Source organism: Scyliorhinus torazame, chromosome 15 (assembly GCF_047496885.1).
Source record: "Scyliorhinus torazame isolate Kashiwa2021f chromosome 15, sScyTor2.1, whole genome shotgun sequence".
Taxonomy (NCBI): Eukaryota; Metazoa; Chordata; class Chondrichthyes; order Carcharhiniformes; family Scyliorhinidae; genus Scyliorhinus; species Scyliorhinus torazame.
Window position 1 is genome coordinate 34,841,945 of NC_092721.1, and position 288,358 is coordinate 35,130,302.

The following is a 288,358-nucleotide window of genomic DNA, read 5'->3' on the forward strand; positions in this document are numbered from 1 at the left end:
CTTGGGAGTGGCAGTAGCAGTCGGGATGGCTGACAGCGAGGCACTGGTATTGCTATTGTGACAGTGGTGGCAGTGCAAATGTTATCATTTTGAGAGGGAGAACAGCAGGCTCATGTTCCATGTTGCCATGACCAGTCCCACAGGACGATGCCTCAGCAATCTGGATAACATGCTGGAGGATTGATTGAACCATAAAAACCCTACAGTGAAGAAGGAGGTCATCCAGCCCATCAAGTCTGCACCAACCCTCTGAAAGAGCACCCTGCCTAGGCCCACTATCCCAATAAACCCACCTAATCTGAATGTCTTTGGACACTAAAGAACAATTTATCATGGCCAATCCACCTCACCTGCACATCATTGGACTGTGGGAGGAAACCAGAGCACCCGGAAGAAACCCAAGCAGGCACGGGAGAATGTGCAAATTGCACACACACAGTCACCCAAGGCTGGAATTGAACCCGGGTCCCTAGCACTGTATGACAACAATGCTAACCATGGTGCCACCATGCTGCAGACTACCACAGGAGCCTGCATGCCCCTTTGAATTCCCTCAGCCATGATAGCAACCATATGAGTTTGCAAGGCAGCAGGCATGGATCTCATGACCCCTGTTATTTCCACCGCAGCAGTCAGACATTGGGTGGCTTCCACCTGTGCTACCACAGAAACTAAACCAACAGATGCTGCATCATAACCAAGTCTGCTAGGCATGGATTTGGCCATGACTTTAATGCAGGAAAGGATGTCTCCAAGCTCTGTTTGTGGCTCTCTGCCATTCTGGAACTGGCAACCTTCATGCTCCTTGACAGCTATCCTTCCTTCCTGGCCTGGCTACAGCCAACTGGTTCACCATGCCAAACCCAATTCTGTACTAGCCGCTAAAGTCTTGCACAGATGTGTCTGAGTTGGCGGTTGCGGGTTTCTGATTAAGCAATGGTGTTTCTTCATCCGTGTTGTGGTGTTACCATCTCATCTTTCCCCTGGACTGCTCTGCACTGTCGGAGAAGCCAGGATTTGAATGAGATGTTGAACCGGGGTCCCATCTTGCTGCTCAGGCAGGTGTAAAAGTTTCCATATGGCACTATGTCTTGGCCAATGTTTATCCCTCAATCAACATCACAAAATGCAGATTGTATGATTATTGTCACATTACTGTTTGTGGGAGTTTGCTGAGAACAAACTGATTGCCACCTTCTCTACTTGACAACAGATTCCCTCCAGAAAGCACCTTTAAGGCTTTAAGGCTTTAAGGGGCTTTCAAATGCCCGGAAGACATGAAAAGCACAATATAAATGCAAATCTTTCTTTTTATTGTTGTGGCTGGTCAGGTGCCATTTCTTCTGTATCCGAAAGCCTGAAATCAGAAGGAGATGTTGAGGTCAGAATAAATGCTGCGGTGGGGCGTAAAGCAAGAGATCTGCGGCCAGACTATCTGCAACCTGCACATCATGGCAGATAGCAGGATAGGGTATGAGATGGAGAACTGCGTAAGGCAGTAACATACCACCATCCTGAATGCTCTTGGCGAGATCAGATGCTACATGCTCTGTCACAGCCATTGCCATGTTGCCCAGCGGCATCCCAGTCGTTGGAATCAGGGGATGAGAATGCGACTGATTGTCACAGATTCAGTTTTGCTTCCTTCTTTGTGGAAGCAAGCTTGTCCTGGAAGAGGGTGCGAAGAGAGTCAGTGAGTATGTTGCGATGTGTTTGGTTGATGTTCCTGCTAGAGCTGAAGAGCTGAAGGGATGTGAAGGCAGTCAGAAGTGGGTTGAGGCTGCCGGTATTGGAAGCTGTGCGACAGTGAGGTGAAGTATCAGAATTTTAGACCTGAGTGCTGGGGGTTGCTGCTGGATAAGTGATGGAGATGTGGTGCCTTCAGCAGAGTTGAAAGTTGTTGGTGCATTGAAATACCCTTTGAAGGTGCACTCAAAGCCCTTGGCCATCAGTGTGGGAGCATCCTCTTCTGGCACTGTTGCCAGGTTCCCAAAACCAGACTTTGGGAATTCATCTCCCTAGTCACCTGTTAAGTAATGGGTTAAGAGACATTCCAATTAGTTGGTACCCAATAATTGACACTGATATGTAAAGGGGCTTCAGGTGGCCTTTGTGTCAGGTGATGTGATGATCGCGTTTTGCGCAGAGTCTGTTAAAGTGAAATAAAGGTGTTTGTGGAAAAGGGGCAGAATCTTTGACTCTTTATGCAACAGCAGCTAAACGTCTAACAAATGGTAGCAGAGGATGGTTGCTGTGCAAATGGGAAGGGTCGAAAGATACAACTTTTCCAGACCAAACCAAGGAGTGAGGGGAAAGAAAAAAAAAGAAGGATATATGGTTGAACCGAGGATAAAGATGGCCGGATATGACTATCTCCCCTTATTTTCTGAAAGGGGATTGTACGACCAATGGAGAAGTGCAGTAGTTATGTGGATTAAGGTAACTGTCTTGGGAAAGAGAAAACAAGGTATGGCATTGGCTCTTTCTCTACCTTATGACAGTAAAATCCGGAGCAAAGTGTTTTCTGAGCTGGAATTGAAAGAGTTAGACTCAGAAGAAGGTCTGCAGACTCTATTACGTTATATGGATAAGATTTACAAAAAGGGTGACTTGTTAAGTGCGTATGAAGCATGGTCGGATTTTGATAGGTTCCGGAAAATAGAGGATTTCTCCATTGAAGACTATATAATGGAATTTGGCAGACTGTATAAAAGGCTACAGAAACGCAACCTGGAATTTCCACAGTCTGTGTTGGCCTTTACATTACTTGACTGCGCTAGCGTGAGCAACATGGATAGGCTCCTAGTTTTGACAGGAGTTCAGTTTGCGAATAAGGATACCTTATTCGATCAGATGACAGAAGCTTTAAAAACGTTTCTGGGGAAACATTTGATTCCGATGGCTCTGATGACCCAAGTAGGTCAGTCTGCAATAAAGCAGAATATGGAAGATACACTACTAACAGGATGACAAACTCGTACAGCTATGAACAGGTTCCAAGATTATAGAAGGGGATCGGGACCCAGAAATTATGAAGACAGAAACCTAGTTAGAACCTACAATAGGAAGATGAACCCCAGAAATGTACGGGGCATGATAAATCGATGTTTTCGATGTGACTCTCAATATCATTATGCTTTCAACTGTCCAACATGTTATAATGGAGTGTTTGAAGCGACACATGACACGGAACAGTCAGAAGAGGAAAAAGATAGTGACCAGAAAGAAGGCATTGTCCTATTACCAAGCAGTTTTACGCTGGTTTCTGAGGGTGTTTTTTGCAGAATCCTTCATTTGTGCTGTATTAGACAGTGGCTGCACATCTACTGTGTGTGGAATTGACAGGTTAAAATGTTACCTGGACTCCTTGAATGCTGAAAATCGTAACAAGGTTAAGGAATTTGAAAGTTCCACAAGCTTCAGGTTTGGGGATGATAATACTCTGAAGACACTGAAAAGAGTGGTGATCCCTTGCAATATTGCTGAAGTGAATCATTTCATTTGCATGGATGTTGCATCAAGTGAGATACCTTTGCTTCTGGGCAGACCATCGATGAAGAAGGCACACATGAAACTGGACATGGAACAGGATAAGGCAACAGTTTTTGGAAAGACGGTGGACTTACAATTTACACAGTTGGGACACTATTGTATTCCCTTACTGACAAATAATATTTCAAGTACAATTGTTAAGGATGTGTTAATGGCAGTTGAAAATGGGACTTTAGCTGATAAAAAGCTTGTTGTATTAAAACTGCATAGGCAATTTGCGCATCTGTCTCCCCGGAGGCTGAAAATTTTATTAAAGGATGCAGGGGTAAGGGATGAAGACTATACTAAACTGATAGAACAGGTTAGTGTTTGCTATGAAGTTTTTAGAAAGTACAGAAGGACACCAGCACGACGGATAGTAACCCTACCTTTGGCCAGGGATTTTAACAACATTGTGGCCATGGACCTTAAGATCTGGGATAAAGTCAGTTATATATTTATTTTGCATTTTGTAGATTTAGTAACCAGATTTAGTCAATCAATGATTGTACAAAGTAAAGAAAAGAGAGTAATTCTGGATCAAATAATGGAAAAATGGATAGGGACAGGAATGGACTCACCAGCAAAATTCCTTATGGACAATGGGGGAGAATTTGCTAATGATGAGTTTAGGGATATGTGTGAAAACATGAATATCACAGTTATGAATACGGCTGCGGAAAGCCCATTTAGTAATAGTGTGTGTGAAAGAAACCATGCTGTAATCGATGACATGCTCTGGAAAATATTGGCAGATTGACCGAATTGCAAGCTAAATTCAGCTTTAGCATGGGCGGTACATGCAAAGAATTCATTGCAGGTGGTTGGGGGCTATAGTCCCTATCAATTAGTATTTGGTTGAAATCCTAAAATTCCGTCCATTTTGGATGACCAGCCTCCAGCTTGGGAAGGGACTACAATTAGCTTTGCCTTTGCTGAGCATTTAAATGCATTACACAGCAGTAGAAAAGCTTTTTTGGAAGCAGAAGTCTCTGAAAGAATTCGCAGAGCTTTAAGGCATAATGTACGGCCATCAAATGCCGTTTTTCAGCAAGGAGACACAGTATACTATAAGAGAGACAATTTAAATGAATGGAAAGGCCCAGTGAAGATCATAGGCATAGATGGCAAAACAATTATTTTGCAACATGGCAATCAAACTGTTAGAGTACCCTCATCAAGGATAATGGGTACAGGTTGCAAATTTTCAAATTTAGACAGAGCAGACAGGCATGACGAGTAACCAGGGTCATCTGGTACGCGCATGTTACAGAACTATGAGGACCAGTTAACTGATATAACAGGGTTTCTGTAGAGGAACACAACACTTCTGATAAATTAGTACAGGCCATTTTCCCGAAAGGACAACTGCCAAAAGTTGGTGCAAAAGTGACATACGTGCCTGAAGGATCTAGTCGATGGAAGGATGCAACTGTTATATGTAGAGCTGGGAAGGCCACTGGAAAGTATAAATATTGGTTGAATGTACAGCATTCAGGGGAGGGAGTAAAGACAATGGATTGGGAACACAAAGTTCAAAAATGGAGGGCACAGGAACGCAGTGCCAGTTCAGATAGTACATTGGATAGTGAACAGGTCCGCAGGAAAAGGTTGAAAACTATTGAAAGGACATCCCACAGCAGAAGGGGAAGATCAAGCAGTAGCAGTACAGAAAGAGAAACCAGGCGGGAGAGGGGACGTAGTTTATCAAGATCCCGGAACATGAGTAAGGCTATGAATACTATTAGGAGTAGAAGCCCACATGCACGTGAGATTTTGGTGGCTTCTAATAAATTAGATGAAAAGGTTATCAAAGATGCCAAACAGTAAGAACTGCATAGTTGGAGTGAATTTGGGGTATACACAGAAGTACCGGATAGGAGACAAAGAGCTCTATCCCACAGATGGATTTGCACGGAAAAGGTTCTTCCGGATGGAACTTACAGGGCAAAGGTCAGGCTTGTGGCAAGGGGATTTGAAGAAAACATAGAAGGTCAAGATTTAAGGGTAGATTCACCTGCGGCAGGAAAGGTTATTTTAAAGATCTTCTTGGCTCTATTGGCCACAAAGGCATGGGAATGCAAATCGATAGATATAAAAGCTGCCTTTTTGCAGTGGCATCAGCTCCAGAGAGACATTTTTCTCCGTCCTCCTAAAGAGGCAGTTAACACAGAAGGGGTACTCTGGAAGTTGAACAAATGTGTATATGGATTAAAGGATGCATCTAGAGTCTGGTATTTTTTGTTGAGGTCAGTTTTGTTAACGTTAGGCTGTTGCCAGTTGAAAGTAGATCCAGCAATGTTTTACTGGCACTATAAAGGAAATCTTTCTGGCATCTTTATGATGCATGTTGATGATTTTTTGTGGGGTGGGACTAGAGATTTTGAAGCTATTATAATCTCTGGTTTGAGGAAAGAATTCAGGGTTAGAAGTCAGGCTTTTGGTGCATTTAAATATATTGGACTGGAAATCGGACAGACTAAGTTAGGGGCAACTTTACATCAGCAATCTTGTTTGGAAAGCATCAGCCCAATAACAATTAGCAGCGGCCGGGTTTCACATTAAGACGGAATGGTTTCAAAGATGGAAAAAGAACAACTGCGAAGTTTAATTGGGCAACTGAATTGGTTACGTAGACAGACTAGACCAGACGTGATTTTTGATGTCTTAGAGTTGAGTACAAAAATGAATGATCCCAAAGTGGAAAACAGAATAAGAGCAAATAAAGCGTAGGCCAAACTAAAAATGCAGGAGTATGTTTTGAGGTTCCCAGTTTTAGGTGATCTTAGGCACTTGAAACTCATAGTTTATAGTGATGTGTCCTATGCAAATTTATGTGATGGCGTTTCAAGTGCAGGAGATTTTATAATTTTCCTTTTGGGGAACAATGGTAAATGTTGCCCTCTTGTGTGGGAAACAAAGAAAATAAGGAGAGTGGTCAAAAGCACTTTGACTGCTGAGATGTTAAGCCTTGTAGTGGCGGTGGATATGGCCTTTTATATATCTCAGATATTGACAAAAGTTTTGATTGGGGGATTTGGGTAATATGCCTATTGAATGTCACATTGACAATAAATCCCTGTGGGAAAATGTGCACTCGACAAAAAGTGTCAATGATAAAAAGTTAAGGATAGACATCGCAAGTTTGAAGCAGATGTTGGACAGAGGGCAAATAGCAAAAATTAAATGGGTCGACAGTAGCTATCAATTGTCAGACTGTTTTACAAAAAGAGGGACTAGTTCTCAGAAACCTTTGGATATTGTTAATGAAGGGCGTTTCTGTGACTTTTTTTTTCCAAAAAAAAGAAAGGGGGAAATTACGTGTGTGTTTTTGAGTTTCTTGAAATTTTGTTTTCACCTAATTATTTTTTTTTCTCCAAGGAAGGGGAGACTGTTAAGTAATGGGTTGAGAGACATTCCAATTAGTTGTCTCATTTATGTTAAGTATCCAATAATTGACATTGATTATGTAAAGGGGCTTCAGGTGGCCCTTGTGTTAGGTGATGTGATGATAGGGTTTTGTGCAGAGTCTGTTAAAGTGAAATAAAGGTGTTTGTGGTAAAGGAGCAGAACCTTTGACTCTTTATACACAGCAGCTAAACGTCTAACATCAACTGGTCCCAATTCCTGTGCAGACCATCCTTTGAAGGTCTCCTGGCTCTCTCATGAAGCCTGGCAGCTGGTCTCATGTCAACCTCCAAAGCAAAGGCCTCCAGCTGCATTGCATCAGAAAAATTACAGAGCCCTCTTTCATGCAATGGAGAATCCATTTCTTTCCTCTCCTTTGTTTCAGTGTAGCTTCCCTTTCAGGGAGACAGTCCACCTGTAAGAGCTGAAGTTGTGCTGGAACTAGGCCCCATGTTGAGCAATGGGCCAGTCAGCAGCATGGCTCATGTTGATCTGTGTTCAAAGATTCATGGGGAAGCAGCACATAGTTTCTATCACCTGGAAATGGTAGCTCACAAATTATAAACTCATACCTGAAAAAAAGGCTGTACAGGAACAGTTTTGCAGGGAGGGAAGCAACCATCTGCAGAGACTTCTCTTCCCACTTATGCACTGTTAGCATTAGTATTCCCCAGAAATCTAATGTTGGCCCTGTTGTGCTTTTAATAAATATTTAAAGACACCAATCACTCATAAAGGGTTGTGTCAACACATTGAGGTTTCTGTACATGAGAACATATACACATGGATAGAAAGCTCAAAGACATTAGTAGCAAAGCTGAATGTGCTGTGCTCAAAGGCCAAAGTGAAACGGAGACTGGATCATATGGCACACTTCCTCTCGTTTGATGGTGTACGGCTTTCCCTTAAAGATACATTTCATCAGGTTCCTCTCCTGTTTCTCATTTGGATTCTACCTCTCAGTGCCATCATCTGGAAACACATCAAGTTTCATATGGTCACTGGCAACACTCACCTCAACCTCATCACCACCTCTTTGAACCCATCTATTGTCTCTAAATTGTCGCACTGATCGTCTAACATTTAGCATTGGTTGAGAAGAAGCTTGCTCCAACTAAATATTGGGAAGACTGAAGCCTGCATTCCTCACCACAAACTCCATCCCGCTCCCTGGCAAATGTCTGAGGCTGAGTCAAGACTGTTCTCAACTTTGACCCTGAGGTGACCTTCCAACCACATACCCATACTATCACGAAGAGGGCCTCTTACCACATCAAGCCTGTTCACCCAGCACCCAGCTGTCCAACATTGTCTCCCCGTCAAGTTTTAAATCCTCAAACTTGCTTTCCAACCCTGACATTGTCCTGCCCTGACTAACTGTATAGCCTATGCCTCTCCACGATGTCCACATTTCTCAAATACTGACCTTTTCAGCATTGCTGCTTTTAATCAAAGTACCATTGGCTGCTCTGCATTTAGCTGTTGAGATCCTAATCTCTGGAATTGCCTGCCAAAACCTCTCTGCCTCTTGATCTCACCTTTCTACTTTCTGATGATCCTTAAAATCTAGCTTTGACCAAACATTTGGTTATTTAATACCTGCTTTTGTGGATCAGTGTTAAATTGCCTTTGAGTATGATATGAAATGCTCTGGGTTGTTTTAACACATGAAAGGCAATATGTAAATACAAGGTGGCTTTTCATTGAGCCATGCTATTAGCTGCAGGAAGGCACTAGTTTTTAGCACAGCAATGTCAGTGCAAGTGACAGTCAAGATAAAGTTTATCCTACTTCGAAAATACTACAGGAAACAACTGCAGTATCAGACAATTTAGGCTATTTAGTCAGCCTCCAGCTTCCTGGTGTGACAGGGGGCAGATCAAGTACCTGGAGGCAGGCAACCAATAGCAAGCCAGGGTGTCAAGGCTCCTGTCAGGTCTACAGGCCGTTAGCTATGACCTCATGGCCGCTGTGCTATTTTTATATTAAATATTTTTCTGAAAATGGTATCTTCTGGTTGACATTTGCTCTCAGTTATTCACCACTTAATTTGGTCCATTGCGCCTCTGAGTTGAAGACTTCTGATTATTTGAGAATCTGCCTGCTGCAAATTTTTTGAACAGGGAATTTGTCCCCATATCAAGTAACGGGATGTCCCAGTCAAAAGTCCAATGAGTGGCAGTTCCCCTCCACCCTGCTCCCTCGCCCAGGCAGGTACAGGACACAAAAACAGACCGGGCTCCTGTTTCTCACTCCCAAAGTGAACATGTTTTTCAAAAATAAATTTTGAGTACCCAATTCATTTTTTCCAATTGAGGGATAATTTAGCGGGTCAATTCACCTACCCTGCACATCTTTCTTGGGTTGTGGGGATGAGAATGTGCAAACTCCACACCGGGCTGGGATCGACCTGGGCCCTCGATGCCGTGAGGCCAAAGCAAACAATAAGCTCAAGGGTCCAGTCAATTTTGAATCCCAAATTTAGCCTTTAATCCAGGCGTATTGAACCAAATTTAGAGACCCTGGGTTCTCCGCGAACCAGCGTGCCGGGCCACTCCGGCGCCGAGGAGTGGCGTGAACCACTCCAGCATCGGGCCGCCCCAAAGGTGCGAAATCCTCTGCACCTTCAGGGGCTAGGCCGGCGGCGGAGTGTTTGACGGCCCGCCAGTCGGCGCGGAAGGGCTTGGCGCCATGCCAACCGGCGGGGGGGTCGGAGAATGACGCACAAGATCTTTCACCGCCATTTCTACAAACTGAATAAACTTGCACAACCATTGGCTTCAAGAAGCTGACATGAGAAAACATAAAATCACTTTTCATAATATTAGTGGATAAAGGCCCAATGCACTTGCATGGTATATCTCTGCTATTTTAATAAAGGAAGCACATTGAACAAATTGGATAGCAGCTGTGCAAAAATTATAATGCAGGAACATGGCACAACTAATCGCTAAAAACAATTACAAAAATCTTATGTTGGAATATTTAATTTCTAAACATTTGGCAAAAATGAGCTCAATGCACCTAGGATTTTCGTAAAGCTAGATTATTTTGGTACTTAGATGGTCAATGAATTTTAATTATCTGGCAATAAATATGACATGAAAACGATTATTAAATACTTCTTGACAAGCTCCTTAAAATTTGATAATGCAGGACAAATAAGTTTGACTCTGTCTCCATCAGCTGGCATCTTTAGGTATTGCTCAATCTCTGTTGTGACCGTTCCATATGGAAAGTTAAGAAATGCTACAGGTTGTCATATTGACAGGCATTTAGTGAGAATGTCATCGAGGGGTCCAGGTAGTATCCCAGTATGTTTTGCTTTTGAACTGCATGGTGGGTTATGATGGTTTGAAATGGCCTTTTCTGGCATGAGTGCTTTCCTGGGGCGAAATTCTCCACAAACGGCGCGATGACCGCCGACTGGTGCCCAAAACGGCGCCAATCAGACGGGCATCGCGCCGCCCCAAAGGTGCGGAACGCTCCGCATCTTTGGCGGCCGAGCCCCAACATTGAGGGGCTAGGCCGGCGCCGGAGAGATTTCCGCCCTGCCAGCTGGCGGAAACGGCGTTTGTTGCCCCGCCAGCTGGCGCGGAAATGACATCCCCGGGTGGCGCATGCGCGGGAGTGTCAGCGGCCAATGACAGTTTCCCGCGCATGCACAGTGGGGAGAGTCTCTTCCGCCTCCGCCATGGTGGAGGCCGTTGCGGAGGCGGAAGAGAAAGAGTGCCCCCACGGCACAGGCCCGCCCGCGGATCGGTGGGCCCCGATCGCGGGCCAGGCCACTGTGGGGGCACCCCCCGGGGTCAGATCGCCCCACGTCCCCCCCCAGGATCCCGGAGCCCGCCCACGCCGCCTTGTCCCGCCGGTAAATTTACGCCGGCGGGACAGGCAATTTATCGGCAGGACTTCGGCCCATTCGGGCCGGAGAATTGGGCGGGAATCGGGCCGCGCCGGTTGGCGGGCGTGATTCCCGCCCCCGCCCAATCTCCGGTACCGGAGACTTCGGCAACCGGCGGGGGCGGGATTCACGGCGGCCAACGGCCATTCTCCGACCCGCTGGGGGGTCGGAGAATGACGCCCCCGTTTCCTGACAATGTTATCCTAATTCTCCCATCGGCTCTACCAACTGGAAGGAGACGGCCAGTTCACCAATGAATTGTCCTATTGATGGCCAATTTACCTGCCCGTTTGACAGTATGTTGGTGTCAGAATGACTCCTCCATCGCACAGAGTCCATCATCGGCATCAAGGTGAACTTTCTTTCTTCTAAACAAAAATTTTATTCAGATTTTTATTGAAGCAAAATTTTTACATAACCATTAACGCCATTTAACAAAACAAGGTGAACATTAACATTATATATTTTTTAAAAAGAATATGCAGTAAGTAAACCTTCCCAACCCCCCCCCCGGATTGCTGCTGCTGCTGACATTTTAATGCTCTCCTAGAAAGTCGAGGAGCGGCTGCCACCTCCGAGAGAACCGCATCATGGACCCTCTCAAGGCAAACTTTATTTTCTCAAGACTGAGAAACCCCGCCATGTCACCAACCCAGGTCTCCACACTCGGGGGCTTCGAGTCTCTCCACATTAAAAGGATCCGTCTGAGGCAAAGGCCAAAACCTCGACCTCTTTCGCTTCCTGAACTCCCGGACCGTCTGACACACCAAAGATCGCTATCTCTGGACTCGGCACCACTCACGTGTTTAGGATCTTGGACATTGCCTTAGTGAATCCCTGCCAGAATCCTTTGAGAGCCAGACATGCCCAGAACATATGGCCATGGTTCGCTGGGCTTCCAGCACATCTCGCACATCTATCCTCAAACCCAAAGAACTTGCTCATTCTCGCTGCCGTCATGTGTGCCCGGTGGACCACCGTAAACTGAATTAAGCTAAGCCTGGCACATGATGAGGAGGAATTAACCCTGCCGAGGGCATCAGTCCACAAGCCCGCATCCAGCTCCCTGCCTAGCTCCTCCTCCCACTTGCCCTTCAGTTCCACCATTGGGGCTTCCTCCGCCTCCTGTAGCTCTTGGTAGATGTCCGACACCTTCCCCTCCCCTACCCAGGTGCCAGAGACCACCCTATCCTGTATCCTACGTGGGAGTAGCAACGGAAATGCCACCACCTGTTTTTTTAGAAAGGCGCATACCTGTAGGTATCTGAAGGCATTTCCAGGGGGCAGATTACATTTCTCCTCCAGCGCCTTCCAGCTGGGAAAAGCACCGTCTATGTACAGGTCCCCCATCCTTTTAATACCTGCCCTATGCCAGCTTTGAAACCCTCCATCTATCTTGCCTGGAACAAATCTGTGATTGTTGCATATCGGGGTCCACACTGATGCTCCTTCCACCTCCCTGTGCCTTCTCTACTGACCCCAGATCCTTAGTGCCGCCGCCACCACCGGACTTGAGGAGTAGCGCGCCGGCAAGAACGGCAGAGATGCCGTTCCGAGTGCCCCGAAGCTGGTGCCTTTGCATGACGCCGCCTCTAACCGCTCCCACGTCGATCCCTCCCCCAATACCCATTTCCTAATCATGGCTATATTCGCTGCCCAGTAGTAGCTGCAAACATTTGGCAGCGCCAGACCACCCCCCACCCCCCCGACTGCGCTCTAGAAACAGTCTCTTTACTCGCAGGGTCTTATTTGCCCATACAAATCCCGCTTAAAAAAGGTCTTAGGGATGAAGATGGGAAGGCACTGGAAGACAAACCAAAATCTGGGGAGGACCGTCATCTTAATGGCCTGCACCTTCCCCGCTAGAGAAAGCGGGAGCATGTCCCAACTTTTAAAGTCCCCCTCCATCTGCTCCACCAGCTTATGCAGGGCATCCCAGTTTCAAGCCACCTGTATGCCTAGGTACCGAAAGCTCTTCTGACCATCTGAAGCGGAAGCTCTCCCAGTCTCTTCTCCTGCCCTTTAGCTTGGATCACGAACATCTTGCTTTTCCACTCATTTAATTTGTACCCCGAAAAGTTACCGAAGTCCCACAGAATCTGCATGACCTCCCCCATCCCCTCTAGCGGGTCCAAAATATACAAGAGCAGATCATCCGCGCAGAGCGAGACCCGATTTCTTGTAGAACTCTACAGTATAGCCGTCCGGCTCCGGAGCCTTGCCCGACTGCATACTCTCTAGGCCCTTAACAATCTCCTCCAACTCTATCGGGGCCCACAGTCCCCCCACCAGATCCTCTTCCACCTTTGGAATCCTCAATTGCTCCATGGATTGCTTCATCCCTTCTCCTCCCGCCGGTTTACAGTTTACAATAAAACTCCTTAAAGAATTTGTTCACCTCCTCTGGGTCCAAAACCGTGTTACCTTCCTCATCCCTAACTCTCCCATTTTCCCTGGCCACCTCTCTCCTGTGAAGTTGGTGCGCCAGCATTCTACTCGCTTTCTCTCCATACTCATAGACAGCCCCTTTTACCTTCCTCAGCTGTGCTACTGCTTTCTCTGTGGTCAGCAGATCAAACTCCGCCTGCAGTCTCCGGCACTCCTTCAGTAGCCCCGTCTCGGGGGTCTCCGCGTAACTCCTGTCTACTCTGAGTGTTTCCTCTACTAGCCTCTCTCTCTCCGCTCTTTCTTTCTTCTCCCTATGGGATCTGATAGAAATTAACCCCTCTGATAACTGCTTTCAGAGCCTCCCAAACCGTGATCGCTGTGACCTCTCCTGTATTGTTTGTTTCCAAGTAGTTTTGGATGTTCCTATTTATCCGTCCACAAACCTCGTCATCCGCTAGCGGTCCCACATCTAGCCTCCAGAGTGCGTGCAGCCCTCTCTCTTCACCAAATCACAAGTCCACCCAGTGCGGAGCATGGTCAGAGACTGCAATGGCCGAGTACTCCGTCCCCTCCACCCTTGGGATTAACGCCCTGCTCACAACAAAAAAATCTCTACGAGAATAAACTTTGTGAACGTGGGAGAAAAAAGAGAACTCCTTCGGCCCTCGGCCGAGCGAACCTCCATGGTTCTATGCCCCCACCTGTTCCTGCCCCCACCTGTTCCATGAAACCCCTCAGTTCCTTAGCCGCTGCCGGTCGCTTTCCTGACCTGGACTTTGACCGGTCCAATACAGGGTCAATGACTGTGTTAAAGTCACCCCCCATGATCAAATTATGTGAGTCTAAGTGTGGGATTTCACCCAGCATGCGTCTCATGAATTCCACGTCATCCCAGTTTGGGGCGTAGACGTTCACTAACAGCACCCGGCTCCCCTGCAGCTTTCCAATCACCATTATGTACCTGCCCCATCAGCCACAATACTCCCTGCCTCGAATGCCACCTGTTTACTGACCAGAATTGCTACCCCTCTGTTCCTTTAATCCAGCCCCGAATGGAACACATGTCACACCCACCCCTTTCTTAATCTTGTTTGACCTGCGAGTTTTAAATTACTCCTGTAGCATGGCTACGTCTGCCTTTAACCCCTTTAGGTGCGAGAACACGCGAGCCCTCTTGACCGGCCCATTCAGACCCCTCACATTCCACGTGATCAGCCTGGATGGGGGGTTAACCACCCCCCCCCCCCCTCCCCTGCGAACTAGTCACCCCCCTTTTTCGACCAGCCACGAGCCCGCGCCCCCCGCTTACTCGAGCCCTCCCACTGGAGGCCCCCCCGCTCTCCATCTGGTCCCCAAAGTTGGCTCCTCTTCTGTCAGCAAAGCAACATCCCCCCCCCCCCCCCCCACAGCAGCCCCACGACAGCAATCCCCCAAGTCAAGCACCGGTTTAACACTAACTCTCCCCCATTACGCTTCCGTGAGTCAGCTGACCCATGCTGACCCCAGACGCTCCCGCCTCTGTCTCCGATCATCTTGTTGTCTCGTTATTCGGGCCCCTCTCTTCCCATGGAAAGCCCAATTTAACTTCCTTTACAGCCCCAAAGAATTCCACCCTCCGCACCCCCCACCCCCCAGTGAAACAAGAAACAAACCCCGGGCACATAGAAGAAACGGCTCCAGATGCCTGAAGAGCAGCCTAGGTATAGGGCCCCTCTCCCCCTCTGTGGCTGAGCTCCACAAAAGCAGAGAGCATGGCCAGAAAAATAGGGAACAAAAAGGGGGAAACAACATAACATAGCTCCCTTCAGCCACCTCCCCAGCCCCCTCAAGCATTTAACATTACTCCCAATCTTATGTCAGTAGCAACATCATGTTACACATCCCCATCAGAGCGTTTCATCAAAGTGTTGCTGTCCTTTAGCTCGAGTCCAACTTTTCCTGTTTAATAAATGTCCACACCTCGTCCGGTGCATCGAAGTAGTAATGCCGGTCATGATACGTGACCCAAAGCCTCACCGGATGCATCAGCCCGAACTTCACCCCTTTGTTGTGGAGGGCCGTCTTAGCACGGTTGAATCCAGCGCGCCTCTTGGCCAGTTCTGCTCCCAGGTCCTGGTATATGCGAATTACACTGTTCTTCCACTTGCTGCTCCGCTCCTTTTTGGCCCACCGCAAGACATGTTCCTTGTCTGAGAGGCGGTGAAATCGTACCACCATACCCCTTGGCGTTTCGTTAGTCTTGGGCTTCTTTGCAAGGACTCTGTGCACCCCGTCCAGTTCCAGAGGCCAAGGGAATGCCCCCGTCCCCATCATAGTCCCCAGAAACGTGGTCACAAATGCACTCGCGTCCGACCACTCCGCAACCTCAGGGAGGCCGAAAATTCGCAGGTTTTGGCTCCTGGACCTGTTTTCAAGGTATTCCAATTTCTCCTGCCACCTCTGATGCAAGGCGTCATGTGTCTCCACCCTGACGGCCAGACCAAGTATCTCATCCTCGTTATCAGATACCTTTTTCTCGATCTCCTTATCATCTTTTCCTGCATCTTCTGGGTCTGAACCATCTTCTCCATTGAGGCCTACATTGGGGCCAGCATCTCCGTTTTTAACTCTGCAAAGCAGCTTCCGAGGAAGTCCTGCTGTTCCCGCGACCACTGGGCCCACACTGCCTGATCCGAGTCGGCCGCCATTTTGTGCTTCCGCGCCCGTTCCACCCGCTTCTCCACACACGCTTGCTTCACAACCCTACTTCTGGTCCCCTCCATACACCGATGCGGGGAACCTTTCCAGCGTTGCTTGCCCCGCCGAATTTCACCGAGAGAGAGCCGCTAAAGCTCCTAAAAAGGGCCCGGAAGTCCATTCGCGGCGGGTGCTGCCACATTCACGACCTACTCTCGCATGGCCGTCACCGGAAGTCATCAAGGTGAACTTTCAATGGCTTTTGGGGGCATGGAGAGCAGAGGCACAAAGCATTGAACCATGCACATTTTTACAGGGCTTGGCAGAGTGGATGCAGGAAGAATGTATCCCCTGGCTAGGGTGAAGATTCTCAAACCATGGCACAGTGCCCCAGAATAAGAGATAGTTCATTTAGGATTGGTTTGAGGAGGAATTTCATCACTCAGATGGTAGTGAACCTTTGGAACACTACACCAGAGTACTGTGAAGGTTCAGTTAGTGAGTATATTCAAGATAGATTTCTCAATATTAAAGATAATAAGAGATATCGTGATAGTATGGGAAATTGGCAATGATGTACAATCAGCAATGATCTAATGGAACAGCGGAGCCGGCAGACTGGAGAGTCCAAATGGCCTACTGCTCCTATTTAATCGGTTCCTGTTTTACTGCATTAACAATGACTGACCCCATGGCCTCAAAGCCATTGCTGGGGCATTCACCTCGGTGATCACTATGAGCCTGGCTGTCTGGCCCCAGTGCAAAAATACATTTTCCTAGCTGCCCTTTGATGGCACCTGAAGGTGGAGGCGCCCTCTCCTTCTCCTTGCAGCCCGGCAGGAGCTGGCTACCTGTCTCAATGACGTTGCCTATACTGTGGAGCTGCCAGCCCTTTGTTTGTGCTGACAGCACGCACAGCCAGCCTGACCCCAGTGGCAGCCTCTTAATTGGCTGCCACCGGTAATATCGCTGTTATGGTCTTGCTTCCCACTGGTGGCTGCTCGGGTCAATCATTTTGTCCTGATGTCAGGGCTTCAGTCTGGACAGTAGAACCCTGTTCACTGTAATATCTGCATGAGGGGCGGTACAGTGCCCAGTGGCAGCACTGCTGCCTCATGGCGCCGAGGACCTGGGTTCGTTCCCGGCCCTGGGTCACTGCCCGTGTGGAGTTTGCACATTCTCCCCGTGTCTGCTTGGGTTTCACCCCAACAACTTAGAAGATGGGTAGGGTAGGTGGATTGACCACGCTAAATTGTCGCTTAATTGAGAAAAAAATAATTAGATACTCCAAATTTTAAACAAGTAATATCTGGATGCATTTTGAATTCTCATAATGTTTTTTGCCTTTACTGATCCCAAATTTCCCTGTCCATCCATTCAGATCATTCAAGCAAGTGTTCATCAAACATTGACAAAAGGCATTCTCCCTCATCCTTGTTTATGCGTTCTATTTGCATGAACCACATTGGCCTCGATCCTGGTATGATGTCAAGCCCATTCACTGTGATCAAGATTATAGCCTTCGAGACTGTCCTCAAATTCCATTAAAGGATAGCCAGGCAGTGCATTTAAGGAATTGTATTCTATATTTTTATGCACTTTGTGAATATAAATACAAATAAATAGAAAGAGATACAATTGAAATATACTCTATACTAATTAGGAATTCATGTATGAGTGCCCAACTGCTCAAGATTAACATAAGAGGAGGTGGAGTAAAATATTCATTTTTTGAGTATGTCCAAGCTTAAAGTGATTTCATAATTTTCTGTGTGCTATCTCTTGACTCTAATGTCTGATACAAGATAGTCATGGACATCCAGAGGACCATCAGTTTATATTTCCCGTACCAGCCTCCCCGAACAGGTGCCGGAATGTGGCGACTAGGGTTTTTTCACAGTAACTTCATTTGAAGCCGACTTGTGACAACAAGCGATTTTCATTGTTGTTGCTATGCGTGTGGGGGAACTGCAGCTACTACAGCTGCTCCACCCCTGGCCTTCCACTGGGAGCGTTTTATGTTCTGAGTTTGGTTTAGATGGTCCTCAAAGTTTACTGAACCAAATGATAGTTCTCATCTTCACATAGGTCAGTCAGCTACAATGTTTTCCCAAGAGAGGTGGCCTGCAATGTAGACATTTGCAAGTCTTTTATTTTCGGGAGACTATGGGTCAATGAAGAAGAATACTCAAACTGAAGCAAATGGGCATGATAGGAAAGGCTCTGCTCTTGGAGCACGTAAATGACATTGTTGCAACTGCACCTATCTAAAGACAAAATGGACAGCATTCCCCATAGCAGCACAGAGACGCCCCGATAGACAGGCCTCCAAAGTCTCTGCCGAAAGATCAGGGGCGTCATTCTCCGACCCACCAGCGGGTCAGAGAATGGCCGTTGGCCGCCGTGAATCATGCCCCCGCTGCCCGCCGAAGTCTCCGGTACCGGAGATTGGGCGAGGGCGGGAATCGGGCCGCGCCGGTTGGCGGGCCCCCCCGCTCGATTCTCCGGCCTGGATGGGCCGAAGTCCCGCCAATAAATTGCCTGTCCCGCCGGCGTAAATTAGAGTACCTATTTACCGGCGGGACAAGGCGGCGTGGGCGGGCTCCGGGGTCCTGGGGGGGGGCGCGGGGCGATCTGACCCCGGGGTGTGCCCCCACGGTGGCCTGGCCCGCGATCGGGGCCCACCGATCCGCGGGAGGGCCTGTGCCGTGGGGGCACACTTTCCCTTCCGCCTCCGCAACGGCCTCCACCATGGCGGAGGCGGAAGAGACTCTCCCCAGTGCGCATGCGCGGGAAACTGTCAGCGGCCGCTGACGCTCCCGCGCATGCGCCGCCCCGAATGTAATTTCCGCGCCAGCTGGCGGGGCAACAAACGCCATTTCCGCCAGCTGGCGGGGCGGAAATCCCTCCGGCGTCGGCCTAGCCCCTCAATGTCGGGGCTCGGCCGCCAAAGGTGCGGAGCATTCCGTACCTTTGGGGCGGTGCTATGACCGTCTGATTGGCGCCGTTTTGGGCGCCAGTCGGCGGACATCGCGCCATTGGGGAAGAATTTCGCCCCAGGGGCGTCATTATCCGACACCCCAGCGGGTCGGAGAATGGCCGTTGGCCGCCGTGAATCCCGCCCCCACCGGTTGCCAAAGTCTCCGGTACCGGAGATTGGGCGGGGGCGGGAATCGGGCCGCGCCGGTTGGCGGGCCCCCCCCCGCTTGATTCTCCGGCCTGGATGGGCCGAAGTCCCGCCAATAAATTGCCTGTCCCGCCGGGGTAAATTAGAGTACCTATTTACCGGCGGGACAAGGCGGCGTGGGCGGGCTCCGGGGTCCTGGGGGGGCGCGGGGCGATCTGACCCCGGGGTGTGCCCCCACGGTGGCCTGGCCCGCGATCGGGGCCCACCGATCCGCGGGCGGGCCTGTGCCGTGGGGGCACTCTTTCCCTTCCGCCTCCGCAACGGCCTCCACCATGGCGGAGGCGGAAGAGACTCTCCCCACTGCGCATGCGCGCGAAACTGTCAGCGGCCGCTGACGCTCCCGCGCATGCGCCGCCCCAACATGTCATTTCCGCGCCAGCTGGCGGGGCAACAAAGGCCGTTTCGCCAGCTGGCGGGGCGGAAATCCCTCCGGCGCCGGCCTAGCCCCTCAATGTTGGGGCTCGGCCCCCAAAGATGCGGAGCATTCCGCACCTTTGGGGCGGCACGATGCCCGTCTGATTGGCGCCGTTTGGGGCGCCAGTCGGCGGACATCGCGCATTTTGGGGAGAATTTCGCCCCAGAGGAACCCAATATTCTACAGCACTGGGTTTCAGGATGGAGCAAAACAAGCCAAAATTCTGTCCCAGAGTAGATATATTTTTTAATTTCTCACATCGATTCCTTTCACACTCAGCATTTGGCTTTTCAGTTGTTATGGTATGAGAGCAATCATGCCCATTTCAGCAACCTGCTAAACGGAATTCAATAAATGTGACCAATTTTGAGCTAAGATGAGGAAAAACTCTTCTGAAAGTGGCTGAATAATTGCTGAACAAATCCACTTGGTTCAGTAATGTGCTGAAAGGAACTCATACCAGGCCTATATGTGACTGTAGTCCACAGTGCTCAATTGTCTCTTGATGTCCTTTGAAGTAACTGAGCAAGCTATTGTCCAATCAATTGCTGCAGAACATTGTCAGCACGTTAAAAACTCAAAGAGCATAATGCTTCTTGTACTGTGTGTTTATTAGAACTTCTTGTAACATGGCTGCTTCCAGCCAGTGCTTCATGACAGAGCTTACATGACTGGCAAGCCACGTAGAAACTATAGTACCTGATTGCATATCAATCCAAGCACCCCTTTTCACGAGGAACAAAAAAAATGTGCATGCACGATCATGTGTAACTGTGTGTTACCCAAGTTACCCACTATATAACAACTATTCTCATATATTAACAAACTGTTTATTATTCTAGTCAGTCTCTGCACATGCATAGTCATTTAATTGAGCAGGTCTCTTAATGGGACTTGTGTGCATTGGCTGTTCATCTGGATGACGTACCTGTTTGGGGAGTGTCGTTCGCTTGACAGTTGTTGCCGCGCTAACTGTTGTTGTTGTTCCATTTCCATTGTTGAGGATTGTTGGACCTCTGGGAGTGATGGTCGTTCTGTGCTCTGTGCAGCTGGTGAGATCCTATCTTCTCAATCGACTGTCTGAAGTGAAGTCATGGCTTTTCTAGTTGTGTATACATGCTTGCAGTTGCGTTGACACATTTGCCGTCAGTACGCATTTCATTTCAACAAGAGCAGGGAGAGGAAAATTGATAGCCATTGTGACTCACCAAGTGATTTGCTTCCAGCGTTCTTCCTTTGTTTGCTTTTTCTTTGCAGTGGCTTTTTCAAAGCAGCTTTCAGAAGCACTGAACATTTTGTTTTCCTCTTTCAGTAGCTTCTTTACAGCGCTTCAAAACTCAATCACAGAACCACCTCTGTCACCATGCTGCAAGCTCAAATATGGCAATGCTTCTTGCCATATGCCTTCTTGACTGTCTTATCCACCTACATTGCCACTTTGAGTGATCTGTGGACCTGTACGTCCAGATCTCTCTGCCTGTTATTACTCCCAAGGGTTCAGCCATTTACTGCATAATTCCTACCTTAGACCTTCCAAAATGCATTACCTCACATTTGTCTGGATTAAACTCCATCTGCACCCAAGTCTGCAACTGGTCTGTATCCTGCTGTATCCTCTGACATTCTACTTCACTATCCGCAACCCCACCAATCTTTGTGTCATCCACAAAGTTACTAATCAGACCAACTACATTTTCCTCCAAATCATTTATATATACTACAAACAGCAAAGGTCCCAGCACTGATCCCTGCAGAACATCACGAGTCACATCCTTCCATTCTGAAAAGCACCCTTCCATTGCTATCCTCTGTCTTCTATTAATGTGTCAGCTCTGTATCCATCTTGCCAGCTCACCTCTGACTCTGTGTGACTTCACCTTTTGACCCAGTCTGCCATGAGGGATCTTGTCAAAGGCTTTACTGAAGTCCATGTAGACAACATCCACTGCCTTTCCTTCATCAATCATCTCAGTCACTTTGATGGCTTAAAATTTTCACATTCTTGCACAAAGAGGGCGTTAAAGAGGGAACTTGCCATAAATTCTGTATTTTCTTTTGGCTCTGTTTGCTTTAAAAAGTGTGGTTTCTGCTTCAAGCTAAGTTTTACTTTCCAACACATGCCTCTGAGATTGACAGGAGATTTTGGTTCAAATAGCGGCTGACGAGACTAACATAGAATTCCTATAGTGCAGAAGGAGGCTGTTTGGCTCTTTGAGTCTGCACCGACCCTCAGAAAGAGCACCCTATTCAGGCCCACTCCCCGCCCCATCCCTGTAATCCCATAACCCCACCTAAACTGCACACTTTTGGACACTGAGGGGCAATTTCAGCGTGGCCAATCCACTTAACCTGCACATCTTTGGACTGTGGGAGGAAACCGGAGCACCCGGAGGAAACCCACGCAGACACAGGGAGAATGTGCAAACTCCACACAGGCAGTCACCCAAGCCGGGAATCGAACCTGGGATCCTGGTGCTGTGAAGCAGCATTGCTAATGACTGTGCCACCATTGCCGCCCTTACGCCACCATGCCGACATACAAGTTTTAATTGTGGCGTGATTAGCTGGTCATTCGGTTCCAGTCAATTCGGGGTGAAAATGTTCCCAATTGTGGTCACAGTGCTAAGATGTAGGCTGTTTCTGTTATGAAATTAATTATTGACTTGATGTCTCACCCTGGACTGGATTCCCCGCTGTCGGTAATCTCCGTTGCGCCGGCAGCGCACCCACGCCCGGGGATTTCCCCTCGGTGTAGGCCTGCCCACAACGGGAAACCCCATTGACCGGCTGGCGAGACGGAGAATCCTGCCCCCTGTTTCTGATTTCAATAGGGCAACACATTCCAGATCTTGGCTTTTGAAGGACTGTTCGCATTTCTGGAGAGATTGCAGACAGTATGAATGATGAGCGGTCTGCCATATTTTTGCCGCAAATTCTGACAACTAAGCGCTCAGCGGCATTACTAATCTACAGAGCAGCGGGATTGTAAGCAGACGTCTATTTCTGCCCAAATCTTTTGATTTTGAACATTGTTCCTGAGGGGCCTGATTTTGGGTCGAAGTTCGGGAAGGAGCTATGAGGATCTGTGCTCCTGCTGAAGTTCTGCTTTGTGCCCTCATGAGCGCTGCAGTGACATTGATTGTGTCATCAGGGACCCCAGCAACTCTCTTATTTCCCTTTGCCAGACAACTAATTCGAATAAAGTGATAACATCACTGGCTGTGGAGAGAAAAATATGTATAAAATGAAACTCAGGAAAAATAAATCACCAGTAAATTGTGCATTACTGTGGCTTGATAATTTACTTCTCATTTTAATTTTTGCTCCCTATCATTCAATCAGTGACACAGATTATTGAATATATTTTTGTCTCTCACTGGAATAATGTATTCATGGGGACAGGATTGGGATTGGTTTCCTACAGTCGACTCTTACTGAGCCATTTTTGCTGGTACTCTGAAGGTTGCAATGAGCTGGATAAATTGTAATTATGCAATGCATTTTCATTAGGCTGCATTTGTTCCCCTGGGCTGTTCTGGTGTTTTACTCCAATACGTCATTGTGAATGACAGAGTAGGCATCGGTCCGAGGCCCAAAGATGATGCTGCTGATATCATTACTGCCGTATTTTAAGCGGAATCCTTGCATTCCTAATCAAAGCTAGATTGGTGCGAGAGCCTCTCACTCACTGAGAGGGAGCAGGTTTTCCAAGTGGGAAGTCAGGGTTCCAGCAGTGAGTTTAGTCTAAGCGGGAGTCAAATGGGGGACTCACAGAGAAGAGGTGTTGAGTGGGGGAGGAGGGTGGTGGTTGAGATGACTGAATGGTTGGGGGTGAAGGAGTAGGGGGGAGGGGTGGGGATGAGATGGGATGGGAGGAAGAGGGGATGGAGCGAGGAGAAGGGTGATGGGGGTGAGGAGGAGGAGGAGGGGAATTCGATTTGGAGGCCCTGCTAATTGAAATGAAATGAAATGAAAATCGCTTATTGTCACACGTAGGCTTCAAATGAAGTTACTGTGAAAAGCCCCTAGTCGCCACATTCCGGCGCCTGTTCGGGGAGGCTGGTACGGGAATTGAACTGTACTGCTGGTCTGCCTTGGTCTGCTTTCAAAGCCAGCTCTTTAGCCCAGTGTGCTGAACCAGCCCCTGGCATTTATCATACATACCCAATAAACACTTACTAATCATTTCAGAAACAGGAATGTGAGCTTTCGAACAACGTTATTGAAATGAATGCGCAGAGGTGCTCTCACAGGCAGTGTACAGCAGATTGACATAATTGGATTTCTGCGTATAAGCAAATGGCTATCGGCAGCCATCTTGCATTGGCAAGAGACACAGTGTACATGTACCTATGTATTTTTTACAATAGTAAGTAATATAATTCTTGGATTTATATGGATTAAGTAAAGTGAAGACTATGTCCGGCTGACAGTTACGGTCAGCCCAGGTAAAATCTATTCACACCCCTGTAGCTGCATATCATTTCAACTTTTAAGCTCTCTCAACAGAGCTTTTAACATGGACAATCTCTGGACAAAGAGGAGAGTTGAATCATGCGGCTGTAATAAGTCACATTACATTAACAATTGATATTATAGCCCAACATCATTAGATTATTGCACAATGCTGCGTATCACAGAATAATTAATAATGAGAAATTGGCAAATACAGACCTTATATTGGTACTGACTGGGTCCTTCAGAACTGTATTATCAGTATTTAGTAAGCCTCACTTCTGAAGTAATGTTGCAGTGCTCTCCAATGCTTAGCACGTAACAATGGCATTCAGCTTGTTAAAATAAAGTTCCAGGGAATACAGGAGTTAATTTTGAAAAGTGGAACTCCTACTGCGAGCACAAATTCAGTAAATTCAGCACAAAAGAGTAATGGTAATTCTCTGGGGACATGGTAGATGCCAATGTGTAGCCAGAACATCAATAGATTGCTGACAGTTGTTTTTGTTTTCTAACAAAGTTGCCACAAATCACTGTACGCCCCCACTGAAATAGAACTTTAGTAGGCCAGGAGCGTGAAGCTTTAGACGATTTAAGACTTGGTCTGAACTTGGTGGGATTTGGAGAGGGAAAACACCCCTTTGGTATGGCCCTAGGACACCATTAAATGAGGTAAGGCACTTTTTGGGATACATAAAGCATCCTTTGGTATTGTTTGAAGTAAACATGATTGTGCATAAAACATAATAGAAACCTATTAGCACTGTCAAAGCTAACAAAGAAATGTCAAGGTGTTAAACAACTGTCACACCTGTAAAAGAATTGTCAAAGGATAGTGATGAGTTAAGAACATAAGAACAAAGAACTAGGAGCAGGAGTAGGTCATCTGGCCCTCCGAGCCTGCTCCACCATTCAATGAAATCATGGTTGATCGTTTGTGGACTCAGCTCCACTTTCCCGCCCGAACACCATAACCCTTTATTCTTCAAAAAATTATCGATCTTTGTCTTGGAAACATTTAATGAAGGAACCTCAATTGCTTCATTGGGCAGGGAATTCCATAGATTCACAACCCTTTGGGTGAAGAAGTTCCTCCTAAGCTCAGTCCTAAATCTATTTCCCTTTATTTTGAGGCTATGCCCCCTAGATCTGCTTTCACTCGCCAGTGGAAACAACCTCCCCACATCTATCCTATCCACTCCCTTCATAATTTTATACGTTTCTATAAGATCCTCCCGCATCCTTCTAAATTCCAATGAGTACTGTCCCAGTCTACTCAACCTCTCCTCGTAATCCAACCCCCTCAACTCTGGGATTAACCTAGTGAATCTCCTTTGCAAACCCTCCAGTGCCAGTACGTCCTTTTTCAGGTAAGGAGACCAAAACTAAACACAATTGTCACATGAGAGTACCCTTTCAGAAATGGGTGTTTAAGAAGTGTACCTTTAAGAAATGGAGCTGCTCTTGTTACTGGAGTGATGCCAGAGTGTGGGTGGAGATGAGCTCCACTTCTGCTTTTTGAGTTTCAGTTTGAGAAGAGTTTGGGTGTTTCTGTGTTTCAGTGAGCTGCATCTGAAGTCTGCCATCAAGAGACTATCTTAATCATTTGGTGAATTCAGAATTATAAATGATTTCAGTATTGAATGTAAACCCTGATGTGCTCCTGTTTAGAGGTTTGTTAAGTTTTTGGATGTTAAAAGAACAGAACACAGTTTACTTAGTGTTGTATTCTTTGGGGGTGTATTTGAATTAATGGTTGCTAAGATATTCACTGTTTGTTTTATAGAATTCATGAGTTCATAGAATAAACATTGTTTTGTTTTAAAAACCACTGGTCCATTTTCTGCTGTATCATACCTGTAGAGTGGGCCATATGCTCCCCATACCACAATCTATTACAGGTTGTGGGTCAGGTGAACTCCATGATACACTTTGGGATTCTCTAAACCCTGGCCCATAACACAATACTCCAGATGAGGCCTCACTAACACCTTATACAGTTGCAACATAACCTCCCTAGTCTTAAACTCCATCCCCCTAGCAATGAAGGACAAAACTCCATTCACCTTCTTAATCACCTGTCGCACCTGTAAATCAACGTTTTGCGACTCATGCACAAGGATACCCAGGTCTCTCTGCAGAGCAGCATATTTTAATATTTTATCATTTAAATAATAATCCCTTTTGCTGTTATTCCTACGAAAATAAATAACCTCACATTTGTCAACATTGTATTCCATCTGCCAGACCCTAGCCCATTCACTTAAACTATCCAAATCCCTCTGCAGACTTCCAATATCCTCTGCACTTTTTGCTTTACCACTCAGCTTAATGTCATCTGCAAACCTGGACAAATTGCACTTGGTCCCCAACTACTAAGTTGACATGGATAGGGTAAGGGCAAAGGTGGTGGTTGAGGGTATGGATTGACATGAGCTGAGACTATGGTGGCATAGGAGCTACAAAGAACCATGGGGATGTAGGTGGTGTCATGATATTCAGGTAAACATCATGGTGCAAACATACATACATACTGATGGACAGATCAACGGACCAATCAATACACACACAACACCACAGCCAATCACCGAGAAAAGCATACACACTATAAAACGTGGAACACGACACTTCCTGCCCATTCCAGCAGGAGACAGCTCAGGGCACAGAACTCACAGCAAGCCATTCAGACATCCACCATGTGCTGAATGCCACTCCAAGATAGTGTTAGGGATAGGTCCACAGATTCAAGGGTAATGAACAAAACACAGTAACCAGTTTACCATTGTAAATATTGTTAGTAATAAAACTGAGTTGTACCATCCGCAACCGTGTTGGTTCGTCTGTGTAGCAGAGCACCCAACACGGCAGGTGGCATAGGGGGTATGAGGGGCTATGGGAATGGGTGGGGTAATGATGTGGCACAGGTTAGCATGTATGAGGCATGGGAAATGTGCGGGATGCTGAGGGCCGGAGGGCTATTTGTTGGATCAACCTTTTAAATTGACTTAAACAGCGTCCTGGAGCGCAGGGGCAGGCCTTTCGCCCAGCCATTTCCGCACACAGCAGCCTCTGCACTCATTATGGAGGCGGCAATGTTGACTTCTAACCCAGCCGACACAAAAATCATTTCTAAAGGTCAAGCTCACTGAGTCAACGATTCACCCGTCTGACAACAAACGACCTGACAACAAAAATCTGAATGTTGCTGAGATAGAACGGCATGGAAGCACATTGCTGCCTCACAGTGCCAGGGATCTGGGTTCAATCCCAGCCTTGGGCAACTGGCTGTGTTGAGTTTGCACGTTCTCCCCTTACCTGTGTGGGTTTCCTCCGGGTGCTCCGGTTTCCTCCCACAGTCCAAAGATGTGCAAGTTCGGTGGATTGGCCATGATTAATTGTCCCTTGGTGTCCAAAAGGTTAGGTGGGGTTACTGGGCGACAGGGATAGGTTGGAGGTGTGGACCTAGGAAGAGAGATCGTTGGTGAAGATGCGATGGGCCGAATGGCCTCAGTCTGCACTGTAGGGATTCTATGATTCTTTGAGATACACATACTCTCAGGATGAAAATGAAAATCTGATATTCTGTACTGGTGAGATGTTGCAGCTTGAATTTTTGTTCAGATCCAGTTGACGGACAGTAGATGGCATGAATGTGACTTTTCAGCAGAAGCCACTTTGCATTCACTGGTCAGAATGGCAAAACTATTTGCCAATGCAGATCGAAAAATATAAGACACGACTGTATTATTGCCTGATCCTCACAATATACCATCATTAAATATCTAAATTATCTGCAAAGTTGTAAATGCGAGAATTCTTCAGGAGCAAAGTACTACCAAATAAACGTGACTTCAGGCAGAAGCACACATTCCTGCAATTAACCTATCCTGATTCACTGCATGGCAAATATTGGGCGCAATTTAAGCACTGCCTTGTGCCTGCCGCGGATCTGGACGTCCCAGGTAATTTGCGGGATAGGTCAAAATCGAGATTTATACCGGGGGCGAACCCAGTTTGCAATTCACCCGGCCCACTCCCAATGGCAAGTTCCAAAGATGGTGGGAATATCATTATCATTTGCATTCGTTTCAATCTGATGAGTGTGATTGAAGACGAATGCAGCGGCCTCCTGGAAATTAGCCAATTCCCCAGCGGGAAAACACACGGGCGTCGTTTAGCACTCCTTTTGTTAAATGTGAAGCTGTCCAATGTCTTCTGAGGGGGAGTGGGGGGATGAGCAGCCATTTCCATGTTCCGGCATTCAACTCCAGAGCTGCTGCTGCAGTGCTCGGGGATTGGGGTGGGGTTTGGGGTCCTCAGAGGCAGCTTGGGCTTGGTTAGGGTGCTGAAGCATTCTAGGTCGGGGGTCGCCCCTGTGCCAGGTGCTTGAGGAGCTTTGCGTCAGTGAGGCCTTCAAGCCATCTTTAAATATTGTGGAGACCCAGAACAGGGGCAACCACAGCTGCAGCCTGTCTGTCCTACAGCATTCGGCCAGGCAGAGCCCTGCTGCAGCTTCTCTCCTGAAAGTCAATTTCACTCCCTTTAACTGTGAGCAGCCTCTGGCTTCACAGCTGAAGGCTATTTAAAATGAGGAATTCGCCTTGTTAGTTGTGATGGCACTTCTCCTCTTCTGACCTCTCAAGTGCCTCCTCGAGGGTGCATGTGTCAGGTCTCAGAGGACGATGAGTGCACTGCATGGATAGCTAACTTTGATGCCTGAACAATATGCCTGAACTCTAGGAGTGTCAGCACCATAGAGCCAGCTGCTTGAAATCATAGACCAAAGAGTTGGGTTTCAACACTAGGAATCCTCTCTTTTCCAAAGGGTAAGTGGCTGGATCAGTGTAGGGCACCTGAGCATGTTCTCCCTACTGTTCCCGGCAGAGGTCTGGGATCTAGGGGCTCCTGATGTGGCAGGGGGTGAGTTTGCAGAGCACAATTTGCCAGCATAACTGGTTTGCTGGATAGCACTCTGAGAGAAGTTGAGACGTGTAAGGGAGGGGCAGGCTTGGGAGATTTGAGGTTCCCGGGGTGGGAGCCCGAACTGATTGTTGGTCTATCTTCTACTCTAATTCATTACAGATACAAAAAAGCTTGCTGGTGTCGATCCCGCAGCGGCTGCACTTGTCTTGCTGGTGATGGCCGAGGTGGCCAGGTGCCGGAGAAGGCAGCAGCGACGACGCAGGCTGGAGGCAGCACTTCATGTGCAGGGCACCGCCTCACACCCTGAAGACCCGGCCGCGATGGCCCAAAGTGAAAAGGCGTCATTGGTCATTCAATGAGCTGACAGACAGCGTGTGCCGCAGAAGACTCCATTTCAGGCGAAAGACAGTGTGGCACCTGTGCTACGTCCTCGCGGATATGACACCTCATGGAGGAGGTTGACACCCGCTCCCGGTGGTTGTGAAGGTCACTGCAGTCCTTAACATTTATGCCACCAGTTCAATCCAGGACTCGAGTGGGGTCCTGTGCGGCATTTCATAATCTACAGCCCACAGTTGTATCCGGGAGTTAACAGATGCTCTGTATGCTTGGGATTTAGACTTTATCGCCTTGGAGCTGGACCAGATCCACCAAGATGTCCAGAGTGCAGGATTTGCCACCATCGCAGGGATGCCATGTCCAGGGGGCCATCAATGGCACGCACATTGCCCTGCACTAATTCAGGGCATCAGGGAGTGTCCTTTATTACCAGGAAGGCGTTCCACTCCCTGTATGTTCAGACAGTATCCGCCCACCGCCTCCGTATCAGGCACATGTGTGCCCGCTACCCAGGTGTCTGACAGCTACATCCTGGAGCACTCGGAGATTCCCAGTGCCTGTGAGGACAACCCCACGATGACGGGTTGGCTCATAGGGGACAAGTGATGCCTGCTGAGGCCATGGCTGATAATACCAGTGTGGAGGCCTGTGACCGAGGTGGAGACTCGATATAATGAGGTCCATGCTGCCACCCATGCTGTCATTGAACAGCGCATCAGACTGCTGAAAATGTGGTTCCAATGCCTGGATAGCTCTTGTGGTGCCGTGCAGCACACCCCCAGAGGGTCTCCTGCTTTTTGTGGTCTGCTGTGCACTCCACAACTTGGCACAGCAGAGGAGGAGGCACAGGTGGCCTCATCTGAGGAGGAGGGGGAGGCAGATGAGGAGGGGCTGGAGGATGGCCCAAGTTGGAGCTGGAGGTTGGAGGACAGGTGGTGGCGAGCATCGGCATGCCTGGATGACCAGGGAGGCCCTCATTGTATCTAGATTCCCATAGGGCGAGGCTGTGTCTATCAGCACAAGCCCCCGGCAAATTTCCCCCCCCCTCTCCCCCAATCCCCCTGCCATTTCTTTCCTCTCCCCATTTCCCCCTCCTCCATTCCACCCATTTCTTTTCCTCACCCCATTTCCAGCAGACTTCTGGCAGCTGTCTCTCTGATGTGCATCCGCAACTGTGTGGTGTTCACCAGGTTATGCCCCAGAAGCCTGTCGACTAATGTTACCCACGGAGGTGTGTGTCTCTGCACTGGTGGAAGGTGGGGTGACAGCGCTGACACCTTGATTGTAGTCTCCTTGGAGCTCTTCTCTGAGCTCATCTCTTAGGTGGCAGTCAGGGGGAATGACGCCAGATAGTCCGGTCCCATCAGATAGAGATCCAGCGAGACAATAGACATGTAGTTCGTGAGAGGGAAGAATCATTTTGTCTGACATGAATAACTCACTTGATACAGGCCATCATGTGAAGGGTCAGTCGATACTCACCACTGTGACACAGGCCAACCTCTCTGTCAATCACTACTCTCTCTTTGAACACCCACGCGACTTCTAGGGCCCGTTCCTCCGAGGAGATGAGGACTCGGATCTCTGGCTCCTCTCCCCCTCACCTCTCGCCCCCAGTCTTGGCCCTTTCCCACTTATTATGGGCTATCTTCTCCTGTGGGGGAAAAGGGTGGGAATCGTGAGCCTTACATTTGATGGTTCAGGGAGTCTATCGCAGATGGAATGTGTGGGCACCAACATTTGACATTAAGGGGTTGTGCTGGTAGGTGTCAGGGGGTGATGAGGAACAAGCATGAAGGTTAGATGTGGGGAGGGTGCGAGGTGTCAGCCAGTGATTTGTCGGGGGAGAGGGGGTGGGGAGGGGGTGGCGGGAGTTGGGAATTTGAGGGTCAGAACTGATTCCAGGAAAGAGGTGGTAACTTACCCTTGCAGCTCGGTGGAGGTCGTTAGTCTTCTTCCGACATTGGACTGTGGCCCTCCTCGTCATGCTGCCGCACTGACAGACACTGCCACGGCCTCCCGAGCGGCACTGCTGCTGGTCCTCCCACCCAGGATGCCCTGTTCCTCATTGATGCCGCCGAGATGGATGGTAAGGTCGGCATTGCCAAAGTGAGGAGCAGCCCTTGGTGCTGCCATGCTCCTGTGTTGACTGGAAGTGAGTGGTGAAGGTGCGTTGAAAAGCAGCTTCCCCTTGTGATGCAACCATCAATTCACGCAAAAGCAAGAGTAGAAGTGAACTGTGGCTTTAATCAACTAGAACAGTGCCTGCCTGCGACTGGTCTGCTAGTGAGAGCCGCCTACAGGGCTACTGCTCTTTATACCTCCCCTCAAGGGGTGGAGCCAGGGGCGGAGCCCACAAGGCACCAACATGATACAATACAGGTAATACTTTACAATGGTCCATAGGTGGAGCCCACATGGGCAACAGCATGATACAGTTATATACATGGTGAATGGTTACTGCAATACGTTCACCACACCGTGTTAGCAGCGAGAAGCTGCGGCGCAAGTCAGGCGAATCCGACAACGAGGGAGCCAGCAATGGTGAGAATCTCATGGGGGCTCATTTTTGGCACTAAGTGCCGTTGAATACGGGCCGCGATCTCGCCAATGCAGCCTCCATGAAACACCCCAGCCAACGCGCCCAAAATGACACTTAGAAATGTTTCAGTTGAATCGCACCCATTAACTGGGAAACCTATCTGATTCCTTACAGTTTACTCACCTGTGAGATGGTTCAGATTCTACGTTGAGGAGTTTCTTTCACCCCTGAAGTCTCTATGGGAAGAAAAGTAAGTCATCTTCGCTTAATCGTAGGGAACAGACTTTACCCACTTGACTGCAGGGCAAGGAAATGAACAACTTCACCTCTGGACATGTTTACCGTTAAATATGAGTAATCAATACCTCTGAAGATCCCTGGTCTGCAACACTTAATGTTCCTGGTTAGGGAGTGTAGTCTAATTGTTAGTGTCAAGAGAAATGTTAGCCAGTGCTCTCACATCAATGCTTTTGTTTAAATTTCCAGCAGGGAGGGTTTAATGCCACATGCTGCTGTACTCTTTTCACTTACATGTATTGACTGGAATCATGGGTTGAAGCAGGAAGCGAGAGACAGCTTAATTAGGCGGGAGGTGAACTGTCTGCCTCCTTATGGTAGAATAAAAGTAAGGAATTAGGTTTTGGCAGATGAAGGCAGACCAGGATCCTGTTTGTAATGTACGAGCATGTAATGCATTCACATTGAAACAACAATTTGCCAGATTAAATGTTATCTTTGCTATTACCTCATCAATAAATGATGAATACATTCCTTCAGATAACTAACTGGCTAAAGTGGGCATGCAGTAGGTAAGGTAGTCTTCCTGGTGGATTTGGGGTAGGAGCTCTGTTTGACCATAGGAGAGGAGGAATGGATGCACTATGATTGGGTTGTGGCAGTTCAAAGGGATCTGGACGTGGTTGACTGAGGAAAACATGGGAGAGGCAGGGATCTGGCTATGTAGGGAGATCAGGGCATGGATGACCGAAGACGGGAGGTTGGGTCATGGAGAATCTATGACTGGTCTTGGGAGACAGGCGAGTTATAGAGTGTTTTAGAGGGAAAGTCAATATTGAGGCCCTGAGAGTCATGGATAACAAAGGGAAGATCAAGGGTGATGGAGAGTGGATCAGTGATGACATGTAGCACATCCCGGTTCCAAGGGCAGATTGATGGCAACACGGGGCGTGAATGAGAGATGAGCAAAGGTGATGTTGGGCAGCTCGGGGGGGTCAATGAAGGCAGGCTCAGTGATCCCGATTCTCAAGTGGGCATACCACTGACAGCAGTCACCGCCTCCTCAGTGGCACTGTCTGCAATGAAGAGCTGCTGGCCTCTGAATGGCTGGCAGCTCTTGGCAAGTGATAATTCCACTCCCAGCGTCCTTGATCTCAGGAAAGGCAAACCATTGTCCAGCTAGGTAAATGTGATGGGCCTTCAGGAAAAGAGGGGCTGTGTTCCTCTCACTGACTCATCAACCAATGGGTGAGGCAACCTATTGCCACATTAAATTTTGCCCTTTTAATGCAAACAAAGCAGACCATGGAGTCAGTCATGTTTCTGATGGCTTCTGAGAATATAATAAGGCTGTCTGGCAGTGCAGTTTCTGATTGCTTGTAAACCTCTGTGCTAAATTTCCTGGCTGCAAATCGCATATTTTGAGACTCCATATCAAATGCCTATCCTGACAATATTGGTGCTCCAATACAAAGTTTATTTGATAAATGCATCAGTTTTTCCTTCCTTTTAAAAATTTTGCTCAGGAAAAATTCTTCTTTTCGTCCTGTGGCCAGTTGAGAAAAGAAGCATTTTCATAGTTTAACGACCAATGAGGATGCAGGACTTTGCCTATCTTTCCCATGCCTCGATTGATCATAACAGGGATTTTTTTGTAATGTATAAGGATGGAGGTATCGATTCTGCACTCAACAAATTATGTGCTGATTGTAAAGAACTCAGTCCAACAGGCTTTCTTTTTATTTTATAAATTCAGAGTACCCAATTCATTTTTTCCAACTAAGGGGCAATTTAGCGTGGCCAATCCACCTACCCTGCACATCTTTGGGTTGTGGGGGTGAAACCCATGCAGACACGGGGAGAATGTGCAAGCTCCACACGGACAGTGACCCAGTGCCGGGATCGAACCTGGGAACTCGGCGCCATGAGGCAGCAGTGCTAACCACTGCGCCACCATGCTGTGCTAAACAGGCTTTCTTGAGTTTAAGCACAAAAGGAATTCTGTTTTGCTGAGTTCAAAACCCTCTCAGGTAAACATATAAAGATATTTACAAAGGTAAACACGTGTCCCGACCTTCTCAACACACACAAGTATGCAAAATTACAAGTTATACAGTTTGGAGGTTAACTTTTGACCAAGTGAAGATTCAATGATAGAAGACAAAAATAAAGAGGGTTCACTGCAGGCCGGAGAATCGCCAGAGATACCCAAAATGGCAATTCTCCGGCACCCCGCTATTCTGAGGCCCGGATGGGCCGAGCGGCCAGGCCAAAACGGCGGGTTCCCCCCAGCGCCGTCCACACCTGGTCGCTACAGTCGTGGGCGGTGCGTGAACGCTGGGGGGGCAGCCTGTGGGGGACGAGGGGGGATCCTGCACTGGGCTTCACCTGGAATGTGGGGTGGCCCGCGATCGGTGCTCACCGCTCGTCAGGCCATCCTTGGTGAAGGAGGACCTCCTTCCTTCCGCGGCCCCGCAAGATCCGTCCCCCATCTTCTTGCGGGGCGGATTTGGACAGGACGGCAACCACGCCAACCCGCACATGCGCGGATGACGTCCGTTATGCTTCATCTATGCAGTGCCGCTTTTACGCGGGCGACAAGGCCTGGCGCGGGTAGATGACGCGGCCCCGATACTGGCCCATTGTCAGGGACTGAATCGGTCGGGACCGGGGCCGTTCTGCGCCGTCGTGAACCTCGACCGCATTCACAACGGCGCGGCCACTTCGGCGTGGGAGTGGAGAATCGCGCCCAATCTCTTTTCAATGTTAATCTGCCTTCAAAAGTGGATGCTATTGTAACTGAGGTTCCTTTCTATTGAAATTCGTTATCTCTGTGACGGAATCCAAAATGTAACTGAGATAGTGTGCTGGATTCTCTGGTCGCCGACACTGAAGTCGCATTCGTCAATCGGCCGGAGAATCAAAGTTCCCGACCAAATTGGGGGCGGTGCCACTTTCACGATGCTCCGCCCCCTCCAAAGTGGCGTACATGGAGCGAAAGCCGCGCGACGTATCGACGGCCTCAGGACATTGCCTTAGGCCCGGCCCCCATGCTCCGCCCCCGACCGGCTGAGTTCCCGACAGCGCTGGACATGTGTGGTCTTATCCCGGCGTGGCAGCTGCGGACTCAGTCCAGAGCCACCAAAGTCGGGGCAGGCCGATCCGCGGGCAGGGGGGGACTTCATCAGGGGCTGAGGGCACTGTGGGGGGGTGGTCCGGGGCACGCGAGCTGGCCGAAGGGGTGGAGTATTTCGCTGGCCGACCGCGAACAGCCGCCGCCATGTTGCACGGTCTGTATCGGGCAGCTGGAGCCGGGTGCTCTACGCTGCCGGAATGCCAGCCCCCAGCAAAACGGGGAATCGGTGGTCGTTTTACGCCATTTTTTCTGGAGTAAAACGCTACCGTTCCCACGCCGCGTGGGGACATGGCCCCAGAATTGGAGAATCCAGCCCAGGATCTTGAGCTTGATCACAGCAAGGAGATCAGGGGCGAGATTCTTTGGCCTCCCTGCAGCGTGTTTCTGGGTGGTGGGAGGCGGCCCGGTGTTGGCCGGTGACAGGATCTTCTAGTCCCACCGCTGTAAATGGTATTTCCCATTGAATCCACTCCATGCTGCAGTGAAACCCACGGTGGGGGTGCACCATTGGCAGGGCCAGAAGATCCTGCCAGCGTGAATGGCCAAAATATTTCGCCCAGGGGTTCTGCTCCATTTGCAGACTTCCTCTTCCGACATGTAAAAGCAACTGAGTATTGTGATAAAGGGAATTTCAAAATGATAATTCTGTTCACATAATCTCTCGCTCAATTATGAGTATTCCACAGAAGATAATTAATTAACTCATGTCTTAGCTATTGTTTTATGGTTTAAGTGGTTAATTTACTTAATACCCTAACTATTACTTCTGAATATATCATTTTCCCTGTAATGTGTTGGGAAGGATATATCAACACCTTCTGTATCACCATAGACTGTCCCTACCTGAAAAGTATTATTTTTAGAAATGCAAACAGTAAGAGCCAATTTCAAGTTTTAGTTAACATAGAACATACAGTGCAGAAGGTGGCCATTCGGCCCATCGAGTCTGCACTGACCCACTTAAGCTCTCACTTCCACCCTATCCCCGTAACCCAATAACCCCTCCTAACCTTTTATTTTTGGACACTAAGGGCAATTTAATCATGGACAATCCACCTATCCTGCATGCCTTTGGACTGTGGGAGGAAACCAGAGCACCCGGAGGAAACACGGGGAGAACGTGCAGACTCCTCACAGACAGTGGGGATCCAGCGGGGAATCGAACCTGGGACCCTGGCGATGTGAAGCCACAGTGCTAGCTACTTGTGCCACGGTGCTGCCCAAACCTTTGAAGTGATCTTGTAATCAGCCGGTGTGGTATTCCATAGGAGATTTGGCTCGCAATGTCCCAATTATAAACCACATTCTAAATTTATAGAACCTAACCAACTTTTAATACCAGACATATCAGGTGACCGGTGGCAGCTATCAGTCAGTGTCTTTGCTTGCTTTAAAATAGCCCTGTTAAAGAATCTAAATATGTATTTAACCAGCCAATGGAATTAAGAATGAATATACCACATACACTCATCATCCCATCGAGACAATAGGTGTAATGAAAGATAAGGGTTGGTTGGGGCGAGGGAGGGGGGTGGGGAACCAGTGGCACGAAGACCCTTGGTAGTAAAAGTTTACATCTTTCTTTGCAATGGCTTAGAGTAACAATTCTACTGTCCCTAGTGCAATAAATGAAAGTCTTAATTTTACCCATCTGTTGAGTCTTCAGATTTGATTGGAACTGCTGGGGGCTGGTATGGTGAGTGGTCCTAACACAGGCAATATGTACTCTTCCTGCTGTTGATTATGTTGAATACCATTCCATTTACATGAGGCTCGCACCTCACTCAGGTGGCTGTCTTATAGCCTCAAAGTATTTAAAACTGAGAACAGAATTGGACGAAGCCACAATTACACTCACTAAGTTTAAGTGCCTGCTGACATAGTTTCCTATGTGATACGGGCAATTAGGTTCCTCTCACTGTGTTAGGCATTATTAAATAAGTTAACAGAAATGGACAAGATAGGAGAGTCAGCAAGCTCTGGGAAGAAGAGGTAACAGTCAGTTGTGATAAGGGGCACAGAGTTTCTTCAGAATGCTCTGGGCAACCTAACTTTCAAAGTGGAAACAGGTTTTAATTTATCAGCTTCTGAAAAAGAAAAGCTGCTATTGCACAGCAAGAGTGATAACTGGCCATTTCAGTTGATGTGCACCTCAGTGAGAGTCTGTGTGGTTCCACTGATTCGTTAGCCTCTGGCACCTCCAGCTTTTGATGGAGTCCATGGATGAAGGGTTGCATGCACAGCACATTTCCGCTGAGCAAATTGCTTCACTATGCAATGGGCTGTCACAATCTCTATGACGCAGACAATAGCTGTTAAGTTTACAATACTGTTGTAAGGGCAGCATGATGGCACAGTGGTTAGCACTGCAGCCTCACGGCGCCGAGGTCCCAGGTTCGAACCCGGCTCTGGGTCACTGTCCGTGTGGAGTTTGTACATTCTCCCCGTGTTTGCTTGGGCTTCGCCCCCACAACCCAAAGATGTGCAGCGTAGGTGGATTGATTGCCCCTTAATTGGAAAAAATAAATTGGGTACTCTAAATGTAAAAAAAAACATCTCTCTCTCTCTTACAATACTGCTGTCACTGAAATATCTGCTTTCGGGGCCTCAGAACCAACCAAATCACACCCACATTTTGTTTATAATGTGATTGGTGGACTGAAATCTAATGATCAAACTTTACATAAAAAGAGGATATGAAATGAATGCCCTAGTTTCAATCACCAGCAGGATCCTATTCATAAATTAAAGTGAGGCAGATTGCACTTAAAATGTTGCTATTATTTAATGTTTATTTTATTTTGGGTGCTGAATGGTTCCGGCAATGCATTTTTATTGCTCTGTAACTATGGCACCTGAGTGCAAACACACAAAAACAAATAGAAGTAGGGGTCAAAATAAAACCAAAATGGAGATCCTGGAAGGAATGTAACATTAGATCAGTTTGCAGGAGGAGTCCTAAACAAGTCTTCAATTCAAATATAATAAGAAAGCAGAATTTTTTCCGTAACTCTTGAGTAAAGTTGAAGAGGTGGAAAGGTGCAAATTAGTTTGATCGTTTTAGGTTTAGAATTGAAGATCTTCATTATACAACTTGACACCTTAATCAATAGAGTACTTTGTCAATATTGTTGTCCGAGCTACTGTATTCAAATTATTCCTGTTAAGTTTTGAAAGGAAAATTAATTTATATTATTGATGTTTAAAGTTGAATCTAGAATTGAAAGAGAAATGTGTTTCAAGAAGACAGCCTTATCTGAGTCAAGTGCTTTATCTTTTGTAAAAGAAGTCAGAGAACTTTTTGTGTGGTGTACTTGGCTTTTCAAAAGGTAATTGTTAAGGTGCCACATAAAGGGCACAAAATAAGAGCTCATGGTGTCGTGAGTAACGTATTATCCGGGATAAAAGATTGGCGAGCTATTGGAAGCAGAGAGTCGGGATAAGTGCCAGGGAGCACGAGCAGGAGGCACTGAGAGGGGGAAAACCCTTCTCCATTGTGGGAGGAGGTGGGGAAGTGCTCTGATGCTTATGTGGTGGGGTGGGGGGTTGCCGGAACTTATAAAAGCAAATTACTGCGGATGCTGGAATCTGAAACAAAAGGGAAAATGCTGGAAAATCTCAGCAAGTCTGCCAGCATCTGTAGGGAGAGAAAAGAGCTAATGTTTTGAGTCCAATGACTCTTTGTCAAAGCTTTCAGGGAGTTGAAGATGTGGATAGCGTGGTCCCCGGCTGTAGCGAGGAAGAGAGCGATCTTCCTGGCATCCGATACGGTTTCGGGGTTGGTGGCGTCAAGGTACAGCTGGAACTTCTGCTTGAAAAACTTCCAGTTAGCACCGAGGTTGCCGGCGATGCGGAGCTGCGGGGGAGGGCGGACGCTATCCATGTTACCGGATGGCTGTTCGCTGGTCAACGGCAGACTATCTCAAGGTAGGTCCGTCAAACCCGAGCATGACTCACTGGTACCATGATGTGTTGGGAATGCCAGGTCTGCGAAGACTGCGTTTACTGCAGCAGTGAGAGAGACAGGCTTCCCACACTTGAAGAAATGCAACTCGATTTTATTGAACTCTTAACTATCATACATACTTTAACTGTGGGTTGACACTATGCTGACTTGACTGGAGACCTGAGGCTAATCTGACCAGACTATCTTACTGATGCACGATCAATTGCACAAAGACTAAAGTTGGGTACAACTGTGGCTTTATTACAGTCAGATGCGTGGCCTCCTGCTGCAGTTGGCGAAATGGCAGGGCACTGGAGGTCATGCATATTTCTACAGTTCTCCCTGGGCGGAGCCAGCCGGCAGGAGCTACCGGCGAACCTGTAGTGCATGTCCTACCTTACATCTCCTATTAAAGTGGATCACCACATTCAACCCCTATTAAAAATTGAGTCCAGCGAGGGTTACGTGTAACTGTATACAATTAGTGGAATTATAGACAGTGGTAGGGAAAGAAAAGTCCATGTTGACAGTCCGGAGTCCGTCAAAGGTTCAGCCGGTCTGGTGCTTTGGTGCTTCGTTGAGAGCGACGTAACGGTGGTGGCGAAGTCGGTGCTGGCGGTGGTGGAGGTGGCAGCGATGGCGATGCTGATGCTGGCCAGTCATCGGGGAACTCCGGAAGCGTACAGAAGTCCTCTTCGTCCTCTTGTGCGGAAAAGGGAGGAGGGGGTGGTCTGGTGGGGTCAATATTGGCGGCGCGGTGGGAGGTGGGGGGGAGGCGCTTTGGTGGGGGTGTGTGTTGGGGTGGAACCTTACGGTGCCAGGTCCCTGAGTGAGACAGTATCTTGGCGGCCATCGGGGAACTCAACGTAGGCATATTGTGGGTTGGCATGGAGCAGGTGAAGTCTGTCCAGCAAGGGGTCTGCCTTGTGGAGTCAGACGTGCCTGCGGAAAAGGATCTGTCCTGGAGCAGCGAGCCAAGTCAGGAGCAATACCCCGGATGTGGACTTCCTGGAGCGGGTGAAAACACGTTCATGGGGTGTATTATTAGTGGCGGTGCACAATCGTGACCGGATGGAGTGTAGAGCATCAGGGAGGACCTCCTGCCAGCGAGAGGCTGGGAGGTTCCTGGACCGTAGGGCCAGCTGGACGTCCCTCCAAACCATCCCATTCTCCCGTTCTACCTGCCCGTTTCCCCGGGGGTTGTAGCTGGTCGTCCTGCTGGAGGCTATACCCCTGCTGAGCAGGAACTGACGCAGCTCATCGCTCGTGAATGAGGATCCCCTGTCACTGTGGATATAGGCGGGGAAACCGAACAGGGCGAAGATGGTGCTGAGGGCCTTGATGACGGTGGCAGACATCATATCGGGCATGGGATGGCGAAGGCGAATCTGGAGTACTCGTCGACCACACTGAGAATGTACGTGTTACGGTCAGTGGAGGGGAGGGGCCCTTTGAAATCCACGCTGAGGCGTTCAAAGGGGCGGGAAGCCTTCACCAGGCGCGCACGCTCCGGCCGGTAGAAGTGCGGCTTGCACTCCGCACAGACCTGGCAGTCCCTGGTGACTGTCCTTACTTCCTCGACGGAGTAGGGCAAATTGCGAGCTTTGACCAGATGGTACAATCGAGTGACCCCTGGGTACCAAAGGCTGTCGTGTAGGGCCCGGAGTTGGTCCACTTGTGCGCTGGCACGTGTACCTCGGGAGAGGGCGTCTGGGGACTCGTTGAGTTTACCGGGGCGATACAAGATCTCGTAATTATAGGTGGAGAGCTTGATTCTCCACCGCAAGATTTTATCATTTTTGATCTTGCCCCGCTGTGTGTTATTGAACATGAAGGCTACCTCCCGTTGGTCGGTAAGGAGAGTGAATCTCTTACTGGCCAGGTAATGCTTCCAATGCCGCACATCTTCAACGATAGCTTGGGCCTCCTGTTTGACGGATGAGTGTCGAATTTCAGAGGCATGAAGGGTGCGGGAAAAGAATGCCACGGGTCTGCCTGCCTGGTTTAGAGTGGCGGCAAGGGCGACGTCTGAAGCGTCGCTTTCTACTTGGAAAGGCAGTGACTCGTCCACTACGCGCATCCCGGCCTTGGCGATGTCTGCTCTGATGCGGGCGAAAGCGTGTTGTGCCTCGGCCGCGAGGGGGAATTGGGTGGACTGGATGAGTGGGCGGGCCTTGTCCGCATAGTTTGGGCGTAGTAGGAAAAGAACCCCAGGCAGCGTTTGAGGGCCTTGTGACAATGGGGGAGGGGAAGTTCCATGAGGGGGCGCATGCGGTCGGGGTCGGGCCCGAGATGTCCGTTTTGGACTATATAGCCGAGAATGGCTAACCGGGTCGTGCTGAACACACACTTCTCTTTGTAAAAGGTCAGGTTGAGAAGAGTGGCAGTGCGGAGGAATTTATCGAGGTTGGCATCGTGGTCCTGCTGGTCATGGCCGCAGATGGTGACATTATCTCTGTACGGAAAGGTGGCCCGCAAACCGTACTGATCGACCATTCGGTCCATCTCTCTTTGGAAGACCAAGATCCCATTTGTGACACCGAATGGGACCCTAAGGAAGTGTTAGAGGCGACCGTCCGCCTCAAAGGCAGTGTATGGCCGGTCCGACTTCCGGATGGGGAACTGATGGTAGGCGGATTTCAGGTCAATTGTTGAGAAGACCCGGTACTGCGCAATCTGATTGACCATATCAGATATGCGTGAGAGGGTGTACGCGTCGAGCTGCGTGTACCGATTGATGGTCTGGCTGTAGTCCACGACCATCCTGTGTTTCTCCCCAGTTTTAACCACTACCACTTGGGCTCTCCAGGGGCTGTTGCTGGCCTCGATAATACCTTCCTTAGGCAGCCGCTGGACTTCGGACCTGATGAAGGTCTTTTCCTGGGTGCTGTACCGTCTGCTCCTGGTGGCAACGGGCTTGCAATCCGCAGTTAGATTGGCAAAAAGGGAGGGGGATCAACGTTGAGGGTCGCGAGGCCGCAAACGGTAAGGGGGGGTAAGGGCCTGCCGAATTTGAGGGTGAGGCTCTGGAGGTTGCAGTGGAAGTCCAGGCCCAACAGGAGTGCAGTGCAGAGATTAGAAAGAACATAGAGGCGGAAGTTACTAAATTCTACGCCCTGGACCGTGAGGGTGACTGTACAAAAGCCTCGGATCGGGACGGAGTGGGATCCAGAGGCTAAGGAGATCCTTTGATTGGCAGGGTGGACTGCGAGGGAGCAGCGCCTTACCGTATCTGGGTGAACAAAGCTTTTGGTGCTCCCGGAGTCCAGCAGGCACGAGGTCGCATGGCCGTTGATTTTAACCGTCGTCGACGCGGTGGCCAGGTTCTGCGGGCGAGATTGGTCCAGCATCATCGAAGAGAGCCGCGGGTAGCCTTCGGGTGGCGAGCATGTGGGGTTCCGATGTCGGGATGTCTGGGGACCCTGTGGGGAACAAGATGACGGCGCGCACATTGCAGGGTCTGGACAAGATCGCGGCGCCCATGGTGCGCACATTGCAGGGTCGGGACAAGATGGCGCCGCCCATGGGGCGCACCTGGCCGAAGGGGGACAAGATGGCGGCGCCCACTGGTCGCACATGGACCCGGGAGGAGAAGATGGTGGCTCCAATTGTGTGTCTGGCGTGGGGGAGGGGGCGATAGCGGGCACGATCGCAGCGACTGCACAGGCCTGGCAGATAACTGCGAAGTGGCCATTTTTACTGCAGGCTTAATTCGGATATCCATTCTGTGGAAAATCTGACTGTAATAAATTGATGCACGATCAATTGCACAAAGACTAAAGTTGGGTACAACTGTGGCTTTATTACAGTCAGATGCGTGGTCTCCTGCTGCAGCTGGCGAAATGGCAGGGCACTGGAGGTCATGCATATTTATACAGTTCTCCCTGGGCGGAGCCAGCCGGCAGGAGCTACTAGCGAACCTGTTGTGCAGGTCCTACCTTACATCTCCTATTACAGTGGATCACCACACTTACTACCACATGGTGTATGTTCTAGTTGCTGTTCACGGGCTCTGACTGTCTCATTGGCTGGATCCCAAGAGAGCGGGAAAACTAGTGCCCTCTGGCTTTATAGTGGTCGTGTCCTGTCTGGTGATTGGCTGCTGTGTTCTATGTGTTCACTGGTCATCCAATCACTGCCTGTCTCTGCACCATCATATACCTGTGTGTATATTATGACACTCTCCTCTAATCACGGCCCTCAGTGCCTCCCAAAACGTGGAGGGTGAGACCTCCCCGTTTCGATTGTTACTAACGTAATCGCCTATGGCCTGTGTATTTTTTGGCAGAAAGCCTTGTCGGCCAGGAGGTCCGTGTCCAGCCTCCATGTGGGGCGCTGGGCCCGGCCTGTCTCCAATCTCACATCCATATAATGTGGAGCGTGGTCGGAGATAACGATCGCGGAGTAGTCCGTTCCCGTGTTCCCTGGAAGCACCAATTTCCCCACTGCAAAGAAGTCGATACAGGTGTATACCTTGTGCACCAGCAAAAAGAACAAGAACTCCTTTCCTCCTGGGTGCAGGAACCTCCATGGGTCCACCGCCCCCATCTGTTCCATGAAGGCCCCTAACTCCCTAGCCATGCCAGACTTTTTCCCCGTTCTGGGGTTTGATCGGTCGGTCAGTTGGTCCAGCACGCAGTTGAAGTCACCCCCCATAATCAGTCGGTGTGTGCCAAGGTCGGGGATTTCCGCCATGGTCTTCTTTATGAATTCTGAGCTTACCCTGGGGTTGCTCTCACTTCCACCGCTCCTCTGCTCCCTCTGGGCCTGCCTCGGGCTTCGGGATAACACTTTTTTTTTTTGTTGGGGGGTGGGGGGGTGTTGTGGTTGGTTACCTTCCTCCCTTCCTTCCTTTCTCGCTTTCCTTGTCTCTTTATTTATTTATTTATTCACTTTTATTTTTTCCCCCTTCTCCTTCTCGTTTTTTCCCCCTTCCTTCTCACTGGGTCAGGAAGGTTTGGGAGAGTAGTTTCCTGGTGCGGACCGGAATCCCTCTTTGTCTCGCCGCTCACCACGTGGTCGCTGCCGGTCCGTTGTGGGGAGGGGGGGGGGGTCCCTCTCTCTCTCCTGCTCATTGGCCCCGCTGGCTCCGCCCCCGACGCTTGAGTCTCTGGCTTTGCGGTCCGGGCTGCTGTTTCCCTTCTGCCGCCCATGTTCTGCTGTGCGGGGGGGGGGGGGGGGGGGGGGGGGGGGGGGCTCGGTCAGGCAGGCTCGCGCTCTTAGGCGCTAGTTCTGTTCGGGGACACGACTCTCTTCGGCCGCTTCTGAGCCTCCGGCTCCGGCTCCCGCACCTTTTTAAAAAAATTCTCCGGCTCCTCTCGCACACTTATTTCTCCCACGGGCCTCAGCTTACCGTCGGTCCGGTCCCTTGCGGCTTTTTTCTTCCTGTTTGTACCTTCAAAAAAATCAAGAATAAAAATACCCCTGGGTCTAAACAAACAAACCCCCCCCAAAAAACCCTGAAAGTTTAGTCCTTTTAACGGGAGCTGCCCCGTGCCCGGCTTCCCCCAACAAAGCTCTACCGGAAGTCGCCAGGCTTGAATTCTTGACTGGCTAATAATGGTAGAATGCGGAATATACCAGACCTTTACAATGTTTAGATAATACGATGCTTAGAGAGCAATTGACAGTCCCAAACAGATCATCGATAACCAATAAGGGCACGAGTGTTCGGACACCCTGGGCTAGTGCAAGGTCAATTCCGGCCCCACTTGACTCAAAGTCGCAACACCACTGAAGTGAGACTTATTTAAAGACATGAGGTCTTTGGTTGAGTCCAAGAAACTACAGTCTCCCAGGTTTGTAACTTTAAAACACGTCTAACCTTTTATGATGAACAGTATCTTTAATGAGCCAGACAAAAAATGTGTCTGCCTCCCTATTATCCATTTCCCAACTCCATCCTTTCTCTAACTAGACACACACACACACACACACGCACACGCAAACAACATTGAGGGAAAAGGGTGATGGAAGGGGAGGAAAATACTATTAAAATAAAAGGAAAGAGGTTTTTGATTCACAGGGATGACTTCCAGTCAATGTTAAGGGATCTGTGCTGGGCCCCCTATTATTTGTCATTTATCAAAACAGCATAGATGACTATGTGGGTGGTAGGATCAGGAAGTTTGCGGATGACACAAAGATTGGCTGGGTGGTTAACAGTGAGGTTGAGTGTTACAGGAAGATGTAGACAGGATGGTCAAATGGGCAGAAAAATGGCAGATGGAATTTAATCCTGAAATGTGTGAGATGATAAACTTTGGAAGGAATAATTTGACAAAGAATTATACAATGAATGGCCTGACTCTGGGAGGTTCCGAGGAACAAAGGGATCTTGGCGTGTTTGTCCATAGACCACTGAAGGAAGAAGCGCAAGTTAACAGGGTGGTGAAAAAGGCATATGGGACACTTGCTTTTTGTAATTTATGCCTTAATCGAGGCATAGATTACAAAAGCAGGGAGTCCATGTAGGAGTTGTATAGAACTTTGGTGAGGCCACAATTGGAGTACTGTGTGCAATTCTGGTCACCACATTAATAATAATATCATCATAATTGCTTATTGTCACAAGTCGGCTTCAATGAAGTTACTGTGTAAAGCCCCTCATCGCCACATTCCGGCACCTGTTCGGGGTGGCCGGTATGGGAAGGATGTGATTGCACTGCAGGGGGTGCAGAGGTGACTCACCGGATGTTGTTTGGGATCGAACATTTAAGTTATGAAGAGAGGTTGAACAGGCTTAGTTTGTTTTTGCTGGAGCAGAGAAGACTGAGGGGTGATCTGGTCGAGGTGTACAAGATTATGAGGAGCATGGACTGGGTGGAGAGGGAACAGCTGTTCCCCTTAATTGAAGGGTCAGTTATAAAGGGGCACAAATTCAAGGTGAAGGGCAGGAGGTTTTGGGGGGAATTGAGGAAAAACTTATTTTCCCAGAGGGTGGTGACTGTCTGGAATGCTCTGCCTGCGGGGTTGGGGGTGTAGGGGCGGGTTGCCTCACATCCTTTAAAAACTATCTAGATGAGTGCTGGGCTCAGCATAACATTCAAGGCTCTGGCCAAATGCTGGCAGATGGGATTAGGTAGACAGGTCAGGGGCTTGATTCTCCCTTTTCGGGACTAAGTCCCCATGCCGTCGTGAAAACTGTCTTTTACCCCAGGAAAATTGGCGTCAAAAGGCCACAGATTCACAGTCTTGCAGAGGGCGAGCAGGCAGCTGTCATGGAGCTCGCAGCTCCAGCTGCCGATACGGCCCCCTGCACTTCCGGGTCAGAGGCCGCGCATGCGCATGGCAGCGGTCCAGCTGTCGCGCCGTGCTCCATGGCAGACTCAGCGCGCGGACCTGGACCGCGGAAATAGTGCCTCTGATTGGCCGCTTGCCCGACCCGGACCGCCCACACAAAAAAGCCCAGCCCCGAATGAGGACCCCCCAGCCACCGATCGGCCCGCCCCCAACTGTGACGGCTGTGGACAGAGTCTGCAGCCGCCTCGCGAGTTTACGAAGGGCAGGACCACATTAAAAATACGCCGTCGGGAATTTGGCCGGTCGGGGACGGAGAATAGCGGGGCAGGCCTCAGGCCTTTGGCAATGGCCTCAGGTGGTGGATACTCGGCACGGTGTATCACGGTGCGCTGCTTTTTGGGGGGCGGAGAATCGTGGAACCGGCGCCGGGACCAATTTCATGCGGGAAACTGGATTCTCCGCCCCATCACTGAACACGATTTTGGTGTCGGGGTACGGAGAATTCAGTCCCAGATGTTTTTCATGTGTTGCTGCAGAACTCAATGGGCCGAAGGGCCTCTTCTGCACTGTATTATTCTGTAAGTCTGTGATTCTTTCTAAGGTTCATGCTTCCAGTTTGGTAATTCCTTTCTACCAGGCTTGACATGATCTTCTCAAGCAAGGTTGTCTACCTTACCTGCAGACTCAGCATCATTTCAGGTTCACAGCAAAGGATATGCTATATTGCTTTCACTACAATAGATACATTATTTTACTTCAACCCCTGTGCTGCAACAAGCTGCTGGTTTTGATGTACTTGAAAGATCATCGGCTTCCACCTACAGAGAGCAGGCAGCAGAGAGAGAAAACAGCTCCCTTCGTTTCTGAGGTCTGATTACTTCTGGAAGGTTCGCTCAGAAACATCACCCAGCAGGAACCAATCACTGTCTGTTGCCAGGCAGAACACTGTCCCTGGCCAACTCATCAGTTGCCAGTTAACCAACCAAACTTATTCCCTCTAAAATCGGTTCCGCCCATCAACTTGGTGCCCGCGAGTCTGGCTTCTCCTTCTCTCAAACACAAAGCTGGAGAATCCAGTATCCAGGTAAGCAGGCTGTTTTAAACTTTGCGTTTTCTGCTTCCTTCTCTCTACTTGAGGGCACTTTCCAATTATTGATCCACAGACCAAAAATAATATCAGTGAGAACAAAGGAAATACACAGGATCAAATGTTTCCAAATACACAGAATAGTGAGTGCTGCCCCCTCTGATGAACATGTCTTCCACCATTTACCTCCTTATTTCAATAGTGAGGCAAGTAATGTGTTTCATCTAATTTTTGCGTTTACCCGGTCAGGCCAAGACATTTGTTCCACTATCTTCCATCTCTCCACTTTTCATTAGAAATCTACTCTGTTTTAAACCGTTCTTTCTTAAGCTTCTGACCTGATCGATCGACTCATTCATTCTCTTTCTCGGCATATACACTTCATGTTCCCTGATCCCTCAGACACATTTTGCCCTGGCATCCTGCTTTTCTACACATTTCAGTGTCGTAGTTATAGCTGTCCAGTCTAATAACCACTCATGCAGCTGAATTGTATACTAGGAGCAAGTATACTACTTGCCCCCATGTCGGAGGTAGTAAAAGTCGCCTGCATTTGGCTGCCTTCCTCCGTCTCTATTTAACAGCAATCAAGCATTTATTGGGCTCGAAGCAGTCATTCTGCCACCATTGGAGCTCTTGGGCACCACCTCCAAGAGCTGGCGGCTGATCAAGTGGCCGGAACCTCTCTTGCCTCAAGCACCATCAGTGGCCACAGCAGGGACTACAGCAATCCCTGAAGGAGCCATGAAGCTCTGGATGACGGCTGGCCCAATGAGGGATTAGAGGTGTGTCACATTATGTGGATATTGCAGAGTACATAAAGGGTGAATGTAATGTTACTACTCTAGCCACTAGATGGTGCTGTAGAGAGACCATATAAATATCACATGCCTCCTTGACTTATGGAGAGAGTGGGAGAGGGCAGGAGAGAGCAAGAAAAGTAGAGACAGAGTAGGTGTGATATAGCTGATCTGGCAGCAGTTCAATATTGTAGATGTATAGTGTAATCATTACTCCACAATTCCGCCAGGCTTGGACACTTGCAACTGCTCCTCTCCACCTCAGGTAAACTTCCAATGTTAGTGGGAAGATTTCCTGAAGTGGTCATTAATTGGTCACTTGAGGGCCTCAAGTGACCCTTGGGCCAACGTGCCATCTGTTGCCTCTCTCACCCTACGTAAAAGACCCATGGAGGTAGGTGGGGGTGGATAGGCCACCGTTAATGCATTGCTGTATTGGCATCAATCATCAACTCTTGTCCACACACCCAATTTATGCTTCAAAAAGAATCAGCAACTCCATTTCAAAAATGATGCAGTTCATCGTATTAGTACAGACAAGAGAGCAAATATTAGTTAATTGTGCCAAAGAATTATTTATAAGAAAGTCAGTGCATGATAATATGCAAGAGATGCCACCTCTGTGGGGAGGTGGACGCGTAGAGTGATTCTTCTTCCTCCCATTATCCTCAGGACTCTGATTCTCCTTTAACCCAGCCTTATCTTCTTCAGATGCTGCAATGACAATTTCATTGCAACACCACCAGATGGCAGTGGCAGGCTGCTCCATGCTGACAGGGATTCTAACCGGAGACTATCTGACATGTGACCCCAAAACAGCAACATGGGTTGGAGTCCAGACAGGGTCAGGGCAATGAGTAGAGGTTCAGCCCTGACCCACCAGAATCAGGAAACAGGAATATCCTATTATTAATACACATAAAGGGCATAGAGTTGATTAAATTTGTGCAATTAATTAAGAAGCAGATTGATGGTGGAGGAACTGTAGGGTGCGATTTAATGGAAAAGTTTCTAAGTGCGGTAGCGAGCTGCAACTGTCGCGGGCTTCCCAATGTGCGACCCGGCAAGGCCGTCACCAGGATCAAATGTTCATTGGTCCACTTAACGAGGCCCCATGGCTTCTCGCCGCAAATCTCGGTCCCGCTGGCTGATTCGCCGTGAATGTGCCCGCTAGCTCCACGCAAACAAGGCGGAGCAGCACTGAAACTGATCGTGCAGAGCAAACCCCACACAGCTCGCAGCCATGCCACCGAGGAGACCAGCCCCACAATTCGGGGATGTTGATGTGACTCGTTTGTTGGACGTGGTCAAGACCAGATGGGATGCCATGATTGGGGCTCAGAGGGTCAGCCACAGGGCAGCCAGTGCGGCCTGGGAGGGAGTGGCAGTGACCATAAGCTTGGGCAGCATCATCAGAAGTGCCTAAGGTGATCAATGGCGTTGGCACCGGCCCCACTGGCTACCCCCTCCCCCCCCAGCAGGCCCCCCCCCACAACAATGCTCCTGACACCGCCGCCGCCCAGCACTGCACCGTGTCCCGGCCCCCCCATATCCAGCAACGCCGGCCACACTGGCCCACAGACTGACCTATCCCTCCCACTGACCACATGACCATTCTCACGCAGAATCTCCATCCAACGGTGCCCCCCCCCCCCCCCCCCCCCACCACCTACCATGAGAATACCCAGGAGGGAGCTCCGAGCAGACCTCCCTGTTCATGGCACAGCTGTCAAACCCACCCTCCACCAGCGCAGAGACGCACGCCTCGTGGGTGTCAACAGTAGTCAGGCTTCAGGGCCACATTCTGGTGAGCTCCACACAGTTGCTGATGCAGACCCGGTGGAGGCAGGAATGCCCAGTCGAGGCAGCAGTCGGAGGTCTGCTGGCTCCCAGGACCCAGCTGGCCCCCAGTCAGATGCTGAGTTTCTGGACCAGGTTTATCCATAGCTGATCACTTTGACGGGGTGAGGCCGTGATATTCAGAGGGGGATGTCAGCGACACTGCAGCAGATCCATAGCTGATTGGAGGAGTCCCAGAGGCTACGAGCCCAGCAGATAGTGCCGGCAATGCGTGGCACTGAGGCGAACACTGCTGGGGTGGCGATCACAGTGTAGAGCCTGGAACACAACGCCAGCAGCATGAGTGGAGGTGTCCAAGGTGTGGCTCAGTAAATGATGGCCATGGCAGAGCGCCTCGACAGCATGTCCCAGTCACTGGGGGATGTGTCCCAATCCCAGGTGGACCTTGATGAGGCGCTGTTGAGCATGTCCCAGTCTCAGATGGGCACTGCTGAGGCACTGCAGAACGTGTCTCGGTCGCTGGGGAAGGTCTCCCAGTCGCAGTGGGTAATGCCGGGCCGATTCAGAAAATGTCACTGAGGAGCATTGACGAGGGCGTCGACACCATGCTGCAGACATTGGGGAGCCGCCAGGGCTGACAGTGCCAGATGACGCAGGGGCAACCGGGGCTCGATCCAGCTGCCCTCCATCCTGAGGTGACCCACGGGCCCCATGAGCACTGACCGGGAGGATAGAGTGCTGGGTGCCAACCCGGAGCCACCCAACGGAGTGGCAATGCCAGCCACCAGCTCCCTCGAGCTCCAACACCCTGACAGCAGCACGCCTCGGAGTCAGCACCTGGAACAGGATGGCACAGTGCGGCATATGCTGCCAGCAAGTGGGCCAGGGCCCTCAGAAGGCATCCGGCAGGGGCATTGGAGGCCACAGGGCGCAATAGGCAGCAGGCTGCCTCCACCTCTGATGTGCATCCTGGGGACACACTCGGCGCAGAGGTAGAGCACAGAAGGCTAAGCAGATCATTGAGAGAGCAAGGGGATACGAGTGGGAGGGGGGGTGAGGGAGGTGGAAGGGGTTGGTGCACTGTAAATTCTATGAATTCTAATTCTATGATGATACAGCAACCTGACCCAGTCAATAAAGCCCCGCCCAAATCCGAACCGCCACCTCCGTACCTTCCATGGGGCATCATGATCACGTTTAACAACCTTCTTACATTGGCCACCAACTGCCTACCCTTAACAAACCCCGTCTGGTCCTCCCCAATAATGTCCGGAACACAATCCTCAATCCTGGAGGACAGAATTTTGGCCAGCAATTTGGCATCCACATTCAACAGGGATATCGGCCTGTAGGACCTACACAGCTCTGGGTTCATGTCCCGCTTCAGAATCAGTGAAATCGTGGCCTGTGACATCGCCGGGGGCAGCACCCCTCTTTCCCTTGCCTCATTGAACATCCTCATCAACACCGGCCTCAAAATCCCAGAGAACCTTTTATAATACTCCACTGGGTACCCGTCCGGCCCCGGGGCTTTACCCGACTGCATGGCCTTCAGACCCTCCAGTATCTGTTCCAGCCCGATTGGGGCCCTCAGACCTTCTACTAGCTCCACATCTACCTTTGGGAAATTCAGCCCCTCCAAGAAGTGCCTCATCCCCTCCAGCCCCGTAGGGGGTTCCGATCTGTACAGCCTACTGTAGAAATCCCTAAATGCCTTATTCACCCCTACTGAATCACCAACCAGGTTCCCATCTCCGTCATTTACTTTCCCTATCTCCCTGGCTGCCTCCCTCTTTCTAAGCTGCTGTGCAAGCATTCTGCTGGCCTTCTCTCCATGCTCATAGATCGCCCCCCTCGCCTTTCTCAGCTGCTCCACCGCCCTCCCTGTGGTTAATAAGCCGAACTGCGCCTGTCGCATCCACCGTTCCCTCAAAAGCCCACGACTCTGGGGTCTCCGCATACCTCCTATCGATCTGTAGTTTCTCCTTTACCAGTCGGTCCATCTCTGCCCTGTCCATCTTCTCCCTATGGGCCCGTATCGAGATCAACTCCCCTCTGACCACCACCTTCAGTGCTTCCCACACCACCACTGCTGAAATTTCCCCAGTGTCATTGACCTGTAGGTAGTTCTGAATACATTTCCTCAGCCGCTCGCACACCCCTTCCTCCGCCAAAAGTCCCATATCCAACCTCCAGTGCGGGCGCTGGTTACTGTCTTTACTAACCTGCAGGTCAACCCATGTGGAGCATAATCTGAGATTGTGATCGGCGAGTACCCCGTGTCCACAACCCCTACCAGTAAGGCCCTGCTCAAAATAAAGAAATCAATCCGGGAGTACACTTTATGCACGTGTGAGTAGAAGGAGAACTCCTTCACCCTCGGCTGTCCAAATCTCCATGGATCCAACCCCCCGCCCCCATCTGCTCCATGAACCCTTTTAGTTCCTTTGCCATTGCTGGCACCCTGCCCATTCTCGAGCTTGACCGGTACAAGCCAGGGTCAATAACTGTGTTGAAGTCCCCTCCCATGGCCAACCTATGCGAGTCCCGGTCCGGTATCTTCCCCAGCATCCTCTTTATAAACTCCACATCATCCCAATTTGGCGCAGACACATTTACGAATACCACCTGCACCCCCTCCAGTTTCCCACTGTCCATAATGAACCGATCTCTCACGTCCGAGACTATTCTACCCACCTCAAACACCACCCGCTTTCTGATCAGGATCGCGACCCCTCTAGTCTTTGAGTCTAGTCCCGAGTGAAAGACCTGACTGACCCAGCCTTTCCTCAATTTAATCTGGTCAGTTACTCAAGGTGCATCTCCTGCAACATTACCACATCCGCCTTCAGTCCCCTAAGATGCGCGGACACACGTGCTCTCTTGACCGGCCCATTTAACCCTCGAACATTCCAAGTGATCGGCCTAGTTGGGGGGCTCATTGCCGCCCCCTTCGCCGATCAGCCATCCCCTTTTTTGGGCCCGCCTCCGGCCCATGCTCTGCACCTCCACTGGTCCGCCCCCAGGCAGCCTCCACCCCTAACCTCCTCTCTGTCTCTTAGCCCAAATCCCTCCCTCATCAGCAGAACATTTACCCCCCCATCCCCCCGTAGTAACAACACTCTGCAACCCAACACCTTTAATAAACCAAACATATGCACACCCCCCACTGTGCTTCCATGAGCTAGCCCGCCTAGCTAGCTTGGTGGCCCCCATCCCTGACGCCAGATAGTCTCCCACCCATTGTTCCCCCCCCCCGCTCATACAAACATACTCCAACATCAAACAAGCCCCACACAATTGCCCGACAGAAAAACACCAAGATCTAAACAAGCACACTTCCATCCCCCAACAGTGCAAATGAAAACCTTAACTCACTCAGCTCTACCGCTGGTCCCAAATCAATGCAAAAGGCATTACAGACAGCTTCCACAAAACAAAAAACGAGAATTTTTTTTTTTAGAATAACAGAAAAGCAAGAATGTTGCAGCAAAGTTCAAAAGTTCTCAATCCACCATCAGTCCTTTCCTTTTCGCGAAGTCCAGCGCATCCCCAGGCGACTCGGAATAAAAGCGCTGTTCCTCGTGCATGACCCAGAGACCGGCCAGTTTCAACAGTCCGAACTTCACCTTTATCTTAAAAAGGATCGACCTAACCTGGTTGAAGCCTGCTCTTCTCCTGGCCACCTCCACACTCAGGTCTTGGTAAACCCGCAGGATACTGTTGTCCCACTTACAGCTCCGTGTCTGCTTGGCCCACTGTAGAATGCGCTCCTTATCCAAGTACCTGTGGAATCTCACCACCATTGCCCCCGGAGGGTCTTCCATTCATGGCTTCCTTGCTAGCGCTCTGTGAGCCCTGTCCACCTCCAAGGGTCGGGAGAATTTCCCCTCCCCCAGCAGCTTCTCAAACATACCTGCTATGTATGCCCCAGCAACCGCTCCTTCGGACCCCTCCGGGAGCCCAACGATTCTCAAGTTCTGCCGGCGGGACCTATTCTCTAGGTCCTCCACCTATTCTCCAGGAGCCCTTTCTGCTGGTCTCTCAGCATCTCCACCTCCTACTCCACCGCAGTTTGATGTTCCTCCTGCTCAGCCAGCGCCTTCTCTGCTTTCTGGATCGCCCGATCTTGGGCGTCCAATCTAAGCTCCAGCCGCTCAATTGACTCTTTTATCGGGTCCAAGCAGTCCCGTTTCTGCTTGGCAAAGCCTTCCTGAATAACTTGCATCAGCTGCTCCATTGACCACTGGGTCGACAAAGCAGAGGTCCGGTCCTCCGCCATGCTGTCTCCCGCTGCAGCTTCAGCCCAAGCCTTCTTTGTCTTTCTGTTTCATACTTTAAGAGCACTTCTAGTCCTTCTCTCCATGCACTGATGTGGGAATTCAGTACACAATTGCCTCTGTCATCAGTTGTACAATTCAAGACCGGTAGAAAATCGGGTGAAAAGGTCCAAAAGTCTGACCAGAGTGGGAGCCACCAAATGTGCAACTTACTCCTTCATAGCTGCCACCGGAAGTCCTTCCAAATCATGTATATACACCACAAGCAACGAAGGCCCCAGAACTGATCCCTGTGGAATGCCATTAGTCACAGCCTTCCATTCAGAAAGGCACCCATATGCTTCTGCCCTCTGTCTTCTGTGCCCAAGCCAGTTCTGTATCCAACTTGCCAACTCTCCTCTGATCCCATGTGACATCACCTTTTGTACCAATCTACCATGAGATACCTTGTCAAAGGCTTCACTGAAGTCCATGTATACAACATCTACTGCCTTTCCCTCATCTATCATTTTGTCACTTCCTCAAAAAACGCGATCAAATTCATGAGGCATGACTTCCCCTTCACAAAACCATGCTGTCCATCACTAATAAGTCCATTTGTTTCCAAATGTGAGTCAGCCCTATCTCTAAGAATATTTCCCAATAATTTCCCTACCACTGACATAAGGCTCACCAGCCCATCATTTCCTGGATTATCTCTGCTGTGCTTCTGAAACAATGGAACAACATTGGCTCCTCTCCAGTCCTCTGGAACTTCACCTGTCAAAGATTGCTGTCAAGGCCCCAGCAAATTCCTCCCTTGCCTCCCGCAGTATTCTGGGGCAGATCCCATCAGGCCCTGTGGACTTATCTACTTTAATGCTTTTTAAGATGCCCAACATCTCTTTATTAATATCAACATGACACCTCCTCTTTAATAATATCAACATGGTCCTCGAAGAGGCCGGGCATGTCCGACTGCCTCAGTATGTAGCTGTGTGCACATTCCCTGGGAAGCCTGAACACAAGTGCATGATCTTCAGGTGGTGATCGCTCACGAGCTGGGCGTTCAGGGAGTGGAACCCCTTCTTGTATGTAGGGCACTCCCTGATGGCCCGGTGAGCTCAGGGCAACATGCTTGTCATTTATTAATCTCGAGACCTGTGCATCCCAGCGATAGTTGAGAATCCTGCTGCCCAGGCATCTTGTTGCGCCTGGTGCATGTCAGTGTTTATTTTGTTCACCTCCTGGACAAACAGGGCATCCGTGACCTCGGAGATGCACTTGTGGGCTGTAGCTTGTACGATGCCGCCCAAGACCCCGCTCGAGCCCTGGAATGATTCTGAGGTGTAATGGTGCAGGGCTGCGGTGACCTTGCTGGCCATCTGGAGCTGGTATCCTTCTCCTCCACATGGTGCCACGTCCACGAGGACATGACACATGTGCCGCGCCATCCCCTTGTTGAGGCGGAGCCTCCCGTGGCACACGCTGTCCATCATCTGTTCGAAATACCAGACCAGGGACGCCTGTACACCTTAGGCCATCGCCGGCCTCCCCCTCTGGGTCCCTCCCTGGCCTGATGTGCGGCAGGGTCCTCAGGGTGTGGAGCGGGGCCCTGCATATGGCCACATTGCAGAGTTAATGTCAGCCCACTTGTGACAATAAAGATTAAAAGATTGTTAAAAAGGTTATTAGCTGAATAGGGAGACTCATGTCTCCAAATCTAGCAGAAGAATACTGTAATTTAATGACAAATTTTAGAAGAATGGAAACATTTTCATTTGCACTTACCTATGGAATGTGTTACAAATATTTCAGATCATGTTTCTATAATAATTGAATAAGCTGGAGCACAAGTTAAAGTATCTGAGTACTGACAGGCTGCAGATTGAAGTAAAGGTGAAGAAATCTGGAGAGGAATACTGGCATTTTCTTTCCTTATTGAAAGTGTTTTTATGATCCATTGATGTCAACATCAATAAGGAGCTTGCTGCAGAATTTTGTTTCTATTTTGTGGTAATGAATGTACCTGTAGCCTTAAACCACCTAATTAGTAACTCTGACATGGAGAGCTCATTAAAAAAAAAAATCACAAATCATGAAATGAAAATCGCTTATTGTCACAAGTAGGCTTCAATGAAGTTACTGTGAAAAGCCCCTAGTCTCCACATTCCAGCACCTGTTCGGGGAGGCTGGTATGGGAATTGCACCAGCGTTGCTGGCCTGCCTTAGTCTGCTTTAAAAGCCAGCTATTTAGCCCTGGGCTAAACCAGCCTCTGGGTAATCATATTCATTGATTAAACAAAGCCACCTGATGTTTTTAATTTGGTTTAATAATGTTATTCATTTTTTAAAAAATGAATTAAGCTGCCTATCAATAAGTGTCATCCAGACAGATTGACATGTCCATACTATGGGTCCACTGGTCACAGGTCTGACATCAAAGGGAATCAAGTCTGTGTGTCGTAGGTGCACTCACAGTTTTGCTGGGAAAAAAGTTGTTGGATTTCCACACAGCGACAGTGAAGGAAAGGCGATAAAATCCCAGGTCTGGATAGCGTGTGGCTTGAAGGGTAACTTGCTATTGATGGTGCTCCCATGTTTCTGCTGCCCTTGTCCATCTGGGTAGTATACTTGGTGAACACCATTACAACCCACTTCCCAGTCTGAAAAAGACCCCCCATCCACCAGCAGCCTTTTCTTCCTGTCACTGAACCAACGTTGAGCTGAATTATATGACACACCGGATTCCTGCACCATCACTTCCACCCCGGTAACCCCGCCAGCTAAAAGGTTAGGAAGATCCCACCAAGTTGCCCTGCAGCCATTGCCAATTGGTCATGAATAGATTGGAGACGGGATTCCCATCCCTAAGGGACAGAGCATCCTGTCTCAGAGAGCTGCCGGATAATCAAAGGCCAGCAGCTCTCCAGCAGGTTGAGGTGTCCGGCGTTCGATTGGGATTGGGCAAGTGCCTGGTGCTCTCACTGGGTGCCAAGCTGACGGCTCCCTGTGAGGGGGCGCGAGGGACTGGGTAACTTGGGTTTGAGAGGTCAAAGGGGGAAGGCAACTTGAGAGGTGGAAAATATTCGGGGCCCTCCAATGGACCCAGGGGGCTCCCAGTTAAGAAGCGAGCCTACCACCAACCTCGACAGGGAAATCTGCCAGGCTGGACACTTGGTGGGCCTCTCCCACCCCCAGTAAAATCCTGGTGGCTGCAGGCTGTAGCCCTTAAATGGAAATGAATTGCTCACTTAGGGGCCTCAATTGATCCACTGGCATGAAGGGCTATCTGACCCTTACCATCCCTGCTGCTGGAATAATTGTCATGGTGGTGGAATGGGTGCGTCGTGGGTGGTCAGGCCGCCCGCTAAATTTAACAAGCACCCCCCCACCCCCGCCTTAAAACCTGCTGGTAGTGGAGTATTAAATCTAACCTATCGTGTTCATACCGCCATTTTCCCTTTAGTCCCAGAGAAATTAAAAATTCCAACATCATTGACCGATTAGCCATTTCCAGAATGATTGGATAACGTGGTGTGACAACGCCATTCAGGCTAAAAAGGTTACGGGAACCATCTTGTTGTGTGCTCCAAGCGCGGGGAAAACAGTTTAGATCTTTGAGGACAGAATTGATGTTCCTGTCAGTGTCGAATACTTGATTGTAGTACTGGGCCAGAAGCAGAGGAGATTCTTGTCAGCCTGGAATCCAGGAAGATGCAATGCCCTTTGGAGGCAGAGGTGATACCTGCAGGCACAAAGGCTTGAGGGTGTTGTCTGCTTCTTCTGGATCAGTCATCCATTAGAAAGCATGAAGTCTATCGGAGTTTTATTGCTAACTACACTTTATCTTTATTCCTCTTAGTTAGCTGATAATTTTTAGATGATGAAGCAAGTTGATTGGTTCTTCTGTAGTTGATTGAGCAGTTAATTGATCTGTGATTTCATTTTTCTTATTTTCAATAAAATTTGGTATTATTTGCTGCTTCAGTGTCTGAGGGTGGGATTTTCTGGTTCCACCAGTGGCAGGCATCATCACGGGCTTGTGGCTTTTGGTTGCTCTTCAAATGTTCCCATCCCACCTGTACCAATGCCCACCACTGGTGGGAACGGAATATCCCGGCCTGACTCTTTGCCTAATGGCTGAATCTCTGTCGAACGAAATCAGTTTAAATTTGGGATTAAACAATTGGACTGTGATGTGTTGGGTGCTCTGGATCCATGCAACACATACAGGCCACCAACACTTAAAATAGTGCAACACTATTTTATTAAGTTAGTAACTGTTGAACATACTTTCACTGTGGGTTAACACGATGTTAGATTAAACTAAAGACATATGCCTGTCCGAACCAGTCTATGCACTCAGCACATGCTGAGGATCTGTGCTGTAAGCTGTAAGCTCTGTCCTTGTAGGAGGCTGCATCCCGAATCCACGGGAACTCTGATGCCCCCTGTCTTTATAGTGCGTGTGCTCTAACTGGTGATTGGCTGCGGTGTTGTGTGTGTTGATTGGTCTTGATGTGTGTCCATCAATGTGTGTGTATCTGCACCATGATATACTGGTGTATATTATGACATCCCCCCTTTTATGAAAGAATGTATGTGTGTGGCAATAAATAATGTATGGTGAGAATGTTCCTAACTACGTGTGGAGTGCAAAGACATATTTACAGGACTACGTACATGAGAACTAAGCTATTTACATGGGAAGGTGCCTGGTGCAGAGAAGCAGTATGCAACAAGAATAACGAGATCATATACAAACCAGGGAAACGATCAAACAAAACAACAAAACAATTCAGAGAGTCTATAAGTCCACAAAGTTCATAAATGAAGTCTCTGAGGTGGGCGATGAGTTCTGGTTGACCACCTCAAGGGTGGGTCGAGAGCCTCCGGTTCAGCCGGCTGGGCTGCGTCAGAGTCAGGGGGAGGCAGAGTGACAGGGAGCTCTGCATCGTCCGTGGCAGGGTCAGCAGGAGGGCGAGGCGACAGTGGAGGATCACGTGGTGAGCGTTGCACAAGACGAAGGGCACGTCGATTGCGGCGCAGAATAGAGCCATCCGGTAGACAAACCAGAAACGAGCGGGGGGCCACCTGCCAAAGGACAACAGCGGTTGCAGACCAGCCCCCATCCGGAAGATGGACGCAGACATTGTCATCTGGAGCCAGAGCAGGGGGATTAGCTGCACGGGAGTCATGAGCCACCTTGTGCTGTGCACGAGACAGCTGCATCCGGCGAAGGACCGGGACGTGGTCGAGGTCTGGGACATGGATGGACGGCATCGTTGTCCTCAGGGTATGACCCATGAGTAACTGGGCTGGCGACAGGCCAGTGGACAGCGGGGCGGAGCGAGAGGCCAGCAAGGCAAGGTGGAAATCGGACCCAGCATCGGCAGCCTTGCATAGGGGCCGTTTGACTATATGTACTCCCTTCTCCGCTTTGCCGTTGGATTGGGGGTACAGGGGACTGGATGTCACATGGGCAAAATTGTACCGTCTGGCGAAGTTGGACCATTCCTGGCTGGCAAAGCAGGGGCCATTGTCCAACATAACCGTGAGCGGAATGCTGTGTCGAGCAAATGTTTCTTTACATGCACGAATGACGGCAGACAAGGAGATGTCGTGCAACCGTACCACCTCCGGGTAATTTGAAAAGTAGTCCACGATCAGGACATCGTCGCCACCCAGCGCGTGGAACAGGTCGATGCCCACCTTGGTCCGTGGTGATGTGACCAACTCATGGGGCTGCAGGGTCTCACGTGGTTGGGCCGGCTGGAAGCGCTGACAAGTGGGGCAGTTGAGCACTGTGTTGACTATGTCCTCATTAATGCCGGGCCAGTACACTGCATCTCGGGCCCGTCGGAGGCACTTTTCCACGCCAAGGTGGCCCTCGTGTAGTTGTTCCAGGACAAGTTGGCGCATGCTATGCGGGATGACAATGCGGTCCAGTTTTAGAAGAACCCCGTCTACTACCGCCAGATCATCTCGGTTTTGTAGAACTGAGGGCATTGGCCCTTGAGCCACCCGTCCGTTAGTTGGCACATGACACGCTGTAGCAAGGGGTCAGCCGCCGTCTTGCGGCGAATTTGGACGAGGTGTTCATCCGTGGCAGGTAGATTGGAGGCCGCGAATGCCACATGGGCGTCAACCTGGCAGACAAATCCCGCTGGGTCACATGGAGTGTTGATTGCCCTGGAGAGAGCAATGATGAGGTCTTTGCCTGGGATGTATACCAGCTGGAAGTCATATCGCCGGAGCTTGAGCAGAATACGCTGGAGGCAAGGCGTCATATCGTTCAAGTCTTTCTGTATTATATTGACCAGCGGGCGATGGTCGGTCTCGACAGTGAATTGAGGAAGTCCGTAGACATAATCGTGAAACTTAACCACACCGGTCAGAAGGCCCAGGTACCCCTTTTCTATCTGCACGTAACGCTGCTCCATGGGGGTCATCGCACGTGACGCATAGCAACGGGGGCCCATGATGAGGCCTCATCACGTTGAAGGAGCACTGCCCCACTGCCGGAATGGCTGGCACCATTCAAAATTTTGGTCTCCTTTGCTGGATTAAAGAAAGCTAAGACCGGGGCCGTGGTCAGTGTTTTGAGTTCTCTCCATTCGCGCTCATGGGCAGGGAGCCATTGGAAGTTTGTCGTCTTCCTGACCAGATTCCTGAGAGCCGTGGTATGGGAGGCGAGGTTAGGGATAAATTTCCCTAAAAAATTGACCATGCCCAGAAATCGGAGGACCGCTTTCTTGTCCTCTGGTGTTTTCATAGCTGTGATGGCCGCTACCTTATCTGCATCCAGCTGCACACCCAATTGGGAGATGTGGCCCCCGAGGAACTTGAGTTCTGTCTGACCAAAAGAGCATTTGGCCCTGTTGAGGCAGAGGCCATGCTAATGTCTTCATCTCAATACGCGCTGGAGACGACTAACATGCTTCTGATGCAGATGTGATCCCGAACGGCATCCTGTGCAAAGTTTCCTGCTGGACTTATCGAGCTCGATTTGCCAGAATCCTTTTGAGGTGTTGAGTTTGGTGAAGAGCTTGGCATGAACCATCTCACATGTGAGCTCTTCGCACTTGGGAATTGGATAATGCTCCCTCATGATATTGCGATCCTTGGGATCAATGAAAATTCTCAATTCGGCGGTAGGCTTTTTTACACATACCATGGAACTGACCCAGTCGGTCGATTCCGTGACTTTGGAAATCACTCCTTGGTTCTGGAGGTCCTGCAGCTGCTGCTTGAGGCGGTCCTTAAGGGGTGCTGGGACCCTGCGAGGTGCGTGCACCACAGGCGTGGCATTCAGTTTTAGTAAAATCTTGTAGGTGTACGGGAGCGTGCCCATGCCCTCGAAGACTTTGTGGTACTGGTTGATAATGGAATCGAGCTGCACCCTGAAGTCGGTGTCCTGAAAGGCAGACGCGTCAGCAGGAGAGAGAGAGTGAGCTCTCTGAACTAGGTTCAACAGCTTGCATGTCTGTGCGCCAAATTGGGAGGGTCTCGAGGAGCCCACGATTTCAAAGGGAAGGATGGCTTTGCGTAACTTATGCGTCACTTCGAGCTGACACGAGCCGCTGGCAGCAATGGCATTGCCATTATAATCTAATAGCTGGCAGGTTGATGGGAGGATGGCTGGTTTGACACGAAGATTTTGGAGGTCAGACCGCGCAATGAGATTGGCGAAGGCACCAGTGTCCAGGCGGAATCGTATTTGGGACCGGTTGATCGTAAGGGTGGCACATCACTCATCGTCTGGATCGATGCTGTATACCGATAGAGGCTGGATTCTTTGCTTCGGGGACACCCTGTTCTTTGTAACGATACCGATTCGAAAAGGTGCCTTCGGGTCCTCGGTGTCAATATAGGATAGTATATATCCCCGAATAGGGAGACCCCCCTAGGGACATTATGCCTAAAGAGTCCCGCCAAAATGGTTTCTGCCCCACATAGACCCTCCTCTATGAGGGGGTCCCCCTATTACAGGAGCCCACTGCCAGCAGGAGATCGAAGCATTGCGATCGGGTCGGTGCCCGGTATCAATCCCAATTTAGCCCCAATGCCTGATTCTCTGTCTTAACGGGGATCACGATCCAGGTGTCCCGGGATTGAGAATCCCCCCCCATAGCATTTGGTTCGTTCAAGGAGCTAAGGAAGACATCAAAATGGAAGAAAAGGGGAAAACTGCTGTTAAGATGAGTGATAGGCCAGGAGAGTGGGCAATTTGTAGATACCAACAAAGGCTGATTGTAAAAGACAGAGGGAGAAGTTGGATTATGAAAGTAAATGAGCAATAAATTTAAAAAAAACAAGGTCGTAACTTCGGGGGAGTGGCAATCAGGTCTGGCTGGGCGATGAAGTTGAGGTGGGGTGGAATCTTGAGCGGCTGGGAGGATAGTCATGGGAAATATCTTGGAGTGTGGGGTGCTGACATGGGTAGGGAGGTACTTCCAAGGAATCCCCTCGGAGTTCGGAATGTGTGGGGTTGTCCTGCACGGGGCGCAGTTTGGGTCTTCAAAATAGTTATGCTGAAGTTCGGAGTGCTTTCATTTCTTCTAACTCTTTCAGAGTAACTGTTAGTGGAACAGTGGCAGAACCTGTTGCTGACCTTGAAAACCCTTCTCAATCAGCTTGGCAGCTGCAATAAAACACACACTGTTTACTGTAACTATTTTATTTGGGTATTACAATCTTCAAAATCAATCACACAGAATATGACTCAGAGGCATGGCTGGTCTTAAGGAATTTCCCTTTTGGTAAAGGAGTCTGGCCAGACTATGCTCGATCAGTGTGCTTGTTGGTGACAATGTTTTCCAACAATTCTTCTTTTATGCAGATTCTGCTGGTGCTGAGTCATGATCCGCATACACACGTTGCCTGAGTTCTTTATGTACTTTCAATATTGAAATCTATCCAATTTCAAACACTTCAAGTGTCTGAACAACCTCCTCTTTCACCATGACCTGTGCAGCAACTCCTTCCTTGACAAAGGCACATGCAAAGTAGTCAGTTAAGCCATGCTAAGAACTTCAGGAGGATCAGGGAGCAGAGGTGAGTGTAGTGGCCATCACCGAGGTGAGTGTAGTGGCCATCACCGAGGTGAGTGTTGTGGTCATCACACGCAGCACCGGGCGGTGACTCCGAGCCGGTGTATCCCGAGGGGAAACTGAAAGGTCCGAAGGTGGATAGGTCTCCTGGACCGGATGGACTACATCCCAGGGTTCTAAAAGAGATAGCTGAGGAGATTAATAATAATAATAATAATAATCGCTTATTGTCACAAGTAAGCTTCAATGAGGTTACTGTGAAAAGCCCCCAGGAGGCATTGCAGAGGCATTGGTGGTGATCTTTCAGGAATCGCTGGAAGTAGGGAGGTACCCAGAGGACTGGAAAATTGCGAATGAAACACCCCTGTTTAAAAAGGGAGGGAGGTAGAAGACAGGAAATTATAGGCCGCTTAGCCTGACTTGAGTCATTGCTCAGGTTTTAGAGTTCCTTATTAAAGATGAGATCGCAGAGGACTTGGAAATGCATGATAAAATGGGACTGAGTCAGCATGGCCTCATCAAAGGGAGGATTTGTCTGACATATCTGTGAGAATTCTTTGAGGAGGTAACAAGGAAGTTAGACAAAGGAGAACCAGTGGACATGATGTTATTAGATTTCCAGAAGGTCTTTGACAAAGTGCCATATAGGAGGTTGTTAAATACGTTAAGAGCCCATGGTGTTCAGGGTAAAACATTGGCATGGATAGATGATTGGCTGACTGGCAGAAGGCAGAGAGTGGGGATAAAGGGATCTTTTTCAGGATGGCAGCCGATGACTAGTGGTGTGCCTCAGGGGGTCTGTGCTGGGACCACAACATTTTTCACAATATATATTAATGATCTGGAAGAAGGAACTGAAGGCACGGTTGCTAAGTTTGTAGATGACACAAAGATCTGTAGAGGGACAGGTAGTATTGAGGAAGCAGGCAGGCTGCAGAAGGATTTGGACAGGCTAGGAGAGTGGGCAAAGAAGTGGCAGATGGAATACAAAGTGGAAAAATGTGAGGGTATGCATTTTGGTAGGAAGAATGGAGGCATAGACTATTTTCTAAATGGGAAAAGGCTCAGAAGCACAAAGGAATTTAGGAGTCGTAGTTCAAGATTCTCTTAAGGTTAACGTTTAGGATCAGTCAGCAAATGCAATGTTAGCATTCATGTCAAGAGGGCTGGAATACATGAGCAGGGATGTACTTCTAAGGCTGTATAAGGCTCTGGTCAGATCCTATTTGGTATATTGTGAGCAGTTTTGGGCCCCCTATCTAAAGAAGGATGTGCTGGCCTTGGAAAGGGTCCAGAGGATGTTCACAAGAATAATCCCTGGAATGAAGAGTTTGTCATATGAGGAGCGATTGAGGACTCTGGGATTATATTTGATGGAATTTAGAAGGAGGAAGGGGGATCTTATTGAAACTCACAGGGTACTGAGAGGCTGAGATAGAGTGGATGTGGAGAGGATATTTCCACCAGTAGGAAACACTCAAACCTGAGGGCATAGCCTCAGACTGAAGGGATGATCTTTTAACACTGAGCTGAGGAGGAATTTCTTCAACCAGAGGGTGGCGAATCTCTGGAACTCTTTGCTGCAGAAGGCTGTGGAGGCCAAATCACTGCGTGTTTTTAAGACAGAGATAGATAGGTTCTTGATTAATAGGGGGTTCAAGGGTTGTGGGGAGAAGGCAGGAAATTGGGGATGAGAAATACAACAGCCATGAATGAATGGCGGAGCAGATTCGATGGGCCAAATGGCCTAATTCTGCTCCTGTGTCTTATGGTCTAAACTATCTGATAAATTCAGCAAACACATGGCAGGTATAATGTATGACAGAAAAAATTTAAATGATCCATTTTGTAAGAAGAATACAGAGAGTTTATATGAACTCAATTTACAATTTTAAAAGGTTACAGGAACATAGAGACCTGGGTATATCAGCAAAGTTTAAGATGACAAAGCAAATAGAACAGCATATGAGGTCCTTTGCTTTATTGATAAAGGAATGCAGAATAAAAGTAAGGAAGCTCTGTTATACCTTTGTTACACACTGGCTGTAATATCTCTCTTCTCAGCACCAAACTATAGGAAGGATGTCAAGGTCTTGGAGAGGGTTCAGATAGGATGTACTGGAATGGTATCAGGGATGAGAGACTTCAGTTAAATGTATGCACTAGAGAAGATGGTATTGTCCTCCAAAGAATAGAAATGGTTAGCAGTGGAAAGACGAATACACAATGATGAATAATTTTGTTTGAGCAAATAAGGAAAAACTGTTTGCAGTGGCAGAAGGCTCAGAAATGTGGCGGATTTACAAAGAAGCACGCTGTGACATGAAATTGGGCCCCTAAACGACAGGGGCCCCAAAATTAATGAGTTTCATATTCACATTTTTTACTCTTCTAAGATTTACAAGCCAGGCAGTTCCAAGACTCAAATTCTTGAACTGTTCTGAAGTAGGTGATCTCAACTAATGTTAATGGGAACACTAGAATTGGCCTCCAAATCTTTGGGATAAGGACGTTGGTCAATCAGCAGGATTGTTGCTTCAGGCCCTTGAAGTTGACTGCCTTCTGGATCTTGTAAAAGTTTTCTGTGGCGGGTTGGAGGGTTCCTGAGATCTACTGATGCCCTTTGAGGATCTCAGCTTCTTACTGAAGGCTGACAGGCCCCTTTCCCAGACTATCTCTTCGCAATGAACCCGAGCCTGATGCTCTGCAATTTCATGGACTATTTGGTTCCCATTCTTCCGACAGGCAGATCCAAAGGCTTTTGCCTCTTAATGGTCTGTAGCAGTTTTCTGTATGCATGCATGTGATGTGTTGGGTGTTCTGGATCACAAACAGGTCATTAACACTGGAAGTGGTGCAACTCTATTTTATTATGAGGTTAACTATATTAACATACTTGAACTGTGGGTAAATGCAATACCAGCTTTAACTTTTGACCCTTGCCTAGTCCTAACCAGGTGATGCACTCAGCACATGGTGAATGTCTGTGTTGCAGGCTGTGAGCTCTGTGCTCCGAGCTGGCTGCTACTAGAATGAGCGAGAACTCTCCTGTCCCCTGTCTTTATAGTGCGTGTGCTCTCACTGGTGATTGGCTGCGGTGTTGTGTATGCTGATTGGTCCCACTGCATGTCCATCAGTGTGTGTGTGAGTGTCTGCACCATAATATACTGGTGTATATTATGACATCCCCCCTTTTATATAAAGAATATGTGCCTGCGTGACAATAAATATCGTGTAGTGAATGTACCTGACTATGTGTGTGCGTGTTATTTACATGACTATGTACATGAGGCTAATCTATTTACACGGGAAGGTGCCTGGTGCCGAGAAACAGGGTGTCACACCAACAACGAAATGAACATTATATACAAACTACTGGAACGATGAAACAGGATAACAGAACAGATCAAATAGTCCAACATCGTAAAACTCATAAGTCAAGTCTCTGAGGTGGGCGACAAATTCTGGTTGACCGTCAGGGTGGCACACCACTCGTCGTCTGGATCAATGCTGTGCACCGACAGCGGCTGCTGGCTTTGATTCGGGGACCGCCTGTTCTTTGTTATAACAGCGACTCGAAAAGGCTCCCTCGGGTCCTCGGTGTCACTGGTCTGCGGGAAGTCGGAATCGGACTCGGTTTGGGGGTAGGTAAGTGCTTGTTGCAGGGTTCTTCGGAGGTTTATTTCATTTCCTGGTTCAATTTGAGGCATTGTGCTGTCATTCCAGGTGAAGGAAGGTTATTTTACAGCTTTAAAAGATTTTTTCTTTGATTTGGGACGTTTCCCCTTTAAATAGGCATGGTCCGGGGCCTCTGATGTCATGACGCGCGTGACGTAGCACGTAGGAGGCGTTTGCACATGCGCAGATCGTGGTTCCTTTCCTGATGGCTGTTTTCGTGATTGCGGATGTGCGGTGTCGCGCAACTGCGCAAGTGCAGTCCCTTTAGAAAGATGACCACCGACCAAAATCATTCTCTGCTCCGGGATTTCGGCCTCGAGGTGAGTACTGGTGCTTCTCTTACCTTTCCTTGCTGGTTGAAGTGTGTTTTCCTCACAGTATTTGCCGAATTTGTCCAGGACTGCCTGGAAGTCGCTCCTGTTTTGCCCCTTGGAGAACTTGAATTTTTAAAAGATTTCTTCTGCTCTGGCACCGGCGGTGGTGAGGAGAAGCTCTGTTCTTTCAGGATCGGCCAGTTCTTCTAGTTCGGCTGTCAGCAGGAAGATTTCAAACTTTTGCCGGAATGCCCGCCAGTTTTCGCGGAGATCGCTGTGGCACTAGAGCTGCTGCGGAACCCGGATCTTGAACATCTTGTCTGGGTATCGTTGCTGGTTGTCACTGTACGCTGAGGTGCCGGCGATGCGGAGCGGCGGCGGCGGGTTGATGTTCTCCATACTTCAGGATACCGAAATGCTGATTAGTTGCAGGCAGGTCTCAGAAGTGCTAGTATGCAACCACTCCTTGTACCATGATGTGTTGGGTGTGACAGTATGAGGCGATTGTCTATGCAGCATAACCACGGTGATTGGTGAGATTCCTGTAAGCCGGGCTGTCATTCAGAACCATGGACAGCACAAGCTCACAGCACATTGCTGCATACCGTTTTACTGCTGCAATATCCTCTTCTCCTCATTAATCCTTGGAGGTATTTACTTTGAACTCCAATTTCAAAAACAAAGTACACAGAGTTGATACAATCCAGGGACTATTGCCTGGGAACAGTTTGGACATTTGCAACAATGCACCTCAAGTTGCAGGTAAACTGCTCCAAGATACAATCAACCTTTGCAAGTTTGTACTTACCCCTATAATGTAATCCTGCAATACATTTGCAGCTTGGGTTTATAGCTAGTGCTAAAATACAGGTTTTATTTTAACTCTATAGTTTATCACAGGAAAGATGTGATTATTAAACTCAGTGTCTGCTGTGTTCCAAGTCGGATATTTTCATGGACACAACTGCAATTTGAAGTTTATTGGAAATAGTGGGGGTGAGCCTGCAGTTCTGAGCTATCCCCATGGGTTCATGCAGTGGCATGTACCAGTTACGATCACCCTTATGCAATGAGAGATATTACAGCCACCAATTACGTGACTGACGCACAAATATTTCAGAAAGTGCCAATACCTAAGGAGAGGCTGACAACATTCAGATGACACCGCTCCCACTTGAATCCCATGCCAGAATTCCCTATATTAAAAGCACAAGTTAAAATATGAAGCATCTTCTGCTTATTAATTAGATAACTCCTTGCCCTTATTCACTTCAGCATCCCATTCATTTTGACATCTTCTACTGAGATAACCCACGCCTCTCTTCCCATGCTTCTGGAGTAAATAAAGTATCCTGCTCTGTTTTCAAAATCTGGTTCACCAGTTTCAGGGTCAGCACATGTAAATTTGATTTTTTAAAAATATTAAGTCACTATCGGGCCTCAGCTGGCAGTAGGTGAGACGGCACATTTGCTCCTGAGTCAGGAGGTTGTGCACAAAGTCTGGACTGCAGTGGATTACTGACGGAGTGCCTCACTGTTAATTCTCGGAACCAAGCAGAATCGCCTCCTCCTGAGCCTGACCGCAGGATATCGGCAAAAGAATGCGCGGTTACGGAGTGTGAAATTAAACTGTCTTTCCAGCACAAGCCACCGCTGACTGCTCCCCTGTTTGAAAAATGCAATGAAGCCATCCAACCAATCACAAGCTGATTCATCCCTGCATTTGCTGCTGATAGGCTCACCGGTGAACAAGGGAGTTGTGTGCAGCAGGGCTCAAAAGTGAACCCGAGCACATACTATAATAATAATAATCTTTTTATTGTCACAGGTATGAAGTTACTGTGAATAGCCCCTGGTCAGGGAGGCCAGTACGGGAATTGAACCCGCGTTGCTGGCCTTGTTCTGCATTACAAACCAGCTGTCTAGCCCACTGAGCTACTAACTGTAAACGCAGCACTGCTCAGACACCAGTAGATACAGTTTGCCAAGAAGAACCAGAGGTGAAATGGGAGAACATTTTGTAGTTGACCTGGAATGTGCTGTCTGAAAGGGCTGTGGAAGCCGATTTAATAGCAACTTCCAAAGGAGAATTGTATAGAAACAAATGTTTACAGCTGTTATATTGTTCTCATATTTTTAAAGAGCTCGGAAGTAATTTTATTGCGAATTTATATATATCATGCTTTACCACATTCACTGCTGCATTAGAGCCATGTGCTGAGCATCAATGCATCAATCTATCAGTCTACTAACAAGATGGAGAGAAGCAAGAAATACAGGCGACGAAGATTCAGCATTTTGAGTCTAAAGCGTGGTTATTTCTAACCTACAGGAATCTGAAGACATAATATAATAATAATCGCTTATTCTCACAAGTAGGCTTCAATGAAGTTACTGCGAAAAGCCTCTAGTCGCCACATTCCGGCGCCTGTTCGGGGAGGCCGGGACGGGAATTGAATCCACGCTGCTGGCTTTGTTCTGCATTACAAGCCAGTTGTTTAGCCCAGTGTGCTAAACCAGCCCCTAATATGCAGGCACCTCCGTAAAATCCCAAATATTTTAAATGAGTTTAATGCAGAATTTGATAGAAAAATCTATCCAAATTAGTGCCAGAGAGAGAGAGAGAGTATAACTGAGTGAATCATACAAAAATAGCTGTGAAGCACGAAATGGCCACAACAACAATAAGCATCTGGTCATAGCCCAAGATGTGTTGGGAGGCCAATTATGTCACAGATGCATTGAAGAAGTTTAAAGAAAAGTGCAGGCTGACATTCGATCACCTTCTAAAACGTATTGGTGAAGGGGAATGAGTAAGTAGCGTCCTTTAATGGACAGGAGAGCAAGGGTTAAATTTGTTTAATAGCCGGGAGCTGAGCGAAGATGGCAGCAAAACCGCAGACAAAGCTTTCAAAACATTCAGCACACATATCCAGCCAAAGTCAAATCATCTGGTCCACTGATAGAAATTTCAAGGCCTGGGACAGGAATCAGCTGAGTCTGTTCATGAAGCCAGGAATAGTCAAATGGGCTTGGGTTTTCAGGATGGTATGCACTCAAATGTGTTCCCTGCCAACTCTGACAGGCCTACTGCCATTTTACGCTCAATTGAAGATTGATTGGCAGCAGGCGAGACTTTCATCTTCTCTTGGAAGGAGGTCCTGTCTTGGAGAGCTGTCGGTCATTCTGCCAAGTGACAAGGCAGAAGTAAGTCAACAACTCACTGATGCATAGATAGAAGGTCAATAATTCAACAAACATGTCAAATCCTGACCTGAGTTGTTGAAAGGAAAAGCTGTACATGCATAGGGTCCAATCATGAAAATCGTTAGCGATGCTCAGAATCCAAGGCCACATATCATTAGAGCGAAACCAGTTAGCAAATGAGAAGGAACAGAGTGCATATTCAAACCAAAGCAGGGCTCGACAAACAGAACACATTTCAAACAACACCAGGACAATCACTAACCAGAGCGACAACATAAACAGCATCATCAACAACAATCATGCAGCATCAATAATGTCAGCAGAAAGTGGCACAACATTAGCAACATCAAGCACAACTCCTGCAATGCCAGGAGTAATGCAAAGAAGATCCCTTTTCAGTGTGTCAACTCACCACTGAGAGTGATTATTGTAGTCCACGAGGAGGCCCGGAAAAGTGAATCAGAAGTAGTGGGCGGGATTCTCCACCGGCTGACACCGGAATCGGGAAACGCAATTGGGCATAGAATCGGTTTTGATGCCAAAATCGTGGTGGGCGAATTTGCAATTCTCTGGTGTCTTAACAACAGCGTCATCCCACTCAACACATACAGTCAACACCATTGGCATATCATTTCCGGGCCTGACCTGGTATTCATCTTGCCCTTCGGGATTCACCGCCTCCACCAGGCGGATTTCCGACGGCGACGTTCGCTTGTGCTGTTAAAAGTCGTGAAGGAGGCACGGTGGCTGCTGAGGGACAGCGGGAGGGTAATGGAAAGTGTCCAACATCGCCATAGTGTTCTGACAGTTGTGCTACTGTCCGAGGGGCTTCTGTCAGGTCCGGGAATGTGGTCTGTTGGCGGCGGAGTGCTTGGGCATGGAACACCATTGCTGCAGCCTACAAGGCAGCCATGAGGCTGTGCACAATAATTGACTTCCCACTTTGAACTTAGGGAAACAGGTTGTATGGGTGTGCCCCAGGCCACTCTCTAGGTGCCCTCTGGCCCCAGCTGACCCATCAGCAGGATGAGCGCACTTCAGCACAAGCAGTGCCATCTAGTTGGCTGGGATAAGTAAGTGTGGGGAATGTAATGTGTCTATGTGGTTGCAGCTTGTCAGCCTCCCAAGTGTTAATCATCAACCTGGCGAATCCCACACCGTTTCTCATTGGAATCGATTTATTCCACATGATGCCGTGGTAACCCCTCCACAGTTCCTGGATCAGTCCAGGTGCGAGATCAGTTTTGCTTTCGTAGAAGTCCACGAATAATGGGCAGCACGGTAGGACAAGTGCAGATGTGGACGGAGAGGGGCGGCACGGTCGCACAGTGGTTAGCACTTGTGCTTCATAGCTTCCGGGTCCCGGGTTCGATTCCGGCTTGGGTAACTGTCTGTGTGGAGTCTGCACGTTCTCCCCGTGCCTGCATGGGTTTCCTTCGGGTGCTCCGGTTTCCTCCCACAAGTCTCGAAAGATGCGCTGTGAGGTAATTTGGATATTCTGAATTCTCCCTCCGTGTACCTGAACAGGCACCGGAATGTGGCGAGTAGCGGCTTTTCACAGTAATTTCATTGCAGTGTTAATGTAAGCCTACTTGTGACAATAAAGATTATTATTATTGAGAATTGCCTGGTCCGTGGCCGTGTATGCGCACGGCGGCGACCTGCGGTGACCTGCGGTGACCTGCGGTGACCTGCGGTGACCTGCGGTGGTCGTGACGAATGTGATATAAAATAGTTACTTTCGAGATATTAGTTAATGTAATGTAGAGGTAGGCCAGTCTAATTCTGGTGAGTTCACAGACAAAGGATTTCAGACCGCATGGCAAAGCAAGGAAGAGGTGTGTCCACCAAAGGAGGAGAAAAGGATGCTGGGCAATAGGGGCCAGAGGAAGGGGTTGGAAGTGAGCCAATCAGAATATATCAACAGGTCAGGAGGGATATAGGATGACCTATGGGAATCGTGTATGTGAAACTTGATGCCATTTGAATGTATCAGTACAGACTCCTTTGTTCTACAGCCTCACTTGATTCCAGAAGTCTACGAAGCAGGATGTGCTTCGTGCTCCTGAGAATTGAGGAAAGCTTGCAAGCTAAATAAAATAACTAATGCTGTACCTGCAAATCCATCTCGACTTTTATTGAGGGCAGACTGACGGGTAAAGAAACTTGGGATTTCACAGTCGTGCCGTAAAATGTGGCAGCAGCCACGTGCGGACCTGGCCTGCCAGATAGTACCTCTCCTGTCAACCCCTTGCCAACCCTGGACCAGCCCCACCAGTCCCCCAGCCCCGGTTTTAGCCCTCCCAGCAAGCGGAAAGGCTCTCCCCCAGATTATAGCAGTGCTGGACACAGTCCGCAGCCGCCACACGAGGTCGCCCCAAAATGGGAAGTCGGCCCATTGGTGGCGGACCATCGGGGGAAGGCCTTCAGGTGATGTCCTGAGGCCGTCTCAACGGCGTGCGGCGTGCTCAGCGATGACGCTGTTTTTGAGGGGGTGGAGCATCCGAATTCGGCATCAAAACGGATTCTCCGGCCAATCGCTGAATGCAATTTCGCCGTCGGCAATAGGAAAATCTAGCCCACAGTCTCAGTGATAGAGAATTCTGCCGAATGTATTTCCTACACACAGCTGGGAAACACAGCAACTAAGCAACAGTCCAAGTCCCAGCTGGGACCATCTTGTTAGGCCGGCTCCTTCCTGGACCAGCTTTTATCTCGGGAAATTAACGGACCTGCTGTTGGGCCTCCGCCCCTTGGCGGAGGAGCTTGTACTCCATGAGCACTACAAACAATTCAATCGTGCTGTCCCAATGTGTCTCGTGATGAATGTCAAACCTACAAGATTGAGGCTCATAAGAGCCTGTGAACTATGTGAATAAATAGTTTGAGAAAAACAAACAAGCTATAAAGCTTCTTTTAGTCTCCTTTTGTTTCGAAAAAAATGTTAACGATTGCAACAGTTCTATTGATAGAGTCTCAATATATTTTTTGTTTTACAAGAGGGGTGTTACATTGTTATGTTATGCATAAAGAGCTGGAATTAATTGTTCTGTGACTATATATCCCAGATTGCTACATTCATAGCTGCACTGTAGTCGTGTACCGAGTAAAACTATTTCAATCTGATGGCCTAAAAGCCAGACAGAGATCAGCAAGTAATAGACTCAATGAAGCACCAGCATTTTGAGTTGGAAGCGTTATCATTTCTAATTTATGGGAAGCAGACATCATGGCAACAGAGCTGTGAGAAAAGAGCAGGGAAGCCAGATGAATCAAATACGATGGACATGTTGTATCATTCTATGATTTTATAATTATTCTTCTCAAGGCTCTTCAAGTTATTCATTTATTTGTATGAATTGATAACTTGAATGTTGCATGAATTAACCTTAGAATTAATGTTAATCAAATGGCATCAGGTGACTATTTATCACATTCACCTTAACTTCTCAAAGAACCAGATGAGGGGCTGGTTTAGCACAGGGTTAAATAGCTGGCTTTTAAAGCAGACTAAGTCAGGCTGGCAGCACGGTTCAATTCCCGTACCAGCCTCCCCGAACAGGTGCCGGAATGTGGCGACTAGGGGCTTTTCACAGTAACTTCATTTGAAGCCTACTTGTGACAATAAGCGATTTTCATTTCATACCCTCCATGATGTTGATTAAATGCTTGGACGTTTTGTTATTTTAACCAGTTTGGCTCAACCAGTCCAAAGTCTAAAGGCCATTGTACAACTAACTGCTACGCTTCTCCCTCACTGTTGTGGTCAACCTTCTCTACCACCTCATCAAAGAATTCAATCAAGTTTAGACAGATGTGATTTGCCTTTAACAAATCCATGCTGGCAGTCATTGATTAACTTATATCTTTCTAAATGGATGTTTATTTTGTCCTTGACAATAGTTTCCAATACCTTCTCATCAGAAATGTTGAAACCTCCAGTTGCCTAGTTTATCCCTCTCTCTGTTCATGGAGTATTACGACATTAGTGAACCTCCAGTCCTCCAGCACAACTCCTGTGTCATTTGAAGATTGAAGGATTATGACCAGTGCCTCTACTATTTCTACGTTTTGCCTTTTTCAGCAACCCAGACCAGGTGTTAATTTCATTTATCTTTATTTTAAAAAATACATATTCTGTAACCTTCACATCATCATCCTCATTTGCGAAGTCAGGTTCAAAGTATTCACTTAATACTTTACCCATGCATTGTGTCTTGAGGTGGAAGTTTCCCTATGGGTCATTCATAGGCCCAACTTCATCCCGAGTTAACCTCTCACTTTTTATGGTCTTGAGTTTCAGCTCAATTGCGCTGAATTTTCTGTTGCGGTTTGCCTTAAATTGATGTAACCAGTGCAGAGGATTGTGGAATTTAAGAATATTTGCATAAATTGAGATTCCAGAATCTTTGCATTCATTTTTAAAATGTTATGTTGAAAGCAGGCTGTTGTAATTTGTGTCTGCAGAGTAGTCTCAGTGAGGAGGTCTTGAGATTGTATATTTAAACATGAAACCTTTATTGGTCCTCTTGAAACGATTTACAATTCCCTGGTTTCTGTCATACAGAATGCTCTGCATGATGTAGGCTGACTACTTATTTACAGAGTTCTTTTTCAATGCTGCTCTCTGAGTTCCTTACCATGTGACTCTGTGCATCACGGTAGCATATGGGCAGCACGGTAGCATTGTGGATAGCACAAATGCTTCACAGCTCCAGGGTCCCAGGTTCGATTCCGGCTTGGGTCACTGTCTGTGCGGAGTCTGCACATCCTCCCCGTGTGTGCGTGGGTTTCCTCCGGGTGCTCCGGTTTCCTCCCACAGTCCAAAGATGCACAGGTTAGGTGGATTGGCCATGCTAAATTGCCCATAGTGTCCAAAATTGCCCTTAGTGTTGGGTGGGGTTACTGGGTTATGGGGATAGGGTGGAGATGTTGACCTTGGGTAGGGTGCTCTTTCCAAGAGCCGGTGCAGACTCGATGGGCCAAATGGCCTCCTTCTGCACTGTAAATTCTACGATAATCATATCATGGGTGTTGCTGTTCTCCTGTCCAATGGTAACCCTTGCTCTGCTGACCACCTTTACATTGCAATGTCTGCAGCACATAACACAACAGTGCCAACCCAAACTTTTCACATTCCCACATTGAATGAATCACTATTATAAGTTTTTGCTATTGGCCCTAGTTTTCTGGTCAAGGAGGATCTGAAAGTCAAGCTGGGTAGACGCAAGGATATTAGTAGACGATTTCTAAAATGTTTTGAATGTATATTTTATTTCATTTATTTTGAATCTGACAACGGTACATCATTATAAATTTAAAAGGTTTCATCCGAAGAAGGGGCTTGTGGGTTGGATGTTTGATCCCCGCATTGATTTCAGACTTAGAGGAGAGGTGGCTCCCCAAGTATGAAATTGTTCCATCTCTGGTATTGTTTCTTCATTGATCTTGCTGGAGGGAGAGACCAGATCTTGCCCTGGGGTGGGTTGGTAAAGGATTTGAGTCTTCTTCACTTTGAGGCTAAGACCAATTATTTGGTATGCTTCTGCAAAGGTGTCAAACATGGTTTGGAGATTCCTTTCTGAGAGAGAGAAGATCATCCACACATTGAAGTTCCACACTCAATGTCAGTGTCACTTTCTTCTTGGATTTCAACTGTTTGAGGCTGAAAGGTTTTCCGTCCATCCTGGAGACGATGTCCAATCCATTGGGAAGCTTGCTCTTGACAAGGTGAAGGATAGTGGCGATGAAGGTTGAGTAAAGGATGGGGGTGGCAAGACACTCCAGCATGACCTTGGTCTTGATCTTGAAGGTTTTTGTCTTATTTCCATCGGTGAGAGCTGTCGCCAACATCATGTCGTGGAGGTGTCGGAGGATATTGATAAATTTCTCTGGACAGCCGGCCTTTAACAGTTTCTTCAAAAGCACTTCCTGATTGACTGACTCACAAAACCTGGTCAGACCAATGAAGGCCATGTCGAGTGACTCATGTTGCTTCTAGAATTTCTCTTGAAGTTGCCGAGCAGTGAAAATGATGTCCGCTGTTACACGGTTTGGTCAGAAGCTTTGGTCAGTGACTTTCTGGAAGGATTTCTTCTGGGAGAAGGCTTCTAGCAAGGATTTAGGAAAAGATCCCTCAGATGATGCAGCTGTACAAAACCTTAGGAAGGCCACATTTGGAGTACTGTGTACAGTTCTGGTCGCCTCATTTTAGGAAGGATGTGGAAGCTCTGGAAAAGGTGCAAAGAAGATTTACCAGGATGTTGCCTGGAATGGAGAGTAGGTCTTACGAGGAAAGGTTGAGGGTGCACGGCCTTTTCTCATTCATTAGAACGGAGAAGGATGAGGGGCAACTTGATAGAGGTTTATAAGATGATCAGGGGAATAGATAGAGTAGACAGTCAGAGACTTTTTTCCCGGGTGGAACAAACCATTACAAGGGGACATAAATTTAAGGTGAATGGTGGAAGATATAGGGGGGATGTCAGAGGTAGGTTCTTTACCCAGAGAGTAGTGGGGGTATGGAATGCACTGCCTGTGGAAGTAGTTGAGTCGGAAACATTAGGGACCTTCAAGCAGCTATTGGATAGGTACATGGATTACGGTAGAATGATATAGTATAGGTTAATTTATTCTTAAGGGCAGCACGGTAGCATTTTGGTTAGCACAATTGCTTCACAGCTCCAGAGTCCCAGGTTTGATTCCGGCTTGGGTCACTGTCTGTGCGGAGTCTGCTCATCCTCCACGTGTGTGCGTGGGTTTCCTCCGGGTGCTCCGGTTTCCTCCCACAGTCCAAAGATGTGCAGGTTAGGTGGATTGTCCATGATAAATTGCCCTTAGTGTCCAAAATTGCCCTTAGTGTTGGGTGGGGTTACTGGGTTATGGGGATAGGGTGGAGGTGTTGACCTTGGGTAGGGTGCTCTTTCCAAGAGCCAGTGCAGACTCGATGGACCGAATGGCCTCCTTCTGCACTGTAAATTCTATGATAATCGATGATTAATCTAGGACAAAGGTTCGGCACAACATCGTGGGCCGAAGGGCCTGTTCTGTGCTGTATTTTTCTATGTTCTATGTTCCACCTTGTCTCATTTCTTGAAGAAGGTGGCGATATCGGCATTCCTGTATTCGGCAGGAAGTTCTCTGTCCCAGATTTTCACCAACAGCTGACAGAGATGACGGGTGATCTCTTCTCATCCAAGTTTGAAAATCTCCACTGGGATCCTGTCCACTCCTTCTTGTGTTTAGTGGTGACGTTGACTTCATTCCCACTTGGCGAGAGTCCAAGAACATCTTTGATGGGGAGTTGGGGGATATTCTCAAACACGTCGTCGCCTATGGTTGTATTAGAGTTTTGCAGTTCCTTGAAGTGTTTGTTCCATCAAGGGCCAATGTGTTTTCCATGTTTCAAGAGGGTTCCGTCCTTACTCCACAGCGGTTTGAGACCTTTCCGCCCCTTTCCATTGTGGAGAGCAATGCCGTTGGAAGACTTAAGCTCCTGGCAGGGTCTCCATGACTGTAAGATTGGAGGGGAGGAACCAAAGTGCAATCCAAAACAAGTGCTCAACGGCAGATGAGACTGAAGATACTCCTATGGTATCAATGGCCGTGATGGCAGATGATGTTGCTTGATAAAGAAGGAAGATCCCCAATTGTCGAGGTTCCCTTGCAACTGGAACGGGATCTATCTATCAAGGACCATGCACGTGTCTGCAGATGTGCAACGACATACCCATGTTCAAGGATGTCCCGCACCAGGTGTCTACCTAGAGGAAGCCACAACCCGTACACAGACAAGCCCTTTGGAGATCTGAGAGCGGTGACGGGAGATATGGAAGTATCTAGCTTTAGACCAGCATGTAGGTGGTGGAGTTGGAATCAGTCATCTCGCTCTAGGAATAGGAACAGGAGAGCATTTTGGCAGCTTTTGCCATAACTGAGCAGCTCTCCTGAGGATCCGCTCCGCTCACCCTAAGGCGCCGAGGACCCGGGTTCGAATCTCAGCCCTGGGCCACTGTCCGTGTGGAGTTTGCACATTCTCCCCGTGTCTGTGTGGTTTTAACCCCCACAACCCAAAGATGTGCAGGTTAGGTGGATTGGCCACACTAAAGTGCCCCTTAATTGGAAAAGAAAATAATTGTGTACTCTAAATTTAGTTTTAAAAAAGTGTTCTGAGAGTTTTTGACTCAACCACCCTTTCAGACAGTGAGCTCCAGACTCCCACCATCCTCTGGATGTAAACTTTCCTCCTCAGCTCCCCTCTTAGCTTTCTACCTCTCACCTTAAATTTATGCCCCCTGGTTATTGACCCCTCTACTCATGAAAAAATTGCTTTCCTATCCACCCTATCCATGCCCCTCATAATAGTAGATACCTCTACCAGTTCCCCTCTCAACCTTTGCTGCGCCAAGGAAATCAGCCTATCCAATCTCTCCTCGTAGATCAGACTCTCCAGCCCAGAAGCATCTTGGTGAATCCAGTCTGCACCCTCTCCAATACAATCACATCTGTCCTTTATTTCCCTTTGCATAAGGTCCTCATGCTATACCCGAGAGCATTTCTTAATTGCAATTGACATGAGTTTTCCTGAATTTCATGAGCTTTTGCTTCATTGCTATTTCTCTTTTTTGTTTCATAGCTTCATAGAATTTAGAGTGCAGAAGGAGGGCATTCAGCCCATCGAGTCTGCACCGGCCCTTGGAAAGAGCACCCCACACAAGCCCACGCCTCCACCCTATTCCCGTAACCCCACCTTAAACTTTTTGGACAGCGTGGCCAATCCACCTAACCTGCACATCTTTGGCCTGTGGGAGGAAACCGGAGCACCCGGAGGAAACCCACGCACACACGGGGAGGATGTGCAGACTCCGCACAGACAGTGACCCAAGCCGGGAATCGAACCTGGGACCCTGGAGCTGTGAAGCTGTGATATGGTACGAATTAAGTAATGGCATGATGGGAAAACTGGTCAATGGGAAGACTGGTCAAAAGGTTTGATAAAATACCAGAAAGACTGAAATTACTCATTCCAGCTCCCAGGCCCAGGTAAAGAATGCTTCCCTAACCATTTTCAGACGAGTATGGCCGTAGGCCAACTCTGCATAACTTGAAGTCTGAAAAGATCAGCGAAGGTCGAGCCATTCCAAAACACCGGACCTCGGCAACTCCTGATAAAACTAACTTGTCATAACCCAGGGCCATAGGAATTTAAAACAAAGATGAGTTCAGGAAGAAACAAGTCTATTCTGACCTTTCAGTGTTCACTCCGAGGACTAAATAATGGTATGAGTGATATGATCAAACATGGTCTGGTCTTTGCTTCTGTTTGTATTTCCGATCAAACTCCTGACCATACTGTTGTCACATAATCTTGATAAAGAGAATGTTTAAATATTGAGCTAATTCTCCGCGAAAGCGCGGAACTTGTGAAAGACTGAGCAGTTTTGTTGACTGCTCTCTGACTTCAAGTTTCAGCCATTACTGCATGCAGTTGTTTTCGACAATAAAGCTTGTTATTCTGTCTTAACGAGTGTGTTGAATTTTTCTACTACAGAAGCGGGAAAATATTGACTTTGACAAAGCAACTGTGCTAACCACTGTGCTATCATGCTGCCCATATTGAATGACTTCACTGTTTCTTTATCAAGCAACATCACTTTCTCCATGAGCAACCATTCTGTTCAGGTTCCTAAGTGCAGTCTGTCACATTATTTGCACAGCCGTGGTGAGAGTTCTGTCTTCCCTCATTTGTATAAGGTCTGAAAGCAGGCATAGACAAGAGAAAGGGGCAGAGTGGGGGGTGGGGAGCAAAGATAACCCAACGGAAGCACACAACGAAGCACGGGAACAAGGAGAGGAGGAGAAGGGCTACGCAGCCCCACCCCCCAACAATAAAAACTAAAAGCCCCAGCAGAAAGAAGCGGAGCACAATGCGGGCGCCCAGGACAGACGACAACATGGAGAGTGGAAGTAAACTACCAACAAGGGAAAGAGGTGGAGGGAGTAGTTTCTCCTCAACTCAGCTTTAAGTTTTAAATTTCTTGATCTTTAAAGGAACGCAAGCTTGAATGGCAGCACATTAGCTGTATGACAGGCCGAAAGTCCCATCGGGGCTCCCCTAAATCGCTGAGGCAGGATTGCTTCTGGCTTTCTGGCCTATCAACAGGGCCACCCACTGTCGCCCAGCAAAATCCTACAATGTGTGCCACCATCGACAACACAAGACGGAATGAGTGGTATCCATAGAATTCACAGTCCGAAGGAGGCTATTTGGCCCATCGGGTCTGCACCGGCCCTTGGAAAGAGCACCCCATTTAAGCCCACCCTATCCCTGTAACCCAGTAACTCTACCTAACATTTTGGACACTAAGGACAATTTAGCATGGCCAATCCATCTAACCTGCACATCTTTGGACTGTGGGAGGAAACCTGAGCACCCCGGAGGATACCCACGCAGACACGGGGAGAACGTGCAGACTCCTCACAGAGAGTGACCCAACTGTCCTGGAGTTGTGAAGCAACTGTGCTAACCACTGTGCTACTGTGCTTCTTTCCAGGATTTCAGTCAAAATGTGCTTTCAATATCATTTCCACCCCCACCTCTCAACACGTTGTTTTCCTTTCGAAGATAGCTCAGAGCATGAAATCTCACTTAATATATCGAACGATGTAGTTAATTAAGGAAGGGAAATAACCGTTTGGAACCTTAATTGGAGATAAAAAACTGCAGAACGTGGAGCAATAGCCAGTTATTGAGCTGATATATGTGCTGGTCTACTCTTATTCTGTAATCTTACAGATCTAGCTCTTTTAAAAAGCATTTTGTGACACCCTTGAAAAGCACCATTTCGATGATAGAATATATAACAAGATATTTATCGGAGCTTCTGAGGTTTACAGGTGACTTACTTAGATTTTATTTGATTCAGCCAAGCAAACCTTGCATTTAGTTTGATTGCTGAAAGGATGAATTGGTTCCCCGCGCGTGACCCTGTCAGTTCTGTTATGAGGGTCTTATTATTTTAATTAGTGAAATGCTCGCCGTACTTTCAAGTGGTTTCAATTTTAAATCATACAAATTGAACTATGCTAAAATTTGAGGGCTAAATGTTTTCATAATTTTTTATTGATTTGAGGTGCAGATGCCTTATGATTAAATATTGATATGAAGAATTTTCTCCCTGCATAATAATGTTCCAATACCATATCATTTTTCATCAGTGTTATGATGCCTTGCAGCAATGTTGCATAAAATATGACCTGCAGTTCACATGCAGACGATTTAATTGCACCATCTAACTTGCGAGGTATTGTTTAATTGTTCAGACGATCAAGACCACCACAGTGAGAATTTCCATTTTTAAAGAAAATCAAACCACAATTTTTCTTCTGATTAGTGAGGTGAATTGTCAACGCACAATAACAACAGTTTATCTTCATACATCACCTGTGATATAGCAAAACATCCCAAGGCACCTCACAAAAGCATTGTCAATCAACGTTTCATGCAAAGCTAAAGAAGGGGGATGTCGGGACAGATGGGCAAAAACTTGGTCAGGTAGGTAGGCTTGCGGAGATATGCACTCTTTTTGATTTTGCAAATTCTTACACCCAATTGGTTAATTCTTGATTTATATTTCATGCTGAATTAACACAGGATTAACTGACTCCTCCACCACGGCAGTATATTCAACTGATATAGGGGGCAGGATTCTCCGCTTGCCGACACCGAAATTGCGAACCCGGAGAATAGCTTCCAAATTCGGGGTAGGGTTAGATGCCAAATCGGGATGCTCCGGCACCCCACAAATGGTGTATATGCATCGCTCGCCAAGCGGGGTGAAAGTACAGTAGGCATAGCATTAGCGGGCCTGACACCCTATGCTCCAATGGGCTGAGTTCCCGTCACTTGTGGTTTTAAAAGTCGTGAACCTGGCGGCCTGGCTGCTGAGCGAGAGAATGGAGGAAGGAAATGGCGTAGTCGACTGCGGGCTGCTCGCCGGCTGCCCAACAGACCAAGGAGGATGTGCCGCGCCGCATGTCATTCGAGGACGTGCCGACCCGGGCATGCTGTCGGAAACAGCGGATGAGCAGAGAGACAGTGTGATCCATCTGCCAGATGATGGCACACCTGGCACCGCAGGGGTATGGGGAGGACACCTGCTCCCAGTGACCATCAAGATGACGGTCGCCCTGAACTTTTACGCGACGGGGTCCTCCCAGTCGCCTAGTGGGGACTTGTCCGGTATCTCACAGACCTCGGTGCACAGGTGCATCCGCGCCATCACGGACGACCTATATGCCAGGCGAACCAATACATCCAGTGCAACATGGACTGAGCCCACCAGGCAGCTGGGTTCATTGCCATCGCCTGGATGCCCCAGGTCCAGGGGGCAATAGATGGGGTACATGTTGCCCTACCGGCACCGGCGGATAACAAGGTGGAGGTGAGGGGGGTAAGGGTGAGGGGGGTAAGGGTGAGAAGTGTGGCCATCTAAAATGGCCACCTGCAAAGATTGATGGGAAATTTGTCAACACAGAGATGCAGACCGACTGCACCTTCCAAATATACCAAACCTGCAGCCCGGACTTTGCAGAAACTGATACAGGGAAAAGACCGTTGAAAGGCAATCCTGGGACAATGGACTGCAGGTAGAAATTAACAATATGTGGCAGACTTGGTGGCATCGGCTTCCTTATTTTGGGGAGGCCTACGTGCCTCGGACACTAACGGCCATGGCCGACTGGGACCCGCCCCGCCAATTGGTTGAGATCGATCAGGGTCATCGAGCCCTGATCGATCTCTTGGAAGTCTACCTGGGAGTGCCCAAAAGCTATTATGAAGGAATCATGCTGCCCTACAATTCAGCCCCCCTCCTCAGCTCAGGCCTCTGTGCCCCAAGGATGAAACTGTATACAGCTGGCCGCCCTGAAGTTCGGCTTTTTAAGCCAAACCTCAACCAGTATACGGTTGCATTAAGAAATGGTCGAAAACAGGTTCCAACCACTCCAAGCCTCAACCAAAAGAAGGCTGTGTTGGCTTCGAACATGTTTATATGAAATACGAAAAGTGGGGAAGGGGGTCACGGATAATGACAATATGATAGAATGAACGCAGACATTAGGCGTGCGATAACAACAGAAATTATGCTTGAACCCCCAGGACGCCCGGAGATAGCAATCCTAGGATGTCACCCGACAGATGCAGAATGCAAGGCCAGAGTTTGGTGGGATGATTCTTGGGATTGGGGCTCTAACCTTCAGAGACACCCCATTGTTCGACTCCTCTCCCAACTGGCTGTCATGCTGATCCTGTTTATTTGAATTTACCTCACCATCCTCACGGTCCATTTCCATGGGTGGACAGCAGAGATCACGAAGCACCAGGACATGGGACCCGTGTTTACTGCACGGGCTCCTTTAATTCAGCCAAACTACAGATCCCTGGAGGCTCTTACATATTTTACACTGAGTATCCAGGTTGGCTTGTATATAACCTTTGTCAAACTGCTTAGACACAGCCTGTTTACATTGATCTCCACTACCGTCGATATTTTCTGCAATTTGTACCAGAAAATATTTCTCCACTTTTGTATTAGGTTGACGATATTTTCCCACCTTTGCATTCGACTGCCAATTGTATCTTACAGTAAGGACACTTCCATTTTTCTAACCAGAAAATGTAGTGTATATTTGTCTTTGTTATTCGTGTAATATGTATTCGGGATTTGTGCATGTAGAGATGTAGAGTTAGGGTCTTACCTGACGGACAGGTGACTGGGGATGCATGGCAGGTGTTGGTCCGAGTCTGTGATCCACCATGCTTCGCCTTTAGGATCAAGAGGAGGGATATGTGGCCTTCTGAAATGGCCACCCTCAAAGATCGATGGGACACTGGGCAACACGTGGACACAGACAAGCTGCAGCTTGCAAATATACAAAGCCTGCTGCCCAGACGTTGCATTGAAACATAGCAAATAGATGCGGGATGAGGCCATACGGCCCTTCGAGTCTGTTCCGCCATTCGCTCTTTCGACCACTGACGGCAACAGCGGTGATACCTTCATCAGCCAAGGAGAGGAAAATCCATGCCATCCACAGAGGGACCAGAGCCGGGACGCAGACAACTAGCAGCAGATATCCAGCACTGCCAGACGACGGATTCCAGATAAGGCCATATATGCTCTGTACTTGCCAGTCACCTAGACGTGACTTAGGGTCACTTTTGTGTGTTAATTTAGAGTGCAACTTGTATGTGTGTGTTAACTTTGTTTGTGTGTAACAAACTATTATCGTATTAAACAACTTGTGTGCTCATTTGTCCACCATTTAGAGGTTAAAGACACACTGGTTTAGAAGGTACAGCAGGGGTGAGGAGGGTGTGGGCTGAGGGGGGTGAGGGGTGAGGGGGGTGAGGGGGGTGGTTCGAGGTAGGTGTGGGGGTGTCCAACATGTGTCATTGGGATCCGCAATTAAGCAGGATCTCACTTGCTCGCCTTGGATCTCCACCTTGGTGACCTGCCTTTCCTCTGGGCCGCCGACCATGTCCAGTGTCCTCTGCTCAGGCATGGTGAGGGGCCGCAGGTCTGGTGATCCCCCTCCGGTATTCTCCCGCTCCCGGCGGTTGTGTGCAGCCTTCTCCTGGAAGGGGGGTGCAAACACAAACAACGACACTGTTAGACACTCCGATGCATGCAGCCCAGGGGTTGGGTAGATGATGGCATCAGTGGCCAGGGCACCCGGCCATTGCAGCTGGCATGGATGCTGGCATGTGGGGCAGGGTGGTGGTTAGGCTGTGCCCCGGGGGGGGAAGGGTAGGGTTACAGGTGTGTGGGACTGGTGTGTGCCAACTCACCATGGCCGCCCTGAGGAGGTTGGGGAGTTTTTCCAGCACTGCTGGCCAGTCTGGATGACATTGCCCACGGCGCTGACCGCCTTTGCCACCTGCGCTCAGGCACGGCGAACAGTGGCGCCTGGCGGCCTTTCTCCCAGGCCGGGGTACAGGGCCATCCGACTCTGCTCCACGGTGTCCAGGAGGGTGTCCTGCTCAACGCCCCTGAACCATGGTCCTGCTCTCCTTGCAGCCATCTTGTTACCTGGGATGGTGTGTGGGGGGGGGATGGACCGCTTAAGTGCGGCTGCGGCGTGTGAGCTTAATGTGCGCCAATCACGGACCCGGCAAATCCAGAGCCTTTTTGTATGAAACCGGTTGCATTCCACGTGGCGATGGTGCTAGCCCATTTAGAGTTGCTGAATCGGTGCAGCTGTTGCGCCGTTTTTCCTATCGTAAAACACCACTGTTTCCACACCGGCATCGACACTTAGTCCCAGAAAGGGAGAATCCAGAGCCATAAAGAGAGCACCAGGTGTGATTGATGAAAGGAAATGAAGGATGTTTTCAAAATATTATAATAATATTAAACCTTTATTGTCACAAGTAGGCTTACATTAACACTGCAATGAAGTTACTGTGAAAAACCCCTAGTCGCCACACTCCGGCGCCTGTTCGGGTACACTGAGGGAGAATTCAGAATGACCAATTCACCTAACAAGCACGTCTTTCGGGACTTGTGGGAGCAACCCAGAGGAAAACCACGCAGATATGGGGAGAACGTGCAGACTCCGCACAGACAGTGACAAAAGCCCAATAAACTCAAAGCAGTTTGAATGATGGGTCACCTCTGTAGTGATCTCTGCATATCAATATACATGATCAATGTATGTAAAACTAGTAGTCAATTCAAAACTAGATGTCTCACAATCAGATGGTATAGGAAAGACTTTCCCGCTCTTTCTGAAAGAGTGTTCTTCAGGACAGTGAACAGATAAGACATAGAATAGCTAGAGAGAGAGAAGCTATAATTTATTTCATTAATAAATTGCATAGTTAGTTAGTTATCTTTGCTATATTTTATTTCTTTTACAAGTTGAGTATTGAGTACAAAGGACTCACAAATATTCTTTATATTACTCAATAAATTAGTTCATCTTTACAAGAAGACCATTGTTCATTTCATCAACTCGGCGAGTTCAAAGAGTAATATATATATATTACGTAAGGTAATATAACAATCTTGACCTGAAAAACTATGCTGGATTTTCTGCTCCCCACAAAGCGTGTTTTCTGGCGCCGACGGTGGGATCTTCTGGTCCCGCTGCTTTTAATGTGTATTCTCGTTGTTCACACCCTTCATTGCCGGGAATCTGCAGTGGGGAGTCGCCGTCAGCGGGACCAGAAGATCCCACCAGCAGGAACGGCTGGAAGATTTCGGCCATTAACTCTATTTCTCTCTATGAATTCTGCTTCACCTGCTGAGTATTTCCAGCATTTTTTTTATTTCAGATTTCCAGCACCAAAACTATTTTGCTTTGGTATAAATAAAGGTCAAACTCCATTCAAATATAAGCGTCCTTTCTCAGGCGCTATTCACGGTAATTAGTGCATGCCACACCTAACCATATTGGAGAAACATCTTTTTTTTGAGGTTTTGGGGAATGACGACCTTGCAGGAATTTTACTGGGGCTCTGTCAAAGCGGAGAATTACATCAAACATGGCAAATGCTGCCTAGTACTGCAGTGATCAACATCAAACTGCTGTCTGAAATATCAGGTCTAGCTTTGCTGAGCACTCCTCAAAATTAACATTTATTGACATTGTAAACAGCAGCATCTACACAGTTTGAGAATGCAGCTAAACTGCAGTTGAGCAGCAAGTAGGTCTGCAGGACTCACTGGGCAATTTGGAAAACAAAGCATCCCCGCCCCACCCCGGAACAAATCTAGTGTCATTCAGGGTACTATCCACCTAACGGGAAATGCCCCAATCATGCCCCCACTCATGCAACTTCTGTTCAGTGGCAAGTGGCCACAGGCAGTGAACCTTGCAATGGGTTCTCGCCTTCAGTAGGCCAAGGGACGCAACCGGCCATAATTTACTGGGAGAGAATGGGACAGATCGGAACCGAGATTGGAATGGCGGGTTGACGGCCTATTAAAGCTCAGAAAAGTGAGCGGGAGTGTTGGTGGGGAAGTGGTGGTGGATGTCGAAGTGTTGAAAATCAGAGGTGTGAATGGGAGCGAGTAGGGTGCGAAAGCTTGGAGCCACAATCAAAAGAGGTAGGAAGATTAAAGTGGTGCTGTTATCAGCATGAGATGACCAATGGGCTCCTTGTGAGGCCTAGGTATGCACAAACTAAGTTGTGGAATTGCAAATTCATTATATCCTGCTTTCCTGTCTGTCACTGTGTCACTGTGTCCAGCATGCTGTATGAACTCACAGAACATACAGTACCATCTTGAACCATAGTAGTAGATCTTGTTTGCCATTTAGTTTTCACTCTCAGATCATTGCAAAATACATGCACATAAAGTTTGTGGCCCAGTAAAAATTGTAAGCCACATTTTGAGAAAGTTGCGGAACAACATTACGCGGCAATCTCTCACATGGAACCCGCAAGGAAGAGGAAGCAAGGCAGACCAAGAAACACATGGTGACGCGATGCAGAAAAGGAGATCAGAACTGAGGGCTAGACATAGCAACAACTTGAGAACTTGGCCCAAAACAGGATTTGATGGCGAGAATGTGTCAGCTGCCGAAGCTCCATGAAGGAGCGAAAAGGCGAAGAAAAGAGCAATTGTCACGGATAGCTTCAGTATTGCTTCAGTATCTCAGGAAACAAATTATTATTTTATTTTTCAGCAAACGTTTGAAAAGATTAGAGATCATGAAAACATTTTGTCCTTTGCTATTTGTTGCAAAACAGGAACAGTGATTAGCTGGAGTGCTATCATCTGCTCCAAGGCTACCATTATTCTCCAGAGTTAATTGAGATAGCCATTGTTCAATGATCCTTCAGCTATCTCTCAGTCTCTCCCACAAAGCAAGATGAAATGCGCAATAACAGGCTGAGGGACACTGGGTACATTTTTAACAGTTCTATTGTTCACTATGGGCCTATCCAGTTGATTTGGAGAACATCACTTATATTTTTCTGTCATATCTTTAATTATAAAATAACTATAAACTAATAGCTGACACACACTTGTACAATAAAACATGTCCCTTCCTTTTCAAGGTCGAGAAAACAAATATTAGAAGATGCACCATCACGAGTTTTGAGTTTGTTCGTTCATAGCCAACTAAGTTCACAAGTCGAGATTCTGCCCAGGATAATTTTCTCACACTTGCTTAGGTTTTTCTCCCCCTCTTTTTTTAATACTTATAATTGACGTGTATGTGTATTGTGAAACGGAGCCTTACCGTATTACATCTCGTATGTGATATATACAACAGTGGTGACTACCACAAGCAGGAGAAGGCCATTTGGCCCCTTGAGCTGCTCCATTATTCCGAATGATCATGGCTGACCTGATTGTGGCCCAAACTCCTCTTTCCTGCCTGTTCCCCCAAAGCCCCTGACCATGTTATTGACCGCTGGTTAGGCAGTTTAAAACTCAAGATTGTCATTTGGCGGCTCGCAAAGCACAAGGCACAGCTAGAGTCAACAAATTTAGGCACACAAGTTAGAAATGGGTGCAGGAGCTTCATTTCCTAATTGAAATTAGTCCAGTCTTTGTTTTGGGACCACCTAAAAAGGCCTGACTCATTATAAAGTGGACTGAAGCCTGTGCATTTTGGCCACAAACCTCTGGCTCTGAAAGGATTGTCAGAGTGGACCAAGGCTGAACCAGTTTTAAAGCATAAGTATTAAGAAATGTGTTCATCAAATGGGTTATGAACCAAATGTAAAGCATCATGGGGCCTGGCTCACTTGACCACATTCCTGCAGTGATTCACAGGCATCAGCAGGGCCTACCTTATTATATAGGCTTGCAGTTGCTGCCCACATTAATTAAAACATAGTGCAGGCAAGGAAGGAAGGACAAGATAAGTGGACCCTGAGCTCTGTGATGTGCACGGAAGACAAAGGGCAGTTGTTAAGGCATCCGGTAAACATCATGAGAGGGTCTCTCGCTGTCCCTGGGATGATCACACAGCACCATCATGTCTAAATTACAAATTTAATTGGACTTAGGTAGGATGCATGTAATCAATAGATGTTATGATTCCATTGTGTCCAGCCGGGATGGGCTGGGTAACTGTACAAGAACAGGTATTTTTCCTTTGTTTGGTAAACAAGCGCATGGTGAGCCCAGCGTTCTCTCCGCTGGCGTTAATCAAGAAGCTGTTTGATGATTGGAACAGACGCGCGTGTTGAGTGATTCATCCAAACTCATTGGCGCTAACAAATTGGTTTTTTTTGTGTGTGTTAGTCTGCTGCTTGGAGAATAGGTTCAACAATGTTGAATTTAGGCCCCACAGTCAACTGTAAAGCAGAGGCAAAAATCTGAACGAAAGCCTGAAATAAAACAATACTTGACAATAACCGAAGACACGTCTGAGTCATTGTCTGAATCTCCAATGTTGATATATTTTATGGAAAATCTCAGAGGCCATTTTAAGAGAAGGCTTGAAATCAATAACGTTTTCTCACTCCTCGAAGTAACAGTGTTACTCAGAAAATATTCCATTTGTGCTCTTCTATCATCCTGGCGTCTACACACCCCGGAATAAAAATCTCCGTTCCCAAACACTCAGGATCACATTTATGTTTAATCTTTACGATATCTGAAAACATTTGGAGATTCATAATAAGTGATGTATCACTTCAGCTACTGTTATTGGATTGACTCTATCGCACAAAGTTACTGGCACATTGTAAAATAATTAGTTATTTTTATTACCCAATAATGACAATTAACAGTATGTGATGTTTATTTTTACATGGCAGAGCAAATTGATTTTGGTGTGGATGTGGTTGGAGGGTATGGATTGCCAAGTGCGTCAAAAAGCTGGCTCCAACCTGCTAGATTGACTCCAGCAAGTTAGGCTGAGTGAGGTGTTTGCCGATTAACACGTGTGAAATGTTCATTGGAGCACTTTTGAGACGTGTATTCTTGACTTTACCACTGGGCCCACAGGTTTTCTGGAAACTCACCAAAGAACACAACGGCAGTTAAAGGGATTGAATCATCCTTGGGTTGGATTGGATTTGTTTATTGTCACATGTACCATGGTACAGTGAAAAGTATTTTTCTGCGAGCAGCTTAAACAGATCATTTAGTACATGAAAGGAAAAGAAAATATATAAAAGGGGCACAAGGTACACAATGTAAATACATACACATCTGCATCGGGTGAAGCATACAGGAGTGCCGTATTAATCAGGTCAGTCCATAAGAGGGTCGTTTAGGAGTTTGGGAAATGCAGCAATAAATATTCAGTGCTCACAGCCACTTTCTTAGCTGCTGGTGAAAAAGTCTGGTTTACTGCTCCTTTGCAGAGTCAACTTCTGACAATTTGAAGATTTTAATCTTCACACTGGAACTTTCTTCTATCATATCAGGATGGGTGGGACGTCTGCTGCCTTAAATTGCATCTCAGATATGGAACAATGTAGCCAGTGTCAGCTGGTCACAGGTCTGTTATCATACACTAGACATAGGACCAGCGAAGGGAGGACCAGCAACTCAGAGCAAATCGGGTGTACCAGCAGAGGTTGAGTTTCTTTGCCATGTCTGAATGGCAACAATATCTCACTACCTGTCATGTCAGGTAGTGGTAAAGATGTGAGGCCTCCTGGAAAAGATTCACTCGCTGCTGGATCTGGTGGCGAAGCTTTACCAAGTGGCTGTCAAAGTTATCAGTGCCATCAATCATTTTGCTGCTGGATCCTTTCAGGGATCTGTTATGGGTTAGACAGCTGGTTTGTGATGCAGAACAAGGCCAGCAGCGCGGGTTCAATTCCCATACCAGCTGAGAATTGTGAATTCTCCCTCTGTGTACCCGAACAGACGCAAGAATGTGGTGACTAGGGGCTTTTCACGGTAACTTAAACTAATGTAAGCCTACTTGTGCCAATAAAGATTATTTATTTTATTTTATTTTTATTTAGTCAGATCCAGTCAATGGCACACAAAGGCAGAAGACTGATGGCTAGTTGGGCTGGGCGGACAACTTTGCCAATGATGACGCCAGTCTGAATGAGCAGATGCTCAGGTTTGCAAGAATGACTGGTTACCCATAGGTGCAGAGTGTGATTGGCTACAAATATGTGGCAATCTGGGTGCCTGCAGAACACTGGGAGCATTTGTCAACTTCAAAGGCTTCCATCTACTGCAGCTGGTGTGTCACCCCAAAAAGATACTTATGCAGTTGTATCCAAGATTATCAGGCAGCTACCATTATACCTTCATCTTGCCACGGACCAAATTTTCTGATGCCTTTGGAGTCGTAAGAAGGTTAAAGGCATGGCTAGTAGGCGATGAGGAATACCCACTGCAATCCTGGTGCATTATGTCCATCAGGAACCCCAATGCTAAAATGCAACAGCACAACAATGAGTATTTTATACATACCCGATGTGAGATTAAATTAGCCACCAGCCGTCTAAAGATGTGCCTGGAGCGAGTTGGAGGTGCCCTTCACTATTCTCCAGCCAATTTCTCTGGTATGGTTATGGTTTGTTTGCTCTGCAGAATATTGCGCAACATTGAGACATGCACCAATGGGAGGAATAAGGTGAAGAGATCAAATCCCCTTTGACAATTTGGAGAGGGGATAGGAAGAAGAGAGGGAGGAGAAAGGTGACAGTGGCAGTGTACACTGTGTTGTCCACATTGATGCCATGGGTGCCCTTGTTAACGCAAGGATCACTTAAGTTGCACGAGCAGAAGTATGTCATCAGAAAATGGAGCAGCCGTTCATTATGCTCTGCCGCCACCCTTGGGCAATGATGTGACACAAAGCAGTACTACAGCCAACCAACCAACCACCCTTTGACGAACCCCTCGTGGTCTCCATTAATTCATGCCTTCCCATTCATCGTTAAACCAGTTATAAGACCACTTACGATCCAACACCCAAGACTGGGCAAGACAGGAAAGTAGTGAAAAAGAAAAATATTTATGTGAGTTAGATAAACAATGGAAACATAGAACACACTATTTTCCAAGTGTACCTAAAATGTGCCCATGTGCAACCCTTACATGATGCAGTGCCTATGGCTTTAGCAAAGATAGATACAGGATGTTCAGATCTCTACTGAGATGTTTTTGAGTGATATTCTCTGGATTTTGGAACCTGAGAGTGGTCCAGCACAGATTGCTCCACCTCTTCCAGCGCAGGAAGAGACTCTGCCATTGGGCAACAAGGCAATATGGGGGCTGCAGTTCCGGGGGCAAGAGCAGTTGACTGTGGATGGAGAAGTGGACGTTAATTTGAGTGGAGCTCCCACTTCCATATCCTTTTCTGTTATCATCCCTCCAATGGCCCAGCTTAATTTCTATCATTTTGCTGGAATACCTCTTGCTGCAGATATGTACAACTCTGTAAGCCCAAAGGCAGGCATGTTGCATCCACAGAATGCATGACAGTGGTGAAGGTGTGCATTTATTTATTTGATTGGAGCACTTGATGATCCACAGGCAGTTCTGACCATTCAATCATGGAAGAAGACTTCATTTGAATGGCCTGTGTTATCAACCCATTCATGCAAGAGGTGAACTCTTCCTTTCTCCTTGCAACCATGGTGAGTACAATTTGAAGACCTGTCTGTGGACCGCATATTGCTCAATGATTCTCATTTGCATCAATGGCACCTGGGCACAGAATCAATGTCCAACTGAGCAGAGAGTAGAGAGTCTCTGCCCTGTGACACTCCTGCCTCCATCACTACCATCTGCTCTTGCTCATGTGAAGTGTGAACCATAAGCTGCAACTCTCTCTCTTACCGGCTCCACTAATGGCTCTGAACTAGGGCTTGGTCTGGATGAGTCCAGTCATGGTGCACCCCGAAAGGCATAAATTCCTCAAAAGATGTGATTTCAACAACTTCTGCTGTCTTCATGAAGCCCCTGTCAGAGATAAGAACATGACGTAGTTCTGGCCAATTAACTTTACGTTACAAGTTATCATATGAAGAGAATCCTGATTCCCTCACTGTTGAAACAAAGTCAGCATGATTGAGTGCTGTATGCTATGTGGCTTTAATTTAATTGTCACACAGGAGCTCCTCATCACTGATGACCAGGGATGCCAAAGCTCCACTGAATTCCATGGCTCCTTCACGATAGTTGACAATTGGGAAATCTGTGGAGGGCTACGTTTGGTTCTGGTATTCTGCACTCCCTGCTGCAAAAAAGGGAGATGAAACATATGAATGAGTAGTGTGGCGTATAGTCACCTGATTGATCCAGTGCAATTGATCAGGGTCACTATCAGGGAAAGGCATGAGGCTGCATCATGATGAGGGTCAATGGGAGTGGTGGATGGATAGATTAGGATTTGAAAAAGTGTATAGAAGGAAAATGGAGTGGACATGTAAGCTAATTGAGCAAGAGGAGGAAGGTGATGAAATAAACTTGAGAAGGCAGAGTGGGCATGTGGGTCCACATCATGTCTGCTGCCACTGTTTAGACAGGAAACCTGAACTAAAATGCGAGTGAAATGGCTGTGTTAAAAAACCACTGGCAGACATGCTCAGCTCATTTCCAGCTTTCTCAGTCGATACTGAATGTCCAGAAAAATCATCCCAAATGATATTGGTGCCTGTGGTTCAAAATACAGCTTTCCCTGTCTGACAGTATTTGGAAAGAGAATAGGAAAATGAGGCCAGTCAACTATCCTTCCTGACCCAGAGGCCTTCTCAGCTTTACCTTACTTTCATCTACTCTTTAAAGGTCTATAGGATGCCCGCAGGAAAGCAATAGGTTATCGAATTATCAGATGAACTCTATACTGTGACAACATGATCCAAATTTCTTTTCTCTTTGCTATCACATTTATCTTTACTTGAGCCACTCAACTAGCAGATTATTAGTTAATGAGAACCAATCTGCAGATTACATCAGAGGCAGAACAAAGGAGTCATGGGCCAAAAACTCCCCAACAGTTCAATGTTTTAAATGCGGTGGGCAATGGCGAAATCGTGTTCAGCAATCAGCCGGAGAGTCCCCATTGCGCCAAAATCGGGGGCGGAGCCACTTTTGCAATGCTCCACCCTCTCATGCCACACGCCATTGGGACGGCATCAGGACGTCACCTGAGGCCCTCCCCAAATGGTCCTCCCCCGATGGGCCGACGGGGTGGAACACTTATTTCTTTTTCTGGGAACCTCGCGTGGTGGCTGCGGACTGAGTCCGGCGCTGCCGCAGTCAGGTGGAAGACGTTCTGCTGGCAGGGGAGCCTTCGTCGGGGGCTGGGGGGACTGGTGGGGTTGGTCTGGGGGTGGCGAGGCTGGTTGCAGGGGGCAGGTTTTGGCAGGCCGGCGCCATGTTGCACGACGTGGCCACTGCAGGACGCCGCCATGTGCCTGCGTGACCAGGCACCCGGCAATTCTCCGGCCATATCCATAGGTAAAGTCGGGGGCTTTACGCTGCGCGGCTGCTAGCCCCCACCGGACGGAGGATCGATGGAGCTTTTGCGCTATTTTTTCTGGCATTAAACGCCACTGTTCCCACGCCGATGTCAGCACTTAGTCTGCAAATCGGAGAATCCAGACTAGTAAGTTTTCTGTGGGACCAGGAATTGGGATGCTTCTCCAGGCCTCAGCCTTTACCCTATCCTACCCACAATGCACCTCCCTCACATATTGTCACCCGCGCCCTCCCTCACCCTAAATATTGGAGTGAAACAACCATCCCATTCCCCCCCCATCCCCCATCTCCCATCCCTGCTTCCCCCTGCCCCAAATCCACTACCTGACTAGTTTCAGGAGGGGAAATAAGCTGATAATCCTGGCTGGACTCCCATTTCCCTGGACACACCAGATGCTTGTACACGTTATTCCCATCCACAGATCGTCCTTTGGAAATCACATATTTGTGCTGTTTTCAGTTTATTCATGGGATGTGATGTGAGCATGCTGGCCAGGTGAGGATGGCAGATTTTCTTCCCTGAAGGACATTAGTGAACAAGATGGAATTTTAAGACAATCGACAATGGTTTCATGGTCACGATTAGACTTTTAACGATGGGATTCAAACCCAGATCCCAAAAGCAGTATCCTCGATCTCTGGATTACTGGACTAGTGAAAAAACCACTGTGTTACTGTCTCCCCCAAGGTGAGGTGCATACCATTGTGTAAACCATTACAATCAGATTTTCACCACAGGCAGTGCATTATCCTTAATACGATCAAATTCCTTCACTTGTAAAATCTAGATTATTTTAATTTGTGCAAAAAGAATAACTATCAATGTAAACTCAGCATTAGTCATACCGAAGATAAAGTGTGGGAACATGACACCGTTACTACTTTAACTTTTCCTATGCTATTACAGCCACCTTTATTGAATCATCCAGTCAAGCAGATTATTACTCAATCATAATTAATTGGCATGAAGTTCATTAACTATTCTGGAAACTGATGGATGCTTTCCCTCCATGAACCATCTCAATTTAATGTTGCTTCATAACTTAGAGAACACTAATCTACTGGCTTTATGTATTCTAATTATAAATATCTGTCTGATTCTCGAGCAAGTTATTTTAAAAAGTAGATACCTTAAAATATAACTGGAACATAAAACTGATTTGCATATGCATCTTTAGCCAACTGACTGACATGCAAATAGTTTCGTTGTAATTTACACATTGAACAGAATTATAACCTAAGCTAAGTATAGCTTTTGCAGATAGTAAAGTGTGAGGATATACAGCAACTAATTATGTATTGATTCAATATTTTATCTTTGCTATCACATCCATCATTACTTGAACCGATTGGTCAAACAGGTTATTAGTCTGTTTCTGTTGGGTGTGCAAACAAAAAACAATTGAAATGCCTGATCAATGTAACCGGACAGAATTTTTCAGTCCTCTCAGCAATGGGTTTTGAAGCAGGCGGAAGCAGAATGTCCTCAGTGAGGCCCAAAGTCGGGTTCCCACTGGCGGAAAATGAGTCGGAAATTTTGCCCTTGCCACTTGCATGGTGGGTCGGAATACCCGTGGATCCATGTCAGGAATGCCATTTGCATGCATGAGTACGTCATGAATATTATTATGATCCCAGACCAGTGCTGACTCACCAGTATTAATTGCGACCCAATTGATTATTGATTATTTATAGTCACGAGTATGGAGTGGAACTCAACCCTTTCCAAACCTCCATTATGTGTCCACAGCACCACAAAATTCCCCCTTTTTGATTGCCAATTTTGTCTCTATTCCGATAGCCTATCCCCAATTTAAAATGGGAACAGTCTTTTCAGTAAGGTGGAATAAGTAAAGAATGTAGGACAGGCATGAAAATGAAATGAAATGAAAATGAAATGAAATGAAAATCGCTTATTGTCACAAGTAGGCTTCAAATGAAGTTACTGTGAAAAGCCCCTAGTCGCCACATTCCGGCGCCTGTTCGGGGAGGCTGTTACGGGAATTGAACCGTGCTGTTGGCCTGCCTTGGTCTGCTTTCAAAGCCAGCGATTTAGCCCTGTGCTAAACCTGTATAATATCATATTTTCTAATCTCTACTCCTGACAAAACAAAACCCCTTGCCTGTTCGGAGCAGCAGACCAGGAATTGTAAACCTATGATGGTATATTATTTAGTGTCTCATCATGTCTCTCAGATACATCCTCGAGTGCCTTGCATTGAGTTAATTATTCTCAGAGAAGATATAAGGACCAGAGAGGAAGTGGTGATCAGAGAGGAGACGGGGATCAGTGGGAAGGTGAAGCCCAGCAGAGAGAGGAAGACCAGAGGAGAGAGGAAGACAAGAGGAGGCATGAGAAACAGAGAGAAGGTGAGGACTAAATAGGGAGGGAGGAATTACACAAAATGAATTTTAAAGGTCTGGAATGTAATACATGAAAGGGTGACCAGATTCAGGAGTAATTTTCAGAAGTGATATGAGCTTAAAAAGGAAAATGTTGCAGGACTATGAGATGGGTAATAAGCAAAGAGTGAGATTAATTTGATGGCTGTTCCGAAGAAAATTTGCTTTAGTTTTAAGATTCTAGGCTCCTTGTTCTCGATTCCCCCATCAGAGGAAAAGATTTATCTCCACCTACCCAAACAAATTCTTTTATCATTGTAGGTAGCTCAATTAAAATCCCACTCAACCTTCCAGAATTAAAGAATTGCAAGCCATGATTATGCAACATATCCTCATAATTTGAACCTTTAAGTCTCGATATCAGAAACATCAGGTGGGATGTGTAAGGGTTCTTCCTGTTTATTCCCTTATCCCCCCTTTCTTTATTTTGCCGTTATCTTTTTTGATCCATGGGCGATTAATGGGCATGTCTCTTTAAGTCAAGCAGCAGAGAGAATGAGGAATTCTGAAGTTGCAGAGAACACTTTGCTCGTCTCTGCTACTGTGAAGAGGAGCATCAGACTTTTCGGCACCAGAGAGAGAGAGATGGGGTGGAACTCAGTTTGATTGATTGGATGGTGGCCATTGAATTGGCCAAAGGACCACACTCTGCCCAGTAACAGGTGGTTCCTGCCCAGGCCTTATGTCCTGTCCATCCTCGCCATCCCCCGCATCCTCCTCGTCGGACGAGGCCTGCCGTTCATCCTCCTACCCACCCCCCCCCCCCCCCCCCCCCCACCGCACGTCACCCCTCTCGTTCGTGATGTTGTGGAAGACGCAGCAGTCTACCGCAATGTTGGCGAGGATCGAACCACAACCGGGTTCGATGAGGTCAGGAACCGTCGAGGGTGCCAGGATGAAGGCATTGTGCACACCGCCAACCAACTGCACGTTCATCGAGTGGAACCCCTTTCGGTTTGTGTAGAACCCCTTTCGGTTTGTGTAGAGCAGCCTGTCATCTGCAGGTGCTCATAGCTCGATATGGATCCCGTCAATCACCCCTTAGGCCAGGGGCATCTCGGCAAGGGCAACGATGCCTGCTGCCCTGGCATCCTCGTGGGTTCGGTCCACTTTAAAATGGATGTATTGTTCTGACTGGGCATATAAAGCCTCCCTAACGGCACAGGTGCACTTATGCACCAAGTTCTGTGAGGTCCAGGGCAGGTCCCCACTCCTCTGCACCTGGAAGGACCCCGTGGCATAAATGTTCAGGGTGACCGTCACCTGGACAGACACCAGGAACGGGTGACTCCCCCCATTGCCCCGTGGTGCCAGGTGCGTCATGATCTGGCAGATATGTTGTACTATCCCCCTGCTCAGCCGGTGTCTTCGACAGCATGCCCGGTCCGGCAGGTCTTTGAATGACAGGCGCTGCCGATACAAACGGGTCCTCATGCAGTGCCTCCTTTGCACCTCCTTCTCCTCCTCCTCGACCTGTTGGGCACCGGCTCTCCATCCTCATCGACTGCCTCCTGTTCCTCTGTGGCAGATTCCACTGCTGAATCTTCCTCCTCCTTGAGGAGCTCCAGCTCGTACAGCTGCAGTGCATTTCCCAGGACTGTGGTAAATAGCAGGAAGGACACCATTGCTGGTTGTATTCCAATATGCATTGTCTGCAGGGAGTGAAAGGCCGACATGTTAGCATGGTGCGTACCCCAGTGCCCAGCCAGGTCCAGCGGGCTACACGGTGGCCCCGGCACTTTAGACCCTGCCCCAGCCTGTCCCCCCACCCCCCATCCCCGCACATCTGTTCCCATCGGTTCCCGGCACCATGGGAGCATCTGGCAATGGTGCCTGTCCCTGATGCCTGGAGTACCATCGGTTGGCATCGTCTCTGCCAGCGGTACACTCCGCGGCTCCCCTGCCGTGGGCATTGCCCTTGGGCAGGTTGTGTGATGCCCCGCCGTTGGGGCGCAGCCAATTGGGGCGGATGGTATGGCAGAGGGTTGGGTGCGGGGATGGTTGCTGGGGTGTGGAGATAGTGGGGTGGAGTGTGGGGGCTGGAGTATGGGGGTGGTGGGGTGGGGCACCCTTACTGCCGGTGGCACTCTGCAGAACCACGAGCCATAAAGGTGGTCAGCGGTGGTGAGCAGCAAGATGGCTGCCTTAGAGGCCGTGGCAATGGCGGTCCATGCCTGGTCACCGACCCATTTCCAATCCTGAATGCACAAGTGAACCTCACCATTGGAAATTTCTCCTGATGGAGGCGGAGAATCGGGAATGTCCCGGGTCAGGCCTGCCAATGATATGCAAATGGCATTTGCTGTATGTATGGAGTGGAATGCATTGACGCTGTCTGTTGAGGCACCTGAGAATTGCGATTGGCATGAACCCAGCGGCCTTAAGGGCAGCACGGTAGCATAGTGGTTAGCACAATTGCTTCACAGCTCCAGGGTCCCAGGTTCGATTCCCGGCTTGGGTCACTGTCTGTGCGGAGTCAGCATGTTCTTCCCATGTCTGCGTGGGTTTCCTCCGGGTGCTCCGGTTTCCTCCCACAGTCCAAAGATGTGCAGGTTAGGTGGATTGGCCATGGTAAATTGCCCTTACTGTCCAAAAGTGCCCTTAGTATTGGGTGGGATTACTGGGTTATGAGGGTGGGGGTGTGGGCTTGGGTAGGGTGCTCTTTCCAAGAGCTGGTGCCGACTTGATGGGCCGAATGGCCTCCTTATGCACTGTAAATTCTATGATTCACGATTTTGACGCCAAAACCGATTCTCCGCCCAATCACGTTTCACGACTCCGACGCCGGTCAACGGAGAATCCCACCCATTGTTTTTGATCCCCACGGCAACCTTGGTGATATTTGTCCCTGAGATGAACTTTTGAGCGCATATGCACGATATTCCTAAAAACACCATTTCTACTTCTATAAAGACACCCTTGTCTCAGCTCATCTACTGCCGGAACCCTCATTCATGCTTTTGGCACTTCTGAACTCGGCTGTTCCAACACACTCCTGGCTGGCCTCAAATTCTGCCCTCCACAAATTTGAGGTTATCCAAAACTCTGCTGCCAGTGTCCTAACTCAGGCAAAGGTTCATTTGACTATTAGCCCCGTATTCGCTGATTTCCATTGACTACTGGTCAAGCAAACAGCTTAATTTTAAAATTCTCATAATTGTTTCAGAATGAAAATAGTTAGGTTGATTTGAACTCTGTTGCACCATGCCTGACCTTTCCATTCCCAATTACTTCAACTGAAAGGAGAATTGGGCTGAACATTATGGTGTTCTTTGTGTTGCTTATTTCAGGATGGTTGGTGTAGTGTTCACAAAGACCACAAAATGGCTTGAACTTAAACAAAGCCATATATTTATTAACACAACTAACTTGGATTTGTTACGTACTCCTCAATAATACACAGTTGATTAATAACATTTAAACTACACTCAGCGACAGCTAATCTCAATACTGATATAAACTACGATTTGCTCTCACTCACACTATTTGTACTTCTGACTCTCTCTCGAGCTAACTCCTGCACACACTCTCCCACAAGGCTTAGCATCACTGCCTTATATACTTGTAATTGTAGCTCCCTCTAGTGGCTACTCTAGACAGTTCATTAACCCTTGCAGTTTTTACAGTTCGGATAATACAACAGGCATGAAACAAGCAAGAGACGAAATGGTGCCCATCACTCATAGTGGAAACTATTAAAGTCAACACCAGCATTATAACCCTGTGTCCTGAAATTTCCTGATGAACATTCTGTAATGATGGCAACATTACTGAAGTAGTGCTGCACTGCTGGAGGTGCAACTGAATGTCTTCGGTTGAGACATTAAACTGGGGCTCCAACGGACTTCTCGGATGGAAGTGAAAGATTCCATGGCTTTATTCTCAAAAAAGAGAAGGAGAGTTATTCATGCAGGCATAGGAATTATGAGCAGGAGTAGGTCGCTCGGCCCCTGAAGCCTGCTCTGCCATTCAATGAGATAATAATAATAATCGTTATTGTCACAAGTAGGTTTACATTAAGTTACTGTGAAAATCCCTTAGTCGCCACATTCTGGCGCCTGTTCGGATACACGGAGGGAGAATTCAGAATGTCCAAATTACCTAACAGCACGTCTTTCGGGACTTGTGGGAGGAAACAGGAGCACCCAGAGGAAACCCATGCAGAAACGGGGAGAATGTGCAGACTCCGCACAGACAGTGACCCAAGCCGGGAATCGATCCTGGGACCCCGGCACTGTGAAGCAACAGCGTGCTCACCACTGTGCCACTGTACTGTCCAACTTGTCTGATCATAAGCTCAACCCCACATTCCTGCCTTCCCCCAATAGCCTTCCACCTCCTTGTTAATCAAGAGTCTTCCAACCTCTGCCTAAAAAATATTCAAGGGTTCTGCTTCCGCTGCCTTTTTTGGAAGAAAGTACCAGAAACACACGACCCTCTGAGGGAAAACAATTCTCTTCATCTCTGTCTTAAATCCCTGTTGTCCTGGCTAAATGCTGTTCCTCATTCAACATCAAAAAACAAATTACTTGGTCATTACCATGTTGCTGTTTAAGAGAGTTTGCTGTGGATAGGTTGGCTGCCGCATTTCTTTCTGTGTTAACAGTGCTTTGAAACATGTGGTGGCCGTGAAAAGCACAAACTAAATGCATTCTATTTTTCTTTTTCACGAAAGAATGTGCTGGATGGAAGTGCAAATGAGGTAATGAATTCCGCTCACCTGCAGTAACTTGTCATAACTCTGCACAGAATTACCCATACTGTGCTGCAACAAGGTCCCTTTTATAATGATGAGACAAATCATGATAATTGAATTTGTCAATAATTTGTTGCAATTATATGAGAAAAGGCCAAACACATCAATGCATATTCAAGCTTTTTCTGATTACCAAATGAGCAATAGCTTAGAAAACTGAAAACCGCAGACAAGCCATCCTGAGCATAACATGCATCGAGCGTAGCAAAATAGGACTGGGAGAGCTAAGAAAAAGTGACGTTGAGCCAAATCTTACCGACAAACATATAATTTAGGAGCAGGAGTAGGCCATTCGGCCTCTCGAACCTTCTCCGCCAGTCAATAATATCATGGCTGATCCAATTGTGACCTCAACTCCACATTACGCCTCTCCTGTGTAATGAAATGCATAAGCAATTCTGCATGTTAATATGTCAGACCTCCAACCAGCAGGTGGCAGTAGAACTACCCCACGTGACACTGCTGTCATAATATGCACCCATGCACATCATGAGGTAAAAGCAGGCAGTGACAGAGACCCAGGTGAGCCAATTAATAGACAGAACAGAACACGACCAATCACAAGACAGGACACCAGAGGGGGGCTTCCAATTATAAAACACATGAGGCATCAGCACTCTGCCTCTTTCCACTGGTGACAACTGTAGTGACAGTCAGGGTGTACAAATCATTCAACACCTTCTACACGTGGATCAGAGCTAGCCTGGTATAGATAGTTAATGTTAGTTTACTTAGAGTAGTAGAGAGCCAACCCACAGGCAGTTGTGTGCTTCGTTACTTAAGTTCAATAAATCTTACATTGAACCAACGCCCACGTTCGGTGTATGCTTGATCAGTTAACTGCATCATGTGCAATCCGTGTTACCCCAGGGTGAACAACACGACATGATACCAGAAGTGGCTACTGCTTCTAAGTAATTTACCTTCGAAAATTCACTGACGACCAGCAACTGCCTTCCAGTGGCATGGAAAAGATCCAGGCACCTCCACAGCTCTGGAACTCCAGGAATCTTGGCACCAACTGGCGGGTTTTCAAGCAGAAATTCAGTCTATACATTGAGGCCTCGGGCCTCGAAAGTGCCTCCGATGCCTGAAACATCACGCTGCTGCTGTCTACTGCGGGGGACCAGGCCATCCAAATCTTCAATTCGCTCACTTTTGCTGACGGTGAGGACAAGACCAAGTTCCAGACCGTCCTAGCCAAATTCGGCAGTCACTGTGAGGTCGAGACAAACAAAAGCTTTGAGCGTTATGTATTCCAGAAGCGACTTCAGGATAAGGACGAGCCTTTTCAGTCTTTTCTCACTCATCTTCGCATTCTAGCGCAATCCTGCAACTACGGAGACACTGCTGACTCCCTCATCAGGGATCAGATCGTGTTTGGCGTCCACTCCGATGCCCTGCGGGAGCAGCTCCTCAAAATAAAAAATATGGCCCTGCCAGTGGCCATAGAGACGTGCAAAATCCACGAATAGGCGAAATGTCGCTATTCCCGCCTTAAGTCGGCAGAGCAGGACCAACTTGCCTCCCACGAGGCTGAGAGTGTACAGGCCATCGCCCGAATGCGGGGCCTGAGCATCGATGAAGGGAGCCATTTCGCGCGCTTTTCCAGGTCCCACGCAGGCGCACCACGGTCGGGAAAACGAAGTGGCCGAAGACTACACTGCGTAGGTGTGCGCGGCGGCTGACCGCACTGCTGTTATGGGCCAGGGTTTAGAGGTCGCCAAAGTGTATCATGGGGTTCACCGGACCCACAACGTTTAATAGATTGTGGTATGGGGAGCACACGGCCCACTCTACAGGTGTGGTACAGCAGAAATGGAACAGCAGTTTAGAGGTCGCCAAAGTGTATCATGGGGTTCACCGGACCCACAACGTTTAATAGATTGTGGTATGGGGAGCACACGGCCCACTCTACAGGTGTGGTACAGCAGAAAGGGAAAACTTTCTTTTTTAAAGCAAAACAATGTTTATTCTATGAACTCAAGTTAACCTTTTAAAAACAAACAGTGAATATCTTAGCAACCAGTAAATCAAATACACCCCCCAAAGAATACAACACTAAGTAACCTGTATCCTGTCCTTTTACACCCTAAAGACTTAACAAACCTTTAAACATAAGCACATCAGAGTTTACATTCAATACTGAAAACATTTATAGTTCTGAATTCACCAAATGATTAAGAGATACTCCTTCATGGCAGAGAGCTCAACAATACAGCTGCTTTGGCTGACTTCAGCTGCAACACACTGAAAAATGAAAACAAAAAGACAGACACACCCAAGCTTTTCACAAAGTGAACCTAAAAAGCAGAACCAGAGCTCAGCTCCACCCACACTCTGACATCACTGCAGTAACATGAGCAACTGACCATTTCTTAAAGTGACATTCTCATGACACCTCCCCCCAAGAAAAAAAAAATACCATCAACTTCAAGATGGTTTCATTTTTCACCTTTCCACCATCCTTTTAGAAATGCACACGGTAAAAATACTTTATCATTTAAAAAAAAAACTCACGCAACCAGGTATAATAATATAGTACATTTATTTTTTTTCTTCTTCCTCCAACTGAAATCCTTCTTGTTTGCCAGTCTCTTTGAACAAGGAGTTCTCTGCATGATCCGTTCATTGCTTTCTACGCCTCGGCATTTCTCTTTAAAGTCAGATACTTTAGTTCAATCTGATCACAGAGTCCCTTGCAATTCTCCAACACAGGAGCATTGGTTATCACAGCTTTCAGGCCGTCAAATGCCTGTTAACACTCTGCTGTCCACTGGAATTTGTTACGCTTCTTGAGCAAGTCCATCAGTGGAGCAATCACGCTACAAAACGTTTTCACCAATGTTCGATCAAATCGACTCATGCCAAGAAATCGCATTATTCCCCTTTGTCTCAAGGATATCGGAAACTCCTCAAGGAAAGTGACTTGGGTTTTTCCAAATTCACTTTTGGCTAGGTTTATCACCAAACCCGCCTCCTGAAGTTGATCGAATAACTCCCTCAGATGTTTTAAATGTTCTTTCCATGTCTGGCTGAAAATTACCAGATCGTCGATGAATGCCGCACACATGTGTAATCCTAAAACAACTTTGTCAGTTAACCGTTGAAATGTGGTTGGGGCGTTTTTCATGCCAAACGGCATAACTTTGAATTGGTATATACCATCTGGAGTCACAAAAGCTGAAATCTCCTTTGCCCTGTCGGATAAAGGTACCTGCCAGTAACCTTTAAGTGAATCCAGTTTAGAAATAACAGCTGATTGTCCCACTTTCTCAATGCAATCCTCCAAACATGGGATAGGATAAGAGTTCGTTCTTGTAACTGCGTTAACCTTTCTATAGTCCACACACAACCATTGGGTACCGTCTGGTTCAGGTACCATCACTATGGGTGAGCTCCATTGGCTGCAACCCACTTCAATGATGCCATTTTTGAGCATACACTCAACCTCTTTGTTAACCTGTGCCAATTTTAAAGGGTTAAGTCTGTATGGATGTTGTTTGATTGAAACAGCATTTTCCGCATCTACATCATGTATAGCCATTTTAGTACTCCCCAATTTATCTCTCCAAGCTTGCCCATGTGATATCAATAACTCTTTCAGGTCAGTCCATTCTTCCTCTGGAAGATAACTCAATAATTTATCCCAATTTTTAAGAACATCCTCGTTTTCCAATTTAATTTGAGATATGTCAAATTCACAGTCATCTGGATTTGGTTCGTCACTTTGAGTTAGAATCCTTAAAACCTCCTCCTTTTTCTCTCCTTCCCTTTCAAAGTACCTTTTAAGCATATTCACATGACACACTTGGTGAGTCTTCCTTCTATCTGGTGTTTTTACCACATAATTCACCTCACTTACTTTCCTTTCAATCTGATAAGGTCCAAAAAACCTAGCTTTTAAAGGCTCACCTGCCACTGGTAACAACACTAAAACTTTATCTACACTGGCAAAAATACAAACTTTGGATTTCTTGTCCGTGACCCGTTGATCCCAATCCTCTGGGTAATCGTGACAATAAGCCCTCAACATTGTCTTTAATGTGTGATGCCGCCTTTCTAACACACCCTGCGATTCTGGGTGGTTCGCAATTGATTTAAATTGTTTTATTCCTAAGCTATCATTAACATCTTTGAATAACCTTGAGGTAAAATTTGATCTTTGATCCGATTGTATTTCTGTGGGTAGACCATATCTAGTAAAGTATTTAAGTAACTCCTCCACAATCTTTTTAGCTGTAATATTACGTACTGGAATGGCCTCTGGAAACCTAGTAGACACATCCATTAACGTCAAAAGATATTGATTTCCACTTTTTGTTTTCGGAAGCGGTCCTACGCAATCAGTTAGGACCCTTGTAAAAGGTTCCTGAAATGCTGGAATGGGTATTAAGGGCGCTGGTTTTATCACTGCTCGGGATTTCCCTATCACTTGACATGTGTGACGTGATTGACAAAATTTAACTACATCTTTATGTAGTCCAGGCCAATACAAATGTTTCTGGACGTCAGCTTGAGTTTTTCTTATTCTCAAATGACCTCCCACTGGTACCTCATGTGCATCTCGCAATACCTCCCTTCTATACACTACCGGCAACACTACTTGATGAACTTCTGCACACTTTTTATCCGCTTGCATATGTAAAGGTCTCCATTTTCTTATCAAGACATCACTTTTACGGAAATAGCATTCTGGTATACACTCAGATTCCTCTTCCGTATATGCTTTCTGATACATCCGTTTTATTTCTACATCTTTCTGTTATCACTCCGCCAATTTTCCTGAACTAAAAATATCTGCCTCATCCTCCACCTGTTCCTGTTCTCTTTCAGCCATCTGATCAAAAATCGTTTCTGATAATTGCACTTACACTTCATCTTCACCCTTTGATTTCTCCTCTTGTCTTAACCTGTGACCTTGCGACCTTGTTACTACACAATCTGGAAAAATCCCAGGATATTCGTCCTCCAACACTTTAGTTGTCTGATTTTCCACTGGCTTATCAACCACAGTAGGCACCACTCCCACCTGCGATCCAGCTATATCATTACCCAAGATAAACTGTATTCCTGGACAAGATAGTTTCTCTCTTACTCCTACTACCAATTCACCACTCTTCACTGGACTTTCCAACCTTACCTTATATAATGGAACGCTACTCCTCTCACCCTGAATTCCACATATTACCACCTTTTCTGGCAACATTCTTCCCAAACTACATAACTCCTCATCTCTTACCATTAAAGATTGACTAGCGCCCGTATCTCTTAAAATTGTGACTTCTTTACCTGCAGTCGTCCGCAGGTTACGATTCATAAGGAGCTGTGCCGGAGACATACCGCTGGACAGAGGGGTTGCCTTGTATGCCAGAAGAGCAAGATTAAAGTCCGAAGCTGAGTCCGCATAATCCACATTAAAGATGGGTGTGTGTGCTGGGGAATGCGAGGAGGCCTTGTCATGCATGGTGATGATGCCCACTCGATATGGGGACTCCGGGATCCGTTTCCAAGTTGAGCAGCCCTTGCTGCACACTTCGAACTCATCTACGTTGGAACTGGTATCGCTGGCCCCTTGTCAGAGGTGCAGATCTGCATAAAGCCGCATAATGGCCAAGCTTCTTGCAGTTGACACATTGACTGCCTCTTGCAGGGCATTGCCGCTTTAAATGGATGGTGCCGCAGTTGGGGCACGTCATCACGTCGACGTCGTGACGCTCCGCATGTCGTCACATATGCGCAGTGTCATGAGAATATCGCTTTAAGAAATGTTTGGCTGCTCATGTTACTGCAGTGATGTCTTTACCTGCTCCTCCTGATACACATGAGTAAACTTTACCCACACAAGTAAATTCTTTAAAGACATCTGGCACCTTCTTATCAATCACCTCTTGATCAGGCTGTACAATCTTTTGCACCTCCTTCACTTCACTTGGGCTTTCCTTTTCCACTTTAACAAACCACACTGTCTTATCCTGTTTTACCACATCAGCCTTCCCAGTGCTTTTCTTCAACTACCAAGACTGTGTATTTACATGGCCTAGTTTATTCCAGTGAAAACATTTGAAACTTTTCATTTCTTTTCCACCCTCCCCATATCCCCCTCCCCATATCCCCCATATCCCCCTCCCCCAAATTCCCCTCTCCAGATCCCCTCTCCCCCATATCCCCCATATCCCCCTCCCCCATATCCCCCTCCCCATATCCCCCTTCCCCATATCCCCCTCCCCCAAATCCCCATATCCCCCTCCCCCATATCCCCCATATCCCTCCTCCCATATCCCCCATAATCCCCCTGCCCCATATCCCCCTCCCCATATACCCCATATCCACCTTCCCCCATAACCCCCACATCCCCCCTCCCCATATCCCCCTACCCCCATATCCCCCATATCCCCCCTCCCCCATATCCCCCCTCTCCCATACCCCCTCCCCATACCCCCCATATTCCCCTCCCCATATCCCCCATATCCCCCCTCCCCCATATCCCCCTGCCCCATATCCCCCCTCCCCCATATCCCCCCTTCCCCATATCCCCCATATACCCCCTCCCCAATATACCCCCTCCCACATATACCCCATATCTCCCTCCCCATAACCCCCATATCCCCCCTCCCCATATCCCCCATATCCCCCCTCCCTTATATCCCCCATATCCCCCCTCCCACATTTCCCCCTCCCCCATATCCCCCATAACCCCCCTCCCCATATCCCCCTCCCCATATCCTCCCTCCCCATATCCCCCCTCCCCATATCCCCCTCCCCATATCCCCCATATCCCCGAGACGGAGAGACCCGGACCCTCTGGCACGCGACGCCCGCATGATGCCCTGCGGAGACCACGGGAGATGGAGAGACCCAGACCCTCTGGCACGCGATGCCCGCATGATGCCCCGTGGAGACCACGGGAGACGGAGAGACCTGGAGCAACAGGGAGACGACGCACCCGTTGCGTGCGGGTGCGGCGACGCAGGCGTGTGCCACCCAGCGACGAGAGCGGCAGCCACAGGCCCCGTCCCAGCCGAGCCACAAAACCACAACCCAGGACACCCCTACCCAGGACACCCCTACCCAGGAAACTGAAATACCGGACAGTGACACAGATTGGATGTGTGGAGACGAACCGCCACCCCAAAGTGCCATGGAATCAGAGTCGGACGATGCGCATGACACAACGCCACTGCTGTCATCAACACCCTCCACCATCGCAGAGACGCTCACCTCGGTTGGGCACTTTAGTGATGGGGCGTCTGGTACACTCACTGGTGCGCACAACACAGCTGTCCCAGTACAGCAGGTGGAGGTAGGAGCAGCAGAGGGGCCGGGCGGTCGGAGGGCAGCCCGGCGCATGCGAACATCTGCCGCCCAGATGGATCCCAGGTTCCTGGAGTTACCACACCCACCCATAGGTCCGATGCAACCACCGAACCTGGGAGGAGCAAAGAGGGTGACGGCCAGCTTGCGGCGGCTGCAGTCGCAGGTGGAGGAGTCCACCCGGGTCCAGGAGCTGGCAGTGGTGCCGGTCATGAGTGCCACCCAGGCCGACACCGCTTGGGTGGCGTCTGCGGTGGAGGCAATGCCTTTTTGGATAGTCAGAGGCTTTTCCCCAGGGTAGAGGGGTCAATTACTAGGGGGCATAGGTTTAAGGTGAGAGGGGCAAGGTTTAGAGTAGATGTACGAGGCAAGTTTTTTACGCAGAGGGTAGTGGGTGCCTGGAACTCACTACCGGAGGAGGTAGTGGAAGCAGGGACGATAGGGACATTTAAGGGGCATCTTGACAAATATATGAATAGGATGGGAATAGAAGGATACGGACCCAGGAAGTGTAGAAGATTGTAGTTTAGTCGGGCAGTATGGTCGGTACGGGCTTGGAGGGCCGAAGGGCCTGTTCCTGTGCTGTACATTTCTTTGTTCTTTGTTGTTCTTTGTTCAATGCGTGCGACGGTGTCAGACATGGGGAGCGGTTTGCGAGGCCTGGGGCTTTCCGTGCAGGCGGCGTCTGTGGCCCAGGACATGGCTGCCCTTTCACAGGAGGCCATGAGCCAGCGCCAGCGGCAGATTGCAGAGGGGCTCAACTCTGTGGCACAGTCTGTGCAGGCCATTTCTGAGGGCATCGCGCCATTGCCCATGTGCTACCCGGCGTCACACAGTCACAGACAGGGATTGCCAACTCCCTGAGCTCCATGGCTGCAAACCTGCAGACCCTTGTCGATACCAGCACGGATCTCCAGGACTGGCAGCGCCAGATGTCGGGGGGGGGCGTTGGATGGCCAGGCCGTTCGCATCCCCCACCCATGGAGAGGCCCAGGGGCCAACGGGCCTCCGAGGGAGGAGGAGGTTCTGGGGCCAGTTCCGGGTTCCATTGTAGGGGAGATCCCGGAACACCTCGGGCTCCCCCCCTTCCATCCCAGGTGCATCGGGTGGGCAAAGGGCAGGACAGGCTGGCAGCTCGCCATCCCAGTCGCCCGGGCCGCAGCCTATCCCATCTAGGCCAGGACGCCCCAGGAAACGGCCGCCAAAGGGATCCCATGTCAGAGGGCAGGAATCACAGGAGTCCACCTCCAGTTCTGCTGTACCACCTGGGGAAACACCGAGGCATAGTCAAAGGGCCCGTAAGGCCAAACAATTAGACACTGAGTAAGTTGGTTCGGCTGCAGGGCACAGATGGGTTTTAGGGGCTAGGGCACGTGCATGAACTGCTTTCGTTATTAAAGTCAATGTTACACCGACAGAAGCTGCCTTTGTGCTCTTTCCAAAGCGTGCGGGGGTGTCATGTACGTTGAGCGCAAGTGTGTGTGTGAGGAGTGGCCTTACCTCAGCCCCAGGTGAGTCTGCCCCCTTCCCCCTGGGCCGCCATCAAAATCCCCCCCCCCGGGCAGAGGACGGGACCGTGCGCTGTAGTGTCACAGCAGAAGGGATGGTCCGGGTGGATGGTGGTACTGTGGCCATGGGTCAGACATCGTCCAACGATGTCGAGCCAGGAGCTCATCGCAGAGCGGGTTGTCATCATCCTCCATGGCCTGCAATAGACACGCGCCCACCGGCAAATGTGTGAGCCTGGCCCGTTGTGCCGCAGGTGGATCGGCAATGGGGGAGTGGTGTGCATGCGGGTTGGGTGGGTGGGGTTGGGGAGGGGGGGTGAGGGTGGTGGGTGGGTGGCTGGGTGGGGGGGTGAGGGTCGTCGGGTGTTGCTGCCATGGTGTGCGGTCTGTGGCCAAACTACCCGATTCCCACAACCATCTAGTCAGTGAAGCGGGCATCTATCAGCCTGTCCCGTGCCCGCTGGCCCAGCCGGTAATGGTGGACAGCCACCCGCCCATGTCTAGCCCGTCTGCCCTGACCATTGCCCCCATCCCCCTCATCTGGGGAGGACTGGGCCTCTTCCTGCTGCTCCTCCACTCCACCGTCCTCTGCCTGCGGCACATCGCCCCCCTGCTGGGCAATATTGTGCAGGACGCAGCACACTGCGGCCGACCCTATCTGATATGCCGGACAGGTCCCCACTCGGTGCCTGGAATGACCCCGTTGCATAGGAGTTCAGGGCCACCGTAACCTTGATGGACACGGGGAGAGTGTGTCCCCCGCCAGTGCCACGCGGTGACAGGTGTGCCAGCAGGTGGCAGGTGTGTGCCACGGTTTCCCGGCTCATCCGGAGTCTCCTCCTGCATTCCCAGTCCGTGAGGTCCTGGTACAGCCGGGGCCGGTACACACGGGGCGTCCTCGGGTGCCTCCTCCCCCTCCTCGTCCTGTCGGGCGGTTGTCCCTTCAGCCTGTTCAGCTGTCACCTGCCCCTCCGCGGCAGCCTGCGCCGCTTCTCTGGCACGCTCCTCCTCCTCATCCAGGGCAACATGGACATTAGCGGCTGCCGCCACGGTGGCCAACATCGCTGGCTGACCGGAAAATATGATGACCTGCGGGCGGGGCGGGGGGGGGGGGGTGCCGGGGGGGGGGGGGGGGGGGGATGACGGCGACATGTCATCATTGCCCATACCCTCTCCTCCCCCCCAGCCAGGTGGCATGGACCGCATGGGCGCGACTGTTGGAGGCTGGCACCTGGCCAGGTGGACAAACTCACTTGCCCTCGCACCCCCCCTCCCCGGCACGGACCCCCCCCGTCCCCCTTGTACTCAGAAGAATTGGAATTTTGAAATTAACTTTGTTGAGAATGGAACAGAAAGCAGCTGGAATGATGCCCCTGATTGATCCCACATTTAAAAATTTTGGGCTGCCCCTTCCCCTGCTTTAATCCCTCCCCAATTGCTGCAGCTCCCACCCCAATGGCCAACTATCTCTCAGCTTCACTCAGCTGAGGGCTTGCAATATTATTTGCAGCCAGATCTTGGTTCCTCTTTGCGGGCTCGTTACTTGTGCCCCTTCAACTCCATTGCAGCGATGTCCAAAATCCAATATGAGGGGCATCACTCAGACTAGAAAATGGGGCCTGCGGTTCCTCCCAGCACCTCCCCTCCTTTCCATGCCTTGTCTTCAGCCAGATTTCTGCAAGATGAGGTGTACTCCTGTCCGGCGATATCATCTGCAAAATTACTTGAAATAAATTTAAGAAAAAGACTCATTAAAGAAAAAACATCGGCAGTAAGGCACAACATAGAATGAAAATGTTACACCGGTCAATATGGGTGGCACGGTGGAACAGCGGTTAGCTCTGCTGCATCACAGCACCAGGGATTCTGACCTTGGGTGACTGTCTGTATGGAGTTTGCATGTTCTCCCCGTGTCTGCTTGGGTTTCCTCCGGGTGCTCCAGTTTCCTCCCAAATCCAAAGACGTGCAGGTTAGGTGGCTTGGCCACGCTAAATTGTCCTTTAGTTCCCAAAGATTAGGTGAGGTTACCGGAGTGAGCCTAAGTTGGGATGCTCTTTCGGAAGGTCGGTGCAGACTCGATGGGTCAAATGGCCTCTTTATGCACTGTAGGGAATCTTTGATAATAAGGATGAAGAAAGAAAGATAGAGGCAAAAATATAATATAAGACACTAGAATTTAGGAACAGGAGTGGGCCATTCATCCCTTTGAGCCTGTCCTGTCATTCAGTTAGGTCAAAGTTAATCCATGCTCAATTTCATTTCCCAGCCTTCGCTTCATATCCCTTTGTTAAATTGTGAGATTTAGGAACTCTGTCTTTATGCATATGTGTGCACAAATTTCCAAAGTTCCACATCAATTACAGATTACAGTCACACTAGTTTGTGTATTGAATGAACAGTCCATGATACATGGTGTCATATGAGAAAATCATTCAATGAAGCTACAGCATTTGAGTTTACAAGAGTGATTATTTCAAACTGATGGGAACCGCAAGACATTAACGCCTGTTGAAACACCACAAGCAGGGAGCCCCCCACGTGCAGAGTGCAAAGACCAAGTTGTAAATAGTGAGTTTAAATAAAGAAGCGTTGTACCATATGCAACTGTGTTGGCTCATCTGTGTGTCAGAACACCCAACACCACATGGTACAGGAGTGGATCGATACCTGCCTACCAACCTGCCATTCTGGACATGGACCACACCGGCAAACCGCAGCCGATGCAAGTCACGGGGAACCTAGGCACCAACTGGAAGCTCTACAGGCAGCGATTTGACCTGTACATCCGTGCCACCGAAAAACAGAATGCCTCGGATGATTCGAAGATTGCAATGCTCCTCTTCTACGCAGGCCCCCACCCGAACGATGTCTTTAATTCACTGGTGTTCGAAGAAGGCGAAAACCAGGCCAAATATGACACGGTCATCCTCAAACTGGACCAGCACTTTCAAACTGAAGTAAACGAAACTTTCGAAAGATACATCTTTCAGCAACGCCTGCAAGGTAAGGAGGAGCTTTTTCAACCCTTTTTGACGCACCTCCGGATTCTAGCGCAGTCCTGCGGTTACGGCACCACCACAGAGTCCATGATCAGGGACCAGATTGTTTTTGGCGTTGCCTCTAGTGGCCTACGCCAGCAGCTTTTTAAAATAAAGAGCCTCACCTTAGCATCTGCTGTGGAAGCCTGTGTCCTCCATGAAAATGCTGCCTGCCGTTTTGCCCGATTTCAGGCGTCCGAGTTGGCACGGAGGGGGTCCCCAGCCGTCGAATCGGCAAGCCAGGCCGCCCACGACGTTGAACGCATCCAGGCCGTCGATTTCTTCCCGCCCCACGGCCCGGACGACAGCGGCCGCTTCCCGCGCTTTTCGCGGTCTCCCGCGCAGGTGCGCGCCAAGAATAACGGCCACAACGAGGGACGCACTGCGCAGGCGCGCCCACCGCAAGATCGCACTGCGCATGCGCAGTGGCGCAACGAACGTCGTGACGTCATGACGTGCAGCAAGTGTGGAGGTCTACACTTAAAAGGGCAATGTCCTGCAAAAAACCGACAGTGCAACAGATGTGCCATGATAGGCCACTACGCAGCCCGCTGTCGTGCGGCTCAACCCATGGATCCGGCGCATCCTCGACAACCTCGCACACGAGTCAGGACCGTCCAGCCCACGCATCAAGACTTCCAGTTAAGTGATGCAGAAGACCAGGATGACTTCCGAGTTGCCGTCATTGATGTCAACAAGGTCAATGCCATCAATCCAGACGATGAGTGGTGTGCCACCCTGACGGTCAACCGATCGCGCGTCGCCTTCCGTCTGGACACCGGCGCATCCGCCAACCTGATTGCTTACTCTGCAGTCCAGGCCATGAAGGTCAAACCACCCATCACACCATCCCGGCTTAAGATGGTTGACTATAACGGGAACGTTATCCCGTCCATAGGATCTTGCCAGCTACAGGTGACTCACAAGAGGTACACGGCCACACTCCCCTTCGAAGTTGTGGGCTCATCAAAGGACTCGTTACTGGGCGCACAAGCGTGTAAGGTCCTTCACCTGGTACAGCGCATCATGTCTCTCTCTCCAGATGAGATATCCGACTTCCCGGATGCTGAGTTCCACGCGAATCTCCATTCCCTCCTCGCTCACAACCAGGAGGTTTTTGAAGGCATGGGGACATTGCCACACACGTACAAGATTCGACTCAGACCGGACGCCATCCCTGTCGTTCACGCACCTCGCAGGGTTCCTGCGCCTCTCAAAGACCGCCTCAAGGCACAACTGCAGATTCTTCAGGACCAAGGGGTCCTATCCAAGGTCACGGAGCCCACGCCATGGGTCAGCTCCATGGTCTGTGTAAAGAAGCCCTCTGGCGAGCTCCGTATATGTATAGATCCAAAAGATCTGAACAACAACATCATGCGGGAACACTATCCCATCCCGAAACGAGAAGACCTCACCAGCGAGATGGCGCGAGCCAACATATTCACTAAATTGGATGCGTCCAAAGGATTCTGGCAGATCAAACTGGACCCGGCCAGCCGAAGACTATGCACATTCAACACCCCTTTTGGCAGATTCTGCTACAACCGGATGCCATTCGGCATCATTTCGGCATCTGAAGTATTCCACCGCATTATGGAGCAGATGATGGAAGGCATCGAAGGGGTACGTGTATATGTGGACGATATCATCATTTGGTCCACCACTCCGCAGGAACACATGCATCGTCTTCGACGTGTCTTCACCCGCATACGGCAAAATGGCCTGCGTCTCAACCGTGCGAAGTGTGCTTTCGGCCAGACGGAGCTGAAATTCCTCGGGGACCACATCTCAAGATCCGGGGTCCGTCCCGATGCAGACAAGGTTAGCGCCATCACAGCCATGCCACGACCGGCTGACAAGAAGGCTGTCTTAAGATTCCTGGGCATGGTCAACTTCCTTGGGAAGTTCATTCCCAACCTGGCTTCTCATACAACAAACATGCGCCATCTCGTAAAAAAATCGACGGAATTCAACTGGCACCAGTCGCATCAGCGGGAATGGGAGGAGCTCAAGCACAAACTGGTCACGGCACCAGTGCTGGCCTTCTTTGACACGACTCGCCCTACAAAGATCTCAACAGACGCCAGCCAATCTGGTATTGGAGCGGTACTCCTGCAAAAAGACAGCACGTCATCATGGGCCCCGGTTGCGTATGCCTCACGAGCCATGACCCCTACCGAACAGCGCTACGCGCAAATCGAAAAAGAATGCCTGGGCTTGTTAACTGGACTGGACAAGTTCCACGACTATGTGTATGGCCTGCCACGATTCACGGTCGAAACTGACCACCGCCCCCTGGTCAACATCATTAACAAAGACCTGAACGACATGACTCCTCGCCTCCAGCGCATCTTACTTAAACTCAGGAGGTACGATTTTGAACTGATCTACACTCCGGGGAAGGAACTCATAGTGGCGGACACTCTTTCCCGAGCAGTGAGCACACCACCAGATGCGGAGGGGTTTGTGCGTCAAATTGAGGCACACGTGACTCTGACAGCAGCAAATATGCCAGCTGATGATCCTTGTCTGGCCCACATACGCGCAGAGACGGCGACTGACCCTCTGCTGCAGCGAGTGATGCGCCACATGACGGAAGGGTGGCTAAAAGGGCAGTGCCCCCAGTTTTATAATGTGCGAGATGATCTCACCAATATAGACGGGGTCCTTATGAAATCGCATAGGATCGTCATTCCACACAGTGTGCGCCAGATGATTCTTCGTCAACTACACGAAGGCCACTTGGGCGTCGAAAAATGCAGACGAAGGGCCCGGGCGGCGGTATATTGGCCGGGTATTAATGAAGACATAGCCAACATGGTGCTCAACTGCACAACCTGTCAGAGGTTTCAGCCAGCGCAACCTCCGGAAACACTTCTACCACACGAGATGGTGACGTCCCCCTGGGCGAAGGTGGGTGTTGACCTATTTCACGCGCTCGGCAGAGATTACATTGTTATCATAGACTACTTCTCAAACTACCCGGAAGTCATGCCTCTCCATGATCTGACGTCGTCCGCAGTCATTGGGGCCTGCAAGGAAACGTTTGCTCGCCATGGCATTCCAAGGACTGTCATGTCAGACAATGGACCTTGTTTTGCCAGCCGTGAATGGTCGTCCTTTGCCGCAGCATATGGTTTCACTCATGTGACATCCAGCCCTCTGCATCCACAATCGAACGGGAAGGCTGAAAAGGGTGTCCACATCGCAAAGCGGCTCCTGTGCAAGGCGGCTGATGCCGGATCGGACTTTAACCTTGCCTTGCTGGCCTATCGATCGGCCCCGTTATCCACGGGCCTCTCGCCAGCGCAGCTACTAATGGGTCGCTCCCTCAGGACGACGGTACCTTCCGTCCTGGCACCGACAACAGACCATGAGGCGGTTCTTCGGAACATGCAACTGCAGCGTGATCGCCAGAAAGGTCGGTACGACACACGAGCGACGGACCTGCCCCCCCTGTCCTCCGGAGACAAAGTACGCGTCCATCAACCGTATGGTGGCTGGTCAGCACCGGCCGAAGTCCTCCGACAAGTGGCTCCCCGCTCGTTCCTGGTTCGCATGCCGGATGGTTCCGTGCGTCGCCGCAATCGGCGCGCCCTTCGCCGACTTCCACGCTCACAGCCACACAACACGCCAGATCCTCAACAGGCTTCCGAGGATGACTTTGTGGAGCTGCCGCACATCACGCCCTTTCCATCGCCACCCATGGCCATGCCTGCACAGCAGCCGGTGGTTCTTGATCCACCCTTAAGGCGGTCAACCCGAATTCGTCGCAAACCCATTAGAATGGACTTATAATACAGTTCATATGTTTAATAAGTTGGACAATTTTACATGATAACCTGTTGTTGTTTATCGTTCCAGATGTCGTCTGACTGGACAACTGTTCAAATTTTTTTTCTTCTTCTCTCGTTCGCATTTCTGTTATGTTATGGTACAACTGGATTCATGTGACGCACTCGACATCGCCCCATGTACATAGTTCCGTCATAGACACATGCTGCACACGACACACACACACTCTTAGATGCACTCACGTCACGATCATATTTATTACCACGTAGGCACATATCTTTGTAAAAAGGGGGGATGTCATGATATTCAAACACACACATCATGATGGACACACTAACAGGCAAATCAGAGTACACAACACCACAACCAATCACAGACAAGAACACCAACCACATAAAAAGCACGAGCACGACACCTGGAGGTCAGTAGGTCTGGGGAGAAGGAAACAAGAAAGAGCTGTTGAAACACCACAAGCAGGGAGCCCCCCACGTGCAGAGTGCAAAGACCAAGTTGTAAATAGTGAGTTTAAATAAAGAAGCGTTGTACCATATGCAACTGTGTTGGCTCATCTGTGTGTCAGAACACCCAACACCACAACGCCCTTTAAACTTAATTGACGAACATCTATCGATCTCCACCTTTCAAGTTTAAACTTTAAACGTTGGGGGGGGGGGGTTGTCCCAGATTTACACCTTCCTCTATGTGAAGAAGTGCTTCTCGATTTCATTTCCTTATGGCCGAGCGCCAATTTTAAGATTCCAGCCTCTTCTGGATTCCTCCATCCCCCAAACCCACCCCCGACCCCCGTCAAAAGAAATAGTTCCTCTTCTTCTCCCCTGACATTTTAAACACCGAGATATGGTTACTCCTCAATCACCCGTGAATCAATGAAATACAAGTTATATCAATGGAACCTGTCCTCATAATTTAGCCCTTTAATGTTCTAGCATTGTTCCCTCATAAGCCAGAATGTTCTTCCTCAGTTATGGCACGCAGCATTGAATGCAATATTCTAAATGTTATGTGACTGTGACTTAATACAACTGGTGCATAGCTTCCTCCCCTTTGTTTCCCTATCTGCTTGAAATAAAGAACATAAGAACTAGGAGCAGGAGTAGGCCATCTGGCCCCTCGAGCCTGCTCTGCCATTCAATGAGATCATGGCTGATCTTTGATCCATGCCTTGTGTTCAGCCAGATTTCTGCAAGATGAGGTGTACTCCTGTCAGGCGATATGATCTACTAAATTACTTGAAATAAATTTAAGAAAAAGACTCATTAAAAAAAACACATAGGCCAACATAAAGGACAACATTCGATTAGCCTTTTTGATTGCTTTTTTTTACTGGGCCAGTAGCTTTAGGTGATTTGTGTACATGGACACCCAAATCTCTTTGCTCCTCCACAGTTCCTAGTTCCTCACTGCTTAGAAAATAAATTGGCTCCGAGAGAATGATTGGAATATATGAGTTGAAGGTTTTAGTGTCAGATTGAAAATAAATACAGGGAAGAACCATACTTGCAACTGCAAGCTTTGTTTATGAGATGGCTGAAATTTGGAAGAATAGAATTGCACCAATAAAATCTCTGATGGAACTAAAGGAGCAAGACAATAGTTTAATCATTTAAGGACTATAAAAAAAGCACTGCTGCTGATTTATATGGGGATAAACAACTCAACCTCTCGATGAAACTATACAAGAAAATGAACTCTAACTACCAATCTCTAAGATTAAAATGCTGGATTTTATTCCAAACAGTACAATTAAGCAGACAGGACCAGTCACTGCTCTCCAAGGTAATTCATTATATGTGATCTTGTTGAGTTACTACCTAGCAGTTAACAGGTAAATGAAATCTTCCAAAGACCTTTTAGTTGAAATTATTTTGTTTCACTGTTTTGATTTGAAATGATTTGATTTATTATTGTCGCATACAGTTAAAAGTATTGTTTCTTGCATGCTATGTAGACAACGCATACCGTACATAGGGAAGGAAGGAGAGACTACAAATGTAATGTTACAGTCATAGCTAGGGTATGGAGAAAAGATTAACTTAATACAAGGTAGGTCTATTCAAAAGTCTGATGGCAGCAGGGAAGAAACTGTTCATGAGTCGGTTGGTACGTGACCTCAAACTTTTGTATCTTTTTCCTGACTGAAGAAGGTGGAAGAGAGTATGTCCGGGGTGCGTGGGGTCTTTAATTATGCTGGCTGCCTATCCGAGGCAGCAGGAATTGTAGACAGAGTCAATGGATGGGAGGCTCGTTTGCGTGATGGACTGGGCTACATTCACAACCTCTAATAGTTTCCTGCGGTCTTGGGCAGAGCAGGAACCATACCAAGCTGTGATACAACCAGAAAGAATGCTTTCTATGGTGCATCTGTAAAAGTTGGTGAGAGTCGTAGCTAACATGTCAAATATCCTTAGATTTCTGAGAAAGTAGAGTCGTTGGCGGGCTTTCTTAACTATAGTGACGGCATGGGGGGACCAGGACAGGTTGTTGGTAATCTGGACACCTAAAAGCTTGAAGCTCTCGACCCCTTTTAACCCTCCTAATTCCAATTTTAAGTTCCTTCCTACTTTCACTGTACTCCTCAAGGGCTTTGTCAGTTTTTAAATCCCTACACCTATCGTATGCTTCATTTTTCCTTTTGACTAAGCTTACAATTTCCCTTGTCATCCATAGTTCCCGAATACTGCCGTTTCTATCGTTCATTTTTGTCGGGACATACTTGTCCTGCACTTCAATCAACTGGCCTTTAAAAGCCTCCCACATGTCAGACAAGGATTTGCCTTCGAATAGCCACTCCCAATCCGCATTCCCCAGTTCATGTCTAATTTGGATGTAGGGAAAGAGATAACATACAAAGGAAAGACAGCATACAAACCATCTTTACTGAACACTTCCAGTGCAGCAAAATATTCACTGGGATTTCTTGAAGGGGTGGGGCACAGTAACCAAACTGTTTCCTGGTTAGATCTCATGAGTCCTAAGGACCGTCAGGAATTACCGCGATTTACCGGCCGTGTCCCATCCCGATTCGGGCGGGATGCGGCCGGTACACCGCCTTCCTCGTCTAACCTCCGGGTAACTACACAATTGACACCCAATGTTCACACTGACTCCCTGACTATCCCCTTGAACCCCCGACTCCCCCTCAACCCTATCTCCCCACTGACCCCTTGACTATCCTTCCTGACTCTCTGACTGCATCCCCAACCAACAACTACCGCCTGATGCACTGACTACCCTCTCGACCCCCCCCACCGGCTACCTCCAACCTTAACCAACTAATCCTCCTGACCACTCTACCCCCAATGATCTATCTATCTTCCCAGACCATACCCACCCCTCTGATCACCCAACTGTCTCCTGGCCTCCTTGACTACCCACTGATCCCTCTGACTACACCCTGACCTTTTCAACTACCCTTCCCAACCACCTCACTACACCCCACCAGATCTGTTTATCCCCACCACCCAACTACCCCCAGCCCAACCTGAACAGCCCCCAAACTGACTACCCCTCCCAAACCAGTCACACCCAACTATCCGCACATCCACCTTACCCAGCTACTCATCCTACCACCTCACCCACCAAATACCTCACCCACCAGCCACCCTTCCCAACTAAGACCTCATCCACCTGCCACCTCACCCACCCACCCACTGCCAAAGCCACAAAACACCAGACCTACCTACTCCCTCACCCAGTTGCCAACTCAACCATCTGCATCTCACCAAACCGCCACCTCACTCACCTGCCACATCACCCACGTTACCCACCTCCCACCTCACCCACCCTACACACCTATTATTTTGCCATCTTACCTCGCCCACCTACCACCCTACTTATTCACTCATTCATCTGTTCACATATTCATTAACATTCACTTTGGACCTATTACCTTACCATAGGACAGCTAATACCCTAATTATGGCTGTGCCCTGTCTCCCCTGGTTCCCCAGCATTGTAATGGAGTTCTCCAAGGGAGTCAGCACTCCACATTTCTGGAAAAGCCGTATTCGGCAGTCCTGATTTGTTTTAATTCTTTGAGTGTTGAATAATTATCACTGGAATCTCATCTTCTTTACTACAGATGATTGTATATACCAGCACCTTCAGTGGCATGTTGTTACAGCTGGATGATAACATTCAGGTTACTAGTATCTCTATGCAACTAACTTCCTTAAAGTAATTGGATTCAATTCCTGGTAACTGGGTAAATTAATGACATTTGGTTCACTGACAAACCATAATTGTGCCGATACAGGAATATGCAGAGTGGTATTAAAGAGATCATAAAAGGAGTCTTAGAATCCCTACAGTGCAGAACGAGGCTGTTCGGCCCATCGAGTCAGCACCGACCCTCTGAAATACCACCCACCGAGGCTTCATCCCTGCTCCATCCCCTTAACCCCAACCCCAGGTTCTGGAAACAAAGGGGAAATTTAGCAATCCACCTAACCTGCATATCTTTGGACTGTGGAACGAAACCGGAGCACCCAGAGGAAATCCATGCAGACACAAGGAGAAAGTGCAAACTCTGCACAGTCACCCAAGGTTGGAATTGAACCCAGGCCCCAAGCGCTGTGAGGCAGCAGGGCTAATCACTATTGTACCACTGCGCCACCTCCACTGTGCCACCTTTTATGATGTGCTCATGATGTATTCTCCTTTACACTGGTGAAATCACAGATTGGCCCTGTAAAGCACTCCTGTTGAACCTGCAAGTGTGATCCTAAACTTCCAATCCCTTGAAATTTAAATTTTCTGCTTCACTCCCACTCTGACCTCCCTGTATTCAACCATCAACCTTGTTCTCAATGCTGCCAGAGAACTCTGCATGCAGCGGGAGATCCAGGCAGTGTAGCTGTAGACCAAGTGGAACCCCCGGGAGACTGCTCTTCCCTTCAAACACATTCCGAGGGAAGCGACACAAAAAAGCTTGACGCAATTGAAATGTATCCAAACTGAAGACCCGGGCAGACAGAGGGATTCAGTGAGAGGATGTGACATCAGCGACATTTCTGACACAGGTGAGCAGAGGGAGAAAGGCCATGGTCACACTGGGAGGCTAGGAGACCCTCAGGGACAACACTCTGAAAGGAAGTGGAAGCAATTGGGCAGGGAGATCGATCCTTGGATTTTGGGTGAAGACCTTGCACCAATGCTACAATAGCTCCAATGAACTCACACGGATGGTCAATATCAGTGAATACACCTTCATGTGACATCTCCTGTTCACCACAAGACCAGCCTCTCACAATGCTCAGTGCACCACTCACGCCCATCGCTCACCCACAGTACTCCCCTGGCACTCAGAACTCAGGCTGAACATCCAACTATTCCACCTCACCCGCACGTGCCTCCCAATGCTGCAAGTCGCACAGCCACCTCACTGTGTCCACACATCCAACTATTCAGCAATGATAGGCATGGTGCTCCTTAGGTTCTGATTAAGTCTGATTCCTGTCTTTCTGCTGACAGTGCCTTGACTCCCATCCTTATGACTGCGTGTGCGTCGGGGGACTTTATTTTGGACCATAGTTGTGGGGGGGGGGGGGGGGGGGGGGCAGTGTGGAAGAAGCACATGTGTGTCCAGTGAGTGATGGGGTTTGTTTTCCACGATGTCCATCACTATGGGTTTCAGGGGCTCTCACTGGAACGTCTGTTGGGAGGCCTGTAGTAGGAAACGAGTCCAAATGGGGAGAGCGTGATGCACCCTGTTGTAAAGCTTTAAATGACTGAGGCTTTGCATGTTTCAGGTGTGACATATATTAATGGTGAACATTTTGTGTGACTATTGTCCATTCCCTAACGTTGATTACTGACCTCACCAGTGCCCACTCTGTGCTCCTATATCTTTTTAATCCTCCATGGTCTTGTGCCACGTCTAGGTGTCTCCCCAGGATGCACATGAGAGGTGGAGGTGACCTGCTGCTTTCTCCACCCTGTGCCCTTTGATGACCTTGGTAGGCTGTCCTCTGGAGGGCCTGGAGCCGAAAGGCCTCAGCTGACTTACTGGCGTCACAGATGTCACCGTGCCACCCTGTTCTGGCCGCTGCACTTGAGATTAGTGTCAGGAGGGAGGAAGTCAGAAGACCGCCTGGGTCCCCTTCGTGGAAGGCCCCAGGATGGGATCGAGCCCTTCCTCTTCCCTCTGGGTACTTGTGATCCCCTGGGTGACTCCATGGGTTGGAAGGGAAGCTCTAGTAAGCTCTAGAAGCCTCTGAGTCATCCGGTGCTGCCAGTCCTGAAGGCCTGTTATGTTCTGCAGCATGGTGTTGGAGCCCTCTGCACAACACGGTGGCATGGCACACAGCGCCTGGCAACCCGGGTTCGATTTCGGCCTTGGGTGACTGACTGTGTAGAATTTGTACATTCTCCCCATGTCTGCGTGTATTCCTTTCGGGTGCTCCGGTTTCCTCCCATAGTCCAAAGAGGCGCAGGCTAGGTGAACTGGCCATGCTAAATTGCCCTGTTGTGTCCAGGGATGTGCAGGTTAGATTATGGGGATAAGGCGGGTGAAAGGGGGAGTGTAAATGTGTAGAATGCTCATTCGAAGGGTCGGTCCAGACTTAATGGGCTGAATGGTGTCCCTCTACCGAGGAGGGATTCTCTGATTCAAAGCACTTTTAACCAGCACTGGGCCCCTCAGCCACTGAAGTACTTTTGAAGGGCAGTCAATGTTTCATTCAAAGAATGGTCCTCTGTGACTGGGCCAAGGTCTGGAGTGCCTCGGCAATGTCCACCCGTGAATGGGGCATGATGTCAAGGCCCTCAGAGACTGAGCCATGCCTTGGACTCCAGCACTCATGGCTCGGACATCATGCCCCACACTTTCCACTGCGGTCGCCACCCTTGCCGTGTTGGCCTGGGTGTCATGCAATGCCAGCACCTTCTCTTGTGCCTCAAGCCTTTGAGACTCCTCCAATCAGCCTTGCAGTTACAGGAATGTGGCTGACACCCCCTCCACAACTCTGGCTTATCACCTCCAGCATGCTCAGGAAGAACTTTGTCCAGAGGCTCAGAATCTGGCTGGTGGCCAGCTAAGTCCTGGGATCCAGCAGATCTCCAAATCCCTTGGAAGTTCCTGCCTCTACCTGAAATGCATCAGCAGCTGTGTGCTGCCAGCCTGTCTGCTTATCTTGCCCACCAAGGTGTGTGTCTCTGCGATGGTAAAAGGTGTGGGTGACAGCTGTGATGCATTGTCAGCATTCTCCTTTGAGCTATCCTCTGAGGTGGGTCTCTTGAATGGCAGTAGGGTGAGCAGAGACTCCGGGTGGCCTGGCCTCATCAAACCGTCATCTTGCAAGACAAGGGGCATGGTTTCAGTGAAAGGGGTGGACGAAGGTCTGGAAAATCAAAACTCATTTCAGACAGGTCATCTGGATGAAAGTGCAGTGGATCGTCAGTTGCCTGGCGCAGGCCAATGCTGTTCTGGGTCACTGCTAGCTCCCCGCCCACACCCACAATTTTCTGGGCACTTTCCACATGAGGGGTGAGGACTCACAACTCGGGGACCACTTCTCCCTCCCCCTCTTATTATGGGCTATCTTCTCCTGTGGGGACAAAATATTGTGAGCTACACACCTGCTGGGTCAGGGGCTATATAGCAGGGACATGTTTGGGCACCGCACCTAGACAAGGGGTTGTGATGAGTGTCAGGGGAGTTCTGAGGAACAATCTGGGAGGTTGGTTGTTCGGCGGGTCATGGTGGCAGCCAATGGAATGGGGGATGGTGATGAAATCCAGGAATGACAGGTGAGACTGATGCCAGATGGCATCGTGGGAGGTCATTCGTCTTTGAGTGCAGGTCCTCCTTGTCATGCTGATGACACTAACTGTAGCTGCCACTGCTTCCTCAGCGGAATTTGTCGCTGTGCTCTGAGGTTTCCTCCCCTCTTGGGGTACAGGGTGTTCTGACTCTACTCCATGGTGTCCAGAAGCCTGGCCAGGTCTGCATTCAGAAAACGAAGGGGAGATTCCGTGCTGCTACCCTTCTTGGTTGACTGGGGGTGATTGCTGAGCGACTGTTGAATTGCTGCTCTCCCTTGTTAGCAGTGAATGGCTGAATCCTGAGTCTGACCAATCAGACGCCTGGGAACTCGCGAGGTTCATCATTTGCACAATGTGGTTGCCGCCCGAAATGGAGTAAGTGTCAATTTAGGCGGGAAAACCAGTGCAAATTTTGCTGGCTGTTCTGACATTATTCCCATCTCAATTCTCCCACACTTCGACATTTTTCTGGAGCTTGGGGAAATTGTCACTGAATTCTGCAACACTTAGCAATTTTTTGAAGTGGGGACCGAAACAGAGATCATGGTGCCTTTTGTAAAAGGCACCCTCATCTCAAAATTAAGTTGAAAGTCCTCCTCCCCCCTCCCACTGACATCACGAACCCCCACAGATATGGGCAACACCCCCAACTCTTGACCTTGGAGGGGCAGCCTCCCCCATATCACTAAATATCCGAGTCACCCACCACCAAACCACAGAGGCATGAGAATGATTGGGCACCTCTCCCCATCCATCCTCGCTGACACCAGGATATCCCCCCTACCCGCCCCCCCCCCCGCCACACACACACACAATGTGTGACACCCTGCTATGGGACCACCAGATTGTCAGGGCGTCAGGGTGCCATGTCCCTGACCACCCAGCAGCTCCAATGGCCAATGGCCTCTGAGCTCCCCCAGCGTGGTTATCACATCAGATTTCCAGTGATGGAAACCACTAGTGATTCCTGCCAGCCTCAACTGCACGGGCGGGGGTCGGTGGGTCGAATCCCAGGAGCCGGGAGACTTTGAGCAGTCGTGCACCAGGGCGTGAACCAGATCGCATCTGGTGCCATGGGCTGGGAGCCTTGTGCTCCATTCAGCGGCGGGTGTGAATCCCATTTAGTGGCTCTGCCATTGGAATTGCAGGATGTGCTCCGGATTCAACGCAGGCAGTAAATCTCCCCCATTATCTTGAACAGGTTACTGATTTTGACAGGTTTGAATAATATTCTCAAGGAAAAATTGTTCTGGTGAGCTGATAGTACAAGGACTAGTAGAGAGAGAGATTTAAGGATTTGAGCATGAGTTGCCGGGGAGGATGTGAGGAAAGATGTTTTTACGCAGTGAGAGGAAATAAACTGGAACGAGGGTAGTTGAAGCAGAGATGATCAATGATTTCATCAGGTAATATGATGGACACTTGAAGAAAACAAACTTAGAGGTCTTCAAGGATAGAGTGGGGGGATGGGACTGACTAGATCACTTCCCAGCATGGACCAAATGGTCTAAATAGCCTCCTCCTGTGCCTTGAATTACTCTACAGATATGATTGTTGTCTCAGATTTGGGATACACGAGTTGGGCCCTTTCTCGGCATCCAAAACCAAGCCTGTCACTTCTGTCCAAACTCACCATATTTTAATGTCTTGGACGGGTGGGTGGGTAGTGCTTGAGTTTCCCACACACAAGTGAGTGTCGGAGGCCTACGGATGCAAGGTACGTTGGTCAGAAGACCTGCCTTATTCTTCTGTGGCATTGTCCCAGTTCTACAACATAATTCTTATGCTCCCTAGCTCTCACCCGTCACCACCTCGTCCTCTCTCATGTCCCTCCATACATTGTCATACCCTTTCATATTTCTCATCCCCGCTCCATGACCCCTCATTTTTCTTATGTCCCCTCCATGCACTCTCATATATTTAATTTCCTCTCAAAGCCCCCCGTATTCCCAATACCTCCATGGCTACACATTCGGTATCCACTATATACAGTCTTCAGGAGCCATGCAATGCCAATGGGAATCTTTTGAAACAGTTTTAAGAGATACACCTCGAACAATCTAATAGAGTAGTCAGTGAAAAAGACAACCCTTCATGCTTTAAAAATAACCTGACCTAATGTGAAGACTTTAATCCCCTCAGGAAGTCTATCTGGAATAAGAACAAAAAAAACTTTTATCGGTAATCACATTAAAGGAAGATAATCCTTTAATTGTCTCTTAATATTATCATTAAGTGGTTAACTCAGCCCCTTACTTCGGTGGTTCTTTTGCATTTGAAACTCAGCCACACATTCATAATGGGCTCAGCTGTCAAAAGAAACCATTAGAGCTCACAGGCAATGAAGTCTATTGAAACTAAAAACAGATAGCCCTGCTTTTTTTCTAAGCTACATCAGATGACCTATCAATTAATGCACTCCCGGATCAGGGGTCTGATTTTGCTCTCTCCAAGTAAAAGCTGCAGACCTTTTCTTGTTTGAATTTAAAGGGACAAGGAACTTTAAATCATTTCAGATCATTACACTAGAGTTCCCAAGTACTGTTTTCTACAGTTTTGAATGCATATTGCACTAATCCCAATAAGAAAAGTACTCAATCGTACGTGTATCACTTATATAATGATGATTGAATTAATGGTCAATTTCCCTTTTCAGGACAGAGCCGTTTAATAAATTTGTGCAGTACAAACCTAGCTAACCTACAATGCAATATCAAATAATGATATTTGAAGCTGCCAAAAAATTAAATGGGACCTCTCAGAATGCTCCCAACTCCTAAGCAGTCTTCTCCAAAGATTGTTGAGCTATCAAGCAGGAAGGTTTACCAGAAGCCTTCCAAAACCTGCTGGACACAGCAAAATTATTGTGCAACAGAAAAACCGACCTTTCCTGCGGGCTGTCAATCGCAATCCCGATGTCAGTGGAGGTGCGTGCAGGGTCACAACTTAAGGCTACCCAACAGGCAAAGTGGCCGTTCGAGAATGGCATGAGGGAGGGGAAGGCGCGGGAAATTGAAAATTCCAATGAAAGAAACAAACGTTTTCCCATTCCAGCCACGGCATCAGGATGAAGATTCAGCCCAATGACTCCACATTGTGACATGTGTAAGTGAAGAAAATTAGAATTCAGGCAACACTCGCTTTTCCCCTGGAGTCTAACTTTTGGAATAAGGGCCTAGAATTTGGACTACATAAATGCTCAATTTTCAATCTCTTTGTGACCACCCAGAGTCTCTAAGTGGGTGCCAGGAATTTCACAGACTGCTATTTTAGTAGAGGAGGTAATGTTCACATCAGGAGAGCACACAATGCACTAAATCACTGGAACAATCAGACAGATGAGGGTCCTTTTCTGTGTGCAGGGACTGTTCATCTTTTTGGACCACCTCAATCATTTGGCCGTCATGTGTTGATCTCGCTCAGCATCACGTAATGCTAACCAGCAGGAGGATGCTTCTCATCGCTATTTAAAGGGATTATGCTGTACTTACAGGTTGGTTACCAGTTAATATTTCTGGCTGTTGCTTGACCCTCGGTTATTTTCTTTTAGCTGCAACAATCTTCAGAGTTCCTTTTGCTTGCACGGAGACATGTTCTGATGCGTCTGCATTACTTGCTGTTGAAAGCTCCACAAATAATCTGACTCCAAATTCACAGAGCCAGCTCTGGCTATCATTAGAATTAAAGGATGTTTGGGAGCAGTAAAGGAGACATCCAAGAGTGTGCCGAGCTGCCAGAAGAGGGAGGAGGAGGAGAAGAACGAACAGCAGGTAGTCATATCCACAGATGGCCTTCAGGGAGAAATTCTCTGGCCTCACTTTTGCTGAGCACCAATGTATAAGGTGCCTTCGTTTTCCCAAGTAGGTGAATTACAGAATAATGTTACCCTCTTGCAACCACAGTTCCACCCACAAGACGATGTATGGGCACCAGGGTCACTGTTACCCTCAACCTTCATTAAAATGGGCACTTATTATGCTGGGGACGTGAACGACTTCTCACTTGTTTCAGTCCAGCAATGCATCAGTGTGGTGATTAAGGTTCTTTAAACGAAAAGAAGCACTTACAACTCCTTCCTAATTGGCTCGGAGAAGCAGGATAAGGAGGAATGGTGTTTTGCCCGCATGGTCTTCTCCAGGATCTGGAGTGCCATTGACTGCACATAAATTGCTCTGTGTGGTCGCCACTGACATCCAGGGATATTTATCAATTTTCCTATCAAAAGAGCTTTCAGTCCCTCACGGTATAACCAGTTTGCAACCACAGGTAGCACATTATGCAAGTGGATGCCCACTATTCTAGCAGAAGACTTTCATCTACATCAGTCCTCTGTACCACCCTTCTTCCAACCATGCCTCCAAGTAACAGGGTGTTCATTGATTGACAGAGGGTATCCCTCCCTACCTGCTTCATAATACCAGTTAGGAACCCACACACAGCTTCACAGTAGGGCTGCAATGAGAGGGGGACGATGGTCACCTAGTCGTAATCTCACTAGACCAGTAATTCAGAGGCCCAAGATAATGCTCTGGGACATGGGTTCAAATCCCACCATGGCAGGCGGTGGAATTTGAATTCATGAATAAAATCTGGAATTGAAAGCTAGTCTCAACAATGGTGACCATGTATCTATGTCCAGTTGTTATAATCTGGTTCAGTAATGTCCTTGAGGGAACGAAATCTGCTGTCCATAGCCAGTCTGGCCTCCATATCCACAACAATGTGATTTACGCTTAACTGCCCTCTGAACCAGACTAGCAGATCACTTATTTTAAGTAAAATTATGGATGGGCAACAATTGCTGGCCTTGTCTGCAACACCCACATCGCATGAAAGGATAAAGGAAAAAAGGACTGGCTTTGCCACCACCTGTGAACTACCAAGTTCAGGAGAAGGTGGATTAAGAGTTCCAATGGTGCCACAATATGATTACAATGCGTCAATCCACACTATTTTGTTGCAATCTCCATAGGGACAGATAACATATAAAAAGGTATTCAAATTTCCAGTTAACAGCTAAAAGAATGACAGATCAGGATTTCCCATTTTAAACTTTAACTGTAACAAATGACTAAACACATCGAAGATAAAACACTGTTTTCTTTTCTGAGGAAAATTATACTTTATACAATGGCAAATAACATTTTCCATGTATCCTTACCACCCATCACACTCTCCCTAGAAATGCGATCTTTTCCCAGTTTCCAATGGGTTCCATTATCTCCGTTATGTCGAGTAGTGACTTTAAGTGGCTGTCTCCAGATTTCTTAAATCCACCACCAGCGGTAAAGCTTGGTCTGATCATTCCTTTCCCTATATCTATACCAGAACAAATCTCCTAGAGTCCATAGAAGGCAGCAGGATGCATATCTTCAACTACCGACCATCTCATCCTTCGGCTATGGTGATTCGTAAAGACAAGAAACTATTTCTCTCTGCTGACCATGCAGAACCTGTCTGTAATATTTATTGTAGAGTAGGGAAGCATGTAATTCAACTGCATGAATGGCTTCCTCTGTGCTCTGCCCTTTGGCAACGTGGTGCATAATAACCTTTCATTCAGGTGGAACTGCTAATAGCTACATTTGATCGCAATGTCCTTTCATTTGAGAAAAAATAAACAGTCTACAGCACAAACGTTTACAGCCCAGTACCTACAAAAACTTTTTGGGACATTGCGAGACTCTGGGGATGATTCTCCGGCTGCGTTGCATCTGCCGTGAATCCTATTATGTTCCTGCATTCTGAACGTGAATCCTATTATGTCGGGAGAATTGCGGGAGAGCCGTGAAATGAGATTTGCGCAAATAAGTTCACGTTCTCGCAGCCCATTGCAACTGGTGTGATCAGGATCTCACCCAGAAAGGGGGAGAACCTGATCACAACTCAGGTGGGGGGGGAACACCTTTGGCGCACCCAAAGCGGGTTGTCGCTCAAATGGAGTATGACAGCCTTGCCAGTGATCGGAGTGGGGGGGGGGGGGGCGGCTGCTGGAGTATTATTCTGAGATTGTGGCACCCTTTCTTGCTGGATTGTTCGGGTCTCACGGCGTGAATCACCCCTGGCTCCAAAAAAAATCATACCAATCCACCCAACAGGAATCACACCTCGTTTATCACTGGAGACCGGACATGGAAATGTGGGGGAAAGAATTCTGTCCTCAGTATCTGTTCATGGTAAACTTAGAGACTGCTGCCATTGTCTCCAAGTGTCAATACTTACACCTTCTTCCCATCAAATCAGTCAAAGCCTTCCTTTGATCTTTAACAATCAAACCCAGACTTACTGACAGGTAGACGGCAGAACAAGTCACGTGCCCTCCTTAGTTTAATTGCCACTTAAATCTACAGTCCCAATGTAGAATAATAGTCTTATAAATCTCATAACTGTAACATTATAAAGGCAAATACACCGAATCCAAATGCAAGAACACATCAGTCAAAACATAATCTAATCACTTACAGGACATATCACTATTTGTCGTTTTTTTATTCCTTTAGCGCCCATTCTGTTGGCTCCTTTGCCTACTCCAGAGCTCCTTTGAGGTATTTCCCCAAGATGCAGGTTAATCTTCGAGCATGATCCCCATTTCTATCCTCTTATGATAATTAGTTCAAGGCCGACATGTTCATATTGCCTAGGATTGGGATAATATCAATTTAACTATTCTTGCAGCTTTCTTTGGGACTAATTAAAATATAAATTTGGGCTGTGTAATATGTGAATAGGGACTCCTGTCTATCCTTTGTTCAATGAGACAGGACCATGTTGTGAAACAATTCATCAGGTTAACAAGCAGTCAGGGACACACGTGCTGTACTTAAGCCATTGTACCTACTCATGAAAAACTGCGAAGAATGAATGAGAAAACAGCAGTGAACTTGGCATTGTGGCAGATATATTGCATGCTGCAGTGCCAGGTTGGCACAGTGGTCAAGGTGTTGGCAGTGTTATCGAAGGAGCTTTCTTTCTTTTCCAGCTGCAGGTTTAGTTTGTGAAAATCTCATCAATTTATCACGGAAATGTTTTTGTATCCTAATTTGATGCCGCAAAACTGTTGCTTCACCATGCCAATTATCGGATGCTGTGTCCACTGGTTTTGCTTCAACTCAGGGGCTAGCTGGGCGATTGTTGATGGATACAAACACAAATTCATACATCAAAATGCAACTTGGATAGGTGGGGTACGTCACCACAGGGAGAGAGTCCCTACTATTGGGATTAGTCACCTGGACAGAGATGTTAAGTAATGGGTTAAGAGACATTCTAAATAGTTGTCTCATTTATGTTAAGTATCCAATAATTGACACTGATATGTAAGGGGCTTCAGGTGGCCTTTGTGTCAGGTGATGTGAAGATACAGTTTTGTGCAGAGTCTGTTAAAGTGAAATAAAGGTGTTTGTAAATGGAGCAGTATATTTGACTCTTTATACAACAGCAGCTAAATGTCCAACAAATGGAAGCAGAGGATGGTTGCTGTGCAAATGTGAAGGGTTGAAAGATACAACTTTTCCAGATCAGACCAAGGAGTGAGTGAGAAGAAAAAAAAAAGAAGATATATGGCTGAACCTAGGATAAAGATGGCCGGATATGACTACCCCCCCTTATTTTCTGAAAGGGGATCGTACAACAAATGGAGAAGTGCAGTAGTTATGTGGACTAAGGTAACTGCCTTGGGAAAGAGAAAACAAGGTATGGCATTGGCTCTTTCTCTACCTTATGACAGTAAAATCTAAAGCAAAGTGTTTTTTGAGCTGGAATTGGAAGAGTTAGACTCAGAAGAAGGTCTGGAGACTCTATTACGTTATATGGATTACATTTATAAAAAGGATGACTTGTTAAGTGCATATGAATCATGGTCGGATTTTGATAGGTTCCGGAAAATAGTGGATTTCTCCATGGAAGACTATATAATGGAATTTGGCAGAAATTTAAAAGGCTGCAGAAACACAACCTAGAATTTCCACAGTCTGTGTTGGCCTTTAAATTACTTGACTGTTCTAGAGTGAGCAACATGGATAGGGTCCTGGTTTTGACAGGAGTTCAGTTTGCGGAAAAAGGTACTTTATTCGATCAGATGACAGAATCTTTAAAAATGTTTTGGGGAAACATTTGATTCTGATGGCTCTGATGACCCAAATATGTCAGTCAGCAATAAAGCAGAATATGGAAGATACACTACCAACAGGATGGCAAAATCGTACGGCTACAAACAGGTTCCAAGATTATAGAAGGAGATCAGGACCCAGAAATTATGAAGACAGAAACCCAGTTAGAACCTACAATCGGAAGATGAACCCCAGAAATGCCCGGAGTATGATAAATCAATGTTTTCGATGTGACTGTCAATACCATTCTGCTTTCAACTGTCCAACACATTTTCATGGAGTGTTTGAAGCGACACATGACATGGAGGAGTCAGAACAGGAAAAAGGGAGTGACCAGAAAGAAGGCAATGTCCTATTAAAAAGCAGTCTTACACCGGTAATGAGGTTGTTGGTTGCAGAAGCCTTCAATTGTGTTGTATTGGACAGAAACTGCACATTTACTGTGTGTGGAATTGACTGGTTAAAATAGTACCTGGACTCCTTGAATGCTGAAAATTGTAACAAGGTTAAGGAATTTGAAAGTTCCACAAGTTTCAGGTTTGGGAATGATAATACTCTGAAGTCACTGAAAAGAGTGGTGATCCCTTGCAATATTGCCGAAGTGAATCATTTCATTAGCACGGATGTTGTATCAAGTGAGATACCTTTGCTTCTGAGCAGACCGTCGATGAAGAAAGCACACATGAAACTGGATATGGAACAGGATAAGGCAACAGCTTTTGGAAAGATGGTGGACTTACAATTTACATAGTTGGGACACTATTGTATTCCATTGCTGACAAATAATATTTCAAGTACAGTTGTTAACGATGTGTTAATGGCGGGTGAAAATGGGACTTTAGCTGATAAAATGCTTGTTGTATTAAAGCTGCATCGGCAATTTTCGCATCCGTCTCCTTGGAGGCTGAAAATGTTATTAAAGGATGCAGGGGTAAGGGATGAAGACAATAGTAACCTAATAGAACAGGTTAGTGATCGCTGTGAAGTTTGTCGGAAGTACAAAAGGATACCAGCATGACCGCTAGTAACCCTACCTTTGGCCAAAGATTTTAACGACATTGTGGCCATGGACCTTAAGATCTGGGATAAAGCCAATAATATATTTATTTTGCATTTTGTAGATTTATCAACCAGATTTAGTCAATCAGCAATTGTACAAAATAAAGAAAAGAGAGTAATTCTGGATCAAATCGTGGAAAAATGGATAGGGACAGGAATGGGCCCACCGGAAAAATTCCTTACAGACAATGGGAGAGAATTTGCTAATGATGAGTTGAGGGATATGTGTGAAAACGTGAATATCACAGTTATGAATACAGCTGCGGAAAGCCCATTTAGTAATGGTGCGTGTGAAAGAAACCATGCGGTAATAGATGACATGCTCCAGAAAATTTTGGCAGATAGACCAAACTGCAAGCTAAATTCAGCTTTAGCATGGGCGGTACATGCAAAGAATTCATTGCAGATGGTTGGGGACTATAGTCCCTATCAATTAGTGTTTGGTAGGAATCCGGAAATTCCGTCCATTTTAGGTGACCAGCCTCTAGCTTGGGAAGGGACTACAATTAGCTCTGCTTTTGCTGAGTATTTAAATGCATTACATAGCAGTAGAAAAGCTTTTTTGGAAGCAGAAGCCTCTGAAAGAATTCGTAGAGCTTTAAGACATATTGTACGGCCATCAAATACCGTTTTTCAGCAAGTAGACATAGTATACTATAAGAGAGACAATTTAAATGAATGGAAAGGCCCAGGGAAGATCATAGGCATAGATGGCAAAACAATTATTTTGCTACATGACAATCAAACTGTGAGGGTACATTCATCAAGGATAATGGGTATAGATTGCAAACTTTCAAATTTAGACAGAGAAGACAGACAAGCCGAGGAATCTGGTAAGCACGTGTTACAGAACTATGAGGACCAATTAACTGATATAGACAGGGTTTCTGCAGAGGAACCCAACACTTCTGATGAATTAGAACAGGCCATTTTTCTGAAAGGACAACTGCCAAAAGTTGGTTCAAAAGTGACATACTTGCCTGAAGGGTCTAGTCAATGGAAGGATGCAACTGTTATTAGTAGAGCAGGGAAGGCCACTGGAAAGTTTAAACATTGTTTGAATGTACTGCATTCAGGGGAAGGAGTGAAGACAATGGATTGGGAACAAAAAGTTCAAAAATGGAGGGCACAGAAACGCAGTGTCAGTTCAGAAAGTACATTGGACAGTGAACATGTCCGCAGGAAAAGGTCGAGAACTATTGAAAGGACATCCCACAGCAGAAAGAAAAGATCAAGCAGTAGCAGTACAGAACGAGATACCAGGCAGGAGAGGGGACGTAGTTTATCAAGATCTCGGAACATGAGTAAGACTACGAATATTATTAGGAGTAGAATCCCACATGCACGTGAGATTTTGGTGGCTTCCAATAAATTAGATGAAAAAGTTGTCAAAGATGCCAAACAGCAAGAACTGCATTGTTGGAGTGAATTTGGGGGAGACACGGAAGTACCGGATAGGGGACAAAGAGCTCTATCCCAGAAATGGATTTGCATGGAAAAGGTTCTTCCGGATGGAACTTATAAGGCAAAGGCCAGGCTTGTGGCAAGGGGGTTTGAAGAAAACTTAGAAGATCAGGATTTAAGGGTAGATTCACCTATGGCAGGAAAGGTTTTTTTTAACGATCTTCTTGGCTCTATTAGCCACAAAGGCATGGGAATGCAAATCTACAGATATAAAAGCTGCCTTTTTACAGGGGCATCAGCTCCAGAGAGACATTTTTCTCCGTCCTCCTAAAGAGGCAGCTAACACAGAAGGGGTACTCTGGAAGTTGAACAAATGTGTATATGGATTGAATGATGTGTCTAGAGTCTGGTACTTTTTGGTAAGGTCAGTTTTGTTAAAGTTAGACTGTTGCCAGTTGAAAGCAGGTCCGGCAATGTTTTACTGGCACTATAAAGGAAATCTTTCTGGCATCTTTATGATGCAAGTCGATGATTTTTTGTGGGATTGGACTAGTGACATCAAAGTTATTTTAACCTCTGGTTTGAGGAAAGAATTCAGGGTTGGAAGACATGCTTCCGGTGCATTTAAATATATTGGACTGGAAATTGGACAGACTAAGTTAGGGGCAACTTTACGTCAGCAATCTTATTTTGGAAAGCATCAGCCCAATAACAATTAGTCTTAGCCGGGTTTCACAAAAAGACACAATGGTTTCAAAGATGGAAAAAGAGCAACTGCGAAGTATAATTGGGCAACTGAATTGATTAGGTAGACAGACTAGACCGGACGTGAGTTTTGATGTCTTACAATTGAGTACAAAAATGAATGATCCCAAAGTGGAAGACATAATATGAGCAAATGAAGCATTGGCCAAACTAAAAATGCAGGAGTGTGTTTTGAGGTTCCCGGTTTTAGGTGACCTTAGGCACTTGAAACTCATAGTTTATAGTGATGCGTCCTATGCAAATTTATGTGATGGCGTTTCAAGCGCAGGAGATTTTATAATTTTCCTTTTGGGGAACAATGGTAAATGTTGCCCTCTTGTGTGGGGAACAAAGAAAATAAGGAGTGGTCAAAAGCACTTTGGCTGCTGAGACGTTAAGCCTTGCAGAGGAGGTGGATATGGCCTTTTATATATATCTCAGATATTGACAGAAATTTTGGGATTAGGGGTTTTGGATAATATACCTATTAACTGTCACATTGACAATAAATCCCTGTGGGAAAATGTGCACTTGACAAAAAGTGTAATTGAAAAAAGGTAGAGGATCGACATCACAAGTTTGAAGCAGATGTTGGACAGAGGAGGAATAGCAAAAATTAAATGGGTCGACAGTAGCTATCAATTGTCAGACTGTTTTACAAAAAGAGGGGCTAGCTCACAGAAACTTTTGGATATTGTTCATGAAGGGCGCCTGTTTCTGTGACTGATTTTTTTTTCCAAAAAAAAAGAAGGGGGGAAATTGCGTGTGCGTTTTTGAGTTTCTTGTTAATTTTATTTTCACCTAACAATTTTTTTTTCTCCAAGGGGAGACTGTTAAGTAATGGTTTAAGAGACATTCCAATTAGTTGTCTCATTTGTGTTAAGTGTTCAATAATTGACGCTGATATGTAAAGGGGCTTCTGGTGGCCTTTGTGTCAGGCGATGTGAAGATAGAGTGCTGTGCAAAGTCTGTTAAAGTGAAATAAAGGTGTTTGCAAAAGGAGCAGTACCTTTGACTCTTTAAACAACAGCAGCTAAACGTCTAACAAGAGACAGTTACGCAAGGTTGTATGTTGTGGTTACATCTGATCAATATACAGAAAACACTCATATCCTTTTCACTATTCTTTTGATCAACTTCAAAACATTACAGGTCTCCTCACCAGCTTCCTTAAGTATCCCATAAATCACAGCTCTGCTGCTTTCTCCCTGTGCAGGTTAAAAGTGACAGATTTCATTCCAACCTCTTCCCTGTATATGAATTTAAAGAAACGTGTTTTGCTTTAGCTCTGAGTAACCAATATAAAAATTGGTTGGAGGCCCATTTCACGGTAAGTCCTCCAGCACCTTCCTGCCTCTCTATTAGTCTGCCGCACATTGCAGTTTTTCAATTAAGGCTGCCACTGGAGACAGTACAAAATTAGAAAGGGAAAATTACCCTTTAAAATCACAACCCTTTGTCTCCAGTGCCTAAATCTAGTAATAAAATGCCCAGGAGAAATAACAAGGATTTGAGTAACATGCTGAAGTGCTGGCTTAGAGCCACTAACTATTGACTTCTGAATTGAGCCTTGCGCACCTTTCTCCATCCTCGCGAGCAGCGTTACTGGGGCAGGTTTACAAGGAGAATTGCAGCCATAATGTGCATGTATAAAACACCAGGGTAGATTTTCCATTGCCCACAGTTGGTAGCGGAGTTCACGATGCAGAGCAGAATTGCGCTTCGGGCAAAAATGAGGATTGGCACCCTCTGATGTTCCAGGCCCCCGCAGGTGGCGGAAGCGAGCTACATGCCGCACACTAGCGTGAGGATGCAAATGGGTCATATGAACTTGTTTGCATACGATTAATGGGCTGGGAGCCTGATTCTCCACACTCCTATCCCTCACACAGGGATTCACGCAGGTATTTCTAAGCATGACCCTGACGCGGTGGGCCCATAGTGAGCCAAAGGGGTAGGTACATAATGTAGGTCTCCAGATATCCATCGGACCCCCCCCCCCCCCCCCGATAATGGAAATCCTGTCCGTCCCCAAGCCCCCATCCGACCCCCGCATCAGCCCCCCTATCAGACCCCTATTTCAGACCACCCCCCCTCTCTCTCAGATCACCCAGCAGGCCCACATATCAGACCTCCCATCAGAACATCATCAGATGTTCGAAATTCACTGGTCAGGCCCCATATTAGACCCCCCCAACAGACCCCTTATCATATTCTCCTATCAGAAGCCCCATCAGATTCCCATAACAGTGGATAGGAGGGGGTCAACCTGAATTGCGCCCCTCACCGTTCATGAGGAGAGAGCCCTGGGCCTTGCAGGCGGATCCGAGGACCGGGAGGTTGCGGAAGCAGAGGTCAATGGCCCAGCACCGAGTGAGACCCCCCACTGCCTCCCCCACATCCACCCATCTCCCTTGCCCCCTTCCCCCATCTCCTCTCTCCCACATCCCCCTTGCCACACCCATCTACCCGCCACCTCGTGTCTCCACCCTAACCCCCTTCCCCTCTTGCCCCCCTCCCCCTTCCCCCCTTCCCCCCATCTGCATGTCTAACAGTGCATGCTGTGTTGTGTATTGCAGGACCAAACGTCGACTCACCCGTCCCTGCGGATGCTGACCGACACCAGGATGTGCCAGGGCGCACAGGGGACAGGGAACGACAAGGGCCGTCAGGCATACGGCGCCCCCACCGACACCCAGGACACCATACCAAGGACACACAATCCAGGACACCCAATCCAGGACACCCACACGCAGGGCACACACACTCAGGACACTCACACCCAGGACACCCACACCCAGGACACCCACACCCAGGACACTCACACCCAGGGCACACACACCCAGGGCACACACACTCAGGACACTCACACCCAGGGCACACACACTCAGGACACTCACACCCAGGACACCCACACTCAGGACACTCACACCCAGGACACCCACACCCAGGACACCCACACCCAGGACACCCACACCCAGGACACCCACACCCAGGGCACACACACTCAGGACACTCACACCCAGGACACCCACAACCAGGACACCCACACCCAGGACACCCACACCCAGGACACTCACACCCAGGGCACACACACTCAGGACACTCACACCCAGGACACCCACACCCAGGACACCCACACCCAGGACACCCACACCCAGGACACCCACACCCAGGGCACACACACTCAGGACACTCACACCCAGGACACCCACAACCAGGACACCCACACCCAGGACACCCACACCCAGGACACCCACACCCAGGACACCCACACCAAGGGCACACACACCCAGGACACTCACACCCAGGACACACACACCCAGGACACTCATACCCAGTACACTCACACCCAGGACACCCACAACCAGGACACCCACACCCAGGACACCCACACCCAGGACACCCACACCCAGGACACCCTCACCCAGGACACCCACACCCAGGGCACACACACTCAGGACACTCACACCCAGGACACTCACACCCAGGACACCCACACCCAGGACACCCACACCCAGGACACCCACACCCAGGGCACACACGCTCAGGACACTCACACCCAGGACACTCACACCCAGGACACACACACCCAGGACACTCACACCCAGGACACACACACCCAGGACACTCATACCCAGTACACTCACACCCAGGACACCCACAACCAGGACACACACACCCAGGACACTCACACCCAGGAAACACAGACCAAGGACATACACACCCAGGACACCCACATCCAGGACACCCACACCAAGGACACACACACCCAGGACACTCACACCCAGGACACTCACATCCAGGACACCCACACCCAGGACACACACACCCAGGACACTCACACCCAGGACACACAGACCAAGGACATACACACCCAGGACACCCACATCCAGGACACCCACACCAAGGACACACACACCCAGGACACACACACCCAGGACACTCACACCCAGGACACTCACACCCAGGAAACCCACACCCAGGACACACACACCCAGGACACACACAAACAGGACACTCACACCCAGGACACCGACACCCAGGAAACCCACACCCAGGACACACACACCCAGGACACACACACCCAGGGCACTCACACCCAGGACACTCACACCCAGGACACCCACACCCAGGACACTCACACCCAGGACACACCCACCCAGGACACACCCACTCCCAGGAAAGCAACTCCCAGAGCACGCCCTCCCAGGACACACCCACCCAGGACACCCACACACAGGACGAACACACCCAGGACACACACCCAGGACACAACCACACAGGACACCAACACTCAGATCACTCACACAAAGGACACCCACACCAGGACACACACACCCAGGACACTCCCACCCAGGACACCCACACACAGGACACATACAGCCAGGACACTCAGACCCAGGACACCGACACCCAGGACACTCACACCCAGGACACTCACACCCAGGACAGTCAAACCCAGGTCACCCACACGCAGGACACTCACACCCAGGACACTCACACACAGGACAGCAACACCCAGGACAGCCACAAACAGGACTCGCGCAGCCAGGACACTCACACCCAGGACTCTCAAACCAAGGACACCGACACGCAGGACACTCACACCCAGTACACTCACACACAGGACACTCACACCCAGGACACTCACACCCAGGACACTCACACCCAGGACACACACACCCAGGACACTCACACCCAGGACACCCACACCCAGGACACACACACCCAGGACACTCACACCCAGGACACTCACACCCAGGACACTCACACCCAGGACACCCACACCCAGGACACACACACCCAGGACACCCACACCCAGGACACCCACATCCAGGACACTCACACCCAGGACACACACACCCAGGACGCCCACACCCAGGACAATCACACCCAGGATACCCACAACCAGGACACCCACAAACAGGACACCAACAACCAGGACACTCACACCCAGGACACTCACACCCAGGACACCCACGCCCAGGACACACACACCCAGGGCACTCATACCCAGGACACTCACACCCAGGACAAAATCACCCAGGACACCCACACCCAGGAAACTCACACCCAGGACACATACACAGGACAGCAACACCCAGGACAGCAACACCCAGGACAGCCACACCCAGGACACACACACCCAGGACACTCAGACCCAGGACACCCACACCCAGGACACTCACACCCAGGATACTCAGACCCAGGACACTCACACCCAGGACACTCACACCCAGGTCACCCACACCCAGGACACTCACACCCAGGTCACCCACACCCAGGACACCCACACCCAGGACACTCACACCCAGGACACTCACACCCAGGACACTCACACCCAGGACACACACACACAGGACACACACACCCAGGACACTCACACCCAGGACACACACACCCAGGACACTAACACCCAGGACAAACTCACCCAGGACACCCACACCCAGGACACCCACACCCAGGACATCCACACCCAGGACACACACACCCAGGACACACACACCCAGGACACTCACATCCAGGACACCCACACCAAGGACACTCACACCCAGGACACCCACACCCAGGACACACAAACCCAGGACACACACACCCAGGACACTCACACCCAGGTCACTCACACCCAGGACAAACTCACCCAGGACACACACACCCAGGACACACACAGCCAGGACACCCACACCCAGGACACACACACCCAGGACACTCACACACAGGACACTCACACCCAGGACAAACTCACCCAGGACACCGACACCCAGGACACTCACACCCAGGACACCCACACCCAGGACACAGACACCCAGGACACTCACACCCAGGACACCGACACCCAGGACACTCACACCCAGGACACCCACACGCAGGACACCGACACCCAGGACACTCACACCCAGGACACTCACACCCAGGACACTCACACCCAGGACACTCACACCCAGGACACTCACACCCAGGACACTCACACCCAGGACACCGACACCCAGGACACCCACACCCAGGACACTCAAACCCAGGACACCGACACCCAGGACACTCACACCCAGGACACTCACACCCAGGACACTCACACCCAGGACACACACACCCAGGACACCGACACCCAGGACACTCACACCCAGGACACTCACACCCAGGACACTCACACACAGGACAGCAACACCCAGGACAGCCACAAACAGGACTCACGCAGCCAGGACATGGACATCCAGGTCACCCACACCCAGGACACTCACACCCAGGACACCCACACACAGGACACTCACACCCAGTACACTCACACCCAGTACACTCACACACAGGACACACACACCCAGGACACTCACACCCAGGACACTCACACCCAGGACACTCACACCCAAGACACTCACACCCAGGACACCCACACCCAGGACACACACACCCAGGACACACACACCCAGGACACTCACACCCAGGATACCCACACCCAGGACACCCACATCCAGGACACTCACACCCAGGACACTCACACCCAGGACACACACACCCAGGACGCCCACACCCAGGACAATCACACCCTGGATACCCACAACCAGGACACCCACAAACAGGACACCAACAACCAGGACACTCACACCCAGGACACACACACCCAGCACACACACACCCAGGGCACTCATACCCAGGACACTCACACCCAGGAAAAAATCACCCAGGACACCCACACCCAGGACACTAACACCCAGGACACATACACAGGACAGCAACACCCAGGACAGCCACACCCAGGACACACACACACCCAGGACACTCACACCCAGGACACTCACACCCAGGACACTCAGACCCAGGTCACCCACACCCAGGACACTCACACCCAGGTCACCCACACCCAGGACGCCCACACCCAGGAAACCCACACCCAGGGCACCCACACCCAGGACACTCACACCCAGGACACCCACACCCAGGACACCCATACTCAGGACACTCACACCCAGGACACCCACACCCAGGACACCCACTCCCAGAACACCCCCTCCAAGGACACCCCCCACCCCCAGGACACCCACACACAGGACAAACACACCCAGGACGCACACCCAGGACACAACCACACAGGACTCCCACGCCCAGGACACCCACACAAAGGACACTCACACCCAGAACTCTCAAACCCAGGATACCCACACCCAGGACACTCACACCCAGGACACTCACACCCAGGATACTCACACCCAGGACACTCACACCCAGGACACTCACACCCAGGACACCCACACAAAGGACACTCACACCCAGTACTCTCAAACCCAGGATACCCACACCCAGGACACTCACACCCAGGACACTCACACCCAGGACACTCACACCCAGGACACATACACAGGACAGCAACACCCAGGACAGCCACACCCAGGGCACATACAGCCAGGACACTCAGACCCAGGACACCCACACCCAGGACACTCACACCCAGGACACTCACACCCAGGACAGTCAGACCCAGGACACTCACACCCAGGACACTCACACCCAGGACACTCACACCCAGGACACTCACACCCAGGACACACACACCCAGGGCACATACAGCCAGGGCACTCAGACCCAGGACACCGACACCCAGGACACTCACACCCAGGACACTCACACCCAGGACAGTCAAACCCAGGTCACCCACAAGCAGGACACTCACACCCAGGACACTCACACACAGGACAGCAACACCCAGGACAGCCACAAACAGGACTCACGCAGCCAGGACACTCACACCCAGGACTCTCAAACCAAGGACACCGACACGCAGGACACTCACACCCAGTACACTCACACACAGGACACTCACACCCAGGACACTCACACCCAGGACACACACACCCAGGACACTCACACCCAGGACACCCACACCCAGGACACCCACACCCAGGACACACACACCCAGGACACTCATACCCAGGACACTCACACCCAGGACACTCACACCCAGGACACCCACACCCAGGACACACACACCCAGGACACCCACACCCAGGACACCCACATCCAGGACACTCACACCCAGGACACACACACCCAGGACGCCCACACCCAGGACAATCACACCCAGGATACCCACAACCAGGACACCCACAAACAGGACACCAACAACCAGGACACTCACACCCAGGACACTCACACCCAGGACACCCACACCCAGGACACACACACCCAGGGCACTCATACCCAGGACACTCACACCCAGGACAAAATCACCCAGAACACCCACACCCAGGACACTCACACCCAGGACACATACACAGGACAGCAACACCCAGGACAGCAACACCCAGGACAGCCACACCCAGGACACACACACCCAGGACACTCAGACCCAGGACACCCACACCCAGGACACTCACACCCAGGATACTCAGACCCAGGACACTCACACCCAGGACACTCACACCCAGGACATGGACAGCCAGGTCACCCACACCCAGGACACTCACACCCAGGACACTCACACCCAGGACACTCACACCCAGGTCACCCACACCCAGGACACTCACACCCAGGTCACCCACACCCAGGACACCCACACCCAGGACACTCACACCCAGGACACTCACACCCAGGACGCTCACACCCAGGACACACACACACAGGACACACACACCCAGGACACTCACACCCAGGACACACACACCCAGGACACTAACACCCAGGACAAACTCACCCAGGACACCCACACCCAGGACACCCACACCCAGGACATCCACACCCAGGACACACACACCCAGGACACACACACCCAGGACACTCACATCCATGACACCCACACCAAGGACACTCACACCCAGGACACCCACACCCAGGACACACACACCCAGGACACTCACACCCAGGTCACTCACACCCAGGACAAACTCACCCAGGACACACACACCCAGGACACACACAGCCAGGACACCCACACCCAGGACACACACACCCAGGACCCTCACACACAGGACACTCACACCCAGGACAAACTCACCCAGGACACCGACACCCAGGACACTCACACCCAGGACACCCACACCCAGGACACAGACACCCAGGACACTCACACCCAGGACACCGACACCCAGGACACTCACACCCAGGACACCCACACCCAGGACACCGACACCCAGGACACTCACACCCAGGACACTCACACCCAGGACACTCACACCCAGGACACTCACACCCAGGACACACACACCCAGGACACTCACACCCAGGACACACACACCCAGGACACTGACACCCAGGACACCCACACCCAGGACACTCAAACCCAGGACACCGACACCCAGGACACTCACACCCAGGACACTCACACCCAGGACACTCACACCCAGGACACTCACACACAGGACAGCAACACCCAGGACAGCCACAAACAGGACTCACGTAGCCAGGACATGGACATCCAGGTCACCCACACCCAGGACACTCACACCCAGGACACCCACACACAGGACACTCACACCCAGTACACTCACACCCAGTACACTCACACACAGGACACTCACACCCAGGACACTCACACCCAGGACACTCACACCCAGGACACTCACACCCAGGACACTCACACCCAGGACACCCACACCCAGGACACACGCACCCAGGACACACACACCCAGGACACTCACACCCAGGATACCCACACCCAGGACACCCACATCCAGGACACTCACACCCAGGACACTCACACCCAGGACACACACACCCAGGACACTCACACCCAGGACAAAATCACCCAGGACACCCACACCCAGGACACTCACACCCAGGACACATACACAGGACAGCAACACCCAGGACAGCCACAACCAGGACACACACACACCCAGGACACTCACACCCAGGACACTCAGACCCAGGACACTCACACCCAGGACACTCAGACCCAGGTCACCCACACCCAGGACACTCACACCCAGGTCACCCACACCCAGGACACCCACACCCAGGACACTCACACCCAGGACAATCACACCCAGGACACACACACACAGGACACACACACCCAGGACACTCACACCCAGGACACACACACCCAGGACACTAACACCCAGGACAAACTCACCCAGGACACCCACACCCAGGACACCCACACCCAGGACATCCACACCCAGGACACACACACCCAGGACACCCACACCCAGGACACACACACCCAGGACACTCACATCCAGGACACCCACACCAAGGACACACACACCCAGGTCACTCACACCCAGGACAAACTCACCCAGGACACCCACACCCAGGACACCCACACCCAGGACACACACACCCAGGACACACACAGCCAGGACACCCACACCCAGGACACACTCAGACCCAGGACACCCACACCCAGGACACCCACACCCAGGACACTCACACCCAGGACACTCACACCCAGGTCACCCACACCCAGGACACTCACACCCAGGTCACCCACACCCAGGACACCCACACCCAGGACACTCACACCCAGGACACTCACACCCAGGACACTCACACCCAGGACACTCACACCCAGGACACACACACCCAGGACAAACTCACCCAGGACACCCACACCCAGGACACCCACACCCAGGACATCCACACCCAGGACACACACACCCAGGACACCCACACCCAGGACACACACACCCAGGACACTCACACCCAGGACACTCACATCCAGGACACCCACACCAAGGACACTCACACCCAGGACACCCACACCCAGGACACACACACCCAGGTCACTCACACCCAGGACAAACTCACCCAGGACACCCACACCCAGGACACCCACACCCAGGACACACACACCCAGGACACTCACACCCAGGACACACACACCCAAGACACACACAACCAGGACACCGACACCCAGGACACTCACACCCAGGACACACACACCCAGGACACACACACCCAGGGCAGTCACACCCAGGACAAACTCACCCAGGACACCCACACCCAGGACACACACACCCAGGACACACACACCCAGGACACTCACACCCAGGACACACACACCCAGGACACTAACACCCAGGACAAACTCACCCAGGACACCCACACCCAGGACACCCACACCCAGGACATCCACACCCAGGACACACACACCCAGGACACACACACCCAGGACACTCACATCCATGACACCCACACCAAGGACACTCACACCCAGGACACCCACACCCAGGACACACACACCCAGGACACTCACACCCAGGTCACTCACACCCAGGACAAACTCACCCAGGACACACACACCCAGGACACACACAGCCAGGACACCCACACCCAGGACACACACACCCAGGACCCTCACACACAGGACACTCACACCCAGGACAAACTCACCCAGGACACCGACACCCAGGACACTCACACCCAGGACACCCACACCCAGGACACAGACACCCAGGACACTCACACCCAGGACACCGACACCCAGGACACTCACACCCAGGACACCCACACCCAGGACACCGACACCCAGGACACTCACACCCAGGACACTCACACCCAGGACACTCACACCCAGGACACTCACACCCAGGACACACACACCCAGGACACTCACACCCAGGACACACACACCCAGGACACTGACACCCAGGACACCCACACCCAGGACACTCAAACCCAGGACACCGACACCCAGGACACTCACACCCAGGACACTCACACCCAGGACACTCACACCCAGGACACTCACACACAGGACAGCAACACCCAGGACAGCCACAAACAGGACTCACGCAGCCAGGACATGGACATCCAGGTCACCCACACCCAGGACACTCACACCCAGGACACCCACACACAGGACACTCACACCCAGTACACTCACACCCAGTACACTCACACACAGGACACTCACACCCAGGACACTCACACCCAGGACACTCACACCCAGGACACTCACACCCAGGACACTCACACCCAGGACACCCACACCCAGGACACACGCACCCAGGACACACACACCCAGGACACTCACACCCAGGATACCCACACCCAGGACACCCACATCCAGGACACTCACACCCAGGACACTCACACCCAGGACACACACACCCAGGACACTCACACCCAGGACAAAATCACCCAGGACACCCACACCCAGGACACTCACACCCAGGACACATACACAGGACAGCAACACCCAGGACAGCCACAACCAGGACACACACACACCCAGGACACTCACACCCAGGACACTCAGACCCAGGACACTCACACCCAGGACACTCAGACCCAGGTCACCCACACCCAGGACACTCACACCCAGGTCACCCACACCCAGGACACCCACACCCAGGACACTCACACCCAGGACAATCACACCCAGGACACACACACACAGGACACACACACCCAGGACACTCACACCCAGGACGCACACACCCAGGACACTAACACCCAGGACAAACTCACCCAGGACACCCACACCCAGGACACCCACACCCAGGACATCCACACCCAGGACACACACACCCAGGACACCCACACCCAGGACACACACACCCAGGACACTCACATCCAGGACACCCACACCAAGGACACACACACCCAGGTCACTCACACCCAGGACAAACTCACCCAGGACACCCACACCCAGGACACCCACACCCAGGACACACACACCCAGGACACACACAGCCAGGACACCCACACCCAGGACACACTCAGACCCAGGACACCCACACCCAGGACACCCACACCCAGGACACTCACACCCAGGACACTCACACCCAGGTCACCCACACCCAGGACACTCACACCCAGGTCACCCACACCCAGGACACCCACACCCAGGACACTCACACCCAGGACACTCACACCCAGGACACTCACACCCAGGACACTCACACCCAGGACACACACACCCAGGACAAACTCACCCAGGACACCCACACCCAGGACACCCACACCCAGGACATCCACACCCAGGACACACACACCCAGGACACCCACACCCAGGACACACACACCCAGGACACTCACACCCAGGACACTCACATCCAGGACACCCACACCAAGGACACTCACACCCAGGACACCCACACCCAGGACACACACACCCAGGTCACTCACACCCAGGACAAACTCACCCAGGACACCCACACCCAGGACACCCACACCCAGGACACACACACCCAGGACACTCACACCCAGGACACACACACCCAAGACACACACAACCAGGACACCGACACCCAGGACACTCACACCCAGGACACACACACCCAGGACACACACACCCAGGGCAGTCACACCCAGGACAAACTCACCCAGGACACCCACACCCAGGACACACACACCCAGGACACACACACCCAGGACACTCACACCCAGGACACTCACACCCAGGACACACACACCCAGGACACTCACATCCAGGACACTCACACCCAGGACACCCACACCCAGGGCACCCACACCCAGGACACCCACACCCAGGACACTCACACCCAGGACACTCACACCCAGGACACACACACCCAGGACACCCACACCCAGGACACTCACACCCAGGACACTCACACCCAGGACACTCACACCCAGGACACTCACACCCAGGTCACCCACACCCAGGACACCCACACCCAGGACACTCACACCCAGGACACTCACACCCAGGACACACACACCCAGGACACCCACACCCAGGACACCCACACCCAGGACACTCACACCCAGGACACACACACCCAGGACACCCACACCCAGGACACTCACACCCAGGACACCCACACCCAGGACACTCACACCCAGGACACCCACTCGCTGGACATTCACACCCAGGACACTTATTCCCAGGACACTCACACCCAGGAGACCCACACCCACGACACCCACATGCAGGACACCCACACACAGGACTCCCACACCCAGGACACCCACACCCAGGAGACCCACACGCAGGACACCCACACGCAGGACACCGACACCCACAAAACCCACACCCAGGACACACACCCAGGACACCGACACTCAGGAGACCCACACCCAGGACACTCACACCCAGGAGACCCACACGCAGGAGACCCACACGCAGGACACCGACACCCACAAAACCCACAGCCAGGACACTCACACCCAGGACACCTGTGGCACAATCAATTACTCGCGAGACGAGAAGTGACGAAGTCAATCGAAGGCTTTATTAAACAAGACTTGTTCCCCAGCAGCTACAGAATGCGGCTGCTGGGAGAACCCGGGTTCTTATCCTCCGCCTTACTGGGTGGAGCCTACAGGCGGCAGGTCCAATCAGGACCCAGTGTCTGTCCACCAATAGCCTCTCGGCGTCACAGGTACCATGCTACCCCTAATACATACCACTACATTCGCCCCTTGTTAAAAACGAACCTGGCAGGGTGGTTGGATGCATGGTGGTAGGGGTTTACAAAGCTGGTCCTGGAATTAACTGCATACAGTGGCTATGCCTCGATCTCAACGGTTAACTATTTATACTGCCGTTTTCACTGGGCTATTGAATAATTTCATGTTTTTGCCTTGTCACGTGGATTCCACGAGTCGAGTGGGTGCCCTGGTCGTCCATGTTGATCATCTCAGCCCCGGTGGTGGTGCAGGTGCTGGCTCAGGCGCTGTCGACTCTGGGAGCATCGCGCTGTTTGTTCCAATTTCACTACTCCTGGGCAGGCACGGGAGGAGGACCGATCCACCCGGGAAGTGTCCGTGGGGTGCGCCGGTGGGAGGGAGGGGGTGATTGGTGTTGGGGGAGTGTGTGTGGTTGGGGCGGGCGGCAGGTCCCGCAGGGAGACCGGGTCCTGTCGGCCGTCGGGGTACACCACGTAAGCGTTTTGGGGGTTTGCATGGAGAAGATGAACCCTCTTGACCAACGGGTCTGATTTGTGCTCCCGCACATGCTTTCGGAGCAAGATGGGTCCTGGGGCTGCCAGCCAGGTGGGAAGTGACGTTCCGGAGGACGACTTCCTAGGGAAGACAAGGAGGCGCTCGTGAGGCGTTTGATTAGTCGTGGTACACAGCAGCGACCGGATGGAGTGGAGGGCATCCAGGAGGACTTCCTGCCAACGGGAAACTGGGAGACCTCTGGACCGTAGGGCGAGTAGGACGGTCTTCCAGACCGTACCGTTCTCCCTCTCGACCTGCCTGTTCCCCCGGGGGTTGTAACTGGTCGTCCAGTTCAAGGCGATGCCCTTGCTGAGCAGGAATTGACGCAGTTCGTCGCTCACGAAGGAGGACCCCCTGTCGCTATGGATGTATGCGGGGAAACCGACCAGTGTAAAGATGGTGCAGAGGGCTTTAATGACCGTGGCCGCGGTCATGTCGGGGCAGGGGATGGCGAAGGGGAAACGGGAGTATTCGTCCACCACGTTTAGGAAGTACGTGTTGCGGTCGGTGGAGGGGAGGGGGCCTTTGAAATCCAGACTGAGGTGCTCACAGGGACGGGAATCCTTTATCAGGTGCGCTCTATCTGGCCTGAAAAAGTGCGGCTTGCACTCTGCGCAGATTTGGCAGTTCCTGGTGGCTGTTTGGACCTCCTCAACAGAGTAGGGGAGGTTGCGGGTCTTCACAAAGTGGTAAAATCGAGTGACCCCCGGGTGACAGAGGTCCTCGTGGAGGGCTTGGAGGCGGTCTACTTGTGCATTGGCGCATGTGCCGCGGGACAGGGCATCGGACGGCTCATTCAGCTTTCCGGGACGATACAAGACCTCATTGTTATAGGTGGAAAGCTCGATCCTCCACGTCAAGATCTTGTCGTTCTTGATTTTGCCCCGCTGTGCATTATCGAACATAAATGCTACCGGCCAGGTAATGCCTCCAATGTCGCACAGCGTCCACTGTGGCTTGGGCTTCCTTTTCCACTGAGGAGTGGTGGATTTCTGAGGCGTGGAGGGTCTGGGAGAAGAAGGCCACGGGTCTGCCCGCTTGATTGAGAGTTGCCGCCAGAGTTAGGTCGGATGCGTCGCTCTCGACTTGGAAGGGGAGGGACACGTCAATTGCGTGCATCGTGGCCTTTGTGATATCCGCTTTGATGCTGCTGAAGGCCTGGTGGGCCTCTGTCGACAAGGGGAAGGTAGTGGACTGAATTAACAGGTGGGCCTTGTCCGCGTAGTGGGGAACCCACTGGGCGTAAAACGAGAAGAAGTCCAGGCAGCGTTTCAGGGCTTTGGAGCAGTGGGGGAGGGGGAATTCCACAAGGGGGCACATGCGTTCAGGGTCGGGTCTATCACTCCATTACGCACTACGTAGCCAAGGATGGCTAGACGGTTGGTGCTAAACACGCATTTTTCCTCGTTCTAGGTGAGGTTCAGGACGTTAGCGGTCTGGAGGAATTTGTGGAGGTTGGCGCCGTGGTCCTACTGGTCATGGCCGCAGATGGTTACATTGTCGAGATATGGGAACGTGGCCCTCAAACAGTGCTGGTCAACCATTTGGTCCATCTCCTGTTGGAAGACCGAGACTCCGTTAGTGCGCCAAATGGGACCCTTAAAAAGTGGTAGAGCCGCCCGTCTGCCTCGAAGGCTGTGTACTTGCGGTCGCTCGGGCGGATGCGAAGCTGGTGGTAGGCGGACTTAAGGTCCACAGTGGAAAAGACATTGTACTGTGCAATCCGATTGACCACGTCGGATATGCGGGAAAGTGGGTACGCATCTAGCTGCGTGTACCTATTGATGGTTTGACTATAGTCTACGACCATCCTCTGCTTCTCCCCAGTCTTTACAACTACCACCTGGGCTCTCCAGTGACTATTGCTGGCCTGGATTATGCCTTCGTTCAGCAGCCGCTGGACTTCAGACCGGATAAACGTTCGGTTCTGGGCGCTGTATCGTCTGCTCCTAGTGGCGACGGGTTTGCAATCCGGGGTGAGGTTCGCAAACAAGGAAGGTGGTTTAACCTTGAGGGTCGTGAGGCTGCAGATAGTGAGTGGGGGTATTGGGCCGCCGAATTGGAACGTTAGGTCTGGAGGTTACATTGAAAATCTAGCCCTAGGAGAGTGGGAGCGCAGAGGTGGGGAAGGACATAAAGCCGATAATTCTTAAACTCTCTCCCCTGCACCGTTAGGTTCGCGATGCAGAACCCTTTGATTTCTCTGGAATGGGATCCCGCTGCCAGGAAAATCTTTTGTGTGCTCGGATGAATTGAAAGAAAACAGCGTCTTACCGTACCCGGATGGATAAAACTTTCCATGCTCCCAGAGTCGATCAGACATGGCGTTTCGTACCCGTTGACCAGCACCATTGTTGTTGCCGTTTGGAGAGTCCGGGGCCGCGACTGGCCCAGAGTCACCAAAGCCAGTCGTGGTTGCTGCATCGGGGCGTTTTCTTCCGACCCCGTGGAGCCGTCCATGCTGGGATCCTTGGCTATCAGCCAAGATGGCGGTGTCCATGGATCGCACGTGGTCGGGGGCGGACAAAATGGCCGCGCCCATGGATCGCACGTGGCCGGGGGGTCACAAGATGGCGGCGCCCATCCTCCCCGCGTGGAGTCTGGGATCTGAAAATGGCGGCGCCAGTTGGCCGCACATGGATCGTTGGGATGGTTGAATCTGCTGTCCCCGTTCTCCCCCGGAGATTGCGGCGACCCCCTGGGACTGGCACACCGCTGAGTAGTGCCCCTTTTTGCCGCAACTTTTACAGATGGCCGAGCGGGCCGGGCAACACTGCTGGGAGTGTTTTGACTGCCCGCAAAAATAGCAGCGGGGCCCACCTTGGTGGTCTGGTGCTCTGGCCGCGCAGGCTTGCGGGGAGGTTGGGGGTACCGGGGAGTCGGTCGCAGCGGGGGTCCACGGAGTCCAAGGGGCTGCCGCGCGGTCGGGGCCGTAGGCGAGGGCATTTTGTGAGGCTACGTCGAGGGAGGCCGCAAGGGCCCGTGCCTCTGTCAGCCCTAGTGAGTCTCTCTCTAGCAGTCGCTGGCGAATTTGGGATGAGGTTATACCTGCCACAAAAGCATCCCTGATTAGGAGCTCCTTATGTTCATTTGCGCTCACCGATGGGCAGTTGCAGTTCCTTCCCATTATTAGCAGCGCGCTGTAGAACACGTCCAGCGATTCTCCGGGGATTTGCCGTCTCATCGCGAGTTGGTGGCGTGCGTAGACTTGGTTTACAGGCCGAATGTAGACCCCTTTCAGCATGGTGAGCGCCGTTGGGAAATCCTCTGCGTCTTCAATGAGCTTGTAGATCTCCGGGCTCACCCTGGAATGCAAGACCTGCATTTTCTGGTCTTCTGTGGTCCAGCCGGGGGCCGTTCGGAGGTATCCTTCGAAGCACGCTAGCCAGTGTTTCAATACGGCCGCTGAGTTTGCTGCATGGGCGCTGATTCCCAGACACTCCTGGGCGATCCGGAGCTTCATAGTCTTTAAAGTTTGCTTCATAAATCAAGTCGAGAAGTGACAAAGTCAATCGAGGCTTTCTTAAGCAAGACTTGTTCCCCAGCAGCTCAGTTACAGAAAGCGGCTGCTGGGAGAACCTGGGCGGAGTCCGCAGGCGGCAAATCCAACCAGGACCCAGGACATGTCAGCCAATAGCCTCTCAGCTTCACAGGTACCGTACTACCCCCGAATACATACCACCACCTTCCCCACCCCGGCCCTCCACTGCCTCCCCACCACCGGCATTCCCCTCCCCACACCCGGCACTCCCCTCCCCCCCGGCACTCCCCTCCCCCACTCGGCAGAACCCTCTCCCCCACGCCCGGCACTCCCCTCTCCCCCCGCCCGGCACTCCCCCTCCCCCCGCCCGGCATTCCCCTCTCCCCCCCCCCCCCCAGCACTCCCCTTCCCCCCGGCACTCCCCACTCCCCCACCCTGGCACTCCCCCCCGCCCCCGGCACTCCCCCCCCCCGTCACTCCCCTCCCAGCACTCCACTCCCCACCCCCGGCACTCCCCTCTCCCCCAGCAATCCCCTCCCCCCCACCGGCCCTCCCCCCCTCCCCGGCACTCCCCCCCCCCTCCCCCTCGGCACTCCCCTCCCCACCCCTGGCACCGCCACCCCAAGCACCCCAACCAAGCACTCCCCTCCCCACCTCCGGCACTCCCCTCCCCACCTCTGCCTCTCCCATCCCCGCCCCCGGCGCTCCCCTCCCTACCCCTGGCACTCCCCTCCTCACCCCCGGCACTCCCCACCCGACCTCCGGCACCTCCACCCCCGGCACTCCCCTCCCCACACCTCACATTCCCCTCCCCGCCCCCGGCACTCCCTCCCCACCCCCGGCACTCCCCTCCCCACCCCCGGCACTCCCCTCCCAATCCAGGCATTCCCCTCCCCACCACTCCCTTCCCCATTCTCAGCACCCCCACCCCAACCCCGGCACCCCCACCCCCCGGCACTCCCCTCCCCACTCCCGGCAATCCCCTCCACACCCCCGGCACCCCCCTCCCCACCCCTGGCCCTCCCCTCCCCGCCCCACCCCCGGCACTCCCCTCCCCACCCCCGGCACTCCCCTCCCCACCCATGGCACTCCCCTCCCCGCCCCACCCCCGGCACTCCCCTCCCCATTCCCGGCACCCCCGCCCCAACCCCGGCACCCCAACCCCCGGCACTCCCCTCCCCACCACCGGCACTCCCCTCCCACCCCCGGCACTCCCCTCCCCACCCCTGGCATTCCCCTCCCCACCGCAACCCCGGCACTCCCCTCCCCACCCCCCGGCATTCCCCTCCCTGCCCCACCCCACCCCACCCCCGGCACTCCTCGCCCCACCCCCGGCAACCCCACCCCCGGCATTTCCCTCCCCGCCCCACGCCCGGCACTCCCCACCCCACCCCCGCCACTCCTCGCCCCACCCCCGGCAGCCCCACCCCCGGCATTTCCCTCCCCGCCCCACCCCCGGCACTCCCCACCCCACCCCCACCATTCCTCGCCCCACCCCCAGAAACCCCACATCTGGCATTCCCCTCCCCGCCCCAGACCCGGCATTCCCCTCCCCGCCCCACCCCTGGCACTCCCCACCCCACCCCCGGCACTCCTCGCCCCACCCCCGGAAACCCCACATCCGGCATTCCCCTCCCCGCCCCACCCCCGGCATTCCCCTCCCCGACCCACCCCCGGCACTCCCCACCCCGCCCCCGGCACTCCTCGCCCCACCCCCGGAGACCCCACATCTGGCATTCCCCTCCCCGCCCCACACCCGGCATTCCCCTCCCCGCCCCACCCCCGGCACTCCCCACCCCACCCCCAGCACTCGTTGCCCCACCCCCGGCAACCACACCCCCAGCATTCCCCTCCCCGCCCCACCCCCGGCACTCCCCACCCCACCCCCGGCACTCCCCTCCCCAGCCACCCCCACCCCCGGCATCCCCACCCCCGGCATCCCCTCCCCAACCCCTATCCCCGGCACCGACCATGATCACTGGCACACAACCCCGGCCCTCGGTAGCATCCTCCACCGGCACCAGCAACCTCCGCCCCATCCCCAGCTACGGCCGTGCTGTCTCCTCTCCGGCAGATGCCCCACGCCGACCCCTACCTCCGCGCTTGCCGGCGTCAACTAGCATGAATGGTTAATGCCGTTAAAAACCATGTTTAATTTATGCCGGAGTGACCTGCGGGACTTCGGCCCATCCAGCCCAGAGATGTGGGGCAGCCCCGGGGCCCATCGCGTCACGCCGATTCTCGCGATTCTGCGAGGAGTACGGCGTGATTTTTTGCCGGCCGGAGAATACGCCAGCCAGCGTCTGACCGGCGGTGTGGGATTCACGCCGCCCCCCCCCTCCCAGGGATTCTTCGACCCGGCGGGGGGTCGGAGAATCCCGCCCCTGGTTTCTGAGCATTAAATCTCTTAAAGCAGCATTGTTACTGATGTTGCAGTGATCTTCAAATTTTGTGAGTATTACTTCCAATTTGGTGTTGTCTTCACCTTTCAAGTAATTAAAGAAGTGAAAGATTTCTCTAGCTTCATGTCCTGCTATCGCCAGTAGCAGTGCAATTTTTTCTTCTTCAGAGCATGTATTAAAGTCATTACCTACCATATATAGTTCGAACATTTGTTTAAAAAATTTCCAGTTATCACTTGGTACTGGTTGTTTGCAGCTGCTGTGGAGGTGGAACAACTTCCATCTTACCAGTCAGTCATCGATGATCCATATTCTGCAAAGTCTTCGACAGTCGAATATCCAGTTTGAATTTGTTTTTTCTTCTTTCTTCCTGTCTGAATCTTATATAATCTGTCTAGTAAGATTTCCTGGAGTCTCCTTGTACCATATATTGAGCAGATCACTACAGGCACTCACTTGGTCTGCCGGCATGTGGACTTTGGTTGCCCTCAGTGTGCGGGGGGCGGGGGGAAGGGCTGGTTATAGCTGTGTTGATGCCAGGGTCATCGTGCTGGCTACTCACCCTGGCAGCACTGAGGAGATCGTGCAGCTTTTTCCGGCACTATTGCCGGTCCTGGCAGTGGGGACCACAGCGATCATGGCCTCTGCCATCTGCGCCAAGGCCCGGTGTACGGCAGCGGGTGACAGCCCCCTTCCCATCCCAAGGTACAGCATGCCTTGCCTCTCCTCCATGGTGTTCAGCAGGGCCTCGAGCTCCGTATTGGCGAAACGGGCACCGCTCTTTGTACTGCCATCTTGTTGGTTGGAATGAGTGTGTTTGGGGAGTGGAGTGCTATTATGCGGCTGCAGCTTGCCAATCCAGACCCTGGCGAATTAGATATTGTTTTTCATTGGAATTGCTCTCGTTCCACGTGGTGCTGGTGCCAGCCCATTAATGGTTCCTGAATTGCTTCGGGACTGGCGCCGTTTCCATGGTCGTAGAACACCACTGGTTCAGTCCCAGCGTCAATGCTTAGTCTCTGAAACTGAGACTCCCGCCCTGTAGCTGAACAATGGGCCACCTTCAAAACAGAAATTGTCTGGACACAGTCAAGATATTGCCTTTAAAAGGGAAAGGTAGGGCAGAATAGGCTGTTGGTATTGAAAGTTGACAAAGTCGAATAGGATGGGACTGGCACTAAGTTATGATGCTTGTTTGACGATCCAGTGCAGACACAATACACCAAATGACCTCCTTCTCCGCTATAACGACTCTGTGATACTGTGACAATTCCTTGCTGTTGCAAATAAGATTGGAGCATGCTGGGGCAAGAGTGTTTATTATGGCTGACAATGATCAGAGAAAGGTTGTAGCGATACATTATTGTGCTTCTAAATGCTGGAAGATTGCTAAGTGCACGTGCCACACAATCTCTGGTTATCAATAATTCAGACCTCAGTGACAAGACTTGCTCAGTGAGAAAAATATTTTCATTGTTTGAATGTACTGCGGGAGTGCCCACGGAAAACCCTGGAGAGATATCGAGGAAACAATTTCCTGGCTGTTGTTCATCTTTCCCTTGCTGCTTTCGGACCAAAGAATGATGAATATAAGCCAAGAGAGGGAGGACAACGTCTACCTGAAAGGCACTTGATTATGGATTTTCAAACTTGACAGTGTGACATCTCTTCTATCTTATGTAGTCGATGGGGATTACACTGGCTGCATTCAATAACCATTGAGAACGATAGAGAAAGCAATCGGATCAGATAGTGATGGGAACTGTTAAGTTGTTGATCGATGTATATAGATTGTACAGAAAGGGGACCATGTGTGTGGGTAAGTATTGAAGTATGGGAAACTGTAAATGAAAGGGTTTTATATCAGGGTAAGCGGCAACAGTGGTGCTGGCAGGCAAAAGTCCAAATAACGTGAGTTGTTTTAACTCGTCTTAGTTTCACAGGAGGCTGATGCTGGAAGCCCAACTGAATCATCTCCAGTGATGGTAAGTGTAACAACTTTGCTAAGGCCAGTCTTCCACTGACAAACCACCTTTGTTGCAGGGACGAAAAAGGTCACTGCTGCAACTTACAGCACAAAGGTCCAAGCCCGGGGACATGAGGCAAAAAATTTCATCCAAGCCAATTAATGCCAATCTTACCAAGACCACACAGGTCAGTCCCACCCCATAAGAATCATTTCAGATTGTTATCTTTCCCTCTGTTCTTTCCTCTCCCAACTTGTACAATATGGTGCTCCAACCTCATGTTCTGGCTGAGATCTGATAGATACTCTCCTGCCTGAGGCAAGTTAGCTGTGAGGGCAGGCAGCCCAAAGACTTGAACAGGCCAGCTGGAAGTCAAATACTTAACTGCTTAACCAATATGTAGATGCATTACCTTTTGCAAGGAAAACAAACAGCTTTCACCAAATGCTGAGTGCTACAGGACATTGATAAAAGGACCAGAAATACACACATCAGTCATCAATCTTGTATGTATTAGATGTGGTATTGAAGTATTCTGCTTTACTCCCCCAGGGGTGGAACAACACGTGGAGCTTCTTCCTGCTTGATTCAACAAAGTGGAGTTGTTTTAGTTTTGAACTCCGTGGAAGACTCCAAATTACCTTGCTCTGCCATCCCTGGGGAAATATCAGTTCTGAAAAATTTAGCAGTCTGCTTAGCTGGTACGCACGTGTGATGCAATGTAACTATTTGCGTGCTGCATTGGCAAGAGAGAATTGAACGAGAGTCACAAACCAACATGAACCAGAATCGGTCCTGAAGAGATTTGCACGTGATATTCAGGAAATTGGCATTTGTGCCATGTTTGTTTATGACCAGTGATAAGCTGGCACTAATCACATTGTTTATTGGCTACTCACCAACTGCAAGGGTGGGAAATCGAGTCAGCAGTGGCATGTAGGATTGCTGCATCTCTTTCAGTGAATGTGTTCATTCACAGCCAAATTACAGTTCAACACAGGAAGTGACATACAGACGTCATGTCGGACGGGAACCATCATTTAGATTTTGGGCTTGAAGTGTTAATGGAGGAGTTTTATTTCCCCATTAGAGGAAGAAGGATCCCAAGGCCAACAGTCCAGCACCGGAGGGTGGAGGTAACAGCAGGCATTGTGCACGGAACCTAGTCGCAATTTCAGAATAAAAAACATTGATCTGACCAGAGATGCTAAGGGAAGACTGTTTTTCGCATCTGTTTTATCAATTAGCTCTGCATCATGCAGCTCCTACATTTACAAACCGTCCCTAACGCAACCTCCCACTATCTCCTCCAATTGAAACAACACTGTGGTAAACACCACTAGTAATACATTGCATGTATTACGGTACTGCCCCTGTATTACAGGTACCACAGTAAATCCCTGCATGCTGGCTCCTCCCAGCAGGCGACATATAATAGTGTATGCTCTCCTGCGCTGCTCCCATTCTGGTTTCAGTTGCAGGAGGCACAACATCTTGTGCAATAAAGCCTTGATTGAAAGACCATTCTCATCTCGTGGTAATTGACGGTACATCAAACTCACTCTTCCGAATCCCCTTCTACTGCTACAGGCAGTGAATTGATTCATATACTTACAACCATTTCACCCCCCTCCACCCACATGGCCCATCTTTTACATAACTGAAACATTGGCGGCACAGTGGCACAGTGCTGCCTCACAGCTCCAGCGTCCCAGGTTCAATTCCATCCTCGGGTGACTATCTGTGTGGAGTCTGCACATTCTCTCCGTGTTTGCGTGTGTTTCCTCAGGGTGCTCCGGTTTCCTCCTACAGTCCAAAGATGTGCAGCTTAGGTGGATTGGTCATGCTAAATTGTCCTTAGTGTCGAAAGAAAAGTTAGGTGGGGTTGCTGGGTTGGGGGATAAGGTGGAGGTGTGGGTTCAAGTAGGGAGCCCTTTCCAAGGGCTGGGTCAGACTCGATGGGCTGATTGGTCTCCTTCTGCACTGTAAATTCTATGATGAGGCAGCATGGTGGCAAAGTGGTTAGCACTGCTGCACCACAGCTCCAGGGACCCAGGTTCAATTCCAGCCTCGAGTGACTGTGCAGAGTTTGCACATTCTCCCCACGTCTGCATGGAATTCCTGTAGGTGCTCTGGTTCCTCCCACAGTCCAAAGATGTGCAGGTTAGATGAATTGGCCATGATAAATTGTCCCTTAGTGCCCAAAGGTTAGTAGGGTTACTGGGTTACGGGGATAGGGTAGAGACGTGGGCTTCAGTAAGGTCTTCTGTCCAAGGGCCAGTGCAGACTCAATGGGCCTAATTGCCTCCTTCTGCACTGTAGGGATTTTATGGAGCATAATCCACTTCAGTTGTCAAAACATAACCTCAGCTGAGTGAATGCATTTGTCTCAACAAAGAACAAAGAACAAAGAAATGTACAGACAGGAACAGGCCCTTCGGCCCTCCAAGCCCGTGCCGACCATGCTGCCCGACTAAACTACAATCTTCTACACTTCCTGGGTCTGTATCCCACTATTCCCATCCTATTCATGTATTTGTCAAGATGCCCCTTAAATGTCACTATCGTCCCTGCTTCCACCACCATCTCCGGTAGCGAGTTCCAGGCACCCACTACCCTCTGCGTAAAAAACTTGCCTCGTACATCTACTCTAAACCTTGCCCCTCTCACCTTAAACCTATGCCCCCGAGTAATTGACCCCTCTACCCTGGGGAAAAGCCTCTGACTATCCACTCTGTCTATGCCCCTCATAATTTTGTAGACCTCTATCTGGTCTCCCCTCAACCTCCTTCATTCCAGTGAGAACAAACCGAGTTTATTCAACCGCTCCTCATAGCTAATGCCCTCCATACCAGGCAACATTCTGGTAAATCTCTTCTGCACCCTCTCTAAAGCCTCCACATCCTTCTGGTAGTGTGGTGACCAGAATTGAACACTATACTCCAAGTGTGGCCGAACTAAGGTTCCATACAGCTGCAACATGACTTGCCAATTCTTATACTCAATGCCCCGGCCAATGAAGGCAAGCATGCCGTATGCCTTCTTGACTACCTTCTCCACCTGTGTTGCCCCTTTCAATGACCTGTGGACCTGTACTCCTAGATCTCTTTGACTTTCAATACTCTTGAGGGTTTTACCATTCACTGTATATTCCCTACCTGCATTAGACCTTCCAAAATGGATTACCTCACATTTGTCCGGATTAAACTCCATCTGCCATCTCTCCACCCAAGTCTCCAAACAATCTAAATCCTGCTGTATCCTCTGACAGTCCTCATCGCTATCCGCAATTCCACCAACCATTGTGTCGTCTGCAAACTTACTAATCAGACCAGTTACATTTTCCTCCAAATCATTTATATATACTACAAAGAGCAAAGGTCCCAGCACTGATCCCTGTGGAACACCACTGGTCACAGCCCTCCAATTAGAAAAGCATCCTTCCATTGCTACTCTCTGCCATGTATGACCTAGCCAGTTCTGTATCCACCTTGCCAGCTCACCCCTGATCCCGTGTGACTTCACCTTTTGTACTAGTCTACCATGAGGGACCTTGTCAAAGGCCTTACTGAAGTCCATATAGACAACATCCACTGTCCTACCTGCATCAATCATCTTAGTGACCTCCTCGAAAAACTCTATCAAGTTAGTGAGATATGACCTCCCCTTCACAAAACCATGCTGCCTCTCACTAATACGTCCATTTGCTTCCAAATGGGAGTAGATCCTGTCTCGAAGAATTCTCTCCAGTAATTTCCCTACCACTGAAGTCAGGCTCACCGGCCTGTAGTTCCCTGGATTATCCTTGCTACCCTTCTTAAACAGAGGAACAACATTGGCTATTCTCCAGTTCTCCGGGACATCCCCTGAAGACAGTGAGGATCCAAAGATTTCTGTCAAGGCCTCAGTAATTTCCTCTCCAGCCTCCTTCAGTATTCTGGGGTAGATCCCATCAGGCCCTGGGGACTTATCTACCTTAATATTTTTTAAGACACCCAACACCTCGTCGTTTTGGATCTCAATGTGACCCAGGCTATCTACACACCCTTCTCCAGACTCAACATCTACCAATTTCTTCTCTTTGGTGAATACTGATGCAAAGTATTCATTTAGTACCTCGCCCATTTCCTCTGGCTCCACACATAGATTCACTTGCCTATCCTTCAGTGGGCCAACCCTTTCCCTGGCTACCCTCTTGCTTTTTATGTATGTGTAAAAAGCCTTGGGATTTTCCTTAACCCTATTTGCCAATGACTTTTCGCGACCCCTTCTAGCCCTCCTGACTCCTTGCTTAAGTTCCTTCCTACTTTCCTTATATTCCACGCAGGCTTTGTCTGTTCCCAGCCTTTTAGCCCTGACAAATGCCTCTTTTTTCTTTTTGACGAGGCCTACAATATCTCTCGTTATCCAAGATTCCCGAAAATTGCCGTATTTATCCTTCTTCCTGACAGGAACATGCCGGTCCTGAATTCCTTTCAACTGACACTTGAAAGCCTCCCACATGTGAGATGTTGATTTGCCCTCAAACATCCGCCCCCAATCTATGTTCTTCAGTTCCCGCCTAATATTGTTATAATTAGCCTTCCCCCAATTTAACACATTCATCCTAGGACCACTCTTATCCTTGTCCACCAGCACTTTAAAACTTACTGAATTGTGGTCACTGTTACCGAAATGCTCCCCTACTGAAACATCTACCACCTGGCCGGGCTCATTCCCCAATACCAGGTCCAGTACCGCCCCTTCCCTAGTTGGACTGTCTACATATTGTTTTAAGAAGCCCTCCTGGATGCTCCTTACAAACTCCGCCCCGTCTAAGCCCCTGGCACTAAGTGAGTCCCAGTCAATATTGGGGAAGTTGAAGTCTCCCATCACCACAACCCTGTTGTTTTTACTCTTTTCCAAAATCTGTCTACCTATCTGCTCCTCTATCTCACGCTGGCTGTTGGGAGGCCTGTAGTAAACTCCCAACATTGTGACTGCACCCTTCTTACTCCTGATCTCTACCCATATAGCCTCACTGCCCTCTGAGGTGGCCTCCCGCAGTACAGCTGTGATATTCTCCCGAACTAGTAGTGCAACTCCGCCTCCCCTTTTACATCCCCCTCTATCCCGCCTGAAACATCTAAATCCTGGAACGTATAGCTGCCAATCCTGCCCTTCCCTCACCCAGGTCTCTGTAATGGCAACAACATCATAGTTCCAAGTACTAATCCAAGCTCTAAGTTCATCTGCCTTACCCGTAATACTTCTTGCATTAAAACATATGCACTTCAGGCCACCAGACCCGCTGTGTTCAGCAAATTCTCCCTGTCTGCTCTGCCTCAGAGCCCCACTGTCCCTATTCCCTAGTTCTCCCTCAATGCTCTCACCTTCTGACCTATTGGTCCCGTGCCCACCCCCCTGCCATACTAGTTTAAACCCTCCCGTGTGACACTAGCAAACCTCGCGGCCAGGATATTTATGCCTCTCCAGTTTAGATGCAACCCGTCCTTCTTATATAGGTCACACCTGCCCCGGAAGAGCTCCCAGTGGTCCAGATAACGGAAACCCTCCCTCCTACACCAGCTGTTTAGCCACGTGTTTAGCTGCTCTATCTTCCTATTTCTAGCCTCACTGGCACGTGGCACAGGGAGTAATCCCAAGATTACAACCCTAGAGGTCCTGTCTTTTAACTTTCTGCCTAGCTCCCTGAACTCCTGCTGCAGGACCTCATGCCCCTTCCTGCCTATGTCGTTAGTACCAATATGTACAACGCCCTCTGCCTGTTTGCCCTCCCCCTTCAGGATGCCCTCTACCTGTTCGGAGACATCCTGGACCCTGGCACCAGGGAGGCAACATACCATCCTGGAGTCTCTTTCACGTCCACAGAAGCGCCTATCTGTGCCCCTGACTATAGAGTCCCCTATTACTATTGCTCTTCTGCGCTTTGACCCTCCCTTCTGAACATCAGAGCCAGCCGTGGTGCCACTGCTCTGGCTGTTGCTGTTTTCCCCTGATAGGCTATCCCCCCCGACAGTATCCAAAGGGGTATACCTGTTCGAGAGGGGGACAACCACAGGGGATTCCTGCACTGACTGCCTGCCCTTTCTGGTGGTCACCCATTTCTCTGCCTGCACCTTGGATGTGACCAAGCATTCATAATGAGAAAAGGTTTGGAACTGTTTCAGTGGAAAAAAAGTGTCTATATATATTTGGGTTATCCAGCTGTGCTTGAGTACATCACTTCAGTGGACAACATCTGGCCCAATGTTTCAGATCCTTCACTGGCTTCACCATTTCACATGCATTGTTCAGGGTGTTTGGTCATTTGATCTTCTTTTTGTCTTCTTATGGAAGCCTCACCCTAAATACACTCAACATGAAAAAATGATGCTGTTTTAAGCTATTAACATTAACACTGACCCTTAACACTAACCTCTGGGCAGCATGGTGGCATAGTGGTTAACACTGCTGCCTCACGGCGCCGAGGACACGGATTCGATCCCGGCCATGGGTCACCGTCTGTGTGGAGTTTGCACATTCTCCCCATGTCTGCATGGATCACATCCCCACAACTAGACTATATGCAGGATATTTGGATTGGCCACGCTAAATTGCCCCTTATTTGGAAAAAAAGAATTGGGTACTCTAAATTTATTTTTAAAAACACTAACATCTGGCCCTTGCTCTCTCTTCCTCTTCTGAAGCAGCAGCAGTTGTGGGTCTAGTTGGATAGCAAAGAGGTGGATATTTCTCCTGAACATGCCTTGTTACACCAACTTTCTCCTGCAGAAACCATTTCAGGAAATGGTTTGACGAATAGAAGAAGATAGATGGTTGTGTATAATTAGTCGATGAGTCCAATTGCCTGAAGCTGAGTCACAATATAAGTGGGAGTGGAAGAGTTCAGTTCCCACATGTGTGAGGTATTTCCGCACTGGAAAATGTGTTAAAAAAACATTTACAAGCATAGTACCCGAACTGGGAGATTTACAGCTATCAGAAAAGATGGAGCAGATTGGGTGTTTTTTATTAGAAAAGTGAAGACGTGGGGATGACCTGAAACTTTGAATGGGTTAGGCAGGGTCAATGTGGAGAAAATGATCCCATCTGTGGAAGTATCCAAAACTAAAATTCATAACTACAAGATAATTACTGCCATGCCATATGGGCACGCGGTAGCACAGTGGTTAGCATTGTTGCTTCACAGCTCCAGGGTCCCAGGTTCGATTCCCTGCTTGGGTCACTGTCTGTGTGGAGTCTGCACGTTCTCCCCGTGTCTGCGGGGGTTTCCTCCCACAGTCCAAAGATTGGCCATGCTAAATTTCCCTTTGTGTCCAGAAAGGTTTGGTGGGGTTACTGGGTTACGGAGATAGGGTGGAGATGTGGGCTTAAGTAGGGTGCTCTTGTCTGTGTGGAGTTTGCACATTTTCCCCGTTTTTGCGTGGGTTGTGCCCCCACAACCCAAAGATGTGCAGAGTAGGTGGATTGGCCATGCTAAATTGCCCCTTAATTGGAAAAAATGAATTGGGTACTCTAAATTTATTTTTTTTAAATAAAAGTAGGGTGCTCTTTCCAAGGGCTTGTGCAGACTCGATGGGTCAAATGGCCCCCTCCTGCACTGTAAATTCTATGACTCTATGCTCAATGGAGTAACGGCCAATTCATATTCTTAATCGATTCCTCCTAGGTTTGTTCTAAGGGTTGTTCCCTCAGCAAACTGAAGCTTTGGAATGTGCAGCAAGGTTCAGGAGACAATGAATGGAGCACACCAGATACAGGAGGTACTTCTGTTTTTCTGATGATAAATGTTTGAGGTTTGGCTCGCAAAGTCACAAACAAATCCATAAGGGTTTCATGAGACCTCCATATGCCATGTTTAGACAAGGAAAATAACGGATACATTTAAGTGCATGAGAGAGAAAAGATAGAAAGATATAATTATTATAGGATTAGATGAAGTAGGGTGAAGGTTTGTGTGGAGCATAATCACCCACAGAGATGAGCATGGACTGAATGATTTGCCTCTGTGCTACAATTTCTGTATAATTTGAGGGGCTAAAATCATTGTTAGATTAATGCTCATGCAGCACTTCCATCCCCCATCATTTTCAATCCCGGGGATCAGGAGTGTAAGGCTGAGGGTTCCAAGCTTCAGAACCCCTCTAATTAAAACAACTCTCAGGGTGAATTTTTAACTTCCAACACTCAGCTCCTTAGTTCATAGGACTTACAGTGCAGAAGGAGATCATTCGGCCCATCGAGTCTGCACCGGCCCTTGGAAAGAGAACCCTACTTAAGACCACGCATCCACCTCATCCCCCTCACCCCGTAACCCAGTAACCCCACCTAACCTTTTTTTGGACACTAAGGGCAATGTTGCATGGCCAATCCACCTAACCAGCTCATCTTTGGAATGTGGGAGGAAACCGGAGCACCTGGAGGAACCCCACGCAGAGAAGGGGAGAACACTGTGCCTGAACTACATTGTACAAATATCTAGTATTTATGAATCAAGTAGAATTTATGAAGCAAGATTTTAGATGTATTTGACAAGCAGTAGTGAAGGCAACATAGAAGTTTCTCACCTCTCAAGATCCCAGGAAATCCTGGTGTTGTCAGCATAGATATCTCATTTCTTTATCATTGAAGTGATGCTGAATTGTATCCAAAGAATCATACCCCAGAGCCATGGTGTCACTGGGCCAAGGGAAATCATGAATTCTCAAAATGTATTCCCCAATTTCTCATTCCGCCTATCCTTTTTGGCAATGGTCCCAATTCACTCCTCCTATTGGCCATAGAATACAATTCATCTCATGTCACCCCACCTTTGCAACAACCCCTTTAAGGGTCATAAACTCCAGAGCTTTACATTCCGTCACAATCAAATGCACATTGCATTCCAGCGACAGAGAAGCCATAACGTTATATGGTCCTGTCAACATATTGTAACCTAAGCCGCAGACAAAAGCCATTAAAATCAACAGTTAAGATAACTTCCTATCATAATAGCAGAGAATAAATATTGCCTCTCTGGTATAGATCAGTTAAAGCAATTCATGGTTTGTTTAAACACGTGTCATCTTAAGTAGAGGCTGATTTAGCTATTCCTTCAAAATGATTTGACGACAAAGACGTATTGGTATTTTAATCATAAAGACAGTTTCTGCTCAAGTTTCAAATGAGCTCCATTATACAACAATAACACTATTTTGGGCGGGATTCTCCGGCCGCGTGCGCCCAGCAACCGGAGAATTCCGCCCGAGGTCAATGGATTTGTCCATTGTCCACCTCTCGCCCGTGCCATTCTTCTGGCGGGTGGGTTGGAAGAATCTTCACAAGTAACTGTTCTTCAGTCCCTCAGCTGCATTGGCTGTCAACTGCCCAACAAAAAGTCAAATCTGAACCACTTAATTTTAAACTGTGTTCACAGAATAAAATCCATAGGTATTTCAAATTCTAAAAATAATAGAATTACCAACATCTTATCGGGGACACCTGAGATGCTGGCTGAAACCTCAGTGTTTAAACAATACGGACAGTACGGTAGCACAAGTGGCTAGCATTTTGGCTTCACAGCGCCAGGGTCCCAGGTTCGATTCCCCCCTGGGTCACTGTGGAGTCTGCACGTTCTCCCCGTGTACGTGGGTTTCCTCCGGGTGCTCCGGTTTCCTCCCACAGTCCAAAGAGGTGCAAGTTAAGTGGATTGGCCATGCTAAATTTCCCTTGGTGTCCCAAAAAAGGTTAGGCGGGGTTATTGGGTTATGGGGATAGGGTGGAAGTGGGGGCTTAGGTGGGTCGGTGCAGATTTGATGGGCCGAATGGCCTCCTTCTGCACTGTATGTTCTATGTTCTATGTAATTGGGGGTACGAGAGACAATTAGGTCCCTGATTTGATATTTGGGATTACAGGAATTCCACTGCTTCCCAGGCCGGGAGTGCAGAGGAGCTCTGATATCGCCCTATATTCAACTTGAAAATAAACTTTTCCTCAAAATGATGTTCATGAAAAACTTTTGCTATTCCTTCTCCAATTACCGTACTGCAGAGTGAATGCAACCTTTCAATTCAGCAAAATAGCAATATGACGATAAAATGTGAGTATTTGGTGCCGTAGGAGGCAGCACATTAGAAAACGGTCTTAGGAACTGCAGTTTTACAACACTCTTTATGTAATATTTTGGAATGCCATGGAAGGGGAAGGGAATTGAGTGTACAACATGATAGGTTTGCCAGAATAAGAAAAACTGCATGAAGACAATGACGTACATTTTTATTTGCATTAAGTTACAATGAGCAATGTCAGGCTGTTATATACTTAAAAGGGGGTGTCCATACAGTTTAATGGTGGTACTTATGGTGACAGATTTTGTTGCTGTCTAAGGGATATATAAATCTTGAATAGGAAGAAAGAAATCTGTAAAATAAATGAACAATATTGGCTCTGCTATAAAACTTCTCAAAATTGACTCGAGTACATTTTCTGCGATGTCAGTTTGGCGAATTATGAATTCTTTAAATTGTTACACGTTGCATTCACGTTTTTACAGGTCATTTATGTTGCAAGGCTGCCCTATAACCGCAATGTCTTTTTGGGAGCGATGGTGGTCTGGTGGTAATGTTACTGAAGAATCAATCCAGAGCCCAGGTCAATGCTCTGGGACATGGGTTCAAATCCATTTGATGGAAGGTGGAATTAAAATTCAGTTTAGATAGTAAAATCAGGAAAAAAAAAACAGTTACAGTGATGGCAAACATAAATAGATTACTTATTGTCATAAAGACCCAGTGGTTCACTCATGCGCTTGGGAGAAGGGAAACACAAACTGCAAACAGACTCCTCCACACTCCCAGCTGTAGTGCTGAGACCTATTTGCAAGCTTCCAATAGCTGGTGCAATCTTTTCGGACTACAGGGAGGCACACAAAGAGATTCCACAAGTGGTCGGCACTAGAACCGTCCTTCTGAATACATGTTAAGGTCTTTGACTTGGGAGTTCATTTCAAAATCTGTAGCTGACACAAAACGTGGAGGTATCGTGAGCTGTGAGGAGGACAGGGAAAGGCATCAAGAGGGCAAAATCAGGCTGCTGGAATGAGTGGACACACAAAAGGTTAAACTACTTGCAGAGAATTGTTACGTGACATATTTTGGCAGTAAAAATGAGGCGAGGCAATAGTAACGAAGAGCCACAATTCTAAAGGGGGTGCACCAACCGAGATAACCTGGGGCAGGAGTGGGTGAGGTTATGAGCACAAATTGTTTAAAATGGCAGGATTGGCTGAGAAAGTGGTTCAAAAGGTATACAGGATGTTGGGGCTTTATAAACAGAGGGATAGAGCAAAAGCAAGGTAGTTATGATGAAGATTTATAAAACACTGGCTTGGCATCAACTGGAGATTTGGACTCACCCGGAGCACACCACACTTTCAGAAGTATGTGAAGACTTTAGGGCGGGTGGAGAAAAGACTTACATGAATGGTTTCTGGGTGAATGACATCAGTTATGGAAATAGATTGGTGGAGATGGGGTTATTCCCCCTGAGAGGATAGAATTTTGACAGAAGTTCTAATATAAATGTTAAAAACAATGAAGGATCTAGACAAACAAGAGAAATTGTTCCGATTAGTGGAAAGGTGAAAAACTGGAGGACACCGATTTTAGATTATTGGCAAAGAACCAAAGACCACACGAGAGAAATAGCTTTACACCAGGGAATATATTGCCTGAGAGGATGTTGTAAGGCAGATTTGACTGTTGCTTTCAAAGTGGAATTGGATAAGCACTTGAAAAAATAAAAATTGCAGCACTACAAGGAAAGGGTGGGGGCATGGGGCTAACCAAGATCCTCATGCAAAGAGCTGGCATGGACACGACAGGAGGTAAGAGAGAAGACAGAGAAAGATGACACCAAATGAAGAAGTGTCCCTGTTGCACAATGAGGCAGCCATCTTTTGCAACCCTCCAGGAAAAGGACCTCTCTCCTCTCCCTCACGGCCGACAACATTACATCCGGGTTGCCATTGATGAAGCGAGGGGTAGCCCTGCTCAGGTGCCAGTGGCCCAGCTCTCCTGTGACATCCTGCTTCCCTCGGGTGATGTGGAAGGCTTAGGCATAATCAGATTTCTCCCTAAAAGCAACCAGAAGTGACAGGTAACATGAGGTGTCTGAATTAGTCTCACAGACTACTTCCATTCCCGACCCCACTGGCACAATGTGGCCAGGAAGTTTATCTTCATACTAATTATAGCTCATCCCTATGAAAATCTTCGGCTGGAATTTGTCAGCCCTCTGGAGACAGGTTGAGAAGCAAGAGGCCTCATACGATAGTGGAGGATGGGAGACCGATGTCTGCCTGCTGCAATGGGATGTGGAAGGAACACCTGGGCTGCCGCTGTCGACTGGGCACCCAATTATATAAATTAACTGCCCAATAACGGGTCACTTCCTGCTCCAGCTACCTGTATTGGGGCGGGTCATTGACATGTGAGAGGTAGGGAGCTAAACTCTTGTGGCTTACTAGGTTTCCTTGATGGCCGGAGGGGGGTGCAAAATCTTTGTGACCTTCATAGAATTCCAGCCAATGTGTGCCAATAGTCCTCCCCTACCACACTGTCTGTATCCCAGCTCAAGGCCAGAATTCCAGTAGGATGATTTTGTTAACTCTGTTCCTCAACACATAAATGTCAAAACATGTTTATTAATAGCCTATAGAGGAGTGCTTTTCAAATCCCCCCCCCCCCCCCCCCCCCGAGACCCACTTTTACCAACCGGCCAACCTTCGGGACCTACACCGACCGACCTTTACGGCCCGTGATGGCTGACCTTCGTAACATACCACTTTCGCTTATCTTTAATGCGACAGGTGAGCCTGCTTGGTCCGAACAATCTCACTTGCTTGGTCATTTATTGTTGCATTTCTGCTAAGGACTTCAGCTGACGATTTAAGTTCTCGCTGCATCCTTTGAAAAAAATCAAGATGTTTGTCTTCAAACTCGCCATGCATATTGCTCAAATACCTCTGAAGCTTGAAGGGTTTTAAACTCTCATTTTCCAGTATGTCCTTGCAGATAACGCACATGAGCTTTGCTTCCTGATTTGCACCAACATAATTAACAAAGCCATACCTGAAAAACATCATCAATATACTGCTTTGTTCTCGATTTCAGTTCTTCACAGTCCTGTTGCCTTGTTTGCTCACAGCTAAAAAATGGAGGAACCTCTCCTCCGTGATTTCGTGCCAAAAGCACAGACATACAGGACGTGTGATGTCAGTACACATGCCAGGAATGTGACCTGCTCTCTACCGCCGCTTCTGGCAGGATGACTGCATCGTTTGCATTTAAAAGCATGTCGTGGCCGGCATTCTCAATTAAAAAGCTGATCGCGGCCGTTGGGTGCCTCTCCTGCTATCGGAAATGGCACAACCGACCACTGCGTGACCCTCACAATACCAGCCTGTGACCTGCAGTTTGAAAGACCCTGCTATAGAGGATTTGCTCTGCCACCTGAGCGGGGAAGAATCATACCACTTGAGTAAAATATGTAAGCTTGCTGATGATAATAAGTTGCCTCTAATGGTCAGTATAATGCAGATTAGAACAAAGGATACAGATGTTAAGCAGCTGCAGCACATTGGTATCCTGTGAGCTGTAATTTTAATCTGCCCTTGTCTTCTATTTGATACAAAACTTTACTGTATTTTCTATATATTTTTATATGAGTTCAGTCACCTGCAGATGCACAGCACTAACTTGATATGTATCTGCCTCATTTATCAGTGCGGGACGCATTTATTACAGTTTCAATTTTATATTTCTGTCTCAAGAGTTGTGTTGCCTTCGAGAAGTAATTGTTCACAGATAAGGGTTTGTACATGTTTCCCACAAATTGTCTGTTAATCATTTTATCTTTCGTGTCCAGATTTACAAGACATTGACTTCCTCAGGGTTACTGTACAGTGATTAGCAGAAAAAAATAATTGGCCAGATCTTCCGATCACTGGCAATGCTGGGCACATTCCTACTGCTGGTGAATATTTCTGTCCACTCATGGAACTGTGCATTCCCAACCAGGACCCCTGATCCCGGCGAAAGCTGAAATGGATCAGCATGGCCTCCCCAGTAAGCACAGGAGAGTCAAAGACAGGGAGCTGAATTCTCCATTGCCCGATCGTCGATTACAAGAATTGACTCCGATATCCAAATCAAGGTCGACGCCGGTTTGACGCCGGTCGGCCATACTCCGCCCCCGCAAAAATTGGCATCATCGCGTCGTGCGCCATTGCCACGGTGTTGCCACGGTGTTGCCAAGGCGTTGACTTGTCATCGGCCGGCCCTCCCACGATGCTCCACCCCCGATGGGCCGAGTTCCCGATGGCGCGGGACACGTGTGGCGTCAGCCGTGCGTGAACCCGGCATGGCAGCTGTGGACAGTGTCCAATGCCGCCACACTCAGCCAGGATCCGTACTGCTAGCTGGGGGAGCTTGCACGAGGGCTGGGGGGACTGGTGGGGGGTGGCCAGCGGATGGGCTGTGGGATCGCGGATGGAGGGTGGGGTTCGCGCATGGCCGGCGCCATGTTCTACAGCACGACCGCTGCAGGTCGTCAGCCGTGCGCATGCGCGGTCACGGACGAAAGGAATTCTCTGGCTGCTTTCGGCATGGAAACCGAGGGTTTCATCCGGAATCGGTGGGGGTTTCACGCAGAAAGTTTGGTCATAAAAGACCACTCATGCTCTGTTTGCGCCAACATTTCATCGCTGAAACGGAGAATCCAGCCCAGGACCTCCTTTTTACAGCACTTACTGCCACATTTCTAAAGGTCTCGAGTTTTTCACTGAATGTGTGAGTGGATGAATGAGTGAGTATGGAATGAGCGAGTGAGTGAACGAGTGAGTGAGTGAATGAACAGTGATGCTGGGTGGTTAGTTAGGTCATGGGAGGTTGGTGGAATCGGATGTACAGTCAGGTCAGGTACAGTGAGGCGGAGAATCCAATGGTTATGAAGAAAACAGGATTGTTTTCCAATGGTTATGAAGAACACCGGGCGCCAATTCTTTTCCGAGGTCCTTGCCCCATGTCAGTGGGAGGATGCAAATGGATCATTAAGACCCATTTGCATCAACTTAGCGGGCTGTGCACCATATTCTCTGCTCCCGCATGATTCTCCGGTCCTCTGGGTCGGGAATCACGTGGGCGAGAATTACTCCAAGTCCGGGCAAGTGTGGTCCTGATGAAGTGGATCTCTTGGTGGGCCAAGGGGGTAATTCTTTAAGGGACTTGCCCCCCAAAGTGCATTCGAGGGCCATCCTCCCCCATAATGCATGACCTGCCCACACCACCCCCACCAAACCTCCCCCACTTCCCCCTTCACCTGAGACCCCCTAAATAAAAAGAACTCCCATAGACCCACACAAAGGGTCTAAATAAAGAGACCCCCCCCAAAAGAACCCCTAGATAAAGAAACCTGCTGAATAAAGTGATCTCCTCAATAAAGAGACCGCCCCAGAAGCCCCCTACTTAAAAAGATCCCCACAGAGGCCCGAAAAATAAGGAGACCTGCCCAAGATCCCCTAAATAAGGGAAATGCACCACAGACCCCCAGACAAGTAACCCCCTGTCTGGAAGGCCCCCAGAAGAGATACGCCTGTCAGCAAGCCCTCCATAAAAGAGACCCCTCTCAGGAAGTCCCTCAAAAGAGAGACTCCTGTCTGAAAGCCCCCCCCCACCCCTCCCAGAAGAGAGACCCCTTTCAGGAAGCCCTCCAGAAAAGAGACTCCTATCAGAAATACCCCCAGAAGAAAGACCCTTGTCTGTAAGCTAGAGAGCAGTCCAGATGAGGCAGTGAAAAACAATACTGCTTTAACACCTGCTGGCTCAGGAAGCGGAAGCACCAACTAAAATTTCCAGGAAAGAGAAAATCATTCAACTGTGTTTAAACCCCCTCAGATCTGCTGCAAGCCTCCTTTCATGAGTGATTTTTAAGTGGTCGCCACTTAACTCTGTTTGAAGTGGTCCAGGAACTGTCAATCAAAGCTTGATGCTTTTAAATATTGCCGTTGGAGGACTCAAGTGTTACCCGACCGTGAAGGAAGATGAATGGAACAGTACTGACAGCTGTGGTGTGTGGAAGCTGTCAATCACAGCCTGGTCAAATCAATATCAAAGAGAAATGAATGATTGGCTTGCAGAAGATCTGAAAGGATTTAAACACATTGACTGGTTTAGTCTTTCCAGGAAATTGCAGCTGGTGCTTCCTCTGCTTGAGCCAGCAGGTGTATTGCCCAGATGAGTGTTAAAGCAGTTTTCATTTTCACTGCTTCTGTCTGGACTGCTCTCTAGCTTTCTAGCAGGGGTCTTTCTTCTGGTGGGATACCTGACAGGGTTGTTTTCTGGGGGGTTTTGGGTGGTTGGGTCACCCCAGGACTGTGGGGGTAACCAAATAATTTATGAGTGGGGAGACTCAATTGTGCTACGCAATGGGCGCGCTGCATTTTGATGTGTGGGGGCTGCATTGCGATGCAGGTGGGATGTGGTGGTCAGCCGCAGGAGCCTGCCATTTTTAACGGGCGGCCCGAGAGTGGGATTCCCTCGGAAATCCCTAGCTGCCCTCACCATGTATAAATTTGCATGATTAAAGATTGGGAATCACTTCCAGCGGGAGTGCCAATCAGGGGCAATTCAGCTCCGGCGGGCGATCACAATCTCCCAAATGGAGAATTGTGCCCTCCATCTGGATGTCTGTGAATGGTTCAGGGGATGAGCCATTTATATTTGTTTAAGTTGATTATCTCTGATGGGCTACTTCCAGACAACCTTTGCAAGGTGTAGTTATGTAATTACTCGGCTGCCTTAAGAGCTGCTGTTTGGGTCATTTGGAATGCTGCTGTGAACCTTTTTAAACTTATCCTGGATTTCCAGCCTACTCAACAAATAAATCATTTTCAATATAAAACATGTTTTATGGGATTTCTGTCAACAGGCTTAAAGCAATTTTCAAACGCGGCTTTCAATATATTTCTTGTTTCAGGTGGACATTCATGGGTGTAGTTAATGGCGGAATTGAATGATGAACTGTTCATGTCACCACAAAGCTTTCAAGTCTAATGTAAAACAAAGGAATTCAAACTGCCCAGTCAACGCCAGTTACAAAAAAGTTTAAGACCTGGGTTAACTGCTTGACCTTGGAAACGCTATTAGTCTCAATGTTATTTGCACTTGAGTATCTGAGGAATGCACTATGATGATGTATCAACCGCAAACACTCTTGTCCTACATTATCTAAGTGTAAAGCATTTGCACCTTCATACCTACAGCAGAGTTGGAAGCATTACTCTTTTTTTTATAAAGTTAGAGTACCCAATTATTTTTTTCCAATTAAGGGGCAATTTAGCGTGGTCAATCCACCTAGCCTGCACATCTTTGGGTTGTGGAGGCAAAACCCACACAAACATGGGGAGAATGTGAAAACTCTACACGGACAGTGACCCAAAGCCGGGATCGAACCTGAGAACATCGGCGCCGAGAGGCAGCAGGGCTAACCCACCTCGCCACCGTGCTGCCCCGGAAGCATTACTTACTACTCATCCTTTCCCCTAAATAAAATACATTGTGGCCAATGGTCACATTCCCTACCACTGTCTCTATTCAGATCATCAGATGAAGTTAAACGGAATGGATGGAAGGAATGAGCGAAAGTTTAAAAATCTTAAGACAGCAATATTTTACCTGTTTGGATAATTGGATTTGGAAGAAATTGGTCAACTTTTGATGATCTCAGAATTATGACCTATAACAGGTGTAATTCCCTCATTGCTCAGCAAATACCCCACTTACTAATTGTGCCCTTCATAGGATGTGGCACGGATGGACTGCAATCGAGGACCATGTCTGGAGGGGACCTGGACTTGCTCAAAGTGTATGGAAAGTTTCTGATCAAGATGTGTGTTCATCATTAACATGGAAAACGCCAGAGAATCATCCTCATGTCTCACCCTGTCTTATTTTCATCAGGTACCCCGTGGGGGGGGGCTATCAAAAGTAATATTGCTCTCTTTGTTGATACAGATACATTCTCTGGAAAAAGCTGACTCCCCATCAAACAGCCAGGTTGTTCCTGAGTCACTGCAGCATAATGACATTGCTCCATCGAGGCAATTTCCATGTGCAGTCTCGGAGCAAGTTTAAACCGTAGCTGTAAAGGCACAATTTACAGACATGTGAGTTTATGCACTTTGGTAAGAAGAATAGAGGAATAGACTACATTCTAACTGGGAATAGGCTTCGGAAATCAGAAGCCCAAAGGGACTTGGGATTCCTCGTTCAAAATTCTCTTAAGGTTAACATGCAGGTTCAGTTGGCATTTAGGAAGGCAAATGCAATATTAGCATTAATGTCGAGAGGGCAATATTACAAAACCAAGGATGTGCTTCTGAGGCTGTGTAAGGCTCTGGTCAGACCCCATTTGGAACGTTGTGAGCAGTTTTGGGCCCCGTATTTAAGGAAGGATGTGTTGGCCTTGGAAAGGGTCCAGCGGAGGTTCACAAGAATGATCCCCAGAATGAAGGACTTGTCATATGAGGAGCGGTTGAGGACCCTGGGTCTGTATTCATTGGAGTTTATAAGGTTGAGGGGAGGATATCATCGAAACTTGCAGAATACTGAGAGGCCTAGATACATTGGACATAGATAGGGGGCGGGATTCTCCGCCGGCGTGATTCTCTGTTTTGCCAGCGGCCAAGGGTTTCCCGACGGCGTGGGGCTGCCCCACAATGGGAAACCCCATTGACCGGCCGGCATAATGGAGAATCCCGCCGGCGGGTCGGGGCAGCAATGTAGCGCGGCGGAGCGGAGAATCCCGCTCAGGATGTTTTCACTAGTTGGAGAAACTAGAACCCGAGGGAACAGCCTCAGACTGAAGGGATAATCCCTTAAAACTGAGCTGAGCGGGAATTTCTTCAGCCAGAGTGGAACTCTTTGCCGCAGAAGGCTGTGGAGGCCAAATCACCGAGAGATAGATAGGTTCTTGATTAATAGGGGGATTCGGGGTTATGCGGAGAAGGCAGGAGAATGGGGATGAGAAACATATCAGCCATGATGGAATGGTGGAGCTGAATGGCCTAATTCTGCTCCTATATCTTATGGTGTTCCGTGTTCCAGGCGGACAAGGATTTGTGCTGGAAGAGCACAAGCAGGAAGAAGTACCTCGGCTAGACAAATTAAATCGGCAGTGTAAAATAAAGTCAGTAGTCTGGAAAGTCGAATGAGCAGCATGGACACAGTCAATGGTTGTCAGAATTGATTATTTCCAACTACACTCTCTTGTTAGGCACCCTGATATTTAAAGGGAACCAGTTCTCAATAAAGGAAAACTTGTTGAGGATGTGGTCAGAAACTGCAAATGGTTTGTGCATTATTAATTTTAATGTTCTGAAATATTATTGTAACGGATAGTTACAGCACAGAAGTATGCCATTCGGTCCAACAGGTCCATGCTGGTTTTTATTCTTGCCATGAGCGTCCTCCATCCTCCAACCCCAAAATTAACCTCACAAACGTATCCTTCCAATCATTCTCTCCCATGTGTTTACCTGGCTGTCGCTTAAATGTTTCTATGCCACTGACATCAACGGCTGCCTGTTTTAGCGAGTTTACATTCCAACCACTCTCTGGGTAACAAAGTTTTTCCTCGATTCCCTATTGATATATTAGTAACTATATAATATTTATGGCCCTGGTTTGATCACCCTCAAATTGACACATTGATAGGCCCAATATTAACTCATTCAAAATCCACTCACTTTCGAAGAAATAAAATGTCCCCATCTCTAACTCAATTAAGAGGCCCATTTGATGCACTACTACCTGCACTACAGCCGACAACACATCTTTCCAGCGATGTTGCATTCTCAGCAAATATAAAATCCTACAAGGAGCATTTAGCCTTTCCTGGAAGGGGATTGTGGCCTTCATATAACTGCATTGGAGGAAAGGAAAAAAAGGATAAGACTACTGGTGGTATGTTGTATATATTGAGATGCACATGAATCAGATCAAAGGCTGGGAATCATGCGGCGAGTGACTGAACTCAAAAGTCTACAAGGCACAAGTTGGGAGTGCGATGGAATGCTCTCCACTTGCCTGGATGAGCGCAGTTCCAACAACACTCGAGAGGCTCGGCCCCATCCAGGACACAGCAGCCCCGCTTGATTGGCGCCCCATCCACCACCTTCAATATTCTTTCCCTCCATCACCAACCCACAGCGGCAAGTCGTGTGTACGATCTGCAAGATGCAGTGCAGCACTTCACTAAGGTTCCTTCCAATCACATGACCTCTCCCAACAAGAAGGTCAAGGGCAGCAGACGCATGGGAACACCAGCATCTGGAGGTTCCCCTCCAAATCACACACCTTCCTGACTTGAAAATATATTGCTGATCCTTCACTGTCACTCGGTCTGAATCTTGGATCTTTCCAGGGTGGCACGGTGGCACAGTGGTAAGCACTGCTGTCTCACAGCGTCAGAGACCCCTGTTTCGATTGCGACCTCGGGTGACGGTCTGTGTGGAGTTTGCACATTCATCCCGTGTCTGTGTGGACTTCCTCCGGGTGCTCTGGTTTCCTTCCACAGTCCAAAGATGTGCAGGTTTAGGTGGATTCGGACCTGTTGGACCGAATGGCATATTTCTGTGCTGTACGTACCCCCCCCTCGTCCCCATCCCCCTCCCCCAGGTGGGCATAAGGTTATAGGGGGAGGGGGGGATTGGGCCTAAGTCGGGTGCTGTTTTGGAGGGTTGGTAAAGACACAATGGCCTGAATGGCCTCCTTCTGCACTGTAGAGTTTCTATGATTCCTAACAGCACTGTGGGTGTACCTAGACCACATGGACTGCAGCAATTCACAAAGGTGGCTCACCAATTATTGATAAACAATCAATGCTGGGCCCAGCCAGCAACACCCACATCCCATGAAAGATGTTGAGGTAAGAAGTGATGTAAATGGTATTGGATTAACAAGACGGAGAGAAAAAGGTGTGTATTACATGATTTGGGTGCAAATGACCATTTACTAAGCATTCCTGACCTAGTCAGGTTACTGAATCTTTTTTTTGCACCAATGGGAAACAACAGGTAGTATTCTACGTCACCTGTTGCCAGTAGCAGAGTTCCCGATGTGGGGGAGAATCCAACATTGGGGAAAATATGGGATTGGCGCCCAGATGCTCCAGTCCCTACTGGTGGCAGCATCGAGTTTCACGTCCCATACCAGCAGGGGGGTGCAAATAGATCAAAACCTCTAGGAGTTAAGGGCTTTCACTTCCTCTTTTTCTCAGCAGAAAGCACTTAACTGCTTTTGATGTGGTCATGAGCTCTCAATTGAAGCTAGAGGTTTATAACCATTGCGTTTAGTTTCACAGCAGGGTACTTGAGATCCATTCACGTGTGAAGGGAAATGAAAATAAACAATCCACACCCATGGCTGTCTGGAAGCTGTCAATTACAGCCTAGTTAAAGCTATTTCACTTTCTAGTGAATAGAAGCCTTGCAGATCTAAAGATCTGAGGGGTTTTAAACCCTGGTGATGTGGCTTTCACTTTCTATGATGTTACTGCTGCTGTGGCTGAGGCAGCAGCTGTAAAGGGCAGGTGAGTTTTAAAGCTGTGGGGCAGGATTCCCCGTGGCCCATCGTCAATATCGCATTCGTCGATCGGGAGGAGAATCCACTCCAACGCCCAAATTGGGGCCGGCGCCAGTTTGACACCGGTCACCTATGCTCTGCCCCCTAGGAAGTGGCATAATCACGTTGTGCGCCGCACGCCATTGCAACGGCATTGGCATGTCATCGGCAGGTCCACCTGCGATGCTCCGCCCCCGTTGGGCCGAGTTCCCGACCGCACGGTTGATGTGTGGTCTGAACGGTCAGGAACCAGCGGTGCCAGTCAGCCAGGATCCGTGCCCCAGGCCGGGAGACTTCTGCGAGGGTTGAGGGGACTGGTGGGGGTTAACCAGTGGGTGGCCTGTGGTGTAGTGGATGATGGGTCAGGTCCACGCACAGTCAGTGCCAAGCAGTACGGCGTGATCATTGCAGATCATCGCCATGCGCATGCCCGGCCTGGTACCTGACCATTCTCTGGCTGTTTTCGGTGCGTGAGCTGAGAGTTTCACCCTCAATGAACGCGGAATCGGTAAGGGTTCAGCGCCGATTTTGGCGTCGTATAACGCCTGCAAATTCTTCGTTTGAGCCAGCACTTAGCCGCTGAAATGGAGAATCCAGCCCGTGATCTTTTTCACTATTTCTGTCTGGATCGCTTTTTAGTTTTTAGGCAGGGGTGACTGATGAGGGACCTTTGTTATGGGGGAGTCTCTAATTTGGGGCGTCTCAGTTATGGGGGGATCTCCAATATGCGGGGTCTCTGGTGGGGGGTCTGTGATGGGGGTCTCTGTTGGAGGGGGGTCAGTGGGGGGAGTTTGGGTCATTCTCATGTGTGCACACTATGGGGGAGGGTGCGACCCAGCAAATCCCATGGTGGGGGGTAGGAATTGCAATGCAGGGGGGTGGGTCAGCTGTTGGGCCTCGCTAGTGGGCCACCCCCTCAAAATGGCGGCCCAATAGTGGGATTTGCAAGGGAACCCTTGTGATCCCTGCCATGCAGAAATTTGCACAGCATGAGACAGTGAATGATCTGTGGGTACCAAACCAGAGACGATTTCGCTCCAGATGGAGATCAGAGACACAGAATTCAAACGAGGCCTGACTGTCAAAACTGATTGGATTCTTCACTGAACAGTGCCACTGGCCAGTCACCCATTACTCTGAACCCCTCCTCCAAACCCCCCAAAACACTTCACTCCATTGTCTGTGTTGCTATCCTGGCCAGCGTGCCATGATGCCGTTGAAATTCAATGTTTGATGATAAGTGTGCTCCTCTCAAAATGACTGCAAGATATAACACTGATTCAGCATCTTTCAGATGTTGTTTAATCGAACTTTGTCACCAGCCATGCTATCTTATGATCTGAAAATCTATTGGACCTATATTAGTGGTTCATACATTAGAAAGGGAAATTAATAATCCAAATACCAAGCAATGGGTCAAAGAGACACTCGCAAATAATGGTGGATAGCGACAAAAAGTAATTGTCTTGCGTTTGACAAGCTCTGAAGTAACAAATCAAAATCTGCTTCTGCACAAGGCTTTCTTATTAGATGACCCTAGATTCAAATTTTAAATCATGGTTTCAGCACATAATCTTTATTGATACTGTGGAGCAATACCAACATCATACGTCAACGGTGCACCTTTAAATGTCATATTAAACCGCGGGTGAATTCTATGTTCCTCTGGGAATTGAAGATTCCACAGCACCACTCAGATAAGAGTAGGAAGTTATTTTGGGGCCTTCTGACTAACATACCTCCTTCATCCAAGACTATCGAAGCAACTTAATAGGTCATTCAACTCATTATCGCTTGTGGCATGTTGCTGTAAATAAAGAAGGCAGATGTGAGTGCCTCCACGAGTCATCTTTCAAAATAATGTATTGCACTGAAGTGCTTTGAGATATTTCAGGTGGCCTGTGAATGCAAATCTTTACTTTCAGTACCGTGTGATATATTTATTATTTGATAATGGAACAAAACATACGACAAAAGCAGCTACTGCTTTTCTCTATGTTCTATCTATGAACTATCTATGAGAGTGATCATCCATCTGTCACTACCCACCTTCCAGCGTCACCTCACCCACCTGTGTGCGCCCTACCCATTCACTAACATGCAGGCTGGACATTTCCGGCTGGATTTTCACTGAATTGTGCTGACTGGAGAGCCCTTTGCAAATGGCCAGCTGGACCCAGTTTAATCATTCTTGATCATATTCTTGGGATTTCCAATTTTCAATGGGGCCTTTAAAAGGTGTGGGCTGGTTCGGAAAAATGCCCTGAATTCCTGACCTGGTCGGCTCTGTTGTGGGAATAGGCATGTTTTTGTCCTCATCAATTTTCATGGATCCGGGCCAGGCTTTCAATGAGTTATGGTTCACGGAACCACAGAGTTGTCAGGTACCATAGCCTGCATGAGGGGACTTTTTAAAATGTAAGTGCAAAAGACCGTCCTCTTGCTCATCCCTCCATCTCAAGGTATGGCCCCCTACACAACTGCTAAGACTCCTCAGGCTCACCATGCTAAGGGATCCTCCCCAAAACCGCGACTGCCTCTCATGCTTCCTCTGCCAAGGTAAGGCCCCCCAAACAAATATATGACCCTTCATGCCTCCCATGCCAAGCTATGGCACTTCCATACCAATTCACCCATTGTACACTGTGTAGAAGAATGAACCTTTTGGTGACAATAAGGTGTGCTAAAAAAGCTTTTAAAAATAGGTAATTGATTAATAACCTTTCACTTACATAAAAAAGATTCCTTTTTACTACAGCCCAATAAAAATGTCAATAACCCACACGCGTTGAAGGTCAATAGTTGAAACAGCAAGAACTTGTGCAAATAAACATTGTGAAGCTGAAAGCAGAGATCGATGAGGTAGAGCTGTCAAAACAAGCAATGTTTTCTCAGGGGCTCAGTTGTATCAACAAGCTAATGAATGTCTGGACTCTCAGCCAAGATTACATACGTTATGTGTTCAAAAACTATGCTAAAGTGAAACAATTTCGAGGATCACACAATGTCCAATTTTCTGTCTATTGATCTTGCAAGTTTTGTATAATGGAAAATGCTCCACAGGTTTATCCAGTGACTGAATTGAACCAGACAGACAAATGGCACTTTATGTTTGATTCCCAAATTGTATGGAGTTATCTGTTCTAAGCTAAGTTCTACAACAGTTGGATTGTTGAGAGTTAATTGACTGACCAACCGTAGCTAGGAAGTAGGTGCAGTCCAGGGAAACTGAATGAAGGAGAGGCAAATTAAAAACAATTTAGAAATTGGGGTAAAACTTTCATTAATAGATATGGATGCTTAAAATTTGCAAGGAAACTATAAACATGATAGTAAACATCTTTCCCCAATGATGGTGTGGCCCTAATATGCTGAAGTACATTGGAAACCCTAGCTTCGAACCTGTAAGCAGTTACATGTTCTGACCACAAGATGGAGATTCCGATTAATTTTTCTACACTTCCCACAGGTCACCTTTGCAGACCATGTTTCTCAGTCTACAATGAAAGTATTCAAACAAGTTTTGTGTCATTTTAAAGTTTACTTTCTTATAAACTAACTCTTGCACGTTTATAGGTGCAACAGGTTTACAAGAATGGTTCCAGGGATGAGAAACTCCAGCCATGAGGATATATTGGAGAGGTTGGGAGAGTTTTTCTTGGCGAGAAAAGAGACGAAGGGGAGATTTGATAGAGATGTTCAAAATCATGAGGGGGCTGGACAGAGTAAATAGGGAGAAACTGATCCTGTTCATAAAAGGATAAAGAACGAGAGGGCACAGATTTGAGGAGATTTGCAAAATAAGCAAATGTGGTGCCAGAAAATCCTTTTCTCCATGACAAATGTTTTGGGTCTGGAATGCACTGCCTGGACATGTAGTGGAAGCAGGTTCAATTAAGGCATTCAATGGAGCATCATAGAATTTTTTTTTACAGTGCAGAAGGAGGCCATTCGGCCCATCGAGTCTGCACCAGCTCTTGGAAAGAGCACCCTACCCAAGGTCAACACCTCCACCCTATCCCCACAACCCAGCAACCCCACCCAACACTAAGGGCAATTTTGGACACTAAGGGCAATTTATCATGGCCAATCCACCGAACCTGCACATCTTTGGACTGTGGGAGGAAACGGAGCACCCGGAGGAAACCCACACACACACGGGGAGGATGTGCAGACTCCGCACAGACAGTGACCCAGGCCGGAATCGAACGTAGGACCCTGGAGCTGTGAAGCAATTGTGCTATCCACAATGCCACCATGCCGCCCCATTAGATGATTACTCAAATAGAAAATGTAAACAGGAGTACGGGAAAAAGGCAGGGAAATGGCACTTAGCCGCAGTTCTCTTTGGAGAGCTGGTGCAGACACGATGGACCAAGTGGCCTCCTTCTGTGCAGTAATTCTTTGAAGATGTAACTGGTAGAGTTGCCCAAGGAGACCCAGTTGATGAGATTTATTTAGACTTTCAGAAGGCTTTTGACAAGGCCTCACATAGCATATTACCGTCTAAACTTAAAGCGCATGGGATTGCAGGTAATGTCTTGAGATGGATAGAAAGCTGGTTAGCAGACAGGAAGCAAAAACTGTGCACAGTGGCACAATGGTTAGCACTGCGGCCAAGGACCCAGGTTCGATTCCAGCCTCGGGGGACAACAGTCTGGAGTTTGCACATTCTCCCGTGTCTGTGTGGGTTTCCTCCGGGTGCTCAGTTTCCTCCCAGAGTCTAAAGGTATGCAGGTTAGGATGATGCTAAATTGCCCCTTAGGGTGTGGTTTCAGGAACGGAGCGGGGATTGGGCCTAGGTAGGGTGGTCTTTCAAATGGTCGGTATGTACTCGATGGGCCAAATAGCATTCTCTGCACTATAGGGATTCTATGATTCCATGAATAAATGGGTCTTTTTCCGATTGGCAGGCAGGGACTAGTGTGGTGCTAGGACCCCAACGGTCCACATTATATATTCATGATTTGGACAAGGGAACTAAATGTAATATCTCCAAATTTACAGATGATAGAAAGTTGGGTGGGAGGGTTAACTGTGAGGAAGATGCAGAGATGCTTCAGCAGGATTTGGACAAGCTGAGAGAATGGGCATATGCAGTATAATGTGAGGTTGTCCACTTTGGTAGCAAAAATAGGAAGGCAGATCATTATTTGAATGGGTGTAAATTGAGTGAGGTGAATACTCAGCGAGACCTTGGTGTCCTCATGCATCAGTCGCTGAAAATAAGTACACAGGTACAGCAGTAAAGAAGACAAATGGTATGTTGGACTTCATAGCGAGAGGAGTTGAGTAGAGGAATAGAGATGTTTCACTGCAATTGTATCGGGCATTGGTGAGGCCACATCTGGAGTATTGTGTGCAGTTTTAGTGTCCTTATCTGAGGAAGGATGTTCTTACTATGGAGGGAGTGCAACGAAGATTTACCAGGCTGATTCCTGGGATGGCGGGACTGTCATGGACGGAGAGACTAAATCGGTTAGGATTGTGTTCATTGGAGTTTCGAAGAGTGAGGGCGGTATCTCATGGAAACTTATAAAATGCTAACAGGATTAGTCCGGGTAGATTCAGAAAGAATGTTCCCAATGGTGGGGGAGTCCAGAACTAGGATTCATAGTCTGAGGATAAGGGGTACAACTTTTAGGACTGAGGCGAGGAGACTTCACCTGGGGAGTGGTGAATCTGTGCAATTCACTACCACAGAAAACAGTTGAGACGAAAACATTGTGTAAATTCAGGAAGGAATTAAATATAGCTCTTGGGACTAAAGGGATCAAGGGATATGGAGGGAAGGTGGGATCAGGGTGTTGATCTTGATGATCAGCCATGATCATAATGGATGGCAGAGCAGGATCGAAGGGCCAAATGGCCTCCTCCTGCTTCTATTTTCAATTTATGTCTCGATGTATGTAATAATTCTGTGATTCTATGATATCTGATCATTATTGCATGCCTCCTGCTGCAGTTCTTTGTCTGATCGTAACCCCCGAACATGCCTCTCACACTACCTATTGTGCAGACTTCAGAACCACTATTTTATCACACTTGGGCCTCTGAAGTCCCCTTATTTTTCTATTGCTACTGCTTTGCTTTTTCCACCAGTCCATTTGGGCCTATCATTTTACTGTCATAATTTTGGCCCACTCAGGCCTCCTGGTTCCGTAATTCGATCTGGTTGGTCTTCTGTTGCCAATATTTTGGACCTTGTGCTGATGTTCCTCATTTAGACCCCAGGGATGTATAGGTACCGAGAGAACGTGACAGAGGGAACATGGAGAGGGAACATGAGGAGGTGATGTGTTAGAAAAGCAAGTGGACTAAGAGGCACTTGATGAGGAAGTAGGAAATTGGTGACAGTAACAGAAAATTCACAAGGGCCTTGTTCTCAGGAGTAGGCCAGGGCACGGGAGGCATAGAATTTCCTTGTAGAGCCCAACGATAGCACTCCTGCTTCTTCTGGTGTCACAAGTAAGGAATGTAAAACAAACGCATGCCTCACAGCCCAGCCTCCTTTTCCTGTTGGGTTATCCGGTGAGGAAACCAGAGGATTTAACCTCCAAAACTTCCAATTAAACTAGGTGTTGGGCTGGGGTGATATCATTGGAGCCCAATCTTCATATTTAAAGATGGGTCCATGTTGAATTCCGACAAGATCCCGTAAGAGTAGGTTGGGACTAGAACCCATGGAAAGACAGTGTGATTGGTGTTGATCATTGAATCATAGATTCACTGCAGAAGGCGGCCACTCAGCCCATTGAGTCTACACCAACCTCTGAAAGAGCACCCTACCTAGGTCGAAACCCCACGCTATCCTCGTAACTCCACCTAAGATCAATTTAGCACAACCAATCCACCTAATCTGCCCATTTTTGGTTGAGCCACATGAGTCATTTTAACTGCCCATGAGGTGAAGATGGTTTAAATCAATTCTCTTAATTCAAATTGTGCGCGTGATTCAGCGAACAAAAATTCAAGTCTGCTTTTGGGCGGGTTTGGCAGGATGTTTCTCACCAGCTGCAGTGCCGAGATTCACGCCACTATTTACCGGTACTTTGTCGGTTTTTGTATCTCGGGGAGCTTCTCCCCGTCGTGGCCACGCTTTAGTTGATTTGTGCTCGCCAGCAGGAACGGCTCCTCGCAGATCGGGATGTCATTCTGAATGTCAGCCTTGATCATTTGTCTCCCTCCCCTGCCCCACTTTCAGGATCCCCCTTACAGCTTTATTGACCACCTGCCCTTTCACCCTGCCAACCTTGCCGAGGCCCCTGGAATCCTCCCCTCACAACTCTCCTCCAACTGGGCATTGTTCCCCCTAGCCCGACCGCTGGTACTGCCGGCCTGGCAGCCGGGCAGTGCCCTGCCAGGGTGGCACTGCCAAGCTGTCAGTGCCAGGTTGCCCAGGTGCCTTGGGGAATGCCAGTGTACTATCCTGCCTTGTCCTGATCGCCCAGGGGTCTCTAATGGCCTGCGACACCCCCCTGAGATGCCACTTGTGGAAACAAGTGCTGAACGGCACCCTGGCGGATCTTGGAGATGCTCCCGGGCGTCGGGTTAATGCGACGTTCGGGTATTTAAATAAACGTAATGGCTCATTTCAATATGCTAATCTGGATCTTGCCCAGCGAATGCGAGATCAAGATTCCGCCGGGCAGAGTGAGCTGGGTGACCTGTTATTGGCCCAGCACGGAGTCCGACTCACCTGGGAATTTCCTGGCACACCCGGATCTGCGCCGGACACAACGCTATCGCTGAAACGTGCTCATAGAATACTTATCAGAGCGTCGAGAGGAAATAATTCCCTTTTCCATTATGTGTACTGGTAAAATTAACATTGGCTGTAAGGCTTCCTGCTGGAGTTATCAATTGATTGGCTAATGTGGACGATCAGCAGAACCTGGATTTACACAGCAGCTGGGTATATTTCATTGTTTGCTGCAAAGAGAAACGGTATGGAGGTGCCCACACTCTGGTGGATTCAATGAGAAGTTTTATTAAGAGGTGTTTGTGATGATATGTGTAAGCAATTCTGTATGTTAGTATGTCAGACCTCCAATCAGCAGATGGCAGTAGAAATACACCACGTTACATTGCAACCTCAGGGAGTCTGGGTGAGGAGTCATCGTGGATAGTCGTGTTTGTATTAGCTCTCGTATTCTAGTTGTTAACAGTTTACAGTTCATTAGTAGTGTTAGTATTGTTTTCTACCCATGTTATTGTAATTTAATAAGTCTTAACTAGTCACAAACTATGATGCGGAAATGTCGGCATTGGACGGGGTGAGCCCAGTAAGAAGTCTTCCAATACCAGGTTAAAGTCCAACAGGTTGGTTTCGAATCACTAGCTTACGGAGCGCTGCTCCTTCCTCAGGTGACTCACCTGAGGAAGGAGCAGTGCTCCGAAAGCTAGTGATTCGAAACAAACCTGTTGGACTTTAACCCGGAGTCACAAACTAGACATTCTTTGGTTCACTGACTCAATCATTGCAACGCACTAGAACGTAACAGTGTTGTTCATATAATCTACAAAGAACTACAGAGCCCAGACAACCACTCTGCTGCCACCACTACACACCATGTGACGCTTTACCAGCAAGAATGATCCTCTGTTACATAACACTGGGGAAGGCCATTCAGCCTCTGAATCTGTTCCTCCTATCAATTAAATCATGGCTGATCCGGGTCGGCACGGTGACACAGTAGCTAGCACTGCTGCTTCATGGCGCCGAGGGCCCGGGTTTGATCCCTGCCCCGGGCCACTCTCCGTGTGGAGTTTGCATGTTCTCCCATGTCTGTGTGGATCTCACCACCAAAACCCAAAGATGTGCAGGGTAGGTGGATTGGCCACACTAAATTGCTTCTTAATTTAAAAAAATAAAACAAAATAAAAATCATGGCTGATCTCTTTCTTAACTCTATCTACCCACCTTTCAATTAAGCTCAGTTTTGACATTTTCAATGGCATGAATTCAACAGCCTTTTGAGGAAGATATTCCCAATACCCTTGCGAAGAAATGCTGTCTGACTTCCCCTGCGAATGACCACTCGTTCAGGAATGTATGTCAGTCTTGCCCCAAAATTATGATGGGGCTGATGGGGGAAAACTCCAAGGAAACTATCGGTGCCTTTCCGTTCAAATTGGTTTCATTTTCCCTACATTACCACTGTGATTACATCAAAGGAACTTAATTGGCCGTAATGTGATTACATCCTGAGGTCATGAAGCATGCAATTATAAATGCCATTTTTTGTAATGTGTTCCATTACAAATGTGCCCATTAATTCCCTGGAAGCAAAATAAACTCAAACTAAATGTTAGGTTGCTTATCACATTTTTAACGCTGTTTTTGCCATTCGCACAGAAAACCTGACATAGGTGAGAGGACTGATTTCATTGTTGCAAAGGTGATGCACAATCAATTACTCGTGAGACAAGGAGAGTCACACTAATCGGCTTTAATCAGCTAGAACTGTACCCAGCAGCTTCGATACAGAAAGTGAAGGCTGCTGGGACGGCATGGGTTCTTTTACCCCGCCTCTCAGGGCGGAGCTACATATGTTGGCCAATGGTAGACTCCTAGGTCTAGCCAATGGGCATCCACCTGGTATTACCACAAAAGATAAAGAGGATCGGGGATCGTTTGGAACGAATTGGCTCTCTGATTATCGTTTGCATTCACTTATACTAAGAGTAAGCTGATAGATTTTTCTTTCAATAGCCAATGGCTTATGGAAAATTATGTCTGGTCAGATTGTTGCCTCGCACATGTACCACACACATTAGAATTTATATATACAGACACACACACAGCAAAAGAGTGAAATACCATCCAACACTTCAATAATCATTGGGCCGAGTCACATAGCAAAGAACCACATTAGGTATGAACACAAATTTACCTCAGGATATCTCAAGCAGAAAGACAGCATTGATATAGCATACTTCTTTGTTGTAATATGAGGTGGACACAGACTGCCTGCTGCTATGCCCTGTTGTCTGAGGTGACTTGGACGAGCATCCTCAGGAGCCCAAAGCCTGCATGGCCCTGGTGTGCTGAGGCCCCCTCCAGATCTGTGCGCCATCCTTGGTTTGACCTGCTGGAGTTAATGGGGTCACAGGCAAAGGGAATTTGGAATGGCAGGACACCCTTGGAGTGTCTTAGGTGAACGCCCTCGGGGTGTCGGGCTGGTGCTCTTCCCCCCTTGGCTCTGTGAGGAGAGAGGGTACCTGCAGGTTCCCCTTCCCCTCTTGCATAGCCAGTGCTGAAATGCACCCATGGCTCGAACAATCGTGTGCAGGTCACTCAAGCGTTAATCTGGAAGAAACTGCTGGACTGGGTCTTGAAGGCGGCTGACACCCTCCCCATGGAGACTACAATGCGCTCATGTGGTAGAGCCACAACATCAGACAAAATATGGCTTGATTCCTCCATCTTTTGATCCTGTCTGGAGATGGTCTCTGACAACTACATGGTAATACATAAAAGTACAAGTCGGAGGAGGCCATTCGGCCCTTCGACCCTGCTCCACCATTCATCATGATCATGACTGATCATCAAGTTCAATACCCTGACCCTGCCTTCCCCCATATTCCTTAATCCCCTTAGCCCCAAGAGCTATATCTAATTCCTTCTTAACATTACACAACATTTTGGCCTCAACTACTTTCTGTGGTCGTGAATTCCACATTTTAACCACTCTCTAGGTTGAAGAAATCTCTCCTCCCCTCAGCCCTAAAACGTTTACCCCTTATCTTTGAACTATAACCCCTAGTTCTGGACTCCCCCATCATCAGAACATTCTTTCTGAATCTACCCTGCCTAATCCTATTAGAATTTTATAAGTTTCTATAAGATCCTGTCACACTTCTAAACTCCAATGAATATAATCCTAACCGATTTAGTCTCTCGTCATATGACAATCCGGCCATCCCAGGAATCAGCCTGGTAAATTTATGAACTCCCTACATAACAAGATATGGCACCAAAACTGCACACATTACTCCAGGTGTGGCCTCACCAACGCCCTGTACAATTGCAGTAAAACATCCCTATTCCTTGCCATAACATACACCAGTATATCATGGTGCAGACACACACACACACACTGATGGACATGCAGTGGGACCAATCAGCATACACAACACCGCAGCCAATCACCAGTGAGAGCACACGCACTATAAAGACAGGGGACAGGAGAGTTCACGCTCTTTCCAGTAGCAGCCAGCCCAGAGCACAGAGCTCATAGCCTGCAACACAGACATTCACCATGTGCTTAGTGCATCACCTGGTTAGGACTAGGCAAGGGTCAACAGTAAAAGCTGGTATTGCATTTACCCACAGTTCAAGTATGTTAATATAGTAAACCTTATAATAAAATAGAGTTGCGCCACTTCCAGCGTTGGTGACCTGTTTGTGATCCAGAACACCCAACACATCATGGTACAAGGAGTGGTTGCATACTAGCACTTCTGAGACCCACCTGCAACTAATCAGCATTCCGGCATCCTGAAGTGTGGAGAACATCAACCCGCCGCCACCACTCTGCATCGTCGGCAATCTCGGGGTCAATTGGAAGATTTTTAAACAGCGTTTCCAGCTCTTCCTCGAAGCCACGGACAGGGAGAACGCCTCGGACACCAGGAAGATTGCTCTGCTCCTCTCCACGGCCGGGCAACACGTCATCTCCATCTTCAACTCCCTCACATTCGCAGACGACGAGGACAAGACAAAGTACAAGATGGTTCTCCTCAAATTCGATACCCACTTCAGCACTGAGGTCAATGAAAGCTTTGAAAGATACCTGTTCCAGCAGCGCTTGCAGGGTAAGAACGAGCCTTTCCAATCCTTTTTAACACACCTCCGCATCCTTGCACATTCCTGCGGCTGCGGGCCCACCTCCAACTCCATGATACGCGACCAGATCGTATTTGGTGTTCTGTCGGACCCCCTGCGTCAGCAGCTCCTCAAAATTAAGCAACTCATCCTAGCGACTGCCATTGAGACCTGTGTCCTGCATGAAAATGCCACCAGCCGGTACTCCCACATACAGGTGGCTGAAACGGCGCGGCAAGGTCCCCACGAGGCGGAACGGGTCCAAACAATTGAACACCTCCAAGGCTGCAGCCTGGATGAGGGCCGCCATTTTGGGCTTTTTGCAGCCCCCCGCGCTTGTACGCGGCAAACGAGGGGACGGTGACGTGGAGGAACGTGATACGCAGGCGCGCACCACGCAGGACCGCACCGCACATGCGTGGTGGCGCAACGAGCGTACTGACGTCACGACGTGCGGCAACTGTGGCTCCATCCATTTAAAGCGGCAATGTCCTGCCAAATCGCGACAATGCCTACGATGTGGCAGACTTGGCCACTATGCTGCCTGCTGTCGAGCAGCTCAGCCTTCCAATTCGCATCACTTCAGCCAGCCTCGCAGGAACGTTCGGGCAATCCAACCCACGTTCACCGAGTCCGATTCCGACTTCCCGCAGATCAGTGACACCGAGGACCCGAGGGAGCCTTTTCGAGTCGCTGTTATAATAAAGAACAGGCTGTCCCCGAATCAAAACGACCAGCCGCTGTCGGTGCACAGCATTGATCCAGACGACGAGTGGTGTGCCACCCTGACGGTCAACCGATCCTAGATTTGATTCCGCCTGGACACTGGTGCTTCAGCTAATCTCCTAGCATGGTCAGACTTTCAGACCGTTGGGGTTAAATCAACCATTCTTCCGTCGACCTGCCAACTAGTGGACTACAATGGCAACGTCATTCCTGCTACCGGTTCATGCCCACTCGAAGTGACGCACAACTCGCGAAAAGCCATCCTTCCCTTCGAGATCGTGGGCACCTCGAAGGACTCTCTGCTAGGCACACAGGCGTGCAAATTCCTAAACCTCATTCAACGAGTACACTCTCTCTCTCCAGAGGACATATCTGCCTTCCAGCACCCCTCAAGGACCGCCTCAAGCAGCAGCTGCAGGACCTCCAGGACCAAGGTGTGCTCTCCAGAGTGACGGAACCAACCGACTGGGTCAGTTCCATGGTGTGCGTAAAGAAGCCTTCCGGCGAGCTCCGGATCTGCATTGCCCCAAAGGATCTGAATCGCAACATAATGAGGGAGCATTATCCTATCCCCAAGCGCGAGGAGATCACGTGTGAGATGGCTCGGGCCAACATCTTCACCAAACTTGACGCCTCGAAAGGATTCTGGCAAATTCAACTAGACAGGTCCAGTAGAAAGCTGTGTACCTTTAATACCCCGTTTGGCAGATACTGCTACAACAGGATGCCGTTTGGGATTATATCGGCATCAGAAGTATTCCACCGGATCATGGATCAAGTGATGGAGGGCATTGAGGGTGTGCACGTCTATGTTGACGACATCATCATTTGGTCCACCACCCCGCAGGAGCATATCAGTCGCCTCCAGCGCGTTTTCAAACGAATACGGGACCAAGGCCTTCGCCTCAACAGAGCCAAATGTTCCTTCGGCCAGACGCGGCCATCCCAGGAATCAGCCTGGTAAATTTATGAACTCGCTACATAACAAGATATGGCACCAAAACTGCACACATTACTCCAGGTGTGGCCTCACCAACGCCCTGTACAATTGCAGTAAAAGATCCCTATTCCTATACTCAAATCCTCTCGCTATGAAGGCCAATATACCATTTGCCTTCTTTACTGCCTGCTGTACCTGCACACACACTCTCAACTTACACCCATTCAAATAATAATCTGCCATCCAAAGCGGATAACCTAACATTTCTCCACACTATATTGCACCTGCCATGCACATGCCTACTCAGCCTGTCCTAATCCCACTGAAGCATCTCTACCTCCTTCTCAGAGTTCACCTGATGGGCGGCATGGTAGTACAGTGACCCAGGTGAGGTGCTCTTTCAGAGGGTAGGTGCAGACTCAATAGAATCAATGATTCGAAGAAACTCTGCCTGATGTTCATCTTGCCTGTCACTGCCATCTACTGTGGACACGTGTCCGTGAGGTGATCATCAGATTATGACCACAAGCCAGCTTTGGAACTAGAACCCAACTAAGTGTGTGAATCTGTGCTGGTGTTGGGTGCAGGTGAATGTAGAGACAGGTCTTCCTCTGCCTCCTCATCTGAAGTGCTGCAAAGGCTGGAGCTGAGGCATTTGCTTGGCATCTTCCTTTGTCTTGTCTTGTTGGTGTCTGGAATAGAGAGAACAGATAATTAGCGCTTGACTGGGCAGACTCCAACAACAGCGCGGTCATTGTCCCCACAATGCCAATCCATGACTAGATTGCTCTCACGGTCTTCCTGGGGGAGACCAATCTCGTATTCCACACAGGAGCAATATTTGTCTTCAGCAACGAGCTGGTTGTGGGAGACCTTGTCCTAAATAAAGACGGATGGGTTGACGATGAGCACTGTGGAGGAACGATCATTTCAGAAGCATGCGCGCTGAACCCTCCTCAGTAATGGCTAAAATGCTGTTTGTGCAGAATCCTACATGAAATGGTGATATTAAAGCTGAAGGCAGACAATCAGAGCTGTTATCCTATCTTCTGTAAATGTCTGCCATTGCTGTGGACCCTAACCCTTAGATTGCCTGATGCAATTTCTGAGAGTGTGACTTTGGAGTGACTTGAAGTTTCAATGAACCTGGCAGAGCACATCAGATAATTCATTCATTGCTGATCTGCAATGTGGCCCTTTTCTGCTGACCATGGGTCTTGATCTCCATGGTGATCTCTTCCCAGGCCTGGTCAGATGGGTGAGCCACCAGCTCCCATCCTGAGGAAAGAGTACCTCTCATGTTTCCTAGATGGTGTGGAGGAGAATCCCAGGGAGGCCTCGCAGAACTATGGAGCCAAGGTATTATTTGTTTGGGCGCCATGGCAATGCAGAACTTCACAACACACCTGATCTGCAGTGAAGGAATGCCTGTGCTGGTGTCATTTAAATTTGGTGCCAGGACTTTCAGCCCCATGGAATAATGGAAGGGGGGAAAATCTACACCCACCCTGTCACAAGATTCAACTAGCTCCCTGTTGATTTGTAATTCATGAAAAGAGGAAAATCGGATCAACAATCTGCCCTGCCGTCCAATACGAATCATGCCAATTTCCTGGCACAATACCAACTTAGTCGCCAGCGCGTACAGCCAATCCTCCTGGGTGTCAGATTTTCTACAAAACAGGTGAGTCATTTCAGGTCTACAGGCATGTCTCACCTTGCAATAATAATAATCCACAGAATCAGTCAGACATCACAAGGCAGATCAACCTCAGAATGTACTCATACCCACCTCAGTTCATGATCTAATATCAAAATATCCAGGCAGTTTCTATAAAATTGGCAGTTTTGTTGGAGCTGCAACATTAAAATTTCAGGAGAATGCAAGTGCATCCACTGATCCTCCACAGAAGTGAAGCATCCACAAACAAGACAAACTGAAGTTTGATCGAGAACAATTGGGGAGAGATGGGATCATTGTAAGAGTATGAGCTCACACAGACTGGTGCAGCTCAATTGAATGTGCCATAAAGAAGGACGGATCATTGGGAGTAGGCCTCGAACCACAACACTTAAACACAGCTTTGAAACATTGGCCGTTATTTTCCCCCAAATATGAGAAAGTGTAATTTCCGACGTGAAAATCGGGGCATTTTCCTTTTCCTGGTGTTGCACTTTGGAAAATTGATTTCCCCCATGTGAAAAACGCCGCTACTGAGGGGCAACGTGTCTTATTAGACCGTCCTGGGGGTCATCTGAGAACCTCAACAAGGGGGCACCGCATTTAGGTGGCTCCACAGCACTCACTCTCATTCAAGCCAGAATGTTGGCAGCTAGAAGACCCGTTACCAGATTCTCGAAGGGGGCCCTCACTCGATTACTGGATGCCATGGAGGGAAGGCGGGCCACGAACTACCCGCGTTTGGCAGGATGCCCTCCAGCGAGGTTACCAATCTGCATGTTCAGTGTCTGGAATAGAGAGAACAGATAATTAGTGATTGACTGGGCAGTGATCAGTGTCAGCAGCATGACCAAAAGGACTGGGTTCAATGCAAAAAAAAGATGAACAGCCTCCTATGTTTTGTAAGGCTAAATGCCCCTTGTCTTTCCTTGGCATTCAACCCTTCCATTACCCCCGAAATGTCACCTTGAACCCACATGCATTCACCTCACAGGGTCTTAGCATTCAATCTCCCAGCATCATCTTCAATCCCCTTGGCATTCCTCATTAGAACCCATCCCTGCTGAAGCGCAGGGCCCACACATGCCATTGCCCTCGATGTCCGATCCTCGAAGCGCCTGGCTCACAATATCCCCTTTTGTGTCCCTGCAGGAGAAGATAGTCCATCACCGCAGAGAGACACCCCCTTTCACCCTTTACAGTACCTCAGAGGAGATCCCTGAAGAGGACAAGGATAACTTGTCATGGCTATCACCTGCACTATCCACCAGCGCAGAGACCCACACCTTGGTGGGCGTTCTCAGCAGACAGGTTTCTGGGTCGCTATCCGGTGAGCACCACAGTGCCTCTGATGCACATCAGGTGGAGGCAGGAGCATCCCAGGGATCGGACAGTAGGAGATCGGCTGGATCCCAAGACGCAGCTTTGCCCCAGTTAGTTGCCGTGTCTCTGGACACATTTGTCCCTCAGCTCCTGGAGGTGCAAAGGCAAAGCCGGGAATACCAGGAGGTGTTGTCAGCAACATTGCTGCGATTGCAAGGCTGAATGGAGGAGTCCCAAAGCCTTCAGTCACTGGAGATGTTGCCACCGGTGTGTGGTACCCAGACTAACTGCACGGATGACGTCGGCAAGGTGTCAGAGCCATGACTGCCGAATTCCAAAGCATTTCTCAGTTCCTGGTGACTATGGCTGAGGGCTTCGAGAACATGGTGCAGTCACAGAGGACCATGGCTGAGGGCTTCGAGACCATGGTGTAGACACAGAGGACCATTGCTGAGTGTTAAGTAATAGGTTAAGAGACATTGCAATTAGTTGTCTCATTTATGTTAAGTATCCATTAATTGACACTGATATGTAAAGGGGCTTCAGGTGGCCTCTGGGGGGTGGTGTGTTGTTAAGAGTTTTGTGCAGAGGCTGTGGAAGTGAAATAAATGGTGTTTGGTGAAAAGGGACAAGAACTTTAGACTCTTTATTTCACAGCAACTAAAACGCCTAACACTGAGGGCTTTGAGATCATGGTGCAGACACAGAGGACCATTGCTGAGGGGTTCGGCACCATGGTGCACACACAGAGGACCATTGCTGAGGGGTTAGATACCATGGTGCAGACACTGGCGGGCCCCCAGGATGGGTTGCCCCAGATGACATTCCTGGGAGTGACCAGGCATTCTGAATCCCCCGTCCTGAAGCTGGCACTTCTCAGGGACAGCAGGCACATCATCAGTACCACCTGAAACTCGGCCGGGGCCTTCTAGATACAGGCTCGAGAAGCCACCGGCCAAGGGCACCTAATACAACAGGCCACCGCCACATCTGGCGTGCATTCTGGCAATACACCGAGACTTAATGTGTGGACTCGCAAGATGAAGTGGTTTTAGGGGCACAGAGTAGGCACAGGTGAGGTTAGGCACTGATAGTTGTGCGTCAAAATTACTTGTCACAAAAGCACAAATCACCTTATTAAAACCTCATTATTTAGAATCATAGAATTTACAGAGCAGAAGGAGGCCATTTGGCCCATCGAGTCTGCACCGGCCCTTGGAAATAGCATCCCACTTAAGCCCACGCCTCTACCCTATCCCCGTAACCCCGCCTAAACTTTTTGGACACTAAGGGCAATTTAGCATGGCCAATCCACCTAACCTGCACATCTTTGGACTGTAGGAGGAAACCGGAGCACCCGGAGGAAACCCATGCAGACACGGGGAGAACATGCAGACTCTGGACAGACCGTGACCCAGCCGGGAATCGAACCTGGGACCCTGGAGCTGTGAAGCAACTTTGCTAACCACTGTGCTACCGTGCTGCCCCTTTACAACCTTCATCTCACGCTCTTTGAACCCCCTGCCACTGGGATAGGTCCTCACCCCAACTGGACAGAGCTTTTCCCACAGTCTGTCAAGGTAAGGGAAACTGTTAGGCCCATCCAAGAACAGAGAGTAACTTCCATCCTGAAAAGACTACCCTTATCCAGTGAACCCTAGATCCTAGCCCCTAATCCCCCCTTGGGGGTAGATGAAGGGTGTGTGAGTGCAGAGTTGAGTTATAAAGCTGTCGGACAACATGATATTCCTTGTGAGCGAACTGGGAAGCGATGAGTGTATCCCCTGTCCTACTGCCCATGTGAACCCTCACCATCGCCAGGCCTCCATCCTCCAGATCCTCTTTGACCTCTCCCTCCACTCCCTCCTGGACTTCCTCCTCATCAGAGGAGACATTCCGTTTCTCCTGACCTTCATCGAGGAAAACGCCCCACTGCTGCGCTAGGTTATTGAGGGCACAGGAGACCACGATGATGCGGACACCCTCTGTGGACTGTATTGCAGGGTCCCACCGGACCTGTGATGCCAGGGGATGCATATCTTCAGTCGCCTGATGCATCTTTCTATTACAGACTGGATGACAGTGTGAGCCTCGTTGTAATGGGACTCTGCGTCGGTCTCAGGCTTCCGCACAGATGTCATCCAGCAAGACCTCAGTAGGTATCCCTTGCCCCATTAAGCCATCCCTGCAGTCTGGGGTGACCCTCACATATCCCAGGGATTTAAGACTGCCCAAGGATGAAACAATCATGAATATCCCCTGGAAAACGTGCGCACTTGACCGTCATCTGATGGTCACACACCCAGTGCACATTGAGGGAGTGGACTGGAACCTCTTTCTGTTAATATAAGGGACTACCTGATGCCACAGGGACTTTAGAGCCACATGGGTTCCATCATAGAATCATAGGTAGAATTATAAAATTTACAATGGAGAAGGAGACCATTCGGTCCATCGATTCTGCACCAGTGCTTAGAAATCACATCCTACTTAAACTCGCACCTCCATCCTATCCCCGTAACCCAACCTAACATTTTGAACACAGAGGGGCAATTTAGAATGGCCAATCCACCTAACCTGTGCATCTTTGGACTGTGGGAGGAAACCGGAGCACCCAAAGGAAACCCACGCAGACACGGGGAGAAAGTGCAAACTCCACATAGACAGTCACCCAAAGCCTGAATTGAACCCAGGTCTTGTGGCGGCAGTGCTAACCACTGTGCCCCCTCCACCTATGATGGAAACAAATACAGCAGCCCTCTCATCCTGGTGAGCCTGGTCCAGGTCGATATTAATGTAGCCCAAAGCCCATGCATGGAGTGCATCTGTAACCAAACGGATACGTTTGTGTGCGGATGACTGCTAGATGCTACAAAGCTCACTCATTGAGTTCTGGAATGGTCCCGTGGTGTAACAGCTGAGGGCTGATGTGATATACACGGCCACCAGGCGGTGGTGCCCTCCTCCTCAGGTTTGAAGAAAGGCCGCACAGGTGTCGCACTGTCTCCCATGTGAGGCAGAGTCTCTGATGGCGCATGTTGTCTGACAGCTCCATGAAGGGCACCCGGGTCCTGTAAACCCTTGGTCTCCTTCGTCTTTCCCTTCACCCCCATTTAGCCCGAACTGTGGATGGTCCTTGAGTCTTCCCTCCGCCCCCTTGGCCTGCTGCTACTGGGTTCTCCCTGGTTGCGGCTTCTAGCAACTGCTGGAGTCTGTGATCCTCCAATGCAGTTATGAGTAAAATCGCCAGCTCCACTGGCTCCATCCCGCGGATCTCTCGGAACTCAGTGAGGTCTGTTAGAGATAGAGAGAAAGAGTGTGAGAGGGAAAGAGAGAGAGAAAGAGAGAGACACACAATCATGGCGGTGATCCAGCCAATTGTCTTCAAACTGCCCCAACACCCCTTGTCCTCCTGGTCCTGGAAGCTGTCATTCCTTCACTTTCTCCGGCGTCCAGCGCTCACTCACATGTTTGATACCCTTTCAACGATATCGCTTGACCTGCCCGGGTCAATGCCCTCGCCCCTTCAGAGTCGCCTGTGCCTCCTATCTGGGGCGTCATTCTCCGACCCCCCGCCGGGTCGGAAAATGGCCGTTGGCCGCCGTGAATCCCGCCCCCGCCCCCGCCGAAGTCTCCGAAGGGAGAAAAGTCGGCGGGGCGTTAATGGCGCCGCTGCCGCGGAGAATGTCACGGGTCTGCGCAAGGCAGCCGATTTTCGGCCTGCCGATATTCTCCCTTCCGGATGGGCCGAAGTCCCGTCGACGTGATGACCGTTCACGTCGACGTCAATCAAACCTCCTTTTCATCGGCGTGACCCGGTGCTCCAGGCTCACGCCGACCAGCGAGGAGGTGAGTGACGGCCTGGGGGGTTGGCTCTGGGCAGGAAATGGCATGGCCGCAGACTGATTGCGTGAGGAGAGGTGTGTCTCGGCTTGTGTGTATGTGCGGCGGGGGGGGGGGGGGGGGGGGGTGGTGGTTAGAGTAGGCTGGGCTCCGGGGGAGTGCCGGGAGGGGGTCCGTGCCGGGGTGGAGGTTGGGGGTTGTGGAGGGGGTCTGTGCCGGGGTGGAGGTTGGGGGGGGTCCGTGCTGGGGTGGAGGTTGGGGGTTGGGGAGGGGGTCCGTGCCGGGGTGGAGGTTGGGGAGGGGGTCCGTGTCGGGGTGGAGGTTGGGGGGGGGGGTCCGTGCTGGGGTGGAGGTTGGGGAGGGGGTCCGTGCCGGGGTGGAGGTTGGGGGGGGGGTCCGTGCTGGGGTGGAGGTTGGGGAGGGGGTCCGTGCCGGGGTGCAGGTTGGGGAGGGGGTCCGTGCAGGGGTGGAGGTTGGGGGGGGGGTCCGTGCTGGGGTGGAGGTTGGGGGTTGGGGAGGGGGTCCGTGCCGGGGTGGAGGTTGGGGGGGGGTCCGTGCTGGGGTGGAGGTTGGGGGTTGGGGAGGGGGTCCGTGCCGGGGTGGAGGTTGGGGGGGGGGGTCCGTGCCGGGGTGGAGGTTGGGGGGGGGTCCGTGCTGGGGTGGAGGTTGGGGGTTGGGGAGGGGGTCCGTGCCGGGGTGGAGGTTGGGGGGGGGGTCCGTGCTGGGGTGGAGGTTTGGGGTTGGGGAGGGGGTCCGTGCCGGGGTGGAGGTTGGGGGGGGGTCCGTGCTGGGGTGGAGGTTGGGGGTTGGGGAGGGGGTCCGTGCCGGGGTGGAGGTTGGGGGGGGGTCCGTGCTGGGGTGGAGGTTGGGGGTTGGGGAGGGGGTCCGTGCCGGGGTGGAGGTTGGGGGGGGGGTCCGTGCTGGGGTGGAGGTTGGGGGTTGGGGAGGGGGTCCGTGCCGGGGTGGGTGATGGGAGGGCAAATGAGTTGGTCCACCTGGCCAGGTGCCAGCCTTCAACAGTTGGACCCATGCGGTCCATGCCACCTGGCTGGGGGGAGGAGGGGATATGGGCAATGATGACATGTCGTCGTTCCCCTCCCCCCCACCAGGCCGTCATGTTTTCAGACCATCCAGCGATGTTGGCCGCCGTGGTGGCAGCCGCTCATGTCTATGTTGCCCTGGATGAGGAGGAGGAGGAGGAGGAGGAGGAGCGTGCCAGAGAGGCGGCGCAGGCTGCCGCAGAGGGGCAGGCGGCAGCCGCCCAGGCTGGAGGGACACCTGACCGACAGGACGAGGAGGGGGAGGAGGACATCGTGGCCCCACGGCAACGGAGGCACCCGAGGGCGCCCCGTGTGTACCGGCCCCGGCAGTCATACCAGGACCTCACGGACCGGGAATGCAGGAGGAGACTCCGGATGAGCCGGGAAACCGTGGCACACATCTGCCACCTGCTGGCACACCTGTCACCGCGTGGCACTGGCGGGGGACACCCTCTCCCCGTGTCCGTCAAGGTTACGGTGGCCCTGAACTTTTATGCAACGGGGTCATTCCAGGCACCGAGTGGGGACCTGTCCGGCATATCGCAGACATCGGTGCATCCGGGCAGTGACAGATGCCCTTTATGCCATGGCGCACCGCTACATCCGCTTCCCCGTGGACCGGGCCAGCCAAGATGCCCGGGCCGTGGGCTTCACTGCCGTTGCCGGGTTCCCCATGGTCCAGGGCGCGATCGATGGGATGCACGTCGCCGTGCGGCCACCTGCAGAGAACAGGGCCGTGTTCACTAATAGGAAGGGGACCTATTCAATGAACGTACAGGTGGTCTGCGACCACCGCATGATGATCCTGCACGTCTGCGCCCGTCACCCAGGCAGTGTACACGACTCATTCGTGTTGTCGCGGTCATCCATCCCCGGCATGTACGAGGGACGCCATCCCCGGCTGAGGGGCTGGTTGCTGGGCGACAGGGGCTACCCATTGCGATCGTGGCTGATGACGCCTATACGGAGGCCACGCAATGAGGCGGAGAACCGCTACAATGATGCCCATGTAGCGACAAGGGGAGTGATCGAGAGGTGCTTTGGCGTGCTGAAGATGCGTTTCAGGTGCCTGGACCTCTCTGGGGGCGCCCTCCAGTATCGGTCAGATTGGGTCGGCCGCATCATTGTGGTGTGCTGCGTCCTGCACAACATAGCCCAGCAGAGGGGCGATGTGCCGCAGGCAGAGGAGGGCGGAGTGGAGGAGCAGCAGGAAGAGTCCCAGTCCTCCCAGATGAGGGGGATGGGGGCAATGGTCAGGGCAGACGGGGTAGACACAGGCGGGTGGCTGTCCACCGTTACCGGCTGGCCCAGCGGGCACGGGACAGACTGATAGACGCCCGCTTCACTGACTAGATGGGCGTGGGAATCGGGTAGTATGGCCACAGACCGCACACCATGACAACAGCCGACCACCCACACCCCCCACCCATCCACCCACCCAGCACCCTCACCCCCCTCCCGAACCCCACACACCCCACCCGCATGCACACCACCCCCCCCACCCCCAATTGCCGATCCACCGGCGGCACAACGGGCCGGGCTCACCCAGTTGCGGGTGGACGCGTGTCTATCGCAGGCCATGGAGGATGATGACAACTCGCCTCCGATGAGCTCCTGGCTCTACATCGTTGGACTATGTCTGACCCATGGCCACAGTACCACCATCCACCCGGACCATCCCTGCATGCGGCTGTGACACTGCAGCGCACGGTCCCGTCCTCTGCCCGGGGGATGTTGATGGCGGCCCAGGGGGAAGGGGGCAGACTCACCTGGGGCTGAGGTAAGACCACCCGTCACACACACACTTGCGCTCAACGTACATGACACGCCCGCACACTTTGGACAGAGCACAAAGGCAGCTTCGGTAGGTGTAACATTGACTTTAATAACCAAAGGAGTTCATGCACGTGCCCTAGCCCCTAAAACTCATCTGTGCCCTGCACCCGTGCCAACTTACTCAGTGTCTAATTGTTTGGCCTTATGGGCTCTTTGACTACGTCTACGTGGTTCCCCAGACGGTACAGCAGAACTGGAGGTGGACTCCTGTGATTCCTGCCCTCTGACACCGGATCCCTTTGGCGGCCGTTTCCTGAGGCGTCCTGGCCTAGATGGGCCAGGCTGCGGCCCGGGCGACTGGGATAGCGAGCTGCCAGCCTGTCCTGCCTGTTGCCCACCCGATGCACCTGGGACGGAAGGGGGGGAGTCCGAGGTGTCGCGGTGTACCGGGACCTCCCCTACAGAGGGAGCCGGGACGGACCACACCACCTCCTCCTCCCTCGGGGTGCCCGATGGCCCCCAGGCCTCTACATGGGTGGGGGATGTGAACGGACTGGCCATCCGACGCGCCCCCGACATCTGGCGCTGCCAGTCCTGGAGGCCCGTGCTGGTATCGACAGGGGTCTGCAGGTTTGCAGCCATGGAGCCCAGGGGGTTGTCGAACCCTGTCTGCGACAGTGCGACGCCAGCTCGCACATGGCCACTGGCGCCGATGCCCTCAGCGATGGCCTGCTGAGACTGGGCCATGGCCTGCAGAGACTGGGCCATGGCCTGCAGAGACTGGGCTATGGCCTGCTGAGACTGGGCCATGGCCTGCTGAGACTGGGCCATGGCCTGCTGAGACTGGGCTATGGCGTTGAGCGCCTCTGCCATCTGGCGCTGGCACTGGCTCATGGCCTCCTGTGAGAGGGCAGCCATTTCCTGGGCCACAGACGCCGCCTGCACGGAAGGCCCCAGGCCTCGCAAACCGTTCCCCATGTCTGACACCGTCGCACCCATTGCCTCCACCGCGGACGCCACCCGTGCGGTGTCAGCCTGGGTGGCACGCATGACCGGGACCACTCCCAGCTCCTGGACGCGGGTGGACTCCTCCACCTGCGACCGCAGCCGCCGCAAGCCACCCGTCACCCTATTCGCTCGTCTCCGTGTCGGTGGTTGCATCGGATCTATGTGTGGGTGTGGTAACTGCAGGAACCCGGGATCCATCTGGGCGGCAGATGTTCGCTTGGCCTGGGCTGCCCTCCGACCGCCCGGTCCCTCTGCTGCTCCTACCTCCACCTGCTGTACCGGGACAGCTGTGTTGTGCGCACCAGTGAGTGTACCAGACGCCTCATCACTAAAGTGCCCAACCGTGGTGAGTGTTTCTGCGATGGTGGAGGGTGTTGGTGACAGCAGTGGCGTTGTGTCGTGCTCTTCGTCCCACTCTGAGTCCATGGCACTTTGGGGTGGGGGTTCGTCTCCACCCATCCACTCTGAGTCACTGTCCGGTATTTCGTCTTCCCGGGTAGGGGTGTCCTGGGTAGTGCTGTCCCGGGTAGTGCTGTCCCGGGTAGTGCTGTCCCGGGTAGGGGTGTCCTGGGTAGTGGTGTCCCGGGTAGGGGTGTCCTGGATAGTGGTGTCCTGGGTAGTGGTGTCCTGGCTCGGATGTGACGGGGGCCTGTGGCTGCCCCCCTCATCGCTGGGTGGTCGCTCCCGCACGTGACGGGGGTGTCGTCTCCCTGTTGCTCCAGGTCTCTCCGTCTCCCGTGGTGTGCGAGGGGCATCCTGCGGGCGTCGCATGCTGGAGGGTGTGGGTCTCTCCGTCTCCTGTGGTCTCCGAGGGGCATCCTGCGGGCGTCGCATGCTGGAGGGTCCGGGTCTCTCCGTCTCCCGTGGTCTCCGAGGGGCATCCTGCGGGCGTCGCATGCTGGAGGGTGCGGGTCTCTCCGTCTCCTGTGGTCTCCGAGGGGCATCCTGCGGGCGGTCTGCATCTGCGGGGATGGGTGCCTGGACGTTTGGTCCTGCGATACACAATGAAGCATGCATGGTTAGACATCAGGCAGTGATCAGGTGATACGGGGGAGGGGGATATAGGGGAGGGGGGATATGGGGACGGGCTGTTGGTGGCTCACTTGCTCGTGGGGCCCCGACCTCTGCATCAGCAACCTCCCGGTCCTCAGGTCCGCCAGCCAGTTCCAGGGCCCTTTCCTCGTGTACGGTCAGTAGCCTCTCATCAGCGGGCCCTCCTCCAGTCCTCACATGCTCCCTATTGTTGTGTGCGCGCTTCTCCTGTGGGGGGGGGGGGTGGTGGCAGGGGTAAAAGGCAACAGTGTTAGGCAGGTATATGAATGCACGCCATCGGTTGCACGTGCATTGCAGAGGTTAAGGTTAGGGCTGGATTCACTTGGGGATATGGGGGATATGGGGGAGGGGGGATATGGGGGAGGGGGGAATATGGGGGATATGGGGGAGGGGGATATGGGGGAGGGGGGATATGGTGGATATGGGGGAGGGGGGATATGGGGGAGGGGGGATATGGGGGATATGGGGGAGGGGGGATATGGGGGAGGGGGGATATGGGGAGGGGGGATATGGGGGATATGGGGGAGGGGGGATATGGGGGATATGGGGAGGGGGGATATGGGGGATATGGGGGAGGGGGGAATATGGGGGATATGGGGGAGGGGGGATATGGGGGAGGGGGGATATGGGGGATATGGAGGAGGGGGGATATGGGGGAGGGGGGATATGGGGGATATGGGGGAGGGGGGATATGGGGGAGGGGGGATATGGGGGAGGGGGGATATGGGGGATATGGGGGAGGGGGGATATGGGGGATATGGGGAGGGGGGATATGGGGGATATGGGGGAGGGGGGAATATGGGGGATATGGGGGAGGGGGATATGGGGGAGGGGGGATATGGGGGATATGGTGGAGGGGGGATATGGGGGAGGGGGGATATGGGGGATATGGGGGAGGGGGGATATGGGGGAGGGGGGATATGGGGGAGGGGGGATATGGGGGATATGGGGGAGGGGGGATATGGGGGATATGGGTAGGGGGGGATATGGGGGATATGGGGAGGCTCACCCTGCCTGCTCTGACGAGGTCGTTCACCTTCTTGTGGCACTGGGTGCCTGTCCGTGGTGTTAGGGCCACAGCGGTGACGGCCTCTGCCACCTCCCTCCACAGACGCCGGCTGTGGCGTGGGGCAACTCTGCGGCCGTGCCCGGGATACAGGGCGTCCCTCCTCTGCTCCACCGCGTCCAGAAGCGCCTCCACATCGCGTGACTCGAACCTCGGGGCTGAGCGACGGCCAGCCATCAAGTCGGGTGTTGCGGTCGGGTGTTCCGGTCGGGTGGGGGGGAGCTGCGCGGCCTTATGAGCCGTCACGCCGTGCAGCGCGTATGACGCTGCACGGCGTGAACCACTGCGCAAGCGCGGATCCCGTTACGTCGCTGCTAGCCCATTTCGGGCCGCAGACTATCGGCCCATTTTTATGACGTGACGCAAGTGGGATTTGCGCCGTTTTTTGCGCCGATCGGCGGAGTTTCCGCCGATAACGGAGAATTTTGCCCCTGGTTGTTCCCAGGCGATTCTCCCAACTGGCGCGGGAGTGGAGAATCTCACCCCCTATATCCTGGAGGAGGACCCCAAACAAACCCCCTCCCCCCCAACCACGACCTCCCTCCCCCAAGACCCTTGAACTAGCACACCCTGCCTCACACTCGATAGCTGCCCAGTGGATACTGCCACCTTGTACACCCTGATACAAGGAGAGGGGGCGAGGTGGCAAAGCTCTCACCTCCTTCCTCACTCTCAGAGAGCATGGTGCCTAATTCCCATTTTTAAAAAGCAGTAGTGATTTGCGGCCTACAGTGCTGCTGATGTCTTCAAGATTCCTACTCATGTATGACTGTTTTTATGTGCCTAGTCCTAATAAATGTTCCCATAATGTGTTTACCCAATCGCTTATGAATGATTGTTGCTTTGTATCTTATACAGTAAATAAGCTCAAGGTTTTATATCATTATTTTCCCCAACATCTTTTCCCAAAGGTAGGGGAGTCTAAAACTTGAGGGCATAGGTTTAAGGTGAGAGGGGAGAGATTCAGAAGGGCCCAGAGGGGCAATTTCTTCACTCAGAGGGTAGTGAGTGTCTGGAATGTGCTGCCAGAGGTAGTAGTAGAGGCGGGTACAATTGTGTCTTTTAAAAAGCATTTAGATAGTTACATGGGTAAGATGGGTATAGAGGGTTATGGGCCAAGTGCGGGCAACTGGGACTAGCTTAATGGTAAAAACTGGGCGGCATGGACTGGTTGGGCCGAAGGGCCTGTTTCCATGATGTAAACTTCTATGATTCTGTGATTCTATGATTATAAATCAACACCGAGGACCACCAAATACAAAGGCCTTTGCAACTAATGAAATGCTGCTGAAGTGTAGTTATTGTTGTAACGTTGAAGTGATCTTCATCCTGGTAGCAGACCCTAAGAGGGTCTTGGCTGCCATGAATTTCCATTGGATTGGTCCATGATTATGTTCTGGCAGTGGTTTGCTGTTGTCCTTTGCAATGTGGCTGACCAGGAAACTCTTACTGCCTGCCATCAGTGGTATTGGAAGGATTTACCGGCTGATAATCAACCTGTTTGACCATATTATGAATGCACCTTCTGTGGTCATCATTTCCTGAAGTGGCACTTGAACTCAAAGTTTCCAGCCCAGAGGTGTCAAGCTACCCAATGTACCAGGAGATCCCCCCCCCCCACCCACCTCCCACACACACCCTCCCCCCACCCCCCCCCAACCAAGTGATACTAAACTGAAAATAAAATGTTCTCCTCTGATTAAAACCCCATTCATGTCAGGTCCAGCAAACACTTTGTGTTGTTACTGCAACATTTGCTCTCACTCGCTTTCAAAGCTGAAAATGTTTAGCTGTTTGGATTACTTGCACTATCAATCTGCTTAGGTAATGATGTGATAACCTTGTCTGCAGAGAATAAAGCATCGTTTTGCATTAAAAACTGGCAAGATGAGTAATACTTTCCACGCTCTTGAAATGACCAAATTACTTTTTGCTTTTCTGCTGAAGTAGTTTGTTTTTGTTCCAGGAAAACTTTTGCCTTTTTTCTTTGATGTTATCGAGGCATTTCACTTTGTTTCGATGCATTGAGATAGAAATATATCTTGGGTTGACTTACTCTACTGCCCAATTTTCAGATCCAGGGGCGAGATTCTCCGACCCCCCCGCCGGGTCGGAGAATCGCCGGGAGCTGGCGTGAATCCCACCCCCGCCGGTTGCCAAATTCTCCGGAACCGGATAATCGGCAGGGGTGGGAATCGCGCCGCGCCGGTTGGCGGGCCCGCCCCCGCGATTCTCCGGCCCGGATGGGCCGAAGTCCCGCCACTAAAATGCCTGTCCTGCCGGCGTAGATTAAACCACCTACCTTACCGGCGGGACAAGGCGGCGCGGGCAGGCTCTGGGGTCCTGTGGGGGATGCGGGGCGATCTGGCCCCGGGGGGTGCCCCCACGGTGGCCTGGCCCGCGATCGAGACCCACCGATCCGCGGGCGGGCCTGTGCCATGGAGGCACTCTTTCCCTTCCGCCTCTGCCACGGTCTCCACCATGGCAGACCCGCCCCCCCCCAACCCGCCCCCCCCCCCCCCCCCCCCCCCCATGATGGGTTCCCTGGCGGTGTGGCTGGCAAGTAAAGAAAATGGCCATTCACTGAGGCGAACTGGAAATTCCTACCAGTGACAATGTCAAGCCGCCTCTGTCTCTGCTGCCAGAAAGCCCACCATGGGCAGGGGCGGGAGTGGGTGGGCGGGGGGGGGGGGGGGGGGGGGAGGTGGCGGGGGAGGAATCCAGGCCAGTGTTAAAAGTTGCAAAGTGGTCGGGCAGGATGAGTAAGGACACGGTGCCATGGACACACTCACACAGCATATGATTTTTATCAAACACAAGCAGAAAATACTGGACAATCTCAGCAGATCTGACAGCATCTGTGGAGAGAAAAAGGGAGCTAACGTTTCGAGTCTGGATGACTCTTTGTCAAAGCTGTCGGATGAGACGAAGAATGAAATGAAACTGGGGATAAGGACAGTTTTGGGATAAAGTGAGTCGGGACTGCTGGAAAGAGGTGTCAACTGTGTGAATAGAGTGGCGCATGGCGCTGACTCTGGATCTCAGAATGTGGCAGGAACAGTAGTTTGAGGAATGTTGCATGACCTGGAGATACCTGTAATCCTCGGGGGATTCAAAACATGAGGGGTGGAACTTGAGTTGGAATCCACGTGGGGGAGGTCGGAGACGCAAACAGTCGCTGAGGAAGGAAATATGGCTGCGAAAGAGAGTTTTGGTAAACACCTTGTCGAGCACTAAGAGGGAAATGGAAAGCAAAGAAGGTGGACAGGACGAAACAGAAAAATGGAGATCTTGTCGAAGAGAAGAACAGTAGCTCTTCAGGGTAGGCATTCCTGGAAGAGAAGTGGCAGTAAATTAAACACATAGATCAAAGCAAATTACTGCAGTTGTGAGAAACAGAAAATACTGGGCAATCTCAGCATCTGTGGAGCTAATGTTTCGAGTCTCGATGGCTCTTTGTCAAAGCTGACAAAGTGTCTGCAGTAATTTGCTTTTATATAATTTTTATGATTGATAAAGTCCACCCCAGGTATCAGGCAAGGTCAGAAACTAGATTGGAGGGGCTCAATCCAAGTCATATGAACTCAAGATATAATAGGTATGGTCCAAGGAATCTATATAGTCATCTGCACATGGTGAGGAGTATTATTACTGGCAGCAAAATCAGATGTGGTCATCAGTAAGTTTAGTTTCGAACAGGCACATGTTTCAAGAGAATAGCATTTTGCTCACACTGAGAATACAACATAAGAGATAACTTTCCACTTGAGATCCAGGAGCAGAATACTTAGATTTCATTATTGAATTCATGGCCGAGCAAATTAACATGCGCGTTGTTTGAAAAATGTCTATGGATATGAAAAGATGAGGAAAGTTGGAACTTTTCACCCACTGGCCATTCTGTGAATTCCTGAATTGCCCCCCGGGGATAGTGAGGATCTGCAATTAAGAAAAAAGAAATGTCAGAAACGGTCAGCAGGTCAGGCAGCCTCGGCGGACAGAGAACCAATTGTAACATTTCTGACTGATGATATTTCATGGAAGTTGGAAAAAGCTCGAGGGCAAAAATAGGTTTAGCATACGTGTGCGCACACGCAAAAAAGGTGGAATTTTCTGTAAAACTTGGCTTGCTGTCACTTTCAGTGCGAAAACCAGTGCGAATCCCGCCAGCCCTGGCAATGCGATCTGGACCCCAATTTGTAGGCACTCTGGAAAACAAGATTCCCCACCTGATAAACCTGTATGATTTGCCCGCCCCGGGGGTCATCTGAATAGTTCAATCAAGGAGGTGCTGCATTTATTGCCCTGCATCCAAAATTGCCCTTAGTGTTGGGTGGGGTTACTGGGTTATGGGGATAGGGTGGAGGTGTTGACCTTGGGTAGGGTGCTCTTTCCAAGAGCCGGTGCAGATTCAATGGGCCGAATGGCCTCCTTCTGCACTGTAAATTCTGTGATAATCTATGATAAACAGCTCCACAGCATTTGCTCACAGTCAAGCCAGGAGGATGGGAAGAAGCCAGTTCCCGCTTCGCGGAGGAGGCCCTCACCCACCTGCTTGATGCCGTAGCGGAGGGAAAGGAATCAGTCTGTCCATAAACTGGCAGGAGACCCTCCAACAAGTTCAGAAACCTCACATGTAAGTCAGTGCCAGAACACTCCACCAGAGGTCGGACGTGCAATGCCGCAAGTAGATGAACAACCTAGTCTGCCAGGGTAAGTGCTGCCTGTATCCTCTCTGCACTTCACCTTGCCCTCACCCCTCAGAGTGTAACCTAGGCCCCACATGCTGCCACCGAGAAGGTCCCCAACACCTGGCCCCCCACAAGCTTCCTCACACACGCTGGGACTCCTCTCCTCACAACCCTCTCTGCTCATGCGCCGTGCCCACACATGCCAGGCTTCATCAACATCTGACCCACCAGGCAGCCAGCTGACATCACTTCCATTTGTGTTCCAGCAGGATAAGCTTGCTCACGACCATCGCGGGTGAGCGAGGATGGGCGGTGTGTTGCCAGACCTGAAGATCCTGACTCTTTTTGAGGAAAGAGCCCTGGATCTTTCAGGGGAGTAGCAGGAGTGAGTCTGTGCTGAGAGAGAGCTGGGTCTGCAAGGGAAAAGTGAGGAGCCACTGCATGTCCATCCAGATGACCAAACTCAAGTGAGTGCTGTGTGTCCGAGACCATTGCCCTAGCCATGAACAAATACCATGTTCTTTTCCTTGAAAGAACATCACACGATTAGCCTGGCCCTGCACAAACAGGGTCCCACCGCTGACCCTTGACATAACTTCAGAGGAGATGCATCACGGCTATCACCCACACCATCCACCAGCGTAGAGACACACATGTTTGTGGGCGATCAAGGCAGACAGGCGCCTGGGTCACTATCTGTTGAGCACCACACTGCATCTGATGCACATCAGGTGGATGCAGGTACAGCCCAGGGATTGGGCAGTCAGAGGTCTGTTGGGTCCCTGGACTCAGCTGTGTCCTGGCCAGGTGCCGTGTCTCTGGACAGGTTCATTCCACAGCTGCTTGAGATGCAAAGATGGAGTCAGGAATACCATGAGGGGGTGTCAGCAATACTCCTGCGACTGCAAGGCCGAATGGAGGAGTCCTAAAGCTTCTGTCGCAGGAGATGTTGCCGGCGATGCGTTTCACCCAGGCCGGCACTGTAAGGTTGACATCCGCATTGGAAAGCCTGGGTCTCGAAGCCAGATCCATTATGGGAGAACTCCGAAGCATGGCTCAGTCCCTGAGGACTTCAACTACATGGTGCAGCCAATGGTGGGCATCCAGGACTGGCAGTGTCAGATGACGGTGAAGCTTTGAGAGCTCACTCCAGCTACCCCTCTATCCCGTGGAGTAACCCAAGGTCCCACGAGCACCAGGAGTGAGGAGGATCTGCTGGAGCACATCCTGGGGCCTTCCATCCAGGAGACCATGGGGTGTCCAGCCAATCTTCATCCCTCCCTTCCTGGGACTGGCACAAATCAGGCACAGCAGGAAGAATAGAGTACACAACACCAATGCCACCCAAACGCAGACCGGGGGCCTCTCAGATTCAGCCATCCAGAGGATGCCTGCCAAGGGAAACTCTGGCAACAGGCCGGAGGCCACCTCTACCTTTGATGTGCATCTTGGGGCACACCTAGAAATATTTAGAGGGTACAGAAAACTAAGGACTTGTAGGGGCACAGCATGGGCAGCGGTGAAGTTAAGCACCAGTAGTTGGGGGACATTGTAACTTGTAGATTTTTGAAATCCCATTAAATTAAATATTGTTGTTGCCCACCACTTTAATACCTCAGAACCTTCAAGCCACCCCCCAGTGGCATGGCACTTCTCCCTTTCAGAACAGATCTGTTCTCACAGGGCCTCCATGATCACCAGACAAATGTCCTTTAGGGAAGGAAATCTGCCATCCTTACCTGGTCTGGCCTACATGTGACTCCAGACATTCAAGGGCAATTGGGGATGGACAATAAATGCTGACTCAGCCTACGATGCCCACGTCCCATGAACAAATTTAAAAATATACAGTTAGGCCCTCTCAGTCCGCATGTTTCACTCATAGTGATTGGAGTCAGGCATGGTTCAGTCAACCCTAGACCCTCACCTCTAATCTCCACCTCGAACAAAATGACAACGGAATATAAGGCAGGACCTCGCTTAGACATGAGCCGGGGAGTCAGCGTGCTGGCAGCAGAGAGACAGAAGACTGACATAAGCAGTAGCTGAGGAGAATCACAGACCATTCCTCACCGTTAATCATCATCACCCTCCTGCATTGACTGGTCAACAGGAACTCAAGGACTCCACAGCACCAGCACCCTGACTATTGAGGTCACGGTCATCTTCATCCCCTGGTCACAGAGGGATCACGATGTCCTGGTACCACGCTGTAGCAATCCTTCATCCATGAAGTGGGAAGTGATGAAGGTGTCTCCAGCCCTTTTGCCGATGCGCACCCTTGCCTCTGCCGGGCAACCAACCTCAGGCTCCTCAGCGGGATCTTCCTCAGTGCCCTAGGGCACGTCCTCCTCACCTGAGGACACATGCCACTTCTCAAGGTTGTCCTCAGGAAGGTCCTCACCCCACTGCAATAACAGGCTGTGGTGGGCACAACAGAAAACCCAACAAAGCGGGAGGCCCACTGGGGCCTGTATTGAAGGACCCCAACGGACCTGTCCAGCCAGTGGAACATCGTCTTTCGCAAGCTCATATACCACTCATCCCCAAGGAGCCATTCCTGTAGCCTGGGGCATTCCTCAAAGATTCCAGGGATCTGCAACTGTCTGAGGATGAAGATGTAATGCACGATTCCTGGAAAACGTGCACACATGTGCAAGAAGCACACCAGCTGGATATTGAGGGAGTTGAACCATTTCTGGTTGATTAAGGGGACTTCCTAGTGCCTTGGGGCACAGAAAACGCCATGGGTGCAGACTATCGCCCATCTGTGGTAGACAAGCCATCGACCCAAAACCCTATGCTCTCTCACCCTGCTTGGGCCTGGTCAAGGTCAAAGTGGATGCAGTCAACAGCCTTGCATACAGTGTATCCGTCACCTCACAGATGCACTTTTGAGTGGATGCCAGTGTGGTACCACAGAGATCCCCAGTGGAACCCTGGAAGGACCACGTGGTGAAGAAGCTCAGGGTTGCTATGACTTTGATAGTTACAGGGAGTGGGTGGTCTCTGCTGCCACATGCTGCTAAGTATGAAAGGGTATGACGCAGATGCTGCATGGTAGCATGATAGGGGCGGCATAGTAGCTCAGTGGTTCGCACTGTTGCTTCACAGTGCCAGGGTTCCACGTTCGATTCCCCTTTTAGGTCCGCATGTTCTCTCCGTGTCTGCGTGGGTTTCCTCCAGGTGCTCCAGTTTCCTCCCACAGGTCCCGAAAGACATGCTCAGAATCCTGCAAGGGGTGTCAGAGCAAGAGAGAGAGATGGAGTCAGATTGGTGTCGCAGCTGCTGATCACCATTGTCTCCTCCTGACCCATTGGCCTTCCTGACCTGGAAGCAGTCAGTTCTAGAGCATCACCGGCAGCGATCGAAGGCTCACAGCTCCAGTGCCTTCCTCGTTCCAGAACACATCTGACCCTCATATATTCGCTTACTCACTTGTAGCCCATTCTGGGTTTCCCCTTCCTTAAGCTCACTACCACTGGCGGTCCTTTCGGGTGGATACTGTGTAACTGATGGTGGTGGTGGGGCGGGTGGGGTTGCTGATGGATCCTGACTGGCAGGCTTTGGTGGAGAAGCAAGCCCTTTTTCTTGATCCTGCATCACCAAACTCTGAGGCCTCAAACCTCAGGCTTATTGCCATTCTTTGACTGTGAGAATGTGGGGAGTTGACAGTGGTTAGGATTAACTCTTGATTGTGTCAGATCTTCCTATTTGTTTCCTATAATTTTTATTAATACTTTCTTTTCCTTTCCACCACTCTTTCCCCTCTGTGTCATTTGCCTGTGTGTGCGTAGAGAGTGGGGTGAGTTAGGAAGGTGGGGTTGGGGAAAGGGTAGTTGATAGTCACTTACATTTTCAGTCCATTTAATTATAATGGAGCACAAAATAAAAGGATACTTGTGTTGTATAGTTACACGCCTGGTGACTGCAGTTCACTGGGCTCAACCAAGGACCTCAGGTATTTAAAATAAAATCTAATTTCACTTGTGTTGCAATTCTGAGTCAAGTGGTGCGTAATTGATCGCACACTAGCTCAGGGTGGCGTGACATAGATTGAGGGCTCAATCTTGGGATTGGTAGATCGCGAAGATTTGTGGTGCAGCAGATAGTAAAGAGGCACCGAGTTTGTAATTGCACAAAAGGTTGGATCTGGATGCTGCTAAAGCCTTTCTTTCGGTGTAGGATTAGGACTAGACTTTGGTTTATTTCCAAGGGCTTTGAAAAGAAAAGTTAATTGAATTGGCAGGTGAATTTAAAATAGAGATGCCGGTTAAAACTAAGAAGGCAGAGATAAATGTTGTGTTAGTTGCGTGCATGGGTTTGTTGTGGAACACAGGAGAGCCCACAAGCAAGTAGCACAGGTAATGTAGCATCAGGAGCACTTTCTGGTCGGGAAATAGATCTGGAGAGAATGTGATTGCAGTTCGAACAGGAGAAAGAGAATTTTTAAAAATGGAGATGCGGATAAAAGATGAAAAAGGGCTTTTCAAAAGAAAATTGAAATGAGGAACTTTGTTTGGAAATGAAAAGATTAGCATGGGAAGAAAGGGGAAAGAAGAGAGAGAGAGAATATCAACTTAAAAAGTTGGAGTTCATGACAGCAGTTAAGGAAAGTAAAGAGAGAGGAGTGACCCTTCTCAGTTCAAATCCTAGTTGGGATATGTTTAAATACGTAAAGGCCATTTCAAAATTTGAGGACAAGGACATCGAGGCATTCTTCATGACATTTGAAAAAACAGTCACTCAAATGGAGTGGCCAAAGGAAAAGTGGGCATTTCCCATGTAAATTTAGCTGATTTGACAGGTGCAGAACGTTCATGCTTCCCTGTCAGAGTGTTGTCGAAAGATTATGATAAAGTAAAAAAGACTATTCTGGGTACAAATGAATTCGTTCCGGAGGCATGTCGGCAAAAGTTCTGGAATTTAAGTACATAGCCGGGACAGACGTATGTTGAATTTGAAAGGTTAAAGTGGAACAATTTGTACAGATGGGTACGAGCATTGGGAGCTTAAATTACCTCTGAGGATCTAAGAGAAATTCTCTTGAATGAATTTACAAATTCAATACCTTCTGTGGTAGGAGCCCATGCTGAAGACCATAGGGTTATAACTGCTAGTCAAGCAGCCATAATGGCTAAATGACTGTGTGCAGATCCATAAATCTTTGTTCCATGAATCCCATAATTTTGAAATGGATAGGAAGTGGAAGTGTGAAAAGACGGCAGCTTGCCAAGGTAAGGAATAGATAGCTGGGAATACTCCAAGATCCCAATTTCAGACGAGGAAGGAAGGTACCGAGGGCGGAGGTGAGATTCAATGTTACTATTGTAATAAGGTTGGACACGTTCATTCAACATGTTGGAAGTTGTGGAGGAAAACCCATGGGACTTGTTCGGGTTCATAAAGAGGATTCTGAAAAGGGAACGAAAGTGGAGAATACTATCGGGCCGACTGTAACACCAGTGAAACTTGGGGATCTGAAGTAAACACTGCTGTGGGAGCAGATATGGGCAGCACGGTAGCACAGTGGTAGCAATGTTGCTTCACAGCTCCAAAGTCTCAGGTTCGATTCCCGCCTTGGGTCACTGTCTGTGTGGAATCTGCACGTTCTCCCCGTGTCTGCATGGGTTTCCTCCGGGTGCTCTGGTTTCCTCCCACTAGTCCCGAAAGATGTGCTGTTAGGTAATTTGGACATTCTGAATTCTCCCTCTGTGTACCCGAACAGGCGCCAGAATATGGCGACTAGGGGCTTTACACATTAACTTCATTGCAGTGTTAATGTAAGCCTACTTGTGACAATAAAGAGTATTATAAAAGGTGTGGCTAAGGAGATAGATGGGTGATATGCAGGGTTTTTGCAAGGAGAAGTTGTTCCCATTTTCAACCAATTGTGTAATAAATCCCATAACTATTTCAAGGGACACAGGTGCGATGCAAACTTTCTTATTGGAGAGGGATTTGGTTTTCCCTTCAGAGAATTCAATGAAAGCTAAGGTATTAGTGAATGGGATAGGTGGAGATTAAATCCCAGTTACCTTGTACAAAGCACAATTGCAGTATGATTAATTATTAGGTCCAGTAGTTGTTGGAGTGGTTACGAAGTTACCAGTGGACGGAGTAGACTAACATTTGGGGAATGATTCAGCAGGAGTGAAGGTTGTAGCTTCACGACAGAGATTCTGAGGGCAGATGAGACAGAACAGTTACAGGAGCAGTTTCCAGATATTGTACCATCATTTGTGGTGACCAGGGCAATGGCGAAACAAATTCCACCACAAGAGATGGCAACCACACCACAAATGGATGGTAGAATAGCCCAAACTAGCCTTGAGGATGAGGTTAATTCCGAGGAAGTGTTCGGTAGGACTTCAGGGAGCTTTGAAGATACATCATTAAGCATTCAAAATCATGATTAGATCCTATTCCATGAATAGCCAAGAAATTGGGACAAGAGATTGGATTTTTTATGATTTGCCACCAGGGATTCTCTGAATGAATCTACTGGGTTTAGCCCATTTGAATTTGTTTATGAACATGAAGTACAGGGTCCATTAAAGTTGATGAAAGAAAAGTTTCCAAAACAAAAAGATAAATCCTCAGTATTGGATTACGTGTCCACGTTTCCGGAAAGACACACAGGAGCTTGTCAGGTAGCCAAGAGCATTTTGGGAGCAAGAATGAAAATGCGGGCAGACAAACATGCCAGGCCTTAATATTCCAAGCTGCCAATGAGATACTGGTATTGTTGCCTTTGCAGGGCGAACCTCTGAGAGCAAAATTCAGCAGCTCCTATAAGGTAGATAGGAGGATGTGAAACGGGACTTACCAAATAGATACTCCAGACCGGGGGAAGGAGTGATTATGCCACATAAATATGTTGAAGAAATATCGCAGGGAAGAAGGTAGGAAGGATCCAGTAGTCAGGTGGTAGAAGTAGTGGAAGAGGACAGAGAAAGTACGAATGATGTAGGGGAAGATATTGGGTGTTCACAGTGCGACCCTCCTGTGGTACGACTAGCAAATACGAAAATACTGGAACAGTTAGATACTGAGTTTGCATGCTTAGACCAAGAGCAAAAAAAGGATCTCATAAAGATACTGCAAAAATAAAGACGATTTGTAGGGACATATGGGGTGCATTACTTTAAGTGAACATGACGTAGATGCAGGTGACTTCAACCTGATAAAACAGCACCCATATTGACTGAATCCACAGAAACCTAGCTCAGATCGAAGCGGAAATCCAACACATGTTGGAGAATAATTTAATTGAGCTGAAGAAAAGTAGCTGGAGTTTGCCGGTCATTTTAGTACCTAAGCCGGATGGTTCTGTGTAGAGTACCAGAAAGTCAATGTCATCACCAAAACCAATTCATATCTGATTCCCAGGCTGGAGGACTGCATTGATAGGATAGGCAGTGCCTCATGCCTTTCAAAAATCGATTTATTAAAGGAGTATTGGCAGATTCCTTCAAAGCCTAAAGAGATATCTGCCTTTGTGACTCAAAGGGAATTGTATCAGTGTAAAGTGATGCCGTGCGGATATAGAAATGCACAAACTACATTTCAGCGACACAGACATCAAATCGTGGTTAGGGTGCCTAACTGCCTGGTCAATTTGGACAATGTGGTAGTTCACAGTGACACATGGAAGGAGCATGTTGGACAATTGGAGGAGTTATTTAAACGACTGTGGTTGTCTGGTTTAGTCATCAATTTGGCCAAAAGCCAGTTTGCCAAAGTAAAAGTGACATAACTAGGGCACATTGTGGGACAGGGGTGAATGTACCAAGATCAGGCATTACTTGATTTCCCCACTCCGAAAATGAAACGGGAGATTATGAGGTTCCTGTGCATGTGCGGATTCTACAGAAAATGTGTACCTAGCTTTCATACCATAGCGGCACCTTTGATGAATGTAACGCAGAAACAAGTAAAGATGGTATGATCTGCAGAATACTAAACAGCTTTTGAGCAATTGAGAGCCATATTGGTAAGTAAACCAGTGTTGGTTGTCCCTGATTTTTTCAAACTCTTTAAAATGGCCATGGATGCCAGCGACCTGGGGGTAGGGGCAATCTTACTGCAGGGTGCGGAGTCAGGAATAGAGGGGCCGGTGGAATACTTTTCAAAGAAACCAAAGAAAGTACTCCACCATTGAGAAGAAAGCCTTAGCTTTGCTAGTAGCCCTTCAGCATTTTTTTTTTAGTTTATATCCGGCATGATAATAATCAAAGCCTTGTCTATACTGTCCATAATACACTTGAGCTTGTGGTAAAATTTAAAACACGGAACACAAGATTGTTCCATTGAAGTTTACTGTTGCAATCTTTCAACAGAAAAATTGTGCATATTCCTGGAAAGGTCAATATTATTGTGGATGCTTTGTCACGGGTTTAAGTGGCAGATGTTAAATTGTAGGAGCTGATGTAATGGGAAAGGAAGGATGAATGAAGGTGAGTTTAGTGGTTTGCGTCACATACCTTGTAATGAAATGTCCTCGCAATGACGTTTCATCCCTTTCAAGGGAGAGATATGTGAGAGTCCTTCCTGCTTATTTCCTTTGTTCCCATTTATTTTATTGTATTATTTTGGTCTGTGGACCCATACTCGGAATTTGCCTTTAAGCAGAAGACTCTGTTGAAACAATCTGTTCTCAAGGACACTGTGCTCCCAGGCTTCGTGTTTTGGAGAGGAGAAAGAGGAGTCTTCAGCACCTGGTGGATCTTAGGATGCGGTTATTGAAGGGAGTTGGTTCGATTGGTTAACTGGCAACCGGTGGGTTGGCGAGGGGCAATGTTCTGCCTGACAACAATCATTGATTGATTCCTGAATGATGCTTCCTGAGAGAATTTGGTAAAAGTGTTTAGACATTGGAAGTGAAAGAAACACTCTCTATCTGGTTCCTGCTTGTTGAAGTGAAAGGACTGCTCTATTGTTCTGAAAGCAGTGAATGCCTGGCACATCCTTTGCTTTGAACCTGAAATGACGCTAAGATTGTAGAGAAAGTAGACAACCTGGGAAAACCATTTCAAGCCTTGAGGGAAGAAGTACAAAAACGAAAGCCTGATCTTCAAAAATACACTGTCTGGAAGGCATGCCAGTGTGTCCCGTTGGAACCCCTGGTGCTCAGTGGTGTTCACCTCCTTCCTCCCTCTTGGAGGTCTTGTTCCCATTTTTAAAAAGTAGTAGTGATTTGCGTCGACGTGATGTCACAGCTGGTGAGTGGGAAAAGTCAAAGGGGGCTGAAGATACAATGTTAAGCCCACTAAGTAGATGTTAATGCATTCAAATTCATATTAATCAGGTTTGTGCCTTTCCTTGGTGTGAGCATCATTACATCATCAGGGAGGGCCCCGAGAAAATCACGATCTTAAATCTTGCCGGTGCAAATCTTATTTTTGGCCTCTGACGATATTAGCAACCGTGGCGGAATTTGTGGGAGCAGCTACCGGGCTCACTAAACCGTGTCCAAATTATGCTGAATTAGGGTGTGAGATTTTCTGCCTCCCCTATCTCCCATGGCATCGTTTCCAGTGATGGAGGCGGGCTAAGATGGGCCAGTGGTGGGATCTTCCGGTCCCACCAATGTCTCTGGGGTTAGTGTAACCCGCACCATCCACCACCAGAGATTGTGCCATGGGGGTTTGGCATCACCCGGACCAAAATGTTCCGGTGGTGAAAAGGACCGGAAAATTCCGGCCAAGGCTACGAGCATAAATAGACATGTGAAAATATGGGGCTGGATTCTTCCTCACCGCCCGCCACAAGAACGCTACGGGCGAGACGCCAACAATGGAAAAATCCATTGATCTCGCGCAGGATTCTCCATTCACCAGGCGAACGCGGCCAGAAAGGATATAAGGGAAATGGTGTGGCATTACTAATTATGGAAGACATTGTAGTGTTGGAAAGAGAGAATATCCTTGTGAGGGCAAGGACAGAGTCTTGTGTCATGAAAAATTGATTGATTAATATTTATTGTCACATGTACCAAAGTACAGTGAAAAGTATTTTTCTGCGGCCAAGGGAACGTACACAGTACGTATATAGTAGCCAAAAGAATAATTGACAGAGTACATTGACAAATGGTACATGGACAAACAGTGATTGGTTAAAGTGCGGAACAGTGTTTTTACGGGGAGCAGATCAGTCCAAGGGAGAGTCGTTGAGGAGTCTAGTAACTGTGGGGAAGAAGCTGTTCCTATGTCTGAATGTGCAGATCTTCAGACTTCCGAACAAGTATATGATCATGCACCTGGGAGAATTCTATAGGGTACCAAATGGAGAGAGTGAGAGATGGAGGAGAAAATCTGCAGGAACATCATTAAGTAAGTTATGACATGATGATCATCCTTACCCAGGTATTCCACATTGACACTTAAAACACTTGGCCCGTCACATTTTTCCAGCATTAGATTGAGGAAAGCATCCTTCCTGGTTGGTCTGAGAACATAGAAACCATTGGCTGCATTGCTTTCTTCTTGATGTCCAAAGTGACCAGTCGGAAGCCTTCCTGCCTTGCTAATGTTCTTTGACCTATCCTGAAAGAGAAATTGAGCTGCTGAAGGTTGGTGTAAACTGTTTGTGGAATATTTTTGATCCTCCAATCTGATGACAAGGATATAACAATTTAAGGACAAATTGTAATGGACCAGCTGGCTTCTGATCATTCGCCAGAAGACGAGGAAAACGAGGCATGAAGCATATTGGCGACACCATTATCATATTTTCGTGAGAACAAAGTCCCAAGAAGTATGTAGAACATAGAAAAATACAGCACAGAACAGGCCCTTCAGCCCACGGTATTGTGTCGACCTTTGTCCTAGATTAATCATAGATTATCATAGAATCTACAGTGCAGAAGGAGGCCATTCGGCCTATCGAGCCTGGAAAGAGCACCCTACCCAAGGTCAACACCTCCACCCAACACTAAGGGCAATCGTGGACACCAAGGGCAATCCACCATGTCCAATCCACCCAACCTGCCCATCCCCGGACCGCGGGAGGAAACCGGAGCACCCGGAGGAAACTCACGCACACACGGGGAGGATGTGCAGACTCCGCACAGACAGCGACCCAAGCCGGAACCGAACCCGGACCCTGGAGCTCCGAAGCAACCGTGCCACCCCCAATGCCACCGTGCTGCCCCTAAGAACAAATTAATCTACACTATATAATTTTACCGTAATCCATCTACCTATCCAATAGCTGCTTGAAGGTCCCAATGTTTCCGACTCAACCACCTCCACAGGCAGTGCATTCCATGCCCCCACTACTCTCTGGGTAAAGAACCTACCTCTGACATGTAAGTGAACTGAATCGACCCCTGCTCCTATGGCCTCTTATTTGGGCAAGTAAATAGACAAATTGAGAGTGCAAAGCTAAATTTATCCCCATTACTTGAGATGTTGAAATGTTTCAAAGTAAATTTGAAAAAACAATGAGTGGCATATCACTGACAGAACACCGACCTTTCACTCTTCATCGAACAATAACTCAAAAGGTCATAAAGATAGGCAATTGGTTTGTTTCCTGTGGATGAACCATGGGCGCGATTCCCCCCACCCGGCGGGGCGGGGGGGTCCCGGCGGGATGGAGTGGCGTGAACCACTCCGGCGTCGGACCGCCCCAAATGTGCGGATTTCTCCGCACCTTTAGGGGCCAAGCCCTCACCTTGAGGGGCTAGGCCCCGCGCCGGAGTGATTGGCGCGCCGTCAGCCGGTGGGAAAGGCCTTTGGCGCCACGCCAGTCAGGACCGGAAGGTCTTTGCCGGCTGGCGCGAGTCCGCGCATGTGCGGGAGCGTCAGAGGCTGCTGACGTCCTCCCCACGTCATGCGCAGGGGAGGTGTCTCTTCCGCGTCAACCATGGTAAATGCCGTGGCCGAGGTGGAGGGAAAAGAGTGCCCCCACGGCACAGGCTGGCCCGCTGATTAGTGGGCCCCGATCGCGGGCCAGGCCACTGTGGGGGCACCCCCCAGGGCCAGATCATCCCGCGCCCCCCCCCCCATGAACCCGGAGCCCACCCGCGCCGCCAGGTCCCGCCGGTAAGAGAGGTGGTTTGATCCTCGCCGGCGGTCTGGAGAATCGCTGGGGGGGGGGGGGGGTGCCAGCTGACCGGCGGGGAGCGATTCCTGCCCCTGCCGAATATCTGGTGCTGGAGAATCCGGCTACCGGCAGGGGCAGGATTCAAGCCAGCCCCCGGCGATTCTCCGACTCGGAGGGGTGTCGGAGAATCCCGCCCCAGCAGCGGGACTTCAGCCCATCGTGGGCTGGAGAATCACTGGGGGGGGGGGCGACCGGCGGGGCGCGATTCCCACCCCCACCGAATATCCGGTGCCAGAGAATTCAGCAACCGGCGGGGGCGGGATTCACGCCAGCCCCCGGCGATTCTCCGACCCGGCGGGTGGTCGGAGAATACCGCCCCTTATCTTATTCTCACATAGAATGAATGTCACAGTTGGCCGAAGAAAAGTTGTTGTGGTCCAATACTTTCGTAAGTTTTTCAACTTTTAAAAATATTTTTTCCAGGGAAGGCCTCAATCAATGATATTGCTTAAAAAGAGACATGCTGTCAAAGTGTTTTGCCTTGCACTCATCAGGACAAATTCAGAGGAATACCAAATCAATATTGAGAAAAGGATACTGATTGGTTGGCACCCTCATCTCATGCACTATATATTGTTGAATGCGTAAGATTTGGGATTCTTGTGAATCTATCCTGATGAGTGCAAGATTAAAAGCTTTGACAGCATGTCTCCTTTTTCAGCAATTTTTCAAGTTCTGTACTACCACGTGGCTATAATCAATATACTTAACTCAACCTCTCCGCTGCCTGGACTCAATCTTTCTACTCGCATTGGCATTGTACTGTTACGCAGATAAGGATTGGGAAGACTGAAGCAATCACCTTTGGCCCGCACAACTCTTATTTGCATGTTTAATTCCCTGCATGATCTTTTCCTCCTACAATGTTAGAATGTCTTACTTGAACTCTTTATTCCTCCGACATTGATTGCTTGTGCATTCCCCACCCCTTTACCCCACACTCTACAATTTCATTCTTCAAACTCTCCACCGCCTTCTTTTTCTTTGAGTCCCTTTTTAAATTGACCCTCCCTCATAGTTCCTTTCTTTGACTTGGGGTCAATGTTTTTAAATATCTCTGTTTGAAGTGTTTGGGGCCATTTCTGTACCTTAATGGCACCCTTACAGTACAGGTTGCTGTTGTTTTCATCTGGGCAATCAATTTATAAATGATCAAAATAATATGCATCCAATCCATCTTAATAAGCATTGATAATCTGAAAATAAAGAAGCAATGAGCTCCATTGCTCAATTGAGATGAAAAGCTTTTGACAGATTAGTAATGAAAGGAGTGACCCTTCTCGCCTCTTGTGCATGCTCAATTTTAATGAAAAAAGCAGTGTGAATGTCCAGAGTTCTTGGTGCAGGATGCAACTGAGGTTAAAATGTGTATGGAAGAAGATGAAATGCACCCGCAGTGGTGATTAAATGTTGGGTTTTAAAAGCTTGCAGATTATCAGATGAAAAGGAGGCAGAAGGAGATTGGGATCGTCAGAGGTCTGATGGTGCAAAAAAAAAGAATTGGAGTAGGAGTTGGCGCTAAGAAACTTGGTTTTACGATGGTGAGAAAATAGGCAGGCAGCCGTGTGTATAATTAAATCAAACTTTAAAGATGTAATGACATTGTCGTATTGATACAATAAAGAGAGATGAGAAATGTTGAAGGCTAGGGATAAAAGAAAGATCCTGTCAAGCAAGCTTCTTGTATGCAGCCCTGATGAGGTAAAAGTTGTATTCGAAAAGCTTTCACAAATGAGGGAATAGACTTCCAGTTGAGAACAGATTGCATCTTAATACTTAATTAGGTATTGTTAAGGGAGTGAGAAAGTGGCAGGAAACAGGAAACTGAGCTTTAGAACAATGTCAGAAGAGGTGATGTGCAGGCTGATATTTGCATTGTTAATGACATTGTATGCTAACACAAAGGTATTTCGAGAAAGGTCAGAAAGCTAAAATCTAAGAGCAGGATTCTACGGTCACCGACGGCAAATTTGCGACGTCGGGGTTGTCCCGTGTTATTATTTGTCGGGAACTCGGCGTGGCGGCTGCAGGCCCAGTCCAGTGCCGCCACAGTCGGGGGAGTGCTGATCCATGGGCAGGGGGGACTTTGGCAGGGGCAGGGGGCACTGTTGCGGGGTGGTCCGGGGGTCACGAGCCGGCCAAAGGGGGGGGGGACACAATTTTACAGGCTGGGCCTGCGTGGCCAGCGCCATGTTGCACAGTGCGGCCGCTGCAGGCCGCTTCCGTGCGCATGCACGGCCACGGACCCGGCAATTCTCTGGCCGTATCGGCAGCTAGAGCCGTGTGCTCTACGCTGTCTGTCTGCTATCCCCCACCAAACAGAGGATCTGTGGACGTTTTACGGCAAATCTTCAGTCGTAGAAAGCCACCGTTCCCATGTCGGCGTCAGGAGATAGCCTGAAAATCAGAGAATCCAGCCCCAAATCTCGGCTATGATAACACCTGATGCATATTTTCCATAGATAGAAATTGAGGGAGCTTCTAGGTGAATATTAATGAATTTTCATAGCTTCTGTACGCCTACTGTAAAATCATCTTGTCATCAAAATTGTGCCCATTAGCATCTGTTGCTAATCCAAGCTTAAACCACATACAGCAACAGGTTTAAACTATTTATTCGAAAAATGTATTCAGCAGTTAAAATGCACAAATTGTCTGCAGTTCTATTTTTACTTCCCTGCTAATGCTTCATTTCGACTGAGTATTTTAGGCCCACGCTTGACATCCGCTCAAACCTGACAGGTATTGTCAGCAGACCAGCGCCATCCCATGCCCAAAGCTGGCATCGAAAGGCTCAAGCCATTTTTTGTTGTTTGTTTCGGACCTCACTGAATTGTCACCGGCGGGCAATCGGGAAGCTCAACACCTGGTACAAAGACACATCACCAAAACTAACCCCCCTCTCCCACCACTGCCCCACTTGTACCTGAAAATTGCGAAATAGGTCCGACTGCTGGCAACTCTGATGAAAAGCAATTGAAATGGCAACTCTATTTCTCACTCCAATAATGTTGCCAAGCCTTTTGAGTGCTTCCAGCTTTCTCTGTTTTTATTTCTGCAGTACTTCACTTTTGTATGAGTGCATGCTAAGACTCTATCAGGAAGGGTGGAAAGCAAACCCAGCGATCCTGGGATCTGGTTTTCAAAGTGGGGAAAGATGCGTGCAAGGGGCTCAAATGAGGAAATCCAGGGTGTTCAGCCTCACTTTTCATCCATTCATTTTAATCTTCTGGGAATTGCTCCTTGTTTTTTGCCTGGATTCTACTTTTGGGAGACAATGGGTGAGTTCTCCATCTCGCCGCACCAGATTTCTCTGGCACTCCAGCCAGCCAATGGGGTTTCCCATTGTGGGCAGCCCCACGCCTTTGGGAAATCCACCGGGCTTCCAGCGCAATGGAGAATCCCGACAGCGGAGAATCCAGCCCAATGTTGAATTGCACCAGTTTTACAATCCCCTTGCAGTCGTAAAGCAGGATGCAATTCAATGTTCCACGCCGTGCAAAAACATGCACTGAGTGGAATACGAGAGATTCCCGGGCGCCATCTTGAAAGTGCACTGAGTGCATTCCAATCACTCAAGCGTGTGATTGCACTGCACTTTCATCTCTTTGTTTGGGCAATGTTTACAAACATTGGGGTTTTACCATTTAGACCACTGAAGTGTGAAGAAATATGAATGGATCAAAGTTGCAGATGGTTTTTACGAGCTGTCAATCACAAACCACGACTCAAAACACTAAATCAAAAAGTGCAGAGGATACTGGAAGTCTGCAGAGGGATTTGGATAGGTTAAGTGAATGGGCTAGGGTCTGGCAGATGGAATACAATGTTGACAAATGTGAGGTTATCCATTTTGGTAGGAATAACAGCAAAAGGGATTATTATTTAAATGATAAAATATTAAAACGTGCTGTGAGCAGAAAGACCTGGGTGTGCTAGTGCATGAGTCGCAAAAAGTTGGTTTATAGGTGCAACAGGTGATTAGGAAGGCAAATGGAATTTTGTCCTTCATTGCTAGAGGGATGGAGTTTAAGACTAGGGAGGTTATGCTGCAATTGTATAAGGTGTTAGTGAGGCCACACCTGGAGTATTGTATTCAGTTTTGGTCTCCTTACTTGAGAAAGGACGTACTGGCACTGGAGGGTGTGCAGAGGAGATTCACTAGGTTAATCCCAGAGCTGAAGGGGTTGGATTACAAGGAGAGGTTGAGTAGACTGGGACTGTACTCGTTGGAATTTAGAAGGTTATGGGGGGATCTTATAGAAACATATAAAATTATGAAGGGAATAGATAGGATAGATGTGGGCAGGTTGTTTCCACTGGCAGGTGAAAGCAGAACTAGGGGGCATAGCCTCAAAATAAGGGGAAGTAGATTTAGGACTGAGTTTAGGAGGAACTTCTTCATGCAAAGGGTTGTGAATCTATGGAATTCCTTGCCCAGTGAAGCAGTAGAGGCTTCTTCATTAAATGTTTTTAAGATAAAGATATATAGATTTTTGAAGAATAAAGGGATTAAGGGTTATTGTGTTCGGGCCGGAAAGTAGAGCTGAGTCCACAAAAGATCAGCCATGACCTCATTGAATGGCAGAGCAGGCTCGAGGGGCCAGATGGCCTACTCCTGCTCCTAGTTCTTATGTTCTTATGATTGGACTGCCGATTGTGGAACCATGGGAACCAGATGCAGGCACAGCTGCTCTACTTCGAGGAATGGGCAAATGGAACTGCAAGGTAAGTATGACAGCTATAATGCATCCCACAGCCCCTGTCCTGACTAGCTTCCAGACAGGGGTCTCTTTTCTGGAGAGTGGGAGCGGTTCACTTAGTCAGGTGGTCCCTGGAGATGTTTCCTGGGGGGTACCTTCAGTCAGATGGTCCCTGGGGAGAACCTTTAGTCTGGTGGTCCCTGTGCAGGATCTCGCTATTACAGGGGTCCCCATGGGATGTCTGACTATCACAAGGGTCCTTTTGGGGAGTGTCCCTATCGCACCAGTCCCTGTGAGGGGTCTCGCTATGACGAGGTCCCTGTGGGGAGTCTCCCTATCACAGGGGACCCAGTCAGGAGTCTCCTTATCACAGGGTTCCTTGTGGAGTGTCTCCCTATTACAGGGGTTTCGGTGGGGGGGGGGGGGGGGGGGGGGCAGACAGGTCGGTTCACCCCCACACTTGGGGGTGGGGGAGGACTCAGGCAATCCAGGGTTTGGGGCCTGCTGTGCGGTGCAGGTGGGGGGGGATGGCCTTAATGATCTCTAGCATTGTGGCCCTGGCATGGTGATCCACCACATAAGGTTCACGTTGTAGAGACCACAAGTGAACCTCGCCCTCATGATTCCCGGCATTGGGGACCGGAGAATTACTAGAGGGTGAAGCATAGAATGCCAGGCCCGCTAGAGAGATGCAAGAGGGTCATTATGACCCATTTGCATTTATTTCCATGCTCCTGCTGGCATACGGCATGGACTCATTCGCATCGCAAGCGAGGGGTCATAGCATGGCACTCGATTTTGCCCCGTCACCCGATTCTCCGTCCCATTGGGGAACGCATTCTCAGCATCCCTTGGACGGAGAATTCCACCCAAATTTGTCTTTTCCTGCAGAGCGTGAACCACTCCCGTCATTTCTTTGATAAAGAGAAAGAAACAAAATTTTCATTAACATATCAAAAGTCATTACATGAATATCAAAGTAGTTAAAACATATATATATCTCCAATTGCTATTTTTGTGCTGTTTTGACCATGACATTTTTCGGGATATAAACTACTTTTCTTTACCAAACATTGTAAATTTTGTCATTTTCTAATTAGTTACGGTGGTTTTGTTTTCCGACAAAATTTGAATGAAGATGAAATTTGACAGTGTGTAAGTGTAGGTGACAGTATTCATTTTCTATCTAATTAATTAGGAAATTGGTATTGGTGCTGTGAATATGTTGATGATTAAAATGATTAATTATATTAATCTAGAATCTAATTTGCATGTTAATTGTCTTCTTATTCATTTTAAACTCAAAATGCATGATGTGCGAAGCAATTTGTTCCTGTTGCAGACTGAAACAAATTGGCAGCAATCTCTGAAATGGTTTTGTTTGACAGCGAGTTTTCAAAAGAAAAACTTTAGATCTGAAAAATTCCGATATGTCAGCTTGACTGCTGTTGAACATTCATAATTAAAGAAATATTGAGCAGGATAATGATGTTGATAATACTTTGAAAGGAACAAGTCAGTATTGCAAATATCTGTGAGTCATTAGCTCATCAAGCTCAAATATTAAATGTTTTATTTTTGTTTGCAGATGTGCAACAATTTCATCATGTGACAGAAGAGTAATTATCTCACATCTGGTATTACCTCATTGACAAGCCCAGTGGTGGCAGCAGTTGGTTTTATAAATCATATAAATTTTATAGACTATGAAGCAAATTAAAGTGCAGATCTTACTGTGAAAAAAATAACAATAATCCGACAATACAAATCAGGTCAATTAGTATCTCAGAGACAATGACAAGTTAGAATTTTGAGTAGGACCCTGCATTGGGATTCCACACATACTAATGTGAAAGATGCCAAGTTACGTAAATTATTCTTTTATGATTTTTGGATGCAAATGCTTATGAATTTGGTTGACACTTGTATTTTAACATTCCTAATGGAAATGTAAACTTTCGCATTTTCAACACGGTAATACCATAGTTAAAATAACAAATAGATACATGTTCCACAAACATATTAAGTGCTTATTTTCCATTTTCACCAGCATTAATTTCCACCCTAATATTTCAATATCGTAGGGCAGTGCTTTTCAAAGTCAGGGTCGCAACCCGCGTGGGTTGCCGGCGGGTGTCGGGAGGGTCGCGGAACAATTGGCCACGGTGTTCCCGACCGAGGTAGAAGAGTCCAACGGCCGTGACTGGCTTTGATAAATGCCGGCTGTGAGCGGCTTTCAAGAATGCCGACCATCCCGTGCATAAGTGCCCCCTCAGGCGGATCCGGCAGTACATAGGCCCGGAACCCAGCGAGGCAGACAGCCTCCTCCTGATGTCAGCACACTCTCCTGGTACCACCTCTTCCTGATGCCAGCGCGCTGTGCCAAGACCAAATTTGTTTTAAAATCGATGGAATCTTCCCCCCAGAATTGGCGGCAGAGAGCCCGGCACATACACTGACATCACACGCCCATGCTTTGGCCGCAAAATCACAGAGGAAAGATTCCTCCATTTTGTAGCTGCCAGAAAACAAGGCAACAAGAATTTAAAATGGATTGTTTCGGAAGAGAGCGCCAGAGACACAAACAAGCCAGGATCTCACAACTAACTCTGATAGATAGAGCTGCACAGGAGAGTTGTTGACAGGACAAAGAGGTGCTGGTCTGAGCTGCTCAGGAGAATCCACAGCAGGACTAAGTTGCGCTAGTGTGAACTGCACAGGAGAGTCATGGCAGGACAAAACTGTGCTATTGTGAGCTCCTGGGCCTCTGGTGAACAACCCATGAAGAAGAAGTTGAAATAAGGAACAAAGCAGCATAAAAATGGTTTCTTGTGGTATGGCTTTATTAATTGTGTCAATGCAAATCGTGATGCAAAGCCCATGTGCATTATATGCAGGAAAGTACTGGCAAATGAAAGTTTAAAACCTTCAAAATTTGAAAGGCATTTGAAGACTAAGCATGGTGAACGTGAGGACAAGCCTCTTGATTTTTTTCAATGGATGCAACGAGAACTTAACTCATCAGCTGAAGTCCTTCGCAGAAATGTAACATTGAGTGACAAAGCAACTGAGATCATGAGGAACAAACAGTTAATTTTTTGCATTAAAGATAAGCAAAAATGGTGTGTCACAAAGGTCAGCCAGCATGGGTCGCGAAGGTTGGCCGGCATGGGTCACGAAGGTCAACCACCATGGGTCGCGAAGTTCAGCGACGTGGGTCAGAATGTTTATTTGTTTGATTATTTTGAGTAAATTAGATTTACTCAGAAGTTGAATATAGTTGATACTCAATATTTATTAATGTCAAGGAACTAATTTTCGTGACCACAGGCAAGTGGATAACAAAAGTTAGTTATATTGCAAAGTTGTAGGATGTACAATACTCTCCAGATCCTAGCCGGGTCTGAGGTGTCAGTACTGAAACTAGCCAACTTTTTATATTACAGATTATTAGAGTGTCCATAGACACCCTGCCCCTCAGCTCGGGAGTTTGTACTCCATGAGACTCATGGAAAGGCTAATTGCATCTACCCCTTATGTCTCGTGCAGGTAATAACATCAATTTAGTTGACTCCCCACTACATTGCTGTTGCCCAGGTGCATGTCCGATTCAGAAATGGTCAACTGCACTGGCTTTGGCCATTAACATGGCAATGCCTAGCATACATTTGTCCCATGACTGGACCTTGAACTGATTTCCAAAAGATGAGTAGCCTGCAGTTGTGTTATTGCTGTTGGATTTTGGGGCCTTCAGGCTATTGTATCACTATGTTTGCTTATACAAACCATTCGATATCACACAACACTAGTAAACTAAACATGGATTTGGTTTCTTTGAAGATGTAGAACAGGATTGAGCAGGAGACAGGTCTACTAAAAGGAATCAACAACTATTGTTAACAGGAAAGTATATCTGAAACTACTTCGTACCATTTGCTAGCTAAATAGAAATTTCCTCTGAACAACGTCTTCTGGCCAGAGGGTTTACATCCTGCTGCAGTAGCATAATTATTATCATAACCCACTTAAAGGAACATTACAACACTGGCTACTGCTCGAGAGCAGCCACAAGTAAACATTGAGGACAGCCCCTAGAGTGTCCTCAAGCCATCTAATACATGGGAGCTCTAAGCTAGTTGTAATGCTTAGTTTCTTCATCTGCTTCTGTATATGGTGCAAAACTGACAGGTGAACAGAAAGTGAGACAGCCAGGTAGAGAACGTCCTTTTATCGTGAAACCTAAATCTGCCTCCTCAGAAAAATTCAGCAAAAACTGAGACAGTGCAACAGAAGTCCAAAGATGTGCAAGTTAGGTGGATTGACCATGCTAAATTGCCCCTTACTGTACAGGGATTTGCAGGTAAGACTGTGGGGTTACGGGTATTGGGCAGAGTGTAACAGTGCAGACTCGACAGGCCAAATGGCCTCCTTTGACACTGTAGGGATTCTATGATTCTAAGTAGAGAATTGATAAATTTGTCTCCATCTTTTTTCCTGATCTTCACATCTCTCCAAGATGGCACCGTAGCGAGGTGACTGTCTGCGAGCTCCCCCCAACAGATCCACTTTTTACTTAACTTATACTCGCTCTAATCTTTTTGCCCTATTATGTATTTTCTTTTCTTCCCTTTTCTTCCCATGTACTTAATGATCTGTTGAGCTGCTCGCAGAAAAATACTTTTCACTGTACCTCGGTACACGTGACAATAAACAAATCCAATCCAACCTGGAAAAGTGTATGATTCCCAAGGACAAGGGTCAGGAAAATCCACTTGTCAAAATACAGAGCAGAAGTATGTTTTGGGCCTTCTGAAAATTGTTGTGATCCCTGAAGAGACCTATAAGTTTTAAAATTAAATGAATTTCTCAGCGACTAACAACATTTTTTTTTTAAATTTAGAGTACCCAATTCATTTTTTTCCAATTAAGGGGCAATTTTAGGGTGGCCAATTTACCTTCCCTGCACATCTTTGGGTTGTGGGGGTGAAACCCTCGCAAACATGGGGAGAATGTGCAAACTCCACACGGACAGTGACCCAGGGCCGGGATGGAACCTGGGACCTCGGCGCCGTGAGGCAGCAATGCGAACCACTGTGCCACCGTGCTGCCCCCGCGATTAACAAAAATAACCAAAGGACATGATTTCACATTTTAAGACTTCTCAATAAACAAATTAAAACAACATTATACCAAACTAAAGTAACGGTTCATTCAAATTAACCAACTAACACAACAAAAATGTCTTGAGAATCATTTGCAGGAATAAACAGGTTACTAATTCACTATTAGCCCATTATGTACTCCTGTTCTGGCAATTTCACTCCACAAAGACTACTCTTGGTAAACTTCCATTAGCAGCAAAATAAACAGAACTCTAACAGTAATTCTACCTCCTAGTTGCAAAATAATTATGGATGACAACGGTCCTCTAGCCCAGTTCATCTCATCCATCCAGAATGAAGTATATTAATATTTATTAGGAGCAGGGCTAAGCCATTCAGCACATCGAGTCTTTGCCGCCAGTTGGTAACATTGTCCAAGTACCAATGATTATGATTCAAAGGTAATCAATTTGAGACATCATGAAAGGTACTGTATAAATGTAGAAAATGTATTTCTTTCATTATACCTGTATGCAGTAGGCAGGGGGACTACAGCAATAGTGAAATCAAAGGCCCAGTGCTGAGGTCGTGGCATGGTAGCCCAGTGGTTGGCACTGTTGCTTCACAGTGCCAGGGACCCTAGTTCGATTCCTGGTTTGGGTCACTCTCTGCACGGAGTCTGCACGTCCTCCCTGTGCCTGCGTAGGTTTGCTCCGGGTGCTCCGGTTTCCTCGCACAAGTCCTGAGAGACTTGCTTGTTAGGTGAATTGGACATTCTGAATTCTCCCTCTGTATACCCAAATAGGCGCCATCATGTGGCGACTAGGGGATTTTCACAGTAACCTTCATTGCAGTAATGTAAGCCTACTTGTGACACTAATAAAGATTATTATTAATTCAAATTAATCACAGAGCAATCAACTGATGTTCGAAAAGTGGCGACAAGAAAATCACTACATTTACAAAACAATTTAACTTTGTAGCTCATGCAACCTTACCATTCTGACTTCTCTAGCGGCAACTCAGAATATACCATAAATAGCATCTGCTCTTTTTACACTGATGACACGATCCCCATGGTCTGTCAATCAGACATCGAACAGCAGTTTGGGGAAAATGTACAGTGGGTTGATTTGCTGACCTGAATTTTTCACAGAAGAATGATACAAGGGCGGGATTTTGCATTTGTTCACGCCAGCGAGATTCTCCGTTCCCACTGCAGTGATTGGGCTGAGCACTAAATGCTCCGTCCTTGCTGACAGCGGTAGCGGGTCAGACTCGCAGTGGAGAATCCTGGCCAAGATATATAAATTCAGCATAGCCTTAAATCAAGAAATTGATTATTTCCCCTTCCCTCAAAAGCTGTCATAACAATCGTGTTGCACATTGAATTTACAGCCTAAAATGAAGAAATTAAAAAATAAGCAATTCCAACAGCAGAAAAGAATACCACACCCCATCCCACACCACCACTGCTACCCCATTCCACACTACACCACCCCATTCCACACCGCCCTTGCCACCCATCCCACACCACACCACCTCTGTCACTCCAATCCCACACCACATCACCGCTTCCACCCCAATCGCGCACCACACCACTCCTGCCAGCATCCCACACAATCCATGCCACCTCATCCCACACCACGCTACCCCTGCCACCCATCCCACACTACACTGGCTTTGTCAACCACCTGCCAGACCACCCCTGCCACCCATCTCACCATACTACCCCTGCCAACCATCCCATACCACCAAATCTGCCACCCATCCCACACCACAAACCCTGCCACCCATCCCACACCATACCACCCCTGACACCTCAATCCCACACAGCACCACACCTGCCACTATCCCACACAATCCCTGCCACCCCACCCCAAACTACCCTTGCCGCCCATCCCTCGAATATCTCCCAATCTCCCCCCCCACTCCAATGGCTCCCAATCTCCCCCCCACTGCTCCAATAGCCCTCAACCTATGCACAAGCCCTCCAACATCCCTCAACCTCTTCCTCACTCCTCCACCCTCTCCCAACACCTCCCCAACCTTCCCCTCCCAATCGTAACCCCAGCACCCCCAGAACCCAATCGCCTCTGAAATAGATATTTAACTTACTGTTTTCCAAACAAGATCTCTCCCAGTTGATGCGCTGATCTTCGGTGACCTCTGTGCTTTCTGACACGCCGTTTCAAAACAAAATTCGAGCCCCAACGCTGCCCGAAGGTCAACAGCAGCAGCACAGCAACTCTGTGAGATTGACATTGACAGTACAAGCCAGCTTTACAAGAACAAAAATCGAAAATCTGAATTTAAAAAAATATGTCTTTCAGGTCTGCGTGCATACCCAGCAGCCACTGAGATCTGTGCTGAATCTATTTCTCCATGACTGTTGCCAACCTCTTGATTCAAGAAGCAATGCACTTGAGGAATGTCAGAACTCTTGGACCAAATGGACTCCTTCATTATCTGAGCATGGCTATGCATAGCCTCTGGCAGCTCCACTAATATACTCCTGCTTATTGCTGTGTCTTCAGTAGGTCTTGTGTGGTCGGCACCAGAGACCTGTCGGCAGCTTGGGGCCCAACCTCAGCTGAGCTTCCAACAGTCCTCTCCGACTGCCAGGGCCTTGGTTGTCGCAGTTGTTTTGTTATGCTCTTGATGTAGCATAAGCTGCTTCCTTGATGTGCATTCTGACAATGGAAGGTTCAGACTTGGAGATAGCTTTAACATGTTTATTAAACTATTCACAATTCTCCTACTTGGATTCGACTCTACTCTTAATCCTGTTATAGCTACTCAGACTGACGAACCAGTCTGCTACAATCCACATGGTGGGTGTGATGTTCAATCAACCCTGTGTCTGTACTCACTGAGTGCCTCCACTGGAAAGAGACTGAGCATGTGTGATGTGTCCTTTTATATAGGTTGGTGTAATGCCCTCCTGTGGTAGTGTCACCTCTGTGTGTATCGTGACTGCCCATTGGTCGTGTCCTATCTTACTGACCTATTGGTTGACTGCCTGTGTGTCATGTCTCTGGTGTTCCCTCTAGTGTCTAGCTAGGTGTAGTGTATGTACATTAACCCTTTGTGTACTTACAGTGATGTATATCACCACATTCCCCCCTTTTTTCGTGTTACATATTTTCTGTACAGTGTTAAAGAAAATTGAACAAACTAGGTAGATGAGTGGTACTCTGTACAAGTTATGATAACAGTGATCATTAAACAATAAGTCCAAATCGTATGCATGAGTCCGAAGTTCATTAATTATTATAGTCGAGTGGCTTTCTTGTTTGGTTGGTGAGTTGGTGATGTTGATGGTGGCATTGCATTGTAAACAACATCAGTGTCCATGTGCTGAAGGAACCAAGAAGTGGTCAAATCACTTCGTTGTCGGATTTGGACTCTTTTTTTTTTCTTTTGATGCTTGTGGTGGTAATTCTTGATGGCATCTGTCCTGAAAGCCAGGTTGCCTGTTGGTAGTGCAGCAAACGTGAATTGGTAAGATGCATCGTCCTGCCATGGCATGTCATTGTACTGAGCTGAGCAGTAACAGTGTCCCTCATTTGCAGAGTTGTACCATGTCGTACCAGTCGTAGTTCCATTGGTGTTGTTTTTGTCGTGCTTGTTGTCGACGTTGTTGCCTTTGGTATGCTTCTTGCTATTCTCTTTGATGTTGTTGTGGTGGTTGGTTTTGTTGCCGTGTTTGCTGCGCTCAAGGTCCACACTTTGTGGATAATACGAGTCCTTCACACAGTTACTCGTGTCAGCGTGCTTTGTGGCATCTGCTGTCTCCTTGAGCTGCCGTCACTGAGTCCGCGGCGCTCCCCATCTGGAGTCATGTCCGGCTTATCTGAATCAGCTTTGGCTTGTCGATACTCCCCGTCTGGAGTCTGGGCTGTTTCACCTGAGTCAGTTTTGGTTTGTCAATGCTCCCCGTCTGGAGCCCTTTCTGGTTCACTTGAGTCAGCTGAGGTTTCTTGATGCTCCCCGTCCGGAGTCATTTCAGGTCCACTTGCATCTTCTGAGGTTTCTTGATGTTCCACGTCCGGAGTCAAAACGTTCAGGAATGCATTTGCTTGTGGAGAGGATCGAGTGAATGAGGTTTGAAGTAATGTGGTGTCACCGGAGTCACCAATAGTCTCACTGTGATTGTCGAGTGCCTTTGTACATTCTGGCTGAGGTCTGTCACGTTGCACATCTGGTATGGGAAGTGGGATGCCGTCGTCACTTGTCTCACATACAGTGAGTAGAGCCTCAGTGTCTTCTTGTTGTTCACTTGAGCTGGGTAGACCGTCAGAGTCTTCTTCTGGTGGCTCAAATAATCTGGGTGGACAGTCATAGTCTGCTTGCTGTACACTTGAGCTGGGTAGACTGTTAGAGTCTTCTTCTTGTTCACTGGAGCGTGGCAGACTTGCATTGTCTGCTACTGGTTGCTCAGAGGAGGTTGCTAGACCCTCATGGTCTTGTTCATGCAAGGACTTGCATTGCTTCTATCATGGAGGCTGTCCATGAGCTCGCTGTGGAGGCTTGTGTCACTCCCACTGTGGAGTCTTGCAGCGTTCCTTGTGTGGAATCATGCATTGGTCTCTCTGTGGAAACTGTCATCACTTCTTGTTCATGCAAGGACTGTGCTCTGGAGTCTTTTGTTGCTTCTATTGTGGAGTCTGTCCACAAGCTCGCTGTGGAGGCTTGGACCCCTCGTGGTGCGTGGACCACTATCTGTGTGGAGTCGGGGACCCTTCGCAGTGCATGGACCACTCTGTTTCTGGCAACAGGCCGCTCTCTGTGGGCTTGTACCGCTCTCTGTCTCTTGGCGTCAGGCTGCAGCATCATCCTGCACTCACGAGTCGGGATGTCGTATATGCTGGGCTGAAGATTCCCCAATCCGAAGAACTCGTTGACGGGGTCATCAATGTGCAACACGTCTAGTTGCGGTTCGGATTTGGTACTGGGGTAGCCACCCAAGGTGAAAGCTTTGTCTGAGTCTTTGTCTTCTAGGACCATATCATCACGTTTTGTGTCGAAGCTGGCATTGGGCTTGCGATGTCCAAAGAAGAACTCAAGGTCTGAGTCATAGTCTTCAAGGACTGTATCATCTCTTTGTGTGGTGCTAACTGCTTGTTGCAGGGTTCTGCAGAGGTTACTTTCAGCTACTGGTCGAATTTCAGGCATTGTGCTGTCGTTCCAGGTGAAAGAATCGAGGTTTACGGCTTTACATTTTTTTCCGTGTTTTGGGACATTTCCCCTTTAAGTGGGCGTGGTCCGGGGCCTCTGACATCATGACGCTTGTGACGTAGAGCATAGGAAGCGATTGCGCATGCGCAGATCGCTGTTCCTTTACTTGGGGCCTTTTTCGCAATTGCGCATGCGCGGCTTCTCGCGCATACGCAAATGGACCTTCCCGTTCTGTGCGCTCTTCGTGCAACTGCGCATGTGCGGCACCTTTTCCAAGATGGCTGCAATTCAAAACTGCCGTCCGTTGCTGCAAGCCTACCTCGCGGTGAATTTTGGTGCCTCTTTTACCTTTTCTTCTTGTATGTTCCTCGCAGAATTCTTGGAATTTGTCCAGGACTGACAGGAAGTCGCTCTTGGTTTGCCCCTTTGAGGATTTAAAGGTCTGGGAGATTTCAGCTGCTTCTGGACCCACGATGGTAAGTAGAAGCTTTATTTTTTCTGCATCCGCCACGCCATCGAAGTCGGACGCTACCAGGTAGATCTCAAATCTCTGCCTGAACCAACGCCAGTTTTCACTGAGATTGCTTTGGTACCTGAGCTGCTGTGGAACCGGAATCCCGAACATCATATTGCCTGGCTGTTGGTGCTGGTTGTCACCGTTCGCTGAGTTGAAACTATATGGATTTAACAGTTCACTCCTGGCTCCTTCACATGCAAGAAGTGTGTCCAGTTGCAGCTCCTGTTAGACCGCTTGACGGCTGTGGAGTTGTGGATGGACTCACTTTGGAGCATCCGCAATGCTGAGGATGTCGTGGATAGCATGTTTAGCCAGTTGGTCACACCGCAGGTGAAAGGTACTGAGGGAGATAGTAAATGGGTGACCAAAAGACAGAGCAAGAGTAGGAAGGCAGTGCAGGTGTCCTCTGTGGTCATCTCCCTGCAAAACAGATATACCGCTTTGGATACTGTTGAGGGAGATGGCTCACCAGGGGAAGGCAGCAGCAGCCAGATTCATGGCACCATGGCTGGCTCTGCTGCGCAGCTGGGCAGGAAGAAGAATGGCAGGGCTATAGTGATAGGGGACTCAATTGTAAGGGGAATAGACAGGCGGTTCTGCGGACGCAATCGAGACTCCAGGATGATATGTTGCCTCCCTGGTGCAAGGGTCAAGGATGTCTTGGAGTGGTTGCTGGACATTCTGGGGGGGCGGGGGGGGGGGGGGTGAACAGCCAGTTGTCGTGGTGCACATAGGCACCAACAATATAGGTAAAAAACAGGACGAGGTCCTACAAGCTGAATTTAGGGAGTTAGGAGTTAAACTAAAAAGTAGGACCTCAAAGGTAGTAATTTCAGGATTTCTACCAGTGCCACGAGCTAGTCAGAGTAGGAATGTCAGGATAGATAGGATGAATGCGTGGCTCGAGAGATGGTGCAAGAGGGAGGGATTCAAATTCCTGGGACATTGGAACCGTTTCTGGGGGAGGTGGGACCAGTACAAACCGGACGGTCTGCACCTGGGCAGGACTGGAACCGATGTCCTGGGGGGGTGCTTGCTAGAGCTGTTGGGGAGAGTTAAAACTAATGTAGCAGGGGGATGGGAACCGATGCAGGAAGTTGGAAGGTAGTAAAACAGGGACAGAAACAAACGGCAGTAAGGGGGAAAGTGTAAGGCAGAGAAGCCATAGTCAAAAATCAAAAAGGGCGACAGTACAAGGTACAGTGACTGAGGGGAGCTCAGTGAATAGGACCAGGAATACTAAAAGGAATAAAACGGGAAGTGAAAACATTAATGGTAAGCGACGCGGCAGGTCGTTCCATGAAGATATGGGTTCAACGACAAGGAAAATTAGGAGAAAGGTTAAGAGGAAATATAACTTCGGAGAGGTTACTGATCGCGATGTTAAGATTCAGAACAGAGGTTAAAAAGCCAACATAAGTGTGCTTTACCTGAATGCTCGTAGTATTCGGAATAAGGTAAATGAGTTGATGGGGCAAATCATCGTGAATGACTGTGATTTAGAGGCCATTACTGAAACATGGTTAAAGGATGGTCACGACTGAGAGTTAAATATCCGAGGGTATCAAACTATTCGGAAGGACAGGGTGGATGGTAAGGGAGGTGGTGTAGCTCTGTTATTTAAGGATGACATCCGGGCAACAGTAAGGGATGACATCGGTGCTATGGAGGATAAGGTTGAATCCATTTGTGTGGAAATCAGGAAGAGTAAGGCGAAAAAGTCACTGATAGGAGTAGTCTATAGGCCACCAAATAGTAACATTATGGTGGGGCAATAAACAAAGAAATAACTGATGCATGTAGAAATGGCACAGCAGTTATCATGGGGGATTTTAATCTACATGTCGATTGGTTTAACCAGGTCGGTCAAGGCAGCCTTGAGGAGGAGTTTCTCGAATGTATCCGCAATAGTTTCCTCGAACAGTATGTAATGGAACCTACGAGGGAACAAGCGGTCAAAGATCTGGTCCTGTGTAATGGGATTACAATGGGATGAGAGAAGAACTAGCTAAGGTAGACTGGGAGCAAAGACTTTATGTGAAACAGTTGAGGAACAGTGGAGAACCTTCCAAGTGATTTTTCACAGTGCTCAGCAAAGGTTTATACCAACAAAAAGGAAGGACGGTAAAAAGAGGGAAAATCGACCGTGGATATCTCAGGAAATAAGGGAGAGTATCAAATTGAAGGAACAAACAGACAAAGGAGCAAAGATCAGTGGGAGACTAGAGGACTGGGAAATCTTTAGGGGGCAACAGAAAGCTACTAAAAAAGCTATAAAGAAGAGTAAGATAGATTATGAGAGTAAACTTGCTCAGAATATAAAAACAGATAGTAAAAGTTTCTACAAATATAAAAAAAAAAAAGAGTGGCTAAGGTAAATATTGGTCCTTTAGAGGATGAGAAGGGAGATTTAATAATGGGAGATGAGGATATGGCTGAGGGACTGAACAGGTTTTTTGGGTCGGTCTTCACAGTGGAAGACACAAATAACATGCCAGTGACTGATGGAAATGAGGCTATGACAGGTGAGGACCTTGAGAGGCTTGTTATCACCAAGGAGGTAGTGATGGGCAAGCTAATGGGGCTAAAGGTAGACAAGTCTCCTGGACCTGATGGAATGCATCCCAGCGTGCTAAAAGAGATGGCTTGGGAAATTGCAAATGCACTAGTGATAATTTACCAAAATTCACTAGACTCTGGGGTGGTCCCGGCGGATTGGAAATTAGCCAATGTGACACCACTGTTTAAAAAAGGAGGTCGGCAGAAAGCGGGTAATTATAGGCCAGTGAGCTTAACTTCGGTAGTAGGGAAGATGCTGGAATCTATCATCAAGGAAGAAATAGCGAGGCATCTGGATGGAAATTGTCCCATTGGACGGACGCAGCATGGGTTCATAAAAGGCAGGCCGTGCCTGACTAATTTAGCGTAATCTTTTGAGGACATTAACAGTGCGGTAGATAACGGGGAGCCAAAGGATGTGGTGTATCTGGATTTCCAGAAAGCCTTTGACAAGGTGCCACACAAAAGGTTGTTGCATAAGATAAAGAAGCATGGCATTAAGGGGAAAGTAGTAGCATGGATAGAGGATTGGTTAATTAATAGAAAGCAAAGAGTGGGGATTAATGGGAGTTTCTCTGGTTGGCAATCAGTAGCTAGTGGTGTCCCTCAGGGATCAGTGTTGGGCCCACAACTGTTCACAATTTACATAGATGATTTGGAGTTGGGGACCAAGGGCAATGTGTCCAAGTCTGCAGACGACACTAAGATAAGTGGTAAAGCAAAAAGTGCAGAGGATACTGGAAGTCTGCAGAGGGATTTGGATAGACTAAATGAATGGGCTCGGGTCTGGCAGATGGAATACAATGTTGACAAATGTCAGATTATCCATTTTGGTAGGAATAACAGCAAAAGGGATTATTATTTAAATGATAAAATATTAAAACATGCTGCTGTGCAGAGAGACCTGGGTGTGCTAGTGCATGAGTCGCAAAAAGTTGTTTTACAGGTGCAACAGGTGATTAAGAAGGCAAATGGAATGTTGTCCTTTATTGCTAGAGGGATGGAGTTTAAGACTAGGGAGGTTATGCTGCAATTGTATAAGGTGTTAGAGAAGCCACACCTGGAGTATTGTGTTCAGTTTTGGTCTCCTTACTTGAGAAAGGACGTACTGGCACTGGAGGGTGTGCAGAGGAGATTCACTAGGTCAATCCCAGAGCTGAAGGGTTGGATTACGAGGAGAGGTTGAGTAGACTGGGACTGTACTCGTTGGAATTTAGGAGGATGAGGGGGGATCTAATAGAAACATATAAGATTATGAAGGGAATAGATAGGATAGATGCGGGCAGGTTGTTTCCACTCGTGGGTGAAAGCAGAACTAGGGGGCATAGCCTCAAAATAAGGGGAAGTAGATTTAGGACTGAGTTTAGGAGGAACTTCTTCACCCAAAGGGTTGTGAATCTATGGAATTCCTTGCCCAGTGAAGCAGTAGAGGCTCCTTCATGAAATGTTTTTAAGATAAAGACAGATAGTTTTTTGAAGAATAAAGGGATTAAGGGTTATGGTGTTCGGGCCGGAAAGTGGAGCTGAGTCCACAAAAGATCAGCCATGATCTCATTGAATGGTGGAGCAGGCTCGAGGGGCCAGATGGCCTACTCCTGCTCCTAGTTCTTATGTTCTTATGAACCATGTTTTGTTATGCTCTTGACGTAGCATAAGCTGCTTTCTTGATGTGCACTCTGACAAAGGAATGTTCAGACTTGGTGATAGCTTTAACACATTTATTAAACTATTCACAATTCTCCTACTTGGATTCGACTCTACTCTTAATCCTGTTTTAGCTACTCAGACTGACAAACCAGTCTGCTACGATCCACGTGGTGGGTGTGATGTTCAATCAATCCTGTATCTGTACTCACTGAGTGTCTCCACTGGAAAGAGACTGAGCATGTGTGATGTGTCCTTTTATATGGGTTGGTGTAATGCCCTCCTGTGGTAGAGTCACCTCTGTGTCACATCGTGACTGCCCATTGGTCGTGTCCTATCTTACTGACCTATTGGTTGACTGCCTGTGTGTCATATCTCTGGTGCTCCCTCTAGTGTCTAGCTACGTGTAGTGTATGTACATTAACCCTTTGTGTCCTTACAGTGATATATATTACCACTGCAGTCACCTTCAGCTGCTCCTGTGTGTCTATGATGTGCTCATCAGATTCTGATGCCGAATCAATTCGTGACAGCAAATGGACAGAGTTGAGGATATCTACACTGGTGGAGGGTATGGACAATGTTGTGATGCTTCTCCCACTGATAATGCAATGTCCTCACCTCACCCTCAGAGATGGAGTGCAGGTGCTCCCAGCCGAGGCAGCAACCCTCCCGCCCAAATTGCGGAAACCTACTTTGGAAAACACAATTAGGGATAACATCTTCCCATTTCTCCTCGCTTCCATGTAAGTTTCTTGGTCTCTTTCTGCCCAACAATGAATATCAAACTGCGGGCCTCCCACGCTCTTTGCACTGCCCTCCAATTTTGCTTTTCACTATGGCTCAGTTGCCTTTGCTCTCCAGCCAAATGATCAAGTGCCTCCTCCTCCGCGGGTGGCAGGACATGTCTCTGTGTCAGGGCTTGGATGTCTGACATACCTCCATTGAACCTTGTCCTCTCTCTTTCATTGTGTGTTACTTTCCCCTGCAAGCAGGAGGGGAAAGTGAGTCTCCTGAAAAAGATTAGTTGACCATCTAATCAGCTGTCATCCCACCGACACACAATGGGGCCTCCTGGATGTCTCATCCATCCATGCACTCTCACGGGTCTTAGAGGACAATGGCAATGAGAGGCAAACCCCAAGCCGAAAGCACAGAGAAATTAGGTATGGTAAATGAAGGTTTAGTCTCGAGGCTAACTCTGGCAAAGAATTTTGAAGCTGGCGTGCGATGTAGAAAACCACATAGACTTTGGAAAAGAGCTCCAAAGTCCAGGAGTGTGGTGAATGAATGCACAATCTCTGATGGTGGAACAAATGACATGACATAAAGGTACAAAGAGATTTGCAGCATGCGGGATTTTATTCCAACGATAACTGTGACAGAACGAAGTGCACTGTTGCGAATGCACAAATTGCCTATCAGATTGTAGTAAGTATGAGATACCCCAAAAATTGTGAACATCACAAGTTGCTTGTTGATTTGTGCTTACTCTGGTGGGCAGCACGGCAGCATAGTGGTTAGCACTGTGGCTTCACAGCGCCAGGGTCTCAGACTCGATTCCCTACTGGGTCACTGTCTGTGTGGAGTCTGTACGTTCTCCCCGTGTCTGCGTGGGTTTCCTCCGGGTGCTTCAGTTTCCTCCCACAGTCCAAAGACGTGCAGGTTAGGTGGATTGGCTACGCTAAATTGCCCTTAGTGTCCAAAAAGATTCGGAGGGATTATTGGGTTATGGGGATAGGGTGAAAGTGAGGGCTTAAGTGGGTTGGCGCAGACTCGATGGACCGAATGACCTCCTTCTGCACTGTATGTTCTATGTTCTATTACATTTGCAAAAATGGTACCATGTACTTAATTTCTCCTTGATTTATAGGATGATACTGACCCGGACATAAATTCCCAATTAAACACACCACAGAAAGTTAACAATGTTAACAAAGTTAACCGTAATTAACAATGTAAGCACACTTTAAATTACATGTCAATGACTGTCAATTAATCTCTCTTACTCAGAATGCAAACAATTACGCTGTGTCTCATTCCCTCTGTCTCCTTTTTTTATCTCTCTCTAAATCCAATTTTTCTTTCCCTTTTGTATTTTTCTTTTGTCCCTGAATTGGTATTGAATTCACCCATTACAATTTACCATCATTCTGTCTTTTACCTGTTTCTCTCACAATCATCTGATCTCATTTGTTAAGGCGATGCATTGTTTGCCAACATCATTTGCCACATTGCTCACCACGTTTCCAGACACTATCAGCGGAATCCTCGACCTCCCACCAGGTCGGAGAATCACTGGGGAGCGGCGCGAAACCCGCCCCGACGCCAGCTGCCGTATTCTCCGGCGCTGGTTTTCGGGCGGGGGCGTGGTTCACGCCACGCCGGTTGGGGGCCGTTGGCTGCGGCCCCCCCGGAAATTCTCCGGGCCCCGATGGGCCGACCGGCCGTCCCTTTCTGGCCAGTTCCGCCGGCGTGGTTTAGACATGGTCCCACACGGCGGGACCTGGGAGGTAAGTCGGCTGGTGCGGTCCTCGGGGGGGCGATCCAACCCAGGGAAGGGGGGGGGGCACCGATCTGCAGGTGGGCCTGTGCAATGAGGCACTCCTTTCTTCCGTGCCGTCCCGTGCAGGGGTCCGCCATGGCCGGCGCGGAGAAGACAACCCCTGTGCATGCGCCAGAATACGCCGGCCAGTCTGCGCAGGCGCGGAACCATGCCGGCAGTTCTGCGCATGCGCGAGATCATGCCAGCCCTTTGGCGAATGCGCTAACTTGTGCAGTCCCTTCGGTGCCGGCTGGCGTGGTGCCAACCCCTCCGGCGTCCACCTAGCACCCGAAAGTGCAGAGAATTCTTCACTTTCGGGGGCTGTTGACGCCGGAGTGGTTCGCGCCGGTTTTCCCGCCAGCGTGGGACTTATTCCCCGGATAGGCTAGGTGGACGTCGGAGAGGTTGGCACCGTGCCAGCCTTGCCGAAGGAACTGCGCAAGTTAGTGCATGCACCGAAGGGCCGGCGTGATCGTGTGCATGCGCAGAACCGCCGGCGTGGTTCCACGCATGTTCAGACCGGCCGGCATATTCTGGCACATGCGTAGGGGGTTTTCTTCTCCGCGCCGGCCATGGCAGAGCCCTACAGGGGCCAGCGCGGAAGGAAGGAGTGCCCCCATGGCACAGGTCCGCCCGCAGATTAGTGGGTCCCGATCGTGGGCCAGGCCCCGGGGGCGGATCCCCCTGTGTCATCCCGAGGACCGCGCCAGCCGACTGACCTGCCAGGTCCCGCCGTGTGGGACCATGTCTAATCCATGCCGGCGGGACTGGCCAGAAATGGACGGCCGCTCAGCCCATCAGGGCCTGGAGAATTGCTGGGGGTGCTGCTGCCAACAGCCCCCGACGGGCGTGGCGTGATCCCCGCCCCCGCCGGAGAATACGGCAACCAGCGTCGGTGTGGCGGGGCGGGTTTCGCGCCACCCTCCGGGATTCTCCAACCCCGCGGGGGGTCGGAGAATCCTGCCCTATATTGCCCTCCCCATGCAGCCATCAGTTCACACTTCCAGAAACTTTGACGGCAAACATTTTTAAAAGCTGAACGTGCAGTTGTAAGCCTCCTTAATGGGGCATATCATGAAATGTCATGCTCCCACAACATCTGGTCATTGCATGAGGGATATAAACTGATTAACACAATGAGACCAGACTTACTGTTACTTTTATATCTCAGCACAACTCTCCTCAGGTTCCTTCCTCAATCTTTACTCTGTTTCTCTCTCTTTTTTGCATTTCTTGGCATATCCTAAACAGATAATACCCTCTAGAGGCTATTACCTTCTCCAGTGATTGCAGCACACCAGAATATATAATCCATTCAAAATGCAATCTGTAATATTAGTTGCTGAGAGACTGTTAAATTATTCCCATTTCACTAAGTTAACAACTATGTGTTTTTGCCATATCGTAAATTTGAAGAATAGTGAAACAAACATCGGTATTGCTGTTTTCACAGCAACTGGCTGTAGTTGCTCTTTTAATTGCAACGTCAAACCCTTTCCTCAGTTTTAGTAAGTGCCTTTTTCCCCCTCTAGTTATAACAAATGGAATTCAATTTATGTCTGATGATTTTCTTTTCAGTTTATCTTGTAACTTTTTTGTCCGATTTTTAAAATCATTTTAGACAGACCACCTTTATTCCCAAGGGCTCACGGTGTGACAAGAAATCAATCAACGAGTGTTCAGAGCCTACAATGGGTTAGATTCCACTTGTGTGCTGAGAAATAGAACACACATCTCTGTAATTACAGAATGAGGATTGTAGTGTTTCTTTCGAAATGTCAGGGCATAATCTTTTATGACACACTGTGCTGTAAAATATGGTCTTTAACGTATTGCCACCAGGGAGCCTCACAGTTCAGCTTACTTTAATTATTGCACATCTGTATTCCCTCAGAACAGTAATTTGATTGCATGCGCATGGGTTCTGGAGACATAAAACATTCAAGAGAATTTTTAAAAAATGTACATAAACATTTAAACACTGGCGCTGCTGATATTTTTTTATATATTGCAGCAAATGCCATAATTCAGCAGAAAAGTCAATTTGCTCAAGCAATAATGCACTTTAAAAACAAACTATGCAATCATCTATTATAAGCAAATGTCTCAACAAAAATTAAGGTGAAATGGTCATAAATTTTAATTTTATTTGCTAGCCAAATACAGACATTCCTCATTCCTTATATCATATACAAGCACTTGGTCTTAATAAATGTAATCATAATATTGAGTTATCCAGACTCTGAAACTGCACTTTTAAATGATAACAGCTTTAAATTGTTCTGATTCTGGTCATGCTTTCAGTATATTTAGCAGCAAGTTCTCCTATTCTAAGGCTAGATGGCACAATTGTATAGCAGATTAGTTTCAATATCACTGTCCTCAACAACATGCCTCTTATTCCAGTCCAAGGCAGCAATTGAACACTCTGCTTCCTTCAAGACCTCGAAGTGTTGAAATGAAATTGAGTTCATACGGTTTCAACAAAATCGTTAATGGACATAGTTACAGGGCAAAAAATAGGACATTTATATTTACACAGTAATCAGTGTTTTTTGTCTCATCGCTTTCTCTTCCCTACTCCTCATTCCTCCGGATGCAAATAATGGTCTGCATTTTGCATAAAAGTAACGGTGAGGCCATCAGTGTCCATTATTCTCATGGAGTTAATTAAACAGCAACATACGCCTTTAAACAAGGAAATCCAAAGGTTGCTGTCAAAGATACCTCTTGTTTTTACGGGCTGCATCTCACTGATGGATTCAGCACACAAATCAATGTAATGGCACAGTGCTGTGGTAATTGATCATTAGTTACTATTGAAATCACTTGAAGAAGAAAGAGCTACCACATTCAAAATAAATTAATATATGAATGAATTTATCCCCCAATTGTTTGTAAGTGTAGACCCCCATTCCTCCTGGATATAATTTGTGGTGGAGATTTGAAAAATATAGGGATGGATTTTACACTACCCCTGCCAGAGGGTTTGAAAATGGTAGGACAGGAAGGGACACGTAAAATCCAGACATGGCCTTCTTTGTTCCATTGCCATCCCCAACCTGTCTGAAAAGTGTGGCCTGTCTGAAAAGTGTGGCCTGTCCACCCTTGGCCACTTAAGGGCCTCATCACAAACCCACCGGCATCTTACCCATGGCAGGGGAAGCCTAGATGATATGAGGAGCCCGGTAGCTTCAACTGTGCTGGCTTGTGTCAGGTAAGGATGTACAACGTCCTCTGTAAATCTCTGTAGCACGTTAGCACAGCGTTTAACACAGTTGCTTCACAGCTCCAGGGTCCCAGGTTGGATTCCTGGTTTGGGTCACTGTCTGTGCGGAGTCTGCATGTTCTCCCCTTGTGTGCGTGGGATTCGTCCGGGTGCTCCGGTTTCTTCTATAGCCATCTGGAATGGCCACGTCCCGATTACAAAATGGACACCTGCAAAGAATGCAGGGAAAATTGGGCAATGCTAAGAAACAAGCAGGTGCAAGCTCTGTTGATTAGAATCTTAAACTCTCAGGCAGGACAGAAACTACCAAACAATCTACATACTAATGAGCCATCTCAGGGGACAAAAGGGAAACATTTAGATACACAATGTTAAGGGAGACTCCCCGGCGCCAGAAGAAGCTAATACAAAGCAGATTGACAGTCACCAGGACACGCCCAGCGATCAGGGAACCACCGCTCTATTGGAGGAAAATCGATACAGATGATTGGGAAAAACCCAATTAGTTGAGGCCAAGTTCAAGGCCTGCCCAAAAGCGCGCGAAGCCCTTTTCCGTATAAAAGGTATCCCCCAAGGGAGAAACGCTCTCCTTTGGCTTTGGCTCTCAGCGAAGAGAGAGACCTGCCTAGCAGCTGCATCAGATCAAGTAAGTCCCAAGTCAGCGCACGCTACGAGATAGATGCTCCTAGTCGCTACCCTGTAAACAACTCAACCCAGCAGCCACAGAACCGAACAACGACCATTGTTCCTCTGACTGAGTGGGCGCCCAAAGCTAAGTATAGGCTTTAGTAATAGTGGTAGTTTAGTTTGTAGAGTTTATGCATGAATAGACTTGACTGTGTGTAAATAAATGAGCATTGCTTTTGAACTTACTAACTGGTGTATCGAGTCATTCGGTTCTGAACCTTGTGGCGGTGTCGAAAAATACCTGGCGACTCTTGAGCAAACGTGATTAAACAGAACCAAATTAAGAGCCAACCAAAAGTTAGCAACATTTACTGCCGACATCTGACGGGACTTGACTTAGAAGTGGCCTAACCACTCCGAGAGAACCCAAAATCTGAATTGAGAATCCAATTGGAAACAGAAAAATCACAAGCGTCAAAACAGTACTGATCAAGCCTCTGAGATTTGGAAGTGTGTTAATGCATGCGTACTAACAGGGATATAAGGTAAACCTGAGAGATTTTGTTGCGTAAAACTATCGGGGGTTTTGTAGGCCGGAAATTAGCGTAAGCCGTACCCATGTTTACGTCACCACTTTATCACCCCCTGTTCCAAATTCAGTAGAGATCTTAGTAGAGAAAATGGCAATGAAGGCAATTGAACGCCTTATGAACCCCCAGGAATTCGAGGTCGCAGCGACCAGCAGAGTAGGACAGTGTCCCGTTTGGGAAGATGAGATCAGAAAATATCTCAAAGGGAAAGGATGGCCCCTTTGGAGTGAATTCTGTGATAATGAGGAAACAGGACCCATGAGTATAGGCCATACTTGGTGGGAGAACCTGTCAGAGATCCACAAGGAGAACTTGGGAAAAGCTCGCAAGCCGATGACAATCGTGTCCTGTTTGGCACAATTGCAAGGCACAGAGGAGGTTGTTAGGACGCTCCGTAGAGGGATAGAGGAGAGAGACAGAAGCAGTGAAGTAGATGTGAGTGAGGTAGAAAAAGAGAGTCGAGATCTGAAAGAGCAATTAGCAGCAAGGGACAGAGAGGTGGATGATGCCAAGAGGGCACATCAGTCATGGCTCGCGCATTTGAACAGTTTTCAGAAACAATACGATAAGGCCTACCAGGACACGCAACTTGCAGTCTTGGTAAGACAAGAAACAGAACAGCAAGTTGAGAAATTGCACAAACAGTGCAATGATTTAAAAACAGCCCTACGAGCACTCCATACTTCAACAACGGAACAAAGGCAGAGCTCAGTAGACCATGCAAAATGCCGGAAGCAAATTGCAGAATTGCAATCTCTGCTGTCCGTGCAAAATGGATTTCAGAGTACATTCGGACCCCAATTCGATCAAGAAAACGGCCCCAACTGGCAGGAATTGAACGAGACTGCCCAGAGATACGTACATGGGGCATGTACGCAGGAAAAACCCCAGAAAAGGAAAGCACCCCAACCGAACAGGCAGAATACGCCCCCATGAACCCTGTGACCACACACCGCAGGGCAGCAGGAGAAGGAGAAGCATATTTCCTTTACACAACCCCGTTAACCGTGACCCAATTACGGGACGCGTGTGGAAAAATTACACCGGTCCTTCCTGCATCAGACCCCCACCAATTTTTCGCGAAAGTCAACCAACAGGCAACCATGTACGGCCTGGATGAAAAGGAGCAAGTGAAGCTCCCAGTTTTGAGCATCGACCCTTCAGTCGCAGCAGCCCTTCCCGACCCACAGAATGTAGGAGGAGGCACACTCCAAGAGATGCACACAGCGATCCTTGATGCGATTGACTTTAACAGAGGAGACCCCGTAGACGTCCTAAATAAGTGTAGGCAAAAGAAGACAGAGCACCCCACAGCGTTTGCTGGATGTTTGTGGATTCACTTTACCGCAGTTTTCGGAGAGTTAGCCCGCGCCCATTTGTCCCCAGATTATATGGCCAAATGGACCCGAATTCTAGTCTCCTACGCCACAGAAGCAGGACGAAAAGCTTGCGCAAATTATGACCCCTCAGATGAGGCCCACAATGAAAAATTGGTTTTGAAGAGATTGTCCCGCGCTTGGGAGCAATCAGTCCAAGGCAAAACCGCATTTATAACACCCGATGAAGAGCAAGGAGAAATTAACCCAGTTAAAGCAGACCAGAGCCCCGCATGGGTAAATGAGGGCAGGAACCGCCAACCCCAGACAAAACCTCAAGAATGTTATAATTGCGGACAGCTAGGACACTTTGCACGAGAGTGCAACACGCCCCTGAAGCAGCAGAGAAACCAACAAACAGGCACCCTAAACAAGAATAGGGCAAAGCCGACCCATAGCGTTAGCGCCCGTTCAGGGAGTACAGACATGAACGGCACTGACTGACGGTGTTTGGGCTCCCCAACTTGGGTCTGCGACACCCTTTGGGACAAGTCTGGTAGACCGGTAGTAGCAGGCAAAGTTCGGGGACAACCCATAGAATTTCTTTGGGACACAGGAGGGTCCTGCACCACACTCAATTCCGCCACGATGTTTCAGAGAGACACGTGGCCCACAACAGACACCATCACACTCAGCGGCTTTACAGGCCATTTACAACAGGGACACATCACGGCCCCTATTGCAATACAGATGGGCAACATCACAACCAAGCACACCGTAGTTTTAGTTGATCTGCCCCAGACAGCAGAACATATCCTTGGGATCGATTTCATGAGCTCCCATAACCTTTCTTTCGACCCAGTGAACAAGTGTGTATGGAAAATGGCAAAGGCAGCACAAGCCCCCGCCATGCTCACTGTAGGAGAATACGTAAATAGGATTTGCTCAGTAGGAGACTTCTGGTTCAACCCTCGAGCCATTAGTGCAGACAAACAGGTTAGGGCAGTCCTGCAGGAACATAAAGCAGAATTTGCACAGCACAAGCACGACTGTGGCAGTTTGACTGGCTTTGTGAACATTACAGGTCCCGACCCTAAATCCGAGAAGCAGTACGGATTTCCCCAGGAAGCAGAGGGAGAAATCTCCAAAGTAATAGAGAGTTGTTGGATCAAGGCGTACTCAGATCAGTAGCCTCCACAAACAACGCACCAATTTGGCCCGTCAGGAAACCGGATGGATCATGGCGACTGGCCACTGATTACCGGGAACAGAACAAAGTAACCCCAGCAGCAGTCCCCACCGTAGCCACGAGTCCCGAGACCATGCTCAAACAGGGACTCCAGTCAAATTTTTTTCGGTTTTGGACATTCGTAATGGCTCCTGGTCCATTCCATTGGCTAAAGCGTGCCAGTACAAATTCGCCTTTACATTCCAAGGGCAACAATACACGTGGACGTGCCTTCCACAAGGCTTCCACAACTCCCCCTCCATTTTCCACCGACAGCTGGCAAATGGTTTAGCAAAATTTCGCTGCCCCGATTGTCTGGTCCAATATGTAGACGACTTGTTACTACAGACAGACACAAAGGGAGAGCACATTTTGCTTCTCGCCAAACTCCTAGCACGCCTAAAAGAAATTGGTTGTAAAGTCAACCCCAAGAAGGCCCAGATTCTGAAAGAAAAAGTGATTTACTTGGGAACAGTGATCACACATGGTAAACGCGAGATCGAGCACAAGAGAATTGACACGATCGTCAAATTGCCCCTTCCCCACAATGTCTCAGCCCTCCGGTCATTTTTAGGACTGGTTGGCTACTGCCGAAACCATATCGACGGTTTTGCCACTAAAGCAGCGCCCCTTTCCGAACTTCTCAAGAAGCAGGCACCTTGGGAATGGCTTCCACAGCATACAGATGCCGTGGATGCTTTAAAAAGAGCACTCAGCATAGCCCCCGCACTACAGGTCCCAGATCCACATTCCCGGTACGCTATCGAGGTAGCAAGCACCGAACCCTTTCGGCCATGCATGTTAGACCCCGTAGAGCAAGGATTTTCTGCCTGTGAAAGGCACCTGCACGCAGTTTTTTGGGCGGTACAATACTTCACCTACATTACAGGACTCAACCTCATCACCATCCTCACAGAACATAAACCGACACAGCGATTGTTAGACGGTCGACTTAAAGATGGCACAGTCAGCCAAATCCGCGCAGCCCGTTGGACCCTTCTTTTACAGGGACGGGACATCACGGTAAAGAGAACCAAAACCCACACCTTCCTTGCCAATAATTTGCAGTATGCAGGCACCCCTCATGAATGTGAGATCATCACCACAAAACACAACACAGGCCCATTTATTCCCAAAACACCCCCCAGGAAAACAGGTGGTACACCCCACAGACCCTCGTCCACAGACACGTGCGCACCCCTTAAGATATATGTGGATGGCTCATCCACAGTGTTAAATGGAGAGAGAATTACCAATTGCGGTATATATGTAGAGGACGCGCAGGGACGCGCCCTGGATGAAATTTCCTTAAAGTTGCCAGGACACTTAGGCTCGCAGGCAGCAGAGTTGGCAGCGAATGCATATATTGTATACCACCCAGACTCGTTCCCGACCCCAGCAGATATCTATTCAGACAGCTTGTATGTCTGCAATAGTTTGACAGAGTTCCTACCACTCTGAGAAACAAGAGGATTTGTTTCCGCGGACGGTAAACCCTACGCTCAGCCCTATTACTCCGCCATATCTTCGAGACAGCGAAGGATAGGAAATACGGTATAATTAATGTTCGCAGTCATCACTGTTCTTCCCCCCCTGGTAACGTTAAAGCAGACACCCTAACGAAGGCAGGCTCCAGGCATGGTTATTTTTGGAACCCCCGAGATCACCCCAGTACACGCAGTTCAGGTCTCACAGACCAACATTCAGGATTTAGCGAAGGCCCAGAAAGAGGACGAGAAATTCAGGGAGGTTTTAAAGGGAACCTTCCCAGCCCCATACGACAAGTTTAAAAACGCAATCACCACACTCGACGGTGTGATTTTAAAGGATGGCCTTTATATAGTTCCCAGCCAGGACAGGAACCAGATCATTTGTCAGTTCCATGACAATCATGGACACCAAGGAATTAAACCCACCCTAGCCCACCTCAGACCGCTTTGTTGGTGGCCTGATTTAAAAATCGATGTCACACACTACGTAGAGAATTGTTTAATCTGTGCCCAGAACAATCCGGACAGATATGCTAAAAAGGCTCAACTTAGCCATACCGGCCCCGTTAATGGACCCTGGATAAATCTCCAGATAGATTATATAGGACGCCTACCCCCGTGCAGAAGTGGTTACAAGTATGTGTTGGTGGTCATAGACACCTTCACAAAATGGGTGGAAGCCTTTCCATCACGAACTAATATGGCCAAGACAATGGCTAAAATATTAACACACAACACCTTTACAAGATGGTGCCTCCCACGCAGTATAGAGTCCGACCAAGGCTCCCATTTCACCGGACGTGTAATGAAAAACGTCCTCACGATTTTGGGCATTAGACAAAAGTTCCATATCGCATACCACCCCCAGTCAAGTGGTATTGTAGAACGAATGAATAGGACATTGAAAGCCACCCTCAGGAAAATGGTACAGCAGAATAACAGCACCTGGGATTCAGTACTCTCATTTACTTTAATGTTTTTAAGAAACACGGTATCCACGTCCACAGGATACACCCCCCACACCCTCATGACCGGATCCCCATGAAAGGCACTGAGTACTTACTAGGACTGGATTTGGCCAGCCCCGCATTTACAGCCCTCACACATGAAAACGCGGTTACACAACTAGTACAGAACATTAAGGCAGCCCAACTTGCCGCAGCAGTGAGACTTGGAACCAGGAAGAAACAGAACAAGGCTTGTTTGCTTTCCCTTTACAACCCCACTTCATTCCTTTCCCCCAAATTTTCCAGACCGTACTCCATTTCGGACAAAGTCAGCCCCTCAGTACACAAAATAACCTATCCCAATGGTAAGTCTGCGTGGTTTCATATAAACCAGCTCAAGGCTTATGGCTTGCAGAATAACCACACACACCACATCCTGCTCGCAGCAGCAGACGAGCACGCCCCGCCCACAGATGACGTATTCCTACACTCCCCCAACCACTCCAGCCCGCCCTCAGACACGATTTCAATTCCGCCCCCAAAGGCACAACTCCTCCTCTCCCTTCCCTCAACCAGCAGCGACAGCGACAGTGATAGCAATAACGATGACGACAGCCACAGCACACCACGTTACGACTACACCCCTGCACCAGGCCCCACTCCCAGTAAATCTGAGCAGGATTCTACTGACCCATTCGAGATCACTTATATCAAAGCCCCTGACCCAGATCCACCGCCCGACGATTACGGATTGAAGCATAGTAGCTCCAACCTCGACACACGATTCTGGCACTGAGACAATTCGTTCAGGCTCATCCGGAATGATGAGATGGACCCTAATTCGCCCCAAGCAGCTTTAGCACGGTTACTACAGACAAGAGTTTGGCAGCCGGGAGAAGATGATGACTTAGAGTCTGACTCCCACCAAACGAATCCCTTTGCGACCCTGTTCGCTATTGAGCAGTGAGGTGTCCAGGTGATGGAGAAAAAGGAACCGATGGAGAGATACGGTATCCTTTCTGATGGAACCTGCACCATGTGTGTTGAATGTTTGTTCGTTAGTGTTATCGTTAAGTGTTGTGTGTAACCTCGGAAAGTTTTTCACGGCCCTACGTCACCACTCCTTTAACGTTCCATTAACGGCTGTTAATGGAACAAGTTTGTCCCAGACAATAGTTCAGAGGAACTAGTTTGTCACCAGAACTTTGTTGAAGGTACAAGTTTGTCCCAGACAATAGTTCAGAGGAGCTACTTTGTCTACAGAACACGACTCATAGTTGCTCTCCTAATTCGAGAGGCAGCCCCCCACGACGACCACATTCTTACCCGTTCTTGCCGATTGCTCAGGCACTGGAGAAACGGCATTGGTCCCCGCCCTGCCGGAGGACCCCCCTCTGGTCAGCTACGCTCGGGTAGAGCACATACAGCATTGATCACCATCCTACCCGAGGATTCCACCCATTTCTTACCCGCCACGGCCCATACGCACCCCATTTTGGCTCGTTATGTTCAAAATTCTTTTGTTTGGTTTTGGCAACCCTTAGGTTGCTTCCCTGTGCTATTTACATCCTCAAACATTGGGATGGTAAATCACACAGGCTGCGAGACGGCTCGCAGTACGGCAGTATTTTTCTTAAATGTCTAGTCCAAATATTCGGATTTTTTAAAAAATGAGGGAGTCACAGATGGTGACCAATTATTAAGGGAAATTGGCAGTAAAGGACAGACAGACAGGCATACGAGATCTTAAGCAAGATAATAACTGATTATGCTTGTGTTCACAGAACTCCGGAACCTCAGGAACCCCAGAGGAAGACAAAGAAGAAGTCTGACAAAGATGAAGACAGCCTTTGTGTTCACATGGATCTTAGCGGGATCCCTTCAGTTGCGCGCGGACGCTGCCCCCCTGACCCCTTCCACATAAACCGTAAATGACTCTAACCCCTGCAATACACGGATCCCCGAGATAACTAGCCCAGCGACAGCTGGCAATACCCCGACCTGGTGTGATACGTTTATCACCTGGTACTCACTCTCATATGTAGTCAAAGCACTCTTAGTGCTTGTGATACTTTGCAGTGTCGTGCAAACGTTTGGAGTCAAGAAATGGTGAAACAGAGCATATCACTCTCGCACCCCGGCAGACAGATTTAGGTCCCCCATTTTCGGATTTCACCAGACCCCCGAACCCCTTGGGACGGATTAAAGAGCATCCATTTTGTTTAATGCATTCTATGGAATAAAGAGATGTAAACCTCTGTGTCTGACTGCCAGGCCAGAGAAATTTGTTTGCTGCTATTTTGTACAGTTTAAGATGGATAGATTATTTTTGGATTGTTTGTATTTTTGGATTGTTTGAATGAGGATAGCTTATTGAGAATAGTTAGAGGTTCCAGTTTTTTATTTTTCTGTAATGCATGTATTAATGCCATAGCGCCCCGTAGAATTTTATGATAATGAATGTATTTAAAATGGTTTAGGTAAAATTGTGTTGCATAGGATAGGCCAGTGTAGAGCCTAAGCATGGGTGCCCCGGTGATCAGAGGATGTAGACACCATAGTAATGTGTTCCTTCAGGCTTCGCGTTGAGGATCACAAGGAGGGTGTGTAGCCACCTGGGATGGCCACATCCTGATTACAAAGTGGACACCTGCAAAGAATGCAGGGAAAATTGGACAATGCTAAGAAACAAGCAGGTGCAAGCTCTGTCTGTTGATTAGAACCTTAAACTCTCAGGCAGGACAGAAACTACCAAACAATCTACATACTAATGAGCCATCTCCGGAGACAAAAGGGAAACATTTAGATACGCAACGTTAAGGCAGACTCCCCGGCGCCAAAAGAAGCTAAGACAAAGCAGATTGACAGTCACCAGGACACACCCAGCGATCAGGGAACCACCCCTCTATTGGAGGAAAATCGATACAGATGATTGGGAAAGACCCAATTAGTTGAGGGTAAGTTCAAGGCCCGCCCAAAAGCGCGCAAAGCCCTTTTCCATATAAAAGGTATCCCCCAAGGGAGAAACGCCCTCCTTTGGCTTTGGCTCTCACCGAAGAGAGAGACCTGCCTAGCAGCTGCATCAGACCAAGTAAGTCCCAAGTTAACACTCGCTACGAGATAGATGCTCCTAGTCACTACCCTGCAAACAGCTCAACCCAGCAGCCTCAGAACCGTGCAACGGCCATTGTTCCTCTGACTGAGTGGGCGCCCGAAGGTAAGTATAGGCTTTAGTAATAGTGGTAGTTTAGTTTGTAGAGTTTATGCATGAGTAGATTTGGCTGTGTGTAAATAATGAGCATTGCTCTTGAACTTACTAACTGGTGTATCGAGTCATTGATCAGTATTCGGTTCTGAACCTTGTGGCGGTGTCGAAAGATACTTGGCGACTCTTGAGCAAACGTAATTAAACAGAGCCAAATTAAGAGCCAACCAAAAGTTAGCAACATCTCCCACAGTCCAAAGATGTGCAGGTTAGTTGGATTGGCCACCCTAATTTTCCCTTAGTGTCCAAAATATGTTAGGTGGGGTCACTGGGTAACGAGGATATATTGGAAGTGTGGCTTAACTAGGGTGCTCTTTCCAAGGGCCGGTGCAGACTCGATGGGCCAAATGGCCTCCTTCTGCACTGTAAATTCTATGATTCTATGACACCCTGTTTAATCCTCTCCTTGGCTGTTTGAAACCCACCCCCCACACCTCCTTGTCCCTGCTGAGATCCCTGAGTCCGTTCTTATTTTGACGCCTCGATGTGGTAAGACTGTCTGTTGTCCCAGAAATGGCCACTGCTCCCAGCTGGTGTCACTGTGACTTCAGAGCTGTTGGCCATACAATTGACCAGGTATCTCAGTGAGGCTGAACTTGCTTCTGAGAAAGGGATGGAAGTATTGCCTTAAAGCAATTAGCACTGCTTACAGAGTTAAATTGCTGTAGGACACCCATCAGGATCACGTGTCACCTGTTATTTTAGTTTGGGTGTGGGGGAGGAGACTGGAACTCTGCAACCATGCAAACTCCAGCTCATAAAAAAGCATTTGTTTTTAATTTTCAGGGCCTGATTTTCAACCCCACGCAGCGAGTTTTGTGGAGGTGGCCTGCCATTGGCCGGTTATGGAATCGTCCAGTCCAGCCAATGTAAATGGGGCTTACCGTTGTTCACACCATCAGAGAAGCCGCAGTTGGGGTTCGCAATCGGCAACACTGGAAGATTGCATTGGAAGGAACGGCTGGATCACAATTAGAGCAAGCGTTTGCTCAAAGGAAAATGTTGTCGGCAATTGTCCCGAAGTGAAGTGCAAGCGTGGTTCCCTTCCCGGCATCCCCAAAAATCTGTTCTACGAATTACTCAGTGGAGTTTGCCTCCACCATTATTCACCATCATGTTTTCATAGTTAATGCCAGCTGCCTTTCGACCAAGGCAGATCAGAACCCTTCTTGAGCTGATTCTCAGGGTCGAGAATGACTTGCTTCCACTCCGGTCAGGTGGGTTCTGAAGTGACTGAATAGTCCAATCCCGAATCCGCAGACTCTGCCACAGCTTTGACAGGTGGTGTTTGCTGAGGTGTGTGGATGGGTTGCTCTGGGTTCTTCACTCTCATTCCACCGTATAAGCTTGGCCTCCGTGTGCTCCACTGTGACGCTCGAGGCGATTGGCACCTTCCCGGTTGCTTCTTCTCCAATTTGTGCATTCTAAGTCAAGCGATTCCCACGTCTCGATGGGGATATTGTATTTACTGAGGGTGGCTTCAGAGTTTCCTTTTAGCATTGCCTCTGCCCTCCTAGTGATTGCTCGTCATCGCGGAGCTCAGAGTATAGCACTTGTTGAGGGCGTCTTGTGTCGGGCATGCGTACAATGAGGCCCGCACATCGCAGCTCGTTACGTGTGACCAATGCCTTGATACTTGGGATATTGGCCTAGCAGAGGACTTTCACATTGTTACGCCTATCCTGCAAGTAGATTTTCAGCATTTTGCTCAGACAACGATGATGATATCTCTCCAGGGAATTGATATGTCTGCTGTACATTGCCCATGTTTCTGATGCATACGGGAGGGTGGGGAACACGGCAGCTCTATAGACCATGAGCATGGTGCTGGATTGAGGTCTCAGTCTTCATAAATTCTGGGCTGGATTCTCCGCTGTCAGGATTCTCCGTTGCGCCGGCAGCCCGTGGATTTCCCGACGGCGTGGGGCTGCCCACAATGGAATCCCCATTGGCCGGCTGGCGAGACGGAGAATCCCGGGGGCGCGCCCCACCAGAAATCTGGTGCGATGGGACAGAGAATCCCGCCCTCTGTTCCTGAGGCGTCCGAAGACTGCACCGGTGCATTGGAGTCGATGCTGGATTTCATTGTCAATGCCTGGGAGGAGGCTCCCAAGGTATGGGAAATTATCCACATTGTCCAGGGATTCACCATGGATCTTGATGGTCGAGGGTAGTTTTGTGTGGTAGGAACGGGCTAATAGAGAATCTTTGTTTTCCGGATGTTTAGTCTGATTCCATTTTCTCAGATGTCTGGGTGAATGCATCGACGATGGTTTCTAGCTCGGTCTCTGAGTGTGCCCACAAATTGGTGGCGTCTGCGTATTGATGACTGCCTGGCCTGGAGGCATCAGAGGTTGAACAGCTTCCTGCTTGTCTGGTAGCTTAGCTCCACTTCCACAGGGAGCTTAAAGGTGATGGGGTGGAGTGTTGCTGCTAGGAAGATGGAGAAGAGCGTTGGTGCGATGATGCAGCCTTCTTTGACCCCAGTTTACACACGTATTGGGTCTGTGGTGGTTCCGTCGGTGAGCAGCATGGCTTGCATATCATTGTGAAGCAGACGGAGAATATTGAAGAATTTCTGTGGGCAGCCGAATTTGAGGAGGATGTTCCACAATCCCTCACAGTTAACAGAGTCGAAAGCCTTTGCGTGATCAAAGAAGGCCATGTACAGAGGTTGATGCAGATCCCTGCACTTTTCCTGTATATGTCACCTGCTGAAGATCATGCCTATTGAGTCTCTTGCTGGGCGGAAGCCGCACTGAGAATCAGCTACTCGGAGGAGACCCGTGAGGGGTATTCTCCCAGTGACCTTTCCCATGGCGGAGAGTAGGGAAATCTCTCTGTAATTTCCGAAGTCGGACCTGCCTCCTTTCTTGAAGATAGTCACAATTAAGGCATCCCTGAGATCACCCGGCATACTCTCTTCCTTCCAGTCAAGTGTGATGAGGTTGTGGATTCCTATCGAGTGCCTCTCTACTGCATTTTAATACTTCTGCAGGGATTCCATCTGCACCGGAGGCCTTGTTGCTTTTCAGTAGTCAGATGGCCTTTGTGACCTCATGGTGAACTGATGTTGTGCTGAGATGGTGGTGAGTAGCATTTTTGGGGATGGTGTTGAGGGCACTTGCATCGTAGGTGTCTTGATTGAGGAGGTCCTCGAAGTGTGCTCTCTGGGCATTGACTGCCTCTCTTTGATGAGCACCTCTCCGCTTTTGGCTCTCAGTGGGGTGGGTCCCTGGGTAGTCGGACCGTATATGGTTCTAATTACACTGAAGAGGTTGCGCACATTGTGGTTGTTGGCGAGTTGCTGAATCTCCTGTGTTCTTTTCAACCACTATCTGTTCTTTAGGTCAAGAGTTCTTTATTGCAGCTTGGCTTCAGTTGCCTGTAGGCTTCTTTCCTCTCACTTGAGTTTTGGTGGAGTTGCAAGTTCAGGAGGAACACCATGCGTTTACAGTCAAGGAGTACCTGGATCTCCTGATCATTCTCATCAAACTAGTCTTAGTGCTTCCTGGTCGAGAGCTCAAGCATCTCCTCGCAGGTGCTGACTGTGATGGTTTTTACGGCAGACCAGACTCTGTGGGCTCTGGATCATTGGTCGTCGCCAGGTTAGTGGTGAGGTGCCGGCTGAGTAGCTCTTTCTCCTCAGGGTCTTTGAGTCCAGCGACGTTGAATCTTCCACGGCAGAGTTTTTTCTGCCTGTGCTGATTTGGGGCCAGGGTGATGGAGATTGTAAAGCGAATTAGTCAGTGGTCAGTCCAGCAGTCATCTGCACCAGTTGTGGCGCGCGTGATGCGGACATCTTTGAGGTCCCTTGCTAGGACGATGATATAATCTATTAGGTGCTGTTATGTTCGGTGGTATCGACACACATAGAACATCTAGTTCTTTACTAGTAAGATAGTTTATTGACAAAATGAACATGTGGAAAGATAACTAACAAACTATAACACAAACGGTAACGAATAAGTGAATTCACCTGGAGTTACTTCTTTTTGTTTATAAATTTAGAGTACCCAATGATTTTTTGTTTTCTAATTAAGGGGCAATTTAGCATGGCTAATCCACCTAACCTGCACATCTTTGGGTTGTGGGGGTGAAACCCACACAGACATTGGGAGAATGTGCAAACTCCACACGGACAGTGACCCAGGACCGGGATTCGAACCCGGGTTCTCAGTGCCACAGTCCCAGTGCTATCCACTGCACCACATGCCGCTCCTCCTGGAGTTACTTCTATTGCGATTCTCCTCTAGTATGACTTACTACCAACTGCCGGATCTCTGGAGTCACATGGTGTATCTCTATCACCACCTGCTGGTCGGAGGGCGTATAGATAACTGTACACATTATTAGATAACTATACTTTACTATGCATATCCATATCACCACAGGTTCCAGTGTTTGGAGTGTTGCCATGAGGTCTCCTGATTGCCCTCTGGCGGAACAGGGTGTTTGTGATGACCAGGTCATGAACTAAACATTTTGTCAGGCGAGGATCCTGGTGGTGTTTTTTCCCCCATGTCTTCCCTGCCTAACACGCCTTTCCAGAGGCTGCTCTTTTTGAAGTTTCCCACCTCTCTGATCAGCTGTTCTTCACTAGGTTTTCTCTCCCTCCAGTTTCCGGTGTTCTGTGTCTCTGGCCCTCGCTGCGCTGCTCTTTTGAGGTTTTCCCACGTCTCCGAACAGCTGCTTCCCACCAAGTTCCCTCTGTCTCCAGCCTCTGGTGTTCTGACGCTCACACAGATCAGAACCACACCTTCTCCTGCTGTCACCTTGCTTCACATATGCAGGCTTCCTGCCGGATTCCCCATGTAGCAATCAGGGATGGAAATTCTGGCCGGCTTAGTACCCTTACATCCCTCTGATTAGGCTAACTAATCACAGACTGCAGGATCAAACTTGGAGCCACCCCTTTGTAAAGCCCTGCTGCTCACCTAAAAAATGTGTTATTATATTTTAATTAATTTAAATTTTAAGTGCGTATCTTCAAGATTAGTCATTTAGAGAATGTCACAGCTCTGACAGGACATTAACGGCATTGATCAAGTCTGGCAAACTATTACTATTAGTTAAGGATGAGCATACTTCCGGGGCACATGGGAAATGCCTCGTCTTCCACACAATCCATTACTCATAACTTTCATCAGCCTGTTTGTGCATCAGACAACATTTTCTGTTGTGAGCATCGGCTTAATTACTGAGCTTTCCTGTCAACCATAATGGAGAATTGAGAACAATTAGTTCTGACACTAATATGATTTAAAAGGTAGCTTGGCAGGGTTTCCTTATGTTAGCTTTGACATCCCACCCTGCACCACTCTATCTCAGCATGTCAGAAGCAGCACAATAGTGACAGATGGACGCAAGTCGTGAGATGAGATAGACATATATGGCTGGATTGAATGTGTTTTCATATTTCAGCATGGTCCCCCAAGAAAAACAACATATTGCCAGTTCTCAACTTGAGCATCTGGAGTGACTGAGCACATGTGTCATTGCAATAGTTACTGCTTCATCTTAATGTTTTCTCTGCCAGATTTGTTTGGAGTCAGAACAGATTCTGATTTTAATTTAGCACCAGATTGATGCATATTTACGGAGCTTGAGGACTACATATTTTTAAATAGATTGGTAGAGTTATAGAGATGAATTTTATTAACAACCTATCTAATTGTTCTGTCTCCTTATCTCGATCCTGTACAAGGGCAGTTGCTTTCACAAATGTAGACATCTCCAGTGCTTTAAATCCATTTTATTGTATACAGCAAGGCAGCTACTTTGCAAAAACAGCTTGCCTGCAGACAATACATAAACCAAAGCAGAACTGCTCTGCCAAAAGTAAGAGTGGACCTGAATTATGACTTGTCCAAAACAAGAGTTTTCTTCTGAGCTAAACAAAATAATTTTGAACTGCACAATGTATTTTTGTAGCTAGAAGTCTTTTGTTGTAGTAAATACAGAGCCACGGCAATGATTTTCTTGTTTGGTCTACATCGCGAAAGCAAACACAACAAGCATTTTGCAAAAAGTTCCTTTTACAAAATGATTTATCAATCAGACTACCTGTGTCGTGTTAAAGCGGCTCCCTTCCAATCATCATCATAGAATTTACAGTGCAGAATTAGGCCATTCGGCCCATCGGGTCTGCACTGGTTCTTGGAAAGAACACCCGACCCAAGGTCAACGCCTCCACCCTATCCCCATAACCCAGTAACCCCACCCAACACTAAGGGCAATTTTGGTCACTAAGGGCAATTTATCATGGCCAATCCACCTAACCTGCACATCTTTGGACTGTGGGAGGAAACCGGAGCACCCGGAGGAAACCCACGCACACACGGGGAGGATGTGCAGACTCCGCACAGACAGTGACCCAAGCCGGAATTGAACCTGGGACCCTGGAGCTGTGAAGCAATTGTGCTATCCACAATGCTACCGTAATCGAAGCGTATCTTTTAAAACTGGCTTATAAACAAAGAGAAGCATTAAAAAAAACATTCTCACAAATACTGGTGCGCTATTTGATCTTGCACCGCGAGAGACTCAGGCTTTGAATTGTTCCCAGTAGAATTCTACCAATCTATGTTCAATCAGCAATCTGTACTTCTGAAGGTCTTATGGGTGTGAATGGCGAAGAAACAACAGGTGTGCTTCATGAGGGGCAGATACAGGAAAGAAAATCTACCAAGTTTAAGGACTGTGAAGTCATGGAATTGTGGAAGAGTTGTTAAAAGACTAGTAGCAGTATTGAGAGCAGGCAGTGAGAGGCTTTTAACAGAGTCAAATAGGATGACCTTGGACCACTTTGCACCTTTAGGAATTGGATGCAAATCCTACATTGTGAGCAAAAAACAAAGCACAATTTCTTCATTACATGCTGAAAAGCACTAAGCCATCCAGATTTAAATTGAATTTACTGATAAAGTATTGATTTATTCATAAATTTAGGTGCTAATTGAATGCATGTAGCTGAAAGGTAAAATTATTAAAAGTGTCCTGACTGTGGGGATTCAATCATTGTTTCACATAATGAATTAGCCATTGTAATCCAATGTCTTGACTGTGGGAACCCAGACATTGTTTCGGTCAATGTTTCATTTCATGAATTAGCCATTGTATTCCAGTGCATTCAGCACTAAAAATGTATCAACTAATCAGTTACAGCTAGGTCTTCAGGCCAATCTGTGGCATGAGAAACTTATCCAGTAATTTTTCTAAGACTACATATGTAGTGACTACACATGTAGCTGAGCAAGTTTTGATAGGCACCAGTCAATCTTAAGTAATGTCCAATGTTGGATTGATGAATCATTCTCCAAGTAATAGATATCCATTTGAACAAATTAGGAGGTCTCAGCTGAGAATTAGAACCCTATAAGAGCAAATGAGGGATTAAACCAGAGACAGGAATTCCCTTCAAATAGAATCTTGTGGTGGAGGTCTTGTTTCTGATTTCCTGCATTCCTGAATTATTGAATCATCTATCTGTTTGTGTTTAAAGTGACTTCTTTCAGCTTTTGCGTTTTATGCTTTTTGCCATGAGTTCACCCTTTTAAGTATTGCTTGATATTTCATTTCTAAGTTTTGATTCAGTTCTTATTCAAGTGAATAATTAGCAATACAGCCGTATTTTTGACACCTCCAATCAATCAGACTAGCGACTCACATTGGCAGGTAAAACAAGAGTCACAAAATTTACGAAATGAATTTTATATACAGGTGGCTTCATTCCACTGGCTTCTTTTCCTTCTCCACATTTCCTGAAAATTTGAAGGCCTGACACTTTCACCCTGTATGCATCGCAGCCGTCAGGCACGAAAAAGCAGCCAGTATTGCATCCATTCGGATTATGTCCAGTCACACCCAAATATCCTCCCAATCTCATTAAAAAGCACACATCTTAAAATAGATGTCAATCAGTAGAAAACAGAAGAAACAATTGGGGGCAAAGAAAAGCATTTCTTCTTTAAGCTTAACAATTCAAGGTTCAACTCTTTTAGCCAGCATTCATGCACATTGGGCATAGAATGTTTTCGAACGTGGAATAGCCTTTCAAATTTTAAAGTGGCTCATACTGCTGCCACAAAAATGCATTAAATGTAACAGAAATTACAGAGCCGTTCTCAGCGAGAATAATTGCCTTTCACAACACAAAGGATTGTGACAAAAACAGATTACTTTTTTTTGCTATGCCCGAAAGTCATGTTGCATTACGTCGAGATGCAATCAACAAGCATGACTGGTGAATATTCACTTTTGAGAGTCAGGGGCATGGCCAGCTTTGTGAACAGAGAATTGTGCCGGCAGAGGCTTTGGTGACGGCTCAAAAGTACACGCGACATTCTGAAATCTTTTTCGCTATGTTCATCAGTTTGCATCTCTGGTGCAAATGGGAAGACAATATTTGACCTTGAAACAGAAATATTAATTTTCCAGTTCTGTGCAGATATTATAAGCCACATCCTGTTATAGCAACAATGTCATATCCTTCTCATGCATGTGTCTCATACTTTGAGCTGTCTTATTTTAATTTTAATGCCTTATACATTCACAAACACAATGCTCAATATTGACTCCAATTTAATCTAATGTATGGAATTATTTATGAATTTCACACATCCTCCCATTAGGTATTAGAGTCGAGTTCATGGGCGGGATTCGCCGACCCCCGCGCAGTGGTCGGAGAATCGCCGGGGGGGGGGGGGGCAATCACGTGACGCAGTTCCGACGCCGGTCCACGCGGTGCCGGTTGGGGGCCACTCAACGCGGCCCCCAGGCGATTCTCCCCACGCGATGGGCTGAGTGCTCGCCGAGTTCGGCCGAGTCCCACCGCCGTCATTCTCGTGTGGTCCTACCCGGCGGGACCTCGGCGTTCATGCTGTGGAGGGCGGCCTGGTTGGGGGAAGGGGGATCCGACTCCGGGGGGGGCCTCCACGGTGGCTTGGCCCACGATCGGGGCCTACCGATCGGCGGGCGGGCTTATCCCAGTGGGGGCCAATGATCCTCCGCGCCGGACCCCTGTAGATCTCCGCCATGTTGCGTCAGGGCCGGCGCGGAGACGGCAACGCACGTGCATGCATGGACCCACGCCGACCTTGGTGCGAATCCGTGAACTCGTGCCGGCCGTGGCGCGCATACGCAAACTCGCGCCGCCCGTGCTGCCGCCCGTTTTGGCAGCTGGAGCAGTGTGAGACGCTCCAGTGCCGCGCTGGCCCCCTGTGCGGGCAGGATCGCTGATCCTAGGGGCCAGATGGTGCCGTCATAAAATGGTCCAGCGTTTACGACGGCGTCAACACTTAGCCCCAGGATCGGAGAATCCCACCCACCTTTTCCAGCCAGATCAAAGGCCACTCTGTGCAACTAAAAAGTGCTGGCGAGGAGTACACAGCCGGCTGGGCAGGACGGGACCTAAACTCAACGGCAAAGCAGGGGTTTAGAGCTGATCCCAAAGTGAAGTTAAGCACCCCCTCCATCCTCCCCCCCACTACCACCGGACATCAGGACCCCCAGCAGACAAGAGGAACACCACCAGCCCTCCAACTCAGAGGGCCAACTGTCTCTGACCAATGGAAACCCCCCCCAACCCCCACTCAATGCTGGGATCAGGGTGACCCCCCCCCCATCCATTCTCGCCAGCATAGGAGCACCACCCCATTCTAAATCTCTGTTCCCCATGGACCTCCCACCCCACCCCCCACCCCCACCCCACTGCCATGCAGGTACAAATTCCCCTTCACCATCACTAACCCCCCCCCCCCAACAATGGGGTTCTTTAGAGGCCCCACCACCTGGCCCCATCCCTGACAGTGTCAGCCGGAGATACCAGGGCGCCATGGGCAGCCATGCCCCTAGCCACCTGTGGGTTACAATGGCCTCCAATTGGCCCATGCCGCTGCTGGCATGGTCACCTCGACTGCTGCAGAGCAGTGGTGATTCCTGCCAGTGGGAGGGAACAAACGGCGAACCCAAAAGGTAAGGTACTGCTGCCATTTATTCAAATCTATCTAATTTGATGGTGACCAGGTTCACGCCCACGCTGGTGTGGTAGCAACTGCCATCGAGAACTGTGTCCTGCATGAAAATGCCACCAGCCGGTACTCCCACATACAGGCGGCTGAAACAGCGTGGCAAGGTCCCCACGAAGCGTAACGGGTCCAAACAATTGAACACCTCCAAGGCTGCAGCCTGGATGAGGGCAGCCATTTTGCACGCTTTTCGCGGCCTCCCGCGCTTGTACGCGCCAAACGAGGGGACGGTGGCGTGGAGGAACGTGATGCGCAGGCGCGCACCGTGTAGGACTGCACCGTGCATGCGCAGAGGCGCAATAAGCGTACTGATGTCACGACGTGCGGCAACTGTGGCTCCGCCCATATAAAGCGGCAATATCCTGCAAAATCGCGACTTGGCCACTTTGCTGCCTGCTGTCGAGCAGCTCAGCCTGCCAATTTGCATCGCTTCAGCCAGCCTCGCAGGAACGTTCGGGCAATTCAACCCACGTTCACTGGGTCCGATTCCGACTTCCCGCAGATCAGTGACACCGAGGACCCGAGGGAGCCTTTTTGAGTCGCTGTCATAACAAAGAACAGGCTGTCCCCGAATCAAAACCACCAGCCACTGTTCGTGCACAGCATTGATCCAGACGACGAGTGGCGTGCCACCCTGACGGTCAACCGATCCCAGATACGATTCCGCCTGGACACTGGTACTTCCGCTAATCTTCTGACGTGGTCAGACTTTCAGACCCTTGGGTTAAACCAACCAGTCTTCCGTCGACCTGCCAACTAGTGGACTACAATGGCAACGTCATTCTTGCTACCGGTTCATGCCAACTCGAGGTGACGCACAATTCGCGAAAAGCCATCCTTGCCTTCGAGATCATGAGCTCCTCGAAGGACTCTCTGCTAGACGCACAGGCGTGCAAACTCCTAAACCTCGTTCAATGAGTATACTCTCTCGTTCCAGAGGACACGTCTGCCTTCCAGGATGCGGACTTCAGGGCGCAACTCAATGCCATCATCGACCAGCACCACGCCGTTTTCGAAGGCATGGGCACGCTTCCATACACTTACAAAATCCTGCTCAAACAAGACTGGTGGTTCATGCACCTCACAGAGTCCCAGCACCCCTCAAGGACCACCTCAAGCAGCAGCTGCAGGACCTACAGGATCAAGGAGTGCTCTCCAGAATGACGGAACCAACCGACTGGGTCAGTTCCATGGTGTGCGCAAAGAAGCCTTCCCACGAGCTCTGGATCTGCATTGACCCAAAGGATCTGAATCGCAACATAATGAGGGAGCATTACCCTATCCCCAAGCGCGAGGAGATCACGTGCGAGATGGCTAAGGCCAACATCTTCACCAAACTTGGCGCCTCGAAAGGATTCTGGCAAATTCAACTAGACAGGTCCAGCAGAAAGCTGCGTACCTTTAATACCCCGTTTGGCAGATACTGCTACAACAGGATGCCGTTTGGGATTATATCGGCATCAGAAGTATTCCACCGGACCATGGAGCAAATGATGGAGGGCATTGAGGGTGTGCGCGTCTTTGTTGACGCCATCATCATTTGGTCCACCACCCCGCAGGAGCATATCAGTCGCCTCCATCAAACGAATATGGGACCAAGACCTTCACCTCAACAGAGCCAAATGTTCCTTCGGCCAGACGGAACTCAAGTTCCTAAGGGAACACATCTCCCGGTTGGGTGTGCGGCCGGATGTGGACAAGGTGGCAGCCATCATGGCCATGCAGAAGGCAGCGGATAAGAAGGCGGTCCTCTGATTTTTGGGCATGGTCAACTTCCTGGGGAAGTTCATCTCCAACCTCGCCTCCCATACCACAGCTCTCTGGAACCTGGTCAGGAAGACGACAGACTTCCTATGGCTTCCCGCCCACGAGCGCGAATGGGAGGAGCTTAAGACCAAGCTTACCATGGCCCCGGTATTGGCATTTTTTGATCCCACGAAGGAAACAAAAATTTCAACGGATGCCAGCCAATCCGGCATTGAGGCGGTGCTCCTGCAACGCGATGAGGCCTCATCATGGGCCCCCGTTGCATATGCGTCACGTGCCATGACCCCTACAGAACAGCGCTACGCGCAGATCGAAAAGGAGTGCCTGGGTCTGTGACTGGGGTCGACAAATTTCATGATTACGTGTACGGCCTCCCCCAATTCACTGTCGAGACCGACCATCGCCCGCTGGTCAACATTATACAAAAAGACCTGAATGATATGACCCCTCGCCTCCAGCACATTCTGCTTAAACTCCGGTGGTATGATTTCCAGCTCCTATACACCCCGGGCAAGGACCTGATCATAGCCGACGCTCTATCCAGGGCAGTCAACACCCCGTGTAACCCAGAGGGGTTCGTCTGCCAGGTTGACGCCCATGTGGCCTTCACGGCCTCCAATCTGCCGGCCTCGGATGAACGCCTTATCCACATGAGACTGCGGCGGACCCCCTACTACAGCGTGTCATGCACCACATGACGGACGGGTGGCTCAAGGGCCAATGCCCGCAGTTCTACAATAGCAGAGACGATCTGGCAGTAGTCGATGGTGTCCTCCTGAAGCTGGACCGCATTGTGATCCCACACAGCATGCGCCAACTCGTTTTGGAACAGCCACACGAGAGCCATCTTGGCGTGGAGAAGTGCCGACAGAGGGCCCAAGAGGCTGTGTACTGGCCCGGCATCAATGAGGACATCGCCAACACAGTGTTCAACCGCTCCACCTGTCAGCGGTTCCAGCTGGCCCAACCACGTGAAACCCTACAGCCCCTTGAGTTGGTCACGTTCCCTTGGTCTAAGGTAGGTGTTGACCTGTTCCATGCGCTCGGCAGGGACTATGTTCTGATTGTAGACTATTTTTCAAACTACCCGGAGGTCGTACGCCTGCACGACATCACATCATCGGTGGTCATCCGTGCCTGCAAGGAGACTTTTGCTCGTCACGGCATCCCACTCACTGTGATGTCGGACAATGGCCCCTGCTTCGCGAGCCAGGAATGGCCCAACTTTGCCAGCACGTACAACTTTGTGCATGTGACATCCAGTCCCCTGCACCCCCAATCCAATGGCAAAGCGGAAAACGGCATCCACATCGTCAAACGGCTCCTCTGCAAGGCTGCCGATGCAGGATCCGACTTCTACCTCGCCTTGCTGGCCTATCATTCAGCCCCATTCTCCACGGGTCTGTCGCCAGCCTAGCTGATCATGGGTCGCACCCTCAGGACCATGGTTCCGTCCATTCACGTCCCAGACCTCGACCACGTTCCGGTGCTTCAGCGGATGCAACAGTCTCGTGCACAACACAAGGCGGCGCATGACGCTCGGGCGACTGATCTCCCTGCTCTGACGCCGGATGACAACGTCTGCATCCATCTTCCAGAGGGTGGCAGGTCTGAAACTGCTGTGGTTCTTCGGCAGGTGTCTCCCCGCTCGTTCCTGGTTCGTCTGCCAGATGGTTCCATTCGCCGCCGCAATCGGCGTGCTCTTCATCTCGTTCCCCTCTCGCTACGTGATCCTCCACCGGTGCCACGCCCTCCTGTTGTCCCCAACCTGGACTATGTGGAGATTCCGAATACTCTGCATCCTCCTCACTCTGCCGTGGCCCAGCCCGTTCCTCAGCCGGTGGCTCCGGACCCACCCTTGAGGCGGTCAACCAGAATTCGTAGCCCGCCTCAGAGACTTGACTTATGAGTTTTACAAAGTTGGACTCTTTGATCTGTTCTGTTATCCTGTTTCATCATTCCAGTAGTTTGTATATAATGTTCATTTTGTTGTTGGTGTGACACCCTATTTCTCTGCACCAGGCACCTTCCTGTGTAAATAGATTAGCCTCATGTACATAGTCATGTAAATAACATGCACACACATAGTCAAGTACATTCACTACACGATATTTATTGTCATACAGGCACATGTTCTTTATATAAAAGGGGGGATGTCATAATATACACCAGTATATTATGGTGCAGACACACACACACGCACTGATGGACATGCAGTGGGACCAATCAGCATATACAACACCACAGCCAATCACCAGTGAGAGCACATGCACTATAAAGACAGGGGACAGGAGAGTTCCCGCTCATTCTGGTAGCAGCCAGCTCGGAGCACAGAGCTCACAGCCTGCAACACAGACATTCACCATGTGCTGAGTGCATCACCTGGTTAGGACTAGGCAAGGGTCAACAGTTAAAGCTGGTATTGCATTTACCCACAGTTCAAGTATGTTAATATAGTTAACCTCATAATAAAATAGAGTTGCACCACTTCCAGTGTTGGTGACCTGTTTGTGATCCAGAACACCCAACACATCAGTGCACATCACCAAAAATTTGTCCTGGTCCACCCACGTCGACGCTACCACCAAGAAAGCACAACAGCGCCTGTACTTCCTCAGGAAAGTAAGGAAATTCGGCATGTCCACACTGACTCTTACCAACTTTTACAGATGCACCATAGAAAGCATCCTATTTGGCTGCATCACAGCCTGGCATCGTAACTGCTCGGCCCAAGACTGCAAGAACCTTCAGAGAGTCGTGAACACCGCCCAGTCCATTACACAAACTTGCCTCCCACCCATTGACTATCTACTTCTCCTGCTGCCTGGGGAAAGCGGGCAGCATAATCAAAAACCCCTCCCACCAGGCTTACTCACTCTTCCAACTTCTTCCATCGGACAGGAGATACAGAAGTCTGAGAACACGAACTAACAGATTCAAAAACAGCTAAAACAGCTTCTTCCCTGCTGTTACCAGACTCCTAAATGACCCTCTTATGGACTGACCTGATTAATACTACACTCTGCATGCTTGACCCGATGCCATTGTCTCTGTATTTGCATTGTGGTGCTTGTGTTGCCCTTTTATGTATTTTATTTTAATTTTATTTTCTTTCATGTACTAAATGATCTGTTGAGCTGCTCGCAGAAAAATACTTTTCACTGTACCTTGGTACATGTGACAATAAACAAATCCAATCCAATTTGGCAAACGGAGTATTATGTAGGAAACTGGAACTGTCCATTTTGGCAGGAAGAATAACAGAGAAGCTTATGATCTAAGCGGTGAGAAATTGCATAGCACTGAGTTGCAGAAGGGTCTGGGTGTCTTAGTGCATGAATCACAAAAGGCTAGTATGCAGGTACGGCAGGTAATTAGGATGTTATTAGTTATTGCGATGGGAACTGAATACAAAAGTAGGGAGGATTTGCTTCAGTTATGGATTTGCTTCAGTTATACAGAGCATTAGTGAGACCACATCGAGAGTGCTGTGTACAGTGTTAGTCACCTCATTTAAGGAAGGATGCAAATGCATAAGAAACAGTTCAGAAAAGGTTTACCAGACTATAGCCTGGAATGAGCAGATTGCCTTATGAAGAAAGGTTGGACAGGCTAGGTTTGTAACCGCTGGAGTTTGGAAGAGTAAGAGGCAACTTAATTGAAACATGTAAGATCCTGAGGGGTCTTGAAAGAGTGGGTGTGGAGAGGATGTGTCCTTTTGTCAGTGAATCTTGAAATAGGGGTCATTGTTTAAAAATAAGGGGCTGCCCACTTTCAATGGAGATGAAACGAAGAAATATTTCTCGCAGGGGGTTGGGAGTCTTTGGAACTATCTCCCTAAAAAGGCAGTGGAAACAGAGTCTGTGAATATTTTTAAGACAAAGGTGTATAAATTCTTGGAAAGCAAGGGGTGATAGGTTATCGGATCAGGTGGGATGCAGATTTGCGTTGATGCTCAGTTCAGTCATGATATTATTAAATGGCAAAGCTGGCTCGAGGGGCAGAATGATCTACTCCTGCTTCTTGATTGTCTGTTCCTGAGTTTGTACATCACACCAGTGTCTCAAGACTGTGACCCTCTTTCCTCTTGTAATATCCCTGCTGTCACACATTGACTTTGTCAATCAACCTCTCATTACATGTCCAGCATTATGGACAGAAAGTTATCAGAAGAACCCCACCCTTGAAATCTTATGCAAAATTCTCCGGTATCGGCACGATGTCTGCCGACCGGCGCCAAAAACGGTGCAAATCAGTCTGGCATCGTGCCGCCCCAAAAGTGCGGAATCCTCCGCCCCTTGACCGGTCGAGTCCTAACCTTCAGGGGCTAGGCCCGCGCTGGACTGATTTCCGCCCCGCCAGCTGGCGGAAGTGCCCCGCCAGCTGGCGCGGAAATGACATTGCCGGGCGGCGCATGCGCGGGAGCGTTAGCGGCCGCTCACGACATCCCCGCGCATGCGCTGTGGAGGGAGTCTCTTCTGCCTCCGCCATGGTGGAGACCGTGGCGAAGGTGGAAGGAAAAGAGTGCCCCCACGGCACAGGCCCCCCCGCGGATCGGTGGGCCCCGATCGCGGGCCAGGCCACCGTGGGGGCGCCCCCCAGGGCCAGATCGCCCCGTGCCCCCCCCCAGGACCCCGGAGCCCGCCCGCGCCACCTTGTCCCGCCGGTAAGAGAGGTGGTTTAATCCACGCCGGCGGGACAGGCATTCTAGCAGCGGGACTTCGGCCCATCCGGGCCGGAGAATCGCAGGGGGGGACCCACCAACCAGCGCGGCGCGATTCCCGCTCCTCGGCGAATCTCCGGTGCCGGAGAATTCGGCAACTGGTGGGGGCGTGATTCACGCCAGCCCCCGGCGATTCTCCGACCCGGCGGGGGGTCGGAGAATCTCGCCCCTTATTTTTCAAATCCAATTTCAATTTCCAACATGAAGCATGATTTTTATCGTTTCTCGTTGTTTCGGGAAGTATTTCAATCCATTCTTTGATGTTAGTCACACTGACACAAGGGAAGTGAGGGAAATAATCAGGTTTCACAATCATGATTGCAAACAAGACTGTTGATTTCACTGTATTTATTTATTTATTTTTTATAAATTCACAGTACCCACTTATTTCTTTCCAATTAAGGGGCAATTTAGCGTGGCCAATCCACCTAATCGGCACATTTTTGGGTTGTGGGGGTGAAACCCATGCAGATACGGGGAGAATGTGCAAACTCCACACGGACAGTAACCCAGGGTCGGGATTCGAACCCGGGTCCTCAGCGCCATAGGCAGCAATGCTAACCATTGTGCCACATGCCGCCCGATTGCACTGTATTTATAGTCTACTACTATTATTTCTTGAATTAATTAATGTAGGTGAATTAATTAATGTAGGCCTCTCCCCTGCATAGTAGCACAATGGTTAGCACTGTTGCTTCACAGCACCAGTGTCCCAGGTTTGATTCCTGGATTGGGTCACTGTCTCTGTGTAGCCTGCATGTTCTCCCCGTGTCTGCGTGGGTTTCCTCCCACAAGTCCCGAAAGACATGCTTGTTAGGTGAATTAGACATTCTGAATTCTCCCTCAATGTACCCGAAAAGGGGCCGGAGTGTGGCGACTAGGGGATTTTCACAGGAACTTCATTGCAGTGTCAATGTAAGCCTACTTGTGAAAATAAGAAAGATTATTATTATTACCTGAAAACTTTGGCAGAATTTTGTACGCAAAATTAATTTGCACTCGGATAAATTACGTTGTGATTTTAAGTCATTATATGAGATCTAAATGTTTTCAAATGAAGGAACTAACCTGAACCACATCAGTTGCGAATAGTTATTTGCTTGCAAGCATTGAAGCATTAATTGCGAACAGCAACCATTCAGTTGACACCATTGCTGTTAAACCCTCATGGATCAACGATCGGCTAGGTCCAAAGTGTGTTCACAACAAGTAACTTGGCCTGTTTCCTCGCTTGAGTAGTTATAGTTCCAACCTCCCCTGAGCTGCTGTCACTCTCCACCTCTTTCTTGTCCAACATTATTTGGTAGATTTTGACTAGTGATGGTGGTTAAGTCATCCATTAAACTACTTATTGACCAGTGGAAAGGAAAAACAGGCAGGACATATAACAGACAGGTGAACTGTCACCACTAGTTTTCTACTCAGTAAAAACTTCTCTCTGCTTAAGTATTAATTGAACAGTTCTAGCAATTCAGGGATTATTGCCAAAAATGGCCTGTCCCACTCTCTGCCGCCTTTGCTGTGGCAATCTGTTTCTCACTTTCAACATTATGTCTGTTCCCTGAACTGCCTAGCTACCAGAATCTAGACAGTCACATTCAGAAATATAATCATTGATAATTTATACCACAATTGAACCTAATGGCATCTGCCATTAGGTAGACTTGATCTACATTGTTCGGATGTTTACGCGTGCATATGGTGGGAACCTTCAGCAAGTTCAGGAGTGGCATTAAAGGGATCTTCAGCTCCGATTATGGTAAGTTACTGCGTTAGTCAGCGTAAGCTGTTTCATGTCCTTTTGGACCACACTTTGGCATTTAATATATTTTTAATTTAAAAATTAATAATAATTAAGAATCGTTATTGTCACAAGTAGGCTTACATTAACACTGCAGTGAAGTTACTGTGAAAAGCTCCACGTCGCCACATTCCGGCGCCTGTTCGGGTACACGGAGGGAGAATTCAGAATGTCCAAATTACCGAACAACACATCTCTTTTCAAGTGTTTGTGAGATATTTTTTGCAGAGTCAGTTCATCGAAGCTGGTCATGTCTTTTTTTTTAAATTTAGAGAGTCCAATTAGTTTTTTCCAATTAAGGGGCAATTTTAGCATGGCCAGTGCACCTAACCTGCCCATCTTTGGGTTGTGGGAGTGAAACCCACGCAGTCACGGGGAGAATGTGCAAACTCCACACAGACAGGGACCTTGAGCCGGGATCGAACCCGGGTCCTCAGTGCCGTAGGTAGCAATGCTAACCACTGTGTCACGTGCCGCCCAGCTGGTCATGTCAATATGTCCTGTAAGGTAAAATGAATACTCAATGGGTGTTACCATAAACTCCTGACTTGTCCATTTCAGTAGAAAATCTCTTTGCTTTCCTTCCTCCCAATTTGTGATATATCAGCACCAACTTTTCCCAGCAATTGAAATGCTTTTGTTGTTTTATTATTAACCCATATATATTTATCTGGTGTGCGGTACGCGTTTTACATTTCATATGAAGCAATTCTGTTGAGCAAATGTATTCTTCATCATTTTTATAATCGGCACAATTTTCATATGCAGTTTAAGAAGAAAATTGTTGAATGCAGATTGAGGTCTGTAATCCTTCCTGTAGTCAGAGCTATTTAGCTGCACATTTGATCCCAGGAGCACCGTTTCTCACCCCCTGCGTCTAATCTCTTGATGTTTCTGATCGTGTTTTAATCTTGGATAAAATGGAAGTTCTTAGGCAAGGCTTAACAAACATAGAAACTTCAAACCACTTACAATTGTACTCCACGCTGAAGCATTTTACCATGCACCTACACTGAAGCCACCCCTCCGAGGTATCATTCCCAAAGATGGTGACTGAGACCAATATATTGTACAAACTTCAGGACACAGGCACAGTTTGTTGATCTGAGCACATGAGTCTGATTGGCAGAATAATGCGTGCAGCTGCAGATAAAGCTGTGACGGCAAATAAAAGGAAGAATAAATACTGCAAAAGCAGTCTAAACCAAAAACTATTGTACATTAAACCTGGGAGCCCAAATTAATTAATGTATGCTCTGAACTTCAATATATTGATTTGTTGAAAATAAGAACATAAGAACTAGGAGCAGGAGTAGACCATCTGGACCCTCGAGCCTGCTCCGCCATTCAATGAGATCATGGCTGATCTTTTGTGGACTCAGCTCCACTTTCCGGCCCGAACACCATAACCCTTAATCCCTTTATTCTTCAAAAAACTATCTATCTTTATCTTAAAAACATTTCATGAAGAAGCCTCAACTGCTTCACTGGGCAAGGAATTCCATAGATTCACAACCCTTTGGGTGAAGAAGTTCCTCCTAAACTCAGTCCTAAATCTACTTCCCCTTATTTTGAGGCTATGCCCCCTAGTTCTGCTTTCACCCGCCAGTGGAAACAACCTGCATCTATCCTATCTATTCCCTTCATAATTTTATATGTTTCTATAAGATCCCCCCGCATCCTTCTAAATTCCAACGAGTACAGTCCCAGTCTACTCAACCTCTCCTCGTAATCCAACCCCTTCAGCTCTGGGATTAACCTTGTGGATCTCCTCTGCACATCCTCCAGCACCAGTACGTCCTTTCTCAGGTAAGGTGACCAAAACTGAACACAATACTCCAGGTGTGGCCTCACTAACACCTTATACAACTGCAGCATAACCTCCCTAGTTTTAAAAATGCATCCTTCTAGCAATGAAGGACAAAACTCCATTTGACTTCTTAATCACCTGTTGCACCTATAAACCAACTTTTTGCAACTCATGATTTGTTTTGAAAATGATTTGTTTTCTGCAATATCAAAGATGGGGTAAATTTTCCCCACAAGCGGGAGGACAATTTTGACAGACCATTAAAGCTCCGTTAAGCTGGGATGTGAGGCCCAGTGGTTAGTACTGCTGCCGATGGTGCTGAGGATCTGGGTTCAATCCCAGCCCCGGGTCATTTTCTGTGTGGCGTTTGCGCATTCTCCCCATGTCTGTGTGGGTTTCACCCCCACAACCCAAAGATGTGCAGGTTAGGTGGATTGGCCATGCTAAATTGTTCCTTAATTGGAGAAAATAATTGGGTACTCTAAATTTTTTTATTTTTTTATAAACCTGTGATGGGAATTTTCGGTCTTGGGGTGGCACACCCGGAAAATCCCGCCATATTTTCTACTGCCACAAAACATTTTGCCGTAATTCCTCCAAATATCTCAGCGTTTCAACTCAAGGGCTTCCAATATCAAACTACCAACTGTTTATGAATGTTACTTGGCTGTGTTAGCTTGTAACTCCCATAAAAATAACAATTATTGTATAATTTATATCATGGACTGCATTGTTTCACTCTCGGGGATCACATTCATCATGCCATATTTTTCATTGGACTGCTTTATTGTCCTTATATGGTCATTGCAGACTAAGGGCTTGAACAGATGTTGTCACTGTATCCATCAACTTCAGAAAATCATGTTATAACTAATTGTGACAGCTGTTGTGACAGACCACTTGATAATGCTGGGAAAATCTGGGTGCATGTTACTACAGTTAATAGCCGGACATTTGAAACCTCCTTCCGCCGATACTGCTTCAGCATGCAACCTCTTTCCCCTTTTCTCCTTGGTACATGACATTCTCTCGAACAGATGTTTGTTCCTGATCACTCCCACAACTTTCTGCCCCATGGCTTACAATGCCACTGTCAAAACGTAAGTTGAAAGAGGGTTGATATTAAGTAAAACATGAACTGGTATCGCTAACAGATGGCTGAAGATGTCTTCAATGTAATGATGTTGCTTCATACCACATCATCTGTGTTAGTCCACGCTCAATCCAATGGCACCATTGTCTACTTTATCTACACACTTCATGGTATTCTGTACAGAATAAATATTCAACAGGATTGGTGAACCAGTTAATTAATTTGCAACTTTATGTTGCTTAGCTGGTATGGAGTTATATTCACTTATCATATATGTGATCAGTTTCCAATATTTTACGGGTGATAAAGTCTATTATGGATCAACTTCCATTCCATAGATAAATAGGCTCCAATTATTAATGTGGATCAGCTTGGTTTCAAGGAGGGGCGGCAGGGTGATGCAGCAGATAGCACTGTTGCATCACGGTGCGGAGGACCCGGGTTCGATCCCAGCTCTGGGTCACTGTCTGTGTGGAGTTTGCACAATGTCCCCATGTCAGCGAGGGCCTCACCAACATAACCCAAATATGTGCAGGGTAGGAGGATTGGCCTTGCTAAATTGCCCCTTAATTGGAAATTGTTCCTTTAAATTATAAAAAGGTTGGTTGCAAGGGAGAACATTAATGTGGGGAAAACCCTGCAAGGCTGGATATGGAGGTCCTAAATTGAAAGACTGGTCTGTAAGTGGAACACAAACAAATAAGGAGTCAATGGGCCCCATACGGATTGCTTCCGTTCGTAAAGCACAAAGGCTTCGGGCCAAACTCGAGGCTGGGTTGGAGTGAACAAGGACACTAGGGCTGGGGAAGTTAAAGGATTTCTTGTGAGGCTTGTATAGAGTACACCTGCTCCTCGTTGCCCAAAGAAGTACTAAAAGGGAGCTGATTTTTATCATTTTGGTGGCGGTGGCATAAGTGTATTGTCACTGAATTGGTTATCCAGAGACTCAGGGTAATACTTTGGGGACCCAGGTTTGAATCACGCCATGGTGGATGGTGGAAATTAAATCAAATAAATATCTGGAATTAAAAAGTCTAATGATGACCATGAAACCATAGTCAATTGTTCTGAAAACAACACAGCTCATTCACTAATCTCCTTTCGGGAAGGAAATCTGCAGTCCTCACATGTAATAAGGCCATAAGACATAGAAGCAGAATTAGGCCACTCAGCCCATCGAGTCTGCTCCGCCACTCAGTCAGGGCTGATATTTTTCTAACCCCCATTCTCCTGCCTTCTCCCCATAACCTCTCATCACCTTATTGATCAAGAACCTATCTACCTCGGTCTTAAAGACACTCAGTGATTTGGCCTCCACAGCCACATGTGCCGACATGTGACTCCATATCCACAGCAATGTGGTCGACTCTTAAATGCCCTTTGTTGTATCAAACATCGGCAAAGTCAATAAAAAGGAAATAAACCAGATGGACCACCTGGCATTGACCTAGGCACCGGAAACAACAATGACAAACCCAGCCCTGCCAGCTATGCAAATTCCTCTTTATTTACATCTGTGGGTTTGTGCCAAAGTTACGAGAGCTGCCTGACTGCCTCAGCCTCACGGATTCATACCTTACAGATAATGTCGCAAACACCACTATCGCCACTGGCAGTACAGACCCAGCAGAGGTGGCGGAACAATGATACACAGTGGGGAGGGAGTTGCCCTGGGAGTCCACAGCATCAACTCCAGACCCGATTAAGTCTGATGGTTAAATTCACACATGGGCAAGGAACACTCTTGTTGAATACCGTGTGCTGTCCAACATCAGCTGATGAATCAGTGCTCCTCCATGTTGAGCAGCTCTTGAAGGAAGCACCAAGCGTGGCAAGGGCACGGAATGTACTCTGGGTGGGGGACTTCAATGTCCATCACCAAGAGTGACTCTGTAGTATGCTCGCAACTGAGCTAGCCTAGTCCTAAAAGACGTAAGTACTAGACTGGGTCTGCAACAGGTGGTGAGGGAACTAACAAGGGGGAAAACATACTAGGCCTCAACCTCACTAACCTTCCTTGTCACAAATGCATTTGTCCATGACAGTATCGGTTTTATGACCATTGCATAGTTCTTGTGGAGACTCTCCATTGTGTTGTGTGGAAGTGCCATCATGCTGAATGGGATAGATTCAGAACAGATCTAGCGACTCAAGACTGGGCATCCATGAGGCACTGTAGGTCATCAGCAGCAGTAGAATTGTGCTCAGCCGCAATCTGTAAGTTCATGGCCTGGTATATCTCCCATTCTAACATTACCACCAAGCCAGGCGATCAACTCTGGTTCAAAAAAGAGTGCAGGATGGCATGCCAGGAGCAGCACCAGGTATACCAAATAATGAGGTGCCAACCTGGTGAAGCTACAACACAGAGCTACTTGCGCACCGTACAAGATAAGCAGCAAGTAATAGACAGATCTAAGTAATCCCACAGCCAACAAATTAGATCTAAGTTCTGCAGTCCTGCCACATCCAGTCATGAATGGTGGTGGACAATTAAACAACTCACTGGAGATAGAGGCTCCACAGATATCCCCATCCTCAATGATGAAAGAGTCCAGCACATCAGTGCCAAGGTCAAAGCTGAAGCATTCACAATAATATTCAGCCAGAAGTGCCGAGTGGATGACCCATTTCGGTCTCCTCCAGAGGTCCCCAGCATCACAGATACCAGTCTTCAGCCAATTTGATTTGCCCCACATGATATCAACAAATGACTCAAGGCACTGGATAGTGGAAAGGCTTTAGGCCCTGAAAATATTTTGGCAATAGCATTCAAGACTTGTGCTCCACAACTTGCAGCGCCCCTAGCTAAGCTGTTCCTGCACTGCTACAACCCTGGCAATGTAGAAAATTGCCCAGGTATGTCCTGTACACAAGCCAGGACAATCCAACCTGACCAATTACCACCCCATCAGTCTACTCTCAATCATCAGTAAAGTGATGGAAAAGATCATCAACAGTGCTATCAAGCAGGACTGACTTAGTAATAACCTGCTCACGGACAGCATTTGATCAAGTATGGCATCAAGGAACCCGAACAAAACTGGAGTCAATGGGAATCAGGGGGAAAACTCTCCACTGGTTGGAGTCATACCTAGCACAAAGGAAGATGGTTGTGGTTGTTGGAGGTCAGACATCTCAGTCCTGGGACATAAGAACATAAGAACTAGGAGCAGGACTAGGCCATCTGGCCCCTCAAGCCTGCTCTGCCATTCAATAAAATCATGGATGAACTTTTTGTGAACTCAACTCCACATACCTGCCTGCTCACCATAACCCTTAATTCTTTTACTGTTGAAAAATCTACCTATTTTTGCCTTAAAAACATGCAACGAGGTAGCCTCAACTGTTTCACTGGGCAGGGAATTCCACAGATTCACAATCCTTTGGGTGAAGGAGTCCCTCCTCAATTCAGCCTTAAATCTGCTCCACCTTACTTTGAGCCCCCCAGTTCTAGTTTCACCCGCTAGTGGAAACAACCTCCCTGTTTCTATCTTATCTATTTCCTTCATAATTTTATGGCTGGGATTGGCCGTTGGCCGATGGCGAAATCGGGGCATGCGATTGGGCAGAGAATAGGTCCCGATGCCGAAATTGCGGCCGGAGCTGGTTTGACGCCGAATTGCGAATGCTCCGCCTCCCCCAAAATGGCACCAATGCGATGCACGCCGCGCTTGGTTGAAACACTGATTGCATTTCATTAGTGGGCCCACTGGCGATTCTCCGCCTCTGATGGGCCGAGTTCCCGAAGGCGCGGTCCACGCGTGCTCTCACAAATCGTAAAGCTGGCGTGGTGGCTGCTGAGGGAGAGAGAGAGGGCGTACGGACAGTGCCCAGCACCGCCATACTTCGCCGACAGCCGTGTCACTGGCTGGGGGGGCTTCTGCCAGGGCTGGGGGGAGTAGTGGTGGGTGGCCAGAGGGTGGGCTGTGGGGTTGGGGTGGACAGGTACGCAACACCATTACCGCAGCCGGCAAGGCAGCCATACAGCCGTACATGCCGCTAACAGCCCACTTTTAACCTGGTGCCCTGGGTCGGAAGGTGACCCCCCCCCTCGGAGCCCTCTTTCCCCTGCCGACCGGTCAACTGTATGGATGGTCCAGCACAACCCATCCCATCTTTTCGGCCCCGATCAGTGCGTGTGTGTGTGTGTGTGGGGGGGGGGCAGTGCTGTATTGTTTAAGCGCGGCGGCAGCTTGTCAGCCCTTTCAATAGTGTTCCACACAGCGCCGATGCTAGCCCCTCACCGGTATCAGAATCAGTGCTGGTGTGGCGCTGATTTGTCTGACGTGAAAATCACCCATTGGCTTCAGCACTGAGACTCCGAAATGGGGAACCCAGCCCTATATGTTTCTGTAAGATCTTCCCTCATTCTTCTAAATTCCAATGAGTATAGTCCCAGTCTACTCAGTCTCTCCTCATAAGCCAATCCTCTCAACTCCGGAATCAACCGAGTGAATCTCCTCTGCACCCCCTCCAGTGCCAGTACATCCTTTCTCAAGTAAGGAGGCCAATACTGTACACAATACTCCAGGTATGGCCTCGCCAGCACCCTATACAGCTGCAACATAACCTCCCATGATCTCACATTTACCAACATTGTGCTCCATCTGCCAGACCCTTGCCCAATGCAAGGGACAACACTGCAGGAGTTCCTCAGGGTAGTTTCCTTGGCCTAACCATCTTCAGCTGCTTCATCAATGACCACCCTTCCACTAGAAGGTCAGGTGCGGGGAGCTTCGCTGTTGATTGCACAATATTCAACACCATTCATGACTCCTCGGACACTGAACCAGTCCACATACAAATTCAGCAAGACCTGGACAATATCCAGGCTTCAGCTGACAAGTGGAAAGTATCATTTGCGCGTGACCAGTGCCAAACAATGGTCATCTCCAATAAGATAAAAACAAACCATCGCTCTTTGACATTCACTGGCATTATCTTTACACCCCACTATCAACATCCAAGAGCTACCATTGACCAGAAACTGATCTGGAATATAAATACTGTGGCTGCAAGAGCAGGTCAGAGGTTAAGAATCCTGCGGTGAGTAACCCACCTCCTGACTTTCTAAAGCATATCCACCACCGACAGGGCACAAATCAAGAGTGAGATGGAATTCTCCCCACTTGCTGGATGAGTGCAGCTCCAACATCACTGAAGGTGCTCCAGGACAAAGCAGCTTGCTTAATTGTTAGCCATTCCACAAACATTCACTTCCTCCACCACCAACACACAGTAGCAGCAGAGTGTACCATCCACAAGTTGCACGTTCGCAGACCCGACCTGCCAAATACTGCCTCACAGATCAGCCCCTGGCCACCCCCTGGACACCCCCCGCCAGTCCCCCACGTCCTTGCGGGTGCCGCCACGGCCAGCAGCACGGCTCCCGGCCGATTGGCCGTTGGACACCATCCACGGCAGCCATGCCGGGTTCAGACTGCTCAGACCACACGTCAACCGCGCAGTCAGGAACTCGGCCCATCGGGGGCGGAGCATCAAGGAAGGGCCTTCAGGTGATGCGGCAATGCCATTCCAAAGGCGTGTGGGGCGCGACACGGTGACGCCATTTTGGAGGGTGCAGAGACTAGAAAACCAGCGTCAAACAGGCGCCAACCCAATTGGACCTCTATATGAGTTTGAACTTTCCCCTCCCTCCAGTTCCTAACAATGTCAGGGGTTTTCCCCTCTTCCGGTGCCCACTTGGCAGTGCTCACTTCAATGTCAACTTAGCATTGTGCCCAGCACCCTGGTGGGGCCACCCTGGTGGTGCCAGGTTGACAGTGCCATGGTGCCAGGGGGCTATACTCACCTCCGTGTCCCTCCGTTGGTCATCACGACTGGTTCTCACTTCTGAAAAACAGTAGAGATTCGTGTCGGCGTGACATCACACCTACTGGGTGGGAGGACGAGGCATGGGCGGACATTTCGGCATCAAGCCCAGTAAGTATATGTTAAATTATTATAATGTATGGACGTGAACCAGATCACGTCACAGGTAGGCTGGGTGGCAGCGGGAGGTGAAGATCCCTATCTGAGATCTTGCCAGCGCAACTCCCGTTATGATGGCCCTCTTGTGGTATTTAGCAGCCATGCTGTGCATACATGTTGCTGATGTAATATTGATGTGAGATCAAAAAACTGAGAAGTAAGGATGAACTGGAGGGAGGAGGAAATTCAAACTCGTGTCGAGGTCCAATTGTGTCAATACTTACTGTTAATAAAGAGCAATATTTTTTGAAAAACTACAGGCTGGAGCTGCTTACCATCGGAGGCTAGACAATCCTTAAAAGCCCCGTCTTGACCCAACCACACAACAACACAGTTACCACGTTTGTTTCAATTATCGATTCATGTGTCAACTATGGTTCAATTGTGATATTTGTTCCCTTGAGTCAGAGGTTGGGGGTTTACTTCCCACTCAAGGATCCTGACATAACATCTCGGCTGACATTTCGGCCCGTACTAGCTGCTGTGTTCCCCATATCACAACAAGAACTTACCTTCAAAAAATCCTTAATTGGTATCAAAATGCTTCGGGACATCCTGATTTAATGAAAGTTGGTATATAAATGTAAGTACTTTCCACATAAATGTAAATACTTTTTTCCTTAAAAGTAATTGACAAGAGGTGAATCACTTTGAGATTTTTTCTGAACTCATTTTTCCGCACAACTTGTTATAATCAATTTGTGGAAGGTTTTAGATTGTAAATTATTCCCTTTTTGAGTTAACCTACCTGGAACTTCAGTAAGGACTCTGCAACAACAAAAACACCTTGGAGAGATGATAAAAGCAATTGAAAACAACTATTTACAGACCTCAATGGACCAGACTGTCTTAACATTTGGAAAGATATATGATTATGGCTGTTTTTTGCGAGTGTTCTGCATTACCTGTGCACTCTGGTGAAACCCACAAATAAAGAAGGAATGGAAATGCCAATTGATACAATAATGGAGTTGTGACTATTAATTTCTACAATTAATCAACATCTCCATCATTGTATCATGTGACTAACAGGGCGATAGAAGGCAAACTAGACGCACACTTGCCTGCAGTAAAAGAGCCCATCATTTGTATAATATTTCCCTGGTGACATTAAGTTTTCATCAGCTTGCTGGTTCCCAAAACCTTAATCTGCAACACTGAATTTTACAGTCTTTGGGCAATAAATGTTTCGGGTCACATTGCAGGAATCACCCTGAGGCCAAGTTCAGTAGCGGAGCTGAGCACTCGACACAGACAGAGACATTGATGTCACTCACACGGTGCCATTAAAGAGAAGTGAAGTTCGAGGTGGAAAACTGCATGGCCGAATAAGAGGAGCAGCTTCTGCCAACAAGCTTGGGCAACAATGTTTCTGGTTGGAATATGCCCACTGCATGGAGGAAAGGGGGATTTTCTGGGATTGGGAAAAGTGTTCCCAACTCAGGAAATAGAGTGCAACGAGAAGAGACGGATGGCATAGCTCCTGTGGGTCAGCTGGCATGGAGCGTCTTGTCACTCAGAACAGGTTGCAACGTGAATCAGTGGACAACAGTAATCACGGCGGAGGAAGGGGGTAGAAGGAAGTGTGAGACAGAGAGGAGGAACAGAATGTTCTGGTCATTCCAGGTCACCAGACCCGAATGGGATCATCCAACTGTCAGCATATCATTGTATCAAGGTATTCACACATTTAGGTATGCCCATCGATAAATTTCCGTTACTACAGACAACAGCTGCCAATTGGAAAGGGTCAGAGGCTTTGCAGCCATGGTTGGTTTCCCAAAGGTGCAAGGAATAATTGGATGTACCCATGTAAAGTAAAAAGTAAAGTTGCTATAGTCTCAGATAACCTTCTGCTATTTCCCTTTTG